We start from the raw sequence: 281,537 nt of genomic DNA on the forward strand, positions 1-281,537 counted from the left end.
CGGTCAGTCTCTTGGCGGTAGCACGGTGCAGCTAGCTCATGCATAAGGAAGTAGAAAGCAGCAGACCTGAGGAGACTTTGTGTGGTCAGGAGAAGATTCTCAAGCACTGACGGAGAAAAAAGCAGAACTGTGATGATGTCCTGAACCTCTTGGTTCACCATTAGTTCCAGTAAAGGTTATTGTTATTGAACAGCCTCTACTACACGCTGTATTTGCAGTATATCTACCATCGTCCATATACGTGCACAATAATGTACTGTGGGGGGAACAGAAAGGATGGCTGGCCTTGAGGATGCAAAGACTGATTGACAATGAGAAACCAATGGGTCAATATTCTTAATTGTTGTTGTCCATCAATAATCGGAAAAACAGTGTCCACTGACTCAGTGCTTCCTGTGCTCATAAATTAAAACATGCATGAGATCTTCAGGTCTGTATGTTTTGGTGGACGTTGGCTGCACGGTGATATTAAATAGATTCTGCTACAAGAACAAAACAAGACTAACAAATCAAACTTAGCAGAGTTGCTGTTTCTACGCTGCGTATGTAAAATCCACAGACCACACAACACATGCCAGCACTGACTAATCACTTTTGAGAACGTGCAGTAGAAGGGTAGACTGTGAGCTGCATCTTATTGAATTATGGATCAAGTGGCATGTTAGCAACAGCAGTAATGCCTCCAATCCCATCATGAGCTTCGTTAAACGCAGTCCTATTACTATGTTATTCCCAGCACTGCAGTTATTAGGCAGACAATTTCGGTGAGCTGGTCTATGAAGAGATGCTACAGTCCTCCAGAGCTGCGTGCTACAGCTTCATTATGTTATGCACTGCTGAGCAGTATTAATTACCTGATTAATCTAAGAATTAAAAGACATAAATACTGTATTATTATATCAATATAACCAACAAACAGAGCCTTATTGAGACTGTATTTTTATAAATTCAGTCACCAGAATAAAATGTTTGCATTGTATATTTCTGCAGACCATGGATACATTACTTTTGCACTTTCATACATATCATTTAACCGTTTCTAAAGTGATATAGTATATAAGCTGACGGTCATTGGGAGGTTGAGGGGATGGTGGGCACCATGACACCTGGTGAGATGCTCGCCAAGCTACAGAAACGGTTCATTGCTGCATTTCCAGCAGCATTTTAGCCACTAAACTTGGGTGTTTTTAGTGACCCATCACAGTTTTTCTAGTGGGCATAGTGCCATGAAAAGCAGTTGTGTTTTACAGTTATCGCTGCTTTTCTAACAGGGATTGTGCCCCCACTTTTTAGAATATTTTTTGGATCTTTTTGCCTTTATTACAGGACAGCTGGAGAGAGACAGAAAAGGCAGACAGAGAATGGGGATGACATGCAGCAAAGGGCCGCAGGTATGGAATCAAAAAGGGGATGTTGCAAAGGACTATGTGGGATGCACGCTCTGCCTGCTCGAGGCCACCCCCCAGAACCAAGTATTTTAAACCAAAACCTGATCTTTTCCCAACCATAACCAAGTCGTTTTTGTACCTAAACCTAACCATGCGTTTACCAAACGTTAAGTTTATGTATCCACCACATAATAAAGTGCGAATATAACATATCTGCGGTTTACAGAAACGTACAATGCCAACATTTTTTCTGGCGACTGGGTTGCTATAAAGACAAATAGGCAATGTAGGAGTTCTGATAAGGTCTAAAGCTTTGACACACAACTGTGCATGATGTTGTACCAGATGAAGGTTGATATCACATATGACATGGAATGATATTTTGAGCTAATTTTGAGCTAAAATAAAATTTGCCATTCAATATCTAATAGAAGGAAATGTTCCTATCTGCTCGCCTGTGGACCGTCACAATGTGGAGCCACAAAGGCAGCAAGAGGAAGGATTGAGCAACTCATGATCGCAACACCATTTAACGTCCATACAGTTTCTCTGGAATTAAATGTCTCCACAATAAAATGGTTTCTAGATCTATCCAAACCTCTCTGATATTTGTGACAGCTGCTCTCAGGCACCAGCAAACTTGACTCATATGTTCTGGTCATGCCCGAGTCTTGTGGGATACTGGAGATGTTTTTTTGATGTTAAATTGAAGATGTTAGAGCTGACTCTAGTCAGTTCTAATATCTTCACTTTAATTTAATTTAAGTTAATTTAGTTCTGCCAGTGTTTTAGAAACACTTTGAGACAATGCAATCTATCTCGACTAGAGTAGGGGAAGTATGAGTGGAGAAAAAAGTGTAGATTGTTTTGGGGTGTATAGTATATACAGTGGCATGAATATTGGTGCATAAATGGTATAGACACAACTATGTGTGGAGATGTAACAGTGTGGGTACATACATTTTGGATTGTGATCTTGTACGATGAAGACAAGGTTAGGTTGACATGTTGATCTTGAGTATTGTCAGCTGACTTTTATTTTTCATTTTATTAATGTTTATTTTAATTTATTTCTTTGTATTCAATTAGCTGCACACCTACTTTTGTCAATGTATGTTATTTAATCATTTTTATTTATTTTATTCGTGTATCATTACTTTGCTCTTATGAGCTGGGAGGGGATTGTTGGGGGTGAAAGAGTTGATATCTCTGTTTACAAAGAAAAACATGAAACTGTGTACAAATTGCTCAATAGAATTTGGTTCCGGGGGAAAAAAAAAAAGTTTTTCCCATGTTGTCTTGAGTAATCTCTTCAGTTTTTTCTAAAAGGTCATACTTAAATGTACTTGTGTTGTAATGTGTTGTTTCCAAATTTCTGAACATCTATAAATCCTTAACGAAACTCCTGCCTGAGCCAAACTGTTTTGAGCTGTAACTAACATTTCTTTTGTTTTTTATCCTTTAAATGTCATTTACTATTTAGAATCTTTGCAATTATAAATACTCCATTACTTGCAAATAAATGGGTGATTACTCCCTAGTCAGCATCAAGAGTGTATTCTTTCTTTTTTATACATCTTTTGTTCATGGAGAAAATCCTTTGATAATACACTCAATTACCAGTTTATTATGTACATCTAGCTAAAAACAAAGCGTATTATATTAAGTTTGTGTTTAAAGTGTTCTAGAAAGATTTTGATTTATCGTCATGGTCACTTTGGAGACTATTTTGTGATGGGGACATTGGTGAACTTACAAACTGTAAACATATTTGCCTTTGTAACTGTGACCATAGCATTTTAATGATACATTTTAACACATTGCAGTACGCTGTATCCTTATCATAACAACAAAGATCAATGCACTCCACTGAGAGTAGGATCTGCCAGAAAGCTGTTTCCTGGAATATGTGTTTGCATAACTGCATGTATTCATGTTCTTGCTATTATGTCCTAGCTTTAGTGTTTCATGATTTCCTGGAATTGATAGCTCTGCTGGAACAATTTTTTGGAAGGCTACAATGAACAGATGTGGACTCATGGGACATTCCTGACCCACAGTGAAATCCCTGCCATTTCCAGTAAGATCGATATAAGCTGTTTCCGATGCAGCGTAAAATTCAGATTTTATAGACTGTTAAAAAAAAGAAAAAGATGTTCTTTGTTCAGTGATACATTTCCCATCATCTGTCAGACCTACTCTTTCCAGACTTTTCCTCTCATCTTAAAGTGTTTACCCACTAGAGGGAGACATCATAGTTCTGCACTGAGGAGTCATTGTGCTGTCCTGTTGCACCACAATCATAACAGCTGACACCTGGTGTTGTCCTGAAAATTAAATATTTAAACTGTTTCAGCAGACGAGTTGATTGCCCCCGTCCACAATGTACTCTGAGGTTTGCTGGTCATCCACCTGAGGCCTTCGCAGTGTCACACCGAGCTCCGCACGCAGCCTAATTTAGAGCCTGAGGCTGCAGACCAAGGGCGTCAGCTTCACTTTAGCAATGTAGGGCACACTTTGCATCAGCCTCTGGGCAGCAAATCACACTGACACACAGGGAACCTACATCCCTCATTTCGTCACCGTGACTGCAACAAAAAGTCCAAATTAAACCACATTAAAAATTACGACATGGCTGAGATTGTGAAGGATAAAACTGCATCTCATTTTCTGACTTCTTTTCAGTCACATTTTTGTAAACAGATGCTAGTAGCTCTTGAAGGTGTAAATAAAGTTCATCCTTCTAAAGCTAAAGGAAGCCTCTTCTCGTGTGTGTGTGTGTCAGAGAAAGATAAAGAACGTACGTTTCCATCCACTTGAGGCTTCCAAAATCTGATCGGGCTCCATAATAATTTAGAGCCTGGACTCTTCTGACCAAGGTTTCATTTCGACTACCAGAAGGGCACACTCTCCATCAAACACAGGCCACAAATCACACTGACATACTGCGGGCACACGAGGAGCTCAAATCCCTCACTTTATCTGTTTGTGAAGCATAACACACACATTTACAGAAGACTGCACAGCTGTGAGAAGCTCTGATCGAAATAGGTAAGACCCATCAAATGACTCACTCGTCTAATGCGCTGTAAAGTTAAAAGGAAAAATAAATATACCAGCATCACATTAGGCCAGAGGATGTAAATGAGCTACAAGAGTGGTCATTAGAGAGCAACAGATCACAGGAAACACGAGTTTAAAAATCTGAGAGGCAGATTCAACCCTTTGTGTCTAAGGTCGGTTTAAAGGGGTAGTTCAGATCTTTTGAAGTGGGAGGCATTGTCCAGAATACTGAGTGCCACCTCTCACATCCTGCATGCCACTCTGGAGTCCCATGCAACACTACTTCTTCTTGTTATATTAAATTCAATATAACACTGATCAGCAGGTGCAGTCTGTTTTTGCCAACATTTTCACTCGTTTTTAGTAACTGCTGTACTTATCACACTCCTAATGTTACTCTGGTAGGCACTGGTTTTTGCTTTTGCTCCTTGAAAACACTTCTATGTCATATCTGTATATTCTGCCAGATACATAATACTCTAATGTTATAAAACTGGGCCCAGTGAGTGACCCTGACCCGTAGAACCCACTGGTTGTTCTGAGTGTTATCTTTGCTCTCTTCAAAGCTCCCAGGCTCCTTTGATATAAACAGTAGTTTTACTTCACAGAACACAAAGTTGCTGATCTGCCGCTGCCTCTATTGTTTAGTTTGTTTGTGTTATTGTGTGACTTTGGTGTTTAAAAAGGTTCATTTGGACTCACCAGAGTTGCACAATGACCGAAACAAACAAACCGACCGGGGCAGCGGTAGACCACTACCTCCTGTGCTCTGCAAGGTCAAATTACGGCTAAGGGAGTGTGGTGGCTTTGAAGAGAGCGATATACAACTTTAGTTCCCCATTGGAAAGGGCTGTTTGATGGCAAGGTAAAGCATTGAAAATACTCTGATTATACCATACACTTAAATGGTTCCTGATGTTATCAGATAACAGTAAGAGTAATATCTTACTATATAATGACGAAAACTCTGTCTGTGTTCCACGTTTTTCTCCTCACTGACTTGGTCAATCCATGTGAAATTTGGCACAGTGGTAGAGGGTCATGGGAGGATGCGAATGAAGCAATATTACATCAATTGGCCAAAGGGGGGCGCTATAGCAACCAACTGAATATTGCAAACTTTGAATAGGCGTATCCCATGCCCCATATGTCGTAGAGACATGAAACTTTGCACAGAGATGCCTCTCCTCATGAGGAACAAATTTGCCTGAGAACACATAACTTCTGGTTCTATAGATTTTCCGCCATTTTGAATTTTTTGAAAAACACTTAAAATCGATCTCTTCCTAGGAAGTTTGACAGATCTGCATGAAACTCGGTGAACATAATCTAGGGACCAATATCTAAAGTTCCCTCTTGGCAAAAGTTGGAAAACTTACTAAAACTGAGCTTCTATAAGGCAATGAATATTGCGGAGGGTGTGGCTCATCACATAAAGGTGTATAACATCTCAAGGGTTTCACCCATCACCACGCAACTTTGTAGGCATATGACCACACATAATCTGAGGGGACCCCTCTATTATTGACCCCATCAAACAAAATGGGGGCGCTAGAGAGCTAATTTATTATCTAGGCCTAACATGTCGATTTTTACTAAACTTGGTAGAGATGTAGGACAGGGCGCCTCAAGGTGACTGGAGAAATTTAACTCTAATTGGCAACTGGGTGGCGCTATAACAACAGAAAAATGCTTAAACATGGCTAAAATGCGACCGATCGCTGTGGCTCCCCCTGTGGCCCAATGCTGTTATTTTTTCTAATTTTTGGTATGACTAAGTCATGGTATGGTATGCTGTACATAATCATGTAAACTGTCAGTGTGTCATTCTGTCTGTCCCACGTTTTTCTACTCACTGATGTGGTCAATCTATGTTTCCCATGTGAACTACCAGTGCGCTCCACTTTTAAGTCAATACAACATATAAACACTTTAACTATCTGCCTTTCAACGTGCTACCTCAACTACTAATGTACAGTTTTAGCCCGCTAACTATCCCACTATTGGCAATGGTACTACTGTACTTTCAATAAAACAATCGTGGGGCGTCGCTGGCTTGGTGGTAGAGCAGGCGCCCCATGTACAAGACTGTTGCTGCAGCGGCCCGGGTTCGAATCCAGCCTGTGGCCCTTTGCTGCATGTCACTCCCTCTCTCTCTCTCTCTCTCTCTCCCCCTTTCACACTTGTCTGTCCTATCAATTAAAGGCTTAAAAATGCCCAAAAAATATCTTAAAAATAAAAAAAAATAAAAAAAATAAAGCAATCGTACTATCAAATTCACAAAAACTCTGTCTGAATACATTGCTCTTCTTAATGGGTTCAGTTGACTATTTAATCTGCAATTTCCTATGACCTGTATCCCAAACACACACCATGTGAAACTGTACGTGGCCAACTGTGCACTCAGTGGGCATGGACTATTAATATTAATAAACAATAATTGCGGTATAGATATAAAGAAAGAATTTCTCTGTTTAATTCATACTTTTTAAAACATTTAAGGCAACCAGGAATCGCATTACTACAAACCAAGTCATGAGAGAACACAGATCTAGATTCATATAACACTGGAACCATTATGCAAAATAAAGGACTGTGCGTGCTAGTGGACAAGTGAGTTTGAGTTCTCATGAGCACTGTGGAGATGACATAGGATGATCTGAACACCTGCATCCAGCTGCTGGGAAAAACATGTTGTGAAATGATGATCTGGGAATATTTAAGGAGGAAATGGCCCAAAAGGATCACTGTGTGTAGAAGCTCCCACATCTCTTAGAATCCCTGTGTGAGTCGCAGCCTGGGATGCTTACACAGAACGCTCTACGCTTTGTGTAAATCTTGGCAAGAACAATCAAGTCTTTTACATTTTGGCATATCCTGTCAAGAGGGGCCAGCTGTTAAAAACACAATTCTGGACATCTTTGCAAACCTCTAATCATTTTAGTCAGGGCTGCTCTGATCCGGAGATGATCTGTCCTCTTGCCGATTGGTTTTGTTTTCATAATCCCATGAGATTCTTGTCCTTGTTCTTGTACTTGGGAACCTTGGGCTTTCTCACACATTTCTTGTCTAAGTCTTTGTTGTTATGTCTAGCTTTAATCTCTGCTTCCCAGTGCTTTTTCACCATTGTGTAGAGCCTCATGGTGGCCTGAGCGTCTTGGACCTGGTGGTCAGTGGAAGAGGAGAGGCGGAAATTAGTCCAAGATGGGACAGTATGTTTTATATTTTTAATAGCTATTCATTGTATTTTATTTTTGCACTGTTTTCTAACTCAGTTGTTAGCAATGTGAGAGAAAGGTAAAACATTTAAGCACATTATTACACATTTTAGAAAAAGGGACAGATGTGTTGATAACTTACGGATGAATGCTCGCCCTGTTGGACCTTAACGTTGAGTATTTCTCTACAGAGGACTTTCAGCGAGGGGCGACCACTCTTAAAAAAAAAAAAAAAAAAAAAAAAAAAAAAAAGTGGTCAGGGGTCCACATGCACACAATACATCAATTTATAAAGGAATACTTCACCACCCAGATCACCATTTGTATCTCAAGAACTCATCGCATGGTATGCTGAATACACAAAGAAAACTTTCTTTCCTGACATGCGATGAGTTGCCCAAAAAAAAGAAAGGGTCAGGGGTCCACATGTACACAATATGTCAATTTAAAAAGGATGACTTCACCCCCCAGATGACAATTTGTATCTCAAGAACTCATCGCATGGTATGCTGAATACACAAAGAAAACTTTCTTTCCCGACATGCGATGAGTTGCCCAAAAAAAAGAAAGGGTCAGGGGTCCACATGTACACACTATGTCAATTTATAAAGGATGACTTCAACCCCAGATGACAATTTGTATTTCAAGAACTCATCGCATGGTATGCTGAATTCACAAAGAAAACTTTCTTTCCCGACATGCTTCCATGGTGAACGAAGAATCTAAAAACAGAAATTTCCTAACACACACGAGTCCATGTTTAACAACAGCAAAACTATATGACAATATCTGTTGACAAACTCTCACATAACTCATGCAGTATAATCCGAGTTTCATTTATCCAGTCGTTTGCTCAGTACACAGACAGACAGCCCTTCTTGATCGGGATGTAAACTAATCCTTTAAAACACCAAAATCACACAGTAACACAAACTAACTAACAATCCAGGCAGTGGTAGACCAGCAGCTCCCATGTTGATTGAGGTAAAATTACAGGTTTTTGTCAATGGAGTCTGGCTTTGAAGAAGTCAGGCTGCCTGTGTGGGAAGTACTGAACATATAACTGGATAAATGAGACTTGGATCCTATTGCACAAGTTGTGTGAAAGTTTGTAAACAGATGTTCTGATATAGTTTTTCTGCTGTTTAACGTGCACCCCTATGGCTTCAATTCATCAAGAATTTTCTCAGTTTATGGATTCTTCATTCTTCAATAAGGCATATGAGAAAAGCAAAGTTTTCTTCCCCAATTTAAAGTGAAAATGGGTGAGGAACTGATATAAAAAAGGGTCAGTTGGGTCCTTTAAAGTAGTAATAATACCTTTACAGCCTTCTTAAAAGGTTTGTACTTCTGAGTATCCCGGATTTTCTTTTTTGGATGATCCAAGAGTAAAATCTGAAATGAAAGTTTAGGAATAGTTTTTGAGTGTTTACATTTACTTTAAAAATCATTTTATGTCCCTCTCAGATATCACATCCAGGCTACCTTTAGGTCGTTGTGTATGGCATGTCCAACCACTATTCTGCCTTGCAGGATGGCAGCAACCTCCCTCTGCACAGTCCGTAAATCCTCTCCTGCAGTGACACAAACACAGATGATAATCGTGGTGTAACAGTACATTCCAAAATTTCAAGCTACTAATTACAACGTGTCAGTTTCTCATTCAGTTGTTTGTTGCTCATTACAACCATTTTCACAACTCACCATCTCTGATGTCCTGCGGTCGGATGCCACTGACAGCTGTCCTGTAGTCTGTCACCTTCTCTGTGGGTTTCACATACTTGTCATAGATGCATTTCCCAAACTGATTCACGAGGGAAACGCGAGCCAAGATGCTGTCCTCTCCGTCAGGGCCAACTCCCACCATCTCGCAATCAATGGCCACGGCTCTGGTGAGGCTGACGGAATAGGAAACAAGATGATAAGAGAGGACAGTCCTCACTACTACTTTAACCTGCCTGAGGAAGATCTGTCATTTCTGTTTTGGCATTTCACTGATAACGAGAATAAGTTTATGGGTCTAGTATGTGTACATTATGTTCTGTACATATGTATGTGTGCATGTCGTTAAAAAAATAAAACATTTTCTAAGCTGACTCTTTTATCTCAGATGTAAATAAAAACCATCACTTGAAAACATCTCCATGACAACATTTTAAAAATAGTCTCTGCTGTCAAATGCAAAAGTTTATGTCACAGCAGAGTGATTTACATGCTGTGAGAAAATAAATAGAAGCTGTGGAAGTCAGAGAAAACACATTCAACTATCTAAACTGGTATGACATGCCGGGGAAAATAGCTGGCAGTAATCTTATGATATAGGATGACATTTTAAGAAATATGCTCATTCTTAAGATTCATGAATTACAGAGAAGGTTAATGCCAATCTCATGTCTGTCCATTAAAGGGACAGTTCAGATTTTTGGAAGAGGGGTCGTATTAGCTACTAATCCAAGTCAGCGTATTACATGTAGTAGATGGCGGTTGGCACATCCCAGTTTGGAAAACCTGGCAGGAGTACTGCCACGGAATATAAGCAGTGTACTGCTGTAAACCAGGGCAGCAAAATGTATTTTCGCCACCGATAAAAAATGTAATATCAGTTCAAGTGTACACTATATATAGACGGTCCTTTCTGATGGGGAAGTGAAGCCATAAAATCCATCTAAGCTCTCTTCAAAGCCACCAGACTCCTTTGACAAAAACAGTAATTTTACATTGCACAACACGGGAGTTACAAGTCTACCACTGCCTTGGTTGGCTAGTTTGTGTGTCATTGTGTGACTTTGGTGTTTTATTTGGATCAGTTTGGATTCTTTAAAGCTACACAATATCACAACCAAGCTAACAGATCGAGGCGGTGGTAGACCAGCAGCTCCCATGTTCAGTGAGGTAAAATTACATATTTTATCAAAGGAGTCCGGTGGCTTTGAAGAGGGGATAGAGAACGCTTCATTTCCCTGTTTGAAAGCATGTCATATCAGTGGCAGTACTCCTGAGACCTGCCTGTGCCTCCAAACTGGGGACATGCTGACCGCCATCTACTGTAGCTGGTACAGTGACCATGGGTAAGTACTCCACACAACCCCACTTCAAAAAATCTGAACTATCCCTTTTAAATAAGGCTACAGACAGCAGGCGGTTTAGAGGGGGAGACAACTAACCCTCCTGTGTCCAAAGGCAGTGACTTCCTGGAGCCTTATTTTTGCCGTGAGGTTGCTAGACAACCAGCAGAGACTCCAGGAAGTCACTTATTAGTGAGCTATAGAGCCAGACTAGCTGTTGTACCATTTCCAGTCTTTAAACTCACCTTGTTTTTGCCGTATAGATATGCGAGTGGCATCAATCTTTTCAATGTCTCGTGGTAAGGCCGCAAATAATCAAATATCGCAAAAAGTCAAACTATTCTTCTAAATATGCACTTGATTGGTGCCGAAGATGCATGTAAACCATATGAGATTTCTCTGTTAATGACTTAATTGTCAATATTCTAACCAGTATGACATGAAGTTTTCTCTGGCACATCTACAGGGCTTCAAAATGGCGCTGACTTTGTCATCACTCACCCCTCAAAGGCTTTCTCCTTGACAAGGGAGCTCTCTGTGTCATTGTTCTTCTTAATGCCCTGCTTCTTCCTCATTATCTCTGCTGCCTCTGCTCCCACGGTTGCCTCGATGTCGTCTGGGTCTACGTCATCAAACCAAAGGTCCTCTCTGCAGTGGCACAAAACAGGTTGAAGTTAGCATCCACAATGCCTCGAATATTACTCGAATATTAGCAGACATTAGTGCTGCATACTTACTCTGTAGGCTTCGTCTCTTCAACCACAGGCTTCTTTTTCTTAGCCGCTTGCTCGCTGTTTGACTTTCCGCTGTCCTTTTTCCTTTTCAGAGCAGCAGACTGTTTTGCGTCTGAGACAGATGGACCCTTTGAGTCCACCTGTGAGTCCTTGGGGACAGCACTGGTAGGAAATGTTTTGTGCTTCACTTTTTTCCCTGTGTCTTCCGCTTTATTCTTGGAAATATTTTTTTTAGCCTCCTTTTTCTGCAGAGCACCATTCTGAGATTTTGGTGTCATGGGCTGCTTCTTCTCCGGCTGACTGGCCTTTAGCATCTGTGGAAAGTTCAGTAAAGTTGTGACCAATCTACATGAAAGTGACGTCACTGAATGTGGTAAATAAAACACATATAATATGTAAACAAGCTAAAATAAAGTATGACAAACCTCTTGTAATGCCTTCCAGTTGGCAGAGAACTGTTGGACGTCTTTTGGAGGTGCTGCTGGCTGAGCTTTAGGTTTTTCTTGTTTCTTCGGTGGTGGCTTCAACTTTTCATACTTCATTTTCAGCCACTGTTTCCTTTTCTTTTTCCTTTCCGCTTTGTTCTTTTTCTCTGCAGATGTGGGTCCTTGTGTTTTAGCAGAAGTGTCTTTTTTCTTTGCATTAACTGTTGACATTTTTGCCCCTTTCAGTTAGCTATGTCGTATTTTATTTGGATATAGTACGTAAAGCCTGTTAGCAGTCCTCAGCCACGCTGGACCGTCAGAGCTCCGTCACTTGGTTACCAGGTAACGTTTAAAAAGTAACGGTCGACACAGTGTCACCACAAATGTGTTTCCCGGTAGTAAGTTTACCGTGTTGCCGACCCGGCGCAAACAAACTGCTCGATAATTTTCCAAAATTGCTGGAAGAAATGCACAGTAACAAACTCCAGGTGCTGTGAAGCCATGCTGATATGTGTATTTCCGAAGTGTGCAGTAGCCAAATGCGTCCGGTGAAACATGAATTCGAACACATGCGTGTCTACTTACTTACTAACTAAGCTAACCAACTCGACAACTTCAGCGCAGTTTTTCAGCTAATATTCACTCAAATTTTTATAACATATGGATACGTCAAAAAGTATGTTTTTAGTTTATTTTTTTTATTTTAAAGGCGGAGACTCGTTTTGTGACAAACGTTTCACATCGGACCAAATTTAATGTGGGACAAGATGCAGGCATAGTAGTTGATCGACGATGCTTGACAGATTCGGGGAAAGATTTTTGCTTAGTGTTTGGTAGAAATTTAGAAATTTAACTTGTTATATGTTCACGTTTTGGATAAGTACGTAGCGACTCACACGTCGAATACATCTTGGTAAATATTAAGGTAAGTTTACGTGCGTAACAGGAGGATATCCGGTAGCGTTTTTAAAGGCATAAATCAGTTTTCAATAAGCTTGTAGTAGTTTACGTTGAATTAACCATAAATATACGTATTTGTTGGCTGTAACTGGAGCTAATTTTGGGTCTGACGTGTTATGTGTCCTTTATATTGTGACACTTTATCGTTTAATTGTGGTTTCAGATCATGGTGGTGAACAGTCCCTCTCCTCTACCTGAGAGAGCCATCTATGGGTTTGTCCTTTTCCTTGGCTCACAGTTTGGCTTCTGTAAGTCACATTTTTCAATTCACTCTGAAAAAAAAAGTTTAACATGTCTCATTAATACGGATGATCTAGTAGAGACACAAAGTGAATTGATTGAATGGCATGTTCATACATTTACACAGCTCTGACATTATTCCCGAGGGCTGAACAAGTTATAATAAGAACTGACTTTTTACTTTATGTTTTTACTTTCTGCAGGATTCTTTTACCTGTAGTGAATTCAGAAACAGCTGCAAAACTTTACTACTTTTTCTATACTATATTTCTGTGATCTGCTGTGGGATCAGGCCATCTTTCATTTTTAAAAACACATTGTATTTCACCACTCTTGAGAATTTGGACAAATCATGTCCTACTATAAAAAAAATCCTTTAAACTATCACTTATCAACACACTAATTTCTTTTCAGCAGTGAAATATTATTTTAAAAGATTTTGTATCTATGAAATAAATCCGATTTTTAAAATATTTATATGAATATAACTTCTAAACTTGCCTTGTGTCAGAAAACACCTTTGTCCTAGACAAGAATTCACAACTTCATTTTTTTTAAAGGGGAAAAAAACTAACAGTACAAACTAATAACATCAGTGACAAAATGTAGTGCGATGATTATCTTTGTCTAAAAATATATTTTTTGTGAAAATATTGCCCTTTTAAAATTTGTCCCAGGTTTTTTTTCAACTCCTCAGATCTCGACGAAAATATAATTTAGTTGGGCATAAAAGGGGTTAGCTTTGGTTTCCAAAAAGGTGGGAATGCTGCTCAAATACCTGTAAGCTTTCTATTTATGATAAATTTGTTAAAAATTTTTCTATCAGGTGTGTCTCAACCATAACCTGGCAACATCATAGCCCTTCTAAATCAAAACTAAAAAATATTTGTGTTTTAAAAATGTGTATTTTGATTAGAACTCTTTGAAAAATAAAATGGCTACTCCCTACGACTGTTGTGATATTAATAAATAGATAATTTTTTGTCAACTCCATCAGATCTGACATAATGCACATATTTTTATTGATATATACTTATTCCCCAATATTATACCATGTAAATAGCTATCCAAACAAAAACACCTGGTCAACCGTGTCTGTAATATGACGGCTTTCCTTTCTTCTCTCCACAGTTCTGTATTGCCTGTGGGCATTTACACCTGAAGAGTGGCTTCATTCAATAGGGCTCACCTACTGGCCTCAAAAGTAAGTCAAGAATTATGATCAGATCGTAGTTATCCAATAACAAGTCCCCTCCCTCGACTGATAAATGAAACAGTGTGCCTCAGGAAATACACGTACCACACGATGAGTTTTATGATCTGTTAACTCAAACATTTCGTCTTGTGTAGATACTGGGCCCTTGCTGCACCTATCTATCTGCTGGTTGCACTGGTGATCTGTTTTGTGTTGCTGTTCGGAGTGAACATGAACAACACGGCTCCACTTGACTCCGTGGACAACATCACAGGTGAGGATGTTGCTATACGCTAACTGTGAGCTACATGTTAGGGGGCAATGCACCTGCGACACTCAAATGTTAAGATGATACTCTAAAAGTTCCTTCCTCATCCTAAAGCCCTTTAATGTCTCCTTCCTGTTACTAGATGTGTACGCTCAAGGCCAGAGGACAACAGACTGCCGCAAGGGGGGAATACCCAGACTGAAAGATGTCTCCATCAGCGATGTCAACAAAATGTTCTATTTGTCGCTCAAGCAATAACAAACTGATTCCAGCCGGAGGCAGAGTAGAAGTGAGGCTGCCGGGGATTTATTATTGTGTCAGTGTTTACCCTTTGTTTATAATAGAAGGACTCTGCTTTATTTATTTATCCAGGAACAAAGGGGAAGATGTACAGAAAGAACTGTTAATAGATAGAATAGAATAGTGCTGTGTGTTTGTTAGGCTGAATATGATGTAACACAGTGTCATCAGAGCAACTCTGGATGGAACAAGGTAGCACATGACTACATTTAATAAATGTCATACTTTTATTACATATTTTTGTGCAATAGTACACTTTTGATAACATCATAATCATATGAAATAAGATGGATACTTTCATGCATCGCATTAAAATCACTTTCAGCAGCATATATAATTAAATACACTATAAATAAGTAAGCAATGTATCTTACATACATGAAGATCCTGTTCCCATTTTTAATTCAAGGGGAACATTTTAACCTCAGTGTCCACTGCTAGAAACTTAGGAGTCGAGTTGCATCAAATCACAGGTGCTGGTGCAGTTTGGTGCCTGACCGAAATGTCCTAGATGAGATTTTATTACACAATGCATCCATCTGATTGGTCAAAGCATGACTAGATTTGCAACACAGATCTACAATCCAGGGCCCAAGTATAGAGGTAAATTCATTTTACTTTTTATTGTAGTGTACTATATGTTTCACTTTTAGTCTTATAGAGATGCTCTGAATGTTTAAACAGATAAGCATGTGTTCTCTCAACAGCTCAGGGTTCCCTCTAGTGATGATGTGAAGAATATCATCTCATGTTAGAGAGAGGGGGGAAAATGCAGTCTGTGGGACTTTGCCAGGGGGTTTCTGTAAAGTTTTCAGTTTGATCAAATTATCATGATATAAAAAACATTTTTCATTTATTTACAAAAGGCTTCCCAGTTCACTGAATCATATTTAATGCCTTTAATCAAATAGCTCACGGATTATGTTCTAATCTAAAGAATCCACAACTGTTCTCTTTTTTTCAACATAACTGAGATAGAAGTGTAAAAAAGAAGAAGTCGGCCACATCAAATTATTAAGACATACAGTATCTCACATAAGTGAGTACACCCCTCCCATTTTTGCAAATATTTCATTATATCTTTTCATGGGACAACACTATAGAAATGACACTTTGATATAACTTAAAGTAGTCAGTGTACAGCTTGTATAGTAGTATAGATTTACCTTCCTCTGAAAATTACTCAAAACACAGCCATCAACATCTAAACAGCTGGCAACATAAGTGAGTACACCCCACAGTGAACATGTCCAAATTGTGCCTTAAAGTGTCAATATTTTGTGTGCCAGTCATTATTATCTAGCACTGCCTTAACTCTTTTGGGCATGGAATTCACCAGAGCTCACAGGTTGCTTCAGGAATCCTCTCCCACTCCTCCATGATGACATCATGGAGCAGATGGATGTGAAGACACCTTGTGCTCCTCCACCTTCAGCTTGAGGATGCCCCACAGGTGCACAGGTGAGTTTAGGGCTGGATACATACTTGGCCAGTCCATCACCTTCACCTTCAGCTTCCTCAGCAAGGCAGTTGTCATCTTCTAGGTGTGTTTTGGGTCATTATCATGTTGGAAAACTGCATTGCGGCTCAGTTTCTGAAGAGGGGCGATCATGCTCTGCTTGGAATTCATGTTTCCCTAAATGAACCGAGCTCCCCAGAGCCGGCAGCACTCATGCAGCCCCAAACCATGATGCTGCCACCACTATACTTGACTGTAGGCAAGGGACAGTTGTCTTGGTGCTCTGTCAGCATGTGTGGCACCTTGGTGAAGAGCACCAAGACAACTGTCCCTTGCCAAATGAAACATTTGCAGAAATGTGAGGGGTGTACTCACTTATGTGAGATACTGTACATGAGGGGGTCACCAGTCTTGTAAGAGGTCCTTGACTAACTACTAGAGAAAAGACTGAGAACCTGAAGATCCCTGTGCAACAAAATAATTAACAAACCAGGAAAAGACTGACTGGAGAGTCATGGAATATAGTTTTTGCTAAAATGTAGTGATATAGCAGGGCGGCCTCTAGCTCAGCGAGTAGAGTATCCAACCTGCAGCTGTCTTGTGCGTGTCATCCCCATTCTCTCTCCCCCTCTCTTGTCCATCTCCACCTGCACTGTAATAAAGGCAATAAAACACCCCAAAAAACTTTTAAAAATGTGGTGGTACCAGGACATTTTTGTGATGGAAAAACTCACATGTTTTACGATTGGAACAAGGGAAGTTTAAAAACTGTTGGACATCTTGGACTACATACGTATCCTCAACTACATCTGACTTCAACTGGACATGATCAATGGAATTAACACATTTGTCTAGCAGCAGGGGGCGCTTCTGGTTTACTAGATTATGTATCAAGGTACAAAAATTAATTGATTCAAAAAGTGTTACTTGTTATTATTGCTTTGTTTTATCTTTAACTATTTACCTATTCTTTTATTTTTATAAAGGGGATTTTTTTTTAAATTTATTTCAATTATTTAATTTGTGTATTTCCTCCTGCCAAGACTTTTTTTTCCCCAAAAACTTTTGTCATGGGTTGAAATATGTGTATTCATACCACTGGGACTGTCTTTGAAGGCAGTTATATAATAGTTATATAACAAACTGTTTATCTGTATTTGAATATTTTGTTACATTACCTTCAAAAAAAGGGGGAAAACTCAACACTTTGTAACTACAGTGTGATGTAAGAATTGTGTTCCAATTTTGTTATAAATAAAAATTTAAATAAATGTATTTATTTGAGGTACTTTAACTGTACTTGAGTATTTTAATAACATGCAACTTTCTGTTTTTACTTCACCACAGTTCAGAGGAAAATATTGAACATATTACTCCACTACAATTATTTGATAACTTTAGTTACAAATTCAGATTTTTTTGCACACAAATCATATGAAAATATACAGGTGCAGCTGAGTCATTTAGTCGATTAATAAGAAAATTTATTGCCAGCTGTTTTGATAATTGTTTAAGTCTTGGTTCCAGCTTCTAAAATATGAGGACGCTCTGCTTTTACTTTTAATTATTTATTTATTTGTGTATTTTTGGTTTTATGGATTTTTTCTGCAACAGTGCTTTTATTTGCATGACTTAAATACATGTTCCTGATTATACTTACATACTTTTAACTAAGTATCACTTTAAATGCAGGACTTTTACTGGAAAGAAATTATTCTGAAAGTGTGTAATTAGTCGTTTGGTTTAAGTAAAGGACCTGAATACTTCCTCCATCACTGCAGAAATTATTTTATTACTTCATTTTCTCTATTTTATTATTTATTATAACGCAGATGCACTCCTGTCCACTGGGGGCGACAGAGAGCAGCGTTGCGGACCTCCAAAGCATTACAGAAGAAGACAGTGCTTCCATGATACTTGCTAGTGTTTATCATTTCCCATTCATTCAATAATCTCTGCTGGACTTGTATTTAAACATACTGCAGTAGTTCCGATAAATAAATGGCCTTCGCTCTTCCGGTGTGGCTCGCGGTGCAAGAGGAGCTCCTCGCCGGAAATGGCGAAGCGGACAATGCGACTCCGACCTGTTTCGACGACTTCGACGATGAAGCTTTGTTCCAGATGTTCCACCTCACCAGACCCTGCATCGCCTTCATCACAGACACTATCCGCGTGCGCATGAAGAGCACATCTGTGAAGAAACCCACGCTGCCAGTGGAGGCGTCGGTCAGCTCTCTGGTCATGGTGGCACTCAACTATTACGCACAGGGCGTTTCCCACGCCGACATCTCGCAGAGAGTCTCCCGAAACCAGACGGACTGCTTCGCGATCATCTCCACAGTGTCCGGAGTCATCGCGGGCATGGCCGATGCCTTCATCTCGTTCCCGCAGATCCGTGAAGCCAGAGCCAATGTCGCATTCAAGATTGAGAAGCTGTGCGGGATCCCAAACGTGCTGGGGGTCGTGGCTCCAGCTCACTTCAAGATCAGAGCGTCCCCCTACGAGAAGGAGACTTTCAGGTCCTTTGTCAACACCTTGGGGTACACCTCGGTGGTGAGCCAGATCATATGTGACTCTGATGGCAACATACTGAGTGTGGAGAAGTGTTGCGCGGGCAGCACGTTTGAGCAGGAGATGTGGGAGACGTCGTTTAAAGGAAGGGAAATGGAGGAGGACCTGCACGGAGCAAACTGGATTATTGGTAAGAAAAAACAAAGAATTAAGAATGGTGACCTCCCTGTTGGGTGTCATACATCAAAGGGATGCTTCACCCACTAAATGACCATCTTTAAATCAGTCAGTCATGCTGTTAGACCTTAAATTCATGAGGAAAAGTTGTTTTCTCTCTCATGCCTCCATGGGAAACAGTGAACATATTGATTGGGGGTCACCTCAATTTATAAACTCACATCTCATGCAGTAAAATCCTAGTTTAATTAATCCAGTCATGCACTAGTACTCCCAGACATATATGCATTTTATCTAGGGACTGTTCTTTATTTATCAGAGGATGGGATGGCTGGTGTGGGCCTTTTATTTTTTGTTATGCACCATTATGTTTTTGAAATCTTGACCCTCCCTGAAGCTACACATATTTTCCTTGAGCCTCCCTGAGTGACTGCACGAAAATGCATGACGCTTCCCCACTGCTTTGTTATATATAAATATTCACACCTAGTGTTGGAGCCAATGCAATGAGCGAACATCACAGAGGGAGTGTGAGTTATCACCACAACAAACACCTAATTTCTGAAGCAAAATGCAAATCGCATCATCAAACAAGCTTTGCGCACACTTCAGAGGAATACAGGTGCATGACAGCCACCTGTCCTGGTCCATTTATCAACTTTCAACCACTTATCTGGAGCCAGGTTGCAGGGGCACCAGGCTGAGCAAACCACTCTAGAAATCCCTCTCCCCAGCAACGCTTTCCAGCTCCTCCGAGGATCCCAAGGTGTTCCGAGGCCAGATGAGATACGTAATCCCTCCAGCATGTTCTGGGTCTGCCCCGGGGCCTCCCACCAGTTGGATGGGCCCAGAACGACTCTCAGGAGGCGCCCAGGAGGCATCCTGATCAGATGCCCGAACCACCTCAACTGACCCCTTTCGACGCGCAGGAGCAGCGGTTCTGCTCCGAGCTCCCTCCGGATGTCCAAGCACCTTACCCTTTCTCTAAGGCCAGTCCAGACACCCCACAGAGGAGACACATTTAAGCCACTTCTATTTTTGATCTCATTCTTTGGGTCACTACCCAGAGCCCATGACCATAGGTGAAGGTTGGGACGTAGACGGACCAGTAAATGGGAAGCTTTGCTCTCTGGTCCTACCACACAAAATCCACAAAAAATAAATAAGCCCACGCATCACACAACTGCACAGTTGAATACAAAATGCAACCATTTAAACTTGTATGCCCCTCCTCAGTCCAAATAAAACACAAGTCCCTCCCCAATGCTTTAAAAATTATTTGACATGCCTCCCTCTTTGCAACCGCCCCATTTCTAATTAAGAACAGTACCCTAAAAAACGTAGCTTAGTAAGAGTCTGGATTTGAAGAGCATACGATAAATCTCACCTAAGGCTTTAGCTGAAATGCATGTGTCTGAGAAGTGCTGAGCAGATGTATGGATAAATCAGACCTAGATTATACTGCACAAGTTGTGTGAGAGCTTGTAAGTGGATGCTATGATGTAGTTTTGCTGTTGTTTAAGGTGGCCCCCAATCAATCAGTGTAGTAGTCACCATTTTCCGTGGAGGTATGCAAGAAAAACAAAGGTTTTGTCACAAATTCCACTTAACACGGCATGACTAACTGACTAACAAATGGTACGTTTTGTGGGTGAAGTGTTCCTTTAAATCGTATTTTGCACCACATCCCTCCCCTCCCCCCCACCCACACACACACACACACACACACACACACACACACACACAACTCACTTCGTCACCTCCTTATCAATAAACACATTGGAAAAATCACTGACACTGCTAATCTGCTTTTTAATCTTGTGACGTTATGCCACCCACAACAACAGTGTATATGTTTAAAAGAACAATAGGTAATTTTCTCTCTTAAAAAAGGCAAAACTCAAGGTCCACCTTTTATCTTACTCCTGAGCTTTCAACTGTATGTCACAGTCTTCCTCAGCAGACTGAATTTGCAGAGGAAGACCATGAAAGCCAACTAAGTTAAAATAGCCGTTTGTCAAATGACAGGAATTCATATTTGAGGAGTTTCACATTGCATCAACACTAATACACTATCACTAGCATCTTGTACCCATATTCATAATGCATTCATCTTATCATTGTTCCTCTATATGTTAATTTTGTATTATGGAAATAGGAAATTATGCAGATCTTTCAGTGTCCGTTTAGCTCTGAAATGCCTTACTGCCTCATCATCTTCTAAATAAAGCACTACCTTTTCGTTTCATGCGGTTTCCTTTGAGTAGGCGTACGGTTTCTCAGCTCTGTGTTACAACTTCCTGGCAAACTTAGGTCAGTTTGAAACCACCACAATCCATAATACGTGTTAAGTATTTATTAACTCCATTCTCTCCTGTCTGTCTTTCAGCTGGGAAAGGCTACCACTTGAGCAAACACGTCTTGACCCCTGTGTCGGAACCTGTCGATTACAAAGACATCAGCTTCAATGACGCCCACGCGAAGATCCACAACGTCATGCGGACGACACTTGGCATCATAAAGAGGCGTTTTAGGTGTCTGATGCAACTCGGTTTTGCCCAAGAAGGCTCTATGGACAAAAAATCAAACATTATCAAGGCGTGCTGTGTGCTGCACAACATTGCCAAGAAGTTCTCTGTCCCTCCCCCACCTGCAGCTGGTAGAATTGAGCCCCTGCATCCAGGCAAGCAGCGCTCAGCGCCCGTGGAGAGCAACCCGGAGGCCCTGTTGGCCAGACAGGAGCTCATCAATAAGTTCTTCTCCAGGGCCCCCAAAAACCAGGAGCCACAGAGTAAAGACATCACAGAGGACGAGGATGTGTGAGCAGAGTGGGTGTGTAGGACACTAAAGATGATCGACCTGCATAAAGGACAAACACTGGAACCAGAATCCAGCTATAATGCTAAAGTTTGACACTAATATGTAAATGTGACAGCGAACTGGGTTTTTCATAAAAACACATTCAGGTATTTTTGTTAATAAAAAATAGTTTATTTCTTGTACAAATAGAAAATCATTCTTTTCTGCCTACATTTCTTTTTCTTAATAAACTTAATTTGAAAACATTCTGCGGTCATCTGTTCCCTCACATGATATAAGATTAACAAGAATACACATTTGGTAGATACGAGAGACAAAAGAATGTACAAGTTAAATAAAATCTGGAGTGTTAGAATACATATATAATATTTGTAATACATGTACAGTGAATATATACGACTTCAATGTATTACGTATTTACAGTTTATAACAAAATATAGCATGTAGACATTAAGATTAGTTTGTCATTAAGTGCTTAAAGGACTGACTTGAGTGCTGCCAGTCTTCTTTAGGCATTTGCACTATGAAACTCCCGCAGCGCAGTGGCGTTGGCGTATATCATGTCCGCGTTCTCGTATATGTTCTCCTCTGTCTTCTCACGTGGCTGCAGACTGTCCATGATGCATTGGTGCAGGAACACATACTGGGACTGAGAATAGATAGACCAAAAATGTGCTGGTCATTTAAAAAGCAGAACCTTGGTTTTAGAGCGTTGGTGTTCACTTCCTTGTAGATTTTTTACAAGCCTCAAAGTTTCCTAATAATGTAGGTCAAGCTTTTGGGTTTTGGGCGTATTATAAGCAGGGTTCTCACAGTCATGAAAGTCCCGGAAGAGACTGTTTTACCAATTTTAAATCAAAAGCTGCATTGCATGACCCTTTAAATGTCACTAGTTTAACGTCATACGTAGACTAGACTGGCACAGTGTCGTTGCCAAGGCAGCACTCCCTGTTGGGGTGAAAACAAGCTGTCACATCAAGAGAGCAACAGGAAAAGGCTTTAACGCTGAGATCTGAGGCACTTCAGATGTGTGAATATTCACTGTCAGTGTGGTTAATCACTAAATGACGCTGGTGACAGTTACTACTGATGGACAGCTAATGTTGGCCTGAGTGGTATAGTATAGCAGCATCACACTGTCGTCTCCGACTGAATCTCAGAATAATTCAGTTAGCTGTTAACAGTTTGGTTATTAGCAGACAGCACTTAGCCAATCCATACCTGGTGATTCAAATACACATGTTTGATTAAAGCACTAGGGATTGGACATCTGTGCATGAAATACCCGGTCGTGTGTTGGTTCAGAGATCCACTTGAAGAGGGGAAGACTGAAGGGGCATGACGGCAATCGACCTTCATTTATTAAGGTATCGCGTACACTCAGGTTCTACTAACGATTAATTTCATTGTCGACTAATCTGTTGATTATTTCTTCAATTAGTTGACTAATCATTTTCTCGAAAAATGTGTTAGAATGTTGAAAAATGCCAGCCTGTCTCTCCCAAACCACAAAATTGTGTCATCTAATGTCTTGTTTAGTAATCGAACACAGTGGATTAAGGCCTACATTAATGTGACTGTCTATTTTTTGGTAAATATTTTGACTTGTAAAAGTTTAAAAGGGAAAATATAAAACAAAATCTCAGACCCATACTTTCAGAAATAAATAACTACATGGTAATCTCACAAGCTTACACATTGGCCTTAAAATTTGAAGAGACCCAACCTCAAAGAGGAAGTGGTAGCTCAGGCTGAATTAACTTCACGCAATCAGTTTTACCTCTGTCTGCACCATGTACGGTCGGCTCAGTCTCATCTTGTACACGAAGCCTTTGATGCCCACTGCTCTTTGTTTAGCAAGCTGCTGAAGCAGCACATCCAGGGCTATGATGGTGCCTGTCCTCCCCACTCCAGCACTAAGGGAGAGAGACACAAGGAAGGGTAAGCAGTTAGTGTCCAGCTAGATTTCTTTCTTCCTCATTAGCACCTGCATACTCACAACTTTCATGAAAACTAAGCCAGTAAACAATTTAAAAGCTGGTGTTTTATTGAAAATTCAAATACATATACTATATATTGTGAGACATAATAGCTTGCCTTAGGTGGTTTTCATATCAAAGTGCCCAACAAATGGCGTAGGCTACTCTCCACACTTCACTGATTCTGTACCTGCAGTGAACCACAGTTGGCGCTCCAGTCTCTGCGCTCTCTATGTGCTGTCTCACCAGTCCTCTGAACTGGATCAGGACTTCTGTGCCCTGTGGGACTCCGTGGTCAGGCCAGGCGGTGAAGTGAAAATGTTTCACTGTGCGCTCCTCCGAGGTGTTCCTCTGTACAGATGATTTACACAGAGGAATTTGAATACTAAACATCTATGTCTTGAAATATAATAACACCCAATCTATACTGTTACACTATAAACATTTTAGAGGTGTTACGTACTTGTTTCACCCTAAATTCCCTCAGTGTCCAGTTGGGCTCCTGCTGCTCAGAGCTGACAGTGACCAACAGCTCTCCGTAAGGGCAGGGCTGACTGTCTGCAGGCCAGTATCGTTCACACTTAATCTAGGAAAAAGAAATATACATTAAAAAAAATTAGGTCAATGACGTTTTTTTATGTCATTGTAGCAGTAAGCATCAATGAACATTAGTTCTAGATCTATATCAGTTCTTTATGGTGACTGAAAAACCCACAATAATAATTGTGTGCAGAACAGGGCGTGTAAACTCTCACCATTTGGTAACAAGTAGTTATTAAGAGCAAATGACTCACAATGGATCACTGATTCTAGTTTTCACTTCCCTTAAAATCTGACAATCAAACAATTTCAGATCTTCCCAATGACTCACCCGTCCGTTCTCCGTGCAGTTGGTTACCATAACAATGCCTTTTACTCTTTGCTCCCAGATCATCCTCCAGAAATCATCGACTGTGGCGGGCAGAGGACCCTGAGTGGCGATGAATTCTCTGTTGCTGTTGTAGCCCTGAGAAGCAATCGTCAAAGTTAACATGAGCACTTGACTCACTAGTTTGTTCATGTCCTGCATCACCATGAGCAGATTATGAGACAATGGGCCCCTGAGCACAGCTATTCAAACCTGTCATCATTATGTGTCTCTTAGAGTTCATTTTGTATCTCCTTGTCATCATTGAGGTCATTTTAGATTTCTATTAGTCATTTTGTATCTCTTTGTTGTAATTTTATGTCTCTTTGAGGTCATTTTCTGTCTCTTTGTAGTCATTTTGTGTCTCTGAGGTCATTTTCTGTCTCTTTGTAGTCATTTTGTGTCTCTGAGGTTATTTTCTGTCTCTTTGTAGTCATTTTGTGTGTCTTAGTGGTAATTTTGTTTCTCTTTGTAGTCATTTTGTTTCTTTGAGGTCATTGTCTGTCTCCTTGTCATCATTGAGGTCATTTTAGGTTTCTATTAGTCATTTTGTATCTCTTTGTAGTTATTGTATGTCTCTTTGTAGTCATTTTGTGTCTCTTTGTAGTCATTTTGTGTCTCTTCAAGGTTGTTTTCTGTCTCCTCGTCATCATTTTCTGTCTCTTTGAGGTCATTTTAGGTTTCAATTAGTCATTTTGTATGTCTTCAAGGTCATTTGTGTCTTTGTGGTTGTATTGCCCCTTTTGTAGTTGTTTTGTGTCTTTTTGTTTTTTACATCACTTAGTCATTTTGAGTCTCTGGTCAGTACCTTTTAATTTAAGTTACATTTTACAGTTCAGTAATCCATCCATGTACGTTGCTCGGTATGAAATAATACATTTTCTGCTCATGAAATCACACACAGTCAACATAACATGTACATGCGCAGATGTTTCAGCAATCATTTACCAAAGATAATTAATGGCTCAGGCTTATGAAATCTGCCCTTTGACCATTATTGAGTAAGACTTACTGGCATGTAACTGGCATTAATGTAGTCAGAGGTTCCATTGTGACTGGATGAAGTTAGTTTGACCCGACACCAGTCATCTAGGACGAGAAAACGAAGATAGTTAACACTGCAATGCACCACAACAAAGTTGACATAACCTGGAACAAGTCCACGAATCAGGACAATTTCACAAATCTTTATTGCTCAAATGGACAGGCTTACATGGCTGGACATTGTTGAAACGATTCCTCGCTTTGTTCTCAGGTAGACCCGCTGCCTTACGTGTTTGCTCTGTGCCCACAGGCGCAAGGCTCTGCATGGAAGTTGGCAGATGACACGGCATGCAATTTAGACAAAGGTCAATGGAAAGCAAGTGAAATGATAACACAACTATGCATGCACGGTTTTACGGTCATTCAAAAAAAAAAAAAAAAATAGGAAGACACAGAAGAGGAAGAACAAAATACAATTCACTTTGTTACGTACATCATATTCCTGGGTAAAACCTCTGTTCTCATCTGCACTTAACTGGGCGAAGTGGTCTGGGAACTTTGCCACAGAAATTGCTCTGACAAAAAAAGGTAGAAGAGAGTAGTAGAGTAGTTCTTGTCACATCGTAATGACGTAAAACAATTGACGTACATAAATACTACAGGATAACGATTAACATTAAGCAGTAATCAGCAGAGTACAGTATATTTTTTTCATAGGTGTTTAAATTACTGATTATTTTGTAATCATACAAAACCTAATTTTCTTTTAACGAAGATAATAACGAAGAAATGATGAAACGTACTTGCACTTTTTATCGGTTTGTCTGGAACCACCAATGAATGACTTTTTCCTGCTGTGTGAAAGAGGCAAAGAGGTCTCTGACTGAGTCTCACTGAGTACACAATAGTAGAAAATAAACTATAGTCACTGAGGCAGCACCAACCTGATTATATCTGGTCTTTTCAAAAAAATGAAGACAGCTAGACAGACCAGGATAGCAAAAAGCAGAACAGCAAATACTGACCCTGCAATGACTCCTACGGGGAGAAGAATCTGGATTGAATGCTTTGTAATATACAGTAGACACTCAACATAGTCGACACCGAAGCCAAACCACAAACAAGTCATGGAACGGATGACAAACAGCACAATAATAAGGAAAAAGTGAGAAAATATGGTATGGAATTTCTACAGTGTAATACAGTCACTTTGACTCACCCCTTGGATCAGTAGAACACTGAAAAACAAATGGTTCATAACTCCTCTCTAGCCCAGACAGTGAAGTTAGAGACACCTCATATGTTCTGGCAGGTAGGAATCCAGGGATTGTGAGTTGCCGTTGCCCATTATCAGCCACTATGTGACTACCCCCCGTCACATTCACCTCCACGTCAGTCCACACACCTTCAGGTTCATTCCAGACAATAAGGATAGAGTAGCCAGCTGCCCAGTTCTTGCAGTGAGCACTTAACATTGGAGGCTCTGAGTAAAACAAGTAGAAATATGCCGTTAAAATATTATCAAAAAACAAAATAAACTATTGCCCCATTTTGTCCCTAGAGACCTTGTTGAGAATACTGTAAATTATTTCCACTATTTCGTTTAAAATAGAAGTGAGCCCAATGCGAGTAAGGGTGCTTTCATTATGCTTCCTTGCATCCTCTCTCCTCCCGTGACCCAGGGTTCGCTCCCCCTCCGCAATCACGGAGGATCTTCCAATCGCTTAAATGCACCTCGAGGAAACAAGGAGCGACAAGGTTTCGGGAGAAGCTTAGAGTGAAGAAACACAAGTGCGTCCTACATGTCTCTCTCATATCGCAAGGAAGAGATGCCAGTGAGGGAAGTGGGGAGACTCCGTTAGCGTAACGAAAGGCACCTTAAGAGTCATAAGACATGAGAGTGATTCACTTCCTCCAGGGTTGTCTCCTCAACTGTAGCTGACAAATATAGAATCGGTCTTTATCACAGCTAACAACCAAAATCTTTTTAGATGGAGGTCCCTGAAGCATCTAATCGACTGGGCGTCAGAGAGGTTGAGATCCTCTGCCTTAGATCATTGATCTGGTTTCGAGTACTCACAAAATAAATTACATGAATGTACTTAGCACTTCCCACCACCAGTATGGTTACAAATCTTTAAAATCTTTATTCTTGAAATCTAGATTGAGTAAGATCATGTTAGTACTTTATTTATACATTATTTCTTTGGAACTTTCTGACAAATATTCAGTTAATGTGGAAAGAAAGCTTTGTACTTACTGATTGTCAGCGTGTGGTTACACTGAGAAAAGGACATGGAATCTTTTTCATACACAAGAGACATGTTGTAGGTCGCGCCAGGGTAAAGATCTGTAAATGTCACATTGCTGCCTCCAGGGCTGACATGAATTTGTGATTGATTAGTGACTGTGGCATTCGAGAATAAGCCTTCGACCACTCCTTGGATTGATGAGTTCGTAACACGCCAGTTGACATTGGCACAGTCTATTGCTGAAAGAAATGTCAAAATAATTGTGTTAGCACATAATTCAATCAAAAAACAAGAATTGTCCAGAACTAGGACAATGTAAATTTACATGTGGGACAAAATTGTATTATTCATGTTGAATAGCATCCACTAATGACAGTGTTTGGAGAGTGTCAGAGAGAAGGTGTGTACTTGTTACTGTGAAGCCTTTGTACGCAGTGCTGTTGTGTCCAGAGAACTCTGTGATCACGCTGAAAGGATACGCTGTCCCAGGCTGGAGAGACGTGACTGAACGGGACACAACATCCGGGTCTTGATCTCGGAGACTTTGGGTAATTCCTCCATCAATTAGGAGAAAGTAGTTCCAGTCTTTATTCACATTCTGCCACGTCATTTTTATGCTGGTCACGGAGCGTTCAGTCACATTGACCAAAGGCACCATTGAGGGAACTGAAAAGATACACACACCCCGTATCGATGTGAATAAATTTGGGAATGACTTACAGATCTGGAGAGTGTCCTTGGATAAAATAGAGCAAAATGCTGTGTGTGTTTCAAAACATTCACCCTAAAGATCTACTCTGATAGGTTGCGTTTAATGTCAAGAGCATAAGTTCAGTGTCATTTTACTTAAATGATGGGAGGGACTATTTGTTAGAGGCTTGTGTATGATTTGCACATCATAAGCAAAATAGCTGGCTCCACTTTTATACTCACAGGTCACCTACCAGTAACAGCGCAAAACGAGAATCCAGTGCTGTTGACTTTCTCAAAGCGAGTGATGAGGGTGAAATTATATTTTGTCCCGGCATTAAGTGAAGAGACCTCATAGGTAACTGATGCCTCTTGATTGACCTCAATGAAACTTCCATTGTTATCATATTGTAGGAAGTAAGTTGAGATGTCGTTTACCTTGTCCCACTTCAGAATTATACTACTCTCATTCTGTGTCACCACAGCTACGTTGTTAACGTTTGCTGGAGCTGGAAAAGGAGAGAGAACACACAGTTGTTTCATTTATGACCGACCTGTGAGATTTTTTTATTCGAAGTTAGTAGCATTATTTTTTTTTCTTTACTTAAAGCATGTTAGTAGAATAATTTGTTGTTAGTTTTTTATTTAAAGCATGTTAATAGCACAATTTGTTACTTTAAAAAAAAGCTTTCATTACATTCTGATATTTTCTCAAAAACAGTCCTATTGTTAATTGTCATTAATTATTGATAATTTTATGAAAACACATTTGTGTCACATTTGTTGAAATTGTCACTATATTCTATATTCTACTCTTCTTTCCTACTGCTTCTTGTTGTATTTACTAAAATTTACCACGCCGCACTCAAAAACAACCAATCAGAGCCAAGGAGTTTTTAACGCAGCTGTCAGTCACTGCTGGTTAACTTCAGTCAAACTGTCAGATATGAATTAAGATTCTATCACTGCATTTCTTCCCTCAGAACATATTTTAGTGTACAGTTTTGCTGTAAAATGAGAGGGTTTGTGACCTGGTCGCCATGTTGGAAACAGTCGACCAAAGTACCAAGCACCACACACTGGCTGGACCAGCTTTCTCATCTTACAGCTAAACAGTACACTAAAATATTTCAACACTGAAGGCTAGAAGTAGGTAATGCATTGATGGAATTTTGTATTCATATTTGATCAGCGCTGCCTAGTTTGACAGTTTGATTGCAGTTCACCAGCAGTGACTGACATGATTGACAGCTGCGTTAAAGACTCCTTGGCTCTGATTGGTCATTTCTGTTCACATGCGGTAATTCCATTAGAGGAGATAGAAGGCAAAAGAGTAGGCAGAGGTAAATCAATTTTTTCACAGATTATCTAGTGCTGTGAGAATATGGAGACAATTTCGGCAAATATAAAACAAGTTATTTTTTATTAAAGTTATAAACTGTAGCTTTAAGCGAGCAACAGCCATCTGTTATTAACAATTAAAAATTAAGCTATCATTAGAGCTCCGGCTGTTGTTGTAGGCCTACATCAGTGGTAAAACATCTTACCAGTGACTGCAGAGTGATATACTCCACTGCTTCTGACATTTTCGAACACAGTGAAGAGAATGAAATTGTATTTAGTCCCACTTGTGAGCCCTGAGACTGCGTGTGTCACGTTTTTTAGTCCCTCTAATGCAGTGATGTTTATAACCGTCTCATTGAACACAAGTGTATAGCTGAGGATGTCATTCACTTTTTCCCACTGCAGAGTTATACTGGTCTCATTTTGTCCAACTGCTTTTACCTCTTGTGTGTTACGTGGAGCTAGGATGTAAACAAACATGGAAAACAAGGAAATTTCACAAAATATGCTTTTTAAAAAATGGCAGGATGTCCTTAATATATAAACAAAAATATATACAAAAATATATAATCTACCACAATCAAAAATGTTACTGTTACTCAGAAACTTAAATTCAAACAAAAAAAAATGTCCTGGCTGTTGTTGTTGGCCTGTATCAGGAGAGAACCATCTTACCAGTGGGTGCACTGTAGTTTACTCCACTGCTTCTCACAGTTTCAAACAGACTGTAGAGGGTGAAGTGATATTTCGTCCCACTTTTGAGCTCTGTGACTGCGTGTTTCACTTGAAGTCCCGCTGAAGCAGCAACATTAATCTCCATTTTATTGAACACAAGTGTATAGCTGAGGACTTTCTTCACTTGTTTCCATTGCAGTGTTATGCTGGTCTCATTTTGTTCAACTGATTCAAACTTTTCTGTGTTACGAGGTGCTAGGATGTAAAAAGACATGGACAAAAAGCTATTACACAACGACTATGTGTTATTGAAAAACTTAAAATTAAAAATTTTTAAAAAATTCAAATCAAAACTTCACAGAGCTTCAGGCTCTTGTTATATAGTCCTATGAGAGGAAAATTCACTTACCAGTAAATGCAATTGTGTTTATTCCGCTGCTTCTGGCATTTTCAAACACAGTAAAGAGAGTGAAGATGTATCTCCTCATGCTTTCAAGGTCTGAGACTGTGTATGTCATTGGATCTTCCTCTGATACAGTGATGTTTATCATCGTTTCATTGAACTCAAGTGTATAGTTGAGGACACCGTTCACTTTTTCCCACTGGAGGGTTATACTGGTCTCATTTTGTCCAACCGCTTTGAACTGTTTTGCATTAAGGGGAGCTAGGGTGTAAAGAGACATTTATCTTCATAAATAAAGTTTTGTTTTGTTCAAATGACTAAGACAAAGCTGTGTGGAAATGGTAATTACAAGTACAATTAAATTCAGCACTGTAATTTAATTCAATCCAAATGTAAGATCACCTACCAGTGACAGCGTCAAATCTGTGTCCAGTACTGTTGACTCCCTGAAACTGAGTGATGAGAGTGAAATGATACATAGTCCCAGCAGTGAGCGAAGAGACCACATGTGTAACTGATGACCCTCCCACTGGTGCAGGGATAGGGTCCACCTCAAGATGACCTTCTTTATGATATTGTAGGAGGTATGTTGAGTTGTCGTTAACCTTGTCCCACACCAGAGTTATACTGCTCTCATTTCGTGTCAACAAATTCACGTACGGCACATTTTTAGGAGCTGAAAAGACAAAGAATTGACGGTTACAGTAAAGAAAAAGAGTTTGGTGTGAGACTTTCACCACATTAGACATCACAATTTGCCTTCACACAGCCTGCAAGTGACATCTCATGTCTATCTCTCCCTTGCTCCATTCAGTACCAACGACAGTGGTTTGGGATGGGTGCACCAAAAAATGACATGGCAGTGTTCCAAGTAAGTTATTAGTAACTTACAAGAAAACTGCGTGCAATAGTCCACGTTCCACCTTCTTTTTCCCTCCGTTACTCTCCTTTTTTCTCAAACACACATGCCTTGGAGAGCATTCCTAGTCTCTGTCTGTGTCACAAGTGTCGGTTAATGCAGGGGGTGGCAACATGAAAACTATGACGGGACAAATTAAATTTAATATTTATTTCATACTACTACTACTAATAGTAATAATAGCCTAACTAAAAAAAAAAATAGCCTAAATTAAACAAGCCAAAAATCATCTTGACATTGGCAAAGGAATTGGCTACATTGGCAACTGGTACAACTATAAAGAAAATTAGACTGTAGTGACCAGCGTGTCCACAATACAGAAATTGTATATATTTTTTAAATAAGGGTGCTTTCAGACCTAGAGTTGTCTTGCTTTGGTCTGAATCAGGGACTAATTTTGTTACAAAGTTGGATAATTGCCTAGAGTTGGTTCGTATTCTCATGGCAGCATTTACAAGTGGACCAGATAAAATGCCTTGTGCGAGAAAGCTGCTCTTGATTGGTCAGAATACAGGAAGTAAACAAAACAACACTTTCTAATGTCATAAAGGAGGCACAGCTACACAGGTTAATTTTAGCGCTGGTCATTGTGTACTATATTGCTGTCATTGTTCATTTTAGTCAAACCATACAGTTTGAAAACGAGGCGCGGCTCCAACTAGAAAACAATGTTTTGATGCATTGGATGTGCTGAATGTGCATATTAAGGCAGTACAGGAGGAGGTGCACATTAATAATCCTCCAGGACTGTAACATGCTCATGTTTAACCCAAACAAAGTGTCATGTGACTGCAGTTGGTTCGGATCTAGTTTGGAACACGTTTATTTGTAACAGAACTGAGACCAATTCTTTCAGAAGGTCTCAGTCCAGGTGTTTTGGTGCGCACCCAAGAGTGATTGCTGTGTTCACTTAGGGGGGCAAACAAACTTAAGTTCAATTGAGCCAAACCAAACAGGGCAGGTGTGAAAGCACCCTTAGATTGCAATGTGTGTGTGTGTGTGTGTGTGTGTGTGTGTGCTGGGGGGTGGGGCACCACTAAGCAATTACACTTAGGGCACCTGAATGGCCAGCAGCGGCGCTGTCTGCGCTACAGCATGAGGAAATAAAGACATGTCACCAACCAAAGATAAAAGACAGTGGCACCACTTTAGTATGTGATCAGTTTGATTCAACTTATTCACAATTATTTTATAAGCACAGTCAAAAATTTTAAGTGAGCTAAAGCTCTCTATTATTAAGAAATGTTCCATTAGATATTGTTGCAGAACTCTGTCCTGACTCTTGCTGTTGGCCTGTATCAGGAGAAAACCATCTTACCAGTGGGTGCACTGTGTTTTACTCCACTGCTTCTGACAGTTTCAAACACACTGTAGAGCGTGAAGTCGTATTTAGTCCCACTTGTGAGCTCTGGGACTGTGTATTTTATTGGTTCCTCTTCTGTCGATGCAGAAATGTGTATCTCCTTTCCAGAATACACAAGTGTATAGTTGACCAAATCATTCACTCTTTTCCACTGCAGAGTTATATTGGTCTCACTTTGTTCAACTGATTCGAACCCTTCTGCATCAGGAGGTGCTAGAATGTAAAAAGACATTTATACTGTGAAACAATGTGATTTAAAAATGACAAGATATCCCTGATAAAAAGTTGTGGATATTAAAATAAAGTATTCTATGAGATACAATGAAAAATATCAGATTAGGGGAGCAACATCCCTCTGTCACCCCGAAACTTCACATTACGTCTTCACAGAGCTCTGTCCTGGCTCTTGAAATACAGCGATATGAGTGGAAAATTCACTTACCAGTAAATGCAATGATGTTTACTCCGCGGCTTGTGACATTTTCAAACACAGTGAAGAGAGTGAAGTTGTATCTTGTTGTATTTGTGAGGTCTGAGACTATGTGTGTCACTGGATCCTCCTCTGATGCAGGGATGTTTATCGTCTTGCCATTGAACACAAGTCTATAGTTGGAGACGTTGTTCACTTTTTCCCACTGTAGGGTTACTGTTGTCTCATTTTGGTTGACTGACTTGAACCCGTTTGCGTTAAGAGGAGCTAGGATGCAAAGAGAAGTTCATGCTCGTAAATATACAGTAATCATGTCTCTATATTATCTATTGCAAGTTGTGTTTTGCTCAACGGGGAAACTGGCAATTACGGGCACAATTAAACACAGTTTGATTCCATATTAAGACCACCTACCAGTGACAGCCTGAAATTTGTATCCAGTACTGTTGCCTCCCTCAGATGAAGTGAAGAGAGTGAAATCATATTCTATTCCAGCAGTAAGCGAACAGACCACATGTGTAACTGATGGCCCTGCTTCTAATGCATTGATAGGAACCACCTTGAGACCCTTGTTATCATACTTTAGGAAGTATGTTAGTATGTTGTCAACCTTGTCCCACACCAGAGTTATACTGCTCTCATTTTGTGACGACACCCGCACATCCTTGACATTGTCAGGAGCTGAAAAAAAAAAGAGTTAGTTTAAAGATAAGCGTTCAGACTTGCACCACATCAGACATCATACCTGGCCTTGCATAAGTCTGTGCTATGGGGAAAAGATAAAGAAAAGATAGAGGACAGGGACTCAAACTCACGTGGTTTTGTTGTTGGAGGGGTTGTCGTTGTAGTCGTTGGCGGTGCTGTCGTCGTTGTGGCTTCTGTTGTGCTAGTCACTGTTGTTGAAAGCGTTGTGCTTGGCGTTGATGTTTGTGTTGGTGATGATGCTGGTGTTGATGCTGGTGATGATGCTGGTGTTGATGCTGGTGTTGATGCTGGTGTTGATGCCGGTGATGATGCTGGTGTTGATGCTGGTGATGATGCTGGTGTTGATGCTGGTGATGATGCTGGTGTTGATGCTGGTGTTGATGCCGGTGATGATGCTGGTGTTGATGCTGGTGTTGATACTGGTGCTGGTGTAGCATTGGAGTCAGTGACAACCTAAAAACAGAATAGGAATTGTTCATGCAGGATGAATGACCCAAAAAAATATGTAATTTCATAGTGGGGAGATTTTTCTCATCCAAAAGGGAGGGGCAAAGGAGAGACCGTCAAGCCTCTTGAGGCCAACTTCTGATTTGTGATACTGGGCTATATTGGTTAAGAAGTGTTCATGTAACTATGGACTCTACACAGCTGAGAGAAATCTAATGCAACCTCTGAGAATCCCAAAGCAATGTAATTTCAGCTACTATAATGTATCTAACACACTGTGAACACTAGAGGTGTTCTACTTTACTTAGTACACAATCTTTTCTCAGAGAAAAGCTCAAAAACGTGGATAATCTACATACAACTTCAGACAAATATGATGTTGCTGTGCAGGAAACTGAAGGAAACATCTGAGATCTTCAAATGCAAATTATGGCCAGGAAACTGTAGCATTTTGTACTCTGCCCTTACATCTCAAGTGCAACAACACTGCAAAAAATGTTACTAAAAAAAGCTGACTCAGAAAACATTTCTTTTAATGGCAACTTCCTTTCATGATATGCATATATTTGTGCACAGCAGTCAAATATCTTCCATGGGCTACATTTATGTTTTAGGTATAACGGTATCCAGTTACATCACCTACTCTGAAATAAACAATAAACAAGATATCAAATGTTGATGGTAGTGTGCAGCTCCCTTCATGTTTTACATTACGTTATTTCCTCATTGATGCTTTTGTTTCTCTGAGGAAGTTAGCGAGAATCAACTACTGCAGCCGGGAAAGAATGAATTCATTATTTCACCATCTGAAAAAGTCCATCATTCTCATATTGTGCAAGTCTTTTTGTTTTCCTGTGCATACTGATATTTCAGAAAACAGAATGCCACTGTCTAAACTTGGTTATGATTCATACTATGCATTTAACCATCAATGTGGTTTTAACACTTTTCTTCTGTTGAGGGTAACCTCCTTTTGAATAGGTAGATGATCTGATCACTATCAGAGCGGAAAGGTAAAAGAAAGAAAAAAGAAAAACTTACCAAAAGTAGACTCAGGAAGACGCACAGCCGAAAGTGGTCTGAGGTGACTTTGAAAGATAAAGGCTTCATCGTTATCACGGTTAATTAAGCTACACGCATACTATGAACTTGTTAAATTCCTTTGTTGTCCAAAGATAACCTTCAAGATTCTATTTTCAGTATACTTCCACGGGTGTGTTGACAAAAACAGCAACACTTAAGGTTGGCAAAGAATTTCTTCGTGTCTGAGGTAACGCAGTCCAATATTAACTTTATCCCACTGATGTTGTCTTTTAATTCTTAAGCATGTCCTCCCTCTGTAACCTCTGGTCCCCTCTCATATTGGCAAGTGACTACGTAAATAGCTGCTTCTCCTTTTTGGCCTTGAACAACCACAGAGACCTTTGCCCCGCCTGTTACTTCCTTATTAACGGTTATAATGTGCTACTTGTCAAAGGTAAGTCAATCAAGTACATTTGCCTGTTTTACATGATTGGCAGTGGTAATGTCTTTATAGCTGCTGTTTGTCTGACATGACCAGTTTCATGTTTGTGACCGCCTGTGTATCTTTATGATGTGCAAATAAAAGATGACACCTTTTCTCATAAACCCAGGCAAAACTTTTTAAATGCTGCTCAATATAAATGATATTAATTTGTTTTCCAACTCTTATTATTGTAATTATATTTTTATATAGTTTATATATATATATATATATATATATATATTATAAAAAATCATTGACAAGGATCTTCAGTCTGACTGGTTTCACACAACAGTAGATTTCCTTTTGGTTTCTCTGCACTGTCTCGCAAGGCAGTGATATTTATAGCTTCCCTGTGGTTGACATAAGGAACTGCGAAAAAACATCTCTAACACACGTTTAACAGAAGATGAAGTCATGACAGCGTTTATGGTGTCAAATGGTGGTGCAGCCGTCAATAAAAATGCTGCTGTATCAAAGAAAACGTTGTCTGACGTTGACAACTGGGGAAACATGAGGAGGAAGTAACCTTTATAAATGATAATTTTCTTCATATTTAGGTACTACATGATATCCCACTGGAACATAATAACTGTGAGCTTCCTTATTAGATATAGAGCATAAGTAGCGCTTGTATTGAAAATCATTTACAGTCAACATTTATGCAAACCTAATGTATTTTATGATATATGGCCCCTGTCTGCATGATTTTTCATGATATTTAAAGATTATTTTCAGTCTAAAGTTATTGAAAAGTGCAGTTCATCAAGTTTTCACAAAAAGAATTACAACAATTTTGAATGACAATAAATAAATAAATAAATAAATAAATAAAACCTGTAGCTCTAACATGACTAAATTTTGCAATAGTGTGGCACATTGGTCAATAGGTTTCTCAAATTACTTTCGCTTTTAACTGAAACCTTTCTACAGGCTACTATAGTACTAGTACAGAAAAAAATAACTTTGCAGTACACGTGCAAATATAGAGAAAAATGTCATCGCAAATATAAGATGATTTTGAAGAGAGAAAGGCCCAAAACCTTAGTGCAATACAAAACCATACAACTGAATGGTTATTTGAAGCACTATTGGATTCCCAGACTATCTAAAGTCTTGCTCTTACCCGGGCTGGTAGTATGTGAGGTCATTCTGTGCACCATATGTATCCTACTTAGCATTGCTATGAGCTCAACACATAATACGTTGCACTTTAAATCAGTCCTTTTCTCTTAGACTGATGGTGAGAAGCTCAACCATGACTTTGATCTCAACTGTTTCAGTTCCCTCCTGTCTGGTCCACCTTCCCAGATCCTCATTAAATTGCAGCATGCACATACCGCAACACTTGTCTCCAATTATCAACCCACACCTGCCACTACACTACTCCAGGATATCCACTGGCCTCCTGTCCACCACAGGACATTATACCCTGCCCTCTCCTCACATTTATCCACTGGCTTTTGATGCAATTAGTCATGTGTGTATGCTGATATACTTAATCGGGATCTATGTTATCATCGTCACTCATAACTTCATTATTGTCTTGACTGATCACTGTGCAGCTCTTTGTTTTTTGTATAGAAATTTGTCATTTTAAAGTACTATGGCCCTATTTATTCTAACTATTAAAACATTAGCTGATATAACACTGGGTTGTCTGTGCAATTTGTTTAGGTAAAACTGAACATACTGTTGAAGACTCTCACATTGTCTGACACATGCAATGCGTCCCCAACACAGCAGGTGGCAGTAGAGATGCGCGGTGAGCATGAACACACAAGCGAGCTAGCATAACTGGCTAACGTTAGCGGGGGGGGGGGTGTCTTGGTCTCTGTTGTTGTGTGAACAAGATAAAGTCAGCCACAGTTCTGGCGAAGAGGAGCAGCGACACGTTCACAGACCAAGTAAGTCACAAAAAGCGAATGTGGCATTAACATATAGTAGACTGCGCCAACTAAACGTTAGCCACAGTCAGGTTCAGCTAACATATCCGTGTGTTTACTGTCACTGGAAGCTAACCTAGCTAACGTTAGCTAACGCTTGTAACCTCAGCTAGCTGTCTGCGCTAACGTGTAGCGTTGGTAGCTATTTATTTTAAGTGCTTTCAACAAACGAACTGAAGTCGCAGCTTTTGACTTTTGTGGTAAAGTTAACGTCATCTGTACTTAAACTACTGTTATCTAATGTAACGGACGTTGGTCGACGTTCAGCTCACTACAATAGCTGACATGACATGCTAGCATTAGCCTAACTTTCATAACACCTGACCAGTAAAGTTACAGCCCCCTTGAACTCGCTGTATTTCATGACACAGGACGACTGGTGTTTTACTGGAGCCGTTAAACACCGGTTGCATAAAAGCTTGCCAGCAAAGGCGTGCAGGACTTTGATAAGCTCACTTCACAGGGCGAGTGAGCAAAACACTTTGTGAGCCAAGTTAGCTTGTTGAGAAAGCGAGGTAAGAAATAGTTCTTGATCGTATGCACTGTTTTGTGCTGTGAAACGGGACACCTATCTATTCGAAGTAAAGTAAAGTAAAGGCATTGTCTAATTTAGGGTTTGTTTGCCTTTCAGTCGTATTGATTGCATTATTTTTTTATCTTCTAGAAATGCAGTCTGTGGTGAAACAAAACCTCCACTCGGAGACTGAAGGAGACGTCAACAAACTCATCAACCTGAAGCTCAATGCATCCTACACTTTCCTTGCTTTGGTAGGATTTCTTTAAGAGTATCTTTAATCCACAGCAGTATAGTCCCTGTATGACTAGCCATATTTAATATGCAGTGTATTTAAATTCTGATATTGCATTGAAAAAAAAAAAACAGTATAAAATGTGGCGGTGGGGAAAAAATGAACACAGCATTGTACAGCAATATTTTTGTGTGGCAGTTGAAAAAAGGAAAGAAATCACACTATATTTTATCTCAATACTCATATAGCAGCATATTTAAAATCACAATAATATTGAATCGTGACTTAATCGTGTTGTGGATCCTCTGGTGATTCCCACCCCTAACAAATTGCCCTCTTTTCTAGGATTCTTCTTTCTTTTCACATGTCTGCACTGTGACCCCTAAATACTGTCTTTCTCTCGTCTCTTCAAGGGGATGTATTTTGACAGGGATGATATTGCCCTGCCAAAATTCTCCACTTTTTTCCTGGAGCGCTCGGTGAAAGAGAGGGAACAAGCTGAGAAGCTGCTGGAATATCAGAACATGAGAGGAGGTCGGATTTTGCTTCAGACCATTGCCGTAAGTCCACAATGTCCTTTTTAAGGGTTAAGATTATTATATTTATTGGTACACATGTTTATGAAAGTATCAACTTTCTGTTTTAGAAACCAAGTAGAGAGGATTGGAGAGGTGGTTTGGATGCAATGTCCTTTTCCCTGGACTACCAGAAGTCCTTGAACACATGTATCCTCGATGTGCACCGCAGAGCTGGTGTCCACTCCGACCCTCATGTAAGTCTGGCACTGTTAGATAGCTATAACTGCTACTTGTTATCAGGTTACTGTTCAGTTGTGAGATAGCTAAATATGGGAAAAACAGCCCTACCGTTGCACATTGAAAAACACGTTCAAGATTAAGCTAAAACAATATGTAAGATTTTAGGATGTTCAGTCTATTTAATAAAACTGTCCTAATTTATTATCTATTTGACCATCTTTTTTTTAGCATTGTTTTACATCTCACTCGCTATTATCTTCCTTTGTAGATGTGTGACTTCCTGGAGCAGCACTTCCTTACCGACAGCCATGAGACCATCAAGAAGCTGGGTGATTACGTTGGCAGTCTGACCCGCATCACTGCGTCCGAGACACACGGCCCAATGGGAGAATACCTCTTTGACAAGCACACTCTGTAAAGGTCACTCCAGTACAGTGAAATAAGCTCCACATTTCGAAAGATACATAGAGTCAAGAGGGCAGCAGTCCCTCACATGGTCATGGTGTATTCTTCTCCGTTTAGAAAGCTATACAATATTTTTAGAGTTTGTTACAAGCGTCTCGTGTCAATGGCAAAAAGAGACGTTCAAAGCAAAATAACAGAAAATACCTCAATTTTTTTCTTGAAAACCACACTCTGAAAAATAGCGTTCCCAATATGGTGCTAACACTACCATTTTCCTCAGCTGTTAAAATGAGGTATTTGTTCATTTAAACTCCGTTACATCATGTGTCATTCATTCCAGTGTGTCAAGAGGTTTTAACCTTCACAAATATTTTGTAAAAATGCATATTATTTTAAGTCAAATAGATAATCTGAGATTTGGAATATCATTGAAACTTTGAATAAAGCCAGATTATGCTGATGTGTAATTTTTGTTAGTCTCTTTTTGTTCATTTTACAACTAGTTCAACGGTATGTCCAAAACAGGTATTCATCTCATCTGTCATGCAGTCTTAAAAACACTTTATGTACTTACCTGCTGCCCTTATAGAACACTGTAAAGATAACAGTGGGACTTTGCTTAGTCACTGTTGGGTGGACGCTTAATGTTTAACATGAGGCTACCAGACAGCTTGTGGTTAAAAATGTCCATGCTGCTTTTTAGTAAATTACATGTTTCAGCCAAGATAAGATTCAGTTACAAAAGTGCGTCAACAGAGTGCATCACAGTGGTGCTCCCTTAGTATTTAAGTTGCAGTCTTGAGACACAGCACTACATCACACCCAAAATACTGAAGGAAAATAGTTAAAGGTATACTATGCAGCATTTTCCTAAAAAACAAGGTATAGAGTCTACAGAAGTAATCCCTCTAAATCATCATTTATCCACTACAAGTGTGTGGTGGTGTATTTTTCTGTGGAGACTCTGCCCTCCGCCTGTATTTTCTTATTTTCTGTGTATGGTATGTTAATTGGCATGTACCCGCACCACGCTCAGGTGAGGCCGGGGCTTTAATAAAGGAAGGGACCAGATACCAGACTATAAGCAGCAGGCATTCAAGAGACACAGTGTCAAAAATTAGGCCTACTTCAATTATTGCCACGGTAATCCATGTCCAAATCAAAGTAATCAAATGCTCAGTTTTTATATGTACTGCCCAAAAAAATCCCAAATAGCCTAGTTATTGGTAGTTTCTCAGACAAGGACACAAACAGTTGGCAGGATTATAGATATACCAGCAAGATTCTTAAAAGGTCAAGTGTCTGAAATAGTTATTATTCCTGCTATTATCGCTCATTTGCGACCTGCGTGCCAACAAAGTGGCAAACTGTCGTGTTATTTTTAGCTGCACTGACTGAAAACTGAGAGGTTAAAGAAGTCTGACTTTTGTTATCTGTTCTGTTAATCAGTTCTTAGATGAAGAGAAAATACAGTGATAGAGAGCAACAGTGTCTAGTACAAAACAGGGTGTAATTAAAATGGTCTTCAGTGTTATTGTATATACTTTGAATCTAGAAGACTGCCCTCCTAGAAAAAAACATAAGTCCTGTCAATTAGCTGATGTCACGGACGACAAAAGCCACATGTTGACAAGACTCAGCGAAGTACAACAGCCCTGCAATAACAGAATTCATTTTTGTTGTGTTAGCTTTCTCCCATTTTGTCTCCCTATGCAGCTGGGGTATTTTTCTAATAGACTGGGCTGCTGCATGCTGGATTGGAGCCACTGAGATCTCCAGATGCAGCGGTGCAAACACGTGGCAGGATGCCTGAGGATTACTGTTCACAGTGCTCTAAATACGGATGTGTGTTTTGTACAGTAAAATGGTAAGCCAAGGGATGGGAAGGATGGAGTATCCACTCTCAGTGAAAGTTGGTGGTAGATTGACGATTGACCGTGAGGAAAGCTATGCTGAGGGGATTAGTAAGGGGCCGGGTGCACTACAATCTCTTCAATCTAATGGATGATCACAACTACCACTGCTATGCTTCACCAGTCTAATGAACAGTTGCTTCCCTTCCCCAATAAACCTTAAATTGTTCAACGTGGGAAATTTTTAACAGTGGAGTCGTGATAAAAGAAAAAATGACTGTTGCTGTTTATCCATCTTGTTCGGAGACATACAGCAACAAATACACTTTGAACTAAAAGTTCCCCAAAAGCTCTGTGGATATCGAGGGAATTAAAGAAACAAATCAACAGGTAAGATAAAAATGCATAAGATTACAAACATTTATTTTTAGTATGAACTGCTGAGAAAAAGCTAGAATTCTTAAAGTCAGATTTGGTTGTGACAATACCAACTTTAAAGGACCGGTTTGCCTCTTAGCTCTTCTTTTAATATGAATGACTATCGTTTGAACAAAATCATCACCTCCTAATAAACAGCCGATAAGAGTTGCCTAGAAATGTGAACAGATGCCGTTAATGTTTTATTTTCAGTCATCATCCACGTCTTGAAAAGCATGTACGTTATAATCTAAAAATGTTAATGTTCAAACTTTTGCTCATTTCAAATACTAATATTCATGAAATTTATTAATAAAAAGATGGAGGTTATCCCTTGAGTTCCCATCCCAGAAAACACTCCAAGGGAGGAAAATTAAGGGAGAACACCAACCCCTATTTATTTAAGCTTTGGGAATCTGGGATTTTGGATTAATATTGTAGCACCACAGTTAAATCCTATTACGTGCAGAGACAGTGACGGGAGAAAAATGGGGATGGGACAAACGGGAGAGTGCAGGCGTGGGTTGTGGGGTGAGGGGGTGGGGGGTGACAGAGAATGAGAGTAACAGAGGGATTAGGGTCAGCCATGTTGAGCATCTGGCTTAGAGATGTCCTATGCTCTCCAACTGTACTGCAGCGCATGGACATAGGGATTACACAGCGCACAGTCAAAGTTGTGTTAAATCTCACTATAGGAGCCAACATGACAGAGAATATGAAAAACCTAACAGTAACTGCACTGATTCTGCTGTTTTGACAGCTGACATGAGGTTGGCCAGTGTCGGGGTCGGGGTCCGGGCCCGGAGGGCTGCAGAGCCGTCTGAACCGGAGTCGGAGGAAGCAACAGAGCCGGCTCACCACGAGCACTCCCATGCAGAACACCATGAGCACTCGCATACAGAACATCACCCCGGCCACGACTACAACCACATGAAGGAGAAGTTCATGAATGAACTCGGCCATCTGCCAAGTAAGCCACCTCTAGACTAGAGCTGAGCGATATGGAGGAAATCAAATATCATGTTTTTGACCACATACCTCGGTATCGATACTGCAACAATATTGTAGGGTTGACAATTGGTGCTTTTACAATATATTTACACAATGAGATTTTGGATATCATGCCCAAGGACCAGGACACATTACGTGTCTTTAATTGAGCTGGAAATTGCGATGTCGGGCACTGGGTGCTTCTCTTGGGCATACTCTGTGTCTACTTTTAAGGGCATAGAGGCTGGTTGCGTCTTAAGTTGCTAAGCAATCATAACAACCACTGTATCATAGCCTACTAACCAGAAATCCTGAGTTCAGAGCTGATCTTCTTCCAGGCGTGTGTAAGGCCTAAACTGTTGTCTGTGGGACAGATGTAAAGCTCTGGATGGCCCTGCACTAAAATTATGAACAACTTCTCCATGTTAATCATAGACTAGAAGAAAGGCAAGATATCTACTGCCTGTGATTGGTTGCTCCTCGCCACACGACATGCGGTGCACCTTCTGAACATCTACATTGAAAACAATGGATGCAGTGAGGGTACAAAAAAACATGGCATGTCAAAGTGGATTTAAGCAAATAAAAACAACAGCTAAAACAGTTTGATAAGTTCAGAAAATTACACCACTTTACTGTAATGCTGCCATTAAAACCAGGAAAAGACAACATCACGATATCCAAAATCTAAGATATCTAGTCTCATATCCTGATGTCAATATAATATTGATATATTGCCTGGCCCAAGAGATGAAACATCTTCGAGAAACCCAAGCAAGTCCACTTGCCTTCGATATAGCACCTTAGATAACAATGACCTGGATGACTGAGAATCTGAAAGAGCGTGACAATTGTTTTTCCCATCAATTAATAACTACTGTTGAGGTGCTTTGAGTCAGGCACTTAATGATGAAGTGTGCTGCTGGGGAGTGTGGTTACACACTGACACTCCCTGCTTAGAGTGTGTTATTATCTGATTGTGGAGAAGGGTGTTGCTGACAACACACATTCATGCTCGGCAAGCTGTCCTAGATAAACACGTGCTTAAAAAAATTTACGGCCAAGAAATGCTCTAAGGAACCTTTCTAAAAACATTATAAGAAGCAGTATGTTTTATTTCAACAGTACAATAGTATCATGTTTATTTTTGATGATTTTATGCATTACGCCCTTGGTTTTGTTTCAAGAGAACCTGTTGAGAAAAAGTTTATGTGCATACACTTATTATCAGCTGGTATATATACACGTTACATATCCTCTTGAAAATCCTAATGTGTAAGACTTGTACAAATCCTTCCTTTTGGAGTGGGCTGAATGGAGTGGGCTGTGTTTAAAAGTTAATAAGTCTACTTAAAGATCTGATTCAGATACATGTTTTTTGTTTGTTTTGTTGGGGTTTTTGTTGTTGTTTGGGCTCAGTTTTCCATATCACATCTCTAGTGTGAATTTAACAGACATTCACATTCACCTACTTTTTATTTTGCAGTCCCCGTGTGGGCGGTAGCAGCCATCGTTGTGGTGGTCCTTGTTTTGGTGGCGTGCTTCATCTTCTGCCTTTTCAAGAAATGCTTTGCGAAAAAGAAAAAGCCAAAGAAAGTGAGGGAGAGGAAAGCAGGTCGCCGCAAAAAGGAAAAGGAAGGTGAAGGAGAGGCGGGAGAGAAGGTATGTCATTTCCAGTAACACATCATCGTGTAACCTTACCTGATCTACAGCAGATCGTCACTGATGTTTTTATCTGGCAGGAGGGGGAGGTGAAGAAGGAAGGAGAAGAAGAGGAGAAGGAACAGGAAAAGTTGGGTAAGCTGGAGTTCTCGTTGGACTACAACTTCACAGATGCCCAGGTAGGTCCTGTGTGAAAACAATAATCACTATCAGTTCCATATGAGGACTCAACAAATTACAACCAGGAAGGAATTTTTACGCTCTTAAACGTCTGCCTGATCATTCTGACACTCGCTGTCTCTCCTCTGAAGCTCATAGTGGGTATCCTTCAGGCTCAGGACCTCGCAGCTATGGACATGGGGGGAACCTCAGACCCCTATGTCAAAGTCTTTTTGTTGCCAGACAAAAAGAAGAAGTACGAGACCAAAGTTCAGCGCAAGAACTTATGCCCCGTTTTCAACGAGACTTTCATCTTCAAGGTACCTCGTGCCTCACGCCGTGCCTTCGTCGACTTGATGTTCGTCTGTGTTTTGTTTGTTCTTTCTCTTGTCTTTATGTCTCTGTCGCAGCTTGTGTTGGTGCTCCAGGTTGTTGATGACATGTCTCTTTTTTACCCTCATGAAGCAGAAGTTTGGCCTATGTCTCTACTTCCCTTCGTCTTTAGTCTTTCATTCCCTGAATGGCGTCTGTCAAGGTATCCCTATGTTTTTTTAATCGTCTCCTGGTACTACATGTTCTTTGTTTGTTACATGTAAACAAAATTACCATCTACCTTCACCTATTGTTCAACTTAATGTTACGATAACCTCTCTTTGCAGATCCCGTATGCAGAGTTGGGCGGAAAGACTTTGGTGCTGCAAGTTTTTGACTTTGACCGTTTCTCCAAGCACGATATGATCGGCGAGATAAAGATCCCCATGAACAGCGTTGATTTGGGACAGCCAATGCAACAATGGAGAGACTTGGAGAGTGGTGAGAAGGAGGAGGTATGATATATTGTGTTTTCATTAAACCTTGTGTCAGGTATTGTAAATTTGGAGGATAAATAGTCTCTTCTATAAAATATGTACTCATTTACTTTGATGAGGCATGATGATAATCTGTAACATTTTCCTTTCAGCAAGAAAAACTGGGTGATATTTGCATTTCTTTACGATATGTACCAACTGCTGGAAAACTGACTGTGAACATCATGGAGGCAAAGAACCTGAAGAAAATGGATGTTGGTGGTTTATCAGGTAATCAAGCCTCCTACCACTTATTATCATTTTGTCAGATATTTGCTGAATTCCTCATAAAACTTCCATCTCAGGAGGAAGTAAAATAGCCCAACAAAACAACTATATCACCCTCTCTCCTTCTTCCATAGATCCGTATGTGAAGATTGTTCTGCAGCAAAATGGGAAGCGGATTAAAAAGAAAAAGACGACAGTCAAGAAAAACACGCTCAATCCTTACTTTAATGAGAGTTTCAGCTTTGACGTCCCCTTTGAGCAGATACAGGTAGGCTGTGTCTTCATATTATTTATCAGTTTGAGGTGTAACAGACGATGATGATGATTTGAAAAAACATTTTTCTTCTATGTCTCTCAGAAAGTGCAAGTCGTCATCACGGTGTTTGACTACGACAAACTTGGAAGCAATGACCCCATTGGAAAAACCTTCATGGGTTATGGAGCTACGGGAGTCGGCCTGCGCCACTGGTCAGATATGCTTGCTAACCCTAGGCGTCCAGTTGCTCAGTGGCACACTCTTCTGCCAGAAGAAGAAGTCGACGCGGCAGTCAAAGCAAAACCTCGTTAAAATCGCACCTTGCTCAATTATCAAATACTGCTGATGTGTTATTGTTTATCCTGATGTTTTCTCAATTTGCATGTTCTGTTTTCCATTTTGTTTCTTTTACGATACTTTAATATGTGTGTGTGCATGTGTGATGTACAGACATTTTTTGATATTTGGTTGTTACTCGGCTTCCCCTAGTTACCTTAGACAGTATTGTAAACCAATATCACTTTGTATTTGTGTAAATTGGAAACACTTATCTGTAAATGTTCACCTTGTGTGTATGCTCATGCATGGGTCTAGTAAAATCCGGATGCACAAAGAGTTTCAGAGTTAATTTGTGTACTGAAAAGTTACTCTGAAAACATGGTCGAGCAGGGACACTCAACATGCTTTACCCATGGGCCACTTGCAAAATGACAGAGGACCAGGGACCCGTTAATACACAAACATTAATAACATTTATCAGTACATATAATAAATTAATTTCCTGCTTTCCACCTCTCAACATTTGCTGTCCTCGTGTATCTTTGCCAAGAGAAAAATCCAGCTGCAGCATTTCTGCACAGGTCAGGTGTATATGCAGGGGTGTCAGCAAGCCACCCGGCACCCTATTGCAGGCCAGATTTGGCCCATGGGATGTAAGTTGAGGATCACTGTGGCAGAGCTTCTACATTTCATGGTATGCAGTCCTGAAACATGCTTGTTGTAATGCTCTGGATCTTTTCAAATCTAAATAAACTCACAATGGACAGTTTCACACCAGTGCTTCTCATACAATTATTAAAGAAGTTTATTTTATTACTGTTTAACTGTTAGAAGTAATTAAATAAAAACTGAACAAGTTACTCTGAAACACTATTCAATAGAGAAAACACAGGGTAAGATGGGGTTGACATGTCCCCACCCCCTTAACTCCTCTTCTAACTAATATATGGCACTAAATCTACCGTAAAGCCATGTATTGAATGGCTATGCTCTCGTTAATGGAGACATTTTATCTGAGTTACTGCATTCTTCAGATTTATTCCATCAGAATAATTTTAGGGTGAACTGATCTTATTTTTTTTGTCACTGGAAAATAGTGATCTATGTATTTATATTAAGTTGTACATAAAAAGCCTTCATATATAACTGAAATGATGATGCTGGATTTGTGGGAAAAGTAATTCACTATATTTTGAAAGAAAAAAAATCTCCTTTGAGGTAAAAATTTAAAGCTAAACTCCTAGGGACATCCTGCCTTAAAATATTATTTAGTTTGACTCTCTAGTATACAGTCACATGTGACTTTATATGGTTTACATCTACATGTAGTAGAATAGTATTGTAGTTTTAGCTGCTTGCTGGTGCTATTAGATGGCTTATTAGCAAATATTACTACCATTGCTCATCATCTGGAATTACCTAACACATTTTAGCTAGCTGGCTAAAGGAAGACATCCTGAAATAAAAACAATTAGTCTGAATAAAAGGCTAAAAGGCTTCTTGATAATCTCTTAATGGGTCAGGGTTGGGTAAAGTTACTCTGAGAACATGGTAGAACTCAACTTGCTTTACCCATAGGCCACTTTTGCAAAATGACAGAAGACCAGGGACCAGTTAATAAACAAAGGTTGATAACATTTATCAATATATGTAATAAATCAATTGCCTGCTTTCAACCTCTCTTTACCAAGAGACACAAGTTTGAGATTTGAGGATGACTTCTGCTAGGGATTCTGGGGGACCCTCCCCTGGTATCGTTTTTTTATGAACAAGTTCTATTTGATGCTTGGTGTGTTAATTTATGCATCCTGTACATGCTAAAATCATATCCAAATATTTTTCAATTTTACAGTAAATTAACTTAATCATTAAGAGGGGCATCTCCCCCATCTTACCCTTTATCCAACAGTGTTTCACCATAATAATCTATTGATTTTAAAATCTCAAAAGACAGGAGCATACATGGCCTACTACTAGTTTACATTCTGCCCTGTTACCACTAGATGGCGCCTGCCCTCCATATTAAAAGACTGTTGCTTAGCAACAGGAGCCAAACTCTGTGCTCAGGCGGTTTGCTGTAAACTTTTCTCAGTTTTCAGTCTTTGAGGTGAGTGTTTTCCATTACTTTTCTTTTAGTTGATAGTATCTAGTCACAGCTTATGAACATTTGTCACCACACTGAGGTAAGAGACGGGTCTCTACCCCCAAATAACAGCTTCATTGATAACGTTAAGCTAACTCTATATGTTCCTTTGACCGAGTAACGTTAACGTTACTGTTAGCTAACGTTAGTTAACGGTCGTGCTAAGCTAAGCTAAGCTGTCTCGTGAACACTTAGCCAACTGACACTCCTGTAAAAGTAACATAATGACACTTACTCTGACTGAGTGTTGATGTGAAACACTTACAGTCAGGTGTCCGGCTCGGTTTGTCTTTCTTTAGGTCACATTATAGGATGAGTGGTGGACGGGCTTCAGAGGGCGCTGGCTGCATCACCTGGTGGGGCTTCAGTCCTGCGCGCGACCTGCTGAGTACGGGTGAGAGCCGCAGGTGCACGTGGATGTGTGGTCCACCTACACACGTGCAACAGATAAAAATAAACCTTACCTCGACCAACTAGGACATTTTAAAGTGCTGCTCCAAGTGAATGCAGATAGTAAGGATCCAATTATCGGTGGTAAAAAGTAACTAAGTACATTTACTCAAGTATTGTGCTTAAGTACAACTTTGAGGTACTTAAATACTTCTATTTTTTGCTACCTTATACATCCACTGCACTCCAACTTTGAGGCAAATTTTATACTTTTACACCATTACATTTATTTTCATGGCTATAGTTACTAGTTACTTCACAGATTCTTATTATTATTACAAAATGCAATCAACTAATAAATTACAGAGTATTTATATAGATTGAAATGAGCTCCACTTTTACCAGCTGTAACATTCAAGTGATGAACACATTAATGAATCAATAATCCAATTTTTATAATAGATATTAGGCTACTCTGTAATGGGCCAAATTCTGCATAATGACCACAACTATTTTCAGTACTTTAAGGTAAGGTGAGGTAAGGTAAAGTGTCCCTGAGGGGTAATTTGAGATACAGACAGTAGTCACGAGTACAACAAAACTGACAGTACAATACATTACACACAGAATCCAGTCTCACACACTGTCAGGGGTAAATCATGGACATTAGTGGTCACTGCTGGTTAAGATAAGTGATAGCAGACAGGACGATGGATGATCTGTAACGCTTATTGCTATATTTAGGGAGACAAAACCTCCCCCCGATGAAAGCATCTGAAACTCAAGATGGAGGGGATGTTGAGAGTCTGAGACAATAGACCGAGCTTTAGAGGTGACCCTTTCTTCATACAGATGCTGCAGGTTATTTAAAGTAACACCAGTGATCTTACAGCACAACTTTTCCCAACTTGTTCTTGTTTTTAAAGGTCAGATTACCAAACCAACAGACAATGCTAAAAGAAATAACAGACTTGAAACTCTTCAGCTTCCTTAAAAAGACTAGGCGTTGGTTTGCCTTCTTACAGATGCCGTCAGTGTTCACATCAAAGCTCAACTTATCATCTAAGACAGTGCACAAATACTTGTACTGCTGCACTGCTGCCACTGACTCCCCCTTAATCACACAAGGCGCAGGAAGGCAGGGCCTCCTCCAAAAATCAGTAAACATTTCACTGGTCTTAGACACATTGATGTGGAGGAAAGACTGGTCACACCAATTAACAAATGTGTCCAGTACTGGGCCTCGATCATATTCTGATCCATGAAGAAGGCTTATAGTAACAGTGTCATCTGCGTACTTCAGGACAAATCTTGATGCGTGATTACTCAGGTACTTGACAGTGTCCTGTTAACCCTGACCCTCTGACCCGAGTTTGTTAAAAAGTCAATGAGCCAACAAACAATGCTAAAAAAAAATGTATACTTTGATGTTAATACTTTTGTACTTTTACTTAAAGATTTGAATGCAAGACTTTTACTTGTAATGGAGTATTTTTACACTATGGTACTGTTACCTTTACTTAAGTAAAAGACAATGAGTACTTTAAAGTTGACACTTAAAATATAAAATACATTTAAAATCCATTTGTCCGTAACATTGAAATAACACAGGAGATATATAGGGGATGTATGAAATGATTATTTTTTTCATTTAAGTGTAGAAGCTAAACTCCTCCAATAATAAATGATGTGTTCACAGAAAGATCTGTAAAAGAAAATTGCCTCAATAATTCAGTCTGCTATTTGAAAATTAGGATTACTAAATCATTTAAATATCTGTATAGGTAAAGACTATAAAGTAAGTGGTGTATGTGCGGTGCATTGGAACTACTGTAAGCTTTCCCTCTCTCTGCCCAGGCCCCGAGAGACGTGAAAGCAATGTCAACATTTTATTGGTTGGCAGTGGAGATCCACGACATATTTTGAAGACCATTTCTAGTTTGCGGGATGAAGAAAGTCTTCACGTGAGCCTCTTAGTCTCTTAAACTGTCATTTGACCCCCCTGAAAACAAATTGATACACACTACTGTGAGCTGTGGACGTCTTCTCTCTGCTTTCCTGCAGGTGTGGGTGATAGAAAATAGCATGGAGTTGGTGGCGAGACAGCTGTTGCTCCTCTACCTGGCGCTGATGCCAAAGGAAAGCATGGGAACGAATGGTGGGGGGGATTTTGTTAAACTGTCAGCTTTATAAATGTTCAGTAAGAAAAAAGATAAATGTGTCCTAAAAGCTGTAATATGTGTTTCCAGAGAAGACAGAGGTGTTCCTGGAGGTGTTTGGGAACGGTGAGATCCGCAGTCAGACAGAGGAGACGCTGAGACACGCAGCATCGCAGCTCTCTCTGGCTGTTACCGAAACACTGGAGACAGCCACGCACCCCTGTCTGAACACGACTCTTCTCAAGGTGATTTGTAAAACAAGCCCACACTGTGTGTTTCTGTGAGACGTTATGATTGATCTTTCATACTCTCTGAATATTTCTGCAGTTCAAGGAGCGAGATGAGCTGGCCAGGATATTCAAGCTGTGGATCCAGCCACGGCCTTCATCGTCTTCATCTACTTGTGCTGCTCCTATCTTAATGTCCAAAGTCTGGGATTATCGAGTCAGGCAGCACCTTGGTACATGCTATGACTATAAGAAGGAGCGCTTCGACTGGGACCTTATAATGAAACTGCACGAGAAAGGGGTATTTGAATTATTTGAGTGCTTTCTCATATTTGTCCACTAAATTTGCCCTAAGAAATTATGTTTTAGAAGGACAGAAATTTGGATGCTTATATGTTCCACTGAAGGATGGATGCTCTGTATCTGCAGTGTGGCGTCATCAACAAACAGCAATATGCACGATGGAGGGAATGGGGTTTGGCGTTTGAAATGAGGGAAGGTGCCTACCAAATAACCAATCAAAGTTTGCTGTCTTCAAGAGTGTTCAGTCAGGTGAATGTTTGTCTGTTTTTCTGCACAATGTTTCTACACAATGCAGCAATAACACGACATGAAGGAACTTTTTGTGTGTCCGGACAGAGAGGGGACAAAGTGGCTGTCAGAGGCTACTGGGGAGACATTGTTTCCAGCCCTTACCTCTCCTTTGGCATCGAAACTGATGACAAGAGCCTGCTGAAGACACAGAATGGGCAACACATAAAGGTAGATATTCGGGGGGGGGGGGGGGGGTCTGGAGCCTATCCTAGCTGACATTGGATGAGGGGCGTGGTACACCCTGGACAGGTCGCCAGACTATCACAGGGCTGACACATAGAGACAGACAACCATTCACGCTCACATTCACACCTACGGGCAATTTAGAGCCAATTAATCTAACCTGTGTGTTTTTGGACTGTGGGAGGAAGCCGGAGTACCCACAGAAAACCCACACTGACACGAGGAGAACATGCAAACCAGGCATTTTGGCTGCAACAATCACAAAAAAAAGACTGCAACCTCCTGGAGAAACTGATATAAATGTCTGTCCCTTCCTTTCCTCACAGACGGCCCAGGATATCTCCATTGCAAATGTCCAGGAACTGTTCCAGTCGCTGTCCAGTAGACGGGGCTGCCCCACCACTTCTCAGTCAGTCGCAGAGACAGGGGAGCCGTCCCCGTCCCCAGAGGCTGACCCAAAATCTGTCACCATTAACGGTAAATGGCTTTTAATGATTGTCTGTGTCGCGTAGGTGAGATTAAAAGCCATTTGACTCAGAGTGAAAATGTTCAGACTGAGGGGAAAGATTGACTTTAATTATGTTGCATAATTTCTTGTTTCAGTGTGTTTGAATACATTAAAGAAGTGTGAACAGGAGCTGGGTCTTTAAGCGTTTCAGTGTGCAATAGATCACGTCTCATCCCTCTGAAGCCTGTTTGGATGCTTAGCACACAGAAAACAGTAACTGTGTGTGAAACTTGATGGCTTTAGCGCTGAATTTTCTCAAATCCTCCTCAGATTTGATGCGTCTGAGTGGAGTCTCTGTGACCTTCCTGCCTATGGACTCGCTTAACAAACTGCCAGAAAAACAGAAATACTCCCACTTCTTCAACACCATCTATTTCTCTGCCAGGTGAGAGCTCTGTAATTCTCTAATAGGTCACACTACTAAATAAATAATCCATATTCTCTTAAATATAGATATAGTAGCCTAAAATAGGATCCAGTCACAGACTACAGCTATAACTGCTGACCATGTTTCATTTCTGTGTTTTTGTTTCCCTCCCTGTCTAAAGCTGCGCGCACCAGTTGGGCCCGACGATGAGACAGATTGCAGCACCAGACGCTGTGCTTGTCGTGGAGTTGGCCAAGTGAGGGTTTTTATAGTAACAGGGGCTTGTTACCATGGTGACAGTACAGTCACCCAGAGTACAGTGACTATGCTATGTTATTCACAGGCAGTGTTTGCTTTTGTGTATCTGAATTTTTGTCATGTTTGCTGCATATCTCGCTGATAAAAAGTTAATGATAACTCTAATGCTGTTGTAGCATGTAAGCTGTATTTGTATGTGTGTTGCAGGTACATTTTGGATCTGAATAAAGAGCAAGAAGCAGGCTTTGCAAAGAAAGTGGCGAGCATGGCTCTGGAGGCTGGATTTGAGCCGTGGCGTGAGGGGCAGAGTGATGACGTTCATGCTGTTTTCATACCACAGAGGAAGTAAAGGTGGTTAATTTCTGCACCCTTTCTCAGCAGCTTCACCTTCACAGTGTGCAACAGAATGACAGTCAAGGTGATACTGCTCATTTTCAACATCTGAATTTATTTTTCTCTCATATTGGACGTTTACCATCTAAACCATCTAAAAGATTTCATTTCCAATTTAATGACACTGAGAAAGAATGTTTAATTTATGTATCCGTGCATTTTAATAATTACAGATGCAATTGCGAGTGGATGTATTTCAGTAAATGCCACACAGAACTCTCTGCAGAACTCCTAAAACTTGTGAACCATCTTCTTGTTTCATTGTGCCTCCTGTGTGAGTTCACTTCCAGCGTCCTCCGACCTTCCCCTTACCATGGACCTTTTTGCTGCATTGAGACAAGAAAAAAATACACAGTAGATCATGAACTGTCCTAGTCCACACAGAAATGATAAATAAGTGTGGCTGAATATATCACTTTGTATCTTAGATGTGTGTATCCTGCACATAGAGAGGCCAGTGTTAAAGAGCTGTGAGTTTGGCATTTCCTGTGTTAATGTGACTGCCGCCGTTCATCCGTGGTTTATTTGCATAGGCGATGCAAAGTAGCTTTCTAAAAAGTTCTAGGTTGTGTTGTGACAAACTGTTATGAGCAGAGTGACTTACAATTTCTGAGCATGTGTGATTCTGTTCAGGAGAACGTTGATCTGGAGGAAGAAACAAATTGTGATGTCACAAATTAGCCGTTTTTATAATGCTAGTTTTGTATATTTTCAGGTAAATGGCTCACCTCGTACTTCTGTCTCCTCATTTTCTCAGTCAGGTCAAATTTCTCTGACTCCAGCTCGTAGATACATTCCCACATCTCCTTGGCTCTCTCTCTAAAAACACAGCAGCATTGACAACTTGAGGTGACAGAAAAATGCACCACCTGAAGTCTGAAAGGGGAACTACACCCTTTTTCAAAATGTATACATGTTATTCCTACGGTCTAAGACACATGCTGTTTCATCACTTCTACAAATGCAACTGTCGCCCGTGTCTCACTGTCACTATCCTCATTCATATTTGAAGAGGTTACAAATTATATTCAGCCACAAAATACGCCTGAGAAGCTGGAAATCAGAACGGTGGTACAGAGAGATGTTGCATAGAGATGATACACCATCTCATCGAGTTGCATTGGTGTGAACTGGCAGGTTTTTAGAATGGAGAGCGGCGCATTGCAAGTAGTCACCTGTTTCAACTCAACTCATCGCAAATCTTTGGTCTGAACTGGGCTTTAGAACGTAGGTAAAAAAAACTTTGTCTTGAGGTTTACTTCCTCGGGCGTGGGAAACAAAAGCACAGGGTTAGGTTAAGAGCAAAACATCATGGTTTGAGTTTAAGTAAGAGTGCTTTTAACTAAAATAACATCAACATGGAGCTGGTTTCAAATGTAATGAACATTTATGCACCAGTCAAAAAGCATCAGTCTTTAATGGACCTTACACTGACCTCAGGCCGTCCTCTCTCAGGGTCTCAATGGCCAATGGCTTGCGTCTCTCTGCCAGAGTCTTCTTCTTGATTTCCCTCGCAGTTTGCTTTTTGCCTCGCCTCTGCTCTGCCTGCAGGAAATAAACACTTTGTAGGAGGATCAGACGCTCATGAACTCTAACTGTCTTGCAGTGTACAGTGACACACCTGCCTACAAATGTATTAGTCTGACCTTAGCCAGGAAGCCTCCAAAGTGAGCCCCCATGTTGGAGAGCACTTTCTTCTTCTTGGCCTCATCATCGGCCCTCTTCTTCGCCTCTTCGTCTTCTTTTCTCTGTCTCTCCTCCTGGGGGAGTCACCTACAGCTGATTACTGCAGTTTAAGTTGCTCTTTTATGGTGTGTGTGGTCAAAATATTTTGATCTAAGTGGATTATTGACATGCATGGATTAAAGGGACAGTTTTTTTTGCGCTTTTAGAGAAGGCAGGCATCACCAAAACAATCTAGACTGATAAATAGCTCGACAATAACAGGGAAAATATGTATTTTCTTATATTCTTAAACAACATATTGTAATACAATGTTCGTTACCGCAATGCGTGTCTGTCTGTCCCGTTCTTTTTCAGCCCTCACACGCTGCTGCTCAGCTCTTTCTGCCCGGCGGCTCTCCTGTAACACAAAAACCATACTGACTGGACTTAAACACATGGACCTGTAAGAACAGTTATTCTGAACTACAAATCTCTCTCTCAAACACATGGACAAACAGTTGGGAAAACAACACGGGAAAAGACATTACAATCCTGTCTTTGAGTCCAATCAGCTCCTCCTCCTCTTTCTTCCTCTGCTCAAAATGGACGTCAATCAGAGTCTGCAGCTCCAGAAGATCTTTCTCCATCCTTTTTCTGTGGATGTCCTAACAGGCACCAGTGGATACATTGAGATTATGTAATGGCTAGTTTTGGTGGTGTAATGGTGTATAAATGTTCCATTAACAACAATCTTGAAGGGACATACATCAAAGTCAACCCTCTCCCCCTCAGGGATTTTAGGGGCAGCGAGCTGTGTGACCGGCCTGTAAAATAACATGAGGGCATATGAACATAGAGGAATGATATTTTTACATCTTTGCGATGCATTCAGTGGTATTATCTGACACTGTTTTTTATATGAAGTGTTTCCATGTTGTCTTACTTGTATTTGGGGCGTTCTTCTTTAACATGGCAGCCAGGACCGCAAAGAAAAGTGAATCTGATCATTTTTTATAACACGAGTTCGATTTGAAAACACAACAGATAACTGAATACAAGTTTAACTCTATAGGCAAAAAGGCAGTTTTTATACTGTAACTGCGTGGTAGGGTTTAAAGTTTCCTGCTCCTGTTTTAATGTAAATTCAAGTTGTGTTTTACCATGCTCCTGATGATACATCCTGGAGGGATCACAGGATGTATATCAGTATTTACATTTCAAGGGTTCTCCTGTGCAGACGCTTTCACAGACAGGTTGCTGTATGTGAATGTGTTACTTCTAAGGAAAGGTCATTTAAATCAACACAGTTCATCATCACAGCCTCACCTCCCTCTCCCTGCTCCTCATCTTCTTCTGGAGAAAGAAAAAAAACGACACAGTGATTGAGCTCAGAGAAGCAATACTGCTTTAATGAATAAATGAGTGAATGTCCTTACCCTCCTGATGGCCTCTGAATAAAAAGAATTGAAAGGATATATCAGAAGCTTATGTGCATTGAATGTGAAGGTAGAAAAGTTTATAAATGAGAAATAAGTGAAGTGGTAGGAGCGGATTGACTCACCCATGATCTTCTAAATCAGACATGGTGACACTGCAGAGAGAACCATGAATATAAGAATAAATACTGTTATACATATATAAGTATAAAATAAAACACAGCCTCATTCCATCCAGTATACAGAGGAGTGTTGCTGCTACAGCCTTATTTGGTCTGGTATGACTGGTTGCTTATGGTGGCTAATGTTAGTGAACGTTACTGCATAGATATTGCTGTTTAACTTTTTCTTTCTTGATCTGTTTGCTGGACTTTATGTCTCTTTTCTCTTTGTGCCACTGTTACACATTTTAGCTCAGTCAGGTCACCTAATGATGATGCCTTCAAAGCTATTGACTTGAAAATGTCGGGAAATAAGCAGAAATTAATTGTGCTATTGTTTTGTAGTTGCCACTTGTGGCCACAGGGGTCTCTGTTGAGCAAATGTTACATGATCCCCCTTTCACACAGAGATTCCACAATACTGCTGTAATGCTGCACCATTACAGCTTTGCCACGCTGGCGCAGAGTCCTGCATCGGGTCGGGTACTTGTGGGTACCCAGCAGGTGATTCAGGGGTGGGGGAGGGGGCTAATTTTATCCATTTCTCGCCACCCAGTAGTTTGGAATATGCGTTTGGAAATGTATATGACTAGCAGAATACAACTAGATAAACAAGTTCTTTTTAATCAGACAAACTCACTTGACAACCAACACAGGCAAATTAATTTAAGGAAATAGGCTGTTAGCCAGTTAGCAGCCTGTTAGCTAAGTGAGCACGTTGTCATACAGTCTCTCCGAAATTCACCGCAAAAGTTAAATTTTTTGCCCGCAACAAATTCCAGACCAAAATATTACAAAGGGGGGAGTTTCAAAGGCGCATCAGATAGCACAGAGATTCCCATAGGAATGGACGGACTTGGCTCGTCTCCGTACACATACGTAAGTGGATACGAGGCGTCAACTGTGGAGATGTGCTGCTCAATATTACGAGAATAAGCAAAACAAAAATATTAGTTTAAATTGTATGTCCTGAACAACCTTCATTTTAAAATATGTTCGTTTCACATTTACAAATTGCTCAAGATCATCACTTGAAACATGCTGCCTAACTGAATTATTTGAAGAGCTAATGGTTATCATAGGTTTTGCAGTTTCAGGTCAGCCTATGGATCTCCTGTCGACGGGTCGGGTCGTGTAAGTAGTTGCTCATATGTGTGCGTGGTGGGGTGGGTGTGGCATTGCACGTTGCGTTTCCTGTTCGGGAGCAAGTCTTGAAAATCAGTTCCATTATGCTGGCTGGCATTAATTTGTCTCTGTTACTATCACCACTGTCGGCTTAATGGCGGAACAACTTTGTCCCCTATTCCATGTTCAAATCTTCTTTACAGAGCAACGAGGGGGAATAATGGCGCAACATTCCTACCTTGACCAGGCTATATGAAAGGAGCTATGGTCTAAACATAAATCAGCGGTTGACTTCCTGGCATGGAGATAATTTAATGTCAGTACTGGACCTTTTAATCCATTACTATGTTTGCATGACACCACTCCACATAGCTGAGCTTTATCAGTCACTAAAGCTCCTGTCGTCTGATGTCAAAAAGTAAAATAGTGAACAAATTTCATGACTTTAGAGACAACCACTGGGGCAGCATTACACGTTTACCACAGGCCGTTGCTATTGTTCAAAGAATCCGATAAAGCCATTTGTAGCTAATGATCTAGGAATAGAAGAAGCCAGAGGGACTCAGGCCGGAGCAGTGTCCTGTTACCCCGGATAAGAGTGAGGTATCAGCTGGCCAATCCTTTTTTAATTCGATTTACAAGAGGGAATGTGGGATGGAGAGATTAAACTGGTCGGCTGGCTGCTATTAACACCAGCCAAGTCCTCTATTATCATTTGATCTACTCGGAGTCTCACTGAACTGAAGGGTATTTAAATGTGCGTGGAGCCTCATACTTTTGCATTCGTGACCATCACTTCAGCAGCTTATATTCGTATTTCAGAGGGAGTTGTTAAACGAGATACAGTATTATGAATTTACAAAGTCTGATGAGCTGTAGTTAAAGCGAACAAAAAGAAAAATGAGTCTCTGGGTAGACACACCAGAAGTACACTAATTCTCTAAACATTATTTTCAGTGCTTACAACTGGATGCCTGCCTGTCTTTGAGTGCATTAGCATGATAGATCAAGCGCTGACGCCGCCCACATCGCTCAGATCCCTCCATAGTTTTTAGCCAAGATGTCAGAGCATGAGCATGTGAATCTGAGTAAACACGGGCACAGGGACAAAAGACAGATGAGGGATTGAGAGAGGAATTCATCACATCGCTTCACTGTCGAATGTTTCTGACCAAACTGACCGACACAGACGCACAGAGAGGACAAGGGCACCGAGAATAACTTGTCATGAGGGATCACTCCTAATTTCAGAGATATCAAACACCTGTATCAACATCCGCCTTAATTTTATTGTCACTTAGTGGAAATCCTGAAGTTTCCCAGGATGCCAAATACTGCAGGCCTCCAAATGTGTATTAAATAGTGCACGAGCAATCATGGCATTTTAGATTTATATATTTCACAACATTAACATGATATAGCTTCAATGAAAAACTGGAAGAAGCAGATACTGACCAATCACTGTCACTTTGAAATGCTTTAAACTGATTGAATCAGTTGTTTATTATTTGCTATTATTTAAATGTTAAAGGTCCAGCATGTAGGATTTAGGGACACCTATTGGCAGAAATGGGCTATAATATTCACAAGTATGTTTTCATCGTTTTATAATCTTCTGAAAATGAGAATTGTGTTTTTGTTATCTCAGAATGAGCCGTTTATATCTACATACAGAGCAAGTCCTCTTCCACGGAGTCCCCCATGTTGTTTCTACAGTAGCCCAGAACAGACAAACACTGGCTCTTGATAGGTCCGTTCGCACCTTTGCATTAGTCACTACACACTTGGCACACATTTGACCTTAAGAAGTGCAATAACACTTGAAGGCAGAGGTAACAAGCTGTGAGCACTGACATATTAGCACCTTTTAAGTTAATTTGGTGAACTTGCTGCTATTTACATGTCCGGCTGACACAGAGCAACATAAACATTCATTGAGAGTCGTGTCTCTGTTCACCCGTTGACTTAGTCTAATATTTACTCTTCTTTTAGCTCTGACTTTGGTCTTAACCAACTCCCGTGGGAAATTCATTTGGTCCATTGTTTCATAAAAATATTGATTATAGAATACCAATATTGTCCCGATGTCCCAATCCATAAACAACAGTGGTGGAAAAAGTCTTCAGATCTTTTACTTCAGTAAAAGTACTAAGACAGTTGTCTCGAGATACTTTGTTTAATAAAAATGTCCTATGAAAATGCTGCATTCAAGGTCTTACCTGAAGGACCAGTGTGTAGGATTTAGGGGAATGTGTTGACAGAAATTAATATAATATAATAAGTATGTTTACTTTAGTGTACAATCACCTGAAAATATAAATTGTTGTGTTTTTGTTTCCTATGAACGAGCTGTTTATATCTACATAAGAAGTGGGTCCTCATCCATCAGGTCATCCATGGAGTCCACCATGTTGCACCGCCATGTTTCTACAGTAGCCCAGAATGGACAAACCAAACACTGGCTCTAGAAAGGGACCTTGACATTTTTTGCATTGTTTTGTTGACACTTTAGTTAGCAGCCCCTTCGCAACAAGCCAGACAGCTTTGGAAAAACAGATTTTTTAACGTGTAACTGCTTTGTTCAGTGTTTTCACGGGTTTAAATCACTGGGTTCATTTGTTTTGGAGCGAAAGAGACCTCTGCGGATGATTCAGCTCCTGGCAAAAACATCTTGAAGCTCTGGATCTTAAGCTGTCAGAGAAAAAACGTGAGCACACAGTAGGTGCTGGGCTAGCGGCCTGTCTGCGACATGCCAAAGAGCTTCAAAGAAACACTGATTTGTAATGTGAAACGGTTTTATCTGGAGTTTTTACCGGTTTTAATCACTTGGTCTGTTTGTTTTGGAGAGGAAGAGACCTCTGTGGATAATTCGGCTCCTTGTAAAAACCTCCTGAACAATGAACACTTAAGGAATCCTAACTGGGAGTTCATGCTTGGCACAAAGATTTAGCCAGTTGCAATCTGCACTGCTAGATGCCACTAAATCTTACACACTGCTCCTTCAAGTAAAAGTATAAAAATGTCAGCATCTAAACATACTCAAAGAACAAAAGTACTCATCATGTAGAATAGCCTGTTTCAGAATATTATATATATGACTGTATTACATAATTATTGATGAATGAATGTAAACCTCACTCTAATTGGTGGTAAAGATGGGGCAAGTCTTTTAATATATATAGGCAACTACTGGGTAGCATGAGAATTGCACCAAGGAATCAATTAAGTTTTATCTCCATCCATATATTACATCATAACTTATTTGTTGATCACATTTGTATTAATAATCTGAATATGCAAAGTAACTAATGCAAATGTAGTGGAGTAGAAATATAAAGAAGCAAAAGATTGACATACTTTAAGGCACATACAAGTACCTCAACATTGTACTTAAGTATAGTACTTGAGTAAGTGTACTTAGTGACATTTCACCACTGATAAACAATATGTCATCGAACCTGATGGTGTGCATGTTCTACATGCATACAAAAAAGAAAAGTCCAAACTTCTTTAATGGCTTTAACTCTTTAAATGACTGCAAATATTTAAGGGGACAGAAACTTACTGCTTCTAGATGAGTGTAAAGAAAAGTCCAAAGCACATACCTGAACAGCAAAAGGATGTTTCACTGATGATGACAAAAAAAGAGGAGTAACAACTACAGGGGAGACAGAGCTTTATATAAGGGGTCCTCTGGGGTGATGCGTGTGTGTGGCAAAATTTAGAAAAGGAGGACAGGGGACTGTATGCGGATTATTAACAGCTTTTGGGAACATAAGCTGAAGTCTGACAGGCAGGATAATGAGCGAAGGGTTTGCTGCTGACCTCACAGCTGAAACAAGAGACACAAGGACAGGTGGCAGAGGATAAATAGAGACAGAGGAGAAAGAATAAGGAAGTAAAACAAGACAAGTTATGTCAGGATACAAACAGATCCGAGTCTGGCCCAGGATGGGAAGGTTATGAAGGTCAATGAATGCCGGCTTTTCTCTTTTTAAACTGACAAGTTAACTATGACTGTGTGGTTTTTCACAATTTAAAAAAAAAAAAATCACGCTCTTATCTAGAGCCTGCTGTAACTACATGACCACACTTGCTTTTTACAGATTTTTTGGTGAAATGCAAATATGACCTTGCGATTGGTCAAATGCAAATAGCATTTCCATAAAGACAAATATGAATGCTCTTTGAGGGCAAGTGAAATATGCCAGGCGTGAAGAGTGACAAAGAAGGGGCGACAACCTGCAGAGGTGCTTTTTATCTCTTATGAGGAAACATCTTTGCATCAGGTAAGGAGAATCATTTATATATCTATAATTATTTACAAAATCTGAGCTTATTTTAGTCAGAATATTTTAATATAAAAAGAACATATCTGGTAGTATGGAGAAGTGGATTTCTTTTTTATTTCTATGGATCATGAATGTGTCAGAAAAAACATGGTTACAGAGCCCTTAAAGTCTCTAAAAGTTGATATTTTTTAAGTTATGAGCACAAGTTATTATCTTTTGCACACAAGATAATAGCTTATTCCTGGAAGATAATATCTTGCACGCACAAGATAAAAAAAAAATTACCTTTCAGGACTTTAGGGGCTGCAATTAACTATTATTTCATTACTGATGAATCTGTTGGCCATTTTCTCACTCAACAAAATTGTTCAGTTTACAAAGTGATGTCATCAAGTATCTTGTTTTGTCCTACCAGCAGTCCAAAACCCAAAGATATTCGCTTTATTCAATATAAACCACACAGAAGCAGCGTGTTTTACACTGGAGAAGATGTAGCTGGACACTTTCTGGTATTTTTCCTTTAAAATGACTGCTTTACCAATTAAAGGTCCAGTATGGAGGATGTAGTGGCATCTAGTGGTGAGGTTCCAGAACTGATACCTCTTTCATATGCCAAGCTTGTGGAGGCATGTTTGATTTGTCTATTCTGGGCTACTGCAGAACAACACTGTAGACTTTATGGTAGAGGGCAGAGCCTCCAGGAGCATTGCAGGGCTTTGAAACCAATTTTACATAGTGACCAAATGTGGAATCACAACATCACAGTCTGTCACATGATGTCATGAGTCCCAAAAACACTTTTACCCATTGACCTACATTGTAAAAGACCAGCATAAATCAGTGGATACATTTTTTTGAGCGCAACTCCACTGAAACATTAATTTCACTATTGTGATTTGATCCATTTGGTCTGATAACATCTGATTAACATTTTATAACATTCTAGTGAGGTTTAGAATTGTGATGTTTTCTTGGAATTTCCCCTTAAAGTTAAGACTAGGTCCTTGTAAAGATAAAAGTAATTCACAAAGCATTTTAGACCTTAAAAGCTCCTAAGATGAGGACTTTTAAGAGGTTTCAGAGTTTCCTGTGCAGAGGAGAAAATGGTGGAAACACAAAGGGGTCAGAGAAATATTCTCTAAATGTTGGATGACAGTGAGTAAATGAAATGCTACAGATTAAATCATACAGAGATAATATTTGTGGTTGATGCCCACCTAACACTATAACACCAGAAACAAAATGATCACAACACTAAGACATTTGGAAAACTGGAAAAATGCAACAGTGCAGCAGTGATGACTTGAGTGTGTCTCAGCCTTCCATCAGCAGAGTGATCACACTAACAATAACAACACTTTCACAGTCAGCAGTTCATTTCCACTGGGTGTCCACACCTTGCAGGCTCACAAGGGGGTGTGTATATGACAACCAATCACACCCGTTAAAAGAATACATCATCAACCACAACTCCTCACTAAGGGAAACGTTTCTGTCCCTTCCTTCCAGAGCTCAGAATTGCTCTGAGAAATTTCCTAACTCACTCCTAAGCTAGGACTCCTTACTAAAAACCTTTTACTAAGTTAGGAGCTCTCTGAGAGTATTCTGTGAATATGTTAATATGGCCTCAGGTCTCAATCCATCCTAAGGTAAAGAAAACACAATGATACCTATTTTCAGGTGATTAGAAACTAATGAAAACATAGTTCTGAATATATACCATCTCTGCTAGTGCCCCTAAATTCTGCACACTGGACCTTTGAAATAGTGATTTACTTTCTGTATATTGACTGAGAGATTAAGCAGTTAAATCGTTGAAGCTCCACTGATGTGTGCAAATAAAGCACTACATTTGAGACTCGTGTATAACTTGTATAACATTAATCCTTTTATACCCTAGAGAAAATATGCTCCATCTAGTGATTCTGCTGCTAACTTCAGGTAGGTGTCTTTGAGTGAAATGCTGAAATTAAAATTCACAGTTATAATCATAACGCCTGCTTTATCTGATGTTTAAGTGGGTGTCCTTCTGCAGGTTCCGTAACTTTCTGCTCACGCATTTATCGAGAGTATCACCTGATCACCGTGGAGAAGAGTTGGGGCGAGGCCCAGAGTTACTGCAGAGAGAATCACACTGACCTGGCTACCATCGGCAGCCATGATGACATGAAGAGGCTGGTGGACATGACAGAAGCCAGCGGCGAGACAAAAGAGATCTGGATCGGTCTGAGAAAGGGCGAGATGACGTCCTGGCTGTGGTCTGTGGGAGAAACTCAGAGCAGTTACGGAGTAGCTGAGTACATGAACTGGGCCAATTCACTTGATTCTTCTCATCACTGTGGAGGCATGAAGGGTGATGGGAAATGGCTCCATGAACTCTGTGGAACAAAACTTCCTTTTGTCTGTCAGGAGGGTAAGTAATTAACACATTTTCCCATCCTCTCCAAACCTTTGGATCTCTACAGTCTATGTTGCTCTGTCCACAGGTGAGGGGTCTGGTAAGATGTATGTTGTTCTTGAAGACAAGTCATGGAGGCAAGCTCAAGAGCACTGTCGACTGGACGGCACTGACCTGGCCAGTGTGAGGAGCCAGACTGAAAATCAGGCATTGCAGCAAATGATCAATGAAAAGGTGCCGTCGCTGTCCTTGGTCTGGATCGGTTTGTTCAGAGATGAGTGGAACTGGTCGGACCAGAGCGACAGTTCCCTCAGAGACTGGGCGAGCTCTCAGCCAAATGATGATGGAGTCTGTGGGTTGTATAGACCTTCTTCCAAGAAGTGGTTTGACAGAGGGTGTGTTACATCACTTCCCTTCTACTGCTATAATGGTGAGCGTATATCTATTATTAGTCTGATTCTATTAAGCATCTTTCTTTCTTTCAATGCCATTCTCAACATAATTGATCTAACATACTGTAAGTGTCCCTGATGCATTGTTTCAGCCATAGAGGAAAGAAAAAGGATGATTGTGAGGTTGGAAATAAAATCAGATTCATTCTTAGACTTAAGTGACTCTGCTGAGATGAACGCCATTTTGAACCAGGTAAGTTTTGTCTTCTTTAAAATGTAGGTGCGGCTGACACCTGTGTACACAGCTGATTATCATAGTCACATATCAACTAGCTAATGTGTATAAACGTGTGATTTTTCGTGCTTCCACAGGTCCAAGAAAAGTATGATGGGGTTAAGCTTCAGTGGAGAGTCCAGCCTGATGGGGAGATTTTCCATAAAAAAGAAGGACATCATTGAAGCCTGATAGAGTGAAGCTGCTAATTTGAAATTATCTGCAGTGCCGAACAAGACATTAAATTTACTCCAGGACATACTGAGAGACAATGAATACAAAGCCTGGTGTGTTTTAAAGGTTCTGTATACTACATTCAGAGCATTAATTAGCAGTAAACAAACACAGATATCTTTCCATTCTAATGTAAATATCAGTCTAAGGTAACTATGGATAAGAATTTAAGTGTAGGGCTACCCAGTGCTGTACGACCAGTCTCACAGACAATATTTCATTCGCCTACACACTTCACAAACGACGAAAATCAGCTCCAAATTTGGGATTTCTGGTTAAGTCGGCTATGATACAGTGCGGGTCATGACCAATTAGCAACGTGAGGCACAACTTGCCTCCACGCCCTTGAAAGTTGGCAGAGAATAGGTACAATGGTAGCGCCATGCATCCAAACTCGGATTTTACAGGGGGTAGAAGATGCGGTATGTGTCCCCGCCCTTAGCTCTGTCAATACTGTTGCTATTGCTAGCACTGTTAGCGCTGTGTTAAAGTAACTCAAGATTGAGCGACAAGATTAACACTTTAATCTGAAATTAAACTTGTAAGGGCTGCATGGTGATCCAGTGGTTCTGGTTCTGGTTTTGAACCTGCAAGCCAGTTGTGGCCTTCTTGTGTCACTGTGGGTTTTCTACAGCTTCCTCCCACAGTCCAAAGACATGCAGGTTAACTGGTGACTCTAAATTATCCACAGGTGTGAATGTGAGTATGAATGGTCGTCTGTCTCTATGTGTCAGCCCTGTGATAGTTTGGCGACCTGTCCAGGGTGTACCCCGCCTCTCGCCCAAAATCAGCAGGGATTGTCTTTAGCCCCCCTGCGACCCTGTAAATGATGATCAGTATGAAAATATTATCACTTTTAATATTGATTCCTGTAAGCTCTGCTGATCTGTTTGTTAAAGACTGGAAAACAAGTCAGATGACGGTACAATAATAATTTCAATCTTCAACCTATCAGTGTTTTGTGAATTATTTTTCATGCTTGAGTATTTCAAATTTTACATGACAGCTGTTAGCGCCGTTAGCTGTTAGCCGCCAGCTCAGCCACCTCCATGTTGTGAACCATGCGCACACATCCTGACTTAGACTCTGAATCAGATATGCTCTGAATATCGTATACAGCTCCTTTAAAGGCAGCACACATCCCCTTACTCCTACAGCTTTTATACCTGCAGTCACATGGTATCTGACATTGTGCACAGATGTTATTTATGTATTGATGAGGTTATTTCTTTGTTTCATGCTGTCTTTCACTCTTATTTCTCATAATTAATTAACAGTAGGCTTGTTGTGTCCATTTGCAGAGAAAAATATAAAATAGATTCATAAACTTTTTCCCTTTAGACAAATGCAAGCTTGTGCGCATCATCTGAAAAAGAAACTCCAACACTATTTTGGGGCTCTAGAGGGAGCTGCAAAAAAAATCTGGTAAACTCAGGTGATGTCCACTGTAGAGAGGCATTTTGGGTAATGTAGGCACCTGGTTTTGATGAGGAAAAGGAATGTATTGAATTAAAAAAAATGATATTGCTGATTCTGCTGCACTGATTTGGATTTTTTTGACCATCCATCATGACTCTGACAATAACATGGGAGTGCAATGTTAAATCAGTGGAGTACTCTGTTAATGCAACAAAAACAAACACCTCTGGCTATTTTTCTTTACGAATGACTTTATGTTCCCCCGTTATATCGCATTAAAAAAGCTGACAATAGTAATACGAGACAAGCTCAACTGAAAACAAAAAAAGAGGCGATAATCAATGAAAATAAACAGGAATCTGCGTCACTTGTACACAGCGTCCTTTGAATCAGATGGCTTCACTCCACATGTAATCCACATCTGACCTGCAGCACTGCTCAAGCCTAACTACCTGCACATGATGTTTATAATATAGCTTGCATTGTTATGGTGCTGTTTCAATAATACGGTGATAAAAATAAATACAAAACAGATTTATAGATGGCAGTGAAATAACTGGAGTTCATTACAGTACACTTTTTGACTTGGTAAAATTGAAATGCGAGTGACCACTGAGAGAAAAACTGACAGATGTTACATTGTTATTGTTATGTTATTAAACATAAAATTTAAGTCATATCCCGGGTGAGCTGGCACCATATAAATATAACAGAGCCATGTCATTTCACTACATGTATAAACAGCCTGGCACTCTCAGCACAGCATTACAATCATGTGTTTTTGTAGAAAGCAGATTTACACAGGATGAGTAAACACTGAGAAGTCGCAGACTTCCGAGATTTTGAAATGCGCGGTATCACTGTTACAGCAATGTTGCATTCAGATGCTAGAAACTGAAATCACCTCAACAGCCCTGCACGTTTTCTCTCCTGTGCCAATGCTCTGGAACTCAATATGCATCAGCCTCTTCCAAATACGCTTTCCCAACAAATTCAACAGATAATTAGTGGCACAAAAAGTGTGGCACGCTTAATAGTGTCAAAACATACTGCACTTGAATATGTGAAGTGTTAGGAGTCTCTACCCTAACTTTCAGTGGTGCAATTCATATTGGCCTTTTTAAAATAATCAAAACATGTCACAATAATAACATTTTTTCCCCAGTGTTGGACAAAACTGAACAAATAAATCTTACTTCTTGATTTGTCATTCTATGGACCCTTTTCCTTCTCACACACTTATCACACAGCTTATACACACACACAGATACAGATGCATATCTGTAAAGACATCATTTTATCAGTTTCCTTTTGAAGCTGTCCCTTGAATATCATCTGGCTGGCTATAAAATTCTCCCAATGCACGAGGAAAAAAAACCCTTTGTCTTTTTCTCACTTCACAGTGGAACATTTCTGTTCGCACACCTTCCCTTCAGCATCCTTTTCTCCTGAGTAATCGCCTACAGGTTTTTCTTGACCTCCGGCCGCTTCTCCTGTCTCCTGCTGGGCTCTGTTTGGTTGGGCATCAGCAGCTGTATCAGGTCATGCAGAGCTTTTCTGATCGCAGCACCGAACCTGTGGGCATCCTGGAAGGGAGACGTAGAATAAAAAGTAAAGATAAAAAGAATGTGTCTAGGAGATTGAAAAAGACTTAGCATTTTATGAAACTTAATCCAAAAAGGTTTTATGTTTTACATTTCATCTGCTCTCATAAATCTCTATAATAACAGAGATAAACTTTAAACCCAAATATCTTCACAACCTCACGGTAAAAAGAAATCTGTGCTCAAAACAAAAATGTGCTATTATCGTAGATTTTTTTAACGCTCACTTACTGACGCCAGCATCTGCCTCGAAAATGCAAATATCATGTCTACTATCATGTCTACTCTTTCTAAATCCAAGCAAGAGATGTAATGCACTGCATAAAAATCGGAACTGAATCCTGGCACAATAATGCCTGTCTCATAACACACCTGATTTTCTTTTATTACATATCATATGAATAAATCATTTGACAGACAGAGCTTTGTTTAAGAAAAAAAAATAGTGGAGGCTCTCTGAGGTTCCTGTCACCCCTCACAAAAGGCACAAAATGGTTAAGTCCACCCCCGCACTAGGATTCGTCTCTGAACGCAGCTAGAGGCGAGTGAGTGACTGCTTATGCTGCTGGACGTATGCTGCTGGAGCACAAACGTACACAATCATGTATGATAGAAAGGAAAATTTGATATGATAAAGGAAAATTAGGATTTCAGAAAAAACAAACAAACAAAAAAACATCCCGACAACTTTCATTGAACTCACAGTGTCTGGACACGAGCGCTTGCACGAGATGTGGAAGTTTAATATGTCTTCTCCCACAATGGAGTAGGACACCCCATAACCGTCGTCAGCCACCTGAAAGAGACGTAGACATTATTTATTATCATGACTGCTTAATGAAAATCAGAACACGGAGCTACTTTCACAGAAGAAGAGTCTAAGTTGTATGTGCAAGAAGTATTTCTCTTGCACTGACACAGCGCTACACGAGACTGAAGGATATGTAGCGACAGAAAGGGTCGTTTGACGGCAAGGTGAAGCAGTGAAAATATTCTTAATATAGAGTACACTAAAATTCATATTGTTTTTTTAATTGTGATTTTTTTTAGTTTTACTGCTGCCCCCGTCCGCAGCAGTACATTGCTTAGCTTCCATAGCTATCCCTCTCAGTGCTCCAACCTACATCACTGTTTTTACACCTGCAACCTGGAAAAGAGCGCAGACTGAGTCATCCTTTTAACAGTTAATTGACTGAAGCTCTGAGGGCAACACTTACCGGTCCAAAGCCCCCTCCACAGGACACGTAATCTGGGTAGTTGACTAAATCAAACATCTCCACGTGTATTGGAGACTGACTGGTGGACAGCCGCCAGGGCTCGGACAGCACCTGCAATACCCACAAGAAGCCATCGCATCAAGCCGCTGCTGTATTAGTTCTACTTAAGACATAAATATTCATGCTGAGCTGGACAGTCTGATATAAATACAAAAATGAGGAAGGAAAGAAATGAACCTCTTGCAAGAAAGGAGACTCCACTCCAAGGTATTTGGACACCACATAGAGGCAGAAGAGGTGTCTGTCGATGCCAGCTCCAGTCATAGCCATGCGGTATAAATACTGGTGCTTTTCTGCAGCTTCGTGGAACAAACGCCTGCACACATCTGCTGCCTGGTGGAGAATGGCATGAGTGACATATCGCACACTAAAAATGACACTGTATGATTTATGCAACGAAGTTAGCAATTTCACATAAAGATTTGCAAAGCATATTCATTTTCATTAGAGAACCTTCATCTTCTTTTGAGTTACTGCTATGTACAATAACGATGACAAACAAGACAGTTAAATGGTCACACCTCTCCACCATCCAGGGCTCGGACCATAGCGCTGCTCTCACTGGTACAAGAGCGAACTGTCTCGGTTCTGCCCTCCTTGAACAGACGGGTCATAGAGGCTTCGTACGTCAAACAGAATCTCCCCTGATCCTGGAACACAAAAACAAAACCATGCATCAGATAATATTGACAGTCACAAATTCAGTGTCTGACACACACACACAAACGCACACATACACACCGCTGGTACTTCAGAGGGAGGCTCACCCTGTAGTAGGCTAACTGAAGAGCCATCTGAATGAAGGCATCTGGACTGACGCGACATTTCTTGACCTTTCCTTTGCCAAAGTCTTCGAAGCGGAAAACGTGCAAGTCCACGTCGTCGGCCAGGGCCTGGGCCACTGCCAGGGACTGGGAGATCTGCTCCTCACACTGTGACACACACATCCAAAGAGTAAACATCAACAGAACTGAGACACCTGAAACCACTGCACTGTGAATTCAAAAGGGCGAGCCATGTTTCCATATTATTACAAATAATGAATCAGCTTTAACTTGGGATGTTCCTAACGACTATTTTCCCTGATGATAAAACCGAAGTTTGAACACATTTTTCAATGACCAAATCATATTTCAAATGTCGGTGATGTGCTACAACAGCTCACTAAAGTTTTTTTGCTTTTATTTTGTCTTTTTTCTCTCACTTTCTCTCTTTTTTTTTTAAAAAAAATCCACAGTTGTTAAAAATAGTAGCTAACAGATGCATGTTTTTATATAGTAACATTCAAGTAGGAAAAAGGTGATATTTTTATGCAAAATATGCAAGTAAGTAATTTAAAGTGCACATTTATAATTTAATAATAAGTTTAATAAAATAGTATTTCTGGTGTTGACTAATGAGGGTAGCAAGTCAACTAATCGCGAACATCCCAAGCTTTTTACAACCCTTTTCACATGTCACTTGATCATGAAATATATGTGTCAATTGGATAGACTCTCATCTTTTCAAACCATGTGGTCATTTTAAAACAAATACTCTGTGGTTAAAATGAGTACAAGTACATTGCATGGCAGCGTCTATCAAACTGAATCCTTCAATAGTGTTTTTGAAAACACGTTAACTGATTAACCCTACTCTTGTGTTTGTATACCAAATACGAAGCTACAGTAGCTTGGCAGCGGTGTTGTCATTAGGCTGTCAAGCAACATCTAGAGACTTTTTGAAGTTACTGCACCCAGCCAATAAAAATAGTCCAGCACTGTGAAACCACAACTTCTTGTTTTTACATTTCAGTGAGTGTATTGATTAATGCAGCTAAAATATAACTAAACATTTAAAATTTTGCGGATCTGACAGATGTACTTTTAGACCTTTGCACGGAGCAAAACCACTTGTTTCCACCTGCCTCCAGTCTTAATGCTAATGCTTAATGTTAGTCTAACCACACACTGGCTGTACTTTTATATTTAGCCTACAGTCATGAGGATGGTACTGATCTTCGCATCAAACTCTTGCCAAGAAAACAAATAATACACAAAATGTCACACTATTTCTTTAAAAACACAGTGTTTCTCTGGATTAAAAGTCTCAACAGTCCAACAAATCCTTAAAATTTTTATGTCAACATTATTTAACATAAGGGTGTTAAGATCAGAAATTATCTTCAGTGCCTGTAACTGATAACCATAACTTTACGGAATCACTGTAAAATATTTACTTATAATTCTTTCTTCTTCTTTTTTGCTTCATTTATTTTATTTATTTTTTTCTTTATAATGTTTTAAAACCCAGTAAAAATATTTGAATATTAAAACTAGAATAATCTGATTAGGAGCAATTGTGATTTCATAATCTCAGCGTGAGTGTAACATTTATAATACATGCATCTTTTTATAACATACTTTCTGCTGCATGTGTGAAAAAACAATATTGACTGTTGCCGACCAAGGAACAAAAACACACGTTGGGAAATATGTGAATGGAGAACTAACCTCTGGAGGAATTTCCCAGTTCAGCTTCTGTGGTTTTGGTAGTGATGAATCCACATCTCCTTTGCAGTGCCCCTCGGCATTGTAACCCAGCTGGAAACAGTCATTGGACAATTGAACCTGGAAACACAACAATTGTAAGTGAAGGCCTCTCACAACCAGGTAACAACAGTGTACTACTTTTCCTTCATGTTCCTTACCTGCCATAAGTGCGATATCACGGGCGCATCGCCCCACGAGTGCTCTGCATTGAAGCCTGACTTCCCATTCTTGTAGTAAATTAGCGTGAAGGACTTGTCATACCACCTACACGACAACCAAGGTACAGATTGAATGACATCAAAAACTAATGTATAGGGACCTTAAATGCTGTTCCTTATTTTCCTGTCATATATATAATGTTATAACATCACATATTAACCCTTTGAAACCTGGAGCATCATCACTTTTTATGTGCTGCTTTCAGACACCTTTCACAAGTATTTAAACCTTTGAACCCTGAGCAAATTGGTGCGAATTCTTTCAGAAACATGGGAAAAAAGGCAACGAGCAACTTGGCCACAGGGTTCACACTGTTGTGAATACTGTTTCCAACAAGGGTTTTTTCTTTTGAGACAAGCTGACGTCAGATTGTGACGGCTTTTTTTATATGGTCATCTGCTCCAGGCTGCAGACACGCTGAGATGCAGAACACCCAGAAATGCTCAATCAGAGCAGACTGGGCTTTTTCAGAGGGAGGCTTAAAGACATAAACCCAAAATACAAGTATGAACCTAAAAGCCAGCATAATAGATCATCTTCAACTAATTACATGTTCCTCAGTGATCAGTTAAGTGTAAAATAGTCACCTGTCATAACATTTCCCATGCAATAAGGATTTGGCGTAGCGGTCTAAACTAGCTGCTGGGTCTTCTCCCATCACGCAGTGCTCCTCATCATCCAGGGTCACAAAGAAGGTGGCTTTCTCAATGCAGTCCAGAGAGCGCTTATTGACTCCACTGCTGAAATACTTTGTCCTGGCTTTAGCCCATGGAATTCTGGTTAACAAAGGAACATTAAGACATTACATTAATATTGATGCAGTGCACTGTGTGGTCTGTGTGATTTAAACAGCAGTGGTGGCATGTCAAACTGACCTGTCTCCAGCAGTCAGAGCTGCCAGTTTGGCCTCTCCTTTGCATGGAGTTGAAGGGTCGTCAAGGATCCTCTGAATCTGGAATTCAATCTCCCTGGGCGACAGGAGTCTGCCTCCGTGGTACATCTTAAGGCGGAAATAGCGACCCCTGTGGTACACTGCTATGTAGTCACTGTCCTGCCAGTGTTGCACAGTGTCTTTGCACAGAAGGAAGATGGGAAATGTAAATATTTTGACAAAGACATGACATGATAACATATATACATCAGAAATGATGCTCTTTATTTGGGGATGTGTGTGTGCCTTGTGCTTAGGGTCGTTCAGATCCCCAGCATTTTGTCTGACCTGCTGGCATCGGTTTTTCCTCACAATTCAGTTTTTGTTGGAACTGCAGCGCAGAACGACTGAGTCTGCAAAATGTCCTTGTGACATTTACTAGATAAGTTTACACAATAAACATTATGCATGTGTAGGATGCATGCTATGTGGAAGAATGTTGTGTGGTCAGAATTACCTTAAAAGACACACACACAAAGCTGAATGATTAACGGGCAGTTTTTTGCTAAAATTCAAATTAATGTTTTTGACAATGTAGTCTGGTTGATTTGAAGAGAGCACAGATAACGACTCCAGTTTTTTTGGGAGGCTAAAATACGTTTTGCTACTGCCCCCATCCATGGCAGTAAATTGCTTAGGTTCCTTAGCAGTATTCCTGCCACCTTTTCCAAAGCGGGGGTGTGCCGACTGCCATCTACTGCAGGTAATACGCTGACTATGGATAAGTTTGTCATACAACCCCACTTTTAAAAATCTGAACTATCCCGTTAAGGTCTGATCCATATGCAAACACTCACACTGGCACACATTTTACTTGACTGAGTTCAGACAAACAGGGAAATATTTTCTACCTTTTGCAAACTGGATGACTGAGATGACTCTGACAGATTAATTAAAGGGAAACTTTCAACCTAGACTCTGTTTTTTGCATGTTTTTGTGTCTAAGTGACTAACGGAGACAACAATTTTGGACATTTGTCCAGTACTGAGAGAGACCGCTTCAGCCCCAGTGGCAAAACAGGCTGCAATGTAACCCCTGCAGGTATTTGTGCATCATCAATTACCGTCCATTAAAGTTGCTTTGTTTTGCCGCTGACAGGCTCAGATTGTAATTATAGGTGTATGACACCTCTGATCCAGTCTGTTTGTTAGTGTGTGTAACCATGTGTTGCTCAAGGAGAAGTCTCACACCACACTGTCACAATCAGCTAAATAAAGCTCAGTGAAGTTTCAGTCAGGAAGACTATACTTGTGCATGCTTAGGTCTGTAATTTCCTGCTAAAACTTTTTTACATTCACTCCTTGCACACATGCTCACTCTATTTCTTGCTGTTATTGTCGAGGTCTGTCAATTGAGATGCCAGATTTTCTGTCACAGTTAATCAACAGCACAGCATCACACCCTTCCTGTTAGCCTATCATCTTATTGCATCTTGTTTTAAATATGGTTCTCGTTCTGCCTGTAGGTCTTTCATGCTGAAGTTGTGCGCACCCTCCACCTCCCCATCAACGGCTAGTCTTTGCAGATTCATCAGTAACATCAGCCATCGGTCTCAGTCATCAGCCACCACCTTCAGTGTCTAGACTCTGTAAGGGGATTTATCTTGCTGCTGCTCAAATGCCCATTGATTACAAATCTCCCTCTGGACTCCAAGCGCCAAAGACTTTCTGTCAAATCTTAATAATCACGTCATCTGTTAATCTGTACACCTGTTATCTTTATTAAACAGTTATCTTCACTTCATTCTCCTGTCTCTTATGAGTGAAATATTCAGCCATGACAAATTATCAACAACAAGCAACAATTTCCTCGTGAGATTTCAGAACGAAACTTCTCCTTGAGCGAGACTTGATAACAATAAAAAACAGACAAGGCAAAGGTAAAGAAAAATGTTTCATTTCTCTGTTGTGTCCTTTCTGTAATGTTATCAGACACTTTTAATTACAATCTGAGCCTGTTAGTGGTAAAAACTAGGACTTTTAATGGTGCACAATTGCCCACATGGATTACATTACAGGCTGTTTTGCTGCTGCAACTGTGGCGCTCTCTCTCAATATTGGACCACTTTCACAAATTGTTGTCTCCATTTGTCACTTAGACACAAAAACATGGGAAAATAGAATCTAGGTTGAAAAACACAGAAGCTTCCTTTCAAGGCCGACTTAAGAAATGGAGGAATGAAGACATGCTGTAGGAGGCACACCTAAATAAAGGTCAGTGCTGCAACACTGAAAGCAAGGATGCACTTTGTGTTTCTTTTTATCGTGGTATTTGAAATGACTGACAGGGTGACTATCAAGATGTTGGCTCGTTAACTGAAGGAACATTTACTGTACAAGTGAGGGATGTATCTTCATTTTAAATTCTTAATGATACACAGTAAAAAGATGTTCGGCACATTTATATTGGCATGACATTTAGAGATCTAAAACTAGCAATTGTGCCAGTTGTGTAAGAAATATAAATACTACCTGTTAGCGTTCCAGGGATTCGACAAGTGTCAAACATCCGCTCATATTGATAGGAACAGCAAGGAACTGCAGACCTCAACAACAACTGAGCAGGATAAAGGAGGACAGGCCAGTGCAAAGAGAAAGAGAGGAAACAAAATAGGATGGTAGAAAACAAATACCGGAGTGTTGGGGATGAAGTGTAAAGAGAGCCAGGGAGAGAAAGGAAGAGATAAGAAAAACAAAATGTGTGGGCAGAAGAAAACAGACATTAGTTAGAGACAGACCGCTTCCAGAAACCCAGACAGACCTGAGATGAGACCAGAAGGCAAGAGGAGACAGATGAGAGATGACAGGATGGCCTTGTACAGCAGACATACTATGACTCAGTGAATCACGGCGCCTTGCTTATTGAGACCACACACACACACACACACACACACACACACACACTGGCTTTCACACGATTTTCTATCCAACTCCAGAGGGCTCAGACACCTTTAGTATGCCTCATCATCTCCCAAACAGTGGTGTGTTGGCATTGCTCACTTGGCTACCTGCTGCTCATGTTCAGACATCATGTATCATATATCAGCAACGTGTTGCCACAGCGTTTGCCTATGTGTGTGTGCATGTCAATCTCTTTACCGGTCTCCTCTCCAGGAATGCGTGTGGTGTTGAATAGCCTCTCACACTGAGCTGAACACAGAGGAATGACAGTGCCTGGTATACGGGTCTGGGAAATGCAAAGGAGAAGACGAAGGCAAGGGCACAGGGGAAAGAACAGAGGGGAGAAGTGGAGGGAATGTAGAGTCCAACAAAAAGAGGGAGGTTTTTTTAAAGAGTGAGAGGAAATTAAAGCGAAGGAGAGTTTGAAAGAAGTACAAAAGAGAGGGGTGAGAGATGGTATGAGACATGGTATGAGAACATGAGGGAAATGTCTTCACCTAAACATAGAAACTAAAATGAACAGAGATCTACAAGACACACTAACAGTAATGCATGGGTGTTACTCACACGGTCACGACACATAGAAATATCCCGAAATTTGAGACATTTGATTTACAAGACTTCTGTTGCCATAGCAAAGAGACATGAATAATGAATGCCTCCGTATATACGGGGGCAGCCAGGGTTGACTGGCAGCTACACTCACAGGTTGAAGCTCTTCTTTGTTGAGTTTGCGGCGGTACTGGAAGAACGCGTAAAGGCTGTTGCCCGCCCTGGCCGCCTGGATGGGTGTGGGTGTCACATACATGAAGTCCTGGGGAGAGAACGCACAGAGACAGGGAGTCAGAGGGAGGATAATCATCAAAAAAAAAAAAGATCCGTAAACACATCTGGGGTTACCAAATCAGTATCAATGTCCTTCAAAAATCCAAAAACAAAGGATTGTTTCTGTAACATGAGGAAATAGTTGTGTTTTTAGCAGCCATATCTTAAAAAAATTCACATTCATGTAAGTGAATGTGTGGAGTTCTACCAATGTAAGTGTGAGCGTTGTTTGCAATGAACTTAAATTGTTCTTTGTTAATAAAAGGTAAAAACATGAGTACTTGCCTTAGTCTAACAAGCATTAACACAACTATTATCATTATTTTTCTGTCCTCATAACAAACACACAGCCACAAATATTTAACAGAATGAATCTGCAAAGATCACAAAGTCTATATACAGATTCAATTAACTTTTGAGACCCTGTAGAGTCAACATGACGGTCATTTCATGCCAACTTGCCCAAAATTCAGGACTTTTTCCAGGTCATGTCATGGATTTTCTCAAAGAATAAAAAAAGTGAAACTTCTAATTAATTAATGGGATCTTGCAAAATCTGACAGCTCTACTTTAAATATTCTTCTAGTTATTAATTTTTGAAGTTTGTCCCTGTGAGCTAAATTTCATTATTTTTGCAACTGTATCCGAAGCCTCACCATTTGCTAATTTTTCACTGCACTGGGTTGAAATTTGTAGTGAACATCCAAAAAACCCCTAAGAATAATGTGCAACATGTATTCATGTAAATAATTGGTGGTGAATATTTTACAGCAATCAGATTTTTTTATTACCATAAAGAAGAGTCTAATTTTCAGAAATCATTATCTCCATAACATTGTCACTTTCTTGCAACCACATTTTGATCCTCTGCAGTATTAATATAGTTCTACCACATCTAGAAATTATTTGGTGCCACATAAAAATTGCGTGCCAAAGATCTTGCAAAATATAGCTTCGGAGCACATCGACCAGATTTTTAAGATGTTTTTACTGTATCATTTTATTTCCTTAAACTTATTTATTGAATAGTTTTAATACTCATTGCAGGTACATGCAAATGTAAAGATGTTCTATTACTCCATCATTAAATACTGTTTTGAAAATAGCTTATTATTCTTACTTTTCACTGTAATGGAATATACATCCAGTGTCTGTTTTCCATAGGTAGACATGTTAACTTAAAGGTTATCTCTGTGTGAAAACTACACAGAATCACAATTTGGTTGCAAGACAAAAAAAGTAGAGATAATATTTTTTGAAAAGTTAAAGATTCTTTGTTCAGGTCTTTTTTTAAAAAATCAATTTGATTAACATAAAACATTCAGCAGCAACTATTTATATTAATAGATTTTGCAAATTATTCTTCAAACTATAGGCTATAGGATTTACAAGGTCCCATGAGTTTAATAGATGTTTTACATTTAAAAAATTCACGAGATGAAATAAGAAGTCCTGTGTGAGTTGGTGTGGTGACCCAACTCCAAAATCAAACAGAGTAAATCCAAATTGAGGACTACAGCAGGTTAGACCAGAAATTTCTTCGACCAAAAAGATTTCCATACCATGCCATAATAGTTACTGTTGACCATAATTGGGCTCCGTCCACGTAGATAGACATATTCTTCCCACCAGTCACTAACCTGAAAAAATAAAAACACACACACACACACACACACACACACAATAGAATCTTAGTGAAAAAGCCAATATTGCAGCCAACTGGCAGTCACTTACATATTCATACGGGATAAATATTTTAAAGTCGGCACCTCAAAGACATACATTGTTAATGGAATTTTAAATTTCCTTTGGCTTGCTTGGCTTTGGACATTTATGTGATGTTTGAAAGCAGACACACTTAACCAGAGCAATGAGGTCAACCACTCACGTAGTTGGTGGCCCAGAGAGCTTTGAGCTTGAGGTACCACTGCAGGCGGTTGCCGACGCCGCCCTCGAAATCTGCCGCCAGCTTGGTCATGCGTTCATACTCTGTATCGTCCATCAGCGGACGCACTGACTCCAAGTGCTAAACAGGAGATGTGCAAAGAATAAGAATTGTAAGCATCATTTTGATGTATGACAGGACTACTTAGCCTACTAAATGGTTTGTAAATCAATTAATTATCATAACCACATCTAATTCTGCTGATAAAATACCAAATCTCTTTTCCATTTTATCTCCTCTCATTTGTCTAATATTTCTCACTTTAAAATGGTGGATGGATACCGTGCATTTGTTCCTCAACTAGCTTGCAGCCAGATAATAAACACTCAGATGCTAACGAAGGGCATTTGGTGCAACAGAGGCAGAAAATGATGAATGTGAGAAAGTGGTCCATCTGTTTCATGGTCAGTATTCGGCATGCAGTCATTTCCTCTGCTTCGTGTGACGTCTCACCCTCTTGACCGTGTCCTTGATGGCAGGCACAGGCAGGTTTGGCAATGAGCCCTGGTAGCTGTAGAGCAGAGGCTTCCTGCCAGAGAAGATCCGCACCAGCGCCTGATATAGAAACACAAGCAATAAAAAACAAACACAGTCGGAATATTAAAGGAAGGACATACCTAAGGCTAATTATTTTTTCGGTTTTTGGTTTTCTTTTAGAGGACCTCATTCACCATAGAAAATACATTACATTGTACTAAGGACTTAAGGACAGTGTAAGGTATTGTTAGTTTACAGTAACAATTGGAAAAGGTGTGAAACAGCACTGACCACCCAGACTTTGGTGGTGTGGGACATCTTGCCGTGCTTCTCGAACATCCAGCGGTGGTAGGAGAGAAGCTGCTTGAGGCACAGGCGCATGGTGAAGATGAGCAAGAGCCATAGCATGGTGCTGAAGAGCACTGCTGACACTAAGGCCTGGCACTGGGTACTCATAGACTGGCTGGAAATGGTGGGAGAAGATGGACAGATAGACAGAGGGGAAGAGGAATAGTGAGTGGAAACAAATAGCAGAATAAATAAATTTAACTAGAAGGAAGACGAGCAAGGATATATGGGAAGAAAAACAACCTTCTGAAATTTTAATTATAAAAGCTAGCTGTTTCACAATCGAAATACCAAGCTAGGAAATCTTAAATTAATTTGTCCCATTTTCCAAATCAGTGCTGTGTGAGCAACATCTATTTACTTTAAAGGAAGAAAGCAGAAGAAAAGAGAAAGGAACAAGAACAGGAGCACTAAAGATGTCACAAAAAGAAACATAAACGATAGACATTACAGAAGACAATGAAAAAGGAAGAATGGGAGGGAGCAAGGCCTAAACTCTCTGTGAAAGGAAACATTTAGTGTCTGCAGGGGTGTCTGGTGAATCAAAGGATTAATTGTTAACTTAAATCACTTCATGATGGAGTCACGACATGAGTTACCTGACTGGCAGGTGCTCCTGTATCTTGGCTATGAGTCCCATGGAGGGGTCGGAGCGTGTGTACATAGTAGCCAGGATTGCTATGACCACAAATAGCCAGGAGGAAGGACTGGCAGGATAAACCCCTGTTAACACACTGTTCTGTTGAACAGTGAAAGAAGAGAGATCGTTTTGAAATCCCATTCTTCCTGTTTGCAATCATTACACGAACATGCACACAGACAATTCAGAAATGATCACATTAAAGCAATACATGTCATTTAGCTCAGTGTCAGACATTCACCTGGAATTTATCTGTTCATTTATGGCGACTTGGTATGAAATGCCTACACATCAAACATCACTTTAAATTCTCATATTCAATCCTGGAAATGAATGACTGAGTGAAGTCAGCATCAAACAAAGACACAAGGATACCCGCATGCAGAAAGTGTGTCATTATGTGTGGCATTCATTACTGATTGACAATGAAGTCCACACATTACAACAGGAAAAAACCTCACTGAGGGCACGCTCCTTTTTTCAGGCGCGCCCTGTATACAGGCTTATACAACCAAAACTAAAACATGACATTTCAAATTAAGCATTATATGCAATTAAAATACCATAGTTAAAAGACTAAGAGCTAAGAGAGAAGCTACCTTGAGTCCGATGATGCGTTTCTTCCAAGAGCGTATACCAGAGTGGTAGATCTCAGTGAGGGCCTGGTGGGACAACCGCACGTCAATGCCCTCTGGGGTGACGGTGAACTGGAAGGCCACCGCCTGGTGGGCTTCTGCCATGGTGACTGTGCACGATGAGAGGGACAGAGGGAGGGACAGAGACAAGGAGAGGAAAAGGCAAGTGGGAATGTGTGTTTAACACAGTCTGTTAAATCTCAGTTGCCTTAGTCAAACACAAGAACACTGAATGACCACGGTGAGACAACTGATCTCAGGCGAAAATGGAAGTCATGTGCAAATACTAGCATTCTTATGTAAAAAACATTTGTTAATATTTGAATGGAGCCCAGCTTAGATGTACATACGCATGTGTGCCTGCAAACATACACACACAAACACATATATTGCTACACATTCTTTTTAAATTCAGAAATAATGAACAGCATCACCTTTTGTCGCAAAAACAAGCCTTCTGCCAGATAATAAAGATAATTCTTAGGATGACTGATCACTCTTTCATTGCTATCGAGACATCCCTGCCTGCTCTTGGAGTTTGTGCTGAGAAAGAATACACAACACTCCCTATGAGCCCTCAAATATGACATTTAGGTACCCTGGGGGCAGACTACGACACTGAGAACTGCATGCAAGCTGTCAATAAGAATAACATGCAAGAAGCAAAAGCAACAAAATGCTTTGTAAACTGAAAATGCAATTCATGTGTGTGACTGCAATGCAGCAGCGGACGGGAAAATGAGCCCTGAAGGTGGTAGCAAGTGCTGTGAAAGGACTTGCGGATGATTCATCAAACTGATGATGAATTGCAAAACTTGTGCACGTGTATGCGCCTGGCAAAACACATTCATCTGATGCATTAGCATTTTTAAGGGAATCTCAAAAAGAAACATTATTTATGAGTCCTTTCAAATGCAAAGTCAGCTTGAAACTGATAGAGTCTGATGGCAAAGCGCTGACTGGCTGCTGATGCCATTTGGTCTATTTGTTTAAGGCAATAACTGCGTCTCTTCACACAGGGAATTGATTTCCCTCCACAAATAGGCTATGGATAATGCCCTGAGGTGGAGTCACTGGACTGCACCCCTGCGGAGGCCACGTCTGCTCTGGTTGTGTGTGTTATAAACAGGCAAACACACACACACTATTCCCTCACTGTCCCCAGGTCCCATTAAGCAGGGCTCGACAGAAATGGCTGCCAACCATTTTGGGAAACTGGCAACCAATTCTTGGCCTCTGGTTGCCATCAGTGGCATTGTTTACTATAAAAATTACTTAAAATTTCCTATCGATACCACCAAAATATCATTATCATCAAGACTTTTGGCCACAACAACTGTGTAGTGAAAACCTGATATCGTGCAAGCCTTGATTGTATCTTAATTAGCCTACTTAAAATTCAAGATGACTAAAAATGGCGACCATATTTTCAGTTTCAGCAACCAAAAGCTGATGCCTGCTTGCCAGGCTGACTTTTAAAAGTTAGCATCAAGCCTTCTCGAGGCTCTGCTCTTTACGTCAGATCTGGCAGATACAGTCATTCCTGTTCCAAGAACAAACAGCAGTAAATTTCAGCCCCCTTCTTTTACTGCCAACGCAGACACAACACACCTGCTCACTTCAGCGCTGACTGCACACTCACTAAGGAGCCACTTAATGAAACGCTGGTCCCGCTAAATTTTTATTACCAATATCCCTTTGACTGGAATAAATGTCATGAGAGCTTAATCTGCATTGACAGCAGGGTAATCCCGAGCATCTCTGCAACTTGGATTCCCAATTTACTTAGAGCTCAAGTCTTTAGAGCTGTTACAAAAAAAGACAACCAGACAATGATGCAGCTTAACAATGATATTTTAATTCAGCAGCAAATATAGTATAATTTAATAGAGTAATTAATGAGGGGAATGGGCTATGAATAGTAAAGTCTGTTCACAGTTTAAAGGTTTTTAAAGGGGAAAAGGGGTTTTGTTTTCTGAGACCTGACACAACCCTGTACCTTTTCCTTACTTGGCACGAGGACTTAACATCAACTAAACAAATGTGAATTCTGAATTTTGGAAAACTGCCAAACAGAAAGCAAGCAGATCAATATTAAACAGGAAGAGGACAGGAGAGACTGGGGTCAGTGTGTGTCAACTACGTGACAGGTAAACACACCTCTGAGGTCTTCAGACCTCCGGTAAAGTATGCAAAATACATATGAGACCATAAGTGTATTAGACTTGAGATACATAATTCAGGCCTGACACCAAACAAAATGGACAGGAGCAATAGAGCTGCAACAATTTGATGATTAATCAGTTAGGCAGTCAACAAAAATTAACTGGCCACTATTTTGATAATTGAATAATAGTTTTTAGTCTTTTTTAAAAATTTTCTGGTTTCATGCTTCTTAAATGTGAGAATTTGAGGCTCTTCTTTGTCGTACATGATAATAAACTAAATAGCTGTGGATTTTTGGACTATTACGATAAAACATACCATTTGAAGATGTCACATTAAGCTCTGGAAAATTACTCAGGGCATGTTTCATAATTTTCTGATATCATTGACAAAATGAGTAATCGTTTAATCAAGAAAATAATTGGCAGATTAATAAATAATTGCAAAAGGACTCCCGCACACTGTCTAACTTGCAATATAAAATTTATTTGCGACGTTTCGGTACTAGACCTTCCCTTTGCCTGATGAAGGTCTAGTAGACAGTGTGCGGGAGTCATTTTGCAATTTTTTGGTCTTCTCTCTCCAACGCACCTGTCTTGTTTTAATAGATGTGCAAAGTGATTTCCTTTGTTCTAGATTAATTAATAATAAAAATAATTGTTAGTTGCAGTAAAAAACTTGATAAAATACAGAATGAATGTAATTTTTGTTTTCTTCAAGTGAGATACATTAAACAACCAAAAGATGAAAAAAAACTTCAACCATGTATATTTGTTTAAATAATAATAAAGTAGAAAAAATACAAACAAACAAACTAAATTTCACATTTAAATCCCTCATTCTATTGTTTGACAGCGACTTAGTCCCTTCAAGATTTACATGTTTGTTTTACAGCGTTTTGCCCTCCAGTGTGTAACGGCAGTTTCAGTTAAGAGTGACAAAAAGTAACTACTCAATAACTTAAAAGTAAAGACTAAATATATTAAAAGCAAAGTGAGGACCTACTGAAACTTCACACACACACACACACACACACACACACACACACACACACACACTGCAACAGATATAGTCTAGCTCTGCCTTATCAGAACTTGGCTAACCTTTTCCTGCAGTCTGCCCAGCAATGAATAAATAAAAGATGGAAAATAGCTGTATAGTTACAGAACTATGCCCCCATTATGGCAACAACTAAAAATGGAATATCGTCAGGTTAATGTTATCATACTAACTCAAGACACACAGATACCGGACAAAAAATATCCTTGAATTTTGATCTCTGAAGTACTGTTACATATTATTTTTGCGTTTGAAATTGCCAAAAACACAAATATCCTGCACAACCCAAACAAGTGACAAATGGTACAATTAGCCAAGGTTATATATGAACCACTGTGTGGACATGTTCTCATTTGAAGCTGATATCACTGTACTGTACTCAGCTTGGGTTACTTTTAATCATTTCCAGACCTTAAAAAGATAAAGCTAAGTCTTGTCACAGCTTCAAACTCCTGTGCTCAGAGCTCTGTCAAATCCATCTTTCAGATACCAGATACGACTGTTTAGATGTGTACACAAACTCCTTTACTGGTAGCTCTCACGAAATGTTCACGTACAAGGTCGTGAGGGGGCAATCCTATTATACATCTATGTGGCAATCATATGGACTCTTCTGGTCAGCTTGATAAACAAGACCCGATATGAACTCAGCCATAACCATGCCTCATTACCCAAGGTGACCTACTATTTATTATTCAATGGTTTACTATGGAGCTCCTTATATAAATATATATATGGCAAAATTAGCATCAAATTTAAATGACTTCAAACATCAATTGTTTAAGATCTGCTGAGTATTTAAACTTCATAACTTTGTCTTTGAGCACTATATCTAAATAAAGTTATTATCTATTGGTGGAGGAATTCAAGGGTGCACACTGGTATCTCAGGCTAGGCTTACATAGTGAGTGTGTTATCATTTTGGGACATGTACACCTTTAACCCAGACATTTAAACTAGACAGAGCTATAAAGCCACTGTAAGCCATTACCTTAATTACTGCCATTGTTATGAGGAAGGACTGGCAAGAGTTGTGCATGTTTCAGTGTTTCACAAGCAGAAACTGGCTACTGTGTTAACTCTGTAGAGAAGCATCAATAAAGGCATGCACTGTGCCATTAACTAAGAGCCATATGGCAGAAAAACGTCAGTCAACAACTGTTTGTTAAGCAAATAACGTTAACGTTAACGTCAACAGTCAAGTTGATCCTCCAGCTCTTCCAACAAAGTCAGCCCGAATTAAAGAGCAGACATGAAGTGTGAAAAAAGGGGGTGACGTTATTTTATAGCTAGCTAGCATTTGCATCTTATTTTTTTTTTAAAAAAAGGTCATGTTTGGGCGTGAACACAAAGTAAAATTTAATTCAGCAGTCACAACAGTAATATTACCCTTCTTACGCACTTCGTCGTCAACCTCGTATTCTTATTTAATCTCAAAGCGTCACACTTCCCTGTTAGCTATTCTGCCAATTATTCGGAAAGCCAAGCTGACGCTAGCTAACGTTTAAACTACAGTAGGTATGAAAATTAACGTTAGCAGCTGCTAGTGTTGGCTAGCCAATGGTCCAGCCCATTAGCTACACACTAACGGCTGCTGATGGAGAGTCTTCATCACAACGCACCATAACACTGTCACAGCCGTGTTAGCATACCTGTTGTTGTTGTTGTTTACGCAATGTCGAGGGTCCAGAGTTGCAGGAAAACGACGGTTAACTTCTGACGACGACCAAGAGCCCGCTGACTTACTGTGATGGCTGTGTCTGAACTGTGTCCTGCTGTGGTCTCGGCCCTCTCCTCCAGCAGCAACTGTACAAACGTTACAGCTGATGCTGCCTTCAGCGACTGTCGGAAATGTCGCAATCACGCAGTGGAAGCGAGGTGTGTGCTGTGTTTAAGGGGCGGGGAGAAGCGTTTGTCAACATCTGATTTTAATCTGACGGTTGGAAACTCACTTGACTTTCTATGTCAATAAGGCGGCCTTAAATGCATTGATTTATAACTGTAGTGCACAAAACAATCCCTTTTTAACTTTCTATTTTTCACTGACAGGATGTTTTAGCATGGGCACTGATTTATGTGGACACTTTCTCTCAACAGAAATGCTATATTTGGAATAATTGCATTATATTATATAAGAACAAGCAGGCTGTAAAGTTTGCTCTAGCCTAGAGCTATGGACTCCAGAATAAGGGCTTCGTTCTAGGACAACATGGTTTCTATTCCTGCAGCTACATTTTATTGGAGTAATTTTGTCAGTGAAATTGACTGGAAGAAAGTTTGGTCCTTTCCACCAAAGTTTCTTCAAACAGCTAAGGTTCTCAAAAAAGCTTCGATGCAACCACTGAAACATTTCTTAAAAAGTTAAAGTGTGACATAGATATAAATTGCCCTTTTTGCAAATCCTGAAACTCACTCACATTTATTTTGGTCCTGTAATTTTACATATATGCTATGCAAAGATATTACTAAATATACAGTTGAGAACAGTCAACAGTCTTTCAAGTTTTACTATTTACTATCGAAATATTATATTTAGGTGCTATGATTACTGTTACAAAGATATTAATGCATTTTTCCTTATTGATCTAATTTTACTTAATGGCAAATTTCACCTCAGAAATGTAAATTGACAAACAAAAAACCTAAATTCTTTGCATTTATGAAGGAAATAGAACAATACTTGTCAACAATTTCTTCCTCAAAAACCAAAAAAAGCCATCAAAATGATAAATGCATGCACTGTCTCCAAAATTTTAAGTGAACTTTTTGTCACAACTCACTTGCATTTTTATTTCTACCTTTATATATGTTAGATTTGTTTTGCTTTTGTCTTTTTCTGTTCAGTACTGTTTTAGTTGTTTTTTCAATGCTTCATTTGTACATTCTGTACATGTTGTGTCTGCTCACATTGTATGTTAAAAGTTCAAAATAAAGATTATGAAAAAGACTTTTTATGTAAGATCAATTTGTGTTTTAACGTTTGTCTTATCTTAGGAATAAAATTCATTCACTGAGACAGTTAAAGTCGGTCTTTGAGTGAAACTGTTGTTCAGACAAACTATCCATACACATTTCTAGTCCCAGCAAAATAAATGTTAACTCACTTACTAGATCCTTCTGAAACCTTCACTTCTCACAGTCTTATGTTATGGTGGTGGCGAGTGTTCTGATGAAGTAACCCTGACTGAGTTGGAAGCTTTGAAGAACTCCATTTGCCAAGAAAACCATAAGATGTGTTGGAAAGCTCTAGGAAAAGCTTGAAAAAGTTTGAACTTTCATACTCATTTTTTCTTTTTTTAGATTCATGTTGTGATCATTACCATAGCAAATACTACAAATAATGTTTGCATTCAGATGGTAGAACCATAAGAAACAGCCACCTACAATGAACAGACACCATTTTAACCCAGTAACTAAATAGACACACACACATGAATTTAGGGTTTATTACTGTAACCATAACAATAAGGTGGATCTCTCTTTATTTTGACCATCAATTCAATCATAATTGTTCTTTTTATCACAGGCAATAGTTATAATAGTGCACTTTTTATATTTAAATTATGATACAGACATTTCTTTTTTTAAACACCTTATTCTACTGACCCTTATGAATGGAGAATAGTTTACAATCTTAGCCAGAGTTGGGTCAATGAGACGTGAAGAAGGTGGTGTGGTGATGAGAAAGATGAAACTGGTGACGGTGAGCAATCAAAGAGTGTGTACGGACAGTGAGGCAAACAACTCTGTACAGTTTCTCTTGTGATGATGGCTACACAGCAGGTGAAGAGGCAGACAGACAGGTCAAAGGGACAAGGCTTAAAAGCAAGAGATGAAGCGAAGTAGCAAGCGTTTAATGTGCGTGAGAGAAAATTATGTGCCTGTTAGGGTCCGGCTGTGATAGTTAATGCGGTATTCCTGGGTCAGTCGAAAATCTCCGTACCTGACATCAGCTCAAAATGCATCCGCTGCGAAGTTTTCAGCTCACTCTTGCTCGGTCGTCATCCACCTGTCTCACACACACGATCCAGTTACCGAAGATAAGCGTGATATAAATGAAGCGAGATGAAATCAACTTGTCAGCACTGCTATCAAAGTCTTTCCTCTTCTCAGAAAGAAGCGCAAAAAAAGAGTGATTACAAGAAATGAATTAGAATTCTTGAATTAGCTCTTGATATATTTTTGTTGGCGTAAAATCTAGTTTGTAGACAAATACATGACAACCACGTGAACAAATAAATAAATATAAATAAATAAATAAATAAATAAATAAATAGATGGATAGGCATGTGGACAAATATAAAAAAAGAAATACAATTAAAATAAACAACTGTAGCACTGTGTATCTCTCTGAAAACACTCTGCACTTTTGTTGCATATTGTGCTGTATGGAAGACTGGTGAAACACATCGACTACTCTGATAGAGTGCTGGAGTGACACATGACCGTCTGAGTTGCTACGTCTGCTCGCAGAAATGGCGCGACTCTCGGCGATGAGCGTGGGTGCAGTGATGGACTACTTGGCTTGTTGGTGAACACTGAAGTGAGGAGCATGGGGTGGGGTGGTGGGGGGTGGGGGGGTTAGGAGACTCTTTGCTTGCTTCCCATTTTGAAGTCCCGTTCAACAAGGAATTGACATCGCAAGCCGTTTTAAAGTCTGGCATTATGAAAATGTCCATTGATGGATTTCCTTTGCTTTTTTTTGTCGTCGTTTTTGTTTTGTTTTGTTGTTGAGTCAGTACATGAATACTATGGCGATAGGAGACAAGCTCAACGAGAAGGGTGGCGTCTGTTCGATCCACAGGCCGGGGAATGCTCTTCTCATTCAATCTGGGCACAAACAGCTGTGATGAGGTTCATGGAACTATTCACTCATAGTGTTTTTTTTTCTTTTCATCATATAGTAATGTTCATATTTCTGTTCAAATCAAAAATACTTTTCTTCAGAGCAACAAGGGGTCCAATGCGGAAAATCTTAGATGCATTGTTTCGTATTGTCTCTGAGTAGAAAGAAAATACAAAAGAATCAAAACATTTAACTTTAAACAAACGCCTTCTTAAAAAAAAAACCAACTCCTCCAACCTCCCTCGACACTGTTTTCAATTGCTGCTATCACTGTGCTACTGACATCCTCAAAAGAAACGTGTAAACAATAAATAAAACTAAATAAAAAAATATCTTTTTTTTTTTCACATTCACTTACTTAGCTTACTTTGTTGGTTTTCTTTACGTCAGGAGAAGACACTGCTGGAAAATTCCAGGATGTAGTTTCTCCTGAGAAAATCAGGACCTTTTGTTTTCAGCTCGTCACCACTCGGTGAAGTGGGAGCAGGTTGCAAACTCTTAAGGTTCATCTATGATTTCTCTCAGTATGGACTGGTATTTGCATGTCGCTTGATAATGATATGAGCGGTTAATCTTTTAAGAGTAATCTTGAGAACCATCACAAGACCGTTATTTCTTTTTGGTGTCAGATACTGTATTATAATGATATGGTAGACTAGCCTATCTGATCGTTTCAGCATCCTTTAGCAGGCTGATTTGCTAACTGGCATGCACATTAGCACTTCAAAATTCCTAGTTTTGATCTGTGAAGCTGTATCTATGATGGATACCAAACTGCTCATTCAAATATTATTTTTTTTTTTTTTATCATTAAAGGGTGATTCCTTAACACTTCGTTCTCATTTAAGGGTAGGAATCCTGGTGATCCAAAACGTCAAAAGAATGTCGAGTTGGTAAAAAAAAAAAGAAGAAGAAGAAAAAAAAAGCATGACGGCTCAATCCTTGCTATGGTCAAGCACCTTCAATAACTTAGTCAAGGAAGAATAGGAGTAGCTCATGGCTTGCAGGGATACTGGGTGATGAAGTTACACTGTCTTCTGTCCGCTGTGGTTCAGGCACCCTGCTGCGTGGTCTCGCTTTTCTATCCTACGGTTGGGATTGGGTTCCATTGGAGGACAGCAGTCGGGTTCTCTCTTTCGCCGAGCCTCTGCGCTGCAGAACTCCCCCGCTGCCTCCTATGCCTCCGCCATCTGCCCGGTCACCCCACTCGCACCTGTCGCCCCCACCCTCGGAGCGCCTCGAGTTTTGGCGGGTGGGGGTCCCGTGGGGTCGGCCGTTCTTCTCATCTGGGAAGGGATCAGGAGGAGAACAGGAAAGTCACTCTCGATGTATGTGTGCTACAGTTTCCACGGATCAGGGCTAGAAATGAACTTAATGTAGGTGTGATTAAAAAAGTGGGGGGGTTAGCCTGAAAGTGGAGGCGGCAACTACCATTCTCCCTCTGCTTCGGCCTCTGCAGGTGATGAGAGCCCGCGACCTTTCAAGGGCATACTTAGTAAAAATAGAATGTTGTTTCAACAGAAAACAACCATGTCCTCAAATAACATTAAGCATGCAGCAATGGAGGTTAATGCTGATTCCACACAAACCACTGCTTGAAATAAACTAAAACCTGCTTGGACAAAAGATTAAATATGCAATAGTCAGAAAATTCATGAGGTAGCAGAATCATCCTACTGAATATGTTTCCTGCACAAGAAAAGAAGTCAAATTAAAGATATTTCAAAAACAAATAAGCATAAGAAACACACAAGCTAAAAGGGCAGTTTGAAAGCGCAAAACTCTGCCATGGCCAAACACCTTATCTCGCAGTATTGACAAAAGATGAAAATAATTTGTGTATCCACCCTGTGATTTGGATCCCCTCCAACATTTACTAAGCTCTTCCATGGCTCATGCTACACCCTTCCACCAAGTTTTGTCTAAATCGGGACTGTGGTGTTCTGTAATACTGCTGACAAACACACAAACTCCACCAAGGAGGTAAAAATAAGACTGCCCATGTACGTACCTCGAAGATAAAAGTCAGAGGGGAAAAATGTTACATGTTTTTACTCTAGTGGATGCGCAGGTGTGTGAAAGCAGTCTCACCAGATAGGGCTTGTACCATGGGTTGATCATGGGAGCTGAGAAGCTGGGCTTGAATTGTTTCCACCACTCGTCTGAACCTGCGACTCGGACCTGGGGATGCAGCAAGGCACGCACAGTATGATGCTTGAGATCCAGTACAAGAACCACAGCTATGCTATTTTGAAAAAAAGGTGGTTATGCTTCAACAATGTGCTTCCCAATGGAGTGCTGAACCCTAAATGTCAGTTGCCCTACGTCTACACAAAATACAGCCTTCAAATTAAGCATAAAAAGTACCGCAATCATAATGTCATTTAGGAATTGGCTGAATCGGAGAGTAAGTAAACAAGACAAAGAATGTGGCAAAGCTTCAGAGCCAGGAATTACTTGAATTTAAAAGAATGATTCAACATTTTAGACTTTTTGCTTTCTGGTGTAGTTAGATTGAAAAGTTGATGTAACTTTCATATCTGTCTGTTGAGTTTCTGTTAAAGGTTTACATTGGTATTTTTCAACCTGGACCCTATTTTACCATGTTTTTGTGTCCTAGTGACTAATGGAGACAGCAAATTTTGAAAATGGTCCAATATTGAGAGACAGGGCTTCAGTTGACAGCGGCGAAAAGGGCTGCAATGTTAAGTGCTTGTTTTGCCACTGACAGGCTTACATTATTATTCTAAGTGTCTGACAACATTATTGAAAGGATCATTAAAGAGACAGACCTCTTTGTTAAACAGTAAAATCCCTTTTGTGTAACCAGAAACAGCCCTAAAATTGCTATTGTCAAACCTACCAGACTCCACTTAAAAAACATTAATTTTAGTGTGCATAGAACCAGAATATATTCACATCTAAATGGCTGAGTTAAGTGTTTATTTTTTTAACCAAACCAGAGTTAGTGATTTCTGTAACAGCTGAAAGGTGAACCATGCCAGTTTTGTGAGTTTTATTTTGATTTTGTTGAGTTTCAATGAAGTGTGTTTTACAATGATAAAATTGCTGTTTATTTAACTGGAGTCTGGTGGGTTTGGCAATAGCAATTTCGAGGCTGTTTCTGATTTAAAAAAGGGATCTTACTCTTTAACAAAATGGTCTATCTCTGTAGGAATCCTTTTCATAATGTCAGACACTCAGAATAATAATCAGAGCCTGCCAGTGGCAAAAACAAGCACTTTAGTGGACGTACGGTAGAATGTTTTGCTGCTGCCGACTGCAGCGCTCTTGCTCAACTGAACCAGCTTCAAAAATGTTGTCTCCTTCAGTCACACAGACACAAACACATGGGAAAATATGGTCTGATTGAAAAATATTAAGTTTCCCATTAAAAGTAAGGCTATAGCCTGTTAGCTTAGCTTAGCATAAAGACTGGAAACAGGACGAATCAGCTAGCTTGACTGTATCAGACGAGGACATTCCAAACTTCCAAAACTGTCAAACTTTTATTTTAAGTTGTACAGCCAAAACTTCTTCCAAAATAAGTGTAATTTAATGTTCCACTTACCTGAAATGAGGGTGAACGTCACGCTGTAGATTCCCGTCTCCCTCCTGCCTTCCCTCTCGCTCCTCTCCCTGTCTCGCTCCCTCTCGCCTTCGGAAAAAGCAATGTCCACCTGGAACTTGACGGGCTTCTGGAAGACAGAGGGGCCGCCGGAGGACTTGTACTCGGCCCGAAAGCTGGTCTGCGAGAGGACGCTGTGACTGAGTGACGGGATCTGCGTGGTGGGGAGACAGAGAAGAAGCAGAGAGACCGACAGACTTACGAGGCGGGAGAGGTACGGGGGCCAACGTGAGTATAGGGAGACAAAGGGTGAGGGTGAGGAGAGGAGAGAAAGAGTGAGCCATTGGTGAAAGCAAAGTGATCCATCAACGTGCCACGAGTGAGCAAGATTGAAATAAAGAGAAGACTGAAATAATGAAAAGAAATGAAGTGCGTACACAGTATGAGAGTGCGCGTGAAGTCCTTATGGCTTTGACAGTGAGAGCCATGCCTTCTACAAACAAGCTTTGATAGTGAGAGGCGTCAAAGACAGACCGCATCAGATACTCACAGACAGGAAGGCGTGGACAATGTCGGCTTTGACCGAACTCAGAGGTTTGTCTCTGATCACCACAAAGATCTGCTCCTCTTTCTCCAAGCCAATGAAGTTCCCAAACCACGACTTCTTAGCCAGCCTGGTAGCACGACAAGAAAATATACAGTAGGAGCGAATACGCAGAGTCATAGAAAACATCGAAGAACACAAACACAAAAAAACAACACACTTGAAAACAAGTGAAACCTCAGCAATATATCTCAGGGAGTGTGACTTACTCAGGGCTGGACTCTGGTGTTAGACTGGACATGTCTTCTGATGTAGGAACTGTAAGAGAGAACTCACAATTAAAGGGACAGTTCACCCCAAAATCAAGAATACATATTTTTTCCTCCTCTTGCCTTTTGTGCTATTTATCAATCTAGATAGTAGACTACTGAGAGTTGGAAATATCAGCTGCAGAGACTTCTGCCTTTTCTCAAGTATAATGGAACTAGATGGCACTTGACAACAACAATTTCTCCTTCCAGAAATCATGACCCGGTTACTCAAGATAATCCACGGACCTTGTTGTGAGCAGTTTCCTGTAGGAACTATTTTCTTTCTGCTGAACTACACCTGCCAAACGTATCACCGCGAAGAAGGAAGCGTGGATCTCTTCATGGACGACAGGGTCAGGGATACGGTTAGTTTTTAAAATGTATTTTTTTGGCGCTTTGAGCACCACAAACCGAGTGCCATCTAGTTCCATTATATTTGAGGAAAGGAAGACATCTCTACGGCCGATATCTCCAACACTCAGCAACTCACACCAAAAAAATCTAAATCGATAAACTGCACAAAAGGAAAGAGGAAAAATATGTATTTTTGATTTTGGGGTGAACTGCCCCTTTAAATTTGACATTTGTGTACAACATTAGAACTTTATCTGTAGGCCAGAGGAAAAAAATTTTTGAGATATAATCCATTGCCAGTGTAGAGGGCCTGAAACAGAAATGTCTTCCCAGTGTTAGAGCAGAGAAAACTCTTGAAACTGATGACCTACTTAAGTTTAGTTGTTCCACACCTGTGCAGATAGCAGTACATCTGTTAAAACATGACGTAACTCCCACATAACACTGAGTTAAACCTACAAAACTCACCTTGCAGTTTACGGCGATGGAAACGGGGCGAGCCCAGCAGGTTGTTCTTGAAAGAATTGAGGCGGGTCCTCCAGTGAGCAGAGCTGCTGGCCGCCATGCCGCTTCCCCCTCCTGGGCTGGAAGGCGGGGTCAGCGACAGTGAGCCCACCCCTCCCCCTCCCTCCGCCCGCGAGGAGGACGAGGACGAGGAAGAGGAGGGCGGGGTGGAGGAGGGGTGGTGAGGGTGGTGGACAGGGGTGCCCAGGGGTGTGGGCAACGGAGAGCCCTGGGGAGTGACCTGCGGCACAGAGTGGGCAGAGTTTGGGTAGAAGCTCTTAGTCACTGACTTTAGGACAGAGGACGAGGGGAAGAAGAAACGAGGGATGGGTGACAGGAGCGGAGAAGGGGAGGGTGAGCGGGAGGATGGGTTGTGCAGAGGCAGGGATTTGATGGGCTGCAGATGGGGTCGGTCTGCCGGTCCCTTGGTGGGCAGGGTCTGGGTCTTTGGGTTGGGGGGAGCTTTGGGCTTGTCATGAGCCCGTGCTGAGCGAGGAGTGGTGGCGTTTCCCTGTTTGGGCTCCTTTGTGAGGGGAGTAGCGGTGGCAGAGGTGACGTCTGATTGGCTGAAAGTGAAGACGGGGCTTTGATAGGACTGGGGGTTGGGTTTGTGGGGTGGGGAGGTGGGGTGGGGGGTGGGAGAGATGGAAAACAAGAAAGAGAAGGGATGGAACATGGAGAAAGTATGGAAATGAATATCATGCTTCATGACAAAAGAGTGCATCTTGTGAGTAGTGAGTGTCAAATCCCGTATTAACAGTGCTGACTATAAAAGCATTCATTTCAGTCGTTTGAGCCATTTGTATCTTATGTGAGTGAGGGTTTAGTGACAGCTGTGGTAGTGACAGGGTTAAAAATGCAGTGACAAAGGACAGCGGCAGTGAAGTTGTTACCGTTCAGTGGTTGCTAGCAGTTAATGTAGATCAGTTTACAACCTACAGACTGTTTAAATGCAGTTTAGAAACATACACACACCAGAAAAGCAAATTATCCCACAAACCAAAATAAATTATCTTATTTAAAGGCTCTATTCTTAATAACTGTGCATACAACTAGATCATGCATGGTGAGGAAGAGAAGTGACATGAAGACAGAAGAGAGATGCCACACAAACCTCCTGTTGGGTGAGAGATTAAATCTGAGGAAGTGGTGTTGCAGTGATGTGCAAGAATGACCGAGGAGCTTGATAAATGGATTTTTTCGGGGGTTGTGAAGTGTGGTTAAAAATTTGATAGCAGTTGAATGCTGAGCAGGCAATACCGGCAAAAACAATTTTGTAATATGTATCACAGCAAAATCTATATTGATAGTTTACAGCATAATTAGTAAAGCATTCACATTTACATTGAAAAAGCTTAATACATATTCATATAATTCGAAATAATGTCACAAAACAGTGATTACAACAAATTACAACTTGTTAACCGTACCATTATCACCTAGCTTTGCCATCCTTACTGTATTACCCCTTTTCCAACAAAATTAGTGTGTGTGTTTTTTTTAAACACGGGAAAGCTTGCTAACATGGCTCTTTTGGGGTTTTTTTCTGGTGTGTCACCTTCGACATCACGGATAGGTTAGAAAACAGTCTAGTATAAAGTAGAAAGCAGCATGGAAGCCAGTGAAAATGTTATGGTGGTTACTACTTTTTATATATCTCTTACTTATTCAGTCTTTCTTTCAAATTTGTTGCGCACTAATTTGGAACAATTTCTTTGTATTCAAAATCCATGTATGTGTACACACTGACTTAGCCCTTAAAGCTCAATCTGATTCTGATTCTGCTGATTCTAACCATCAGGATACACATGACCTAAACATAAGTACAATGTACACACTGACAATGCTAACCATGTTGACTCTGCTGGCTGGGAAACACTGCAGCACACAAACAGAAGGCTATCGTGGTTCACAACTCTTCAAGTGTGTCTTAAAACAACAGTCAGGTCCCCATATAAACACTGAAAGAGTTTGTCTCTTGTGTCTCCCTGCATTCTCCACTTCTCCTGTGTCTTCCATGTCCCTGGTTTGCCTCTCCGTACGCGTCTGTCTCCTTCCCGTCTTTCCCGCTCATCCAACACACGTGCTGGCAATCTGCTCATCACCTCTCCTGCGTATCAGCCTCAGCTCTTCTCCCACTCCGTGCCAGGTCATTGTTTCAGTCTCCATGGTAGCTGTGTTCAGGTCTCTAGTCAAGTGACTCTACTAGTAGATGCCACTCATGTGCCTGCCAGCTCATTCCATCTGTTTCCTCTGCTACCTCGCTGACCAGCCATTCACTCACCTTGGTCGTCTCGTGCTTCATTAACTCCTGCATTAAACCTGTTAAACTTTATCTGCCCCCTGCTCTGGGTTTTGAGTTTGTGTCCACTTGCAACAACTTTTTTGTGATTAGGGACAAACTCTGCAGTCCTTGTTATGTAAATATGATTCCTATGGTTTATCTTAAACTAATGTGAGGCTTACAGGACAGTGCTTCACAGCTGAGCTGAGGGACCGTAACACAAAGATCTTTTAATCGCCAGCATAAACTGAGGAATGATTACAGCTGTCAGGACTCGTATGGGCACCTGACTACTGTTTTAAGACAGACTCAAAAATTGTGAACCTACCCTTTAACTGTACTTGGTTACAGGGGGAGTTAAATAATACAAAATAATAATGGAAATGCATTTTTTATACTGCATGCTTGCATCATGTTCAGAGATAGTGCAGGTAATCAAAGCAGCAACACTTGTAAGTGCGCAGTTTGTTAAAAGGTGGCCAACAGGCCCTTACCCTGGGACTGCTGAGAGGGCTGGAGGAGAGACCAGTTGATGCTCCGCTGACTGAGCGAGACCTGACGAAGAGACAAGAGGTTAAGAGAATGTCAAAAAGGAATATAACCAACAAGAGAGTGTGTGTGACTGAATGCAATCTTGGGATGCAACATTTATAGTGTGTTCTATATATGTGTAAGACTATTGAACTGTACCTCTGGCTGTGTGCAGCTGTGTCCAGGGCCCTGCGAGGCGGGGTAGGGGATCCCTGCTCAGTAACACTCAGCACCTCCAGGCTTTTCCTCTCTGGGCGACAGCGGCCATGGCGTGTCAGCATTGGAGAGTCAACTCGCTTTCGAGGAGGGTCTGCTGTAGAAGACGTATTTATCAAATATCATGTTGTGCAACTGCCATAACGAATTAACACCACTCCCAAAAAGAGGTTTTGTTTCTTTCTCCTGGAAGCGGCATTGTTGAAACACATTTCTAATAATGCATATTGCTTCCTGCTAGTAAGAGATGTTGCTGCGTCTTCATCCCTCTGCTCCCTGTTGTCACTCTGTCACTATGCATTTATTTTCTCTTTTCTTTTTACGTTATGTTGAAAGTGATTTTTCCACAGGCCTTTGGCTCACCGCACCATCTGTGACTGTGATAAACTTAGCTTGATTTGCTCAGACAGAATAGCTGCCCTCTCCCGGTTTTGTCCCACAGAAAAATCTTGCAGATGTCCTGCAAAGTCTGGTTTAATTATCGTATCGTGTGACTTACTGTTGGTAAAAAATTTGCACACAGCTCCAGAAAAATCCATAATTTTTGTACAAATTTCAGACAAACCTAGAGAGGCTTTTTGCCAACAAAGCCAAACCCACCAAGAGGGTACACAGTAACTGATTCTTAGGCTAAAGGCTCTCAGTGCAAAACATTTAATCCAAAATTTAATAACATTTAATAGATTATCTTAAATAATCCCAAATTCATCGACAGAGGTAATGAGTACCTGTGTTCGGAACCAGACTCACAGACTGTGGTACAATCGCTTCACAGCAAATGAGGCTGGGAAAAGCAACTCCCTCCCTTGAGTGGAACCCTCCTGCCCCCTAATGACTGACCTACGTCATTGCGTGGAGGCAAGTCCTCATCCTCATAGCTGGGGTAGCGCTCTTTCCTGTCCAGCAGTAGGTAATAGATCATCTTTTCCTGGTTTTCTCTGAAACAGAGAGAAAAAAAAGACATCAGATAAGATTTTAAAATTTTGAGAGAATGATGTCGAAGGGAGTCATATGTCATTAGAGTTGGTAACTCTGCTAAAAAGTCTGTGGTAAGTGGTAAGTGTTAGCACCACAGAGCTACAAGACTGGCTTTTAACAGTTCATTCAGTTCACAGAGCTGGATCCTCCAAAGACTGAATACGTCATAACAAAATGCAGACTTTTTTTTTTAGCACAAACCAGTGCATCATTTGAAGCCCTCACTATCACTTTGTTGTGACAAGGAGCACCTGACTGCACCATGACTTTGATATTTGTGAGGCTAGATCGCACAGCTGCAGTCTATCCACCATCTTGCATTCTTTAACCCCGTGGCTAGTGACTCAGAACAGGAGTTTCACATGGCGTGATGAAGAGGAAGCCGTATCCCTGTCTGCTTCCAGACGGCGCTCAAAATGTCTGTCCACAATACACAGGGGTCAATAAAAAATAAGACGCTGTAACTCATTAAGTACACGACTGAGTGACCAGAATAACATTAACTCTGTAATGATTTAACCTTTCAAGACAATAAAGTTTTTAAATCACACCATATCATAGTCATATAACTGTCCATTGTAAGTAAGGCAGTGGTGTGTTTACTGCATGGCTGTTACATTGCATTATGTTTAGATGTTTCTGTTTTCCTGGTCGATGGTCATGCTCAGGGGTGAAAAAGCGATACTTACTCTTCACATTGCAAATCACGTGTGAGCTTGCCTCGGTCTCGGAAACAACCCAGCGAGTGCATGCTGTCCAACACATCTGGGTCCAGCTCAGTCAGGGACAAGATTCGCCTCACACACACCCGCCTGGGAGGAGGCTGCTCAGGACACGGCTCATTACGACCTCCCCTGGGAGCCACACACGTACGCAACACAGAATAAAACACACGTGGAAGACACGGATATAACGTATTGGTTTAAATACGATGCAGCATCACTCTAAATCAGTATTCCATTGAACAGTCGCGTATGTAAAAATGAACGTATACTCACAGATACCAGGCGTGTTTCTGGATGGCCTCTAGCTGTAAAGGGTGACAGGGCAGATGGGGCCATTAGTTTCTACAGTCTGTTCGCAGCCAGATGGCCGCAGAGCTGTGCTGTGTAAACATTTCACACCAGATACTTTTCTTGACACGCACAAGACAGCTCATCAGTTCTAAATATTGTATACTAAATCACAGTTTGTAACTTTGCAATGTTTAGTGATTTTGAGAATAGAGCAGAAAATTATGCATCACTAAGTGTGCTGGAGCAGTCTTATTAAGCCATATTTTATTCTGGCAGTGAACACACTGACATTGTCCCAAGTATGGAGAATCAAATCCACTATCCAAAAACCTCCTTCACACATGGCATTAAAGGAACTGTATGCGACATTTAGAGCATTAATATAGCAGCAAACAACTATTTGCTATGTAAAGATATGGTAGAATAATGGTGTCCTTAGCAGAGAATGAAATCACTTTTCCTCTTTGTGTGCTGTAATGAGAGCTTCTCTGTTCTTTGTTGTGGTAGCCAGTTAGGCAACACGTGAACGTTAGCACAAGTCCCTAAGTGTGTACCCCTGTGGTTAGCTAAACGCCGCCGTTCTACACTACGCTCATACAGCGGTTACTGCTGGTAATGCCGTCCCAACATAAAGTGATGGAACTGAGTCATTGCAGAAGCCCACCCGCTGGTTCTGTTGACACTGTTAGCATTGTTCTAACTGTTAGCACTGTTAGTTGCTAGCTGCCGGCTCAGCCACCTCCGTGTTGAGAGCTATGTGCAGACAATCCCTGCTCAGACTCTAACACTGACTCTTTTCACTATCAGGATTTGATCCATTTGGTTGGATAACATTTCGAAGATCTAGAGGAGCTTTTATCTCCATTCAAGTTAGCGAAGGGCTAAACCAAAAGTTAGCCTCTCAGCCTCCCAAAGTCTGTTAGTGTGCATGCTCTATGGGCCCATGATGGGGAAGATTCAGGTAATTTCATACCCAAGAAGTCAAATGATTTTTGGCTTCATGAGCCACTGAGCAACTTTCATAGGAATGAACCTGGCCCTGCCTCCAGCGCTGTGTCCAGTTCTCTTTATACATCAATAGACCCACGTCACTAACAATTGCCATTATAGTGTAAGTGCAAGCAGTACAGCAGCTGTTGTTTTTGTCAGTCCTTAGGAATTCTCCTTCACATCTTTCCCTGCTCTCACAAAGTTTTCTATCGAGTTCAAGGAAAAGTGTTCAGGAAAGACAGAGGACATAATGTTTTTGACTATTTGACCGAAGTCCAGGTGTTTAGGCGGCATTCAACCCCCCTGTGTATGCGCACTGTCTCATACCGTGAGCCTCTTTTCAGGGTTGACCTCAATCATGCCCTTGAGCAGTGACTGGCAGTCCGGGGGGATGAAGTGGGGCATGTGGAACACCCCACTCTTCACCTTCTCCAGGAGCTGGCGTAAATTGTCATGGTCAAAGGGCAGGGCACCCTGTAGGAGAACAAAAGAGAGGAAAGGAAGGAAGGAAGAAAAAACAGATGTGATAAAATACACTTGACTTGAAAAAGGTGAAGCAAGAACTGCAAACACACGAGGGGGTATTTAGAAAAGGACCAAATTGTAACTGTGAAGACAGCAGTAAAAAAAACTTACCACCAACAGAGCAAAAAGGATGACCCCACAGCTCCACACATCTGCTCTCCGCCCATCGTATTTCTCCCCCTGACAAAGACAGAATCCACATGAGTTCCAAACTACTAAGTGAAAACACAAATGAACCACATACATTGATTAAATTCATTCAGATACTTTCATCCTATTTAAGGCTTATCCATGAAATCTCAGTCAAAGGAAACTCTTTAATCCATTAAAATCCAGCAATTAGTGAAACTCAGTCCAAAATACCGTGAAACCATCTTTTTGCCTTCAAGTGCCTTCAAGAATCACTCTTACTTAAGACTTTTAAAATTATTTTCATGACTTTGAAACAATTAGTAATGTCTTTGTGTCATGTAAGGACGTATTTGCCGCTGAATTCATAATTTATTAACATTGTTTGCTCATTTATATTACAGGTAGCAACATTTGAGGCGCACTTACCCGTATAACTTCAGGGCAAGCATAATGTGGCGATCTAAAAATGAAAGACAAGTGTTACAAGCAACAGTCTCTTGTTCATGTGGTAACTACTGTACTCCTTATTGTGAAGAATACATTATGGTATAAGCACAGATTTGCATTGTTTCTGAAATGCAAAAATTTGACCTGTGTGTTTTTTACATGTGTTCACATTATTTATGAATGCACTCACGGTACTGGTACTCACCCACAGCTGGTCTCTAACAGACTGTCTCCCACCTGTAGGGAGGCCATGCCAAAGTCAGCGATGCGGATGTTGTTCTTTTCATCCAGGAGCAAGTTCTCGGGCTTCAGGTCTCTGTGACTGCACAAACACAACAGATACTATAGGTCTTCTAGTGCTTATAATGGTATTTCATCTTAACTGTGACTTAAAGGTCCAGCGTGTAGGATTTAGCGGGATATATAGGCCAGAATGAATATAATTAGCATCACCGTGTCTCTACAGTAGCCCAGGACACACAAACCAAACACTGGCTCTACATGGTTCCATTTGCATTTTTGCATAGCAGCTTAGCAGACCCTCCGCAAAGAGCTAAAAAGCGTTGGAAAAAAACTTGATTTTTCAACGTAAAACCACTTAATTCAGTTTTTTATACTGGTTTAAATCACTAGGTCTGTTTGTTTTGGAGAGGAATAGACCTCTGCTGATATTCGGCTCCTGATAAAAAACCTCCTGAACATCTGGATCTTAACTTATCAGAAGAAAAGATGAGCACACATTAGCAGGTGCTAAGCTAGCAGCTCAATTACAACGAGCCAAACAGTGTCGGAGAAACACAAATTTGTAATGTGAAACTACTTCAGGAGAGGAAGAGACCTCTTTGGGTAATTCAGCTCCTGGTAAAAACCTGGACAATGAGCATTGAAGGAATTCTAACCAGGAGTTCGCGCCTGGCATATGCACAATCCTCGCAGCTAGCTGTGGCTAACTGTGGCTTTAATATTAGTTCTCGCTACACAATTACAAGTTCTGCCACTCATGTAGTGCTTGGTATGCCATCACAAACAGGCAATTTGTCTAAAAGAAATGTAAGGAAGTGCCCGCAAACATCAAGTCTTGTGACTTACTCTGCAATGACACATCAAATTTGCATGGATTCCTCATTGTTTCAAGAGTTTAATTTAAGAACCACTGCTCTCTGCAAAAAACCAACCAGATGGAATGACTGTGGCAGAAATCCAAAGCAGAGATGATCTGCCTGAAGAACTTCCTGGCCTCTTTCGGAGTCAGCCGGCCCTTCTTCACCAGGTAGTCAAACAACTCCCCTCCTGACACATGCTCCAACACCAGGTACCTGTCCACACACAGGGGCGACGATGTGATTTAAAACGTCTCTACGAGACAGGGGAATTGACAAGTCATTCATTCATTCAACTGTTATATATCACTAATTTATGATGTTGGATTCTAGCACCACAACACTGTGATGATATCTTGTAATTTCTTTTTTTATGTACTCACTTTCAGCCGACCTGTCTGCCTGTCTACTCCCCCAGCGGCTTTTTTATAACAGCGTTAAAGCATTTTAGCAAGTATTTTCCCCAAGACAGATCAAAAACTTTTCAGAATAATCGTAGGACATGAAGGAAAAGTGAGAATTAGAGTGATGAGAGCAGATTAATATAGCTCTTAGAGTAATATTTATACCCATCCTGCTCCAAAGTTCAGTATTCAGCACCAAAAAAGGAGCATGCAGACTGCACTCAGCCAAGTAGTGAGGCTCCTTTGAATGCAGAGGGAACTCACAGGTATTTGTTATTCTCGTAAACATCATGCAGCTTCAACACATGCGGATGCTCAATCAGTTTCAGAATGGCAATCTCCCTCTCAACCTGGTTATAGAGAAGAGACAGGTGCACAGAAAAAGAGAAGAGGACACTAAAGCAGAGCACACACGCCACTCAGTGTCATTTTTGAAGCAACATAACAGAGGTTAATTCATGAATATAGAAGTTAAATATAGAGAATAGGGAGCAGTTTGAGTACAGCATAGCACATCCTGCTATATACAAAATTAGCATTATCGTCACCGCAACAACCTCAGCAGCGTCACACTGTACCTTCATCAGGACTGACTCAGACAGCTTCTCTCTGTTGACTATTTTGATCGCTACCTTCTGACCCGTAATACAATGGACCCCGAGCTTGACCAGTCCTGACAGACACAATGAAGGAGACAAAAATAAGAGACAGATAGGCATCATCTACAGCAGTGGTTCTCAACCAGAGGTCCGGGGACCCCTGGGGGGCCTTGAGGGAGTTCTAGGGCATAGTTTGTTTTCACGTTTTAATTATAGAGGTGAGCCAAATGTAAGTAGACTCATAAAAGTGACTCTTTCTCCTCAGTTATTAGCAATAGGGCTTCAACTCACGATCATTTTAAATATTGATTAATACGCCCTTTATTTGTTCTTAATTAATCGAAGAAAATAGCCTAGTAAGTAGCCCAAGATGTTGTCTTCAAATGGTAGTTTTTATCTGGCAAACAGTCCCCAAATTCAAATCAATTCCGTTTATTATTATATTTGACAAAGTAAAGCATCAAATGTTCTTCAACAACATGAAACCAGCAAATGTTTAGCTATTTGATTATCAAAATACTTGCAGATTTTCTGTCCATTGACTAAACGATTAATCGACTTCTCGTTGCAGCTCTAGTTGACAATTAAAGAATTCTAGTCTTAATTAGGGCTGCACCTAACAATTATTTTCACTGTCGACTGATCTGTCGACTATATCTTCGATTAGTCGACTAATCAGTTTATCGAAAATGTCTCAAAATGTTGAAAAATGTCTCTCCCAAACCCCAAAATTACGTCATCTAATGTCTTATTTCGTACTCACGCCAAAGGGTTTTAGTTCACCGTCATGGGAGAGTATGTAAAGCTGCCAATATGTGAACAAAAGAAGCTGCAATAAGAGTATTTTTACTCTTATTTTTGTACTTTTATAGTACTTCTCTATGAAAAATGACTCAAACCGATTAGTCGACTACTAAAATAGTCACTAATTATTTCAATAGTCGACTAATTGTTGCAGCCCTAGCCTTAATCATATCTAACAACCAAAATCTTTTCAGATGGATCTTATCAAATCGGCTCCATGACTTTATGTGTATCAATTTAGGTGTCAAATCTAGGGGTGAAAAGGGTTGAGAACCACTGATCTACACATACATTTCTACATGAAATTATAGTTTAAAAATCCAGTTTGGTGTACTCACCCGTCTGTCCCTTCCCCAGTGTTTTTTCCAGTCGGTAGGGCCCAACATATTGAGCTGACTGACTTAAAGACAGTTCCTTACTCATACTGCTCTGACTGGAGGCTAATACACTACTACTACTACTACTACTACTACTACTACCTCTACTATTACTGCACAGTTGTTATTGCAATTACTGTGATATTATACAGCTTATACAGTTATTGTGGGATACAAGATGGTGCCTTTTATTTCAGTGATAACACTGCCACTCTGTAATAAAAGCACTGGTGCTGTTTTACAACATCTGGATGATGAATGGACATCCTTCATTGAAACCTGGTTAATACACAAAGCTAAATATTGTTATGAAGCACGGTAAACATGTATAACGTTGATATTGAACAAAAACAGCTTAAAGCAGAGAAAACTGAGATGACAGCGAGTTACTAGGTGGTTTTTATGCGTTAAATACTGACCACTACCCTAGAGATAAAGATGACAAGCTAGGCTAACTGAAGAGTGTCACCCCTGTACATTAGCTTATTAGTGTAACTTACGTGTGTGCCGTTAACTAGATATGACGGTTAGTGAGAAAATTATCGCAGTGTAACGTTATATAGCTTAGAAATAACCGTGTTTTTCACGCCTGCCGCAAAGATTTAACTCCTTTGCTGGTTGAGTTTCACCGACAAACGGTCAAATACGTCAAGTGGGTGTTAGCAGTGTAAATTAAATCAGTTTTATTCTCTCTGTCAGGCCTGTTTTTACAGGTGCAACAACATGCTATTTTAGCCTCGCCGCCGCTCTCCCACACAGCAGCGAGGCTAGCTTTAGCTTCAACGCCCGGACCAACGGCCGTCTCGCTGTCAAAAAAACCGACACCTCCTGAAGTTTCTGGGCATCGCCAAACGGTAAGATTTATCACACGGCCGCCGCATTCTCGCAATATGTCGGGGTGAAACGCGTATCCCTAGCAAAACAACCATCTTTAGCCGTAGCGTAGTCCTCCCCCTCCCTGTCTCTCCCCGTCTCTCTACATCCCTGGAAGTAGCGGATCACAGCATCTTCTCCTCTCTCCTTTGGCGTGTCCTCCTCCCTCCTCACCGGCGGATACACAGGTAAAAAAAAAACACAGATGTCCGCAGATTAGCCCGCACTGTTATCGACTGCTTATCCCCCTCCTCACTTGTGATAACAGTTCACGCAGGGTAAAGGCCCCCTGTATTATACTCCCTTCGGTTTTCTTGCCGTAAATCGATATTTTCTCTCCCCTCTTCCTTCCTTCGTCTCACTCGCATCAGCATCCGGGTCCCACTCTCTCTCCATCCACTCTCCTCTCGCCTCTCCTCCCCCGCCCTCCTCCTCCTCCTCCTGATCATCTTCCTCAAAATACGCTTATCTCTGCATTCACCTCCACACCGTGGCGACACTGTGGGCCCCAACAGCTGCTGCGGACCCCTCCGTCAGTGTTACCATGACAGACATGTGTAAACATGGCCGGAGGCAGCGGACGGGACGCTGCCTGTTAGGGGACACTGGGGTGCTTTGGCCCGGCTCTGGCCTCTCTGAAGCACTGGTGTCTCACAGGTGTTTTCACTGAAAATGAGGTGAAGCACAACTTAGAGCAGTGGTTCCCAACCTTTTTCTTTAAGGGGCCCATTTTTTAATCTTTGAGTAAAGTGATGACCCTTAACTAAATGACATATTTTATGGATATTTCGTATGTAGTGCATAACAATAGTGACACTGATAAACTGATGTTGTTGATGTGTTCAAAGAAGTCTTTTAGACCGTATGCCCTGTTTTCTTTTTTTCTTTATTTTGTTTTGTATTTTGTTTGTTTTTGTGCCTTGTGGTATTTTAGATGGCGTTGTGTAACGTCTTGGCCAAGGGACTACAGATAAAAAATAGCCTTTTGGCTAATTCTGACATTTTTATGCCATGTGTATCTATTAATTTGCACTGTCCCTTCTTAAATAAACTAAACTAGTCGAAACTAAACTAAACTGATAAACTGTACAATTAACCCAAATAGGGAATGCAATGACTGCAGGAAGTGTGTGTAAAAAAAGAGTGGTTTGGATGAATTTTGAACAGATTATTTCCTTTGAATTTTACATTAAAGGTGAGTTTAACTTTTTTTTGTAAAATGCCTCGTCTGTATTATATTTCTTATTTTTAATCATCATGCATACAAGGTTGGGTTTTTTTTTTTTTGTTGCCAAATTCAGTGTTTTCTTCTCTCTTGCGTTTGGCAATTGTTCTACAAGCTCTGTGGTTGTTTTAACTGCATACTTTTCAAAATCAGGTCGGGCCGTTAAGCAGAAAGTGAAGACTCTGTGAATATAGCCTGTGTTCAGGTCTTCACTGTGCCCTTATCATGGGAGATTTTTTAAATTAATAGCTTAAATAATAATCTAAACTTTAAAGATGGCAATTTATTTAGCATTCTTCACAAAAATGAATGAAGTGCTGCAAAATAGGCCTACTGTATATTTAAAAAATGTTTTCTTACACCCCTTAAAATCAAGACGGCCTTGCAGCCCCTCATGAAGCTTTGGTGACCCCTGACAGGTGTCGGGGCCCCCAGGTTGGGAAGCAGTGACTTAGAGGTAGACCTCTGAAAACTGACTGGCATGCAGCTGTTCAGGAAGCATTGGGACCTTTTACTTTTACTTTAGTAACAATACAGCACAAAAAGAAACAAATTCAATTGCTAGAGGATGAAACTTTAATTTAGAGGTCATTGTTTTGCGTGTCACAAGTAGGTCTCAAGTTTTTGCACTCAAGCCCCAAGTCAAGACAGACAAATCCCAGATCAAGTCCCAAGTCCTAAATTTAAAGTTTCACGTCCCAAACAAGTCCTGATGCATGACATATTAACTCATAGGATATGATGCATTGTTAGAACTACACAGCTGTATGCAAAGCAGTTTGAAAGAGCTCCACCTTGACCAGCTGTGACATAAAAACATTAATTGATCCATACATAACAAAGAGACATTAATACAGAATGTGATAAATAAAAGTGAGCGGAAGGGACCACTGTGTATAATGATATTCTTTACGTTGTTGAATACTTTTACTCAAGGACCTGACTGCTTCCTCCACCTCTGTCTGTTACATATAAAACTCCTGCACTCATAAACATTTTACTCAAGTAGCCTACAGATATTAACGACAGAATGTGCATGTCAGAACTAAATGTAAGCTTCACGTTGTTCAATTTTCAGTGTTGTTAATGTATAAAATGTATCATGCTTTATAAGATGACCATATGTTTTGTAAAATCTTAATTTCAAAGTGTTTTAATAGCTATCAATTACTGGAAGAGAAGTTAGTGGAGTATGGCAGCCGGCCATGGTTCATGCTGACGTTAAAGGACACCTTTTTTTTGTTGGTTTCTGACAAATCACAAGTGGCTTCTGAGTGAGACCGGGCTTGTTATTCAAACGTTTCGTTCTACTTTTCACCCCCCTGCTTTTCTACTCGTTGCCTCACTTCTTTTTACTCTGAAATACTCTTTGTGTATTTTTGATTTCAGGGTAAACTGTCCCTTTAAGTCATGTATTTGAATAAATTAAAGCAGAGATGTGGACTTGAGTCACTAGACTCAAGTCACAAATTTGACTTGACTTTGACTTGACTCGAGTCACAAATTTGATGCATTCAGACTTGACCTGACAAAATCAAAGAACACTTGCAATTCAACTTAGACTTTAAAACCAATTACTCGTGACTTCACTTGGACTTGAACCTTTTGACTTGAAAATACTTGATACTTTACCCCAAATCTCAAAGATAAAAAAGAGTATGTTATTCAAACGCGTCATCCTACTTTCTCTTCCCCCAGCCTTGCTTCTTGTACAGCCTTGTTGCTTCAGGTTTTTAATTCTGACATACTGCTTGTGTAGAAACGAAACAAAGAATTATTTTTTACAGTGTATCTGTTTTAAATGTAGACTTGTTTGTTGTCTTCCATCAAGGTAGAAACTACTACTACTTATTTTTAATCGCACTGAGGTACCTTGATCTCAACAGACTATATGTGTCCCATTAGAACGGACCAGAAAACGGTAGCATGAGTATGTTTCCCATTTCTATTTCTGCTCCATGGTTGGAGACAAATCCTTCTGGCTGCGTGTAAATCAACCAGCTAGGCGCAGATGAAGATGGGCTTTGGGGAATTATCCGCCCACACACAACATTTCAAATTGAGATTTTAGAGATTTTTCAAGGCACTTTACAGATGATACATTCAAATGTCCTACTTACTCTTTTTTATTTGTAAAGCTGTCATTCCTGCTTGATTTGTTTATATCAGCATCAAACAGTTTTCAGTTTCCTCCCCAGATGAGGAGGTGTGATGGGTCACTCTTCTTTAAGTGGATGTGCTCATCAGATTTTTGTTGTGTGTGAGTGTGTGTGTGTGTGTGTGTGTGTGTGTGAGAGAGAGAGGTTTAAATGTCCCATGAGCTATGCTTGCAGTTAAGACTCTCAGGGACATTACTGCTACATGGTATCATCATGTGTCACAAGAATATAACAAAAACAACATTTTTATGCACCAATTTGTGCATTTCTTATATCAATTTATAGTGTAAATGTCTATTTATTTATGTATTTATTTATATTTATGTATTTATTTTATTTATTTTATCAAAATAAAACTCTATGCTATACTCTATTGCTATAAAGTTGCTATTGGTTATGTTTTCATTGTTTTAGATATTTAGGGGAACATGTATGTGTCATACCATGGCACCCAGCGGCTTCAGGGGGAAATGCGGGGGGACGAGGACGAAAGGTAAGGCTGCGAATGTCAGGGTGGGGCAGGTGGGAGGGGTGGTGGATGGGTCCAACAGAGAGAGCAATGTTCGCGTCTCGTAAGATTCTAAAGCTGAACCCTGTTCTTTTTCCAAAACCTAACTACTTGCTTTTGTTGCCTAAACCTAACCACATGTTTTTGATGCCGAAACCTAACCACATGTTTTTGATGCCTAAACCTAACCACATGTTTTTGATGCCGAAACCTTAACATGTGTTTTTGTTGTCTAAACCTAACCACATGTTGTTGTTAACTAAATCTAACCACATGTTTTTGTTGCCTAAACCTAACTGCGTGTTTTTGTTGCCTAAACTTAACCACATGTTTTTGTTGCCTAAACCTAACCATGTGTTTTCTTTGTCTAAACCTAACCACATGTTTTTGTTGCCTAACCTAACCACGTTTTTGTTGCCTAACCTAACCACGTGTTCTTGTTGCCTAAACCTAACCATGTGCTTTCTTTGTCTAAACCTAACCACATGTTTTTGTTGCCTAACCTAGCCACATGTTTTTGTTGCCTAAACCTAACCACATGTTTTTGTTGCCTAAACCTAACCATGTGCTTTCTTTGTCTAAACCTAACCACATGTTTTTGTTGCCTAACCTAACCACATGTTTTTGTTGCCTAACCCTAACCCGTGTTTTTGTTGCCTAAACCTAACCACATGTTTTTGTTGCCTAAACCTAACCATGTGTTCTTGTTGCCTAAACCTAACCACATGTTCTTGTTGCCTAAACCTAACCATGTGCTTTCTTTGCCTAAACCTAACCACATGTTTTTGTTGCGTAAACCTAACCATGTGTTCTTGTTGCTTAGACCTACTGTAACCACATGTTCTTGTTGCCTAAACCTAACCACATGTTCTTGTTGCCTAAACCTAACCATGTGCTTTCTTTGCCTAAACCTAACCACATGTTTTTGTTGCGTAAACCTAACCACATGTTCTTGTTGCTTAGACCTACTGTAACCACATGTTCTTGTTGCCTAAACCTAACCATGTGTTTTTGTTGCCTAAACCCAACCACTTGCTTTTGTTGCCTAAACCCCACCATGTGTGATTGTTGTTGAAGGAAAAAAAAGGTCAATTCACGTTTGGTTGTGCCGACGTCTATTTTGAAAGAGACTGTATGTAAACTTTACATTTCCTGTGAAAATGGAAGTGTATCTTGAAAGAAGACAATGCATGTAACAGGCAGAACTTGACACAGTGTCCTAGAACATCAACAACCAACGCACCCAGGATACCTTTCACTTTGTATGTGGATGTGGAAAATCCACGTCCAAGTACATCAATATGTGACGAGGTCGGAAGCGAGAATGTCTTGAAATAACATACGTTTTAATCTTTGGGATTGGGGGTAAGGTGTCAAGTATTTTCAAGTTAAAAAGGCTCAAGTCCAAGTGAAGGCCTAAATCAGTGCTGTAAAGGATAAAGTCCATCTACCTTGATGGAAAATAACAAACAAGTCTACATTTGGGAGTGATAGATTGTAAAAAAAAAATCATGCTGTGTTTGGTTCTTCCTCAAGCAGTATATCAGAATAAAAGACTTGAAGCGAAAGGGAGTACAAGAGGCAAAGCTGGGGGAAGCAAAAGTAGGATGAAACGTGCAGTCTGCAACTGTTGTGAGGACAGAATGAAGTTTGCCTTATCCATAAACCTGCAACATATAAATATAGGCTACCTAAGTTTTCTTTCACAATTGAATGTCTGACAACTAACTACGCTTCCTCATGTGAATTCTGTCTCCAGAGCTTGTTCGTGAACCTCTCCCTCAGCTGACAGCACCAGGATCGACTCTGTAGAATCACATGAGGTTATTCTCTAGCATCCAGCTTGTAAGTAAATCCCTTTGGCTCCTAAACACATTTTCCTCCCTTCTCCACTGAGAGCGAGGAACTCCAGAAAAAACTTCTCTTCCTGGTTCTTTTTGTGGATTCCCTCAATCCTCACACTCATTGTAAGAGCTCAGAATGGAGAAGTGACATTAGACTGCTCAGTGCAAGTACTAATGTAAGGATTAAGCAGAGATTAACAGGCTCTTCTTGATTCCATTAAGAGTAGCTATTCCATGTTGAAGCCTGTGCTCAGCCAGAGGAGGCGGTACTTCTAATAGTTTAAGGACCTAACAAAAATACGGTGAGTGAAATAACATCTGTGATAACCAAGAAAAACAATAGACTGTATGAGGTAAATGGACAAGCTTTTTATTTATTGTATTTTTATTGTATTTTTGTGCATAAAATGTTACAGTGCACAGGCAGTCAGTGTTATAGTGGAGTCCATAATGAAGTTACAACATTCACGAAAAAAAACAAACATCTTTCACATTGACAGAAGAATACAGTATCAGAAGCACAGTGTCATCACCCCCCTCCTCAGTTTCTCTGATGGTTCAGTCCAGTGCAATAAGCATCGAAGGGAATGCTGGGAAAGTGGAAGGCTTTGATTAAATGAAGCTGTGATTTAAAAAAAGACTACATGTTATTATGAGACTGCAGTAGAACATGTGACAAAATAGGTGATTCAAATAATCCAAATACAACACAATACTATTTGGAATTAAAGGTATATTCACCTAAAATAGACAAATAAAATATTGAAAATAAAAGCTCAAACATGCGTTGTTAGTAACTTGAATATTGTACTCAGATTGCCATTTCACAATATCCATTTGTCAGCATCCAGTTTCCTCATTTTGTTTCTGATTTTCCTGAGTTGCACAGTACCTTTTAGGTGTCCTTTCATTTTTTAAATTTTCCTTTTAAATTTTAGATTCTGGGTAACATGATCCTTCATTAGCATCAGCATTCATCCTAACAAACTCACTGATAATAAAAATTAGGGATGCACTGATCCAATTCTGACTCAAACAACTGCACTGACTCTAAGTTACATGGGTCGATCTATTTAATACAATTCTACATTTACAGCTGCTGTATCATCTTATATTTGTAGTAAATTCCTGTTTTCACTGAACATTTACAAAAGAATTTGCTTCCTTTTTATTTTGTATATTTGGTATTTATCAAGCTTGTTTGCACTTAATTGTGATTTAATGTTTATATTTTGTTCTCATTTCTTGCAGATGTATTACTGGAATTTTGACTCTTACTTAACTTTTGACTCATCTGTTGCTGCATTTTTACTAACGAAGATTTTTTTTTACCAAGTTGCACAATTTATTATTTTAATAATGAAATAACAATTCAGGAAATTCATATTGATTTATTTGTTACATTTTGTTTTACAATATTAGGAAATCAATGTTTAAGTCAAGCCTGATGTTGCCTTACACATAAAGAATGATAGCGGTCACTTCCACACAGTGAAGCATACATCTTTCTAATTAAAGGTCCAATGTGTAAGATTTTATATATTTGGAGAAATGGAATGTTACATAATAAGTATTGTTTCTTTCGTTTTTTTAATCACCTGAAAATAAGAATCATCAAATTTTTGTCATCCCAGAATGAGCCATTTGGATCTACAAAAGGAGCGGATCCTTATCCATGGAGCTCACCATGTTGCACGGCCATGTTTCTACAGTAGCCCTGCATGGACAAACAAAAGTGTCTCTAGATAGGGCCATATGCGCTTTCGTGTTTTTGCGTTTTTGTGTTGGCCACCATAGTTAGCAAACCCACTGTGACGAGCCGAACAGCATCAGAAAAATTGATTTTTAATGTGAAACTACTTTACGTAGTGTTTTTACTGGTTTAAATCCGTGGATCCATTTGTTTCGGGTAGGAAGAGACATCTGAGGATAATTCAGCTCCTGGTAAAATCTCTTTGAACATCTGGATCTTAAGTTATCAGAGATAAAAGGACATTAGCAGGTGCTAGGCTAACAGCCTGTCTGTGGTGAGCCAAACGGCATTGGAAACACTTTAAAAACTTTGCTTTATTCAGTGTTTTTCCCACTTTTAGTCACCTAGCCTATTTGGGGGAGGAGGAGACTTCTGGAGATAATTTGGCTCCCAGTAAAAACCTCCTTAACTTTGATAACTGAAGGAATCCTAAGTCGGAGTTCATGCTTGCACATTGGAGAAGTCTCGGCTGGTTGCAATCTGCAGATGCCAGTAAATCCTAGACACTGCTCGTTCAAACACCAATACTGGATCGGTACTCTCTCTACTCAGTGCATCCCTAAACAAAATGAAAAATCCAAAAGACATAAAACACCCCAGTATACCAACTGACAGTGTCTGTCTGATAAACTGTTTGCTTTGAGAGATTATTACTTTAGTTTTGGTTTACACACACTGATTATCTGTGTAATGCCACAGGACTTTTGAGTCTTTATTCAGGAACAAAAACCCAATGATAATAGTTTGTCATTTGTGTGAACTTACATTTTATAAAGATGTACTTCTCATGTATCACGATCCCTCAGACAGGGCTTTTATACAGGCCTGGAAGGCATCTATCAGATCTTTACAGTCCTCTGCTCCCTTCTCTCTGACACTGAAACACAAAGCTGGATTTATAAACCACACTTAACACTCTCTGCACACACTGCTGCGTTATCCTCTCTGGCATATAACATGGTTTCAGGTCAAACAGTGCAAATTTGCATGATGTAGAACAAATGAACACATCCACTGGAAACTGTGGAGGAAATAAATCTTTAAATTTAGTCTACGCGCATCAAAGGGATTATTACAGTATAGCCTGATAATAATATTTCAGCTCAAACCCACACAGCTGCTTTTATCTGCGTTCGCTGACGTACGAGAGGAAGATTGAGTAATACGTGCAGCGGCTCCACTAACACTAATCACAGCTGCACTTGGACACACACCAAACGTCTGTCGCTCTTTCATGTAACACGAACCAGCAGCCTGGAATGTGCTGATTCTCTGCTATAGGTCATACATGTGGAAGCCTATTTTAAACCTCAGGTCTATCTGTGCTTCTCAAGACCTTCATGTCACTGTAAGGGCCTGCTGTAAATGTCATGACACTTAGTCTTGTGATGTAGAGTGGATTCACTGCAAGTTAAGTTACAGTAAGTCTAATTAGAGTTAATGATCACCCCATAGGCACTCTTACAAGTTGAGGAGTTAATATGAATCCACAGGACGTCATGCATACAACTCAGTAATGATGACTGAGAATGGCCCGAGGGGTGTAATTGAAAGTGACCAGGATTTAGCTGGAGCCCAAAACACAGCCACAAGTCTTCCTTAACGGCTCAAAGTTATACAAAGACACACTTAGACACCAATGACTCTCACTTTGGCTAGTGCAAATTTAATGCATTTGCATAAATACCTTTCTCAGCATTAATAATTTCACATAATTCCTGTCAGAACTCACCATTTGTCAACGTCCTCTTTGATAACCTGGCATGGTGCTGGCACAGCTTCATTAGAGTCTGGCATTTTGACAGAGGAGAGCTGGAGTTTGTGGTGGTTGTGCGCTGCTTCAGGAGCTGCAGTCAAGTATGGTTACAGATTAGTTCCAGAGATGGAGGGTAAGAGACAGTGAGGGAGGGAGGGAGGAGGGGAGGAGGGGAGGACAGTGACCGTGTGCGGTGAACTCGGAAGAAATTAATCATATGCAAGAAATTCTAACTTTAATTTCTAGTCTTGTTATTTATGTTATGATGAAATGAGTTCTTTGTCTCTGATATTCTTTCCTATTTATGTTCATCAACCTTTAAAACTCAGGTGTTCTTAAATGCTTTCATTCCTGTTCTTTGTTTTACCGTCTTCCTAATGAATATGCAGATGGCTGACCTTTTGAGTCAAGCGTTATGCATTACAAAGACCTCATAATGCATCTAAAATACTCACTACAGGGGAGGGCCTTTTTCCTGAAGAGAGCCTGGAAAGCCTGGCTTTGTTTTACGCTGCTTTGTTGGCTTAAGAGGTGGAGAGTTGTTGCATTTGCTTCACCAATAAAATGTCAAATTGGCATTGAAGGCAGTGTTAGAAGGGATGTAACTAATAGTCTGAAAATAAGATGAAAATAAAAGCACATCAGTGAGGTTAATACTTTGCAGGAACACACTTTTGTTTCTTATTTTGAACATCCAAATGATCTTGTCCCGGTTGTGTTACATTTATCTACACAGCAGCATGCATTTGAGCATTCCGAGATTTACTACACTGAAACTTTTTGTCCCACAGTCAAAGGTTTTTCATCATACATCAGCAAACCTCTTGTAAGCACATACACTAATGAACATACATAGCTTTTTACCTAAGAAAAAGGGGAAGACACCTTTTCCTAATTCTGGATGGGGGAAAAAAAGGATGGCAATTATTCAGCTGCAAAAAAAATAAATAAATAAAAAAATACAAATGCCACTTTCCCTCCATCAGAATCAATACCAACAACTGAGCAAAGTTACAATAAATAACAAGTAGCACTTTCTTGTCCAATAATGTAATGACGTGTTAATGTTAATTGAAGTCAATTGAAATATGTAAATACTGTGTAAATTTGGGGGTAAAATAATGATTATTTAAAAGAAATGACAGTAAATGAAAACAATGACTAAATGTATTTCCATCACTGTGCATGTAATACAGGACAAAACATAGGAGATGCTTTGTCTCCTTTGATTTGTACATATGACACAGGAATACCTATTTTGGTCATATTTAGAGATATAAAACATTGTGCAAAGTGTTGGCAGTTAGCAGCTTCAGCAGGCTACAAGAGAATCTGCATCAGACTTCTATCTTAAAACAATATTATAATAATAATGATAAACTTTATTTATAAAGGGCTTTTCAAAACAAAGTTACAAAGTGTTTTACATGGTTGATCCTGGATTTGAAACAATGGTGAATTCAAGCAAATAAAATGAGGCAATTTTAAGAAAATACAAAGAACAATAAAAATAAAATAAAGATAAAATACCGTCTCTGAAGCAGATAAGCTAAGTTGGCCATAAATTGCGAAATAAAAGAATACAATAACTGATGACAACACAAATGAGACATATGTAAGATAAGCAGTATGCTAAAACTAATAAAGGCTTTTTTGAACAGATTAGTTTCAAGAAGTAATTTAGAAGATGTCACCGATTCAGCAAGCCTCAGATCCTCAGGCAGGGAGCTCCAGAGCTGAGGGTCCTTGACTGCAAATGCCCGGTCACCTCTAGTTTTGAGCCGAGACTGAGGGACAGCCAACCGATCCCTATCTGAGCATCTGAGGCTTCGACCTAGCTCACAGGGGAGCAGCATCTCAGCAATGTAGCTGGGGGTAAAGCCATGAAGTGCCTTAAAAGTTAACATCTTAAAATCAATTCTAAAACTGACTGGTAACCAGTAAAGAGAAACTGAAACAGAGCTGATATGGTCATGTTTTCTAGTGTCAGTTAAAAGCTGAGCAGCTGCATTTTGCAGAAACCTTATGGCTGAGGCTCTACAATAACTTGATTTGTAACTGGTTTATGAGGCATGAATAGCTTAACCTGTTTCCTTAATAGCTGCCACCTTAGTTTGGTGTGGTGATGCTGGCATTATTGCACAGGAGTGCATGTATGGAAAAATGCACATGTAATGACAATGGGTAATAGACTGGCTGATTGCAGATTGGCTGCTCATCATCTGTTTTGTGAATGAGTGATTGTTTTCAGAATGTACTTGTACTTCTTTACACTAAGAGACAGGGAAACATTTGGAGGTGTTGTGTTTTACACGTTATTATGTAGTGGTTTCAATGATGTAACTAGGCTGTATGTGGCCCATGAACTAAAATGAGTTTACCACCCTTGTTGTGGTCACTCAGTAAGTACAGTATTTTAGTTACAGAATCTAACTTCACCACTAGAGGGCAACAAACACTCATACACCATAGTCATATACAGAGATTATCTGGACAAATGGGCCTCCAGTGTGTGCATCATTGTTACCTGTAAACAAAAGAGATCACATTTACATTCAGCTTTAATACCTAGTTTAGATGCATGTTCATGTATTATAATACTATTCTGATATTATTTTAGTCGGTGTGTGCAACTGGAGGCAGTGACAGGTTAATATGATGGGAAACCCAATCACAGTGTCTCAGTACACCCTGGTCAAAATATTAAAAGTGAGAAACAGCATCTCTCTGGATCAGCTCCCAGTGATTCGTCCTGCTTTATAATGACCATAAAATCCAGTGTGCCATCTGCTGGTGTACAAATCAAGTGCATACAAGCTCTGGCAGGCAGGTTCTCTAAATAATAAAATCAGGACTATATAGTGATAATAACATGGACTACAACGGGTATTGGTGTCTTTATGAATTTTAGCAAATGTACGGAATAAATGCCCCCCTATGCAAAGTGGTGCTGAGAAGCAAATTGCAGCCTAATTAAGCATCTGACTGGAGGCAGGAAATGCCACTGTCTCTCAAACAGCCTGCACAATTCGGATGTGAATTTGCAAAGCGACCGAAGGCCTATTTAAATCTGGTTTTCACTGGAAATATTTTCGCACTCGAATGCGTCTCAGCCAATCGCAGCGTACGGGGACAGACAGCTGACTTATTTTTGTTCGTGTAAAATGTAGTCTAAGTCAATATTCAGCCTCTCGGTACGATGAAAATCTGGAAAAAGCATGCAGGGCTGGCTGGCAGACGAGGGCCGGTGAATGGAGGTCACCGCAGACACTGAGTGAGTCTCAGCGGTGAGACAGAGAGGGGGAGAGGGAGGACGGACAGCGGCCAGCCGCCTTCAAAAATGGCGTCTCCGGAGGAAAATGAGTAAAAAATATTAAAACGCGGCCTTCTTTCTTTACACTTCCTCGTTCGGTATTCATGTGTTTTCGCACTATTGTTGTGTTTTTACCGGTGTGGACAAACTCGTCGTCGCTTTTACTGTAGCAGCCAAAGAAAGCAGAAATCAGGGGAGCGAGCATTTGGGGGAAATAAAGGCAGCCCTGTTTTATTTTGATGCGTCGTTACTGACAGTTAGCATCTGCTGCTAGCCCACAGCTCTGCTCCGGAGGGGGGTGGGAACCATTTGCATTCAAAGAAGAAGAAAAAAAAAAGATTTTGAAATTGGGGATTTCTTTGCTCGTCTATGGGGAGTGATTGCTACCAACGTGGCCCGTCGATTGCAATCTTTTTGCTGGTGCTAGCATCGTAGCAAAGACGAGGCTAAAGAAAGGGGAGGAGAGACGGTGGAAAAAGGACGCATTCAAATCAAATGTTTATCAGCAATTCGTCCATTACCGGCCAAATCCGCGGCGCCTTCATCATGACCGTGACTGATTTTGGACTGAATCTGAATTCGTGGAAATGATAAACGTGAAAGGCGAAGGAAAAGGAGAAAGACTGGCTTTTTTTGGAGGTGGTTGGATTATAACCCCGTAGACCCCCCTCTTTTTTCATCCAGCTTTCTCCTCCTCCCCTCCATTTCTCTTTCAATATGCTGTTTTCCACTCCTGAGGACTTGCTTATGAAACCGGGGAAAATAGCCTGAAACCGAGAACGGGAAAGACTGGATTTTTTTCCGTAATCTGCTCTGCGACGATCTCGTTGCTTTCGTCCTCATCGCACACATTGTACGCCACATAAATGGATAGAAATTACCCGGGAACAGGATTTGGTGATTTGGGCGCAGGAGCAGGATGGAGTTACGAGAGATCGGCAAAAGCAAGGTATGCATTGGATTCAGACAATGTGCATGCATCACTGGTACTTTGCAGGGCACTGTGTGGCCCATGTAAACAAATTGTCGCCATTGGGTTCATATCTAGTGCCATGCCTTGCCATTATGTGCAGTGCATTGTCATCCAAACAGTTGCATAGTAATAATATTATAAACAGGAATGGAGCAGTGTGCGTGTCGTGGGGGTGGGCGGGGTGGAGAAAGGAAAGGTTGGCAATATGAATTGAGTGTGATTGACAGACGTGGGTTTTAGTGGACCTGGCGGGGTGGAGGTGGGGGTATGTCTGGAGCATCCATAGGAATTATTGTTCCCTGTGTGCAGGCCTGGACACAGACCCTAAGAGATAAATTCACTGGATTGATAGCAACTGCGAGGAGTGCAGACGCAGCAAACCCCTCACAGCAAACCCCCCCTGACAGACATCAACAAGACGAGCAGATGCATTTAATAAATTTGATTTTAATTGTTGCGTTGCAAAGAAATCAGGACATAAAAATCTTAAAGTAGACGTGCTGCTGTGCTCTAATAAAACTGTGATTTGTGATGTATTTTGCCCAAGCGTGATCCAGATAATTGGTGATGGATGTTAATTTGCATAATGAAATTGTGGAATATTCCCACTGCATTAAACTTGCATTTTTTTTTTAATGCCACAAAAACTGCAAAATGCAAGGCCTGGTTGAATTACAAGATGATGAAGAATTGCCTGGGCTGTGCAAAGATAGCTTTTAGCTTTAGCATGCAAGCTAGCGTTATGTTGCATGGAAGTGAGTCGAGGCCTGCGCTCGGGAGCATCACTTCTTATATAGCTGCACACATTTGAGATATTTCGACCCACAGTTTGCTGCCTTATCAGAGTCGAAAGCCACCGTGCTCCTATCGGAAGTGATATTTGTCTAAACAAACCTGGCTAGCTGCTGGTGTTTGCATGCAGCTTTAGCATGCATTTGCGTCGACTTGCACCGTCCAGCTGTTAGCTACTTCAACATAATCAATGGTTGCAGACACACGAATCACTTGTGTTTGGTTTATATTGAAGAAACTGTATTTTTACACTTGGCACTAAATCTGAACATTGGGTACCCACGGTCTATTTACACGTGAAATGCTGGCCTAGCAGTTTGGGCCTAGTCTCTGCATCTCTACCATAGGTGCTGTGCATTGCTGCTAGGCGGTGCTAGCAGCAGATGCTAGCATGTTTTGTGGCCAGCCAGGCAGCAGCCACGCATTTCATCTCTCCTTTGTAAAGCGAAGTGTAAAGCATCTGGGAAAGCCTCAGCGTTGGGCGAGAAGCTTATATAGTTTGTAAATGTATAGAGTAGATAATGGTTGAGTCTTGTGGGTCAATTACAATAATTGCAAATTAACCATCCCATTATTTTTGCATGACACTTGCATTGCTGGTTTGACAGATTTGCACCTACTGTAACACACTTTGGTGTGATGCCCAAGTTTGTCATCTGTCTAGATACTGATTGAAAAAAAATCCTTCTTCTTAACTTCAAATATAGATCACACTCCTTGGGGATTTTGGCTTTCTCATGAAGGCTATTGTTAAGAAGTTACACATGGAGATAAACAAATGATCATCCTTGAGTTATCACCTGATGGATTTTTAATTAAAGCACAAACTACTTGTGTGAGAGCTTTTATGTATTTTAAAACTGACCCAAACCTAGACAGCCCCCCTCCCCAAGGGTCACATTTTGGGAACAGATTTAGTTTATGTTAATGTGCTCTGAAATTAATGACACCTCCCAATTCCCCACTCCCCCTTTTCCTCTGTAGTCTTGTATATGGGAGTTCCAGATCATCCCACCCTGAGTCTGAGCTCCTTCACCGACAAGCCTACGCCACCCCACACCCTCTGCAGGGCTATGCCACCAATCACCACCCAGGGAGCTCTGGCCAAGGCGGGGCTTGGGGAGCAGCTGGACGGAGTTTGGGTGAGATAAATGTCATACCTTCCATGTCACCACCATAAGGGGCCCAGGCAATGAATTATTATGTCTCTCCATCTTGCCATGCAGGCCCTGGCAGATTGTCATTGAAAAATGTGCACATTATGGCTTAACTGAGTTGAGGCCCTAGATGTTAAAGTGGTAGTCACAGCTTTCATTCTCATACAGTTTAACAATATCTTAGGGGATGTTTTCAGCAACACAGGTTCATTTACTTAGAGCTACACTCGCAGCCGCTGATGTCCTGATTTAAATTTGTTGTACGTGTGACACCAGGCTTGCCAAGTAATCATTGATCAACTCCAGCCCTAAAATCCTTTTCTTTAGATTATGTTTTAATAATGATTTATTATAGTTATATTATCATCTACATCTCTGCAATTACTGGCGAATATTTGCATTATTTATCAATTGATTTTCCTGGTTCTGTCTCTCTTCCCAAAGGTCTGTCGGGGCTCTTTGACACTGGCCTCCACCATGCCAGTCCCTCCGCCCCAGATGCCTCTGTCATGAATCTGATCTCAGCCCTGGAGTCTCGGGGTCCCCAGCCTCCGCCCTCTGCCTCCTCCCTTCTCTCCCAGTTCCGCACGCCGTCCTGGCAGACAGGTGGGGCTGTGTTAGATCCTCCCTCATGTGTTGACATTCAAACAGGCCCCACTGTCAATATGACATTTAAAGATCCTCCCAGTGTTTGGCTGCATTATTGTTATTCTTACAGTGCTGCTGTTTGAGAATTTTAATTAAAGCCTTTTACTCAAACTTGGTAATAGTTTTACTCTCGAATACTTTTTAAGTACTCAGTTTAAAGTACAACTTTTTTAGTTTTCCATTATTGAAATGATAGTTTGATGGATACTGAGTAATACTGAGTAATTTTGCAATATGTCTTCATTTTCCTAACAGCGATGCACACGCCTGCTCCTCCTGAACTTTTCATCTCTGGAGCCCTTCCTGGCTCTGGCTCCTTCCCCTCCTCTTCAGCTCTCTCAGCCTATCAGCATCCAGCATCCTTCTCCAGCCGCTCCTTCCCCACAGCCTCCCTTTCCCTCCAGGATACGCCCACATTTAGTCCCACATCCAACGGTCTGCTCTCCCCACATGACCCCCTACTACACATCAAGGCCCCTTCCCAGTCCAGCCTGGGTTTTGATAGACTCCTGTCCTCGCAGGGTGCTGCGGCAGCCGCCTACAGGGGCAGCCAGGATCCCACGAGTGCCACATCAGCCCAGGCGTCCTCTGCCAGGCACCTGCAGTCGCACCAGTTCAACCTGCTGTCATCACAGCTCCAGGACCAGTCGTCCCAGCTGTACAACGCATCAGTGTTTTCCTCAGCCCAGCCCCAGCCTCAGTCCCAGTCCCAGTCCAATTCGGCTCAGGAACGGGCTGTTCCCCGGCAGGACAGCGTTATTAAGCACTACCAGCGGCCCACGCCAGCTCAGTCACAGCTCTCATCTTCTGCTGCCCACTCCCTTCAGCACTACCTCAGCTGTGGAGGGGCAGGGTACCAGCAGATTGCCACTCACCACAGGCATGCTGGCCTTTCCTGCAGCCCACTGGGCGACCAGAGCCCCTCATCTGACCACAAGCCCACCTCTCGCACTGAGCAGTATCGGCCAATCATCCAGCCCCCCTATTCCTCCTCATCCTCCTCCTCGTCATCTTCCTCAGCTGGGAAAGGTACCAAAAGCAGCTCCAGCAGTGGCTATTCTTCTGCCAGCTCAGCATCATCCTCAAGAACTCCCCACACACCCCCTTCTGCTTCCTCCACTTCATCTTCCTCATCCTCCTCTTCTGCCACTTCTGGGGCTCATCCTTCCAACTCAATCCCCACCTCCAGCTCAAGCGCAGCCCCCTCCAGGCAGCAACCACCCCCTCAACCAGCTCCGCCTCCCCCGGCCCCACAGCAGCAGCAGCCCCCGGCCACATCCACGTCAGCCCCCCAGTCTCTCCCCAAATCCTGCCTCTCAGGCTATGGCTCTCCTGTGCCCCCTGTGAAGACCCCCACCTCTGCTCTTACTGGTCAGACCCCACCCCAACAACAGACGCAGTCATATTCCCCTAATCAGCCCCCTACCTCTCACTTGGCTCAGTCCTACGGAGGCTTCAGTTCACCACAAGCCCAAGACCTGAGCTCAGGTACAGGTGGGAAAGGCTATGGAAGTTTAGGAGGGCGAAGCCAGTCATACCCCACTGATATATATGGAGCAGACTCTGCATATGGATCACTTCCATCCTCTCTGGGTGGAGCTGGAAGCCCATCACTAGGCTACGGAGCCCCAGGTCACTCCCCTGCCCTTTTAAGGTCAAGTGGTTCATCAGGCAGTGGAGCATCTGGGGCAGGAAGCAGTAGCGGCACAGGAAGTGGAAACTCTGGGTCAGGAGGAGGAGCAGGAAATGGAATGACTAATGAGAGAGGTGGAGGTGGTAGTGGTGGAGGGTCTTATCATATTCCAGACTCTAGCCCGTCTCCATCAGGCAACTCAGGCATCATCCGTCCAGGGTTGCACTCCCCGGTGCCGACCTGCCCCACGCAATCTCCAGGAGGTGCGGGCTCGAATAAATACATTTCCTCAGTTCTCTCCCCTACCTTCCTTGCCTCCCCTCAGGGCTTCCCCGACACCAGAGGCCCAAGCTCCCAACCTCAGTCCTATCATTCCACCTCCTCTAAAACAAAGGCAGACACTTCCATGCTAGGAGTGGGCTCTCAGAGATCCCAAGAGGAAGTAGACGATGATGATGAGTTCTTGATCCAGCACCTGCTGCAAGCCCAAGCAAGTCCCGCTCCCCAGGCTGCTCATCACCATCCTCAACAACAACCCCAACAGACATCCCAACAAACCCAGCCTCAGCCCCAGTCAGTGCCCCCAACCACTGATTCAGGCAAAGGGCTGAGCTATGACATGGGTAAGAGCTCTGAGGAGAGGTACCACCCCCAGAGTGTCATACGTACCCACAGTGCCACATCCACTGGTAATGCAGGGTCTGGAGGGTCCATCTCAGGGCTGGACAACCAACTGGAGATGTCACTAAAGAAACAACAGCAACAACATCAACAACAACACCATCATCAACAGCAGCAGCAGCAACAACAGCAGCAGCAGCAAAGGAACGAGAGGTCTGTTGGAAGCAGCAGAAGCAGTGGAGGGAGAGGCAGCGCTGAACAAGTGCACTCCCATCTCCATCACCATGACAACCTAGGCTCAGTAGTCCACTATGGGCGGGGTGACCCATATAGTCAACACTCCCTTGCTCCCCAACACTCCTCACATAGTCAGCACGTGTCCTCTCACTCACAGATTCCATCCCACACCCAAATGGAGCTCCAAAAGAAGCCACAGGAGCGCGCTGAAATCCCCTATCCCCGGAAAACACCGGAAGTCCAGCAGCAGCACTCCCAATCTCAAGCTGCTGCCTCCCTCATGGACTCTCCCACTGACCAATCCCGTCAGCCACCACACTTGCTCCAGTCCGTGCTGTCCCACACCACCCGCAACAAACTTGAGCCACACCAACAACACCACAAGATGGATTCCCACCAACAACATCAACAACAGCACCACAAAATGGACTCTCATCGGCAACACCAACAACATCACAAAATGGACTCCCACCAACCACATCAGCAGCACCCAAAAATGGACTCCCACCCACAGCACCAACAGCACCAGAAGATGGACTCCCATCAGCATCAGCAGCACCACAAAATTGATTCTCATTCGCAACACCAACAGCACCATAAAATGGACTCTCACCCCCAACAGCAGCAGCACTCTATTAGCCAACAGCAAGCTGTGATGGAAAGTGCTGGCGGAGCACTCGGCTCAAGTAAACATCAGGCTCAGTCTCAGTCCCAAACCACCCAGCTCCAGCTTCAGCTCCAGTCCCAGGCTTTGGAGGTTGCAGCAGCTCACTACAACCACGGGCCCCCTCCACATCAGCACGAGCAGAGCCAGGTGAAACAAAGCTCAGTGGTGTCTTCCTTGGACATGCTGGAGCGCTCCCTGTCTCAGACCTCCAGCACGGACGTAGCCGTCGCAGAGGACAGACGCGGTGGAGCAGGCAGCGGGGGAAGGAACGGAGGCAGCAGTGAGCGTCACAGACAGCAGCAGGAGCAGCAGCAGAGACAGCACCCATCCCACCATCACTCACAGCAGCACTCAGCCTCTGAACTCCACTCCTTTCTCTCCGAGCCTGATATCGGTTTATCCACCCCGCCTCACATGCACCATCTTTCACAGCACCACCCGCAGCAGCAACAGCAGCAGCACCCCAGCTCTCAACACCAACAAACCCATCCTCACCACCCTCACCCTCAGCAGCAGCCCCCACACCCACATCACATACCCCCACCATCTGCCTCAGCCCACTCCCAGCCTCAGCCTGACCCGCAGCAGCTCACCCCTCAGCAGAGCCAGATGGACCAACAGCGCTCGGAGCAGCACCAGTTTGACACCGTCAGCCCGGTGGAGAAAGCAGACCAGAATCAACAAAGTAACCGCTTTGTACCCCTGACTTCCATCTGCTTCCCAGACTCCCTCCTTCAGGATGAGGACCGCTCCTTTTTTCCAGGAATGGAAGACATGTTTTGCGCAGAGGACTACAAGTCAAGCTGTGCTGGGGGGGCAGGACCAGGACAGGAGGAGATGAACGAAAGCCACACTGGGCAAGAGGGAATGGATTCCATGAAAGCTGGACAGGGTGGAGGTGGAGCGGCGGGAGGTAGTGGAGCTAGCTATGACATAATGGGTCACCATGGTGGAGATCAGGGTTATGAACCATACTGCCATGGCCTGGAAGAGCCCAGCAACAACACCATGACTCTGGATCTAGATTCACTTAAAACCCACGAGCTCCCTTCCACTGTGAACACTGAACAGCTGGGATTGATACAGTCCCAGGCTCCAGCTATGGGCATGGGCTCCAATACCGCTGGTCCCAACAACTCTGGAGCTAAACTGTCCTCTGGGCCTGGAGGAACGAGCCAAGGATCTGGCACTGGAGGCCTCCAATCTCCTATTTTCTGCTCTTCTCGTCCCAAGAAGCTCCTCAAGTCCAGCTCTTTCCACCTGTTGAAGGAGCGCCGGGACCCCAACACACTGCCTAAGAAAAGCTACGCTCAAGAATATGAGTTTGAAGACGATGAGGATAAAGCCGACCAGCCGGCTGACATCCGGTTGAACAGCCGGAGGCTCCCGGACCTGTTGCCAGACCTGGTGTCCAGCTGCAGGAAGGGAGGAGGAGGAAGTGGGTCCCTCAGTCCTTTAATGGGTGACATTGACTTCTACCACTCCTCCGGCTACACCTCTATGGGCTCACACTCTCTTCTGCCTCAAGACGGACCCAAAAAGAGGGGCCGAAAGCCCACCAGACCCAAAAGGGAGGGTCCCCCGAGGCCGAGAGGCAGGCCTCGCATCCGCCCAATGCCTGAGCCCTACACCCCACGTGGGATGATGGGGGAGATGGGCGGAACGGTGACAGGAGGGGGATTCAGCGTGGAGGGACGAGGCAGGGGTAGGGGCCGCGGGAGCCGAGGTAGAGGGCAGAGGAGGGAGGATATGTACATGGAAATGAGTGGGAAGGAGCAGGATCAGATGCACCACCATCACCTCCATCAGCAGCAGCCACAGCCGCTTCATCACCAGCCCCAACAGCAGATACATGAGCCTATTCCTCCTCTCAAGGTCAGTGGCATTTGGTCTGGAAATGCCTTGGGAATGTTGAAACAAATTCTTGTTTAAGCACAGAGGTGCTACTAACAAACACTAGTTATTGAAGCTAAACATGGTGTCTTGGGTATCCTTGCAAAAGCGATAACACAAGAGATTCACATATGAGCCCTTTATTTAAATTAGAGGTGTGCTTGTGTGGTGGAAAGGAGAGTCCACCGATACCTGCAGTGTTTGTAGTTTGCATAGCTGCTACTAGCTATGGCAGTGTGTCTGCTGAGGATCCTTTTTTTCTGTCTTTCTTTCTCACTCCTTTGTTCTTGTCAGAAGAAGCACATTCACGGCCAGGCTCAGTCAGTCTTAAACTTATCATGTGATTTAAATGCTTAAAAAGGGAAAAAATGATGACAAATGAATAAATGTGTGTGTGTTTCAGTTTCTCAGCTTCCATATTTAAAATCAGTCTTTCAGAAATGTGCCTAATTATTACAACAGCATTTCCATTAGGTGAATGCAGTTGCAGAAAATAAGAATAATTTTAATAGTAACTTTAATCAACTCATGCCCAATGCTTGTTTAAATCTTGCAGTTTCCTTTCTTTTTCTTTTATTTTTTTTTTTAGATCAAGTTACCAATTGGTACGCTGTCCTCCTCGGATGCCTTGCTGAGGACGGACTCTCTGTCTGGCACGGACCCTGCTCTGTCAGACGGCTCAGTGGGCTCCGCTCCCTCCCTCGGTTTAAGTCCTGGACCCCCCTGCAGCACTGAGAGCAACAGGAGTCAAGACAAGAACAAGCAGAAAAGCCAGATGATGAGTGAAGGAGTAGATGACGAGGGGCTGGAGGAAAGGGTAAGAGCGACAGGATTATATCTTCGCTAAATTAGGCGGAAAATGCTAAAAAAAAATTGCCTAAAGTTTAAACAGATTTGATTCAGGTTATAGTAGCTGTGTAGTTCAATGTGTTAGTGGTGGTAAGTGTTGTTCTTTTCTATGATTTCTAGGGTGATGAAAAGGACTCTGAATCCAAGGCGGGCTTTGTCGCTTCATTCTTGGACTTCCTGAAGACAGGGAAGAGACCTCCAGGCTTGGACATCTCACCAGGAATGGAGCCTGACAATGGTGAAACCTCACCTTGTAAATCAGGGGGTCTGCGCCCACTGTCTCCCGCACCTCCCCCTCCACCGCCGCCGCCTCCTTTCGGGGACAGTGAAGGGAACGGGGGTCTCGCTCTGGGCAGCTGCCCCAGCCCCAAACGCTTGGAGGACGAGCTAAAGAGGAACCTGGAGACCTTGCCGTCGTTCTCATCTGACGAGGAGGACTCAGTGGGAAAGAACCAGGACCTCCAGAAAAGCATCTCCTCAGCCATCTCAGCTCTGTACGACACTCCTCAGCTAAGTAACATCCAGCCCCCGCTACCTCCTCCACCTCCCCAGCCTCAGCCTCAGGCAAGCCAGTCCCCACTTACTCCCACGCTGCAACCTCCCACACTCAGCCCACAGCCGACCATGCACACACCGCACGCAATGCCCCAGTCCAACGAACCTGACGTCCTCCAGCCAGAAGATGGAGACATGGATGAGAACAAGGAGGAGGAGAATGAGGAGGAGAGGAGCACGGGAGGAGAAGAAGAGAGTGATATGACAGAGGAGAGAGAGCCACAGCTGGAGACACTGGGTGCCCCCAATCTTGATGGTAATGCCAACTTTCTATTCCTCTCATGTCCCATTTTCCTGCACATTGATTTTTCTACAGCTCAGCTTAAGTAAATTAATAATTTCCCCTCAGGCGGAGCTATTGCTGTACTTTTTTTTGTCCCAATGTCCCATTATATTTGTAATAAAATTAATTTGATTAAATTCTCATAGCCGTTTTAACATTGTGATGAATTGATCTGTAGAACTGACCTGAGCCTCGCTTCTCTCCTTCCAGAGCCCCTCCCTGAGATTCCTCCAGAGCCAGAAACTCCCGAACCTCCCTCTGTCCCTCCATCTCCCGCCTCATCCTCCTCTCCCTCCCACTCCCCCCTCCCTCCCCTCTCCCTCCCCTCACCCCTGCCTCCACCGGAGGAACAGCAGGAGAATTCCCAGCCTCCGAGCCCTGTCGCTCCCACACCCCCCTCACCGTCACCTCCCCCACCCGCCACTCTCCCCCAGTCTGCCGCTTCTTCTCCTCCTCCTCCTCTTCCTCCTCCTGCGACTTCCCCTCCTCCACCACCTTCCGTTCAGAAGGAGTCTCCCATGCCATCTCCAGAGTCCCCCGCCTCTCCCGAGGAGCCCCCGGCTCCTAAGATCACCTCCCTGCACCTCGCCCAGAAGCAAGAGGATGCTGCCATCGCTGGGGAGAGTGAGGAGGATGAGAGCGAGAGCGGAGGCGAGGGCATCTTCAGAGAAAGGGACGAGTTTGTGGTACGGGTGGAAGACATTCGAACTCTCAAGGTATTTGTGTGTTGTTGACTGTTAAAGAATTACAATGTGCTTTCTTTGGTCCAAAAATAGAAAAATGCTTTCTGGTGTAGAGGCAACAAACTGAATAAATTATTTTAACTACTACAAAATCACAACGCTGATACGTAGGTGTCAGCACAGGCTAAAAATAGTGTAATTAAAGATATTGTTAAAACCATCAGAATAACCATCAGAGAAGCATAAAATGAGTTGGAACTTGAATCCTTCAGTAGCTGCCAAATCACAGAGACATTTTATACTTACCTGTGTGTCATGTGTTTGCACAGCTGGCCCTGCAGATGGGCCGTGAGCCTCCACCCATATGGAGGGTGCAGAAAGCTCTGCTGCAGAAGTTCAGCCCAGAGATCAAAGATGGACAGAGACAGTTCTGCGCCACAAGCAACGTGAGTTTCCCCCAGGGCCCTCACTGATTTAACCACACGTGCACACAGTCATGTTGATTTAGACGCTTCACACAGCCCCAGCTGCATCACAGAGTATGATGAAAACACTGTAGTGTATATGGATAGATTCTTACACACCGTATTGTCTCAGTGTCAACAGTCAATTTTGTGTGGTTGTGTAATTAGCTCTCCTGTTTCTGGCACAGTATCTTGGTTACTTTGGAGATGCCAAGAGGCGATACCAGCGGATCTATGTCAAGTTTCTGGAGAATGTCAACAAGAAGGACTATGTCAGAGTCTGCTCTCGGAGACCGTGGCGCAGAGCAACACCTGCCCTCAGGTACCAGTATTTACCATACCAAAAATCCTGTTTTGAACTAGTGTTGTCACGATACTGGAATATCCACCTTCAGTATAATCTCCATATTCAACACCATTTTAGATACGAAGGAAATAATTAACATTGAGGGCACACAGTTTGAAAATCTTATTAAAAGATAAATATAACAAGGCTCTTTTCTTGTCTTGGCTAGTGGCAGAGAACAGCAGAACAACTGTAGTAAACATTTACAATAAGTGAACGAAAAGGCGCAGCTAGAGTATCAGTTCTGTGGAAAATGAGTGTTGAAGTCATTTCTAATATTCATGCATGTTTCAGAAAGGGTTGCAAATTTTAAGCACCTTCTCGTGATCTTGATTTTAAAATAAACTAAAAACTTTGCTTATGCCAAAAAGTACCGAATGTGTTTGTCTCCCCAATCGAAGCTACAAAGCAACATATACATATTCCCTAACAGCACAGCTTAGCCTATGAAACATAAAGATGTAGAGACCTAGATATATGGAACATGTTGAAATGCTTTGCTTTGCCTGCTTCGTTTTCCAATGTTGCCGCCGCGCTCTTCCTCCAGACCTGAAGTTGGCTGCTTTGTTATAAGTAGTTGCTACAGTAGTAATACATTGTTGGTATTTCAGAATCAGGTCGGTCAAATTTCACGTTCTTAGCATCCGATTGATCCATCGTCGATTATTCATTATCATCCCTGGTTTACTTTACTCGATTAAGACCTGCTGGATTTAGTTGGTAAAAATCACTTTGCCCAGTAGCCCCTCCTATAGCTGGGCCTGGGAGAATAGTCCCAGTTGAGTTCCTGGAGGTGAGGCTTAGACTCCTGGGGCCATGTTGGTCTTAGCCTGAAAAGCCCCATTTAATAAGCATGTGGGTGAAAGAGGAGGACTTGGTTGACTGCACCCTAACTATGGAAGTTGGCTATTGATACTTGAAACATCACCTTTTTGGGGATTCGTTCACAAATGGAGGTAAGATGAAAACAGGTGGGCTGATGTGGCCTGAAGCGTTGCTTGCTGCCGTGACCATTTTAAGGACTAGTACCCGTTTCTAATTAGAGATTTTTGGCAATCTGTACATTTTGTTGATCTTTTAAGTGGTTCCCATTTCTAAAACGATTCCTCTCTGTGTCGCAGGCGCCAGTCCCTTCCCAGAATGGCTTCCCCTCCTGCCTCCCAGGTGCCGCCCAGAGTCGAGAAAGAGGAGCGAGTGGCTCCGCCAGTTCAGCGCGAACAGAGGGAGAGAACAAGAACCTCGACAGCATCCACAAGAGAACAACGGGAGAAGAAGGAGGTTCCGGCTGCTCTGCCCAAAGCAAAAAGGGAGGAGAAAGAGAGGGAGCCTGAGAAGGAGAAGGAGAAAGAAAGGGAGAGGGAGAGGCGGGTACAGCCGCAGCAGGAAAAAGTGGAGAAACGTGCTGCGGCGGCGGAGCGAGGTAGAGCGAAGGAGGAGAAGAAAGCGGTGGAGAGGAAGGAGAAGGAGAAGGCTGAGCGCCCACCGAAGTCCAAGCCGACCAAAGTGAAGGCGGAGCCGCCGCCCAAGAAGAGGAAGAAGTGGCTGAAGGAAATACCTTCGTCGTCTGACTCGGACTCATCAGAGGAGGCAGCTAGTGAGAATGAAAGTGAGATGCCATTTTGATTCTTTGTGCTCGCATTTTGCCGTTAGACATCATAGTAATGGAGGTAAAGGTAGTAGAAGGGTGTAAACTCTTGGTTCTCGTCCTCTCAGTGCCAGTGAAAGGCGGAGTGAACAACCGTGCCATGAGGGAGATGTTCAGGAGCTACGTGGAGATGCTGGTCAGCACAGCCCTGGATCCAGACATGATCCAAGCCCTGGAGGACACAGACGGTGAGAACTGCACGCACACACACACACACACACGCTGCCTCCTTAGCAACAATTAAAAGCTCAGTGTAAAAATCTCCTGACATACAGGAGACAAAAATAGAATCAAAGATCCGATGCGGCCTGTATATTGTGTCTGAGATCTCCAGCCTAACCAGACCTTCCTGTGTGGCAGCATGTTTCCCGCAGATTAAACGCGTGCATCGAAACAGCTGCATCGAGCTTATTGTTATGGAAATTTTCAAAAGAGGATTCAAGTATCCGTGTGCAGTTTGGGCAGGTTGAATAAACACCACCGCCACTGACAAGTAGCGGCTGCCAAGTCTCGGTTCAAGCCATCCAGCTGGACAAACTGATCTCACGGCATCAGGGAGATTGTTCTGCAGCGCACATATTTAGAATGATGACTCTTTTAATGGCTTTCCAAGTAAACACGGTGTGACAGGTTGAAGGGAAGCCCCGGGAATGCTGATAGCCAGACAGAGCCGCTTTGAATCTGCCCTTGGTATTAAAATGATTGGCAGCTACATGAATGATGACTAATGAAACTTCCTCTGCCTCCATTGGCCACCAGATGAGCTGTACCTCCCACCGATGAGGAAGATTGACAGCATCCTCAGCGAACAGAAGCGGAGGTTGTTGAGGAGAGTCAGCATGAGCTCTCAGCACCAGGTAATCTGTCCTGAATGTTCTGCTTCTGTCTTGTGTCCGTCACGACCGAAATAACGTCATGGATTCCACTGCTGGGACAATCAGTAGATTAACTGGTTAATCAATAAACAGGAAGTTAATTTAGGACAATAATCGACTAGAAATTGATGTCATTTATCATATAAAAATGTCAAACATTTTCTCAGGTGTGAATATTAGCTGCTTTTTTTATTTCATGTCACTGTAAATTGACACCACCTTGGGTTCTGATGATTTCTAAACTAATTAATAATCATAAAAACAGACATATTGATACTAAAAATAATCACATCTGACACATTTTCTCTTACATATATCTGATGATATCTCATTTTCTGTCTTCCTGTGTCTGTTAAATCTCCTCCCTGACAGGAGGTCCTGCATGCGTACCCCCAGATCATTGTAGACCCCCTGGACTCAGGAGTGGTGAGGGTGCGGCTAAGCGGGGACGCTTACAACCGCAAGACCCTCAACAGAGTCAAAAAGACCCTGCCTAAACCACAGGTAGGTGTGTGTGAGTGTTTCGAAGGTCAGGAGTGTTTGTAGGCTGTTAAATGCACAGGCTGTCCTTAAAGACAGACCTTGATGACAACCTGGGGTAGCATGGGATCATGGGAGTTGCTGTCCATTGCAGATGAAAGTCTAGCTGATGATGCGAGTCAGGCAAAAATTGTGTTCACGGACGAGTTCATGTATTTAATTTTATATATAGAAGGGCTCTGCATCATGTCATTTTTTTTTTACAGTCAGAGCTTCTATTGAGGTTTTTGACTGAAGCCTCCAACATCTGTTTCATATGGATTAAATAAGTTAGTCCTTTTTTTTAATAATTAAATTCAACTTTCTTTACAGGGGCACACCTCCCAAGCTGTACAGCACACATTATGTTTTTTGACTGCAGTAAAAATATTGTTTTTGAAAGGCTAAACACGAAGAAATTTTGATTGAAGCAGAATATATCATCTGATAAAAGCATATTGTGGATTTTGGAGATGATAACGTCTGTCTTTTTTCAGTAAATTTAGATTTTTTGAGACTTTTTTTGGATCATTACAGTCGAAAACAATCCTACGCAGCCACCACTGAAATTTAATTCTACAAGTTTAATACTAGAATGTTACTGCTGTTATTATTAATTTATACTAATCTTTATCTGCGACTGTACAGAAATACTGGGATTTAACACAACAAATAGACGTGCAAAACAGAAAAAAAGGCTGCGCAGCATTCTAATGTTGATTTAGAATTTTAATGTCAACATTATGACTGAAGCCTTGAACTATGCGGTACAGCCCTATTAGTCACGTTTATTTACGTGACGTCATTTGATTCTAATGAAATAACCACAACTATGTCACCTAATGACATTGTTATTTGTAGTCAAAACAGTTGTTCTAAAAATAACTTAATGAATGGGTTTGAACATAGTTAGCACATATTAGCTTGGTGGCTGGCATGAGCCACTTGTCGTATTTGCACATTGTAGTAAGCCGGATCAGTATTGAAATATCAAATTAATATATTGTCTGGAGTACTGTGTTGCAAAAGGTAAATCTGTTACGTTATACGATTCCTTCCTCACTCTCTTGCCTATCACCTTGTGGTTTCCGTGTTTCCCCTGAAGTCAGAGGAACTAGAGGGGTTAAGGGGTTGTGACGCAGGTAACAGGTGACAAAATGAAGTGCAGTGTCACTTTGAATAAAAGTCACCAGTCACCATCCACTAGCAATATGCAGATAAAATATGCAATTGACGGGTTTTGCTTCAGTCCCATCCCAACATTCAGTAGCCAGTTGGCCGGTGTACAAAAACGTTAATTTTATGCCCTGGTTGTAACGTTCTTGGAAATATTTGGGATCATTTAAGTACAGAAATTAACAAAACATGTAACGGCTGTTTGTTTTTTTTGACACTTTAATGCAGGAATATTACATAATATATATCTTTAATAGACAATTAAATGTATTGTAAAGAAACTCCACTAAGGAGTACCATTTTTGCAATTTTATTTGGGTTGTCAAATATTCATACACTTATAGGAGATTTTTTGGCCCATAATCAGGTGATTCTTTCTGGTTTCTGGGTGAGACTGAAACCATTTCATCCACCAAAGTAACCATTACTGTAAAAAGCTTGGCAGTAGGGGCGGGTGACAGGCTGAGGGCAGACAGGGTGAAACAGCTTCCCCTCTAACACCTGCTGCGAGTTTCCAAACCTCCTCCACTTTCACTCTGTCTTACATGCAACTGTAAGATTAATATTCACAGTCGCTTTGTAAATTCTTCTGAATATATTGAATTGAGTCTGACTTTGATTTCCGTCTTTTTTTTAATTTTTTTATTTGAAGGACCTTAAACTGTCAGGGGAGACGTATCGGATCTACAGTCTCTACCACTCCCTGCATCACTATAAATACCACACCTTCCTACAGTGCAAGAAAGAGGTAAGCAAACACATTTCAGTCATGTTGGACAATGGAGCCCAAGACATGCTTGAGAAATCTGTGGTAGGCATTCCCTCAAATACACTGCTGAAGCTCAAATCTCATTAGAACGGCGGAAAAAAAAAAAACCCGAGTATACAAGCTGGCTCTGTGTAGTCTAAGACTCTGGGTTGTGTGTTGGCGTCACAATTGTCTGTGTCTCCGTCCCACTTTTCCAGACCAACACCATTGAGCAGGCAGCTGAGGACCCGGGCCAAGAGGAAGTGGTGCAGCAGTGCATGGCCAACCAGAGCTGGCTGGACACCCTCTTCAGCTCCTTCATCGAGCTGCTCACGCTCAGCACCAAAGCCTGAGTCGACCACAAAGACAGCAAGAGAGAGATGAAATGGATTAAAGTGAGAGGATTTAAAAAAGAAACAAAAAACAAAATGAAGATACAAACGGAAAGAGATGGATCCCACTGTACAGCCCCCCGACCCTCTTCAAATCTCTTACGATCTGAGGATGAATTTTTAAAAGGCCCTCGATGAACACAAGGGGGTCTGTTCATGTGACCTCGGACACTGGCCTCTGTTCTTTTTCTTGTTGTTGATCACTGACTAAAGAAATGTCTTACTCTGTGAGAAGCGGGGACCCCCTCACCGGATCAGGGGTCACTGGCGGGGTCAAGAGGGAATTGACCATTTGGTGAAAAGGGAGCGAAGGACAAAGAGGAGGAGCCATCACGCCAAGTCCACGGAGGAGCCACTGACATCTTGTTAACTGTGTGTCATGAAGACGATAGTTCAAAGAGAAACTATTACCACTTAGTTTTTACATAAATTATTTTTTTGAAGACTAACATCAGCTGTTGGCTTTTGAAAAGAGTGGAAGAGGGTGAGAATGCTTTTTAAAAAAAACTGCGTGCAGAGTGTGCCGTGAGCAGCGTGAACATTGGACTCGTCCGCAGGTAGAAACATGAAATGTGTTAATAAACGCTCTCTCTCTCTCATCCTGTGCTACGTGAAGGGCAGCACCAGTCCGCTGTGTGATAATATATAAACACATTTTTATTATTTATATGAGGAGGTTTTTAACTTAAACTCTCACAAGCGCTGGGTTGCTGCCCTAACATTTTAAATACCTTTTTATTTTCCACAGGATCAGTATACAATCGTAACCCACATATCCAAGCCGTCTTCCCCTCTATACAAAAGAACAGACGTCGAGACAGAAATATTGTATCAAATACAGTGGGTGTAAAATAACGATTTAAAAAAAAAAAAAAAAAAAAAAAACGGAAGAAAAGAAAAAAGAGAATGGGAAAATCTATTTGAAACTTAACATTGTTGTGCTTCAGTTCAATCATCAGTCATGCAGGTGCAAAGAAAAAGAAGTAAACTATCCATTTCCCGTGTGGGACGGAGTATAAATAAGTAATATTTAAAGAGGAAATAGTCATTTCATTTTTATCATTTTGATGTTTGTGCATACTATGACTTATTTTGAAAACAATCTAATTTTCCATAAAAAAGGAAAAAAAGGCGTGTAAATATTGTACAGTTCTTGATGAAATTCTTTGTCCTTCTGTACATTAACTCTCCTGTATTTGAGAAACAAATAAAATCTGCAAAGAACAAATGGTGTTTCATTTCCCTACAGTGTGTGCGTTCCTTTACATCCACCCCTGTGAGGACATTTTTGACTGGTTGTCACTTATTCGGGGTTAAGATGTGGTTGGTGTGTCTTGACTTGGATGTTTGACCTTCTGCGTTCAGAATTTGACACATGAAAAAGCTGTTTTCTCGTTCATCTGCTGAAGGAGTAAAGTTTCTCTGTGCTCACTGTAAAAATGACTTTGAAGGCATGTATGCTACAAGCATGATTTGTAACATCACAATTACAGTCCACCTGTGTGATGAGAGAAAAAAGATCCTCTTAGTCATTATGAGAAACTTATGACTGAAAATAATGAGGTATTATCTAATGAGAAACTTTCTCAAAATACTGATTGAAAATGTCAAAATAATGATAAATGATACTCATTATTTTGAGTTACTAAGTCATTTTAAAATGGTTTTTCATGTTGCAATACTAAGTCATTAGTCTGAGATACTAAACCATTATTTTGATATTAATAAGTAATTATTTGGAAAAAGTCACTATTTTGTGAAACTAAGTCATTCTGAAAAACTCATTACTTTAGGACACTAAGTCATTATTCTAAGACACTAAACTAAGTCATTATTTTAGATACTAAGTCATTCTGAGATACCAAGCCATTATTTTAAGGTACTAGGTCATTCTGAGATACTAAGTCATTATTTTGGGATACTAAATCATTCTGAGATACTAAGTCATTCTAAGATACTATGTCATTTTAGATTCTAAACCATTATTCTAAGATACTAAGTCATTCTGATATACTAAGTCATTATTTTAGATACTAAGTCATTCTAAGATACTACGTCATTATTCTAAGATACTAGGTCATTCTGAGATAGCAAGTCATTATTCTGAGTTACTAAGTCATTATTTTAGATACTAAGTCATTCTAAGATACTATGTCATTATTCTGAGATACTGCGTAATTATTTTGGGATACTATGTCATTATTTTAAGATACTAGGTCATTCTGAGGTACTAAGTCATTTTGGGATACTAAGTCATTATTCTAAGATACTAAGTCATTATTCTGAGATACTATGTCATTATTTTATATACGAAGTCATTCTGAGATACTATGTCATTATTTTAGATTCTAAGTCATTCTAAGATACTAAGTCATTCTGAGATACTAAGTCATTATTTTGGGATACTAAGTCATTCTGAGATACTAAGTCATTATTTTAGATACTAAGTCATTTTAGATACTAAGTCATTCTAAGATACTACGTCATTATATTGGAATACTACGTCATTTTGGGATATTAAGTCATTATTCTGAGATACTATGTCATTATCTGGGGATACTACGTCATTATTCTGTGATACTGCGTCATTATTTGGGGATACTAAATCATCATTTTGGGACACTATGTCATTATTCTAAGATACTACATCATTATTTTGGAATACTACGTCATTTTGGGACACTAAGTCATTATTCTGAGATACTACGTCATTATTTGGACATACGAAGTCATTACTCTGAGATAATTCTTCATTATTTTGGGATACTACATCATTATTTTGGGACACTATTTCATTATTCTAAGATACGTCATTATTTGGGGATACTAAATCATTATTCTGTGATACTGCATCATTATTTGGGGATACTAAATCATTATTTTGGGATACTATGTCATTATTCTAAGATACTACGTCATTATTTTGGAATACTACGTCATTTTGGGACACTAAGTCATTCTGAGATACTACGTCATTATTTGGGCATACAAAGTCATTATTCTAAGATACGTCATTATTTTGGGATACTACATCATTTTGGGACACTACGTCATTATTCTAAGATACTATGTCATTTTGGGACACTAAGTCATTATTCTGAGATACTGTGTCATTATCTCTGGGATACTACGTCCATATTTTCAGATACTACATTGTTATTTTGGGGATACTAAATCATTATTTTGCGATATTAAGTCATTATTTGGGGATACTAAAGCATTATGCCAAGAAAGCTTCTCATTAAAATGACATATATTTTTTCATCATATTGGCAGAAACTTGCTTCCATACAAATGCATCCAGTACTTTTGAAAATAAAAAATATTTGCGAATTTACAGTTTCGTATCAGTTCCATTGGGGTCAACTGAGTGGCCCATTCATTTACTTCCTTTACATATTATTCCTCCTAACAAATTTAATTAGCCCACTTATTTTACTGTATTGACTAATATTGTCTTTCTTGGTTGGTTGTTGCATTCACTGTCTTTTAATTGTATCTGTGCTTTGGCAGCACATGTTAAATTCCATGCCAGTAAAGCCTGTTGAATTAAATTGAGCAGCTCATGCTCACAAACATTGATTAAACTTTCTTATGTCATGGAAATAACATATTGGAAATTTTAAATCCAGGTGGTATTCCCCCTTTACGGGTCCTCATAAGTGCAGAAAAATAGCCGTGTGTGTGAGTTTGTTTGACCCCACCTAGCGGGCCCGGCTGGCATCAAACTCTCATGACGTCACATCAGGAAAACGAAACTGACGAGTCGGAGTTTCCCGAGAAAACCTCACCACATCAGGGTGCAGCAAGTCGGACTGCGGACGGCATTTAAGGAATAGACAAGTGGGGTTGACACACATACACCTTCATCTCTTACTCACAGCCGTTACTCTGCATCGTATTTCTGACGCTTTGACCCCGAAAACGAGCTGCACTTGAACTCAACACACAGCACCGGCTGAGACCTCGGCGCAAGCCCACAGGTAGGACAACCGTTATAACGAGCTGTCAGTGCTGTGTTTACGTGTTTCACCTGAGGTTAAAACTTACAATTAGTGCTCTGTTGGGAAGCTGTTGATGAATGTTAAACCTGTTATCACACATGTAACTTCTCAGCTGTTGTTGTTCCTGCTCTGCTGTCACACATGATCACACAGTCACAGGAGTGTTTCATCACACAGATAGAGACTGGGGGCGTTAATTATTCGTACTCAGTATGTCATGTAAAGTGCTACATGCTGCATTCAATGTCAGACTTTCTACTTTTATAGCTTAGCACAAACACTGTACACCAATACTAGTGTAAGGGCACATTCTTCAGCATGAGTGTGCCACTTAAATATAGTTTTCTGTAATATTTTAAGTACTTGTTTTATTATTTATTTATTTAGACATATCAGAGTATTGTTTGCACTGTGTGTAGAACCACACCTGGGCTGACATTTTCCTGCTTCCTCTTACACCTCACACATTGCAAATATAAGCAGATTCCCCCAGCTGCACATTGGTACTGCAGTAACCAGGATGTTGATGCTCAGATGCTGCGTGTTGCTTTTTTTAATTCTGTCATACCTTTTATAATTTATTGGGTGTGGGAAAAGACAGAAAGGTAAAAAAAAGTAGTACATGCATCATAAATCGATAAACATGCAAAGGTGTAATCACATAATGAAATAATCCAGACAGAGCACAGGGACAAACTTCAAATGAAGAGAAACAGCTTAATGCAGAGTACGTCACGTGCTCAGGTGCTGAGATCACGTGCAAAATCAGGCTAGGTAAATAAGAGAAGTAGAAGATATACTAATTTTTCGCTCTGTTGTCATATACACAACGGCTCGAAATACACGCACAAACAGGACCTATACATGCATTAAATGGAGAGACGTCAGAGTGAGGGGGCTGCCTTGGACAGGTGCCCCGAGCAGTTGGGGGTTCAGTGCCTTGCTCAGGAGGCAAACTTTAGCCTCTACAGCTACTGGTCCATACTCCATACTTGGTCCGTAGTAGAACTTGAGCCGGCAACCCTCCTGTTACCAAGCCACGTCCCTACTGACTGAGCTACTGCTGCCCCACCTGCAAACAAAAGAGACTTTGCATCTCATTGTCCTCTTAGCAGGAACCTGCACCCACGGCCTAAAGCTCAGAGCTCATACTTCCTTTGCAGTGGGTGACAAGGACAGTCCGATATAACCTGAGCCTCCCATAGGACCTGCCCATAGTAAAGATCAGCGTGCTGCAGCAGCTGACTCACACATATAACTTTGACAAGCCAGCCTATTCCAAAGCACACAGTTCCTTTTTGTTGCATTGATGTGGTTGTAAAACAACTAAAGAGCTACCTTGATATGCTAAAAGAATATTTTAAAATGGATCTGAACATTCTAATTAATATAAACCTCAGCTGGCAAGGAACGTCAATGTGGCTTTAGAAAGATACTGAACTCTTAGGTTGGACAGATGTTAAATTGTAGCTGGAATGGAACTCGGAGAACTTGGAGATGATGGGTTTTGTTCTCCAAACCTTACGACTAAATGTCATTATACTACATTTTAATGTTGTTTGCATGAGAGGTTTGGAAGACGCTGGAATATCTATGTCATCTGTCTATGTCTTGACATTGGTATCAGATGTCCTGACATAGAATTTTGGTCACCGTCACAACCTAATTTCAACCAAATATCGACATCTAATGATGCTGGTATAAGAATATATTAAATTCTCTCTATTATAAATGATCTGGAAATTGAATTACTGATGACTAGGGATGCCAAATGGAGCCTTGATGACACTGTTGACATGCCATTTTGTCTTGCTCCTGCAGAAATGTCTCATTCTAAACCACTGCTCATCCCTTGGCTGCGGACCCAGATTGACAGCAAAAGGTATCCTGGTGTCCAGTGGACGAACCTGGAGCAAACCGAGTTCTCCATCCCGTGGAAACATGCTTTAAGACAGGACTCCTCCGACATGGACATCCTCATCTTTAAGGTGACAGTCACACTCAGTCATCATAAATAACACGATTCTAAAAAACTCCCTGCCTTTAACCTGCGTCCTTAACCTGCAGGCCTGGGCAGAGGGGAGTGGCAATGGGCGGGTTCATGGGGACCCCTCGGTGTGGAAGAGGAACTTCCGCAGCGCCCTCCGAGCCAAAGGCTTCAAACTGGTCAGCGACAACAAGAACGACCCTGCTAACCCCCATAAAGTGTTTCGCTGGCCGGATGAGCCAACATCAGGAGGTGAGGATCCACCAGTGCGCCCATAGACAGTCAGTCCTTTATTGCAAGGGCGTAGGTTTCTTTCAACACTTGGGTGGATGTTAATGAAACGGGTGGTTTGGGGATTCTCCGCCAGAAATTTTTGAGCATCAAACACTTATTTCCTGTATTCTGGTGATTTTAATGCACCAACTTGTGCCTTATCTGCATCAATTTATGGTGTAAATGTGGTGAAAATGTCTTATTTATTTATCTATTGAGGGGGGCATGTCCCCCGTGTCCCCCCTGAAATTTACACTGATGCTTTATGTAGTGGACACCAGGCCAGCTGATAAAGGACTGTTTCCTCTGATGATCTGTACCTAAAGCTATGTAATGACATGTGTATGTGTTCTGTATTCACTGGCATTAAATGGATTTGAAAACAAAAAAGCACCTTTCCATCAATGTGGCCACATACCAGGGGCATTGTAGTCTACTATTTGCGTTGTAGTCGGGGAACGTGGGACTGATTACCCAGGGCCCCAATGGGAGGGCGGTCCTAGAAATGCCTGGGATTAAACACTGTCTGCAGTTTTTTATTTTTAATTAATTTGTGCTATACCTAAATTATAATTGCGGCAATTAATGGGTTGAAAGACTGTATGAAAAACAGTGAAGCTTTTAGAGACCCCTTTCCCCTCAGGTACAAATGGTTTAGTTCACCCTTGCACTTTTTATTGCTGCTAGGCAACCACCCCATCGCGTCCTTACACTAACCATCCCGTATAATCGATCTACCATTTTTTGTTTGTTTGTTTTTCACAGTAATTAGTAGCTAGTTCATAAAATGTTGAGGCAGAGGGAAGTGGCTGTGGCTCTGGTTGAGCGTGAGAGGCTGTCAGTAGATGGTTTGTCGGCACAGATAAACTGAGATCTGTGTGGGGACATGAGACCCTAATAAAGAGGGTGGATCACGGGGAGTACCACCAGTTGGTCCAGGAGCTTCTCCTCGATGATGGCCGTCTCCAGGCATATTTTAGGATGACTCGTGGGCAGTTTGACAACCTGCTGTCTATGGTCGGGCCGTATAGCTCTGGGTATCCACCAACCACTACCATCAGTTTCTCCTCTATTCTTTACCAACTGTAAACTTGTTGTCAAGACCAAGTTTTTTCAACTCAAGGAGTTCAGAGCGCTCTGGCAAAAAGCTTCAATCTCATTAACAACAAATACAAAAAGGCGCCTCCAGCTCCTAAAACGCTTTCAGTGCAAACGAGGCCTTATGTTGCTGGAGCACCAACGTACACTGTGATGTCTTTCCCCAAGAAATCAAGGTACCACAAAAAGAAAGAAAGGAAAGGGAAAGAAAGGATCAAGAGAGGAAGGACAGGGGGCCCCACAGAGACTGCTTATGTATAGGCCCCAGAATTTGGTTCTACGCCCCTGCCACATACACCACATATCTGACCTCCTTACCTGATTTGATCATATTACTGTCTGTTTTGCATACATTTATGTCCGGATTTATGTCTCTGTGGTTGAGATTTGTCAAGGTAGTATGCAAATTCTGAGCCAATACCATTTGTAAAGGGGATTAGAGGGAGGATTAAAGAGGTGTTTCTGAGGCGAATAAATGATTCAAAGATAGCGAGCTGCAGATGTTAACTAAGCTTCTTTGCTTTCACTCTCAAAGCTAACTCCTCTGCTGGATCCCAGGACCAAGATGACGCTGATTTGTTTGAGGATTACGGCTTTCCTATACAAGAAGTAAGCAGCTGTGTTAGTGGGTTGTAAAATGTAAATGCTGTGAAATTAAAACATGTTATTGAATTGATTTGATGATTTGTGTTTCTGTGATATCTCAGAGCCAGGTCGTCCCATGCTTTGATCACTATCTTCAAGCCGGTAAGGGACTATTTATTATCTGGTGAATGAATTTTTGTGTCTCCGAAGGTAAATGTGAATATTCCCAGAAATGCTCGCTAATTTGGAATCACTTGTCTGAATATTTCTGAACCCATCACTGTGTGCCAGCAGACTCCCCTGCCGGCCAGGATATTCTCCAGGAGTGTTTAAAGGAACTGAACATTGGCCCTGAACCAGGTATCAGCTCTGCTCGTCATTTCCTCCTCGCTGCTGCAGTGTGAGCAGAAAACAAGAGTATCTAAGTTACTTTTTTCCTAGAAACACTTTTTCAGTTTCTCCAACTTTTCCACAGAGGGCACCGCAGGCTTTGAGCCTCCTCCTGAGCAACAACAGCTCCAAAACCCGGTTGTGATTGGTGGACATGCGTTGCCTGAGCAACAGCAGTATCCAGTAATGTCTGAGGGTGCAGTCGGTGAAGCTGGGTTGCCTGAGCAACCGGCACATCCAATGGAGGGAGCCGTGGGAGGAGCCTGTGATGGGCAGTTGGTGGAGCAGTTTCTTCATACTATTACCAAGACCAGTGATAGAGATAATTTCAGTAAGTTGGATTTTACTGATTTGCACAGACACTAAAAATGACATCCTTCACAAAATATTAACATGGTATATCTTCAGTAAGGCCATAAAAACAATGTGGCCTGTTAATATGAATAATGTTAGTCATGATTTACACCTTGAATAACCTGTTTTTATCAGCTGTTAATCGTCTTTTCTCATGAACTTCTCATCTCTTTGAATCTATAGAGACTCAATTCAGGATAACAGTGTACTACAGAGGGGTGAAGGTGTCCGAGCAGCTGGTTCAGAATGAAGATGGAATTCGCCTCGTCTACAGGTAACATAAAAATAAAGCTTCCATCAACTTCAATTGCCCCTGTGAACACACAAGAGTGTGCATACATAACAGTCGGAGGGAGGTGGGAGGAGCCAAATATAGTGATGGAATACAGCCTTTGCATCATCAGAGTGAACTGAATGATTGGCAGCAACTGAAGTGAACAAGTGGGTCAAGTTGGGGCTCAGTTTTTATTAGAAGTTCTCTTTTTGTGAGTTTGTCAAATGACTTCATAACAGTGAAGTCAGGGCCTCGGGTCTAAAATCATTATAAATTAAAAAAAAAAGCTTTTATCAAAGGAAATGTGTCTCATAAATGTTCAAAATCCAAAATTTAGCCTAGTTAGAGACATAGTCTGGTATTCTGGGAAACACATTATTCTCTTTTTTTGCTGAGAGTGAGAGATGAAAAGGTCGATACCTCTCTCATGTCTGTGTGGTCACTATGTCCAGTCAGGAGCCAATTAGCTTAGCTTAGCATAAAAAATGGAAACAGGGAAGCAGCTTGCCCGGCTCCGTCCAAAGGTGTCAAATTCTGCTTACCAGCTCTTCTAAGACACTTTTCACTCCTGATATTATCATGCGTCTTGGTCGATCAGATCACAAGTGGACAGCTTGAAATGTTTGTTTGCACTTGGCGTTAGAGTGTGTCTCAAGTGACCACTTTTGATCGGACCTCACTTCCCCGCTCTATATGCAAATGAACACACGTCATACACTGTCATAGGAGACTACTGCTGCGGGACTGTGACAGTTGGTGAGAGTCCATCCGCACACACACACACACACACACAGACACACACACACACACAATGACAGGGCTAACTGTCAGAATCCCACAACTAATGTTACCTAAAGTGCTGCAGCATGCCTGCATCATAATCAACTGAAGCAGCTACACTGTCAGTGGAAGCAGGGGCACTGCACTGCTCGCAGCAGTAACCTTGTTGGTATTCTTACATTTCACATTAAAATAAATCGATCAAATCAATGCATCCTGTTGCTAAAATGATCCATTTGATTAATTCAGTACTAGTTGATAGAGCCTACACTTCCAAACCCTCCCTAACCAACTCCATGATCACTTGGGAAAACCCACTATGCACATACAGTGAAGCTGGCAGCAACAACACGCTGCAAAGACAGAGTCTGTGTAGCAGGTAAAAACACTGCTCCACTCCGCCTTCGTGACGCATCATGTCTTTGCCCCATGTATTTTGGCTGTCATTGACAGGTGTAAAGACTGAGTGGAGCCGATTCAATGTTGCTGGGAGTTTGTTGCTTGTGCTAACTGGGCAGACATTGAACTAACCATTCGCCACGAGGAAAGCTGCTCTGGTGACGGTCCTTCAGTGCTGTGTTAAACCTGTGTAATGGCAGCAACAGAAAGCTTATCTGGTGGGCAGTCAGATAAGCAAGGAGGTCGGCTGAATCGGCGGTCCTTCAGTGTTCAGAAGTGTATTTCCCACAATGTGGCTCTGCTGTGCTTATAACCTGGTTTTCAGCTGAAAATCTAATGAGTGTTGTCTTCACATCAGGCCTGACCTCATTGGGCCGGTTGTGGATCACGAGTCAGGCCTCACCCTGGTCTCTCTGCCAAGTCCGGGAGCCATGCTGGATCAAACCCAAGCCAATCTGACCCAACGCATCCTGGACAAGCTGGATGGTTTAGACGTGGGGGTGTCAGGCCACGTGGTCTACGGACTGCGACGAGGGGGGGAAACCAAAGCATTCTGGAGCTTCTCCAAGTTTGACAGGAACAAGCAGCCCCAAGAGATTTCTAAACTGCAGCCTCAGCCACTGTACCAGTTCAAGGACTTTGTGCGAGGTTGGTGAGAGGAATTATGTAGCTTTTTGTCAGCCTGTGAATATGTGCCGTAGCCTGCAGGTTGGCTTGATGCAGTGATTGATTGTGCCTTCCCTCCAGGAATATTGGACTTCATTGATGGGAGAGACTGCCCTCCGTGCTCCCTGTTCTTCTGCCTCGGGGAGAAGTGGCCTGACCCAGACAACAGGCCTTGGGAGAAGAAACTCATCATGGTGGAGGTGAGAGTACCTTTGAATTATTAAAGGGCACAGACAGTGTTGTGCTCTCACAGACCTTAAAGCAGTATTTCAGTTTGGCAGAGACGGCTATTTTTTTATTCTCACTGCACACACCTCTATCAAATTTCATGAGTGATCAAACCCCCCAAATTGCTCACTCAAGGGAGCTGTAGTCAGCAGCACTTTTCAAGACGCAATTTTGTCTCAGTATTGATTAATAGCAGTGAGAGAACAAAGCCTGAATACCGGTGGTGACAGCTGATCCCTCGGGTGTAAAAGGTTTTTCTGCTCCTGAGCCTCGACAGAGGAGCGCATGCTGAGAAATGAACAGCTTATACAAAAAGTTACTTTAGAGAAAGCGGCTCGACACGTCTCATTGCTCCGGCTCTCTCGGATTTCACAGCTTCTGTCAGGCTCAAATTTGCCATCTCGCTCTCCTCGTTCTTGTCATGGCATCTGACTTTCTGCTCCCCCCTTCTTTATTTGTCTGTCTCAGGTGGTCCTGACTTCAATGGAGGTACTGAAGGACATGGCTGTAGGAGGTGGCGCCTCCTCCCTGCAGTCTGTGGAGCTGCAGATGTCCCTCGAGGAGATGATGGAGATGTACTGACACATTCCACTGTGCCTTCAAGTCATTGTTTACCCTTTGTAATCCTTAACAAGAACATCTCAGAAATAATCATGTTGACACGTACACCAAATAGATCATGTACTTTCAACTTGCACCATGTTTAAATATGAATATGTGCTTTTAAATTAATTCAGACAATGGCGTTTTTTGTGTAAAACAATGAGGATCTTCTTCCATGATTAGTGATGCATTGGTGCTAGTGTTTGAGGATTAAAATCACATTTCTAAGACAGCGTGCTGCTTTCCAATGCAAAGAAACTGAGCTAAATAAAGGATCCGTCAGCTCAGGAGTAAACAAACTCTGTTCGCAGGCCTTCCACTTTTCCTTCATTCTGCCCTTGCAAATGTGTGTGTGCTGAAACAGATAAAGACGGACACTTTCAGAAAAACTAATCAAAATTGAAATACTGTGTGTAGCCATTAACTCAACTGCTGAGTAAAAACTACAATCAGACTGGAATTAAAGTTGATTTATCAGTGTAGGTGTGATCAGAACATCTGGATTCAGTCTAAATGTCTTTGATCTCACATCAGACGATACAGTTTAAGCACCGTGTTCACCTGAGCACAGTCTGAGACAGTTGTGTATCGCAGTACACCAGAGAAATATGCTGTGCAGATGTTTATTTCATCTTCTACTGAAGGGTCACAGCTGACCAGTTAGAGTGTGGACCAGCCTGTGGTGGGATTTAGACTGAATGAAACTACGCATTTGAACATATAATATCAACACAAACAAAATGCTTTCAAGACTTTATTAAAATATTGGGCAATGCCATCATCATTTCTTATTTTCTACTATCAGTCTCAGTCTCCAGTGTGACCTTATAGCAGCTCTATATTATTAGTCGGAATCCAAAGAATAAAAGAAAAGAAAAAATAATTTAAAAAAAGCTCTTTGTATCCTATTTGAGTTTGTTTAGTTTCATGTTTCACTGGGTGTGGGTGAGAACTACTTCACTTCATGTCGTCAGCACATTTACTTCACACACTGTATGTATGCACTGTTAAACTTTAGAAATGGGATATTTACAAAGTAAAATCATGTTGAATGAATGGGTTTAACTGTTTCAGTTCTTCTCTCCTTCCTCTGCTTCTCCGTCGTTCTCTGACTCAGACTTCACCTCCTCAGTGAGGGAGTTCTCCCCCAGTCCACACAATGGGACCAGTTTGCCCTCTGAATCCACCCCCATCGGCTGGATAATGCTGTCTCTGCAAAACAGATGAGGGGTGAAAAACATGGACCATTTATTCATTAGCATTGTTGTAATTTCAGGGCTCATACAGACATTACAAGATGAAATTCAAAGACTTTCAAGTACTTTTCAAGCACTATTTTCTTTAGGCTTCAGTGAGGAGTGTCACAGGTTTAAGACTCCCTTATATGTTTCACACCGTTAGTGAAAGGTTGTTGATAAGAGACACTGTCACTTCACTGACCTGGACAGCTTGTTGAAGAGCATGATGAGCCTCCGAGCCTCCTCCTCCTTCTCCTCCTCTGTCATGCCCTCCATGGGGTCCGGCTGTTCTGCCTCCACCCGCCCCGTCACCGGGTTGATGCGATCTTTGACCTGCCGGTACTCCTCAGTGTCCGAGTCGGAGTCGCTGGAGTACTGAGCGTCAGAGCTGACAGGCCTCGGCACCTGGCCGCCCAGCAGACCCCTGGTGGCCAGCAGGCCTGCTGCGTTACCGTAGCCTGTGTACTTGACAAAACGGCTCACTGGAAGTAGATGTGATAGTGTTGATCAAAAATTGATGTTGAGGCAAGTCTTTTATTTTTCACATTATTTAAAAAAGTTGTGGCAACTTATTAAAACTCTGTACATGAAATAAAGAGATGAAAATTTAAGAAACTACACTGCACTACACCGACACCACAGGGAGTAAATAATGCATGCCGTGCAGGCAAGCATTGCTTAAAACCACTGGAATTTATTTTAAATTCTAGTGGAATCTCCATATGATGCGTTGTCTTACCATTTTCCTTGCAGAGGACAAAGATGAGGTCAGCAGCGCAGTATTTGAGGTCTGTGTCCAGGTGAGTCATGAGACGGATCAGTCGGCTCTTCACTGTGGAGCCTTCCTCTGGCCTGTGTGACAGGTCTCTCAGAGGAGGCAGGATCTAATGACAGGAATAAATTACATCTTCAGTTGTCTAGTTTCAAATATAATCCAAATATAGTGAGAGGCGCAAAGCTTTCTCAGAGGTATCATGGTTTTTGGGGGTATTACATGTTTCCTGATGTAATGGCGTGTTTCTCTGTGGGCTCTGCAGCTCTCTGTCAGCAGATTGAGGATTGGTGTCAACTTCTCCTTCATCTTCTCACCCTGAGAAGCAAACAGACAAGACAGAATCCCTCGAGTTATAACAGTCGCTCTTTTAAACTTCAGGCACAAATTCTTAATTTTAGCTTTTGCTCCCTCACCAGCTCCAGGCGTTTCTCCATGAACATCATCAGGGTGTGGACACAGTCCATGTTGACCCCCTGGCACTGCTTGGAGTCGGGCGCCAGTGGCACCATAAGCAGCACATCGAGACACTGGAGAGGCAGCGCTGACAACAGGTTGACTGTGTGGCTGTGGGATTGAGATACAGAAGAGAGAGTGAAGAAATAAAAATGCGACACCAGCAACTTTAAATGCATCGGCAGCGTAGTTGTCAATAATGACTGATGATAATTGCCACTGCAGTTTCCTTTCTTTATGACCTCATTTTTGTACATGCTCACCCCTGCAGTGCATCAGTGTCGTCCGGCAGCAAACACTTCCTCATCAGGCAGAGACGCAGGATGGCCACCAGGTGTCGGTAAAGAGCTGCATCATCCTGAGGCAGGAGGAAACACAGTGGGGATCATTCCTCTCCATGTAAGTTAAATTTCATACTCTGATAACACACCTGGTGGCTGACAGCTTTATTCATAGTCACTGACCTCACTTGGCTCCTGCCTGTGGGTGCTGTAGGTGATGTTGAAGAGGATTTTGAGGATCTCCACGATACACTGAGAGGCGTCTGGTGAGATTGGTGGTGCCGCTGGGTCCAGCACGCACTCATACTGGTCCTTCCACTGAACCTCCAGGCAGTTCTCCAGAGCTGCTGTGAAGATGGACACACCTCCCTCCTGCAGGAGTTACATAAGGAGTGTGAGAGCAGGAAGGAAGCCATTTCTGAGGTGTAAACATGAGTCTATTTATATCATTATTTGAACAAATCCAAGGTAACATGATAAACATATGGTTTCAATGTCTGAATATTCTTATGTATTAAAAGTTGATTGCTCTTTGAAAGGGTGTACTTGCATTATGATGCTATTAAATAATCATTATATCAGTGGCATAAAATGACAATAATATTATTTATTGCAATTATCTCTGGGACAATGTATCATCCACCAAATATAGCTATTGCAACGGGCCTAACAATAACTTTGTGTTTAAGTGAGGTTACCTGTTGAAGCTGAGTGCTGAGCTCTCGCCGTAGTGCAGTAATGAGGAACATGAGGCGTAGTTCATAGAACTGAACACTGGAGGGAGATGAGCCTCTAACACCAGAGGACAGAAGCTCCACAAGGCCACTCATGAGCCTGACGGAAAAAAATAACAAGAAGTAAGCTGTCTGGAAACTGATTTGTACAAAAGCCAAATGAAGCTTATGACAAAATACTGTCACGGTGATTAGCCATAGACAATTTTGTCTGAGCTTCACTGGAAATACCCTAAAGTCATTTAGGAATGTCTACGTTTGACCGTAACGTGCAGGAAAAAACTGCTATGTGAACCCAGACAGACAAGTTACAGAGCCAGCAGCTGTGTTTAACAGTGTTTTGGACTGTTGTGTCCTGTGAGGACACCCACCTGAGAGCACTGAACCTCTCCTGTGCCCAGGTGCTGTTGTACACAACATTACACAACACCTTCATGGCCTCCTTTCTCTGTGCTTCCTCTCCTGAGCTCCCTTCCTTCTCCTCCTCCTCCTCCTCCTCCTCCACGTCAACCTTGCTCTCTCTGCGGTCCTTCCTCCCTCGCTCCAGCATCTTGTGATGGATGCCGCCCCTGTGCATTTCGTTGATGCTGGTCCTGTGGCTGCCAAACCAGCTGAGGCTGTCCAGATCTTTGTCGCTGTTGGCGTTGCTTATGTCACTTTTGGCATCGTCGTCTAAGAACTCTTCATTTTGGTCACTGGCTTCGACGTCACCCTCATCCTCGACGGGGCGGGGATGTAACGCTTTGGCCTCAGCAATAGAAGTGATGATGGTATCGTAGAAATCAGAGTCAGGGTCGCTGGATTCATCGCTCGTATCAGCTGTGGTCAGTCCGGCTAGTTTAGCCAGCGTCAGGAGAGCGTTGTCTGTTACCAAGGGAGCCAGGACCTTCTTGTCTCTGGAGAGGATTCGCAGGGTGCGTAGAGATACTCTCAACAGACGACTTTTGATTCCTGTTTTTATGAACCTCACCAGGACGACAGCTAAATTCTGAGGATGAAAAATATGTATTTAGTTTAACAACATTCTTAAAAAAAAACAACAACTGACAATCCCTCTGCAGAAAATGACAGTGTGAGGCACCTGTCTGAGGATGAGTCCTTGATTCTCCTGGTCGTACTCGTCACAATCGGAGTCAGAGTCAGTGTAATCCCTCACTTTATTCTTCCTGAACTGGAACAGCAGAGCAAAGAACAAATAACATCAAATACAATTTATTTAGGTTGCGCTCATATGCAAAAAAGCAGTACTTGAGCATAGTTTCTGAACTGTGGCAGCACTGTACCTCTTCTAGTTTTCTTTGCTTTAGGAAGTGGACAGTCCAATTTCAGTGAGCAATGCAGCAGAAGAGAGGAAATAATGTCAACATATATTTGCATCATCACTGTGAATCAGGGGCTGTAGCATCAGTGTCATACGCAACCATTCAGAGCACTGGCAAAGAATCAAGGACTTGGGTGGACCCTGATGCTTTTGATGATGTCATGTATTATAATAAATTTACTCATCATCAATAAATTTACTCATATTTATCAGAACAGGAAAAGGGAACTACATTGGATAAGATCAGATTAAAAAAACACAATTTACAAATTACAAATTTACAAATTAACAAAATCTAAAATTTAGTCAAATTAAGTAAAATTGTAAATCTAAATAAAATAAATTTAAACAAATAAATAGAATTTAAAAAATTAAACATAAAATGTATGTCATCAAATAAAAAAATGTGATTAAATTCCTCATCAAACCAAATTAAATAAAAAGTTGAATGAAAAAGTATGAAATTAAAATATAATGATAAAGAAATACAATATTTATATTTACATTTATTATTTAATATCAAATTAAATTATTAGATTAAAAAAGTTAAATTGGATGAAATTTTAAATTATATACATTTTAAAATTAAATCAAATTAATTTAATTTCATTTAAATGAAAAAATTACATTAAAAATAAGATTAAATTTCAAAAATATATATAACATTAAAGGATAAATTTAATGGAAGGACTTACTTTCCATCAGATACTTTTTTGGTCTTATTTACATTTGCCTTTTAAAAAAAAATCATAAATAAATAAAATAGCATAAAAATAAATAAATAAAATAAAAGAGGGTACTGATTCCTAGATACTACACTTCAATCCCTTACATCCACATGGGCATATCCTTGCTTATTTGTCCTTCTGTGTACATATATGCATGTATATAGATATATTTATATACATATCTACCAACCCTTACACATCCCTATCTGTCTGCACCTCTTCAATCAATCAGGCCAGTTAGAATAGGGAGGAAAAAGAGCAAAAGAAAAATCACAACCAAAAAATACTAAAATAACTGAATAAATACGACATAATAAATTTCACAAATAAAAAATAGAACTTTGCTCTGTACTCTCGGGCCTTTTCCTCTCCCCTCATGCACATCACATGCAAACAACATTCCAGAAATCTGGAGCAATGAACCAAGGGGTCCTTCGGTTTACACATTCTCTCATATGTAGTCTGATCTGCTTGGCGATACTCAATCCAGTTTGTTCACATTCAATGAAATTTATCCAGCTCCATTCTGGAATAAAAAGTCAACTCCTCCATCATATATATATATCATGTATTACATCCACCTTGTCCTCAATGAAATTTAATGGCTTTCATTAAAAGTGACATTAAATCAAATTAGATTTAAGTGTTGCAGTATGTTGTTATTCAATCGCTCCACCTGGGCTCAATCTGCCTGAGCATGCAGGGATAGAGGATCAGGAATAACTGATACAGCACATTTACTAATCACAGACATACTGTGGAGTGGGGGTGGGGATGAGTGGATGAGACGGAGGCTTGGGGTGAGGGGGGGTTAAGCAAAGGTTAAGTTCAAGGAACACAGGTAGGACAGGGAGATGACGGTTAACTTTCTCTCAGTTAACGGGTGCATCAGTAAAAACTAACTTACTTTCCTTCGGTCTCTCTCCTCTGCATCGAAGAAGAAGCACTGGGCATACTGTGGGAGAGAAATCAGGACAACATAATGGTCTCAGCAGCAGTGTATCACCCAGACACGGGGATATGTGAGCTTCTGTGTTATTTTACCTCTTTGTTGAACTCCTGCAGCTGTATCTGAACACCGTTCTCATCCCCCTGCTTGATGCACTGGATAATCCCCTCCAGGTCCACGTCCATGCTTCCTGCGCACACATAAACACACACACACAGGGACAGGAATAATCATTCAGGCCATAACAAAATTAAAGTTACACAACGACAATAATGAAGAGGATGGTCGGTGACAGCGGTTATGCATGATTACACGCATAGCTACAAAAAGACACATCCCGGTATGGTATATAAAATAAAAGCCAATAAATGTGACATTAAAGAGCAGAAATGATAGACTGTAAGTAAAATAGTCATCCTTCCATCTTATCTTCACTTTAACAATATACGTTGGATCACTGATAAATGCCTCCTAGCTAATGAAAGCGGAATCTTGTCCATACTTAGATGTATTTTTACACACACAAGAAAAGACTGCAAACAGATTACAAAAGTTTAACTCCATATGCTTTTATTAACTTACCTTAATCCGCCTGGTGATATAAATTAAGTTTAAGATAATATACTGTAGGTGGGCCAAAATGTCCTTAAGTGCTTCACCTTGCCTTCCAGTGTTTCTCAGTCCACGTATGCACAGTATAAAACGCTCTACCTTTGAATTTGCTCAATTCACTTGCTTTCCAGTAACCCTCATGCACTCAGCATGTCTCTGCATCTCTATCTCTCTGTCTGTCTCTCTGTTATTCCCTCTCTCTCTCTTTAATCCAAGAGAGATGCAGGAGCCATGGCGTGGTTATGGTTATAATCCACTAATGGACTCTAAGCTTATATCTCTCAGTGCTGACCCTCTAACCTACAGGTTTCCAGACTTGTGCTGTACTCTGTGTGTGTGTGTGTGTGTGTGTGTGTGTGTGTGTGTGTCTCTCTCTCTCTCTGTCCAGCTTTAACACACTCTTTCACTCAAATCTCTTAATAGCTTGGGAATAGCTGACATAACCATTAAGGTTTTGTTTTTATCACGCCTCTCGAGCTGTTGCCTAACCACACTGGTGCTACTGATGGCTCAGCTGAACCTTGACAAAACACTGCTGAGAAATGTATCTACAGAGTCAACTAACATGACCTCAATATTTCTTAGCTGATAGCTTATAGGCCGGGAGCCAGGTCCAGCCCTTAGGATGTTTTCTGCTCCCTTTTTTTTAAACTATTATTTCCTGTTTGCCTGTATCTTCCGCCATAATAACCAGTGGCAAACCCCTGATTCAAGTGCAAATTCAGTTATGGCTTTTGGTTTTAGTGTGCCCCCCTACCCACGATTTTCAGCACAACCATCTGGCCACCCTGATGAAAAGTTTCTGGGGATGCCACTGATCACAAGTTAATAACAGACAGCTATTAAGGCAGTTCTAAAAACCTCCTTTTTGGGACATGTTCCTGGCAAAATGATGTAAATGCAAATATGAAGGCACTACAGCATGAATATCTTACAATATAATGACAAAAACTCTGTGTGTGGGTGTGTCTGTTCCACGTTTTTCTCCTCACTGACTTGGTCAATCCATGTGAAATTTGGCACAGTGGTAGAGGATGCGAATGAAGCAATATTACATCAATTGGCCAAAGGGGGGCGCTATAGCAACCGATTGAAATTGCAAGCTTTGAATGGGCATATCTCATGCCCCGTATGTCGTAGAGACATGAAACTTTGCACAGAGATGCCTCTCCTCATGAGGAACAAATTTGCCTCAAGAACCCATAACTTCCGGTTCTATAGATTTTCCGCCATTTTGAATTTTTCTGAAAAACACTTAAATCGATGTCTTTCTAGGAAGTTTGACCAATCTGCATGAAACTTAGTGAACATAATCTAGGGACCAATATCTAAAGTTCCCTCTTGGCAAAAGTTGGAAAACTTACTAAAACTGAGCTTCTATAAGGCAATGAATATTGCGGAGGGCGTGGCTCATCACAGAGTTTCACCGATCACCACGCAACTTTGTAGGCATATGACCACACATAATCTGAGGGGAACCCTCTATTATTGACCTCATCAAACAAAATGGGGGCGCTAGAGAGCTAATTTCTTATCTAGACCTAACCGCCATATCGATTTTTACTAAACTTGGTAGATATGTAGAACAAGACGCCTCAAGGAGAAATTTAAGCTATGTCCCATGTTTGACAAATGATACCATTCTACCACTATTGGCAATGGTACTACTGTACTTTCAATAAAGCAATCGTACTATCAAATTCACAAAAACTCTGTCTGAATACATTGCTCTTCTTAATGGGTTCAGTTGACTATTTAATCTGCGATTTCCTGTGACCTGTATCCCAAACACACACCATGTGAAACTGTATGTGGGCAACTGTGCACTCAGTGGGTATGGACTAGTTAATAGAAGTTTGAAAAATGGCAGGAAGTATCCTGAAACTAAGGGAGAGGAAGTGAAATAAGATTCTTGGGCTTTCTACAACAGTATCTTAAATAAATCACCAAGAAAATCCCCCAAAGACCACTTGAAAAATTCTCATGAAAAATGATTTATAATCGAAGATGACTCGATCAGCAAGTGATCACATACAGCATGTCAGACCTTACATCACTATCGCCAATGCCCATCTGCCTAAGTGTGTGTGTGTGTGTGTGTGTCTAAGTAGGTGAATGTAATGAGCACTGTATCAGGTTCAGGCTGATGATGAGGATATGGTTTATACCAGTAGTTTTCCAGTTGTAATGCATTGTGTAACCGGTGCACATAGAGTTTCCTGCTGTGGAAGTTTTGGGTATACTTGTGTTTTAAAACCTGTGTGCCAGGATTCATGTGTTCTACTTGTTAAACATTTTTTACTTGTATTACACAACCTTCTCTCTTTTTTGAGAATATTACTTAGAAATAGCCATATTATTTTAGTTTGGTATAACATTTGCCTTAAATTTGTTACCTCCAATACCCAGTTGTGAATTACCTCAGAGTGTAACGGTCTGTGAATTAAAATTACCATGTTGTGCATCGTTTAGATAATTGTGTTCGTTAGTAAAATCCTACAATTTATTTTTAATTATTTTGAATACATAAGTTATTTATCCAATTGAATCAATTAGTGTCCTCTAAAACTTATAAATAGATTAAAAATTAATCAAAATTGACCCACTGGTAGTTAAAATACAGCATCAGGGGTGGACCAGGACTAAAAAACAGCCCTGGACTTTGACTTGGCCCAGCCCACAACAACCGGTGCGCATACGGTATGTGCTTCCTTCTTCTTCAATTTGATTGGTGGCCGGCCAGCTCATAGATATCTATGGGCCGGCTGGCATCCAATTTAAAGGCTGCCACCTAGCGGACTGGATGTGGAACAGTAGATTTTCAGGGAGAAAAAGGAAAAAACAAACAAACAAACCAAAAAAAACAGTGATGACTGCGTGGCGGCCGCCGGCCGTCCTGGAGTACCGGCCGTTCTGTGATTCTCCAGTACCTCCAGATGGCCAGTCCGCCTCTGTACAGCATCATCTGGTTTAAAAGGCCATTTTGAATTATAAAAACAGATTCAGCATGCTTAATAATCCTCCAAACCACTCCAATATTGTCCAAATCGGCCACGCAGTTGCTGAATTATTATGCAAAAAGGTGGTTAAGCTAATTAATGCTAATTATGCACATTTCAAAATATATGCAGGACCATTTATAGCATTTTCTAAATGCTGTGGACCCATACTGTACATTTCCTACTTTGGGGTACACAACATTTGCAGGTACACAATGCTGGCAAGTAGACTATCTAGAAGGCCAGTAACTGAAAATCCTGCTTTTAAGATAGAAAGGTCATATTGGGCTCAAATTAAAGCTTATGAACCAAGCAGTATCTTCCTGGGGTTAAAAATGAAGCCAACATTTACGCACCAAAAACTGCAGTTTCTCTAATGGCCACTTGAGGCTGGCTCTAAACAAGTCGGTCTCCACAGACCCACATGTTACAATGCCCAACTTTACAGCGGAAATAAACATGTTTACAACCAGTTTTGGTCTCTATAGCTAATTCTAATATGCATGACAACTGTACAGGGGTGAATTTTATTTTTATTTATTTGTGTAATACAGCACTTTTATTTTATTTTTTTTATTTTATAACCAATGGCTGATGTCATGATAGCTTTGTGCATTCATTTATGCACCCTATGTTATAATCTTGGGAGAGTTTTCTATAGACAAATGAGGCAGTTACATTCCCCATAAAATACTGGGAAATAGTAGTTTCTGATTAGACTTTTCAAGCTGACAGTAATTTCTTTTGTCTTTTTGGGAATTTTCTCTGTGGTATTTCAAATGAAAACAACAGAAAGCCCCAGAATTCTTTTTTGCTACTTCCTTCTTTGTTTCTGGATACTCCCTGCCAGATTTCATATTTTTATGACTTTTTACACAACTGTAGTGCCTTTATATTTTCATCTACATCATTTTGCCAGAAATATATCCAAAAAAGGGGTTACGGGCCCCTGAATCCAAACAGCCCCGAGGTGAGGGTGATTGTTATCAACTTGTGATGCCCAAGGTACAGGCTAACAGAAAATAGTGAAAATATATAATGGTGAAAGTGGAAAAAGTGAAAGTGGAGATCTGAACCTGGCTCCCAGCCTATTATAGCTTAAAATGTCTTTTTTTATTGGCCAAAATCATACTATCATGTAAATCAAAAAAGGTATAGTGAATTACACACTGTGTGAAAGTATTTTAACGCTGTTTTTGTTTGGTCCCACACGGAGGAGCTATTTTTATGTTATGACATACCAGCCATGAAGTCTGACAAGGTTATTTATCTCTTTCACGATATGTGCGCATCATGTTTACATTGCAAATAAACTTTAAAATGTTACTTTATTCACAAACTACAGATGGTACCAATCTGTATGAAACCAGCTGCATCAGAAATCAATCTGCAGCAAAAATATTGCTCAAATTCAGATTTTATCCCAGTAAATCAGATGTTTTTGTTTTCAGCTTGGCTAACCTACTTTCACCTGCTATACACAACGTCCCGTAAAGATAAAGTTCAACTTGTTGCAAAGTGTCTTGACTGCCCTGAGAGACGATCTGTGTGAGAAGATGACATATGAGTGAATGACAGGCTTTCCTGGCAGGATGCTCACTCTTGTGCCCGGTGGGTAGAGGAAACAGAGTCAGGAGGCTGAAGTGGCCAGCCGGTGGCTGCAGGCTTACAACAACAGGATGAGCACTACGTCAGCGAGAGCGGGAGAAAAGTCAGGAGGAGTCCTGACAAAGTGTTCGCATGGAAGCGGACGCATATTCCTTCAAGATGAATTAGACACTTGAGATGTGGGATATCAACAAGCGCGACAAGAGACCAATGACCCTTGGTGACCTTTCAGACCAGTGGGAGAAAACAAGCGTATACTGACGTATGCATTCCGGGACTATCTGCTTTAATCATCCTGACACAGACTAACATCATGACTAGCCGTCATTGCTGCTGGGACACAATATACCGCATGTAGCTTAAACTCTGCTGACCTCTGTCACTGGAATCTGTTTCAGACCGAGTAGGGGGATATCCATGTTTTTGTTATAGTGTGTGTTTGTATGTCATAAATCATTTATTGAATGCTTAATTGCTTATGAATGGTAAATGGGGGTTTAAGTTAAGTGTTTACAAATTGGTAAATAAAAAATAATTGCATATTCATAGATTCTGGATGTATTTAAAAATGTCTACAGGGGATCTTGAGTTAAAGAAGTAGCTTATTTCACTGCTGGAAAGATGGTCTTTTCATAAACTAGGCTGAAGTAGAAAGATGCAAATACTGGTGCCATATGACCAGAGAGAACAGAAAAAAGGGCTGTGGCATTCACTTTTGCTAAAAACTACCAGAATGCACAACTACCAGAATGCACTGTGACACACTGGACTAATAAGCGCTCCTGCTGGTGGGTGAAGTACCGTTATTTGCTCATATAGTTAAATGGTGAGCTAAAATTTGTCTCTGAAAACAATTTAGGTGAGAAATAGGCAACACAGTGACAGATTCTGGGTTCATATTAATCAGCACTGCCTAGTTTAACTGTTTGATCTACAGTCAGGTCCATAATTATTTGGACAATGATACAGTTGTTGTCATTTTGGCTCTGTACACCACCACAATGGGTTTTAAATGAAACAATGAATACCTGTTTAAAGTGCAGACTCTCAGCTTTCATTTAAGGCTTTTTTCAAAAATGTAGTATGAACCGTGTAGGAATTACAACCATTTCTTCACACAGTCCCCCAACCTTAAGGGCTCGTAAGTATTTGGACAAACTAACATAATCATCAATTAAACAGTCAGTTTTAATACTTGGTTGCAAATCCTTTGCAGTCAATGACTGCCTGAAGTGTTGGACACATAGGCATCATCAGATGCTGGGTTTCTTCCCTGGTGATGCTCTGCCAGCCCTTTACTGCAGCCGTCTGCACTTCCTGCTTGTGTTTTGGGTGTTTTGCCCTCAGTTTTGGCTTCAGCAAGAGAAACGCATGCTCAGTTGGATTCAGGTCAGATGATATGACTTGGCCATTGCAGAACATTCCACTTCTTTGCCTTAAAAATGTCTTTGGTTGCTTTTGCAGTATGCTTCAGGTCATTGTCCATCTGCACTGTGAAGCATTGTCCAATGAGTTTTGAAGCATTTAGTTGAATCTGAGCAGATAATGTAGCCCCAAACACTTCAGCTTTCATCCTGCTGCTCTTGTAAGCAAGACAAGACTTCACTAGAATAAATACAGAGGGTTTATCACAAGATGCAAACCATTGGTTAGCCTTAAAAATGGAAGGCCAGATTAAAGTTTGTCAAAAACCATCTAAAAAGCTTGTACAGTTGTGGAACAGCATACTATGGACAGATAAAACAAAGATCAACTACCAGAATGATGGGAAGACAAGGAAGAAGGGAAGGAACTGCTCATGATCCAAAGCACACCACCTCATCAGTGAAGCATGGTGGAAGTACTGTTATGTCATGGCCATGTATGGCTGCCAGTGGAGCTGGTTCTCTTGTATTTATTGATGATGTGACTGCTGACAAGAGCAGCAGGATGAAAGCTGAAGTGTTTGGGGCACCATTATCTGCTCAGATTCAACCAAATGCTTCAAAACTCATTGGACGATGCTTCACAGTGCAGATGGACATTGACCTGAAGCATACTGCAAAAGCAACCAAAGACATTTTTAAGGCAAAGAAGTGGAATGTTCTGATTAATGATTAATCTGCCTATCGTTTTCTCATTTTATCAAGTAATCATTTAGTGAATAAATGTGAGAAAATGGTGAAAACAAAATGGCAGCCACACTTTGCTAAAGCACAAGATGATATTATTGAATTAAACTTGGGAAAGCTACTTTGCTTGGAAAATTACTTAATTATCTGATTAATTTCTGTCTTTTGTTTTAGCCCTCATTAGTAACAACATTTTCCTTCTATTGTAGTATGCATTTATTTGCGTTTAAAATGAGAGTGCTCATGTTTTTCTCACAAACCCCTGATTTTCACACAGATAGGCTGCAGCAGGTGCACAGGAACAAGTTTATTGTGAGAGCCAAGACTTTGCTTTGTTTTGGCACGTACTGTAGTCTCTGCCGTCATGCAAGTCGGTTGTAATCGTAAAACAACACTTAGTGTATTTCATTGCTTAATCGTGAAATCACAAGACTGACTCAATATTCCACTGCTAATGCTGTAGCATGCACGCGGGCCAGTGATGACTCAGTGCACTGCTCTGACAACACAACCTGCCCAGATGGCTGTCACAGGAAAGGTTCACAATAGAGCCGAGAGGGGAAGTTGTGATTCACAGAGAGGGTCGGAGGCTGGAAGAAACAGAGTGTGGAGCTTGGAAAAACGTGACACTGACTCCCTATGGATTTACAGTATTATTAAAAGATTAAAAATAATGGGATAATTTCCTAGAGAGATGATAGAATGTGGCTTTGTGCCAAACCTGAAAAGTTTATCGTTTCTTATTTCTATGACCATTTATAAGTGGGCTAGAGAAGCTTTGAACCACTCCTGTCTGCTGTTATTGCATCACATTAGTAAAATTAGACTTATTATGTTTGAGGAAAGGTATAAGATCAAGAAGTTGTTTTTGAAACTCTGCTTGTAGTGGGATGTGAGTGAAGGACATTTCAGGAATAAACATGCTGACGGCAAAAGTGACTCAAGGGAAAAAGGCACAGGAAAAATGGAGCGATAAAGAAAAGCCTGGAGGAGAATTGGGGTTATTCTGGGCTCTGCAGGCTTCCTGCAGGTGATGGAAATGAAAGAAAGATTTTCTGGAACAATTGCTCAGCAGCAAGTGGAGTGAAGGAGGAGAGAGATGGAGGAGGATGTGGAGGAGGAGGGGGGGGAGGTTGGTGGAGCAAAGGGAGAACGCGGAGAATCAATGTAAACATCTCAAAAGGGACAAGGTCACCTCGAGATAAGTACAATGTTGTGCTTGGATGATTAAAGGTTGTTTATGTAAGTATCGCAGCTCATGTAAATAGACGATAAAACTGCCATCATAACTGATTAATTGCAAGTGTGGGAGTTGTCTGACAGTATAATGACTACGCTACAGACACACCCCCTCACCCTGCCATCAACCTATAAAGGACCAGGAGCAGAGAGAGGTGACAGACTTGGACGCCCAACAATCAAGAGACCACGAATGGTTCACTCAAAAAGCCACAGCGGGTTTTGGAATTATCTTGGTGGTAAGTTTCATCCTGCATTCACGTTTATGATATTTTATACAGATCTCTACATCATAGTTGTCTAAACAATTATCTGTCTGTATCATTACCACTAATATTGATTTGTATAGACCATTTGACAGGATGTTTTCCTCAGCGTCACTCATGGTTTTTCTGCCACAGGCAACTGCGGTATGGAGATAGCTGTTCTGCTGCTGCTGACTGTGCCTTTAAGTGCTGCCACACCACTAAGACCAACTCACAGGTCAGTGAAAAACATCAGTAAATATACAGCTAATGATGTCGGGGAAAATACTTACAGTAACCATAAAAATGTGTCACCCACTGCCTGCTAATCTATAAATGGAATATCAACACTGCCTCAAAAAAAGAGGAATTTAGGCAGAAAGAAGGGAAAAACTGGACTATATGTTAATTTATCTGTGTAATACAGTATTGACAATCAGAGTTGTTTGGTTCACGTGATGCCTATATTCATAAATACCTTTTTCTGATGGACCAACAGGTCAGACACCATCCTCCCAGGGGACGCCATCCAGGTTTCAGAGGTGAAAACACATGAGGACACACAGGAGCAGCATGCTAAAGCACTGAAGATCGTCCCATTTCATTCAGAAGACAAACACCTAGACCTGGAGGCTCTGAAAAACAGGTGCGAAAGAGCATATATATTCAGAAATCAGGAATACTTTCCCCTGGGGGACAACTGTGATACGTTACAGTCAATCTGATGTATTGCATAGAGATATATAGGAGCAGAAATGAAAAACAATGAATAAAACTAGAATGTTACAGTTTAGAAATACAAAATATAATACAATATAGCATGAGGAAAGGCATGTATTTATATCGCTTAGACAACCTCTGTAGCGAGTTAATGATGCAGGATTACTGCAGCATAAATAGTATGGTGTTTATTTCAGTTCTACTAATTATAGCTGTTAGCAAAACCCAAATTTTACGTTTATTATTTAAGTGAAAACTGGATAACATTCTGTAAATATATGTGCTTAACTTCAATTTTGTTCCCCCCTTCTACAGCATGCCACTGAAGTTACGTCTCCGGCGCGCACCTCTGCGTGGATGCCAGCTCGGGACATGCCAGGTTCACAACCTGGCCAGCGACTTATACCACATCAGCAAAACAAAAGACAAAGAGGAGTCAAAAAAGGCCAATGACCCGATGGGATTTGGTAGATAGGGGCCAAGAGGGACGGCGGCACTTAAGGACTAAGGAGGTGGAGAGTTCTCAACACACCCTCCATCTATTTACAACCAAATATTTCTGTATGATTGACTGACTGACTGGTACTTTTTATTGATTTATGCTCATTAAGCACATTGAATGTGGAAGTGTTAATACTATGTTACTTCTTAAAATATAAATTCCTCTATATTTAAATGCATTGTACAATAAATATTTAATATAAAGAAGTGTGTGGCGCTCTAGTTTATGCATATCTGGGTTAACCCGCAAGGGGCACTAGAAATGGACTCCTACAGGTTGAATGCTGCTTACACAGGCTCTTTCAATGGATTATTAGATTTAGCTTTTTAGGAAACAACAGAGGGGCTTTGAAACATAATTGCTAGACTCAGAAATTGGCTTATATGCAGGTGCACAGATTTTGCATTACTCCCCCCCATTAAATAAAAACAGGAAAGTTGCAGTCGACTTTTGTTTTGGCAAAATTTGGACATTTACACCATGAACTGATGCAGAAAACACACAAATTGGTGCATGAAAATTCATCAGATGAAGGAAAGTAAGTCTTCAGTGTTCAAGATTCCCCCCTCCCAAGTTGAAATGAAACCTTTGCTCTTGTTTATAAGGATTACATATTAAATGAAGTATATTTCTCTCACATGCTGATTAAAATGTGATGTTGGAAATGTTTCGGCGTGTAAAACAATCTGGCCTTTATCGCTGTAAATGGTGTGGGGACTAATTGAGGCATCTGACCCACTTGCCATGGTGTTAATCCAGACCTGACTGTGTGATATTTTTAGGCAACCATGACAGTAACAAATTGGTCAGTGCACATTGCACAAGCTTCTGTCTTCAGTTGTCATGTCTGCTACAGCGGTGTTAAAATATGTGTCATCAATGACCAGGGGTATTTTCCTCCTAACTTCACCACATCAGATATTTCTCACCAGGAGATGGGAATCAAAATCTATGTTGTAAGGGTATCATAATCAGCACTGACTCAGATCACACCCCAGGTATGAAATATCTGTGGTTTTGGGTGGCCCCTCCTATTTTCAGAGTTTGGAGGCCTCCTGTAAAAAACCACACCCTCACCTGTGCGGAGTCTCTGCTCTACACCTTGTTTCCTCTCTGGCTAGCTGCGGAGAAAAGTTTGGAAATGGCCTTTTCATTGATTCACGCTCATTCAAAAATGCAGCAATCCAGGAAATGAGCATTGTCACTGGAAAATGGTCAGGAAGAAATCCTGAAGTCGTTCCCCCTACTATCTCTTACTGAGTGGAAGAGAAAGGAAAAAAAACAACATGAGAGACACAGGAGGAGAAGGAGGCGGCGGAGACCAAATCTGTAAATCTGAGAAGGATCAGGTGGGTAGGCTTTTTATGTTGTGATATCATTGCGGTGCTTTGTCAGACAATTTAATAAAAAGGAAATTTACAAAGTGGAAGCGGTGAGGAAAGTTGCGGCTGGCAGTTATCCCGTGAGGTTCTGAGTCACAATGACGAGCGGTGGTCAATCTGCTTAGGGCAGCACGTATCTAATGGTCCTTTGGGGGTTTAATACTCACTGTTAAAGAGTCTTGAATGACCGAAGCCACTATAGGGTTGCAACTGTGCGTGAACCGCCCCGCAATTGTCCCTATTGTAGCTAAACCGAGCTACGGTCTGCTCATATCTGTTGACACGGTGTGCTTGTTAAACCGGCGGAAGTTAAGCTAGCTTAAAAAGGCACTTTCGACCGTTTAACAACGTAACTTCACGCTTAATGGCTAACATTCCGGTCATTGTTAATAACTTAAGAAAGGCTTCGGTGACTCAATTTCTAACTTAGTCGTTGCTTAAACGTTTACTTGCGTTATCTCTGACGGTAAAAACAAAGGCAAGAGCACACCCATTGTATGTTCAGTAACAGTTCCCTAGCGTTTCATAAGCTAACGTTAACTATATTTAACGTTAAGCTAACCTAGTTAACTTTGTACGGTAAGGTTTATGCTTTAAATTGAAGTTTTAACGTAAACAGACATGGCCACCCTTAATATTATTAACACCGGCATCCAAAAGATACAACCAAAATACGCTATAATATAAGGTAAAACATGTCTTTGTTCTAACTGCAAATACTTGAACTCGACAAGCACAGGTGTTGCTAATAATATTAATCATGGCTGCATTCCATTTAGGTGTGCCAGCCCCAGGGCTCTGGTGTTGTGCCGCTGGCTCACTGACAGCGCTCCCTGGCACAGCTAAATGGAACGCAGCCATCGTGTTAGCCGTTGATGTGCTTTTCCTGATTATACTCAGTGGCGTCCCCAAGGAGGACGTGCGGTGGGGCATGATACAATCACGGCCCCCTCTCCAGTGGCCCACCCTGGTGAAAATGATGAGAGGCTGATATCACTGCTTTAATTAAGAGGATTATTATGACGCACTTGAGGCATTCATAGCTTGATGGTAAGGAGGCTAACTAATGCGCTAAAGTTAGGCTAAATTTGGACAAGGGAACAACTGGCATTTTCAAAGGGGTCCCTTGAACTCTCACCTCAAGATATTTGAATAAAAATGGGTTCTGTTGGTCACCGGATACCCACGAGTCTACACTAAACTTGATTAGTTTTGTTTTCAGTAAATGTTTTGTTCCTTACAGTCAGTGAACTTCAAACTAAAGCTGTAAATTTGTCTTTTTAAGGAAAAGGACAAGCCTATTTAAAGAACAATGAATCACCTGGCGTGTATAGATATGAGGGATGAAATTGAATTGATCAAACAAAGATCTTATTCTGAAATATAAACGACGTGTAGTCTCCTATTGCATTCGAGCTATGGGATGGTGAACATGTTGCTGAGCTTTAATTTAGGGAACAAGTACAGTTGGTATTTTTTCTTTATAAGCAATGTTTTTATGTGTATTCAAAATCATTATTAATTGATTAATTGATTGTTAATGTTACCAATGAACGATTAAGGAAAGTGCTTACAATTTGTAACCCTAATTGATATATCTTCCTGAGACCTGAACTTTTGTTTAGTATTCATTTTTAATTTCTCCTAGCTATTTGGGATTAGTAGGACCTGATAAGTATGAAAAAATAACATTGTCAACAATAATAAAGCCCCATTGTCCTCATATGAGACAATAATTAAGTCTCATTGTCCTTGAACGTGACAATAATTAAGTCTCACTGTCCTCGAACGCGACAATAATAAAGTCCCAGTGTCCTCAAACAAGACAATAATTAAGTTTCACTGTCCTTCAATGAGCTGATGATAAATTCCCAGTGTCTTACAATGAGTACTTCCTAATTAACAGTGTCTTAGCTTGTTACTGTTGCTAAAATTGGTAAAATTTGTTGCAATATCAAACTACAAACATTATTAATTATAAATAAATGTAACAGTTTTAACCATTAAATGTGATCAGGTTTTGGACCTTGCCGTCTTTGTGTCGGGATCGGCTGCAGACTGACTTGGCAGAGATGGCTGCCATCTTGCTTTTTACATGGATTAGTGTATTGTGCTCTTACTACCACTAGATGAGACAAAAAAAGGACGAAGACAACAGGTCTAAGTTAAGCAGAATGGAGTTTAAAGTCCAATAAATCCAAAATGTAATGTCCTCATATGAGGACACAGGGTCTCAGGAGGATATAACGTATTAAAACAGGATTGATGTGGAATTCAAAATGTTACTTGTACTGGTATTCGTCTATGCACATCAGATAATTACTAATATTAGCTGTAAAATAAGAAACCAAATCTGTATGTGATTCATTAACTCTCTATATTGACTTAGTTTTTAGCCAGCCTTTGTACTTCAACTTCATAAATAGATTCCTGACATTCAGTTACAGCATTTTTGGTGTGCCACCTTAAGATTTTCAGTGGCCCCATCTGGCCCCTATGAAAAACTTCTGGGGGCGCCACTGATTTTACCAGTCAAAATGTCCTGTGAGACATATGTATTCCCATTATCATATTTCTGTTGAGATGACAGTGGATTAGATATTAATATTTTGAATATATATTTTATAGTACATCTTTAAATTCAAAGTTGTAAAGATAGAACAGTCCAGTTTTAAGTTGTAAAAAAAAAAGAGTCCCTTGAGGCTCCTTTGTTTGACAAGTTGGTTTGTATTTGTACTGCAAAATGTACTGTATGCACTAATGATACCTGCACAGGAGTAGCCTACGTGTCCACCACACACATGCACGCAAACTCGAGCTGAATCTTCAGCACCGTGTCAGAAGTCACAGCCAGGTGTTCAGGCACTGCATATCTCACCAGTGTAACACCTCCTCCGAGCCAAAGTCAGTGTTTCTCATTTAACAGTTTCCTACACCCTGCAGCGACATGAATTCCAAGCGCAAAAGGGTAGGGATGGAGTTAAACCTTTTAAACAGCGTGTCTGAAATTTCAGTGTGTTAACCTGTTGAAAATGTTTTCAGAGTTGGATCCCCAAAATCATCAAGAAAAGAGTGTGCACCACCTTCGTAGAAGATTCTTTCAGGTACTGTGAACTCTGCGGAGCACATTCCTCCGTGATAGTCACTCTATGTTTACTGTTGTGATGCATCAAAGGATGATCGTGTTTTCACATGTATTATCCTCTCACCTCTCTCTCAGTAATGGCGCGCTGTGTCAGTGTGGGGGTGCGAGAGATGCCCATGGCTCTGTGGCTCTCGGTGACTATTTCAGCACAGCGATTGTTAACCACTGGGACAGCGCCCAGCACTCCTCTGAATACCCAACTGATGCTTTCGGAGAATTGCAGTTCGCAGGAGCCAGCAAGAGGCATAGCTATGTGGGTGGCCTTTCTGTTTGACTGATAAATGTTCTCTGAATGGCTCATTAAATGCTTCATCTCTTTTCTTTAACCGACTGCTACACCTGAACAAGCAAACATAATATACTGACAGTGAAGTCACATATCTGTACTGTGAAGCTCCTCTGCTTTATCGTAACTTAAGCATGTGTTTTGATACTAAAATGATCACAATTTATCATTTTTAAGTCAAAGTTTGTTGTAAAATGTGATCAAATATCCATTTTGTCTCTCATGGGGACCCTCAGTTCCTGCGTCTGTCATGGGACACCCCCGCGTCTATGGTCTACACCCTGATGACAGCCCACTGGGGTCTTCCTTCCCCCAACCTGGTGGTTTCTATAGTGGGCGGAGAAGGCAGGACAAAGGTGAAGACCTGGGTGCGGGAGGTGCTCAGGCAGGGACTGGTGAAAGCCTCACAAAGCACAGGTAAACATGTAACTCTGAAGTAGCTAAACCACCACTTCAGACATGGCTACGAATGTGAGTCATAGGTTACATGCCAGTTGTGAAATCCATATACGCTGTTTACACTGTAACTGTTAGCTTTAAGTTGTGAATCACTTTGTCTGTGGTCAGCATGTGATGGCACATGTTCCCCTTGACTTAAAATACATGCTTTGACTGGCATCTGCAGAGCTTAAAAAGTCTTAAGAAACATGGGCGCAAATGCTTTGGTCTCTTTGAAGCTATGTTTGCTGCCTCATACCGATTTCTTTCTCTTTCTCTGATGTCAAATGAATTCCAGACACTTTTTAGAGCTGCTACTATAACTGGTTTGTTAGCCTCATATGAGCACATGCATTTCAGTTTTGCGTGTTTTTGCTCATGTAAAAATCTTCACGTACAGTCCAAAGTTGCAGGCATTTCCAAGTGACTAATAATGATAAATGTTGAATCAACACTTTCTTGGAAGATGCAGAACCTCGTGGTGGACTTTGCGGGAAAAACACAGCTGTTACAAACTCTAGTACCATTGCACTTTATGGCTCTCGGGGGTCCGATCCTAATTCGGTACTACAATGGCCATTTCCTCACGACTACCGTGCCAAGTGCAGGTGGCAGAGGATTATAGCGATCTCCTGTCATTTGAGGTCATTTAAGCTGTACTCTCAAAGGCTGCGGACCAAAGCAAAAGTAATTAGACTGGTGTAAAAACATGCAGGTGTGTTGTTGATACAGGCTGTGGAAGGACAGTGTGTATCATTGCAGACTATTTGTAAATATTATGTAAAACGACATGCTTTCAGAAATTAAAATATAGATGTGTGAAATCATATTAATCTAACATGAAATAAAGAATATGTCAGCCAATCTACACACAGCTAGTACAGCAGTAATTTAACCATTTTCCAGGCGCTGAAGTTCAGCTTTGAACTGCGAAACTCTGCCATGACATTCCTCTTTGTCTCAACAAACTACAAAAACCAAGCAGTTTATCTTTTCGTCTCACATTCCGTGTTTGATTGTTGCACCCAGGTGCGTGGATCCTGACAGCAGGCTTGCGTGAAGGCGTCGGCAGGTGTGTTGGAGAGGCGGTGAGAGATCACGCCACTGCAGCCTCATCGGTGTCCCTCAACAAGGTGGTGGCGCTGGGCATTGCTCCCTGGGGCCTGGTGCACAACCGACAGCAGCTGATCAACCCTCAGGTTGTCACGCACTATAGTTACAAATATAACTGATTATTCCAAATAAAAACACAAACATACAGGGCCCTATCTAACACTCGCGGCGTACAGTGCAGTGCAACTATCATTGCTAGTTTCAGACCAGTGCAAATGGAAAATGTACTTGCACCCATCTGTGTCCCCATTGGCATGTAGGCCTTAAAATTGGGAGTAAGACATAGAGATTGAGCCATTGATTCAACAAAAACCTGCCGTTTAACCTGGATTCTTCCTCTTCCAGGGCAGCTTTCCTGCTAAGTACTACGTCCAGAACACGTCCCGGGACTCCTGCTGCCTGGACAACAACTACCAGGCCTTCCTCCTGGTGGACGATGGAAGTGTCGGACGCAGAGGAGGAGAGACGGGGTTCAGGGCCAAACTGGAGGACTACATCTCCCACCAGCGCACAGGCATCTGGGGTGAGAGATGGGATAATAAAATTAAATGTCTCGCATTGTATGTAGAATCGTAGAGGTGTAATTGCTCTCCATGGACTCACTGAAAAATATGACAGGAAGTAGGCCTCATAATTATTGTCTTGGTTGTTTTGTTGTTCCTTGGAATTTCTGGTAAAACTGGATATGTGAAACCAGTCATTATGCAGATAGAAGAATAACACATCACTTTCATTTGCTACTATTGTCTCTGGTTCCCCATACTAATATTCCAAGGAATGTATCTATTTGTGTGAACTGTATGTAAAGAAAACTAAAGATGTCTAAACTGTACAATGCTCCCACAACTGTAAAATTGCTGTTTGGCCCTCTTGTGGTGATTTTTGGTTAGTGCATGTGACGATAAGATGAACCTCAGGTATGCCCTGGACGAGAGAGCTGCTGCATGCCACTGCAGGAATTTCAAACATGGCTCCTCAACATGTAAAATCAAGCAGAGATTTGTCAAAAATTTAGCAGGGTGCTCTGTCTGTGTCTTTGCCATCTGGAAGCTCTTGTGTCACAAGAAAAATATGCAGTTTGATTGTTGTCAGTGTGTAAACATAATCAAAATACCTGCATTAAAGAGAAGTTGGTATAAGCAAAGATTTTACCAGTGCACACTTGCGAATTAACTGTAAAAATGTTTAACTTGTTTTTTAGGCAGCGGCAGCATTGACATCCCTGTCCTTTGTATGCTGGTGTCTGGGGAAGCCAGCATGCTCGAGGTTTGTTGATTTCCACAAAAAAATAATTAAGTTAGTTTTTATATTATGCCTTTGATTTCCATAAAGAAATGCCTCTCTCTCTTCCCCTAATTTCTGTCAGAGAGTGGATCTCTCTCTGAAAAACTCCATGCCCTGGCTGGTGCTGGCTGGCTCAGGAGGCCTGGCCGACTTCCTGAGCGACGTCTTGGCGAGTCTGTCGTCAGCCACGGTCGTCCAGTCCTCTGGTGAGGGAGAGGGCGAGGCAGGCCCCAGCGTGGATCTTAAGGACAGAGTGGCAGATCGGATTAAGAAGCACTTCCCGTCTGAAGCGGACTTGGACAAACTAGTTGAACGCGTGAGTGGTGTGTGTGTGTGTCGTCATCGTGTGGCTTTTGACATGCTAAACAGGAAGAAGCTGTATGCTCAGCAGCTGCTTGCTTAGATTGCCATGCAATAGAACATTGATATTCATAGTCTCAGAGGCTTTCATATGTACTTTGTGGCATCTTGACCTTTCTTTGAATGCTCTAAGGTCAAGATTCCAACTTTACTCACGCAGGATATTTTGCAGTATCGTAATGGGCAGGTTGCCAACAAACTTGCTGTGTGTATTTCTGCCATCCCAAGTGGATGAAGCCTTTATTTCTTCTACCCTCAGGGCAAGCTCACATGTTAAGCCTTGCTGCTGCTGCTGAGGCTCTGAGAACAGCAGGATTTATCAATATGCCGCTCATGTCACCCAACACTATAATTGTTGCATGTAATGAACATTTATTCAGCCGCCACTGGGCCTGTAAACTTCAAGCTACTCCTTGTCCCAGCACATTCCTGAGAGCGCTGGCTGTTATTTAGCTGTTCCTGTTGCTGTTTACAATTACCTCACTCACAAGCTGTTGTTTGGAGGTCAGTTTCAGTTTTCCCATGGCGTAACAGGACTATTTTTGTAGCACAACAGACTGTATGTAGCCAATTACAATTACATTTAAAAAAAAAAATGCCTTTATACTGATCCACATGATCTCCTAGGGACATATGTTGTCAAACAGCCTCCCCTAAACCACTCTTACAGAACCTACAGGGTTACAGAACTTCCAGCGGCAAGCCAGCATCAATGACTTATTGACCACATGCAACGGCGTATTGTGTTCGACATAGAGGACGCTCTGTACAAACGTAAACTGCTCAAACTAAGATAGATATTTAATATTGTCATCCAGACGTTAAAAAGTGTAAAGGTTACATTGTGTTTAGTATCAAATATACCCTTCTCTCGTTCCTAGAAAACAGTAGATGTCATCATTTGATTGTAAAGCATTGTAAAACCAAGCAGATTTTATAACAGTATTGTGAAAAACAAGAAGATCTTTTACAAAGAAAAAAGAAATGAAAGAAGAAGTGAAAGAAATGCCACAAAAGCAGCTTGGCATTAAGTTCTATTTTTAAGGTACACTATGCAGGATTTTGTAAACACACTTGTAAGTCAGATTAAAAGGAAAAGCCAACCCCAGATTCACGTTCGTTTGGCATTTCGCTTCACTATAACTGCATTTTTTTGCCATGCTGTGTCTCTTGGATGCCCGCTGCTTACAGTCTGGCACCTGGTTGCTACCTCTTTATAAAGCCCTGACCTCACCTGGGCTCTGTGGGGGTGCATGCCCATACACACGCCGAGCATAGACTGTAAGAAACTACAGGCAGAGTGCAGAGTCTCTGTAGAAAAAATACGCCACCACACTCCTAGTGGGACATAAGTGATTGTCATTGGCAACAGGATAACACACAATACTCAGCTGAACAAAAGCAGCACATGCAGATCAAATGCAAGTGATAAAAATAAACATGAAGAACATAAAATGGAAGTAGGGTTTTCCTCCATGGTTACGAAAAGTTCTGACAGTTCCTGTTTCAGAGAGAGAGAGAAAGAGAGAGATTGATTCGTCCCGAAGCTTGGTGTTGCACTTACACCCTACATTTTAATGAAGGCGACTACAAACAGCTGCACTCTGCGATGGAGTTGGAGTCTCGGGGGTCCAGTTTGTGTGATGGAACATCATCAACACTGCATGCTGCCTTGAAAGAGTGTGGCGGGTTATTGACTCTTCTATCAGTGTCCTAATGATTATTAAATCTTTAATGTAATCAGTGGTGTGAATTGTTATCTGTTGAACTAGGTGTGGCTGGATAAACACTTGTAATCTTATTCTTTTCTACTCATGGGTCGTGTTGGTTCTTAGATTTAAATGCCCTGATACAATCTTGAAGTGTCAGACACGCTGCTCACTCAGCATGAGGAGGCATCCACTTAACTATATCAGGGATATGACAGTACCCTTTGTCACCAAGTCTTTCTTTATCCTTATGCGTGTCCTTTTTAATCTCTTTCTCAGCATCACCAAGTGCTAATACAGCTGAAATTCCTGCTTTTCTTGTCTCCAGGTCCTGAGCATCTACCAGAACAGAGACTTCATCACAGTCTACCACGGAGAGCAGGAGGGCCCAAATGAGTTTGATACAGTCCTGCTCAAAGCGCTGGTGGGAGGTACAACTCATTCCTGTTTTGAAGAGTGCTGTTTTAAGAGGCAATGGGTCTTTGTTTAAAGGGATAGTGCACCCAAAAATGAAAATTCAGCCATTATCTACTCACCCATATGCTGATGGAGGCTCAGGTGAAGTTTTAGAGTCCTCACATCACTTGCAGAGATCCAAGGGGAGAGGGGGTAGCAACACAACTCCACCTAATGGAGGCTTACGGCGCCCCAGATTCAAACGTCCAAAAACACATCATTGAAACCACAAAATATCTCCATACTCTAAAACTTCACCTGAGCCTCCCTCGGCATATGGGTGAGTAGATAATGGCTGAATTTTCATTTTTGGGCGCACTATCCCTTTAAGTTTGTGGTGTGATTTTTGTGTTCCCCCCCTTTTTCACCAAATATTCCATACACATACTGACAAATACAAAAAAGTAGCAACAGATGTACAGAGGATACTAAAACACAAAAGGGTGCACTAAATTGGAAAAGTGGGTAAAAGATCAGCATCTCAATGATTTGGATCATTCCCTCATTCTTGTTTTTCTTGTTGCCTTATTCTCGTCTTCTTTATTTTCTATTTTTGTGTTCTTTAGCAAGTAAGCAGCGTGCGTCAGTGGATGCCAGCCCTTACAATGAAGAGCTGAAGCTAGCGGTCACGTGGAACAGGGTTGACATTGCCAAGAGTGAACTCTTCAATGGAGACATTCAGTGGAGGGTGAGGGGAAAGAGAGAGAGATCCTACCACTGTAAAGTAGATGAATAATGTGTGTTGTGTTGTGTTGGTATGAAATAAGTGAGAATGTCTTGACCCTATACTGACATGTTTATCCAACCCAACAGTATGAAGACTTGGAAGACTCCATGACGGACGCCCTGGTCAACGACAAGCCTCAGTTTGTGCGTCTCTTCACTGAGAACGGCCTCAACATCCTGGACTACCTGACCTACGGCAGGTTGGAGAGCCTCTACCGCTCGGTGGCCGATGGGACGGTGCTTTACCAGCTGCTTCAGCGCCGTCTGGCGGAGCGGCTGGGAACTGCAGCCCCCGTGCCGACGTCAAACCTGTCGGACTCGCCTTCCAGAGTGGCAACAGAGAACATACAGAGTGGCCCGGTGACGGAGATCAGCCTTTTTGAGGTGTGTTGTGAGGGAGACCGCCATGCCTCACATCTACTTTTACAATCAAAGAACCAAAGAAAACACATTTTTACACGTACACTTTTGTTTGTTTGCTCCTCCACCCCATTTTCTCAGGTTTCAGGGGTGCTGGAACTGTTAATGGGTGACGTCTGCCAGCCATTTTACTACGATGCTTTGGGCTTAGAGCAGATGACATCCAAGAGGAGAGCTCTGAGGGTACTTTTTTTTTCAATATGTAGACATCTATTAAAGCTAGTGAACTGCTGTAGGGCTTGTGAAGACAACAGAGAATGACATGATCAAATTGAACCCTCCTCCCCTGCTTCTCTTCATCCCTCAGCGTGCCAGTAAGCTGCTGCGAGGAGACTGCTTGTATCGGGAGAAGCGCTGCCTCTTCCCCTGGGCTTCTCTCTTCATCTGGGCCGTCCTCCAGAACCGCAGCGAGATGGCCACTTTCTTCTGGGAGATGGTAAAAACCTCTGAGACTTACAGAAAGCCAAAATATGTTCTGCTGCTTTTTGAAACCAACAACAGGCCTTTGCTGTTTCTTCCAGGCAGGGGAGTCGGTGCTGAGTGCTCTGAGTGGCTGTAAGATGCTGAGGGAAATATCCAAGCTGGAGGTCGAGACTGAGACCAAACTGTCCATGAAGGAGCTGGCCCAGAGGTTTGAGAACCTGGCACACGGTGAGAGCATGAACGCACCATCCACCAAAGTTTAGTTATACAAAATAGCTGATAAGTAAAAGTGCAGGAATGATGATGAGGTATTAAACTTAACAGCCTAATTGCTCTAGTGTTATTTGGCCACTCCTTGTTTTAAAATTGTGTAATGAACCAGTGTTTCAATGGGTAGGTATTTAAATTCTTTGTCAGATAAAGCGGTGCATGCATGCCCACTGTATAACGATTATAACTGATTTTCAGAAAAAAAAGACCAAACTTTCTCTGCACTTATCTCTCCTCAGACGTCTTCAGCTCTTGCTATCGGAGCAATGAGAGTCGCTCGTTCACCCTGCTGATCAGGAAATCTCCAGTTTGGGGTGGCACCACTTGCCTCCAGATGGGCATGGGTGCTGACGCACGACTTTTCTTCAGCCACGACGGAGTACAGGTGTGTCACTGTTTTCACACCTGTGTGACTGTCACATGACAAGACAACAATGGAGCCAAGTAACTGACTTTATGTAGGCAGTATAACCAGTTCTGTTTATGCTTGGTCCTTTTTTAATGTTTAAAACTATAACTCAAGTTTGATAATCCAGGTTTTTTGGGCTGAAGCTTATTTCTTTTTTTAACTTAGAAAATAATTAAAGAAGTTAAAGCCTTCCTTTTTATTAAAGTAGATTCTCTGCCGATGGTTAACTTGTAGTAAGGAGCTTATAGAGGCTACATTCACACTGCAAGCTTTCGTGCTGTCTCAGGAAGGTTAACATGGAGGCCACTGAAGTTAGCATTTGTGGTTTCATTTATATGTTGATGTGCAGTTGAAGCCAGTGGATTTGTGAGCAGGTAATAATGAGGACAAGGATGAGGATGAGGATGAGGATGATTTAATTTGCAGTCAGAGTCAGGAGTGGTGGGATCGTGGCGTGAATGGTTTCACTGAAACAGATTTCATCCCAAATTTCAGGAGGTCAAGGGCTACTTTCAACTGTTTTCCATGTTTGTATACACAGAGTGACTCCAGCCAGCTTGGAATTGTGACGAACTTCGATCTAGAGTGACATAAAAGTCACATGAACTCAGATATGACTGATATTCAGACAGAGGTTGCACTGCAAAAAGATCAGATTCCATATGATTTATGTGGTTCACACTGTTGTGAAACAAGATCTGAGTCAGTATGATTTGGGCCTCTTTTGCCTGCAGTCTGATTGTAGCCTAAGTCTTTTCTTCTTTTAATTAAAATTGTTACTATGACTGCAAATAACAGCACTTGGGCATGATTAAGGAATAATTGCGTAATCACTACACATACAACAGAGCTGGCTTTCACAGAGAGCAAACTGATTACAGTTGATGAAAATGGTCTAATGCTCTCTTTTCCTTCAGTCTTTGCTGTCCCAGATCTGGTGGGGGGACATGAAGAGGAACACAGAGGTGTGGAAGCTCCTGCTCACCTTCTTCTGCCCCATCCTCTGCTACACCAACCTCATCTCCTTCAGGTAAAATCCACTCTAGTACTTATTTATTTATTTATTTATTTATTATGCTTCTGCGCCTGCGATAGCCATAGCTGGAGGCATTCTGTTTTTGGGTTGTCCCTCCTTCCGTACATCTCTCCCACTTCTTGTGAAAGCAACATCTCAAGAACGCCTCGAGGGAATTTCTTCAAATTTGGCAAAAACGTCCACTTGGACTCAGCAATGAATTGGTGAGATTTTGGTGGTCACAGGTCAAAGGTCGAAGTCAGTGTGACCTTGCATCCATCTCATTTTCGTAAACAAGATATCTCCAGAACGCCTTATGGGAATTTCTTCAAATTTGGCAAAAACGTCCAGGCATGGATGTAAACTGTAAGAGAAACTTGCTGGTGTGCAAAGGCGTACAGCCTCATTAGCATTAGCTTTCAAAAGATTCAGATTTCAGGTCTGATACTTAACAACAAACTCCACCTCACAGGGAACAAGAGGACCATCACCAAGACGATGAGGGGAAGCCTAACGAGGACGGGATGTGCAGGGACAACGACAGCCTCTACGGCACCACTGTCTTCTCTTTCTCGGACATCAAGCACATGTATAAGTCTAAATAAATTCTAAAGTGATTTGGTTTGTCAAGTGGCGACAAACCAAATCAGAGTTTTGAATGGACATGATTTCAAAGGGACTGTTTTTTCTGTTGTGTTGATTGAAAATATGTCATTGTTATACCAGTGAAGCTGACGCACAAGGACCAATCACTCCCAGAACAGCAACCATTAAAGGTGAGTCCTCTTTAAACGCAGCACCTTCTAAAAAAGATGCATAAATGAATATTTTAAGCAGCCGTGACGAATGCAAGAAGCTCCTAATCCATGTCTGATAACCTTCCCTACAGGCATACCCCAGTCACGCAGACCACCAAAGCGTCCGTTCATAGTGTCAAGATGGCGAGAGTTCTGGTTTGCACCCGTCACCTCATTTTTGGGCAACGTCCTGATGTACTTCCTCTTCCTCCTGCTGTTTGCGTACGTGCTGTTGGTGGACTTCAAGCCCCCGCCGCCTGATGGTCCGGCCATCACTGAGTATGTGCTGTACTTCTGGGTATTCACCATCGTGTGTGAGGAGATCCGGGAGGTAAGTGCGGAGACATCATGCTTGTTTCATGCATCTATGTCACATTTAACCACTGCAAAAGCAGATATGGCATAAAATCACTTCACACAAACAGCATTTATAAAGTATTTGGCTGTATTTAATGTTCTGTTTGTTTATGGGGTTTTTTTTTCTTCTCAAAGACGTTCTTTCTGGGGACGATGAGTTGGCGTCAGAGAATGAGAGTGTACATTCAGGATGTGTGGAACAAGTGTGACCTCACCGCTATCTCGCTGTTCATCGTCGGAGTAATCTGCAGGTACGGACAACAGCTACACACAGGACTGTCTACAGTGTATATTACTACAGGATTATGCCAAAGTCGTCCACAGTATTAGCTCAGCTGACAGCCTTTAAAGTGCAGTTATATCAAATGACCACTAGACGGCGGTGTTATCATACTGTATCTGCTTCCCTATGTGTTTTAGGATGTTCAAAGTGTCATACGGATTTGGCCGGGAGTTCCTGTGTTTGGACTACATGGTCTTCACCCTCCGTCTCATTCACATCTTTGCCATTCACAAACAGCTGGGACCAAAAATCATCATTGTCAGCAAGATGGTGAGAAACATCACCACAAGTTCACATCATACCAGTGATTCTTAGCAGGATGTTTGTATTATAATGATGGAAAGACAACTGTTTGCTCCTTTTCAGATGAAGGACGTCTTCTTCTTCCTGTTCTTCCTGATGGTGTGGCTCATGGCATACGGAGTAGCCAATCAGGCTTTGCTCTACGCCTACGACCCGAGCTTAGATCGCATCTTTCGCCGGGTTTTCTACAGACCGTACCTGCACATCTTTGGACAGATCCCTGTGGAGGAGATGGATGGTAAAAGGGCATCTTAAGAGAATAAAAGTTACAGTTTTAAAGTAGTCTAAGAATAATGTTGCAGCCTGTACTGGACATTTTTTCATATCCATTCCATTCCATCACTGTTATTGTGACGTGATAGCAGATTTATTTGATAAGTAGACATGTACAATATTTTTTAAAGTGCTGCAGTTGGTCAAGAAACTAGATTTTAGATTTACTGTACTTCACCTGTACTGTGACTGATTCCTGTATATAATAGCAGAAAAAAAAAGTTAAATCACAAATGATGAAATTAAAGACAAACTAACAATGACAGTGAAAAAATAGTGAGAAGAAAAATAAAATAAGAGCTGATTTATACCGTACCAAACTCACACATGTAATGGAAAAAAAAGGAATAAAATGAAAAGATGGGACATATTTTAATCTTCTCTATATTTTTGTGTCTGTTCCAGTTGGAAAGACGTGGGACATGGAATGCACGCACAACATTACAATGATCGAGAATGGTGCGGAGCCGTGCAGGACGATGTATAGTAACTGGATAGTGGTCATTCTGCTGATTGTTTATCTACTGGTCACCAATATCCTGCTCATCAACCTGCTCATCGCCATGTTTAGGTAAAGAATAAGATTAAAGTCAGTCAGTCAGTCTGTCTCTGTGACCTCGCTGACACTATCACTCATCTCAACTCTCTCTGTTGCCTTTGTGTCCACGCAGCTACACCTTCTCTGAAGTGCAGGCGAACAGTGACATCTACTGGAAGTTCCAGCGCTACAACCTGATCGTCCAGTACCACTCCCGTCCCTCCCTGGCTCCTCCTTTCATCATCCTCTCGCACATCAATCTCTTTATTAAGAGGCAGATCCGCAAGGTGCCCTCTGTCAAGATCCACCACTTTGGTCAGTAGCGAGTCGAATTAATGTAACATCAATTACATCGCCTTCAGCTCAGCTGTTGTGGTTCCTGCTTTGTTCAGGCTGACATGAATGACAGCAGTGATAAAAAGCTTTTGCCTTCCTCTGTTAGTATTACAGTTAAAAGGGAAAGCAGCCAACAGGCTAATGACGTGGGAAACCATTCAGAAGGAGGACTTCCTGACCGCCCAGAGTAAGATCCAGAAAAGCAGCGATTCAGAGAGGCTCAAACGGATGTCTGTCAAGTGAGCACATCTTCCCAAACTAACACCGCACCAGCAAAATTACCTATTTTCTACCTCCATCATACTGAGGTGAACGTGTCCTTTTTTAGGGTGGATGGTGTGCTCAAACACGTGACTGAAAGCAGAGACTTTGAACACAGGCTGAGAGCTCTGGAGAATGAGGTAAAACTAAAGAACACTTTTCAAACTGAGCTCATCATCTGCGGCATTTGTGTCGCTCTTGATACTGCTATAAAAGAGCCCGTCTGCTCAGGCAACCCCTCCTGTGTAAGGGTTAAATAAATGTCATCCATCACGATATAGCAGGGCTGGGTGCATCATGACAACTACAACACTATGTTCTGATACTGATATCACAATGTGTGTTTATGTATGGGAAAATCACATACTTGTTAGGACAATACGCTTATTTGTTCTGTTGGTGAGAATCAGATAAGAAGAAAATTACCACTCTCGTCTGTACAGTAAATGTGGAGCTACTACACAGCCCACAGAAGGTTAGAGTAGCTTATCTTAGCTTAGCTTAGCTTAGCTTAGAATACTGAGGGTAAACAGCTAGTCTAAAAACAACAGTTGACTGTTTTAGCGAGGGTTATGTGCCTGACTATTTCTTGACCGGGACCAATAACTTCCTGGAATCTCCGCTAGTTGCCTGGCAACTGCTCAGAGCCAAGAAATGTGCATTAAACATACATTTTTCTAAATAAAGAGTATATATGGTTTTGGATGCAGAGAGCTGTAATTATCACGTCACTTCCTGAGAGCCTCGTAACCACAGTAACCTGGTCATTTAAAAACACTTTTGAAACTATATTCAACCAGCAAAGTGAAATCTCACATTTCGTGCATACTTACACTTAAACTGAAGCGGTATTGACATCACATTCCCTGAAGGCACTGTCACTCATGATTCCACACCCCTCTCAGTTGATGCCATGCCCCCACGCCACATCAGGATCAAAAGTCTAAAACTCAAAAAACAGATTTGAAAGTGAAAAAAAAAAAAAAGATCTGAAAGTGGGGAAAAAAAAGATCTGAAAGTGAAAGCAAGATTTGAAAGTGAAAAAAATGAGATTTGAAACTGTAAAAAATAAGATCTGGATCTGAAAAGATGAAACATGCAACTGAAAAAAATAAGACCTCAAATGTTAAAATATATATAGAAGTGAAAAGTGAAAATAAATTCTTCATTCAAAAGAATTACCAAAGTGAATCAAAATTATATTTAACCTGAAAAAATGTTTCATACACTTATTTTTATTTTGAATACATTGTTGTATTTTTCAAAATTCAAGATTAACACATGAATTTTCAGTTTCAAATTTTATTTTTTCAAGTACAAAACTTTTGACACTAATGTAGCTCCATAAAATATTATGTTAGTATGGAATTACTTATTTGGTTTTAGTATGGATTAAAAACAAGGTATAATATATGTTTCTCTTCCTGTTAAACTGATTCGGAGCTGCCATATGGATGTACATATGTAGCGCACAGATTACGCCACTAGAGGTCAGTCTCTGTTCGTGCAATACAGCTGAGCTTAGAAAGAAGCCAACTGTGAGAGGTGAAAATAACATTTACAGGACAAGTAAAGAAAAATGCCTCAGAGGTCTCCTAGTTAATCAATTAAATATGACTCTATGGAATCATGAAAACATCGCCACATATAACTTTATCTTAAGACGACATCTTACAACTGCAAAAGCAGTCTTATTAGCCACATGCTTTTATTCAGCTACTAGTCTTCCACCACCACCTTAGACTGAGAGCCAGGTCCCGCCCTCATGGTGTTTCTGCTACCTTTTTATCATTACTATTTCCTGTTAGCCTGTATCGTGGGCCATCACATGTTGATAACAAGCACCTCCAACTCGGGGCTGTTTGGTCTCAGGGGGCCTAATTTTTCTGGTAAAATTATGTGAATGCAAATATTAGGGTGCTACATCAGCATGAATAGTCATACAAGTATGAAATTTGGCAAGGAGTTTCCTGAGACAAAGGGGAAAGTAGAAAAATAAGATTCTGGGGCTTGCTGCCATTTTATTTCAAAATATTGCACACAACAACCCCCCCCCCCCCCCCCCCCCAAAAAAAATGACTATCTGTTTGACAAATTTTCATCACTTTGTGTTTATATTACTAATTTCATTTTGAGCCAAGGTTGACCTTTCTGTCTTGAAAATTATACTTGCTTTTGCCTAAATTTGTCACTATATTTGTATTTATATCTATAAATGCATGATATTCTATGGGCCGTAAGTATTTTAAACCAACAGGACTTCTCTAACTTGGCTAGTTGCATGTTATACACATATCAATATAGGCTTGACGATGTCATATATGCTACAATAACTTCTATCACTTTCAGCTTTAAGTTTTTTTGTTTGTTTTTTTACTCAAAAACATCATGTACCGCACACCCCAGTGACATGTAAGGACGGCATGAAGGTGTGAAAAAATAGCTACAGCCCAAGCCAAGTATAATGTGTGAAGTAGTAAGATGCAGAGGTGGTGATAGCTGGATTTGGTTACCGTTACACAGAGCAAGGCGAGCTGTTACACCCTGGTACCAGTCCTTATGCTAAGTTAAGCTAACTGGCTGCTTGTGGTAGCCTCGTATTAACAGGCACATATGAGAGTCGACCTCTTAGCCTGCTCTCTGCCATAAAGCAAATAAATGTTCCCAGATGACAAACTTTTAAGGAAATGCCTGATATTAATTGACCATTTTCAGCTCCAAAAACTCTTCTGCTTGTAGCATTAAGACAAAATCCCACAACATGATTGCACTGATGTTCAAAGCTTGGGAAGTGTCGACACAAGGCCCCAGCCCACTGCATGGCATTATTGTTACTGTATTCTAATACACAGCTTTCTGCTCTTTTGATCCTCCTCCTCAGATGGAGTACTGCTCAAGTGCTCTCAGCTGGATCGTGGATACTTTGGCTCAAGGCAGCACATTCAAACCCCCTCGGCCTCCACCTACGCTTAGAGGTACAAAGTCAGATCATGCAAGTTTCTTTCCAGGAACAAGTGAAACTACATGCTTAAAGTCATGGGTTTATTTTCACCAAGCTTGCGTGACTAGTTTTCTCTTTATGTTTAGTGCCGTTAGCCTCAAGTCATTTATACTTAACATGCTTTGTAACATTTCTTCCTCTTCACACAGATTCGTTCCCGTCCTCTTCCAATTCCACCTGATTCAGCCTCTGTGGTGCCTTTACTTGCTCAGGGTCGGTATAAGAAGAGATTTAAACGCTTTTACCTCGGCTGCTCCCCCAGTCGTACTGTTTGCCAGCCACGTTCATCACTGGACTCTGTTACGGAATAGTTTTAAATGTTCTCAACTACAAAAGCATGTAGCAGAGATCACTACTTGTTGCAGTATTGATTACATGCCAAAGCTGATATTTTACGGGTGCAATCAATCTTATAAGAATGCCAAAGTCAAGTGTATATATTTATGATGTGGCATGATATATTTTATGTTTTGATTTCCTATCATGTCTTTACTGCTGTTATTTTTAAGGTTTTTGTAGAGGTTTTTACTGCGATATATGATATAGTTAACAGGGATTACATTGAATGTCACTGATGTGCATGTGCATATTGTGATACTGTTGTGTTCAGTTACTTTCTGGCAACCTTAAATGTTGAATCATGTATTTGTGTTGCGACATTACTTTATTCTGTTCAATAAATTGTATATACGGTGTAATGAATGAGTTATTTCTGTTACTGTTGTGTAGGGAAATTTTCTTATGCATTTTTGCTTATCCTGTTGGGGGTTGCGGGAGGGCTGGAGCCTATCCCAGCTGACATTGGGCGAGAGGCAGGGTACACCCTGGACAGGTTGCCAGACTATCACAGGGCTGACACATAGAAACAGACAACCATTCACACTCACGGCCAATTTAGAGTCACCAATTAACCTGCATGTCTTTGTACTGTGGGAGGAAGCCGGAGTACCTGGAGAAAATGCTGACATGGGGAGAACATGCAAACTCCACACACAAGGGCTCCCTTTTGCTGTGAGGCGACAGTGCTAACCAGTACACCACTGACACCCGCCAAATAACGGTATTATTTTTTTTCTAAATATAGCGATTTTGATAAAACAGAAGTTTTTAAATTAGTCTGTCACAGCAGAGATGGAGTGCTTTTTTTGTATGATCCAGAGATACATTCTTCCTAAAAGTCATGTGACTCTGAAAATACTGCTTGCAAAGTTATCACCCTAAGAGGCCGTTTACATGTACACGGTGATTTTGATAAACGGAGACATCTTCCTTCGTTTGTGTCCTTCGTTTACACGCAAACGGAGATTTCTCCTCTGAAAACGAGTCTTTCTAAAAACTCCGGCCAGAGTGGAGATTTTGGAAAACTCCGTTGGCGCGTTTGCATGTAAACTGAGATAAACGGAGATAGACGGAGTTATAGGCAGCCGACGTCACAGTATGCGCCAGAACTTGCGCCTGTGTCAAAAGTGCGACCTATGTTGCTATGGTGACAGTGGATACATGGAAGGCTTGAGCTTCTCGTTACACTGCCACCTACAGGTTTGGCATGCTCTTGTGTATATATACATGGGTAAGTGTAAACGAAGATCTTTTTGAAAACGGAGACGGTGAAATGTCCGTTTGTGAAAATAGCCGGCCAAGTGTAAACGGCCTCTGAGACCTCGTCAGTCCCCAGAGGGTGAATGACGCACACCTAGGTGTAATCACTCACCTGATTCATGTGTGATCACTGAATGTTAGGAAGGGCTCTGGCCTTGCCTCTGTAGGACACATTTCGGAAGGATCCTTGACTTTGAGAAGTACCAACAGAGAGGTGCTGAGAGAATCAATAAGTTGCACACAGCTCTACAGTGAAATGAGATTTTGCCTCTTTTAAACAGTCAAATTTGCAGTTAAGTTGCACTTGATTGGACAAAATTGCAAGGTCGCGCAGAATTCACAGGGCTGAATTTGCATTGAAATCCTAGAGTGACTGAATAATCAGTGTCAGTTACAGGTTAGTTAGTTACAGGTGCTGGTATTTGTCATGTATCCCCCTGTTCCCAGTCGGCATGCTAAGCTAAGCTAAGCTAACTAGCTGCTGGCTCCAGCCACGTATTTAATACACAAATATTAGAGTGGTATTGATCGTCTCATCTAACTCTTGGCAAGAAAGCAAATATGTGTCCTTCCCAAAATGCTGAACGAATCCTTTAATGATGAATAATCATGATTAATGTCCGGCCCTTCTTGTTTAGCTTATGAAACACTGCAGGCAAGAAAGAAATGAAACCTGGTACTTTCGTGTCAGGAGTAACACACCCTATGTCTGTGAAAATCAAGTTGGTACAATGACAACTATTTAAATGCAAACTACATGTGGCACTAAATCATGCAAATTTAACAAGAGAATCACTGAAGCAAAGTGTGACTAGAACATAGGAGTGAGATAGTTGGGTGTACTGTAAAGAGAAGAGGATATGGATAGTTTAAAAGGTGCACCATGGTGCTGAGTTTCAGTTTGCCAGAGCTCTATTGAAGGTCACATAGTGGAGCGAGGCTATTGAAGGAGCCTTTACTGTAAATAGCCGGCTGGGCCACCTGTCAATCGCAGCGGCAGCTCACACCGAGAGAGGCGGTGTCATCACTTTCTGCCTGGCTTGCCTTCTCACTGCATGACGGCTGCATGTGCAAATATGTACCCGTGTAAGTGAGCATGTGTGCAGTTTCTGAGTTTGATTTAAACTCGCCTCATTTCACACAACCTGCAACACCACTGTGTCACATGCCCCATCCTGTGTCTCTCACTGGTCTTCCTAATGAAATCCCTGTGATAAAAACATTCTGTGCCTCACATGTGATGCATTTCTTTGCCGTGTCAGTTGCTGCACATGTGCACGTCGCCATCATCTCCATTTCCGTCTATTTACATCCATTCCATACATCATCCTGACATGTTCTCCTCTGCTTTGAGACTGGCAAGCAGATACTACCAGCACTGTTGAGACTGTGTCTGGGAGGTGTTGGTTTAACCTCATGGTTACTTTATAAGCCACTGTTAAAGGGTGCATTATTACTAATACTACTGTTTGTAATCATTTCTATTATTTTTTACCTCCAATGACCCCTTATTAAAATGTTCAGTAGAGTTGAGTGCACATGCAGTCCTGAGTTTCAGCCAGGTTTAATAATAGATTTAATTAAAGAGAAGAATGTATTGGTGCGCCTAATTACAACTCCAACGACTTTATTGGGCAGAGTAAACTGCAAAAGTCAGAGGTGTGGGAGTTGGTGAATACCATCGGTTCTTCTGAATGTGTCTCATTTAAAACTTCTCAAAGGTGCACTAATTGAGAAAAATCAATCCTAATAAACTGGCTTAAACCCTGTACCACCTACTTTGGTATGGAATAAGTTTGGAAATATTTAAAATGAAAAAATTGGGAAACAAAATCTTTAAAGTCTGGAATAAATGGATTGAATTTATGACCTCATTCTGAGCAGACTTTGTACAACTCCATTAATGTTTCATCTTCCTTTCCCCTCCTTGAAAGGAATGATAGAAATATACTCCCTTAGTACTAAGGTAATGCTTTTTTTCAAGTAGGGGGAAAAAAAATACAACTTTTCTGTCATTTATTTTAATTCTTCATTATTTTATTTCATATTATTTTATTAAATTATTATATGCAGGCAAATATTGTAAGCATCCTTTCTGTATCTTTTTGTTTAATAAAACCAATATTTTTATTTAGTTTTTTTTTATTTATTTATTTTTTATTTTTTAAATGATGCAGGTGCGATTCGGGAAAAAGATTGTTGATTCATTCCCAGGTCATCAAATAAAGCTGCTTTATGAGTGAACCATCAACCAAACAAATCAGTATTTGACGACCAATCAGCCGTCTTTCTCCAGAATTGCATACTGCACCTTTAACTGTAAAATCATGTATTTTAATTTAATTTATTTAGTCTTTATTGGATCATTTCTTTTCTGGGGGATTCACAGGCCTGTTGAACTCACATGCAAGTAGGTAAAAAAACCAAACATAATTAATAAATGAATAAATAAAACAAAAATAATGACAATAGTAATAAATAATAGACATTATTGTATTATGTACCCACACCTTTATATAAAGTGTAGCACTATGACAATTAAAACTTGCTCTGGAATTATTTAAAGTCAGTAATTAAATGTCTCCCTATGTTCTTTGACCTCCCCTCTCCCCTCCCTCCTGCGGTCTAACACCCCCCTGCCTGCCCTAAGCACACACCCACCTCTCTAATACACTGGGTTAAGGGCATCAGGAGCATTCTTCCCGGACATGTGCCCCTGTCACTCATACACAGACAGGCACACAACCACACCACACCACACACCCAGTTGTGTTTCCACTGTGTCCTCTGTGTTCCCAGCACAAGACTGGCACTCTGCTCTGTTGGTCTTGTCAACGCAGCCCTCCTCCGCCCGTCTGTCTCTGCAGCTTGGAGCAAAGACTTGAACAATATCACTGAATCACCTGCAGCTCTGTGACGTTTTCTGTGGATTTAATTTTTTTCAAGTGTTAAAAACCCACTGATTGTCTTTGTTTTTGGTGGAAGAAACAGCAGAGACAATCATCCAGTGTGGATTTGTAGTTTAGAAGAGGTCCTCTGTGTGGCTGTGTAAGTCTTCCAAAATGGCGCCCGTGAAAGGCTGGATGGTGGGGCTCCTGCTGGTCCTCCTGTGCCCGTCCCAGGTCCCGCTCCCTGGACTGGTGAGTGCCCAGGACGTGGCTGAAGCAGAGGAAGGCCTCCATGCCAGAGATGTTGAAGAGGTTGTGGCTGAGGAGAGCGAAACCGCTGAGGGTGATGATGACGCAGGTGAGGAAGAAGAACAGGTAGAAGAGGATGATGAGGGAGAAGCTGATGAACAAGAGGAAGAGGAGGGTGAGGAAGAGGAAGAAGAGGATGCTGAGGAGGGTGAAGAGGAAGAAGAGGATGCTGAGGAGGAGGAGGAGGCTGCCAATGAGGAAGAGGAGGAGGATGATGAGGGAGAGGATGATGATGATGATGAGGAGGAAGCGGAGGCTGATGAGGCAGCAGCTGAGGATAATGATGATGATGATGAGGAGGAGGACGAGGAGGAAGAGGCTGCCGATGAGGAAGAGGATGATGATGATGAGGAGGAAGAGGAAGAGGAGGCTGGTGAGGCAGCAGCTGAGGATGATGACAATGAGGAGGAGGAGGGGGAGGCTGCAGATGAGGAAGAGGATGATGATGATGAGGAGGAGGAGGAGGAGGAGGGGGAGGCTGCAGATGAGGAAGAGGATGATGATGATGAGGAGGAGGAGGAGGAGGAGGGGGAGGCTGCAGATGAAGAGAATGATGATGATGATGAGGAGGAGGAGGAGGAGGAGGAGGATGAGGCAGCAGAAGAGGAGGAAGAGGAGGCTTCTGAGGAGGATGACGAGGCACCTGAAGGAGAGGAGGTAGCTGAGGAGGAGGAGGATGGTCATGATGATGATGACTCTGAGGAAGAGGATGCAGCTGAGGCAGAGGAGGATGACGGTATACCCACTTTTTTAAATGTGTTTTTTCTATATATATGAGTCATTAAAACACCCAACAAAGCAGTTACTGAATATAAAGTATAACGGATGTGACTATTTCCTGGGCCCTCTGTGTGTGTTCTGACTCCACAGTAGCCTCCTGACATTGTCGGGTTTGTTGCAGCCGCTGTGGAAACCCTGTCACACATATCAGTCCTAAAATAGAGCGGCTTATCTGTGGGGTTGCAGGCACCCAGCAGTATCTAAACCATTCGTGCCTTTTGTTGAACCAATGTCGCTATTTTGAGACCCCGAAACAGGTACTGTGGTGAAGGGAAGGTTCACATGAAGCAGAAGTTGTAACGATATAAAAGTGTATAAAAGTGTTATTTTTTTTGCAGTCTTGACACAAATTCTTTTAGATATATCATTTAAAAGATTGTGACCAAGTTCCACACCAAGCAGGACGTTTTACAGTGTAACAAGAGAGTCTACAGCCATGCTAGCAGTTCTGTGAGGCTGTAGCCAACAGCTAAATGCTCGGTAGCAGCATGCCCAGTCCCTTTTACTAGCCCAGTGTGGCTACATATTTTGACAAATGAAGGCCTGTCTCAGTTAGAGGCCTGGTCTGGTTGCCAAGCAGTTTTTCGGATGTATAACACCAGGCTGTTGGCTACCTCAAATTGACCTTTCCGTAAGCCCCGCCCCTTTGTGATGGCCCGGCAAGCTGTCGCAGTAAGCATGGAGCCCACACTGTAACTAACTGCACACCCTAAAGAAATATTATCATATTTTTGGAAAAATGAAAGAGTGATTCCAGAGAGAAGCAGACAGAGGGGTCTACAGTCTGTGTTTGAAGGATATATCCAGGATGTCAAACTGACTCAGCAGCAACAACAGGTTAAAAAGACAAAGATAGTTAGAAGCTAAAGCCAAACTATAAGCTGCAGATCACAGTGTAAAAGTGAACCACCACATCACTGCTGATCGCCACAGAAGACAATGAATATAAAGGGAAACTCTGCTGATATTGAACCAGCTGTGTGGCATCGCTGTGTGTGCAGATAAACAGTATCTGGCTTTGCAAGCTCCTGGACCTCAGCCGCTGGACGAATAGGGATCTCCAGGGGAAGTCAAACAACGTTCATCTGTGCACAATGCGATGACACACAGCTGGTTCAATATCAGCAGAGTTTCCCTGCTTCCCTTCACTGGTTCCTGTACAGCAGCGTCGGTCTTTCTTCACTGTTACAATCATTAAAAAGCAAAAGCAGCATGTGTATACATTCAGTAGGCTATATCTTCAGTAGCTAGCTAGCTAACCCTACACTTTTCAGGGTTTGATTTTCGGGAAGAAACGTATATCTTTTTATAACCTCTCCAGGTAACGAGTATCATTAATACACGACGTGCCCCAGGCACAACATTTAGCTCCAAATCCACAACACCAGCCTGAAAATGAAGGAAATCTGAAACGACTGCATTAGAGTCAATAGAGCACAGCTGTGTTGTTTTCGGACCCTGGTCTGAGCTGGCCTGATGCTACATTATGATTGGTCAGTCTGTGGGATATTTTGGCTTTATTTTTGTAGAGTGGAAATTCGTCATCCTTCTTTACATACAGTCATATTCAGTGCGTTTGGTTTTGTGTATTTGCATGCTATTATTTGCTAATTAGCGCTAAATGCAAAGTACAGCTGAGGCTGTCTCTAGTTTTGCTGGGATGTAGTCATAAACCAAAGTGATCAAGGTGATTAAGATTCATCCTCTAAGGACCATGAATGTCTAAATAAACCATCCCATAGTGGTTGTGATATTTCAGTCTTGACCAAAATGGTGGACAAAATATTCAATAGTGGCATTGTTTCTTAATACGCACTGATACTGATATATCTGCATCAAACTGATATTGGCAGGCTGATGTATCGGTCCAGCTCTAGAAGCCTCACTTGTTGACTCTTGTTAACTTTATAGATGAGCTTGAAGATGAGGACACAGCAAATGAGACAACTGAAGAGGAGCCTGCTGACGACATCCTGGAATACCGCTCTGGCTCTTTGTGTAGTGTGTGCTCCATCTGTGAGGTAAAAATTACGAGGACAAGACTCTTGCTGTAATGTGCTTTTCACAAATGGAGACTGATGATAACTGTACCTTGTGCTGACAAGCTGTACCTTCCTCTCTTTCAGCACTGCTCTAAAAACTGCGACCAATGCCCCTGTGAAGACGGAGATGAGTCGGAACACTGTGAGATCTGCCAAGTGAGCATCTGTCCAAAAAACTGTCAGTAATTTCAACATTTCAGTGGGACAAGAGTCTCCTCATTTTAACCCTTTTCAAAAAATGTCTTCCAGGAATGCTCATCCTGCTACATCTGCCCGATACTGTGTGACACAATTTGCACACCAGGTAAATGTTGGTGGCAATTAAGTATATTGTGCATGCACTGTTGTGTTGTTTTTCCTTTGTTTGTCAACTTTTGGTTAAATTTTGTATGCATTGCTTTTTTCCAGGTGGCCTTGTTGATGAGCTCAGTGGCTCTCTCTTTCAGTAAGACCTCTCACAACACTTCGATATTTACTTGTTTTCTTCTACAGTATTATTATTAAATTATACCACAGAAGGTAAGGATATATTGGGAAATGCTCTATAGGTTAGTGTTGGGTTTGCTCATGCCCTGACCTTTGTTTTGCAGGACTGTGGCTTCTTTTCTCTGAGCAACCCGGAGACTGCGCCCTTTAACACCACCCTGTGGTAGCATGAGGTACTGCGCCCAGGATTGGCGCTGTCCGGCTGTTCATACCTCTCCAGCAACATGAGGACTCCCACAAGAGCTTGTCATGAGTCTGACAGCTGACTGAAACACAAAAACACATTTAGGTTTTAGCACATGTTTAGGTATGATTTTTAATTTGTAATGAGAGCTGAAAAACAATTATAGAGTCTTTTATTTATTGAAAACAGCCTAGCTGAGGCTATTGCATAATTTCTAAGGACTCTTTTTTTTGCAGGATCATTTTTGTAAAACAGTTTTTGTTGAGCTATAATTTTAGTAGGTCTATCTTGTTGGAGGGAATTTGTAGAAATGCACTGGAAAATCTGCTGCTCGTGCAAGAGCGTAACTTTGGTCTGAAAAGTGTTTGGTGGGAAGGCTGTAGGGTTCCTCTCCTTGGAAAAAATCAGCGATTTGCATCTCATTTTCGACATTTCTACATATATTTTAGGACTTCAAAATCTGGGAAATAATTATGTTGGTGTTATCATGCTAAAATCTGCCAGAATAGTGCTAAATATATATGGCATTTTTTGAGTATATCAGAGCCAAATCAGCAGCCTAATACACATTTTCAGTCAGAATCTGACAGCTGGCCAAACAGTAGTATATTAAGCAAGATTTATGTTGTTAGAAAATAACGTGTTTTTTGGGGATGGTATCACTTATTCTTTTTTTACAGCAAAATTTCACACGTGTCAATTCAAAAACAGCTTCTACAATGCTCCCACTTCTCATCTGGTAATACATTTCTCCTTATCTGTAAAATTTGGTTCAATGTAGGCGGCATGTACATCACATGCACAGGTTATACCTGTCTCAAATTTGCTTCTAATTAGCTGTTTTTGCTATGTTTACTTTTAGTTTTCTATGACTTTGAAGGTATTTCTACTATTACTTTTGTGCATATGCTCGTGACAACGGCTCAACTCTAAAACTGCAGTTGATGTCAAATAAAAAAAAATGTCAGTAACTTAAAATACAGCATATTTAACTCACAAATGTGCCTGTAAAGTTAGGTATTTTGCTTTAGCCTTTGTGATATACATGCTGTAAATTCTAAATGGTGAACGATAATGAATTGGGTTTAGACAGAAAAGTTGTTCGGTGACTTTTAGTTTAGAGTATGAATACATTTTAGTGTAGAAAGAGCATAACAAGTGCAGTAAGCTACATGTATTGCTGTTTCTGGAATAAATAACATCTGTTCACCCTTTCACTGATTTATTCTTTTATTTTGGATTTAGATGTAAAATTTTGGGCTTTTTTGCTTCCATAACATGACTTCTTTCAGACTAGTGGATAAAAAACATCAAAAACACACACATTACTGTGTTCATTCTCGGTCAAATTTCTGTTCTGGAAAAAGCACCAAAAGCACATAGTTTATTAGATGATACCTCATTTGCAACAGACTTGCAACACACACAAAAAAACTGCTATACATGATCAATTGTGGAAGTTTCATTGTGATATGTAGTAGTTCAAAATTTTACCCTTTTTTGGGGGGGTCTTAAAATGTATGGAATTTACTATATATATTTACAGATGGCATGGTGGTGCAGTGGCATTGCAGCAGTAGCATTGACACCTCAAAGCAAGAAGGTTCCTGGTTCAACCCCAGGGTGGGGAAGATTACATGTTTTCCCTGTGTCAGCGTGGGTTTTCTTTGGGTGCTCCAGCTTCCTCCCACAGTCCAAAGACATGCAGGTTAATTGGTGACTCTAAATTGGCCGTAGGTGTGAATGTGTGTCTGTCTCTATATGTTAGCACTGCAATAATCTGCCCAGGTGTACCCCACCTCACACAAACCAAATTCTTTCCTATCTATATTCTGAAGGTTTTTACAGAGGGTTTTATTCAAATATTATTCAGAGCCTGATTTATATAACATTTATTTCCTAAAAACACGGTGAAAATGTTTGTTTTTTAATAGCAATGGGCAACATTTCTTGATTCATGGAGTGATGAAAACAGATATCCAAAAATACATCTGTCTTTGACTCAAAGTAAAACAAGGATGGTGAACGTGGCTTCATCAAAAGTTCAGATTTTTGTTCTGAAAATGTTTGCAAATCAGTGCATGTTTAATGTGTCATTTGTTTATGTTAGAAAATATCCACACACAAGTGCCACTTGACACAAGATTTGTGACCACCACACCTTGATGGAAAGTGTTGTCAAATCTCCAGCCAATCACATGCTGATTAATAAACGAGCTCCAGCTGCAGAGCACATGAAGCAAAGTGTGTGTGAGTGAACTCTCTGTGGCTCACTGGTACAGCGTGTCCTGCTGGGAGGTTTTCTGGTGAGTTTCTGTCCTGTGTCAAGATAAAACAAACTTGTTCTTCAGTGACTTGGTTAAAAAAAAAAGGAGGAAAAATCAATTGAGCGTATCGTGAATCAACACAGACAGAGCCAGAGCTTTGTGTTGGGGAAGTTTTGACCTTTTGAAAGCAAAACATTGATACAGCCTTCTGACTTTTAGGTGTATTCCTTTTTGTTTCAAGGCCCAGCTGCCTCTCATTGGTAACCTTCTGAACTTCTGGAATATTGAAAATAAGACACACCCACAAAAAGGCTAAATACTAGGTCATCTTAGTTTCGTTGTTATGGTTCATACTGATCTTGTCATATACATATCTCTTGTGAATCTACCCATACACTTTGGACTCTTCTTTAACCACTGTCATTACCTTGTGCCAAGTCACGTTCCTTGAAACTTGCTGTACAGCCTGTCTTAGTTGTTTTGGAAAAGGTTCGGAGATGTCTGATAAGTATAAACAGAAAAATAGGCCGGCAGTCATGAGGTGTAGTGATGAGTGTGTCAATGTGGTGAAGGGCAGGAAACTTGTTGTGTAGGTTCATTTAGCCAGTCATGTTTGTGTGTGCATAAACACACAGGACAATTACCATAAACACTGCCAGGTAAAAAAAAAGATTTGACCCTGTCCAGGAAAAGTGATTGTCCTAAGTGTCAATGTTTTCATGGTAAACCTGCATCTGTCTGAAGATATAGTCAATAGAGACCTGAAGTCCTTCCCCTTCTGGAGATCACCATTGGTCGTTATTACGAAAAAAGGAATTTGCGGTTTGAACTGTGCCATAACTTACATGATTGTCAACATATTAGATAACTTTGCAAGTCAAGAAAGTTGCAGTTTGTTATAGATTTGTCGTAGTACCATAGAGTTTTGTGTAAAACCACTCAGTGAACATCTTTTGATCTCTTTGTCAACAACACCACCAAAGCTAACATTACCATGGGCCATGGCACCTTTCACTTTCTCTTACCTGATGTGATACATCAGCGATGCTTGTCTTCTTCAGCTAGGAGATGAAAGAACGAGCAAGACCCGTTGCTCTTGTCAGCACATCCTGGTGCAAAACACACAGGCACTATAGTTTCAGTGAGACAAAAAGTAATGATGTCACTAATGCAACTCTTGGGTGTTTCCACAGTCTAATCGCTCATACTTAAACAGTTTTAGGGCAAACTGACACTTTTTTGTCTTGCAAAGTTAGCTTTTAAGCTGACAAATGTGTAATTCATGGCACAATTGAAAAAGCGACGTGATCTCATCCCTACTGGTCATGGTTTGACGTTTGCACAGAAGCCTCTGGTGGGCAGCTTTGTATCTTGATGCAAAAGGTGTCGGTGGAAAGTCTGATTAAGAGGGGGTCGGCAGTTAGGTTAAAGCAACAAAAGTACTTGGTTGGGGTCAGAAAAAGACTAACAAGTGATTAACGACTCACGTGATTACTGGCTGTTGTGACAAAATAACTCAACATTGACTCTTGATTTCACACGGGAAACAAACAACCGTCTCGTGGGTCAAAGTTCTGTGTCTCTTTGACCCATCCACCAAAGCGGGATTTTGTGCTCTTTATACTACAACACCACAACAACGATAAAACTACAACATTAAGATATAACAAGATTCCATAAAGTTAGATCACGTGTTTGACTTCATGTTTTCACCACTGACTACCAAATGTGAGTTTTTTTGGCCCTACCCTGCTTACTCTGGCATTCTTACCTCTACCCTCACAAATCTCACTCCTCATACCTAAACCTAACCGACCCAGCCAACAAAGGCAACAAGTATGAACAAATCGCATTACATTCTATATGGACATAATAAGTTCCTATGGTGGTTTGTCAGGACTGTAATAGGATGCAAGACCACACAATCATCCAGATAAAGTGCACATTAATTGTCTCAGCCCTTCAAAGGATTTCACAAGTTGGGCCGCTGAAATTTAATCACATCGCTAATGATACAAATGGCACCGAGCCAGCACACAGTAGGTATCTCACATTACTGTGGTTGATAGTCAATGTTCCTTTGATGGCTTGTGACACTTGAAGCCTGGCAGGATGTGGCGTGTTTTTCAGCTTCTACTGTGTTAGTTTGCACCTGTGAATTAAAAGCTTAGTCTAGCTGTATCCTGTGTTTATAAGAAATGTAATGCAGATTGCTGTGCCATGTACTTATCTGGATCACACTTCTGTTCTATTGTTGCTGACAATCACAATAAAGGAAGTGTTGATTACTTCTTCCTTTTAACAAGGTTCAAACTGAAGACTTTAAGCGTATCCCTTGGACGCCAGCAATAATAATCATGTTCATCTTGTCACCTCACGGCAAGAGGGTTCCTAGTTTGGACCTGGGGTGTGGGAGCCCCTCTATGCAGAGTCTGCATGTTCTCCCCGTGTCAGCGTGGGTTTTCTTCGAGTACTCCAGCTTCCTCCCACAGTCAAAAGACATGCAGGTTAATTGGTGACCCTAAATTGCCCGTAGGTGAGAATGTGAGTGTGAATGGTTGTCTGTCTGGTGACCTGTACAGGGTGTACCCTGCCTCTCCCCCATCTCGCCTGACTACATTTTCTAGCTTTCCAAGTTCACTTTACAGCCCACTGAATATGTACAGTCGCATTTCTCCACTGGCCCTGCCCACGAGTTCCCCCTCGCCTCACAGAGGTCCCATGTCCTGTCAACAGTTTTACAGATGTGTCTTTTACAAAGGTGGCCTATGGGGAAAATGCTCTCTAGAAAGCAGGGGATTTTTTTCACTGCAATACCGCGAATGGCTACAGGGAAAACTGCAGCGCTGAGCAGCTTTCCCTCGACGCCTGTGTGTGGCTAAAGGTTGTAGATTGATTGATGGGCTGATGGCGTGACTTTATTGGTTTAACCTCGGCATGTCATATTTTGTTTTATGTCTTACAGGAAGAAAACATGATTGGATTTTGATTTTTGGTACAATATGACTAGTGATGAGATCTAAAAAGGCACAAAAAAGAATTCGTTTCATCTTGACTTAAAGGCATTACTGATACTGTTTATTGAAATAAGGCTTAAGGCTAATGTTAAATTGTGGTTAACTATTACACCCGTATTTGGAGCCAACATTGTGTTTGCTGTGTCATAGAACAGCAGTGACACAGCACACCCACACCCACACCCCTACACACACACACACACACACACACACACACACATACATTTTACCAGATCATTGGCTTGCTCTAAACACCTGTATTTTGATTGCAGTGTCCTGTAAGAAGACCTTTAGACGTGTTACGTGTGGTTTAGCTTTAGCGTTGTACACACAGTGGTGCCCCCTCCCATCAAATGTCCCTCCCACTGTATATGACTGACCAGACGAATACTGGCACACTTTCTCACCTTCTCATCAATGAGGTGCCTGTTTGGACATTGACACATTTTTAGTGTGTCACCTTCACTCAAATTTTTTTTTTTTAATCCTTAGGGACTTCAGGCTGGGATATTAAGGTAGGATGATTTGTCAAACTTTTATCACATGACTTTACTCTTCGACACATTTACTTATATTTACAATATATAAGACGAGGTTTGCAACCAATCACAAATCTCTTGATGCCTGCCTTTCAGCTGCTCCAGCAAGACTTGAGTTTATTTAGTGTCTTAGTGCGCTTATATAGGATTCCAGTGTATTGATCAGTGGATATCAGTGTCCAGGCCTGGGGCTGATGCAGCAAAAACACAACATTCCTATGGATATTTTTTGACTTATACATACAGTAGGGCTTGATCATGAAGTATGCTAGCTAGACATCACAGAGGCAGTCTCAAAACGTGGTTACTGCAGACACGAAGAAGATGAAATGAATATTAAAATCCATGCAAATACTTGTGGTTAATAACCGGTTTCCCTTTTTGTTCCTGAAGATGCGTTTCCTCTCTTTTCTGCTGTGCCTGAGTTTTGTGGCTTCGGTAAAATGTGGTGAGTAAACACACAAATTTCTACTAAATTGAAATATTTGTATTAATGCTTTATCCGTTTATGCTTCCTGTGGGATCATGTATAATTTGTGAGTTGATTATAAGGCAGGATGTGATTGAACAACCCTTTCCCAAATCCAAAAATGAGGGTGCTAAAAGTCAGATGTGTGATGTCATCAAGTAGAGAGCCCGGAGCTCTCCATAGACAATAAATTGGGAAAGGTGTTCTAGATGACACTGAGAGCACCCAGAGGAATTTCCTGAGTATATGGGTGTATTTTCTGTTTCAGAGCAGAGAACACTTTAATAGACTTAAACCCATTTCGGTTTTAAAAAGAAAGCAAACATTCTGTGGGTCCACAAAATCCGTCTCACATTCACTGTCTACGGCGCAGCTCCAGACTTTATACTTGAGGGTATCGCAAGCTTGAGACTTTCCTCGGCCATGGAAGTAACATTGGAATACTGAATTTAGGGCAGTGCAATATTATTTTGTTATTTTTAATACCACACATCAAATGTTGGTGGCATTTTTACTGTTGTAGCTGCTGTAGCTGTTGTAGCTGCTGTTGTCAGTTTTAACTACAGATGCTGTAGATCAGTGGTTTTCAGACAGTGTACCGTGGAATTTTGAGATAACCACACATTATTATTGCAACATTCAACTGGGCCTATACAAAAAGTTATGAATGAATTTTTAAGTGACTGTATTAGTATGTCGTGCACATCCATTCTCTAATATAGAGGTGAACCTTAGCTAAAAAATCTAATCTAATTTCACAAATCTTCACGGGGAACCAATTTGTTGCCGTTAGTGCGTGGGAATTGTAAATGTGTGACACATCAGAAGCCCTGATTGGCAGCCAGTGTGAGGGATGATAACAGTAAAAGGAGAAAGCTGTGAGTGGGACAATGGATCGCTTTATCGTACGGAGCAAATTACAACAAAGCGTTGGCAAAAGCTACCTGTCTTCTTTTATCTGGTTTTTATTGTCTTATGTCGTGATAAGAGTGATAACACACACTATAAAAGCTACCATGCACAGATATAAATAAGATCAGATAAGATGAAATAAAACTTAATTGATCCCACACCGGGGAAGTTCACATGTTACAGCAGCTCAAATAGCACAGATAGAAAAGTAAGTTTAGAGGCAGTAGAATACTGATAGAATAAAGATAAAATACAAAAAGATATATATATATATATATATATTAGAATTAGAGAAATACAAAATATAAAGTACAAAATTTAGACACAAATATACACTTAATACTATTTACACTATATACACCTTTCACCGATGCACATATGGAAAAAAAGAATATGTATATATGAATATATGTATGGGTATATGCTGACAGCTGTACAGGATAATTGTACATTGGATGTAACACATACATAGTGTGTAGTATTAAAATCAAAAACAATATAATGAATAAATAAATATTGTGCCTTGAGATTTTGGCTTACATTCTGGTGTGTCTTTGGCACAAAAAGTTTGAAAACCACTGCTGCAGATGTTGTACATCAGTGATTCCCAACCCAGGGGTCGGGGTCCCCTCAGAGGGTCACAAGATAAAACTGACTGGTCTTCACATGATGACTGGGGTAGAAAAGAAAAAAAAGTTCTCCTGTGTTTTGACTTTTCAAAATCTTTTTTTTGTGTGTGTGTGTGTGTGTGTGTGTGTGTGTGTGTGTGTGTGTGTGTGTGTGTGTGTGTGTGTGTGTGTGTGTGTGTGTGTGTGTGTGTGCGCGCGCAAAATATTTATTTAAAACTACATGCAAGGCAAGTTTATTTGCATAGCACATTTTGGCAACAAGGCAATTCATATTACTTCACATAAAACATCAGATGCATTGAGACAAAGTGCAAAAGATACACATTATAAAATGACATTTAAATACATTATATGCTTGAAAATTTAGCAATGCATTGTATTTCATAATCTGTTTTGCAGTTGTATAGACCCTTTTAGGGTCGATGGCGCAATAGGAGTCTTAAAATGTCGTCTTGTTATGTTATTGGGAGGTAACAAGAGGAATACTGGATTTCTTTGTAATGCTAACCATTTAGTGCTTCAGCTAACGTTAGCTTTGATTGCCAAACAAACCATCATAATACTCACTCTTTCCACGTCCAGGTTCGACTTGAAAGGTATCCTAGTACATTGGTTGTTGATACTCTGGGATGCCGTGTCAAGTAATTCCTGTTACATGCATCGTCGTCTTTCAAAATACACTTCCGTTTTCACAGGAAATTTAACATTTACATAGTCTTTTTCAAAATAAACGCACTATGTCAGTAGTTGAATTGATGTTTTTTTCTTCCAACAACTAACATGTAGTTGGGTTTAGGCAACAAAGAACAGGGTTTGGCTTTATAATCTTATGGGGGATGCAAACACCCCTCTCCTGGGTGAAAGTAGGTGTTTGTTGGACCCATCCACCACCTTCGCCGCCTAACTTTCATTCTTGTCCTGCTGCGTTCCCCCCTGACACTGCAGAGCACCAGTAGATTATAATGGTGGCCAGCCGTGTATCATGCCAACGTAAAGGGGACGCTTTTTTCGTCAGTGTTTGATGCCACAAGTCACTGCCCAAGTGCTGGATTCCGACGACTTCAGAGCGAGACAGGGTTGAACAAACTGGAGGAACCGTTCAAGTGCCGTCTTCCTTTGTAAGATTGGCGTAGTAATCAACCACAAAGCTGGCCATCCTGTGACATCATCCATCCACTGAGTGAGAGCATACGTGTCGGCCAGTCTGGTCCTGTCGATCAATGTTTACTTATTCAAGAAACACTCGCAGTCCCGGAGAGTGACCTCACATGGTGCGTTGGTAAATTCAGTCTGATGCTCTACACTAAAATGAGAGACCTGTTGGTCGAAGAAATGGAGCATTACATTTCTATATGAATTAATGAACATTTAAGTTAATCACACATTCACTCCGCGCAGCGCTTTGCTGCTTTGTTTCCCCAAACAATCCAAGATTGCACTGCTCTGGATAAGCGAATGGTACATTTAGACTGCGTTACAAATTTACAAATTGCCCAGTCTGTGCCACAGTGCGTTCCGGTACACAAAATGAGTATTTCTGGATGCACCACTCGCATCATCTTCCTCCATTATCTAAAACAAGCCAACAGAACTTGCAAGCTAGAACTAGCTAATGTCTGTGGAGAACTGTTTACTAATAGTTAAAGGGTCTATAGCCTAACCTAAATCTGGTAGCTAAAGGGTTGATTATTAGAATATGCTATCTTAAAAGGGAGCCACCCATCAGTCAGTACAGGTCAGTCATTTTGAAGGAGACACACACAGATACAGATTTCCCCGTGTGCTCTGTCGACGACTCTAAATGCTGCTCTTCACAGAGGTGTGATCATGTTCAAAGACAGAAACACATTTTAGAATTTAATTATAAAATGGATCAGTTCAAGAAAAACTCCACCTGCTGCTGTGGATGTCAAATGTTAAGCTGGAAAATCTCCTGAAAAAAGTGTCACCTTTGCTCCCGAAACACAGAAAGAAAGGATGCAAATGTTCCTCCTGTCACGCACCAGTATCACCTGAGTGTAGCGCGAGCCAAATATGTGTTATAACTGCCTGTTTATTGTTTTATATGAACACCATTCATTTTGTATTCTTTTTTTCAATTACATTCATTCAACCTTTCTTTTGACATTGTCATACTGAGGCCAAGTTTCTATCTACTGTTTTATTGAGAGACATTTGAATGACCGTGTTTATTTCAGTCATTTTATGACAAGGCCAAAGTGACCCTGGTTGGTTTCACCATATCAGTTCATTTCAGTTCAGACAACTTTATTTATCCCAGAAGGGCCATGTGAAATTTGGCACAGTGGTAGAGGATCATGGGAGGATGCGAATTAAGCAATATTACATCAATTGGCCAAAGGGGGGCGCCATAGCAACCGATTGAAATTGCAAACTTTGAATGGGCATATCTCATGCCCCGTATGTCGTAGAGACATGAAACTTTGCACAGAGATGCCTCTCCTCACGAGGAACAAATTTGCCTCTAGAACCTTCTTCTTCTTCTGGTGCTATAGATTTTCCGCCATTTTTAATTTTTTGAAAAACACTTCAAATCGATCTCATCCTAGGAAGTTTGACCGATCTGCATGAAACTCGGTGAACATAATCTAGGGACCAATATCTAAAGTTCCCTCTTGGCAAAAGTTGGAAAACTTACTAAAACTGAGCTTCTATAAGGCAATGAATATTGCGGAGGGCGTGGCTCATCACATAAAGGTGTATAACATCTCAAGGGTTTCACCGATCACCACGCAACTTTGTAGGCATATGACCACACATAATCTGAGGGGACCCCTCCATTATAGACCCCATCAAACAACATGGGGGCGCTAGAGAGCTAATTTCTTATCTAGGCCAAACCGCCATATCGATTTTTTTTTTTAACTAAACTTGATAGATATGTAGAACAGGATGCCTCAAGGTGACTGGAGAAATTTAACTCTAATTGGCAACTGGGTGGCGCTATTTGGCAATGTTTGTTTTTTTTCTTCTACTTTTTGGTATGACTAAGTCATGGTATAGTATGCTGTACATAATCACGTAAACTGTCAGTGTGTCATTCTGTCAGTCAGTCAGTCAGTCAGTCATTCTACCAGTGCGTCCCTTTAACTAACTAACTAACTTTAACTATCTGCCTTTCAGCGTGCTACCTCAACTACTAATGTACAGTTTTAGCCCACTAACTATCCCACTATTGGCAATGGTACTACTGTACTTTCAATAAAGCAATCGTACTATCAAATTCACAAAAACTTTGTCTGAATACATTGCTCTTCTTTTTGCTTTTGGCCATAAAAGATAAAAACACCACATAAATAATTGTAACTGATTAAATTACAGTAAAGTTTACTTTAGAAATCTTTCACTTTCAACCCTAACCATCATCAAACTTAAGGTCTATCTGGCTCACAGCCCTGAAGACAAACTTCACTCACATCATTGACTGAAAATATAAAATTCAGCTCAGTAGTAACTGTCAAGGTTCACAGACAAAGCAATTGTTTTTTGCTAGACACCCATCACTTGCTGAAACACCTTTACATTGCATAAATTAGCTAGCAGTTAGCGGAGTTTTCCTCTACTTATAGCTTAACAAATTGCATGTATCATTTATACTTCTTGTTATTCACCGTTGGTTTAAGTCACTGCATCAGCTGCATGCACATTCTGTCTGTCTAACTGAATCACAATTTAAAGTTACTATAGTGAGAAGTTAGCGGAGTGAGATGCGTGTCCTGGCAGGTCACTACATCCTGTTATATCTCATAATGGCCTGGTTTACATACGACATGCGTTTTGTCTGCTGACCCCTAATTTCTCCAAAATCGAAAATATTTATTCACAGCTGACTGATTCCAGAGTAATTAACGTCGTCTTCATCATCATCATTTTTCTTGGCTGCTTGCCCTTTTTGGCACCTCCGTGTTGGTTTCATTTTTCAGCTCTGGAGATGGCCACTTGGTAAAGCCATGGTTACCTTACTAACATTGTCGCTGTGGTAGAGACTTGTAAATTACTATATATAACCTTAATATTATTTAGAAAGGTGAATTATGTAAATATTCACCCCTCTTCAGTTGTCATGAACAGGAAAATTAGCCATGGAGACCAAACTGTCTTTTGTATCAGGCTGTAGACATGATTATTTTTGCTGTAAATTTGGGGATTTGAACGTGAGGGTCTATGGGGATTGACTGACTTTTGGAGCCAGCCTCAAGTGGCCATTCAAAGAACTGCAGTTCATTTTTTTTTTTATCCCCTGAAGCCGCTGCAGTGGCTTAACTGGGGTGTGTAGAAGGAGCAAAAAGCAGCATGTGTTATGTTCCGACCTTAATTGCATCGCGATTACCCGTAAAGATGCATTTCCTTGTTTTAACAGACTCTGTATTTTACACGGAAATATGGACACAAAGCAAAATTGTGGAAACAAGGCATAAAGTAGCATAGAAGATGCCTTCAAATACCTTTTTAAAAAAAAAAAAAAAAAAAATATATATATATATATATATATATATATATATATATTTATATATATATATTTATATATATATATACATATATATATATATAAATAAATAAATAAAATCTTTGAGTGCAAGTGACAATATTCCCCAGACAGACTGATATTTCATTACATAATGCTAGTAAATCCACATTTAGTACTTTTATATTAATGGTTGTATTCACAGTATGTTTGCTATGGTTCTGTTTCAGCTGCTGGAGGTGACTGGTGCTATAGTGGCTGTGGTAAGTACAGACAGATATCTCACATATTGAATGAATTGGATCAAACTCACATCTGTCCACAGTAGCTGATGATATTAAGAGCTTCTCTTACTTTTACAGAGCACACCCCAAGCCACTGGGGAGATATCTCTGGTGCTTTCTGCGGAGGCCAAAGGCAGTCTCCTGTTAATATAATCCCCAGCCTTGCTCAGACTGACCCTCACCTGCATAACTTCACCTTCGTAAACTTCTCCTCTCCGCACACCCTCAAGTACATCACAGACACTGGAAAAACAGGTACACCAACTGAGTATCCCAAGTGCTTTTTGTATGGTGTACTATGAACAGTAGCCTGTTTGTCACAGAAGTTGGTACAATTATACAAATTGTATGAAATATGCACGTAGCCACTGTGAAGTCACTCACTGGTTTGTGGACTCCATTTTGAAACCTCGAGTTTGGCAATTTGGCATCTTGGGTTTTTGGAAATAGAAGAGGCCATATTCAGACGAGAGAATGGAAATAACCCTAACGGTAGCTGCTAGCTTGGTTAGCCTGGTGTATTTACAGCTAAGGTTAACAATGATAATGCTACTGCTAATTTTTGCTAGCGGAAAACAGTCTTTAAACTATTAAAACAAAATGTACTTACTGGAAAAGTTGAATGTCTGACTCCTCAAAAGGTCTTTTAGCACAACCAAATGGTGATAAGACTTTTTAGGTGACCAAAACGCATGGCCATGGGCATACTTGGTGAATCTGGGGTTATGCTCATATACTACAATAATGGACATAGCTAGCCACTACCACTTCACTACCGAGTGTCACTTCAAATCAAGTTACACTCGCAGCTGTGGAGGGCACTCCTGATTGAGGGGAAGTGTATGAAAGAGAAGCCAAACCATGGGACGCCCTCGCCACTCTACCGGAAGAAGGAAGCAGATGTAACCATGGATACCAGTAGACGCATTGTGAAAGCAAAATTGAGCAACAGGCTATTAAAAAAACATTTAAATATTAATTAAAATGAGTTTAATTAAAAAAAAAAAACTTTAAGAAGTCAGATAAGAGATACAGTGTATTCGAAGACTGATTAACTGCTTTGTTTTTTCTTCTGTCCCTGTGAACACATAATTATATACATTGTTTTAAATCATGAGAATGGGATGAGTGAGTTTTTATACAGTTTTGAATAGTTAATTTAACTTGACGTGTAGGTTTTCATCTTTTGACACCAAACATTCTGTGAGTTTGTTTGAGACTGTAAAGTCAATGTGAGGAAAACAAATGTGAGTGTTTGATCTAAAATATTTTACAAAGTAGAAGGATGGAACTCTTACAGTACATTGTTTCCTCTATTGTGATGTTGTGCTTCCTGCTGGGCTCATCAGAAGCCTGCACTGATGCACACTCGCTATCGAAGGGCTGAGCAGTCCACTCGCACTCAACAATAATTGGTTTTTGGACGGCCCTTAATATGGCGCAGCTTCGCGTGACCGCGCAAACGGAGGGGGAGTGAATAGGGCGAGGGGATAGGGGCTGGTTTGGGATTGGGCCTTGGGGTTCTGTGGGGATTGACTCACTCAGGAAGTCAGCCTCAAGTGGTCATTCAAAGAATTGCAGTTTTTGGCACTTGCATGTTGGCTTCATTTTTTTTTATCCCCTGAGGTTACCACTTGGCACAAAGCCATTCACATGATAATTGATTGTGTACTTCAGTGAGAGAGCCACCTTCAAAATCTGGTGTGAAATAACTTCCTGGTGTTGAATACCAAAAAGACAAAAGAGATGATTTTTGATCCTAGAGAAATTGCAGCTCATGACCTGGTAATCACTGACAACTATGTTATTGAACAGGTGTCCTCGTATAAATACCTGGGCCTAATGGTGTCTAATAACTATGTTGGAGTGGTCATGTGGATTTCCTCTGTAACAGATTAGCTCAGAGCCTACATTTTCTCAGAAGGCTGCGGCTGTTTGGGGTCCGAACCGAGATCATGCTAACATTCTATAACGCTGTGTTAGCAAGTATCATAAGGTTCGGCTCCCTCACAGTCCAGTGTAAGGCCAGACTTCAGAGAATGGTGACTACAGCTATGAAGATAGTGGGGAAACATGATCAATTCCAGTCCTTCCAGGCAATATATGAGGGAGCAGTTGTCAAGGGAGCAAATAAGATCCTGAGTGACCCTTCTCATGTTCTCTTTCAGGAGTATGAGCTGTTGACGTCAAGGAGGCGCTACAGAGCCAGCAGGTGTAGGAGCAACCGGTTCAAATTGTCCTTTATTCCCACTTCCATTTTATTATTAAACAAACAAACAAACACCCCTCGTGGCAGAGCCCCTCCCTCCCCCCACTAGGGTAGTGGGGAGGCTTACTGCTGTGGATCCACTACCCTAGCCCCCCCCTCCACCCCACCACCTGACCTTGGTCGGGTGGTGGGGTGGACCCACCTCCATTCTGGTAATTTTATATGGAACATATAACGTGGGCAGGGGGGAGGCTTATGGCTGCTGATCCTCTGCCCATCAAATTCCCCGTCAAATTCACTGTCAATTCACCGTTAATCACTGTTTACCATTGCTTATTACTGAATTCTCTTCAGTTATGCTAATAGGTGGTTGCCTGCTTACCTGCTGGCCCTGCAATGCCCCCCTGGTTGAGCCGTATGTGCGCAGGGCTACTTATGCGTAAATGGTCTGGTTATTGTTGTTCTTATCTAGTGTTGTTCTTAGTTGCACTATGGTCCCGCAACTGATTTAATATAATTTTAACTGGTTTACTGGTGTTTTTATTTGACCTCTGTATTTATTTGTTTTATATGCACTCACTTGCATTTTGAGACAGGCCAGTGCAATACCTGTAGTTCCCTTGTTTGTAACCTTACAAACTCTTGCAACAGGAGTCTGCAACTGTAACACACTCAGCGCACTATGTGGGCTGTATGTATGTGTATGTATGTATGTCAATAAAGCTTATCTTAACTTCTGTATAAGCCAACTGTAAATATGTACACATGCTTCTTGATCTTTAGTGAAATGTGTTTTGGAGGAAAATCGAGTTGAAGTGAGTGGAGGTGGACTCAATGGAACTTATTCTACGGTTCAGTTTCACTTTCACTGGGGCGACAGAGAACATCATCCAGGTTCAGAGCACATGATTGATGGGCACAGATATCCAATGGAGGTACAGTATTGTTTGGCATTCATTATAAGCAAAATACTTCTCTTTATAAACAGATTTTTTTTATATATATACCTTGCTTTTGTCTCATCAATCCATGTAATCTTTTGCAGATGCACATTGTCAGTCTGAAGAAAGGTTTTTCTGTGGAGGATGCCACAGCCCACCCAGAGGGAATTGCTGTTCTTGGGTTTTTCATGAACGTATGTCCTACAGTTGGTATTATAATTATTCCAAAGACAAGTGTTACTTTATGCTAAACATTTAATAAGCAGGCATCAAAACCGCCACCAAAACATTTACAGTATAGAGATTTCACTTGTAAAAATCTGGATCAAATTCATGTCTTTAGATCACAGGTCATACATTGGCTCTCTGATAGCTCCATCTGAATGCAAACCATCCATTCAAATACTGATGACCCCCCCGAAACTAAGTTTACAAAACATACACTGAAAAAAAAAAATTAAATTTCACTTTTATTTTTGCATCCATTTAAGTTAAAGATCTAAGCATTTTTTATACACACAAAGGCTTATTTCTTTCAAATGTTGGTTGCAAATTTATTAAAAACTGTCATTGAGCATGTCTCACGCTGGTAAAACAGGACCATGACCGCACAGGTGTGGCTTGAAACGGTAAGAATGAAAAGCCACTCTTACTTTGCAGTTTCACATGACTAGTGCTACAGATGCCCCAAAGAATCAGTCAGTATCTGACTTGACACCATTTGTCTCATGCAGTGTGACACATCTCCTTCACACAGAGTTGGTCAGGTTGTTGATTGTGGCCTGTGGAATGCTGACCCACTTCCCTTCAAAGGCTGTCTGAAGCTGCTGGATATTGACAGGAACTTTAACATGCTGCTGTACACACACATACAGAGCATCCCAAACATGCTCAGTGGGTGACATGTCTGAGTATGCAGGCCGTGTAAGAACTGTGATATTTTCAGCTTCCAGGAATTGTGTACAGATCATTGCAAAATGGGGCCATGCATAATTCTCCAACATGAGGTCATGGCAGCGGATAAATGGCATGACAACAGGTCTCGCAATCTTATCACGGTATCTCGGTGCATTCAAACTGCCATCAATAAAATACACCTGTGTCCGTGGACCATAGTTGAAGCCATTCCGTACCATAGTATTTGTGAAAAGAGCGCTTCTCCAAAGCGCTAGATGCCATCGAAGGTGAGCATTGTTGGCTCTGTCAGTTATGACGACAAACTGCTGTCAAGGTGAGGACAGCGAGCATGCAGATGAGCTTCTCTGAGATGGTTTATGCAGAAAGTTTTCCGTTTTGCAAAGCAGTTGTTGCATCAGCTGTTTGTGTGAGTGGTAATATGCAGTTTAATCAGTACCTTGATATAAAACACCTGTCAAGTAGATTTATTTATCGTCTTGGAGGAGAAGTGCTCACAAACACAGATTTTACCAAATTTGTAACTACATTTTGAGAGAAATAAGTCTTCTGTGAAAGCAGAATAACTTAAAGCTGTGAGAAAAGGGAGCAAACAAAGGTTTTGCATTAAAAATTTGTTCATTGTACATGCACAATGGAAAGAGTAAATTTACACATGATCAAACTAGTAATAAAAGTGTAATCATTATGTTCTCTTTATTTCTCTAAGGCAACAGAAGATGGAGATATGCTGGGACCATGGGGCAATTTCACATCTCTCCTGACAGGGAACACAAGTAGGTGTTTGTCTCTTGCATCATTATGGCAATTCAGCTAGTTGCCATAATTTGTACTGCTGTTCCTTTTATTACCTTGCCATGTGTTACATGTACACACCTAGCACCTTGGCGCCAACAGCTGCCCTATCCAGTTTTGATACATTTTCTCCAAGCATGAAAACATCACAATGAGAGGTCACACCTTGGTGCTTGAAATATTTACCCTGTGGTCAACATAAGATGTCATGCAATTAAAAGTGTTGGCACTATGTGGAAGCACCTGAGGCAGGTTTAGTGCCAACCCAAAACATATCTTATTGTTAGCTGTCTGTCACTTTCCTGTCAACTGTTTTGAAGTAGTTCCTCCTTCTGTATCTTATGACATTATTATTATGTATTTTCACAGGAGATCATACTCTTGGTGTCATTTCTTCTGTCTGTGTATGTGCTTTTATGATTCTAAAGACATTCAGGTGACTAATTGGCACAGGTGTTGTTGGGTTGAGATCTGCAATACTTTGATGATGACTGTTGATGGTGTGAAACTAAGCCACATCACTCCCATTTTTGTTTCTCACATTTTTTCGCAGCCTCTGAAGTTGAAGTAAACTATAACATCTCCATCGATGACCTGATTGAAAATGTGAACCTCACAAAGTTCTATCGGTACAAGGGCTCCCTGACCACCCCCAACTGCAACGAAGCCGTCATGTGGACGGTCTTTCAAGAGCCAATCAACATCAACAAAAAACTGGTGAGTTGGCCGTGTTTAGTCAACACACGCCCTTCCAGCACAAACGGAAATGTGAGAGCCTTTCAAACATTTGGAGTACTCGGATTTGTGGTGTCACAGCAGCCAAATCACACCACACACAAAGGCAAGGCAGCTTTATTTGTATAGCACAGTTCATACACAAGGGCAGTTCAAAGTGCTTTACAGAGCAATAAAATTAAAACATAATTAAGATTAAAAAAAGGTCAAATTAATTACTGAATGATTTTCAGTTTAAACAAAATCACAATTAAAAATAGCAAAAGTGCAGACAAGAGGAATAAAGATAAAAAGATTATTTAAAATGATTTAAATTTGAGGTTAAAAATAAGAATGCAGTCATTACAGGGTGGAGTAGGCTATTAAAAAGGAATGTTTTTAGCTTCGACTTAGACAGGCCCTGACTGACCACTTTTAATACCATCTGGGAGGTTATTTTAGGTTTGTGTTGCAACTTAACAAAAATGCTGCTTCACCACGTTTTGTTCTGACTTTGGGACGTCAGTAGGCCAGGTCCAGATGTCCTCAGGGTCCTGTCATGTCACAAGCATGTCAGAGATATGTTTGGGCACTGAGCCACAGGGTGATTTATACACAAGCAGTGTAAGGATTTAAGAACTGGAGTGATGTGGTCATATTTCCTAGTTTTTGTCAGGGCCCAAGCAGCAGCATTCTGAATGAGCTGGAGTTGCCGAACAGCTTGTTTTGAAAGTCCTACGAACAGACCATTGTAATCTAATCTTCTGGAAATAAAGGCATTATTCCTCTGACTCTAGCAACATTTTTAAAATGGTAGTAGGCAGATGACGTTTCGGATTTGATGTGGCTGTAGACATTTAAATCTAAGTCCAGGATAATACCAAGGTCTCTTGCTTGAGACTTAGTTATAAAAGAGAAGGGATTCGAGGTGAGAGCTGAACCTCTGTCTTCCTGTGTTCCAAACACAAGTATGTAAATACAGTGGAACCCGCTGATAGTGACGGTTAGAGTGATCAGCTGCTTGGGACAGAATCATTCCCCTACAAATGCTGCCGACATTATCCTCTAATACTAATCTAGTAGCCCACTTAAAGAGTTCATTTTAGGTCTTTCCATACTTGACAACATATAGAAAACACTTCAAAGCAACTCTTTCTTTTCCCTTTACTCCCATGACAGTCTGCCTCGCAGTAACTCGCCTCCTTCTGGCTGTCTACCTGAGGCTGGTGTTGCGTCTCACTTAAGTTATGACGGGAGAATGACAGTCATTTTCTCAAGGAAAAGCAAAGTCTCCTCGAAGCTCGGGATTCAATGTCTTATTATTCCTGAGGGGCAACTTATTGTGCAGTCAGCAGTATCTCAATATCACATGAAAGGCTCATGTCAGATTATCAAAGTAGCCTATGGCTTTTGAGACAAATCAGAGTTGTTTGTTTTTGCCTGTTTGTCCTGCAAGCTAGCATTTACCTGCTGCCACATGGAAGCAACCTGAACTCACTGAATGAGGGGTGACTGGGATCAGCCAGGACTGACTGGGCATTCTTCAGTGTTCTGATCCTGTACACATTAGTCAAATCATTAAAAGTTGTGCCTACAATTTTGCTGCAAACCTTTACAATGCCCAGCAACATGTTTCTGTGCTTTAAATAAAAGCAGATAAAAAAAGGTGAAGTGATTCAATAGAACAGGAATAAAACATTTTCATGAAAGTACAATCAACATTAAAACATTAAAACTGAACGCACCCCTAATTATTTTATATTCATGTAATATATATATACATATGTTAATAGATAGTAACCAGGATGAGAAATAAAGCAAAAGAAAAACATAGAATTACCTGCGTGTATGCCTGTATGACTCATATGTAGCCAGACTCATATGTAGCTTCAAATATGGACATTGCTGCAACCCCTGGCAGCACAGAAGATCTATACAATCAGCACAGACCCGAGATTAATGTCACCAATTCAGTATCTGACAAAATGTTTCCCCTTCTGTTCCTGAGTTATGATGTTTAGTAATGGCCAGAAAAGAGTGAAGCTGACCTTCAAGATATAAAATGCCATCACTTCATTATTTTATCCTATTTGACATTTGTGTGAAATGATGTCATAACTAGTGCATGAATTTCTGAGTCATGGCCAAAAATGTGTTTTGTGAAGTCACAGTGAGTTTAGTTCAGTCCAAGGTGTGGTTTGTGCCTTCCTTATTCAAAGAAATTCCTTCAAATCAATCATTAGCGATTGTGTTCATGAGAATGTGGTGGACAGACCTAAACCAGGCTGCAGCCATGTGATTCAGTGTAGCTGCACCCAGTGGAACTGTCCCTCCCAGTTTCCTTGCAGTCAAGATGGCAGTGAAGATAACAAACAGGTGACTTATTCATCTGGTATTGTGTCTTACTTCAGTGGATCACGGCATATCAGGTATTAATCTGAGTCTGAACTGATAGAAATAAATAAATGGTACCAAAAAAAAAACCCCAACTAAAAATGAATATGTGGCTAATGCGTCTATCGACAATCTCTCGCAGAGTGTGAATCTGAAAGTTCCACATTCCCATAAAAACACCCACAGAAAACAAAGATTCCTCGTCATTCACCTCTTGCATTGCCATGTACTGTAAATATATGTGTATGTGCCAGTGTGCCGTGAGAAATGTCCTGATTTAAAATAATCGAAAGGCATTGCAGAGGTGAATATGTATAGGGTTTACCTTTGCGTTCTATGAGCAAACAAACACTAAGAAGCTGAAATCACCATCTTTATACAAGGTATTTTAGCGTTATCTCTGCAGTGCTGGTCTTGACTGGTTTTGCAATTAAAGTTTTCTTTGTCTGAGACTGAGTAAAACTACTAGTATTATGAGTAAACATGCAGTTAAAACAAACATTTTCATTATCGTTGATTTGTCATAACAATAAATCTGTCAGCAGAGAGTGTGGAAGGTGACAGTGGTTCCTGGCAGCCTCACTGCCTCACCATTTCTACCCTAAGGCACTAACAATTACAACTATATTCTCATGCTGCCTTCAATAAACATGTAACCAGTCTGAGTTGGATGATAAAATACTGGACAGGATGTTTCCTATATCTGTACATTACATTTTGTCTGGATATGACAAAAGAACACGGTACATACTGGTACAGTATATGCTGGTCGCTTGTTTCGATGATCGCATTTGATAATCAGGGTTGTTTTATTTTTCTGTAGACTCTTGACGGCAAAAGAAAACATTAGGCAAGCTCCATGTGACTGGAGAGACAAGAAAGACGTTGGAGTCATATGTAGGTTGTAGAATGAAACATGTTATCTCTCTTCATCTTATCTGCTGACAGCCATCAGCACTCTGCAGATAGTCAAGTGCACATGTCTCTGTGTGTCAGGTGGCTCAGCAGGTGCATGACACTTTCATCAGGTTCAGGCATACTACTAAAAATGTAGACAGTGAGCCAGAAGGAATGTAGTTGAATACATGATTAAGTAAAAGCTCAGAAACCACCATGGCCATCTTAAATCTTCTTTCCTTTTAAGTAGTGCTTATTTGCAGTACTATTTTTATTGCCTGGTAATTTAATTTTTCATAGTGTGACCAAATAATCTTCAAGGATGAAAACATACGAAGCAGCTTGTAGAGGCTCATTTATGCTCAATGTTAGATTCAGACACGGGCCATGCCGTTTATTTTGTCTGTACTTGTGCATGTTTTCTGAAAGCTTACGGATATGGATGAAATGGAGCAGTACCACTAGAGATCGTGGTGTCGGTTTATTGTAGTTGGAGCAAGATACAAACTTAGACACAATGAAGACATTTTTAAAATGGCAAAATTAATCAATTATATAGAGATTTTCTGTCTACATGTCGATTTAATGGCTTCACAGACCAAAGAAGTGACCTTACCTGATCTCTGTAGACTGCTGATCATCTCTGTTTGAGGCAAGCAGCTCGAGGCCACATTGGCCTGTGCTAGCATAGCACATCCAGGTCTGACTGAATAGCAAGAATGCAACGTATAGAACACGTTATATCATATTTTTTGATCTTTGGTTTTAAAAAATGTCCATCCTGAGTCCCACAATATCATAGGAGTGCAAAGCTAAATCTATGGAGTACTCATTACCAAGCTACTCTTACCTTTCTTGCATTTCACACAGCACTTAGAAAAAATTTGAACATCCACAACTCCCGCCTCCCTCCAAAGGCCTCCTCCCCCCTCCTCCATTACGTCTATGATAGATGTAGGCGTTGGCAAGGTAACGTTAGATACACGGAAGAGGAGATCGAGTGAAGCATTACAACCAAGACAGTCGAACGGAGTTTTAAAACTCAACTGGAGTCAGTGATGACTGATGAGTTTTAGAATAAAGTTACAGTGCTAGCGTTAGATAGTAGCGTTAACGTTACTAGTAAGTGGAAACGCACAAGGAAGATAACGTTAATGTTTCAGAGGCTACGCTACAGTAGGCTAACGTTAGCCGTTAGCAACTGGATGCTGTGTTGTCATATATAACGTTATAGCCTATGTTACATTAGAGGCAAACTAAAAATACCTGTCCAGCAGAAACTCTGCGACCATCTCGTCCCTTTTTAGCTCAAGATGAAGCTGCATAAGTCTTTGCCGTCGCTCAAAAGCAGAGCCGATGAGTTTTGGCTCTTGCAGCATCGAGTTCTCGCTGTGGGGGGATGTTAGGTGAGCAGTTACGTCAGTTGGAGGGACCGAATGGATTGGATATGAGTTTTTGGGGTTTTTTTTGTGACACTTGAGTGACTGTTCTCTCTGACAGATCAGTGGTTAGCTCAATTGGATCCTCAGCTGAAGTGGTACCAAAAAAAGTACCCTAGCAACTCATGGTGTGTCTGTGTTGCCAAGAAACTCTGCCACCCATTAATAACTCGAACACATATTTTTGCCAATGATGTTACTGTGGTGATCTGTGTTAGAGAAATTTTTATTTTTATTTTGCTCTATTCTTAGCTTGAACGGTTTCCTGCAAAAGCAGGATACACCAATGTTTATCGGCCGACACAACCACTCAATGGACGTCGTGTGTTTGCTTCCCCTGCAACTCCTTTACCTCCCAGTGAGTTGGAAAATCACTTGCATATATGACCCATAATATTCATGACACATTAAAGATGGCTGTTTTTCTATTCTTTAGGTCCTCCATGGTGCTACGATGATCACTGCGGTATGTGTCAGTAGACTTGTACATACAAATCTGATGACTGGACAGTTTTAAATCAATAATGCTGTTGTAGGATTTGGTCCTCAACTTTGGTTTTCCTCTCTACCATCAGAGTATTCGCCTTCTCACTGGCACCTTCTGCGTTATGCCCACTGCAATGGCGAACGCCAGTCACCTATCAACATTGAGGCGAAGAAGGCTGTGGAAGACAAGCATCTTGTAGAATTCACCTACACAAAGTTTGACGACAAACATTCCATGAAGTACATCATTAACACAGGCCACACAGGTTTGTTCTTTCATACAGTGGGCTGTTTCTGTCATACCTGGATTTTGGGTTTCTATGGCGGCATATTTACGTGCTTTAATGTTCAAACTGTCCGTGCTAGAACACCTGTATTCACCCTCTTTCTCTTTTAAGCCCATCTCCTGTAAAAGCCCAGTTTTCTTAGCTGTGGAATGACTGTAACAGAGTACAGTGGCACTTTCAACAGTGAAAAATCACTGATTGAAGCTTCTAAACTAAAATCTTCACAACCAGACTGTGGCAAAATGAAGCGTCTACTTGCAGCCGGGGAATGACAGTAATGCAGTACAGTGGCACTTTTTGTGCCAATAAAAGCTTCTAACCCCAACCAGACATGCTGCATGATGTGGGAGCATTCGATTTCTGTCAAGCGCCCTCCGATAAATCAGGGTTGGCAAAAGTGCCAAACATCGAGTGGTTCGGGCCTTTTAAAGCTGAAAATTTGCTGCTTTTGTATGTATGTGTCATAGTAAACTACATATCATTTGGGTTTTAGACCGTCGGTTGGTTAAAATAAGTAAGTTAAAGAATCACTTTGGGTTGGGGAAATTTTAAGGAGCTATTTTCACCATTTTTTTCACATTTGTTTTTAGAAGATAGTGAAAGTAATTGTTGGCTGCAGCCCTGGTTATGATACATGTGGTTACTATTTGACAATGGTGTCAAAATGACATGCAAAAAACTGTTGCCACTGAAAAGATGAGTGCAATTGTGAGATGACATTTCTGTTTGTTTGCCCTCTCCCTAGTTACTTTAACAGGCCCGTAAATAGCAATTTACACGTTTCCTTGTGCTCTCGCTCAATTCCCAGTGAAGGTTGTACTGAAGGAGGACTTGGTCGAGGTCTCAGGGGGAGGTTTGGGACACGTCTACTCCACCCTTCAGCTCCACTTCCATTGGGGCACTGAATCGCATGATGGCTCTGAGCACACAATGGATGCAAAAAGATACCCTATGGAGGTAGTTAAAAGAATTTAACTCTTGTGCTGCTGTATTAAGAGCATTGTTTCCAAATATATTTCGTTTTTGCCAATGTGTGCTAGATGTCATTATTGTGTTTTATTCCAGATGCACATAGTGAACAAGAGGAAGGACTTAACTGTGGAGGAGGCAAAACAGACTCCCAATGGTCTGGCAGTGCTGGGATTCTTTATTGAGGTAAAATTTGGTGCATTAGACTGTTGATGTAGTAAGACAGGAGTTGTGAACCAAATCCATACTATATGCTGGCTGCAACAGTGCACTCAGTAGAGTGCAGGTCTCAAAAAGGCGTCCCAGAAGCTTTAAAAATAAGACCCTTGCCTGTTTTTGCCAGAGCTATGGCACATTGTGCAAAACAGATCGAGTTTTTTTTGCTAACAGGCACTGGATGTGGAACATAAATACAATATAAGAATGAATTTACTTTTAACAACTAAAACACAACCACAAATCTTTGATCCATGTTGTTCATAACTTGACGTTGTCTGTAGGCGACAGCACAACAAAGTAGGAAATAAATAGCAATAATCAACACAACTAAGGCCCTAATCACAGAAAAGGCATTTTAGCAGGTGGAGGCAGCTTTTTGTAATTGTTTTTATTGAGAATTAAAGTTTTTGCTCCCTGTTTTTGTGTTGCTGCGTGCCTCATGTTTCTGCATTCTAGGCACCTGGCATTTTGCCAGAGAGCTCTAAACTCCTTCAACTCTCAGAGTGGAAAGGTGCCCTACGTCACCTCTTATTTCGTCATCTTTTTTCCCATTGTCCATTCGGATGATTTGAGAGGCGGGCCTTCTGTGGTGGTCAGGACAACAAGTTTACAGTTGGTTAACAATGAAGGAGAAACTGGGGGTAGCGGTTGCTGGATACCCAGAGCTATACGGCCCGACGATAGACAGCAGGTTGTCAAAGTGCCCTGAGTCATCCTAAAATATGCCTGGGAACAGCCATCATGGAGGCAAAGCTCCTGGACCAACTGGTGGTACTCCCCGTGATCCACCCTCATTTTTAGGGTCTCATGTACCCACACAGATCTGTTTCCCTGTGCCCAACGCACCATTTGCTGACAGCCTCTCACCCTCAGCCAGAGCTACAGCAAGTACCCTCTGCCTGTCCATTTTAGTAACTGTCCACTAATAACTGTGAAATACAGAAAAATGAATTAATTACACGGGTTGCCTGGCAATTATAAAAAGGTACAGCAAGGGGTTTTTTTTGTTTTGTTTTGTTTTTTTTTTAAACTAGTGTCATTCAATTTAAATAAAAAAAAAAAGGCAATGGAGTGCTGAAAAAAGAAACAATTTAACTACAAACGCTACTTACTTACATATGGAGCACAGATATTTATGGAAAATGACCCAATCAGCAAAATTCACAAGTCTACAAAATCTGGCCGGCAAAACACACACTGGTTTGGAATGACACTGCGTGGCAGACTGGGTCGCAGCTATGTGCAGTGGAATTGTCCCTCCTGGCTCCCCTACAGTCAAAATAGCAGCGAAGATAACTAAAATAGGCATTTATTTATCTTGTGTCGTGCCTTACCATACTGGATCTCAGCATGTCAGATATGGAATTAATCTGCGGATGCTCCAGTTCAAAATGAGACCAATCTTTATTATGGACGTCAGTTTTTGAGCCACAACGAAGGCCAAAATGTGGCGTGCAACAGACGGTAAGGCTTGTGAGACGATTTGTGGGATACATAATGGCGCCTACTGGCCAGTTGAGAGTCAGCAATCAATGACAGCATTAAGTGTGAATCACTGTTACCATGACAGGTCCCTGAGGATACAGTCAGAAATGCACACACAAAACATACAGCTAATTGGTCCAGTAGTTTACGAGATTAGCTGCAGAAAGAGGCATACATACACACAACCTAGTTCACGATCCCCTTCAGGCTTACGCACGGCAGAGATAATTATATAGTATACTAAGTTGATTACATAACTCATACAGTTAGTTTAGTAACACAGTTGTTGGGGTGACAGGTGACAGTACATGCTGCAACATACCAGCAGTTCATCTAAAGGATGAACTGCTGGTATGTTGCAGGGTTGCTCTTAGTCATCACTAAGCATTTTAAGCATACAAAGTACCTGCACAGATGTATGTCTGTCATGCCTGACACCATGACAATGAAAATGCTACATCATTTTGTGAAATGTTGTACCATACATGTCAGATACAAAGCTGTTAAAAAAACAATGAAAAATGCAGACTAAATGCAAATGTTGTGAATATGTATTACTATATAAACTGCAAAAAAATCTGTCACATGTTCTATTGTTTGAGTTGTCTGAGTTTTCATGGCTTTTCTCAATGTCTATTTTCCAGCATAAGGGTACCCACAAAAGCAGTAGTGGCTCAGAACATTCTGAGGTAACTGATGTAGATTTCTTGGACCAGCAGATTATACTGCTTTATAGTCAAGTGTTCCTAAATCCTTCACCATGTTTGTCTCTGTAGACATCTACCACGTCTGATACTGATCCCTGGAAAAAACTGACCGACCACTTTTCAGCTATTCAAAACATCAGTGAGTGCATACTTGTTTTGTTGTGAATAACATTAGAAACACAAATGTGCCACTAAATCTTGTGTGTTTTTGTGTCAACACAGGCTCAAAAGTTAATGTCACAGAGGAAATCTCGATTGATGACTTGCTGGGCGAAGTAAACCGAGAGGAATACTACCGCTACAATGGCTCCCTAACTACACCGACATGTGATGAAGCGGTGGTTTGGACAGTCTTTAAAGAGTCTATCAAGGTGGACGAAAAACTGGTACGTGCCTGTCATTATCTTGGTGTGTTTGGTGTGCCTCAGTAACCTTGTATTGAAATAATACACACTGGCACAACATTAAAACCACTGAGGGGTGAACTGAATAGCATTGATCATCTCATTACAATGCAATGTTCTGCTGTGAAACCTTGGGTCCTAACGTTCATGTTGATGCACAGCCCCTCATGGTAACGGCACTCCCCGATGGCAGGGCCACCCATCGGGACAATGCATCGAACCACACCACAAAAACTGCTCAGGAATAACTTGAAGAACGTGACAAAGATTGAGCATCCATGAAATGTGCCAATACCCCACCTCACCAATGCCCTGGTACCAGACACCCCTTAGAGGTCCTGTGTCCATGTCGCAACAGGTCAGATCCTCACCACGAACAGGACTCAACTCTGACCTGTCGAGGCATGGACACAGGACCTCTAAGAGGTACTGGTGCGTCCCACGGATGCTTGATCGGATTGGGATCTGGGGAATTCGTAGGCCACGTTGATGCCTTGAGTTCTTTGTCATGTTCCTCATGACATTCGTGAGCAGTTTTTGCAGTGTGGCATTGGGTATTACCATACTGGGAGGAGGTGTACTTGGTCTGAAACAGTGTTTGGGTCAGTGGTGTGAGTCAAGAGGCATCCATGTGAATTCTGGAACCAGAAGTTTCACAGCAGAACATTTCATTGTAGCATGATGATCAGTATTATTAGCTTAAGCTGACAGGTTTTAATGTTGTGGCTGATCGGTGTAACTTAACTTGACTGCCAATGACTGCTGATGTCCATGAGTCAGATGTCACTGCCAGATACTTGGTATCTTCCCTGTTGATGCTATACTAGATCTGCGCTACCTTCACCTCTGGCTTGTGTCAAATGCTATGTTGTCTTCAGTCTGGTTGTTAGGAAGATAAACATACACTCGAATTGATTAATGTCAGATGAATCTGGCAGGATTTCAAAGCAAGAACATTGAAACTTATCAGCCTCTATGTATCTTCGGAATAAGCAGGCAATTCCCCTGCTTTGACTGAAATAGCAGTTATCAGTTTAATCAGCTACTGCTGGCTCCCTGTATGATTCAGTGTAGAGCAGGAAGAGATAAACATGTGACTGAGTGCCTTTTGAAAAAATGCAGGCCAACAACACATTATGGGTTTACTTGCGTTCATATTGTGTTGTTATTTAATCTATCCTGTAATTAATGACCAGTGAATCATTTGATCTTATAATTACATGCTGGGAAAGGTGTTGACCCAGTTTTCACCTCCATCAGAGTCACTGACAGTTGTTGTTGTTGTTTTTGTTGTTTTTTTTCATATGTTAAAAAAAAAAAAAAAAAACCAAACAAACTGGTTTGAAAGGACATTGAACTGTTTGCCACGGTTATTTGCCTAGTACAAAAGAAAAGGCAATTGTTGTTAGTCTGTGGGGCTGTAAATTTTGTGACACTCACTAGTTTGAGAACTCTGTTTTGGCCTATCCCTACACCTGTCTTCAGTATTAAACAGGAAAGCACAATAGTTACACCTACACCAATCTAGGGCTGCCCTCTGAAAGACAGATTTGTATCATCAGTCAGAGACCCCTCAGTCGATTCAGATTGCGTCAAATCAAGCAGGAGGATAGTTTTTTTCTTTTGGTTTTTTGCCAGTCAGTGTGAAGTGTACTTGTGGGGATGTTTTGGTCCAAGATTTTGCTGCAGCTGCCGCTTTCATGCTGCTCTTTGGTACAGGCAGCTGCGGACACCAGGCCCCCAAGAAGTGCGCCAGGCCTTGAAGCCTATGTCCGTAGTGGCCAAACCGTGGTACTGCAGTCTACAGGGTCTGTCACATGATGCCATGGGGCCCAAAAAGACCCTTTTCCATAGACTTACATTGGGAAAAAGAAATCTATAAATCAGTGGATAATATATATATATATTTTTTTTAAAGTAACAACCCCTGCGAAATGATTCATTTCACTATCAGGATTTAATCTCTTCAACCTGGTAACATTAATTTCATCCCGTTCAACTTGGAGGAGCACTTAACCAGAAGTCAGCTGCTTGGCCGTGTTTGGCCATGCTCAGCAGCCATAATTCTATAGGGCGCTTGCTCTATGGGGCCAATGATGTGGAGGCAGTGTCGATCATCCTGGTAATTTCATACACCAGAAATAGAGCCTTTGGCTTCTTGCACCACTGAGCAACTTTATGGAAATCAATGGGGTGAGGAGGAGAGGCTTTGCCTTGTAAGGCTTTGAAATAATGTTTTCCTCTGACTTCATCTTAGAATTGGTGAATTTACAGCTCACAGTAACTTAATATGATACAGTCTGATTTTTTTTAAATAGCTAGTGTCAGCAAAAACTGTTGTTGCACATTTTGAATAAACTGTATTACATGACTGTCACTTAACGTTCCGCAACAAATGTTGCAAATACACACAAAGATTGTCAATGGACCGCAAAGCTACAACATATGCTATATGCACATTATCAATGGATGAATGCACTGGTTGGCTTGAACGCAGCTCAACATCAGCGTGCAATCAACTTGAAAAGGCGCTGATCAACAGGATTCCTCATTATGACGAACTTCTGTTTATCCTGTCAAGACATAGTGTGTGCATGACTGACCCCACCATCAAAACAAGTTATAGACCAATATACCATGACGTCGCAACCACTTGCGGGTAGAAAACTGCCAACTGATCACAATTGTAGAGATATGTAAAACTGAGGAGCTTGTTAATATCTGTGTCATTTTCAGTTATACCTGTAACATTTAAAGATATGTAGATAAACACGGTGGTCCAACCTATCTGATGTTTCTATTCTAAATATAGTGTACACTTAAATTGTTATGGGCTTTTTTGGGGGGTGGCTAAAACCAACTAATTCAGGCAACGTCTGACAATTGCTGTTAGATGTTTACTTAGGTGGCGCAAGGATTTTCTCCCCAGAAGTTATTACTGCTGGAACAGGGTAACTCGTATTGGATGTCCAAGTCAAAAGAATGGAACTAACTTAAGTCTGTTTAACGAAAACTAATACTTTCTTTAACCTCACCAGATGACGAAGTTCTCAACTGAAGCTGGATATCACAACGTGTATCGGCCTACGCAGCATCTTCATAACAGGAAAGTCTACTCCACCAAATCAGCATCCAGTGCCTCTGGTCCCATAACATTGCTTCTGCTGCTGGCATGTCTTTATACCTTTTCATATAACTTGCACATGTGAGAAGGTCAGTTAATCGAAACTGCTATAAAGAAGTATATTGCACTAATTGCTCATCTTGCACTATTAAGTTTATTATTCCAATATTTCTTGCTTCATTGGGGATTTCAATTTAAATACATTTCAGTATTCAGTTATGTAATCTCATAATCAAGGCATTGTAACTATAGGCTGGCCAAAAAAAGCTTCATTTTTCTGTTTTATCAGACTCTAGGGTGCTGCAGTTCTAATAATGTTGTTTAATAATACTGTTTTGACCACTCAGCCATTTTAAATTCAACTACAGTAGTAAAAATAATATTAATGGCATGATTTATAAGTAGGGTGGGTCATAATTGATCATGTACAGCACTACCAATAAGAATCAACTAAATCTCAGGTAATTCAAGACTACTGTGTGATATGCTGAATGATTCAATGATTACAGTTGTTGACTGTGCAGAACACAGACAAAGAAAATTTAATATTGCACTAAGTGTTCTTGTTTTTTCATCACTGGGCAATGCACTATACCATTGTAACCACTTAAAAAAATAATTGAATTAAAAATAAATAAATATATCAGTGCTATTTGGGTGTAAATGCTTCCATGAATTGCCATTTGTGTTATTGTTCTGCAGCATTATGTCATTGTGGATAAGAACAAATGTCAAGTAAGCAGCTACCTACATAACCTGTTGTTGTGCTATTAAAGCTGCTGCAAATATTATCAGTCAATTTCAGTCCTTTTTAAAGTGTTGGAAATTTGAAACAGTACATTAATTCAAAATCAAACACTTTTAAGAACAATACAAGCTGATAAAATGGTACCACACCTTTCAAGAGTCAAAATATAAGTCAATCATTTTCTGTAGCCACTTATCCTGGTAGGGGTTGCGGGAGCCTATTCCAGCTGACATTGGGCCAGAGGCAGGGTACACCCTTGACAGGTCACCAGACTATCACAGGGCTGACACAGAGACAGACAACCATTCACGCTTACATTCACACAAGTTTGGAGTCACCAATTAACCTGCATGTCTTTGAAGTTGCAGAACCCGGAGAAACCCACGCTGACAGGGGGAGAACATGCTGTGATTGCATCACTGTGCCACCCTGAATACAATAATTAACAATGATCCAGATCATCAAACACATAAAGGGTCAATGCCATCACTTAATGGTATGGACCTGCTATCATTTACAAATCAGTGGATATTCTCATTTATCCAGGTCATAGTTGATCTGACAGATGTTTGAAAAAGGTATAAAAGAAGCCATCCATGTGAAATTGGAAAAACCATCTCTCAGTAGAGGAGGTATGCGACACCACCTATCCCCCACCTATAATGCTGTCCTTTCATCCTTGCCCAGGAGATTTAACAGCTTAACCTCTAAAAACAATGGTCATTCACAAATGGCCTCATGTGACTCTAACGACTCCAACCAACAACCGGTGCAGCAGGAGTTTCGACGACCGTTGTTGACACACCATTGGAGCATCATTGGCCTTGTGAAGACCTCCTCAGAGGTTAAATACCTGGGTTTTTCCACACCAGTTTGTCAGACTAGTTCCAGCCTAGTCCGACAAGCATGAACTGATGAAGTCTCTTGGATAAGAGGTGAAACGTCTTCTAAGACAAAACTAAGTCCAGTTGCGTTCGATTCAATTGCCTTGAGATATCCAGTATGAATGCATTTATCATTTTAGATAAAAGCCACATTAATGTAAAATCATCAAGTTTACACTGCTCGAGCCACATGACGTGGATTCGGTTCACAAACAAACGACTTTAGATTCAACAAAAGCCAAAAAAAACATTGCGACTTGGACGTGAACACCAATGACTTGTGACTTCACTTGGACTTGAGCCTTTTGACATGAAAATACTTGACAACTTGATACCCCAAGCCCAAAGTTGTGAAAAGTATGTTAAGGTTGGTGATGCTGCATACCACATTGAAGTACTCTATTTACTGTTCAACATTTACTTTTATATTAAATGTCAAGACAGACACATTACATTTGATGAAGAGCGCATTATAGTTTGCTCACAACTTAACTTGAAACTTGAGTGCAAAGACTTTGGACTTACTTGTGACTTGAGACCTGGTCCCACCTCTGTGGACCAGTCTCCACTGCTATCCTGAATGTTCAAGAAGCCCAGCTATATACCACCTAACCAGCAATGACCATTTTGTTAAGTTAGCAGCTTGCTAGCTAAAAAAAACAAGCATCTGCTGTAACAAGCTGAAAGAGAATAAACTATTGGATATTGGACTCTAATCAGGTGGCCAGAAACTATAAATAAATCTAAATGTTGCTTTATGTCCACTGGTTGTGACTGTGTTAGCTGATGTGTTCACTATAACAATTTAACAAGCATGTGAAATAGTGGTAGGTTTTTATCTGCCACCTTGTGTTGTTTTTCTGACTCTATGAATCAAAATTGGGTCAGCTCAACAAGATTAAATCTAAAGACTGACATGACTTTGGATGCCACCTGTGACCTGAGGTTACTTGGTAAAAACTGAGTTGGAAAAAAACCACAGCAGCACAACAACAACAAAACTGATACTCTGGCAGACAGATGAGATGGCAATTGGCACTGTGGCACATACTTTCTTAAGGTTTGTACCAACCAGACATGCCAGTTCAACAAAGTTATTTCCTACTAACTACTATTTATGACACACAAAGCTGTTCATGGCATTGTTTGTGCACCAACAGGTTGTTTTCACCCCCTCCCTGGTATTATTGTGACGTGTGAGGCTCCCTCAGAATCAACTAATGGAATAAAGATGCTTTATAATGAGACGCCATGGAGCTCATTCTCTCTGGTGAGACATGATCTGCTCCATACATATTGTGACGCCTCGGCAGCCTTTTGCGTTGTATCTTTATGTAGGGGGTTGGCGGTTAGGTTTAGGTACCAAAAGTCCTTGGTTAGGAAAAGATTGGGGATGCTGTTAGTCATGCCATTTGACTCTTGTGACTTACAACTCATTTAAAAAATAAGTTTCACATGGAACACAAACACCTTTCTCCCGGGTCAAAGGTCTGTCCTTGTTTAATGTACCCTTATTCAGTGGTTCATATGCTATCATGCTATGTAAAGTTAAGTACTTAACTAAAGTTACATAAGCTAGCTTTAGGCAAAGTGCATCACAGGTTTAGGAAGAGAAACATGGTGACAATGTACCTTAAAATGACACAAAGCACACGTGGTTTCACATGGTTCAGAACACTGGTCTCAAGGGGAAAGTCTGTGACCCATCCACTACCCCAGTCTGTCTCCTAATGCATACGTCTTCCTTCGTGACTGCTGCCTTCCTGATTAGGTGGGTTATACACAAATTACTGGCCCACGATTACATAGGTTATATACGAATTGTTGTGCATTACTTTTTATAGGTATACATATGAACAGGGCATTAGAACAGCCTGGCATGTTTGATCCATCCAATTCCCCTGCCACTTCTCAAAAAATACACACTCCATGCAGTTAGTTATAGTTTCAAAGCAGGGTTTGAGCCACCAAACGTGGGTGTCTCTCATCGACCTGTTCCTGCTTTTCCAGCAGTTTTTATGCAACCAAATGTTGGTGTTTTAACCAAAACATGATTTTTTTTCCTAACCATAATGATTTTTGTGCCTAAACCTAACCAAACATTCCCCACAGCCTTGTTTAGAAAGATAAAATTTCTGCTATGAAATAATGTACAAATGTAACACATCTGTGATTTGCAGGAACTGGCGATGGGGATGTCTAACTGCTGGGAATCTGTATTTTCAGAGAAACAAGACTTCAGACAGGTTTTTGGTACAGTGGGTCTTTTTTTAGACAAACGTTTTGGTTGTTTGAACAAAGGCACTCCACACCTTAGGTGCTTTCCATTTCTAGCGCCTCCTGAGAGAGCAGCAGTATTTCACAAGTCAAAAGTCAAACAGCATATGTCTGGGAATGAGTTGGTGACATTCTTCAACATTGAGTCATCATTACTTTTTTTCCCCTCAGGAAATAATGATCATTCTTTTGTGTTTACTTACCTTTTGTGTGGTGAAACACCAAAAGCTAGTTTGTAAGAATGCCAACAGGAGGAACAAGCTAATGGACCTTGGACGTCTGAATCACTCAAAAGAGCATTTTCCTTCCAGAAATACATTCTTGAATTCATCATGTGGGTTTTAACAGAATCAGATCTCAGTGTTTTTGTTCTCACACACCCTGCATCTGGCCTCATATTAATTAACAGTACTTGGGTGACTCACTGGGTCATAAATTTGTAATTAAATTGTCACAGGTTTGGCTTGCTGTTTGTATGCTGCCAGGGCATAGCCATCACTTCAGAAGTGAGGTAGACAAATTGTTCGGAGGTCTACTGAGCGATTTATCATCCTCTCACATTCAGTTGCACTTCACCTCACAACCATTATATCGTATTATATTCAACCTCTTCTTCTTCTTTTAATGCCTAATTTTAACTGGCCAGTGGAGCTTTACTGCCACCATTTGCCCACAATGTCAAAATGTGCAGCTTTTAGCTAGTTAGCAAACTAGCATTAACATTCACGTTATCGTTCGCAGTACCAAATCATTACAGACTGCTAAATTAACCCAATAAGCACTGCTGGCTTATACCCGACAACAGTATAGTGGTGCTTAGTGCAAAAAACACATGTATTTGTACAATGTAGGGACGTTCACAGTCGCACAGTCCTCAGCCGCCATTTTCAGTTTGAAAAGTGGTCCCTCTCCTTCCACTACGTAGCCAAGATGGCGACCATTGAGGGCGAGGAGTGTCCATAGTTCCACACTCAACTTCTTGACCGTTTTGAGTGCACCATCCGGGTACTCATCATGCACTGCATTTTTCCATACTTCTCAGTGTGAACGCACTTATGCACTCAAAATATTAAGTGTAAATACAGGGGATTGGGATACTGGGATTGTTTTGCCTCTGTGGTAGATTTGCATCTGCATAAAAAGATAAATATTACAACTAAAACATTTATTTCAAGCTAAGGGTTGCCAAGTTTCCTCACACCATTTTCTCTGCCTTCTGTTATTTCAAGAACTTGTTAGTTCTGCATCTCACACGACAGGTTTAGCAGAACAGTGCACAGATGATGATTACTTCTCTCTGACTGCATGTTAAACCATCTCTTGCCATCTACGCAGCCAAGAACAATCTTTAAACCATTTTTCCTGAGAATAGGTAGGGGTGGACAGGTATGGCATTCATAACTGGCCAATTTAGGTGTGGTCCAATCTCCTCCGCTCCCTCACCTGTGGCTTCATCTTCACCTGCCTGTCTGGTCTGTCTGTCTGTCTGTCATTCTCTTAAACCCACTCTCCCTGCTTGACGGTATCACATGAAATGCACATGCTTGCGAAAAAACATGCTTAGAGGAATATGTCATCTTAAATTAACGTCAGGATTTGACTGTTGTGATGTCATTATTCGGTCTTAACCATCAACACATGCTCCTTCTCTCACCTACCTTCATGTCACCTGCTCTCCCCGCCCCCCTCTACCTGTCGCTGTGCCACGATGTCCAGGAATGGATTACGAACCATTTCTGATCTGAAAGGCAATGATTACTTTCCCAAGAAACACTGACTCATTTCTCATCTTGTCACTCCCACACCTACTTTTGTTTCCGGTGACACCAACTGTGAACAGCTATACAGTCTATGAACACACGAAGAATAAAAGCTGCTACTGTCTACATTAATTACATATAATTAAGAATACACACACATGGGGTGTTGGTGGCTTAATGGTAGAGCAGGCACCCCATGTACAAGGCTTTTGCTGCAGTGGCCTGGGTTCGACTCCAGCCTGTGGCCCTTTGCTGCATGTCTCTCCCTCTCTCTCCCCCCCTTCACACTTCACTATCCTATCAATTAAAGGCAAAAAATGCCCTAAAAAATATCTTTAAAAAAAAGAATACACACGCATTGTTGGTATGTCATATGTGTGGCTAATTGACTTTCCAAGTAACTTGGGCTGAGTTCAGACTGCAGACCAGATTTGTTTCTCAAATCAGATCTTTACAACAAGACCTTCTGCACTGTTACTTGCAAGTGACAAGACATTACCAACCTATCTGCATTGGTTGCTGTGGTAACAGCATACCAAGTCCAACATAGGACTCTAGCTGTAGAAATGTGATTGTAGAAATGTGATCAGAATGGCATTTCAGACCACCTTCTAATGTAGTTTGGATCCCATTCCATCACATTTCATGTGTTGTCTGCTGCCCAGACTTTCTAAAATCAATCTTGATATCGCAGCAATCTAGATTTGCTCAAAAATGAATCTGGGCTGGCAGTCTGAACAAGGCCTCAGCCATGATTGCTAACATTAGTGATGGTTGATAAGTTCAAGACTTTCCTTATGCTCTATCCATTCACAATTCTCTCTCTGTCCCACTCCCACCACTTCCACCAATCAGCTGACTAGGGGTGTTAGCCAGTCAGATTTTGCCACAATGTCCCTCAGCCGTTAATGTTGCTGCTGCCAAACTTGAAATCTGTTCTCCTCTGTGCTCCTGTCAGTTTTAATTTTAGGCAGAATCTTCATGCCCTCCTCCACCCCATTCACCTCCAGAACCCAGGACAAGCTTATCAAGAGTCGATTCCTCTTCACATCCTGATCCTCAGCTCCCTCTTCATCTTATCTCATCACCACCATTATCACCACCAGCGTCTAGACTCCATAGGGAGGGGGTTCCCTTATATACTATGTCTTTACCACCCTCCTGGAAAAGATGACATTACAATGGGGTCTAAGACTTTTTACATACTTGTGCATATAAATGTCTAGAAATAGTACAGACTTGTTACCACACTTACTTTGTGGTGTTTTATTCAACAAGTTATTAATGATGTATCATGTTTTAGATATCCATCCAGTCAGACCTCAGAATCAGCAGCTGTCAGAGCACTTGTTTTTATCTCTTTTATGTCTTTATCTCCACAAGTCAATGGTTCATTGCTGCTCTGTGCACACAAGAGGACACTGGTGCAGCCAGATCGGAATCCGGTGCACCCTGAGAAATGTACAATGTTTTTGTGGAGCTGTGTGAAAAGTTTTTAATGTGTTAGTCTCCAACACACGTTTTCATGTACATCTTGGCACTACTTTTTTTTTTGTTTGTTTGTTTGTTTGTAAAGATATTTTTTGGGCCATTTTGCCTTTAATGGACAGGGCAAGTTGGATTTGAACCTGGGCCGCTGCGGCAACAGCCTTGTATATGGGGCGCCTGCTCTATCACTAAGCCACCGACGCCCCCTTGGCACTACTTTTATATTCTAATGATTTTTTTACACAGAAATAAAAAGCTTAAGTTATAAACTACATCATGGTCTCATGATTACAACGTCACCACCACAACAAGCCTGTAAGGCTGTGTTGGGCGCCTTTTGAAGACATGGAAAAGCTTCAGTGTTCAAGAGCGGTGTATTTACTTAAGTATTTTATGTCACACCACAGACCTTATTTCAGGCATCTAACCAAGAACTTACTCAAAAACCCATTGATACTGGTTGGGTTTGTGGTGGGTGTGGTAGATCCATGCCCATTTTCTCACATTTTCTCGAGCCGCTCTACCACATGTCGATGTTGTTCACATGTTTCTCTGCCAGAGATCATTGTGGCTGTGCGATCTGGCAGGTGAATGGTCAAGATCTGCAGCAGGTAGCTGTTGATTATTGTTTTTACCTGCATCATTGTAGTCACAGCCTACAGATGGCTTATTGTTCTTCTTATCTTATTTATGCTAATCCATTAAATCCCTTATTTATCTTTGCTGCCTGCATTAGCAAAACTGTAATTATTATGCAGAATCAGGACATTTTCATCTTTTATTTTTACTAAAATTATCCCGTGCAAAGCTGTGATTTCAACTGAAGGTCGTCTGTGTTTACTGTAAAATATGATAATTATGGAGAGTCACACTGAAAATACTTCCTTTAAAATTTATGCAAATCAGCTTAGCTGATGATCTGAACAAAAATAAATATAACCAAATTAGCCTACTTGTGTTTCTGGTTACAGACTCACAGAATCTGAATGCTCGTCTTTTGGTTTCTCAGGGTTGAACTGTCAAGTGAATAGGTTTCATAAATGAATAATTGCTACAGGATACTTTAACAAAAATACCTAGAGGTGGAGCTGCTAGCCTGAGGCAGCATAGGGAAAAAAGATATGACATCTTGAAAGGCAATTATGCAGGAGTGAAACTATTTAAAAAAAAAAAAAAAAATGAAGAAGAAGAAGAAGCATGCCATTCGAATGACATCAAAGATCCTCTATCTGGTTGAGAGGTGTCTCTCTGGTTTCTGCCAGCCTGACTATCCGCAGATCCATCAGCCTGTTTGTTCTTGTGTACATTTTTGTAATCATTTGAAATAACTGCGTCACATGCTTTGAGCACCGCAATCTCCTCCTCAAGAAATCCTTTGCTACTGAGAGAAACAGTCGTTATGCAAACATCCTCGAGGGGTTGCTTGTTGAGTGAAGCATATTGAAGCATTCGCGTAAATGACAGATGCTGGTTTTTGGTGAAGACAGTCTCCTGAGAGAGTCTTTGTGTGGGATTTTTTCCCCAATTTGGTCTTTGCAGTTTGACCCATGTTCCCAGATTACATTTTTTTATTGAATGCAAAGCTATCAGGGAACTTGTAAGTAATGTACAATATCAATGATGGTGGGTCCTGCTATATTAGTTCTCTGTGGCCCTGTCTTACAGCGAGACTCTGTCAAAATCTATTTTGAACAGCTTTATTATTTCAATTTACAAGCTCACATTCTTAACACAGTTGTGTTAAATGACGAAATAACCACAGACAAATTAAGCATTTATTTCGGAGTACTGCATGGTTGCAGTTATTAGAAACTTAAAGGTGAAAAGGTATGTACGCATTACGCAGACAGAGATAAGGGGCGTGGCAGTAGGGGCCCAACAGCAAATTTGTGTCTGGCAGTGATGCAGTAAAGGATTAGGAGGAAAACAGTATACAAACTGAAATGTATTTAGGCAGCCAGAGCGACAGAGCCATGTGTCACAGTTTATGCAAATGATGGGATTTCCTAGCTTGTATAGTTGAGAACAGAGCTTTGGTAAAAGAGCACACATGGCATTCAGTAAAATAAATGTGCAACTGTTTCTGTAAGTTGAACATCTTGGTTTGACTGAACATGTGACTGAAACATATCACAAATAATTAGCTTCAGGTACTATGAAACTACGGGACAATACTCAGGAATTAAAGGTCCTTTTATGCCAACTCACGATCAGACAGGGCCTTTTGGTACCGGGAAGAGAGGCAGTAAACAATAGCATCACATCACCTGACTACCCTGTTTCCTAGATATTACATTTCTGTTACCAAACTGCTGTCTTATTTGATGGATGTGGCAACATGAACACTGCCTGGGTTATGTTCAAGGACATTTCTTTCAGGAAACAAAACGTGGGAAGGATGGTGGGTGTACAAAGTGCATGACCATGACACCATAACCCTGGGTTTGTGTCCAGACTCCTGTCTTAGGTTTATGCAAAAGCAGCTTTTTGCTTAAGGTCGGGGAGATGTCATGCAGTAGCTACAGCTAAGCCTATGCTCTGTAATCTGGGGCCATGGTTACGTTACCTGACCAATACTGTCGTTGTGGTGGTGACTTAATAAGGGGCAGCACCCAGATGTCAGTCTGAGCAGCCATGCCTTTAGCTGACCCTTTGCTACGCTCGCCCTTTGTGATGATCTGTCAAGCTGTTGGAGTGAGCATGGAGCGACACGGTCACGCTCCCTGAGGAACCACCACATCATTGGTGATCGAGATATAAGACAATGAATGTAAATGTAAACTTCCCTGATTTTCAACCAGCTATGTGTCATTGCTGTGTGTGCAGATAAATAGTGTTTTGCTCTCCCCCTGTGCTGTAAACGAATATTAGGTTATAAGGCTATACCTTCAGTAGCTAGCTAGTTAGCGAACGCGGGGCAGGACTCAGCAAAGGGTCAATTCTGTATACCTTTAAGCTTTTATGACATTTAAAGTGAATTACATAAAAATTCACCCCCCTACAGTTGTCATGAACGTGGATATTAGCTACAGAGACCGAAACTATTTTGTGCCGGGCTGTAAACATGTTTATTTCAGCTTATAAATTGGATATTTTAACATGGGGGTCTGTTGGGATTGATTTTGGAGCCAATCCCTTCAATGAACCGTAGTTTTTGGCTTCATTTTTCAGCCCCAGAGGCATCTTCAAAGCCTTTTATGGCTAATATCATTTCCTCCTGGTACATAAAGTAACAATATATTTTTATTTTTTATTATACTACACACTTAACTGAGATGCTTCTGCTTCTGAAAATGCTTGAGCTTTATTTCAAGTGTTCCTATTTTTAAATTGGCTGCAATTTCATTATCCAATATACATTTACCAGCAACACTTAGAGTTCCTGTTCATGAATCCAACCGGTTTCCTACATAACTCTTTGAAAAAAAAAAAAAAACTCCCTCTGAACGCACAGTCCTCTGCTTATCTATCAGCCCCTGTGCATTCTTCGAGGGAGGTAAAGCCCTAAGGCCCGCTGAGATGTCACATAGAGGCGGTGTCAGTGCAGCAGCCTGATGGGTTGAGCTAATAAAAAGAGGGAGCATGAAACTCCACAGCTGTTTTTACACACACAGGAGGTCCAGGTGCGTCAAAAGGTAAGACACTCCCCTGCTCTGGTCAACTGGATTCAGCTGCGGCCGGACTTGATTGTCTGAGACGGGCTCCGTGCTTTTTGGCGCAATTTAAGGGTCCCTGTCGTCTTCTTTATGGGGGTTGGCATTTTTAAATTCTGCATTAAATTGTGATTATTTTAATGATTTATTATTATTATTATTATTATTTATTTAATTTTTTTTTTTTTTTTAAAAAAAAGCTGATCTGATATATAAGATTTGTGCGTAATTGTAGAATTGGTTTTGCCAAATTGCCAATTTGAAACCCAACACAAAAAGGCAATTATTCAGATATTTGCATGGTCATGGGTGCATTTTCTTGTCGAGGATTTAATGTTGGTGCACATTTGTTTTGGTGAGGAAAAAACTTGAGGGTTTTTTATTTTGGCATCTTACATGAAGTGATGCTCTCTCTCTGTGCGCCCTCGCGTAATTGGCGAATTGATTGCATTGCGCATGTTGAGCCAATTTGAAACCCAGGTTATGTGATGCTATTTGAAACCCACAAGTTGTGCATTAAATTGTTTTTATTTTAATGATTTTAAAAAAAGCGGATGAGATGTTTAAAATGTGTGCGTAATTGTGGAATTGGCGGCATTTGACAATTTGAAACCCATAATCACTTACATTAGAGAATTTATTCTCTTATGAAGAAATATGCATGGTTATAGTTGCATTTTGTTGTCGATGATTTAATGTGGGTGCTCGACTGTTTTGCTGAAAAGTTTTTTTTTTTTTTTTTTTTTTGTCTGTTAATTTAGATGAACTGGTTTGTGGCTGCTCTCACTCTGTGCGCCCTCGTGGTCAGCACCCACGGTGCTACAGGCACCATCGGTAGGTACCCACCCCTCATTTTTTAAATCGAGTCTTTGAATAAACGTTGCATCTCTTCGACTGTCATAAGGGACTTAATGCATTTTCCCCTCTCCTCCAGCCTGGTGTTATCACGAGCCAGCCTGCAGTGAGTAATTTCCATCCATCACTAAACGGTCACAGTACCACCTCAAAACAACTGCTCCTCTTCGGCTACTAAAAGTCTTTCTCCCTTTTTTTTCTAGATGACACTCAGTGGCCAACCATCGTTCCTCAATTTTGCAACGGCAGCCGCCAGTCTCCCATTGACATCGTCACAGCTAACGCCACAGCTAACGCCAACCTGACTGCGTTCACCTTTCACAACTACAGTAGCACGTCAGCTATGCAAAAGATCTCAAACACTGGCAAGACAGGTAAGCAGAGGGTGGAGACAGACAACCTCTTTTAAGTGGTGTCAGATGCTTTGTCTGTATTTGGCTATGTGAGGAGGTGTTGAGATTTGAAAGGATTTTATGATTTTCTCCAGGCTTTAAAAATGCAGTCAGCTTTCTTCCTGTCACAAGCCAGGATTGTAGGCTACACACAAAAAATGGATAATTTTCCCATTTCCAACCAATTGATTTAAAAAAAAAAAAAAAATCCATTCTGTTCTTTCACCCTCTTCCAGTCAAAGTCACCCTCAGCAATGTTGGGGTGTCAGGAGGAAACCTGCCTGAGGCCTATGACAGCCTGCAGTTCCACTTGCACTGGGGTAATGGCAGCGCCGTCCCCGGCTCTGAGCACACAGTGAATGGCAAGCGCTACCCCATGGAGGTAGCGTACAGTCTTCATTTCATGTTCAGCTACAAGTTTTGCCATTAAATTCATATTGTAATATTTTCTTTACTACTTCACTTCCCCAGCTACACATTGTGAACAGCAGGTCGTCCTTTAATGGGAACACAACTCTAGCTATTGCAAATTCAACAGGACTTGCTGCTCTTGGTTTCCTAATTGAGGTGAGAACATTTTAATTACAAGTTTTCACATCCAGTTTCTGTTCTGTGTAGAAATTGTTTCGTAAGCGTTGGAAAATAAAACAACTGAGCCTAGTTAAACCAGTGTTTTCATTTTATAGGAAATGTCAGGTAATGCAACTGGCCAACCTGCAAGCTGGCACAACTTGACCTCCTACCTGACCAGCATCAGTAATGCCGGTAGGGAGATATTTTGCTCTTTTATTGTGGAGGATTTAATCTAATGTCTTTGAATAAAAATGCACCGGCTACAGTTAAGGGATTGTGTTTCTGCACTCAGGTGACAGTGCTACAGTGGCACCGGGATTTTCACTGAATGATCTTCTGGTCGGAGTGGACACCACCAAGTACTTCCGCTACCATGGCTCTTTGACCACCCCCACTTGCAACGAGGCTGTGATTTGGACTGTGTTCAAAGACACGATCAAAGTCAGCAGGGATATAGTGAGTGTTATTTCCTCCTGGTGCGTCTTTTGTACAATGGCCAGGGCCCTATTTCAGGAAGCGGGCTCAACAAACTCTGAGCCTAATCCCGATCTCTCCAAGTTGACTGAGCCTGAGCTGGGAAGCTATGAATTTTCGGTTCCAGAACAGCTGATCAGAATCAGCTCAATCAACTCTGGGTATCTTTTTTTTAATGATTATTTTTTGGGCTTTTGTTGCCTTTAATGGCAGGAGAGAGAGGGAATGACATGCAATAAAGGACTGCGGGCTGAACTTGAATAGAGAACATGACACGCCATGTTTCGGCGGGCGATTAGCCTCAAGCTTAGATGAGTCAAACCCATCTACCTTCATGGAGTATGTTGTCATAGTAAGTGACTCAGGGCTACGCTTAACTGGCTTTATGGAACGGAAAACTCAGTTTCCTCATCTCAGGCTGAACATACTCAGAGTTTTCGCTAATCCTACTTTCTAAAATAGAGCCCAGGTTGGTCAACACAAATGCTCTAACAGCCTTTTAACATTCTATTTCCAGATTAACCTCTTCAACTCCACCGTACGCATCGGCAACGCCTCATCACCTTACCAGGTCAACGTCTACAGGAACATCCAGCCAGCCCTGCCTGTGCAGACACAGCCCTCGACCTCCGGCGCTTCCAAAACCTGCTACTCTCTGGGGCTGATGGCGCTGAGCCTTATTTTTGGCAAGAGTTAGAGCCGTGAAAGTTTGTGGTGTTGTTGTGGCGTCTCAGCCAGTGAAAGCTGTTTGCAATAAGAATACACCCTTTTTTTTTTCTTTTTTTTTAACCATCATTTGTCACCTTTCCTTATATGGAGCTAGAACAGGAAGTTTTGGCATCAAGAATAAGATTTGGCATTGGTTCAAGAAAACATGGGCAATTACGAAAATCCACTGAAAAATAGAACAAGCATTAAAGAATATTTATGTTGATGGGGGGAAAAAAATGAAATGGGGAAAAAAACAGTGCATATCATTTTAATGCCTGCTTTATTTTTCAGTGTCAGTTTTCACTGCTAGATTTTATTTTCACTCCCAAAACTCACTGTCACTGTTCTATCTCCACACCCTTCCCCTTTTCCTATGGTTTGTCTGACTTTACCATCGTCCATACTGTTACTATATAAAGTACACACTTATAAATGCCTCAAATTCAGCGTGTAGGGCGCAGTATGCACTTGAGATCACATTCAAGCAAAACTCAGCCTTGCCACCACAAGAACCTTGTTGCTTTCCAACGTAGCTCTATGCACTATTAATACTGTTATCAGGAAAATAATAATATATGTGATGACTGCCTTCCTCTTAGCGGTAGTTCATATCGTTTCCAGCTGTAAGCAATTATTTATCTGTAGTCAGATTTTAATCTGTTGTGTATGTTTGCACCTCTTGGTTAATACATGTTAAATGAGATGAAGAATTCAGCATGTTCTGCTGAGATGTCAGACATAGCTCAGTCTGTTTCTAAGTTGCCAAAGCTACATTCAGGCACCTGACAAAGGGATGCACTATCTATACAAGTTTACCGGGAAGATGTAGTAATGGTACTTTACAAATCCTGCAGTGTAATCAGTGTGTGTCAGTATTTAGTTACTCTAAAATCTGCTAGCCTTTATCTGCCTAGGGTTAAAACTCAAGTCTGTGTTAATTAGATTTTAATTTGAGATTTTTCCTTTTATTTATTCCTTTTTTTTTTTTTTTGTTACCTTGATTTTATTTTGTCCTCACCGGTGCAGATACTGTCAGCAGATGAGATGTAGCCACATTGCCGAGCTGAACACTAAATGAGACCGTGCTGCTTCCATAGTGGGTGTAATGAAGGATTGAGGAGTCGCTTAGTCGACTGAACACCGTTATTTATCACAATGATTTGGCTATGTTCCATTTTTCACTTCAGCCTCGCACTATTTGCACATGTGACAGAACTGTGAGCTCTTGATCTTATGCATCTCTAAATTAAAATGATTTGATGTCAATCTGTTGTCATTTTGTTTTTATTTTAATAATGTGGATCATTTCCGGTGAGTATTCTTTTCAATGGCATCGTGTAACGGCATCAAATTTAATCCCTATTGTTGTTCTTGGCCTGAACTTGGTTCGGGCACTTGAGACGTGGCCTTTTGGGAGAGTTCAACTTAAATTTCCCAAAACAGATGACATAAAAGGCTGCTGCTCTTATCAAAGAGGGTGTACTTTTTCTTCAGCGATCACACTTTGATATTAAGTCGCTTTGCTTCCTCATAACTGACGTCTGTGAGGAAGCAAGTGTGGCGCTTTTGCCCTTATCAAATGACCCAAGCCACTACACAGCTTACCTAAACATTTGAAGAACAGAGTAAATATGTCTGTCCAAACTTCCTTGAACAACTTGAATGTTGACTAGACTTTTATGTCAGCGTGAAGTCATATTTATCATTTGACAAATCAAGGACACAGACAGGGCAGTGGGAGATTCTTATCCCTGTGCTCTTCCTCAGAGGTTATTTGTGACCTGATGCACTCTCAGATTCCATGTCACAGAGATAAGTATGTCACCCCCCAGACATAGGGGCATTCCTAGTGATGCTGCACATCACTGATCTAGGATGACCCATACTGGACTGTCACTGGAGAATGATCAGCATGCCATCTATTGTTAAAAACAAAAAAAAAAGATCATTTCCTGCAGGTCTTAAGGCTGCACCATGACATATGCGGGTGACAAGAATGCAGCTTCTGAGATCCAGAGATAAAGTGCAAAGACACAACACAACAAGGCAACTAATATTCAAAACTTCAACATTTTAATGATGATATCTTTTTAATAATCACATCAGAATGGTCCCATTTGTTGATTTCTTGCCACAGTCAAACAAAGCCAGTTCAGTGTAACCCTAAGTAAACCTGCTGGCTGGTAGGTTTGCTTTATCTAAGCTTGAGGCTAATCGCCCGCTGAGCGTGTAGCAAGGCTATTCAAGAGAAGGCTGAGACATGGGGGGGATTGCACATGTGCAGTAAAATCTGGTCTGCACTTCCTCAAAGGCTCAGTAGATGGCGTGAGACCGCGGAATAAGGGGGATGTTTGTTTCATGGTCAATTTGTGTTTTTGGTTACATTTGGGAATTTATGAATGATTTGAAAATGTTTGTTTTTGCAATAGAATTTAACTATTATGGCAAAACTGATAATCTGTGCTCTGGCTTAACAGCAAAATATATTGTGATAATATCTAGTGTTACACTGAAGGATGATTCTCAGAAACAAAACCAATGACAACAGCCCTAGTTCTTTACCAGAGGCATTAGTTAAGGTTAGCTACTTTATTAAGGAAGAAAAACAAATTAAAATGATATTGAAAAAAAGAGCTTATTGACACATTTTGACATATTCCAGTATTCAAATATTTGCTGTCACCCTCCAGCATCGCAGCTCAAGTTAAACTGCGCATGTGCAATCCCCCCATGTTTGACCCCATGTCTCAGCCTTTTCTTGAATAGCCTTGGCGTGTAGCAGGAAGGAGAAACACCATGTGTCCTTTTGTGAATAGAGTCTTGGACACTGGGGCACAAATGATTCAGAGACTGTTGTGTAAAGAGATGGTGATTAGACCCCGTTTGGACATGTTATCATTCCTGGATAAGTGTGTATATGAAAGATACAATTTTGCCTCAACGATCTGTTCCATACACATATATCAAATATAACACATTGTAGATCTGCATCATCACCGCAGCGAATTTCATGCATTGCCCTTTGATTCTTCGGCAGCAGCATAAGATTTGGCATCAAAAATAAGATTTGGCATTGGTAAAGGAAACATTGGCATTGAAGGAAATCCACTGAAATATAGTTCACTTACTTTACAGTGACAGAAGGTTGACACTGAAAAAAAATGCTTTATTTTTCAGTGGATTTTTGCCCAGTGTTAGTTTTCTTTATAACATCAGAGACAGTGAACGCATCATTAGGGCAACTGTCAGGCTGTGAAAAAACTTTTGCCTGTTTTTGTGGTGTTCCCTGGGTATAAATCAGACAGGATCATAAAAGAGAAATTCCACAGAACTGCAGGTTTTTAATGAATCCATGTAGATACATTGTGCAGTGATTTATGAATACTTTTCATATATTCGCGTATTCCGAGACTCACATCCCATCATAGCTCCATCTGAGCGTAAAGGAAATAATGTGAATTGGAAGCGATTCAGGAGGCTTTATTTACAGCAGTAGAAACTTTTAATTGAGTTTTTCTCTGCACCCACAGAAGTTATATATACATATATAATAATAAAGATACACATACAGTTATCACATAATGTTATGCACTCCCTCCCAGTGGCAACAATGCACCTTGATGGCAGTGGCCCATTCAGAGCAGTGCCTCACTGCAATAACTGGTCAGTAGTGGCCCGAAGAATGTGACAGAGAACTCAATGCATCAACCTGGCCTCCAAATTCCCCTGATCCCAATCTGATCGAGTATTCATGTGACGTGCTGGTACCCTAGAGGTACCCCAGATCCACTATGGGGCCTCCATGGATTGGACCTGTCTCTGACATGTCAAAGCATGGACACAGGACCTCTGGAAGGTGTCCTCTGGTGTCTGGCACCGAGCGCTGGCTGCAGATCATTTGAGACCCGTGGGTTGTGAGGTGGGGTACCAGCATGTCCCAAGATGCTCAGTCAGATTGGTGTGTGGAAGATTTGGAGGCCAGGTTGACGCCTTGAGCTCTTTGTCATGTTCCTCTGGCTGTTCCGGAGCAGTTTTTGTGGTGTGGCATTATTTGCATGTGTATTTATTGATACTCTGATTGTGAGTTCATCATTGAATAACCCAGAGAATGATCACGGTGTTATTGAACACCGGAAATAATTTAATAGGTGAATGAAAACAACGGTCAGTGATGTTGAAGTGTTTCTTGCTAACAGACCGACTCTCTGACTTTCATTGTACTCATAATTAAAGTTGATGAGGGAAATAACAGGTTGTGAAGAGAAACATCTTTCTAAGAAACGTGGCAGTGATACATTTGAGTTTCTCTTATCTGTCTTCACTCTGTATAAAACTCCAGTGATGTTGGGATGTATCAGATCAGTCCGATCAGCTGTGTAATCAATAACTGATATCCAATTAGGGGTGTGTGTCGGTTGGTTAAAGACTTCTGCGAAGACTTGTGCATCCCCGCTTCCCTCCCTGCTGAAAGCCTCCTCTCTCCTCGACTCCTCTGAGTGCATTTAACATATTGAGACATCCTACAAGATGGCGAGTCTCAATCAATTTCCAGGTCAAGTGATCGAGGACAGAGGAGTCGAGAAGGGATATTGGGATGAACCCAGAGTGTCCCAGCTCAGGCTCAGTCAACTCAGAGATTGGGATTAGGCTCAGAGTTTACTGCATTACATCTTCAGCTCCACCTCAATGGATCACAGTGACAGTGAATTTAAATAATCAAATACAAGAATAAAATCATTTTTCAAGACAAGATATTTAATGTTCAAACTGTTGTCAAATTGTTTTTCTGTAAATAAACAATCATTCTGAATTTGATGCCTGCAACACATTTTTTTAAAAAAAAGTTGTGACAGCAGCGTGTGTGACATCACCTTTCATTTTAACAACACTCAGTAAGCGTTTGGGGCCTGAGGACGATAAATGTTGAAGTTTTCAAAGTGAAATTCTTTCTCATTTGTGCTTGATATACAGCTTCACTTGCTCAACAGTCCACTGTCTCTGCTGTCGTATTTGTGCTTCATATTGCGCTACACATTTTCAGTGGGAGACAGGTGTGCACTGCAGGCAGGCCAGTCTGGTACCCACATTCTTTACTGCGAAGCCACGCTGTCGTAATACGTGCAGAATGTCCTGTCTTGCTGGAATAAACAGGGACGTCCCTGAAAAAGACGTCATCTGGATGCTCTAAAACCTGTATGTACCTTTCAGTATGCATGATGCCTTCACAGATATGCAGGTGACCCATGATGCCATAGGCAGTAGCATACCTCCATACCATCACAGATGCTGACTGTGAACTTTGAGCTGGTTACAACATAGATAGCTCTTTTCCCCTTTAGCCCAGAGAACATGATGTCCATGGTTTCCAAAAAACTATTTGAAATGTGACATCAAACTCAGAATAAGTGTATATTTTACAAAAAGTTTGAACATGAAATATCTCGTCTTTGTACTTTATTCAATTTGATATACGTTGAAAAGGATTTGCAAAGCATTGCCTTCTGTTTCTATGTACATTTTACACAGCGTCCCAACGTTTTTGGGATTGCATGATAGTTAAATCATTGTAAAATAACTACAATATGAAAAAGCAGTCCCATTCCCATCCCAGAAACCTGTTCGCCCCTTGCCAGTGGTGCCCCAAGAAATCTGTCATAGGGGTGGCCAGACAGGACAATTGACAACGATGGGGTGGGGCATGAAAACCAAAAGCCATAACTAAAATTTGGGAATTATTAATGCTGTTGAATCATATAGTCAAAACTATGTTAATAAGGAGCAGTAAGGAATCCCATACTGATAATCGTGTGATGTGCATAGACTAATACAGTTAACATTTTGAATTACTACTTGGGTAGCCACAGAACTGATCTTCATTCAGATATCCTGAAATGAGAATTCAAGGGAGCCTTTTGAAAATGGCCATGTCCGTTGTGCCCTCGCCAAAATGTTGCCTGTTTTGAGAGCATAATTTAGCCCTGTCCTCTAAAAGCTATGTCAACATGGCTGGTACCAGTGTTTCACACGGTGCCACCTTTGTGCTAGCTTAAAAAATGAGCACGCCACAGCCTCTTAAATATAGTTATTATCAGCCTCCGGTTATTTTCAATAGGTGGGGCCACTTTGTTTGCCCCAACTGATTGAGTACCAGTTGGTAAACTCTGCTGTGAACTTTGGCCAAGTAAACAATTGGTTGCTTTCAACCTCACTGAGTCCACATCTATGTTTGCAGAACTGTTGCGTTAATACTGTCAGTGAGCATAATAGTATAAGCGTAATGTCAACAAAAAGGTAATTTCTCCTCTTGATCATTGCAAAGTCTGTGAGCGAAAATCATTCACGTGTACAAAATCAAATTCAAAAACACAAAAATGGGGCGACGACAAACCGCATTGCAATCTGCACGTTCAATTTGCCCGATTTCTGTTTGCACTGTGTAAATGCATGTGCACAAATGTGCTCTGAATTTCAAAAAATGTTGCTCTTCAGTGTGGTTGTGTTGACTGTTAACTGTCCAAACAAAAGGTGGTTGCATAAGACCTCATTATGAGGGAGTAGCCCGTGTGCTACATTTCAGTGTCAGATTTCCAGGCATTCTCTAATACTGGCTCCACATGATCCATTACTCTCTAAACAGGAAGGGGTTGAAATTATATGGCAGGATGACAGACACAAAATAAACTGTTTTCACAGGTCAGCAATATGCTCTGATAAGGCAAGGTATTTACAGTATCATGGGCCTTATGCTAAAGTAAAAGGCAGATATTAACATTTTTATGACAGCAGTATGTAATTTGAAACCAGCTCGTGGGTTGTAATGTACTGTGAGTGTGTGGTGATTTGAGGAGCCTCTTTAACCCTCCATTAGAATAAGGGAAGTGGTAAAAAGCAGCCTGCAGCCACTGCTGGATACTCAGGTGTCTATTTTCTAATAAATTCCTGAATGACCAATAAAACAGAGATCAGGAGGAGCCAGTTGCTCCTTACAAACGAAGCTGATGCCTTCAAGTCACAGTTGCACTTCCCTGGGTGTTGAGGAGCAGAAGTCGCAGGCGGAGCTGGACATCTGAGCCAGTCTACAGCGATGGATTTCGGAGTGACGACTTCTTGGTTCAGGCCTCCGTTCTTCAGCACCCAGTAATGGTTGTCCTTGAAGAAGTAGGCATCTCCTAAAGAGAAGCAGCAGCAGTGTGACTCTCATTCATTTTCCCCTTATCACACAAAGTATAAAACAGCCTGGTAACCCGAAGAGCTCACTGCCTTTGTTGCAACATTTGTTGATATATTTCTGCCACCCAGAAATGCGTGAAGATAGAAGTCACGCTGTCTGTGTATACAAACAGGAAGCCACTTGTAAAAACACATTGCTACATATTGCTGCCAGTGAAACAAAAAATCTACAGGGTCACTTATTTATCTTGACTCTTTGTTCTTTTCCATTGCTTTGATGGCGTCTCATATCATCCATACCAAAATGTCATCACCCTTAAACAGCCATCTCTATGGTTTTGTTTATATAGCCAGCATGGAAGTCAGAAACTCATCACATATTTATGCTTCTGAACTGCGTACAGGTACTTTTGAAGTGCTGGGAAGTATTGAACCCTGTCAAGTCAAACAATACCTTCATTTAGTCCTTTTTGTATCCAGATCTAGAAAACAGACTACTGGTGCTGTTTCGCTTCAGGCCAGTTACTGGGTTCTTCAATTTAATGCCACATATGATTGGCCCACTACCCCAGCAGCTACAACCCATATGCTCTGTAGTGTGGTGAAGTCAAGCATGGTGTACAGTTCAGCTGTGGCATCTAGTGGCATCTTAAGCAACTGACTGCTTCCATTCACACGATGGGTAACTACGGAAGCCAAGAACTTTTTTAATGTCTTACTCCGACAGCTTGTCGGGTCATCGGCTTAGCGAAAGGTCAATTGTAGCAACCGGTTTAAGCTGAAAATGTCAGATCAAGGAGTATCCATATCATTGATCACATCAAATGGTGATAGTTATGGAAGTCATGACTCAGTGGTTCCTTTTCTTGAGATAAACGAATAAATCAACTTATTGTCTTGAAACAGCATAGAAAATTTAAGTGGTAGGACGGCCACTCTCGGCTTCCATAGACAAGGTATGAAAAGAAGTAATCTATTGGTATCGGTATCACAGTAAGGGTGCTGGTATCATTTTTTCTAAAACAATAGCCAACCCTACTCTGAACACAAGGTTACCTTCTCCCCAGCTGATGATGTCATCCATGTCGGAGGGCACTCCTCCCCAGAGGCTGTTGTCTCGCGGGTAGCCCTGATCCGGCTGTCTGATCACCTGTTCACCCTTATGGCTTTCGTCAAACCTCCAAAACTCCCCGCCGCTGAACAGGTAGGTCTTGCCGTTGTGGGCCCAGACGAAGGCTGCGTCCACCCTGTCCACCAGCGCCCCGCTCTTTGTCTTCATGCCCCATTCAGAGAGGGGCCGAGGGTAGCCGCTCATGGCCACCGTGTCCTTGAAGACCCAGTACTGAGGTCCTGGGCAGATGGGGGGGAAGTGAGAGAATTAAGAATTCATTCGTCCAAACTGGAGCCAAAAAGAACTTTGCAATGTTTAGAAATGCCTGTAAAAGGATCATGTACAGTGGATGGGTCACTGGATCAACATGATTAATGAATACCAGGTTTTTATTTGTTCGATTTGTTAATCAGGCAATCTAACTTTAGATAAAACCTCTGGCTACATACATAACTTTATTTCCTGCCCTAAGCTGACTTCCTCAAAACCACCTGTCTTGATCCTGGGTTTTGGCTTCACATTCTGTTATCTTGTGGACTTTGTCTCTGAGTTTTTCTGTTTGTGTTCCTTGTTCCATGTTGTTTTACTTCCTGTATTTGTGTGTTTTCCTGCCTGTTTTCTGCCACACCTGTCTCATTAATCCTTGCCTGTTCTCTAGCTGTGTCTCGTCCTTGTGATTAGTCTTCTGTGTATATATACCTGTGTGTTTCCCTTTGTCCTTGGTCAGTCTGTCTGCATACCTTCTGAGTTCGTCATCCTGCTTTCGGCCTACATCCATCCCTGGTCATTGTGTCTTTTCCTGGTTGTTTTTTTAGTTTGGATTTTTGTTTCTGCTCCCTGTTGGATTTTGAGTCACCTGCCTTTTTGGAAATCCTTGAACAGCTACATTAAAGCTCGCCTTTGGTTGCATACCTGCCTGTTGAACCTGCATTTGTGTCCTCCTCTGAACTGAAAACCTTAACCCCACCACCTTAAAAATAACATCTAAGATGTGTGGGAAAAATAAACCACATTCACACCTTCAACCCTGACTCAAATGTGACATTTCCAAAATTAGATTCAGCAAAGCCACACGTGGGTGAAAGAATATGTTTCTCACCAATAAAGAAGATGATGCTGCTGTCGCTCTTCCTCTCGTACACGGCGTCGATCTTGTTTGTTCCTGGTGGGAGGCCGATCCAGAAGTTTTTAATCTGAGCCGGATTGAGTGAAATCAACTCCCCGTCTCTCTTAGTTCTCCAGAAGTGTGCACCTGTCCGAGAAAGAGATGACGTGTCACTGTATATTCTGACGCATGGAGTCTGATATCTTTTTGTTACATGAGCAATGTAGATGTTGTGGTGATGTTGCCCTTTTTTATTGGTGCAGTCATTTTGTGTCTTTTAAAGTCACCATGTGTCTCTTTGTGTTTGTTTTGCCCCTTTTTGTATTTATTTTGTGTCTCGTGGTTGTTTTGTATCTCTTTGGGGTGATTTTTGTGTCTTTTCTGGTTGTTTTGTGTCTCTTTGTAGTCATTTTGTGTTTCCCTTTGGTTGTTTTGCCCCTTTTTGTAGTTATCTTGTGTCCTTTGTAGTTTTGCTTGTGTGTCTTTGGGGTCTGGTCGCTTGGTTTCCTTTTGGATTCATTATGCATCTCTTTGTATTTGTTTTGCCTCCTTTTGTAGTTATTTGTGTCATTCCAATTATTTTGTGTGTCTTTGGGGTAACTTTGTGTCTTTTCTGGTCGTTTTGTGTCTCTTTTTTTGTTTTGCCCCTTTTATAGTTTTGTTTGTGTCTCTTAGTGGTCACTTTGTGTTTCTCTTTGGTTATCTTGCCCCTTTTGTAGTTATTTTGAGTCCTTATAGTTGTTTTATTTCTCTTTTAGGTAAATTTATGTTTCTTTGACATAATTGTGTCTCTTATGGCCATTTTGTGTCTTTTCTGGTCATTTTGTGTGTCTGTGTTTGTTTTGCCCCTCTTGTAGTTTTGCTTGTGTCCCTTTGGGATCAATTTGTGTCTTCTCTGGTTGTTTGGTGTCTCTTTGGAGTCATTATGCATCTCTTTGTGTTTGTTTTGCCTCTTTTGTAGTTTTTTTTATGTCACTCTAATTGTTTTGAGTCACCGAGGTCATTTTGTGTCCCTTTGGGATAATTCTGTTTCTTTTTGAGGTAATTTCTGTGTCTTTTCTGGTTGCTTTGTGTCTCTTAGTGCTCATTTTGTGTTTCTCTTTGGTTGTTTTGCCCCTGTTTGTAGTTATTTGGTGTCCTTAGTCAGTTTGTCTCTTTGAGGTAAATTTTATGTCTCTTAGAAATAATTGTGTCTTTTAAGGTCATTTTTTGTCTCTTTGTGTTTGTTTTGTCTCTTTTTGTATTTTTTTGTGTAATTGTAAGCGTTTTATGTCACTTTGAGGTCATTTTGTTTCTTTTCTGGTTGTTTTGTGTTTCTTTTTGCTTGTTTTTCCCCTTCTTATAGTTGTATTGTGTCTCTTTGAGGTCAGTTTTGTCTTTTCTGGTTGTTTTGTGTCTCTTTCTAGGCATTATGTGTCTCTTTGGGGTAATTTTGTGTCTTCTGGTCATTTTTATGTCTCTTTGCAGACATTAGGTGTCTCTTTGTGTTTGTTTTGACCATTATGTGGTTATTTTGTGTCTCTTATAATCATTTTGTGTCACTTTGGGGTAATTTTGTAACTCAGATCACTTTGTGTCTTTTGGAGGTAATGTTGTATCTCTTCGAGGTAATGTAACTCTTTGAGGTTGTTTTGTGTGTTTTTTCTGGTCATTTTGTGTCTCTTTGTGTTTGTTTTGCCACTTTTGTAGTTTTGTTTGTGTCTCTTTGCAGTTGCTTTGCATCTTTTTGTGGTCTTTGTGTATCTTTTCATGACTGGTATATGTTCATTTAAATTACATTTTACAGGTGAGGGTTAGGGGGGGCCCTGGCCCTGTGCCTGGTAGGCCTGTTCAGTAATCCATATACATAAATGTAGACATGCTTTTGGGAGATTTTGTGATATTGTTTGTGTTGTGCATTTGTGATGTTTTCTTCTTACCTTTGAAAAAGAAGACCTCTCCCCTGATGTTTGCCACTGCGTCAAAGCCCCCTTTGCAGCGCTCATGGGATGAGGGGTCAGAGCTGGGACAGAACAAGTCACATTATATTTTACAGGATGCAGTTTGACAAAAAATTCACTAGAGGGTGCAACAAGACCAAACACTGTCACAGTGAGGATCGATCAGAAGGCTTTTATCTGCATCCACTGATCTAAAATTACTCATCATCACTCACGAGTAAACTGACTGCATGGAGAGGATATTCATAGTTTGTAAATGTTAAGTGCTTATTGTCTGGATGGATGTACAGTGGTTTTCATTGTCTAATCTGGCTCTACTCACGGCTGTGTTGGTCTTGGTGGAGGTGGGCTAGGCAGGCGTGGGACATCAGGATCAACACCTCCTGGTGGTCCGTCGTCCTTCACACCTATAACAGAATGGTGACAGCAGCCAATGTTAAAGCAGTGAAAGCTGATGACAGCGTTGAAAAAAATGTGCATGCAACCCACGTTCTTCTCAGTAGCCAGGGGAGTTTTACACACAGGACGCAAATGCTTTTTTTGAAACACAAGGAAGGAAATGGTTGAAATCCCTCTGTGTGCGTGCACCTTACCCGCACCATTACCTCGCTAATAAATGATTTCATCAGAGGTAATGCCAAAGTATAGTATCATCGCCGCAGCATGATTATAAACAACTAGGTAAATTTAGGTCAATCATGGTACCAAGAGCTGGGTCAATCTAGCACCCAGTCACCTGTGTATGGGTCCAACAAGGTCAGCTATAACTTTTGCCTCCTTCCTCTTTGTGGGTTTACTTCTGTGTCAGTTTCATTAGCTGAAATAAAACCCTGACCTAAAGCAGTTAGAAGACTGCAAAATCTTGTACAACTGGGAAAATATACTGTAAGCCTTTCCAAGCAATACACAGGGACTTACTGATCCCTCAGGGTTCATCTTTAAACTGTGATGATGATTTCATATCAGAAAAACACCACACATGCTGTAAGTGTGATTCAGTGAATATCATAGACTGATACTCTGGTTACTGACCATAAAGCTGCTGGATGGCCAGCCTGTCGTCCAGATCCAGCTGATAGCTGGCAATGTCTCCCACAGGACCCTGGTAATACGGTCTCATGATGGACGGATCAGTGGAGGAATGGGACAGACCCAGCGCGTGGCCAAACTCGTGCACTGCGACTGTGAACAAGTCTGTGCTGCTGCTGTGACCTGAGGAGGTGTGAGGAAAGTGTTACTGCAGCACATAAACAACTGTGATTTGATGTTACCATCTAAGTAGTCTTTTGCTCCTTTTTTCAATTACTGAGGATCATTTTTTCATTACGGTTTGTGTGCCAGTAGACAGACACATCCTCCAGCCATCACAAATCTATCCATCATCAATCAGTAAGTAGCCTACCTCCGTAGCTCCAGATCTCGTGATCATCAAAGTGTGTGTCACCCGCCACTTCTTCCCTGCCGGGGAAGAAGGCGTGGGCCAGGGTGCCACCCTGCCCGTCAAAAGGGTACCCATCGTCGTGAAGCAAGCGGGCAAAAGTCACTCTGATGTCCCCTCCAGCTTCCGCCCCCCTGCTGTCAATCCTTTGCCGACGGAAAGTCAATGGGGCCGCGTCACTCCAGGCTTTGAAGGCGTGAGTCAGGATGTTGTCCACCAGATCGTTCGACATGCCGGGTGAGGTGGAGGGCGATGGGTAGCTGTGGACACTGCAGACAAGGAGAGATTCTGTATTAACTGTTATGTTTTAACCATCCTCTAAATCTGTTCACTGTGTATTGTGTGTACTCTTTGATACCCTTTTAGTGTTTTGTTTTAAATTCTATATATCATTTTAATAAAAACTACATTTTCCACAGTTCATGAGTTAAAATTTTCAGGGCCAGAATCTGGGGTTGGCTTTTACTGTCCCTTTCACTGGTGAGCGTGCTTATATACAGTAACCTACAATCCTGCATATTATACCTTTAAAAAGATGTTTTGTTTTTCAAGAATCTCACTATTCTGCCTGTTTAATTCAAAGTTTATGTCTGGCAATGATCTGCATTTTTCTTATTGTCAGCGAATGATCGACAAGCATGGTTGGTTAGCAATGGATTACATGTTTATTATTTATAGATTCCTTTATTCCACTGAACTCCTTGGCATGTTTTTTATTTCTGATTTTTATTTATTACTCATCTACATGTTACTGTATGTTACGTTACTGTATGCGTGCAAGGCGAGCTATTCAAACAAATTACCCCTGGTGGGATTAATATAGTTGTCTGAATCTGAATCTGACTCTGAAAATCGGGATTACATGATAAGATTACAAAAATTTAAGTTAATATAATCAGCCCAGATACATTTAAAAAAAAAAAGTGTAATTAGATTCAGTTTAAAATGGCAAGGGTTACTTGATAATCTTAAAAACTAGTCCATACCCACTGAGTACAGCATACCATACCATGACTTAGTCATACCAAAAATAAGAAAAAACAAACAAACACTGGGCCACAGGGGGAGCCACAGCGATCGGTCGCATTTTAGCCATTTTTAAGCATTTTTCTGTTGTTATAGCGCCGCCCAGTTGCCAATTAGAGTTAAATTTCTCCAGTCACCTTGAGGCGTCCTGTTCTACATATCTACCAAGTTTAGTAAAAATCGACATAGCAGTTAGGCCTAGATAATAAATTAGCTCTCTAGCGCCTCCATTTTGTTTGATGGGGTCAATAATGGAGGGGTTCCCTCAGATTATGTGTGGTCATATGCCTACAAAGTTGCGTGGTGATCGGTGAAACCCTTGAGATGTTATACACCTTTATGTGATGAGCCACGCCCTCCGCAATATTCATTGCCTTAGAGAAGCTCAGTTTTAGTAAGTTTTCCATCTTTTGCCGAGAGGGAACTTTAGATATTGGTCCCTAGATTATGTTCACCGAGTTTCATGCAGATCGGTCAAACTTCCTAGGAAGAGATCGATTTTAAGTATTTTTCAAAAAAAAATTCAAAATGGCGGAAAATCTATATAACCGGAAGTTATGAGTTCGTGAGGTAAATTTGTTCCTCATGCAGAGAGGCATCTCTGTGCAAAGTTTCATGCATGGCATGAGATATGGCCATTCAAAGTTTGCAATTTCAATTGGTTGCTATAGCGCCCCCTTTGGCCAATTGATATAATATTGCTTCATTCGCATCCTCCCATGACCCTCTACCACTGTGCCAAATTTCACATAGATTGACCAAGTCAGTGAGGAGAAAAACGTGGAACAGACACACAGACAGACAGTTTTCATTATTATACAGTAAGAAGATATGACAATGTTTAAAATATGGAACATATTTTCACGACAACCAATCTCAGTTTACTCATGAAAATTGTGTCTGACATACAGTGCTCCAGTTTGTGGCAGACCAGCCCGTGTTCATTACCAGTGCATCAAATACTAACACTTTGTCACTCCCCTCGGCGTGTGATATTGACACCTACAGCAGCCCTTAGCGTCTTTTTAAGACGCACCACTGTAAACCCAATGCTTGACACTGACAGCAGGTGACAATGTGTAGAGAGCAAGAAAGTCCACATGGGGTCAGCAGGAGGGGAGGTGGGTGAGTCCAAGGAAACCAAACTTTCTCGTCCGCAGATGGCTGTCTAGTGTGTTTTTTATTATCATTAATATTTTTTAACAATTATTTTTTTGGCTTTTACTGGAAAGGAAAGGACAGATTAAGTGTAAAAGGGGAAGTGACATGCAACAAAAGGCCATGGCCTGGAAACAAGCCTGCGGCTGCTGCAGCAATGGCATTGCCTCTGTACATGGGACGCCCACTCTACCCACTGAGCTACTGGGTGCCCCAAGTCAGTGGGTTTTGTTTTTTTCCTAACGTAATGTTAAGCAATTTTATGAATGGTCATCACCACATTAACATTATTCATGTAATCTATTTATGTCATGTGATGCATGAGTTTTAACCCCAAACATCTTTTTTTTGGAAACTTAACGAGAGGTTTTGTTGTCTAAACCTAACCAGGACTTTTTCGCAGCATTGATCACATGTTACATTCTGTTGGTGTTGGACAACCGGAGATGAGAGCACGTTGAGCAGCAGTGTTTAGTCAAGATGGGAGGTTCAAGCAGCAGCAGCAGTCTTTGTATTTGAATTTGTGTTTGCTTTTGTGGAACTCAAATTTTTGGGGCTGCATCCATTTTCTTTTAATTTTGTAAAAAGTGCAATATTTATGTGTTTTTATTTGTGAGAAATCTTTTTGTAATCCAATAGATTACATTACCAATTACAATAAACCCCATGTAATTTGTCTTTCGTAACTGACTGCATTTCACTGTAATCTGACCCAGACTGTGACTCAGGAGATGGTTCCCTGACTCCTCCAGTCTGCATGTTGAAGTATCTTTATGTATAAGTCTGCGCCATCAGTATGTGAGTGCATGTAAATGGTTACCTGAGTAGCAGGTGGCATCTGTATGGCAGCCTCGGCAACTAGTGTACAAAGGTGTGGGTGAATGGGTAAAGTCCATTCACTTGTTATGTCAGCAATTTATTGTCCATGTAGTGAAAACCTGATACTGTAGCTCATTAGTCTGTGCTGCAGAGCTGCATTGTTTAAATTAAATCTGTTAAAAGCACATCAGTGACTGAACTGCACAGTGTGACAGGCACTTTTCATCACACTGTAGTTTATTTGGAATCAACCCCACAATCACTGCCACTTTGCTTTTGTGCATAATTTCTGTATCATTCCGCAGCTGAAAATAGCCCCTCCCCAAAAATGCACTATTTACTCTAGTTTGAGTGACATTTGGTAAAAACCAAAGTGCCCAGCTGCTTTGGGAACATAGCAAGCCTTTCTTAAAAATGAAACTATACTTTTCTGACCAAAATTTTTTAGGTCTTTAGTTGGAACTAAGCGAAATAAATAGGATGGGGAAGTTAGACAACACTGAGAGATGGACTAATACATCTGGTCATTTGATGGGTCTTTTTAACCACAGGAATATTGAAATATGTTGTTTGATATTACCTCATGCTTCTCTCCTAATGCCTTTTATGGGCCTCTGTGGAGCACTTTGAATTGCCTCGTTCTTGAAAGGTGCCATACAAATAAACTTGCCTTGGTTTGCATTGTCCTATAACGTGTATGCGATCGGCAGGTAATCTTTCTAATTTTTTCGTAGTGGTAATTTAAAGAAATCTCGAATGTTCAGCGGACATACAGCTTTCTCACAGCCACAATGGTGGAAGCAATAGCTCCAAACAGTTTTTATGGGCTTGTGTGAAAGATGGTTGGACTAACGCACAGATTTACAGGTTTTGATCTGATCTTCAGATTGTAATCAGAGACACAAAACAAGCTGAAATGCTACTGATAAGCTTATGTGAAAAACTGTACACTTCCTCAAAACCCTTTCTTCCTCTATTATGGTATCTTTAATCCTGACATAGATGACTTTAAAACTAAACATACTATTGGTATAATTCAAATCTTGTTTGGCATCCAAACCTTAAATGAAACCTAAAGCAGCTGAGGGTGACACACACGACTCTATGATTCATACTGGGATGAGATAAAGCCACAGTGTAACATGACAGGAAACACACCTCCATGTGAGGTCTGTCTTATGCCACTTAAGGCCTGACAGGGCGTATCTCTTCCTCCTCCTCCTCCTCCTCCTCTTCAGCATGTCCTCACTCCCAACAATATCAGGGAGGGAGCATCGTGGCGTAGCCATGAGCTTGAGAGTTTCGCTGTCTGGAAGAGAAGTTGATCACACAAGTGTATGGTGAAACTACAGGTTACAGGAAGTTCAAGACCTCATGTGAATCCGGACATGTGAAACCTCACATGTAGAAATATCTATAATATATCGTCCCAATGAATCAGAGTGGAAAGGTTGTTACCAAGTTCCCCAGTTTCCGGGACCCCGCCGAATCTCTGCATGACACGGATGGCTTTCTCAATCCCCTCTTTGGTCTGCAGTTTACTCGTGCGGGGGTCAGGGGGAGGAAGGTAGCCATACCTGCTCAACCAATCCTGCACGGAGAAAAGGGAAACCAGAGGACATTTGGTAATCTGTTGTTTCTCAAAAAACAATTACCACAGCACAGGATGGAGGGCCAGAAAAAACACACATTAATTTCCTCTTGTGGTGAATTACTTCTCTGTTAAAGCTACTGTTGGTAACTTTTAAGAAATTAACTTTTTGCCACATTTGCTGAAAGAAGTACATGAGACAAAAAAATCATGTTCCTCCTCCTCATAGTGCGTCTAATACCATTTGCTAGAATCAAATCATCAGTTTGACAGTTTGACCGTAGTTCACAAGCAGTGATAGACAGCTCTGCCCTACAAATCCTAAGTGCAGTAACTATGCAGAGGGTAAAACTGAGAAAAATGGCTTCAAAGTTTTTTAACCAGCCAGCCAAATGGGTTATAGCTATAGGAGTGATATCACACTAATTATACATGTATTCAGAGGATAATTTTTATGCCCAAAAACCATGATTGCTGATTCAACCTTTGATCCCAAAAATGTAGTTACTGCACTACATTTGCATCACCATTTTCATTTTCATCATCGTTTTCACCATTACCACTGTTTGTTGCCTTTATGACAATCACATTAATAATTTCCATTATCCTTGTTTTTACCTAAGTATGATACTCTGGGTATTTTCTTTTCAACGCCAGTTCCACCATCTTCTTTCCCCTGGATAGTGCCATCTCAGATTTCTTGTCTGAAGTTAGATGCTTAGAGGATGAAATTGGCTGTCAGAATTCCAAAGCAGTCGCGTGAGGATAGATAGCCCGCGAAAACTGGCCGTAGAATCCCAAGGCAGACCGCAGTAAGTGAAGTTACTGCGGTCTGCCTTGGTTTTGAGACAGATTTTGTAGTTACTGCAAATTTTATACCAGTTTTTCTCTAAAACTAAGCAAAATTGAACTCTGAACTTTGTCACAAGATAAAACAGATACCAAGGAGTTAATTTTGACTTAAAACTCAATTTTGACCAAAAATGTAGTTACTGCACTTAGGCTTTGTAGGGCAGAGCTGCTTTAGAGACTCCTCAGCTCTGATCGGTTGTTTTCATTCACACATAGTAGGCCATTAGAAGCACTCCAAGGCAGTAGAGTAGGCAGAGGAGTATGATTTTTTCTTACAGATAATTTGTCTCATATAGTGCTGTTATTGGGATTCAGTGGACTACAGATGATTTGTCATATTTGCAGATCTAAACTGGACATGTGAAGGCTTTTCCTCTGGGTCTGGCCATCTGACATGTTGACCGAGACTGCATGTTCTTTGTTCATCCAACAAAGGACACCCATTTGGCACTCATCTCCACAGGATCACTGTCACACCTCAGTGATAGTCCATCCCATGGACCCAGTTTTCAAACTTGCTTGGGCACTACTTCCACAGTCAGTACTTTTACATGCACAGAGTAGTCGAGCTAAGCTCATAGCTTGGCTAATCGGTCAAGTCGGACTTCTCGTCTTGTCTGAGTATACATGGAGAAGAGAAAATCGAATTTCTGAACAAGCACGTCTGACAGTCCTTTTTAATATGGTGCGTATTGAACTAGTTCCGGTGGACCTGTAGAGGAAGCTAACAAGGAATGAAGATGTTTAGCTCCTTTAGCTGTTGGAGCATGAATGTAATTTGCCCGTCCGTCCAGAAGTGCGTCTTCTGCTTCTCTGTCGCCATGGTTTTTGTTTGTTTGTTTTTCCGGAAGTTACTGCACTGCTATATATTGAACTGCTACGACGTCATCTCCTTCTTCTTCGTGGATACATACAGCAATAGTTCCATTTTCAATCAAATTATCTAGGTGTGTAGTCGAGCTACAGATAGTCAAATTTCAGTCAGACTAAGCTGTTTACATGCATCTAAAAGTCCAGTTTCAGTCAGACTAAGCCAATAATTTGATTTTCTCAAGTGGCAGGTAAACGTACTGAGTGACATGTGACCCCCGGATGTCACCAAGCCATCTTAGGGAGATGCTTATACTCTTCATTGCTCTTATTCTCCTGAACCTCGACAGAGATAGGACATAGGCACGAAGACCTGATACGCCCTTCCCCCATTTTCTCACCTCTGCATGATCACAACAGAAGCTGTAGCTTTACTCTGAATAATTTTAATCAATAATTATTAATTATTTCTAGTAGCCATTTTGATACTTTGAACCACATCTCCAATAACTGGAGACCGTTTACAAGGTCGGGTCCAATTTTATTTTTTCTTACAAAAATAACCAATCGTAGCTTTAAATGTTATACTTCACCCACCACATGACCTATTTGTATATTAGTTAGTCATGTTGTGTTGCCTTAAATTCGTGAAGGAAACATTTTTCTCACATGTCTCCATGGAAAACGGAGAACATATCGATATATTGATTGATTGGAGACTACGTTTAATGCCAGCAAAACTAAATCAAACATCTGTTCACAAGCTCTCACACAACAAGTTCAGTATAATCCAAGTCTCATTTATCCAGTCATATGCTCAATACTTCCCAAATATGTACATTTTCACTAAAACCTTTAGTTGAAACTGAAATGAAAATGAAATTTGCTATATTTAGATTTTTCAGGAACATGCATGTGTTTGGGAAATACTGAGCATACGAATGGATAAATGAAACTTAGAGTATGCTGCACGAGTTGTGTGAGTGATTATCTTTTGATATAGTTTTGCTGTTGTTAAACGTGACACCAAATCAATGAGTAAATCAATAGCCACTTTTACACTGCCTGTTAAAGGCTTGGACGTCACGCTGTTATTCTCCCTCGTTGCTGTTTTTTTAAAGGCATGAATGTGAACGGGAGGACAGAGTTGTCTCGCCTTTAAGCTGGCTGCAGAGGTAGAACAATGCAAAAGGGACAGGACCACAGACGGGATGTTTTGACGACATGTTGTGTGTGCGACCCATAGGAGAGTAGAAAAGCAGTTAGCAGCTAACTCAAAGAGAAGAACAGCAGTCAAAATGCCTAGAAATTGGGAAAACAATGAAGTCCAGGAGCTCTTTACCATCTGAGCAGAGGACAAGATCAGCTGCCATATAGGAGAGGCAGTAAATGATTGTTACTGCCATGTTATTGCTTCCCATATGCCACAGTTATTGTTTGGTTAGTGTAAAAAAGCAAAGGTGGTGTAATGAAGTGACTTCCTAGCGGTCTTCTTACAGGATCTCTGTGTAAAAAAGGTTAATATCTTTGCGACAAAAACAAACTTTTTTCATGAATAGAGGTAACACTGCATGACTAATTGATTCACAAAATAATTTGCTGGGTGAAGTGTCCCTTTAATGCGCCATTGACATGCTCCCAACCTCAGTGACCCAACAATATCACTGAAATCCATCTTTGCCATGACTCAACTTCAAGATTACGGGCAAACGCTGATGTTACAGAGGATATTTGTTACTACAGATCATGCCGAGCACGTTCCTCGCAACGCAGTGTGTCAGCCTTTTTTACTCATTAATATTATATCATCCTGTCTGTGTTGACTGAGCTGCTTGACGGGATAACGGCAGAGTGCTATTGACAGTTTGCAAACCGCAAGTCCTATTCAGAGCAAGAAGAGTAAGAATAGAGGATGCAGGTGAAATGAGCTGATAAATCTGGCGTGGCATTTTACTGTTGAGTGTGTATCTCTGTCAAAGCAAGCGAAATCTGTTTCTTAAAGCTGATTGTGAAACCAGCACTTCCTCCTGCTTCGCCTCCACCCTTCCACCGTAGTTGCAGTTCAAAGGAAAAGGTGTTGCCTCACTTGCCAACAGTTGTCTCTCTGTGGGTTTTACACTGCAAAAAATACCCATCTCAAGTACTCAATCCTTACACTGTATTTGATCATTTCCAGCTATTGTGGTATTTTATTTTTTCATTTTTTCTTTTTTTGTCTGACACTATTTCATAACAGTCAAACCACCTTATTTCAAACAAGATGTTTGACTCCAAACATGCACCCTTGCCCCAGACGTCGGCAGCATTGTGCAGGATGCAGACCAAACATGATGACTTTATGGTGAAGAGAAGCGAAACTTATTTCTCGTACATATGACACACTGACGTTCATTCATGCAAAATTGTGCAAAAATAAGCAGTATTCATGTTTTTGAGGAAGTGTTTAAGTGAACTGGATATAGGAAGCTCACAGATTTCCACATTGTGTTGCCTTTCATGATTTAAAACACTCAATAATCACTGAATTTGGATATTGTAATATTTGAATACAGTATTTAGTACACTGGAAAACAACAACAACAACAAAACAATAAAAACCAAACCATTTAGGGTTGTATTTTTTCTTCCAAACCTACTTTTTCCTAAGAAAATAAGTTTAAAAATGATCTAGTAGCACAACAGAATATTAACAGAGTGTCTTTTCTTTTGTCTTTTATAACCCTCATGAGTCATATAGACACTTCCTGTGCACCTCCTTGTCATTTGTTCTATATGACACCGAGCTCATATCGACCACAGAGAACACTGTGTAAGCCTGATGCAAAGATAAGCCCCACAGATACTAACAGTTGAACAAAATAACTCATGCAGGCAAGTATGCAAAGTGTCCCCCCCCCCCCCCCCCCCCTTTAAAACCTGCTAATTGTTGGGAGAAATTCTCCTCATTGTGTGTATAAATATATGTTATTAAACTGACATGAGAAGAGTTTAAATGTGTCTTTGGTTCATAAGTCAAAATCTAATCAATAAAGTTTTACATATTCTGGACTAACACATCATCACTGACAAAAAAAAGCCTGTTATATAGAAAAACATGTTTTACCCATAGAAAATTAGACAGTTATGTCAGGCAACACTCAATCACACAACAAGCTTACATAATTAATCAGTAATCGAAGGGCAACCACACACACACACACACACACACACACACACACACACACACACACACACACACATATTTAAGAGTTTTAGATGGCAACAAATTATGTTCTTTCTCTCTGTAATACTGCTCACCACTGCTCTGCTGTACTGCTCAGGCGCCGCTGATGTCTTTCCCACTAAGGTGAGAAGCATCCACAGCAGAAGACCCCACTCCATTCCAGTCACTGCAAAAAAAAAAAACACCCCATAATTTTCACGACATTTGGAGGAAATCAGAGACATTTCTCGTTTCTAACTGCATCAGCTTCTCTCAAAGCATCCCATCACACAAGAGCAAGTGAAACAAAGCTCACCGTTGTTTCTCCTCTGAAGCTTCAGACTCTCTTGGGACTAGGCTGGGCTGATCGATCAGTGACTCTCTCCGGCTCTGCCCTCCTCCCTCCTTCCCTCACTCACTCATACACTCACTCACTCACCCACTCACAGCACAGAGAGTCGCTGCGTGTGGCTTTTTTTTTTTTTTTTTAAATCCGCGCGCATCATGCAGATGTTGGATCCAATTGGGAGCAGTGGCGCGTGTCGCTCCAGGTACATGTGGATGATCAGTTTCTCTTTCAGTCTTTAAATTGCATCACACTAATATGCTGCCATATCCTCCTGAGACCCTGCGTCCTCATATGTGGACATCACATTCTGGGTTTCCTGCCAGTGCCATAGATGTATGACGCACATTGTTGACACGATGTTAACTTCAGTACATGTGTTTGTGCTTTAGATATTCTTTGCACTACTTTGCAGAGTCAGATAAATAAAACAAAAACACAATTAACAAATAAATAACGATGTATGGATAAAGATAAAACTTTATTCATGCCTTGGATAAAATTCAATGGAATAAAAAGCTCCATCTTTACCAGCTGCAATGCTGAAGTAATACACAAATTAATGCATCAATAATTCTGATTAAAAAATATGACATAATTATTCTGAAATGGGCCAACCCGCATAATGAGTATGTTTACTTTTTGTACCCTGAGTATATTTTGGTGCTGATACTTTTTTTACTTTGAAATGCTTGCTTCTCACAGTAACCTACAAAGACTTCATTTGTAGATATTAATCAGTTGTAAATTAATAAATGACAAGATGCTCTGCAGCCCTTTTCCAGAAGGTATGGATGTTTCTGATTACATAAAGAGCTAGAATACAACCTCATGCTGGATTTAGCTAGATCAGTTAATTGGTCTGGTATGGTTGAATTTATCTGTTTAGAGACCCGGGGCAAAAATGTGTTGCCTCCAAGATGACACCTTCACTATATTTGAGACCCAGAAACAGAACAGTATACTCCCATACTGGATTTCTGTGTGTAAGTTGGTTTGTGATCATTTAAAGAAACACAAAACCACTATGTGTGTCACATTCTGCCTCTCTGTGCTTTCCTCCAGTCACATTCCCCCTTCCCAAACCTGTTCATTGCCATTCTCTACCTCTCCACCAGATGCCCCACCTGCTCCAATCACCTGACTCCCTCATCCACCTGCTCAGCTGTTCCCACTCTCCATCAGCCCTAAGCGGCTCATTTCTGCTCATTCCCAGATTTGTTTGCAGTTTCGATTACCTTCCTGGTTTCAACCCTTCCCTGCCTCATGATTCCTGTACCTGCCTGCCTGCGAGCCTAAAGATACATTTACAGTGGGATGAAATCACTTAACTGATCCTCCATGTCTGCACTGTCTGTGTTTGGGTCTAATCCTCCCTTTTCCAGAGTTGTGACAATGTAAGTTCAGTAAAAACTAAAATGTTGAAATTGTTTTTGACACAGGGGCCCCTCTACAGGAAACGGAACCAAGTCATGTGACACTGCAGGACCCAGTTGATACTGTGTTAACGTTAATGGTGCAAATTACCAAACAGCAACTGGCAGGTAAGCTGATAAGTAACTAGGAATGTTTGATGTCCTACTCATCAGCTATCTAGTTCATAATTCGTAAAAAAAGACACAAATGGGATCCTTAACAAAATAACTAATGTTTTAATAGAACAATTTTAATAGAACAATAGACCATACATTCCCATTAAAATTAGTTTCCCCATATCTGTTGCCGTCCTTCCCCCAGATCACATGGCTTCATGTCTGCTGAATCACCTGCATCAGATACATTTGAGCCATCATGCACTGCAACCACAATATCCTGACTTCTGCCTGTTTGTCTCACACTGTCTCTCAGATCCTCTCCCACATTGGGGTTTTTTGGCTTCTGCTATCACCGCAATTACGTGCTTTGTTTTATTCCTTATTTTTGGCCTGCTGATGCCTCCATGAGTCAAAAGTCACCATAAGTCAGACGGCCTCACCCACCTCTGGTGCAACAGATAGTTAAGTTGCCGACATTTAAAGCACTCAGCGACACACAGTAATGTAATCTTACTGACATTTTCAGCGTAAAGCCCTTTAAACAGGGCTCTAAATGAATGTAAATGGGCTTTATTAGAATAAGACCTGGTTGTTCTTCTGCAAAATTCACTTGTCTTGTCAGATAATTACCTAGCTTGTAAAAATAATGGCATTGCATTTGGTGTTTTTGTCCTGCTAAATGACTTTCTATATGCAACTGTCATCAGTGTTTTGCTAATATGGAAGTTTGTCAGTGTGAACTCACATGTTTTTTATACTGTGCGTTCCCATACCCATACTACCATACTAAAAATACCTGCATATACAATACCTTGCACTTTGCAAGCCAGCCTGCTTTTCTTTTTATTGTAAACCACCATCCTCTGCGCAGCGAAAGATACATCACGTTGACTGAGACGTAAATGGATATAAGCTTGTTGACAGCTCTTGGAGGCTGCAATGATGGATGACAGCACATTCAAGTGACTGTGTAGCTCAGGTCTGACCAAATTATGTATTAAAATTTAAAACTGTAAACATTCACTCACCTTTATTTTCAAACAACTTCCTGGGAAAAAAAAGGCTCAAATTTGCCTGTACTATACCAAACAGATATGGCAACCCTGAACCAGAGCAGTAAAATGTGTTGTCCAATTGGTGCATTTCAGTCAATAGGATGTTATATCCAGTTTAGAGGGTTTAATGGATGACTTTTACAATTTCACAAAAGAAGATTGTGAAAATCCAGTCCAGATTTTAAGGACATTTTCAAGATAAGGTTGCACATCGTCTGCCAATTGGAAGTCGAAAATTAAGTTTCACCCAGGAGTTAATATTTACTTATATTATCATGATAGTATACTGTTGTGTTTTTGGAATAAACAGAAAAATTGTAATTGTGAATTTTCAGGCATGACAACCAACATGAACATGTGACTTTGAATTGATTTTTTTAATTGAATAAAGTTGAAAATGAGATTCAATTTGATTAAATAAAGTCGCGGCACGGCACAGTGGTGCAGCGGTTAGCATTGTCGACTCACAGCAAGAGGGTTCCTAGTTCAAACTCAGGGTGAGGAAGCCCTTCTGTGTGGAGTTTGCATATTCTCCCCATGTCAGCATGGGTTTTCTCTGGGTACTCCAGCTTCCTCCCACAGTCCAAAGACATGCAGGTTAATTGGTAACTCTAAATTGCCTGTAGGTGTGAATGTGAGTGTGAATGGTTGTCTGTCTCTATGTGTCAGCCCTACAATAGTCTGGTGACCTGTCCAGGGTGTACCCTGCCTCTTGCCCAATGTCAGCTGGGATAGGCTCCAGCCTCCACATGACTACTAACAGGTTAAGTGGTTACGGAAAATGAATGAATAAATAAAGTAATTTTAATATTGGCATCTTTGACTTTCATACTTATCATCGTGGGGGGGAAATACAGAGTGAGTCTATGACACCTGTCCTCTTTTTCCTTTCTTTTTTCTAATGAAGTGTGACATGTAGTTATCATTTTCAACAAGAACTACTTTGCCATTGTTATTCAACACAAAGTACTCATAATACATTTGTGGGAAACTGATGGCACAGCATTAAGCTGGAGTGCACTGGCATCTTACTTCTCATCTTATAGTCCCATTATGTTCATGGGTCTGTGTGTTCCTTCTCTCTGCAGAGCGTATTGTCTTTCACCCTTCCTCCTCTCCTGTCTTTAATTTCTATCCATCCTCCAGGGCCCCAAGTGAGTCATGCCATTAGCACAAAATGCTGCCCTGCTAATGGTTGGCCAGTTTCCGCCATGTCCACTTCATGACAGATGCCCCATTTGTGCTGTTGCCCCTTTGAAGCCATGTGGATATCTTACTCCTCCACACTGACCCTCAGTTCCAACCCAGAAAGACTGCCATTGTAAGCCTACATTATATTGACCGAATTTTTCCCTCTGCATCCTACACAGATAAAATAGCTTAAACCTGCATGAACTTATTTTTAGCCACTTGGTGGCAGCGAACAGAGGCTGTGGAAACATCACTGAAATCCCTTTTTAAAGCTGATATAGAAGAGTTGTTAGTAAATACTTACCCATTCACACATCTGGCCGACAAGGAGCAAAGTAAACATGAATTTGGAGTTGTGTTTTTACTTCAGGATTATCCTGGCTTCATCTGAGCAGAGGAATTTATACAATGTAAAATGCCAGAGGCTTGTGCTAATAATGTTAGCATGTTATATTTGTTTGGAAAACGTGTTTAGTATAAGACAGTTGTTTTGTCAGTGAATCCTGTCAATTGTAATGGAGCCGAATTTTGTAACATCTTTGTTAAATGTTGCTGTTGTCCCTGGCTTTATAGCTATGAGTAGAGAAAAAGTCCGCTAGCTGCTAGGCTAATTTATACAATGTAAAATGCCATAGGCTTGTGCTAAAAACATTAGCATGTTGTATTTGTGGGGAAAATGTGTCCAGCTAAAGACAAGTGCATTGTCTTTGAATGCTATGAGTAGTGAAGCTAATTTGTGTACTCGTGTTTTAAATTTTCGCTATTAAGCCATGTTTAAAGTGTGTTTTGCCATGTTAAATCATCAACCTATTTTTTATATTATCTGAAACCACACATGAGAAATAAAGACCTTTGAATATATATTCATTACACACAGTTTTATTTTCATTAAAGGGATCCAAGGCCTTCACAAAAGGGTTGACTCTTGGTAGCTATACAGTACTAACACAACACACAACGACAACAGAAACAACACAGAGGACTTGTGTGAACGAGTGAAAAGACAAATAAATAAGAGTTTAAGTAGACATTTCATATGAGATCAAACCGAGATGCATCAACAAAACCAATAGCCAGAGGGAAGTGAGCAGAGGCTTAAAACCCTGCAAAGTACAGTAACGCTTTTGTACAATACTCGATTCATTTCTGCAAGTAGCTGATTGTCTATAGGCTTTATTTTTGGTCATGCACAGATGATGTCATTGCTATTGTATTGACAGTGTTGCAATAATTTCACAGTTCTTCCATGTTTATCTCCTCTGCCTCCAGCTTTGATTGTCAGTCTCTTAAGTGTTTGCATTTGATTGTTTGAAGGCTTTTTGTTTGCTGTGTAATGATGCTTGATTGTCACTGGCTGATGGTTCTTTACAAAAAGGTCCCTGCCAATCCAACATATGTATCACTGCTAAATCTGTAACTGAACTGCTAATGTTTTTCTTTTGATAGATCCGGTAAAATATATATATGTATATAAAACAAACAGAAAAACTAATTGATTTACTGTAGTTTTTTGGCAAAACTCATCTGTAATTATGTATATTTTTATGTTCAGCTTTGTATCAGACATATCTAATACAAAGCTGAGACAGGGTGCATCCCTAATGATATTGTTTTTGTGCTTTGAGGATGATTTGAGTCCACAACGTGCTACATTCTTCCCTCCAATAACATCTGACAATATTCCACACTTATCTTCATCATACACGGATGTCTGTACAAAAATATGCAATATCAGTCTTAGTGTAATGTTGCTGGCAGGGGAGGCAGGATGTACCTTGTTTTTGTTTTTTATGGTATGTTTTTTTTTAAGTTTTAGTAAAAGTGATTGCCATAAGCAAGTCTAAAATCTTCACAGTAGCCTCACACAGCTTAGGGAACAAGCTTGCTATCACAATATCATTGAGCTGCTCAAGTAACAAGAAACTGTGGTTACACTTCACAATACAGACATCTGCTGGCATTTACTTAGTACTACTCAATCACTTACTGAAGCAGTTGTGTGTGGTAGAATTCTAGTGATAACCGTGCCATTTGTTCTGCATGTATGAGCAAAAAAATCCTACATTTAAAGAAGCAGTGTGCAGGATTTAGTGCCATCTAGTGGTGCGGCCAGCTGAAACTTTTCCTGTGTTCCAAGTGTGAACTCCAACTTAGGATTTCTTCAGTGTTCATTGCGCGGGAGGTTTTTACAGAGAGCCGATGTATCTGCAGAGGTCTCTTCCCCTCTAAAACAAACTGAACCAGTGATTTAAACTGGTAAAACACTGAATAAAGCAGTTTCATGCTAAAAATCAGTGTTTTTCCAATGCTATCCAGCATATGGTGGACTTCTTTCTCTGATAATGTAAGATTTGAAGCTGGAAAATCCACAGAGGTCTCTTCCTCTCAAAAACAAAAGTGAATTAATACCAGTAAAGACACTGAATAAATCAGTGTTCTCAGCAAGCAATCATCATTTAAACGTATTGGCTATATTTAGCTCCAATTTAGTCTAGCTCCATGTAACCCAAATCTAGCCGATTTAATTTTGAAATTGATTAAATGTAATTTTCGCCATTACAGATGGCGGTAGTAATTAAAATATGTTTATCTCCATTTTTTGGACATGGTCTCTACATAGCTGTATAATTGATGACATCTACACTTTGGCTATGGTTAGACATCTACCAAATTTTCACTGACAGCCCAAATTCAGCCGTGATTTAGCCTAGACGTCAGGTCTTCTTGTAGACGGCTATTAGACGTTTTTTAAACCAAAAAATGCTTGCTGGGTTGTGTTACAAATCAATGTTTCTCCAACGCAGATGGGCTGCTAGACCAACACCTGCTAATGTGTGCTCACATTTATTCTCTGGTAACTTATAATCTAAACGTTCAGGAGGTTTTTACTGGGAGCTGAATTATCCACAGAGGTCTCTTCCTCTCCAAAACAAACAGACCCAGTGACTTAGACTGGTTAAAACACTAAATAAAGCAGTTTCATATTACAAATCTGTGTTTCTCGGATGCTATTCGGCACGTCGCAGACCCAGCTGAATGTTTAGGTTTTTACTAGAAGCTGAAATATCCGCAGAGGTCTCTTCCTCTGTAAAACAGGTGATCAAAAACCAGTAAAAACTCTGAAAGAGGCAGTTTCACGTTACAAATCAGTGTTTTTCCAACGCTACTCGACACATTGCAGATGGGCTGCTAATGCCTCTAATAATTTATAATCCAAACCTTCAGGAGGTTTTTACCGGGAGCTGAATTATCCGCAGAGGTCTCTTCCTCTCCAAAACAAACACACCCACTGATTTAAACGAATAAAAACACTGAAAAAAGCCGTTTCATGTTAAAAATCAATGTTTTTCCAATGCTGTTCGGCTTGTCACGGAGGGGCTGCTAAGTATGGTGGCCAACGCAAAAACACAAATGGCCCTCTGTAGAGTCAATGTTTGGTTTGTCCCTTCTGGGCTGCTGTAGAAACATGGCGGACTCCGTGGATGACGACCTGCTCCCTATGTAGATACAAATGGCTCATTCTAAGGTAACGAAACCATGACGATTCTTATTTTCAGGTCATTATTCACTAAAGAAAACATACTTATTATATTATATTCCATTTCTACAAATAAATCCCCCTGAATCTTACACACTGGACCTTTAAATTTATGGGCTGAGAGTTTGTAGTAACATCAGGCCGACTTTCTGAACTCTTTAGAATTCAAACCTCAAAGCAGTCCTCTGCCACCTCTATCGATAAAAGTTGTTAAAACATACATAACAAGCACTCAAAAGTCTGCTTACTGGCTCTCCAGAGCTTTCAACCACATCTCACGGTGTGTTTAAAGGTTTAGGCAGACACGTTTTCAGTCTAAATGAAAGCCAAAATGTTTAAAACAATAACATATCGTAAAACATTTGAAGGCTCCAGTGCTTATTCTCAACTACCAAGTGATAAAAAGCACCGTTAAATGTTGCAACTCTGCACAGTGTGACCTAAACCCTAAGTAAAGCCTGAATCTAATCCTGACTCTAATTTAATCCTGAACACACCTCAGACTAATCCTATTTCTAATCCTGACCTCAGCCCTATGATTTAACACACTATCCAAACAAAAAGTTCAACCCTATAATACTAAGCAAATACCAGTATGACCCGAGTACTGTCAAGTGCAACCAAAGCTGCTCTTGGCTGAATTTGTAAACATTTAATGCATTTCGGGGTCTGCAACTCATTGAGGCCCCCCTTTATAGCTCAGTCCTGTGCTTCTTTAAAACCCGTGAGTCCCCATATTGTTTTCTCGACACTTTTTTGTTACATGCCCTTTTTTTCCCTCCTCCTTTAGCTTTCGCCGGTCTGCAGCGATTGTCTGTTGTTCACTGTAATCTGGCCCAGTACTGACCCAGGTTATGACTCATGCTCTGCTGCTCAGTTCCTGGAACCTGGACCGGCACTGAAACGCCGGGCGATATGAGCCCTGGGTGGAAGAGAGGCAGAAGACAAACAAAGTCATTTAGCAGAGTTTCATTTACTGTGCACTGCAGCAAGCAAACATAACAGACACACACAGAGTAAATGTCTCCACCCCTGTTGAATAAACCTATATCTACCTCAGATACACTCACCGGTGTTGGAGTTGGCTGAAGACGGAGTCTGCAGATGAGGGGAGGAGTACGCCGATGAGTCAAAGCTGCGCGGAGCAGAGGGGGATGGAGGCAACATGCAGGAGTAGGAGGAGGCCGACTGGGGAGGAATAGACTGAAAGAGTGGAGGAGAGAAGTGGGAAGATTTAGGTTAGATTTATATTGAAATAACAAACTATATTATCTAAGAAAACCTCTTTCAAACATTGTACATAGCCATTGCTGTCCACTGCACCCTGTACTGTAAAGGCAGTTTAAAGTAATGACATCAGTTTAACCACATGGAGGCACTAAAGTAGCGTTGTATGGTAGGAGAAAAGCAGAGCAGTAGCCCAAAGTACATGCAGATTTATTTCACTTCCTTTCTGATCTTTATGTTCGGCTGTTCTTTCTTCCTCCATTGAAACTTTTAATTATAATCAATAAATCAATATTTTTATATTATTGTTGTTACTATTTTGTGCCGACCACTGGAAGACTAATAACTGTCTGGGTAGTCAAATAAGGAAGAAAGGATAACTAAACAAGAATCAAGAGACAAACTGAAAAGTCCGCACATGGTGATTTATGCAGAAAACAATATTATTATTTTTTTTAGCCTTTATTTGATAGGACAGACAAGCGTGAAAGGGGGAGAGAGAGGGAGTGACATGCAGCAAAGGGCCACGGGCTGGAGTTGAACCCGGGCCGCTGCGATAACAGCATTGTACATGGGGCACCTGCTCTACCACTAAACCACCGACACCCCAGAAAACAATATTTAATGCATAGATGTTGAATTATATTTTTAATTTAATGACTCCTGCACCCGTGCAGAGGGGCTGCCCATTAGGGGGAAAACCTGGTGCCCAGGCACTATAGGGGGCAGGGCCCATGGAGCAGTGATCATGTTTATCCTAAATATAAGCCATGATTCATGTATTGATTCATTCATGATTCAATATTCACCATTACCTCATTAAAACAACAAATTTATTGCTGCCTCAGTTAAAATGTAGCCTCTTTCATAATGAACCCCCCCCCCCCCCTTTTCCTGAAAATAATATATGAGTCATTTTTGGTGTGCAACGTGGGAGGCCCGCCACATGACCTGAGAAATTTACTGATCTAAGCTAAAAGACAACAAGCATGTGCATGCCTAGTTTATATGTAACAGATTTGTAGAAGGCCAGTTTACTGGAGCTTGTCAAGGGCCGAGCCATTTCAGTGGGCAGACCTGCCGGTGCATGAACATGTGAAATAAAGAAATAAAACACTGTGTATTTCAGACTGCTGTTGGGACCGGGCTGATAAATTTGATGCATTCAAAGCAATGTAGATGATAAATAATGTGATTTGTCCTCCCTAGTGTCTGAAGCTTTAATAAATCTGATCTATCTGATTTAATTCCTGATGATCTTCAAACAATGGCTAGAGCTTTATATTCTTTGTGCTCCTCACGCAGTGAAGCTTTAACACCAAAATGTTGCTTAGACAGTTGAAAATCTGCTTTAAAAACTTTTCCAGATCAAGAAACAGTTGCAAGGGTGTACAATGGAGGGGCCACATGAAACTGCCAGAAAATTCTGAGCATCACACTTAATTCCCCGCATTTTCACATTTCTTTATCCAAAAATGTGTGTATTTTCTGCATCAATTTATGATGTATTGTATATGTCTTTCACAATGATAAAATAAAAGTCCTCTACTATTTTCACGTTTTTTATTGGGGGGACAAATGCACGTTCTAAATACTGAGGGGGACGTGGCCCCTGTGTCCCCCTGAAATCCATGGCACTGAACTATTCTAGGTAGATGGCGAGTTGTTTCATTTCCATTACCACCAGGAAGCCCTCATATTAGAGTAATGGCTGAGGCTATTTTTGTTATACAAATGTCACACTTACACCTAATCAGAATCTAGATTTTAGAGGTTGTTTTTGACATATCGCCATTTTTTAAATCATATCACTAAATTCACATACTCCCAAATTTGCTTCCCTTGGCCTGTTTTTTTAGGATTGAACGTCACATTTAGATTACCTACTGCTCATATTAATATAATTATAACTAGGGGGAGACATCCCAGGGTGAAATTTTTAACCAATAGATATCACCATGAAACTTCCCCAGTTTATTACTTACAGACAAGAAGAATTATTTTTTACATTACAAGTTTTCTGAAATTGTATGTTTAAATATGCAAATACTGCATAATCTAATTAAATATGCATTGATTTGCATAGATTTCCCATTGGTGTCTCACCTCAAATAATATTATAAATGTAAGTTATTTTGCTTGCATAACAATAGTACGATATATTAAGAGTTTTGATAGGACGAAGAATAAATTATGTTCATAATACTAGAAGTAGTAGCTGTGGGAGTGATATTTATATCTGCAGTAATCTTCATTTATGTATTTATTTTGGCTATTGTGTGTTTTATAATCCTGATATAAAGGAGTTAACGAACACTCTCTGCTCTGTGGTGATGACCTGCTTTGCTAAAGTTTGGAAGGTGCTGATGAATGATGAATGATGAATAGTCCAACCTGGACTCCCGATGAGAAAACTGACAGGGAGCTGTAGCTGGGCAGGGACGACTCAGCCTGACTCAACATGGACCCTGGAGAGAGACACACACACACAAAGCGAGATGGTGAGCGCACACACACACATTTATACACAAGTGACGGGAACATCTCGCAGTGGAAATGTTGTAATATAGATGCGCTCTAATGGAGAAACTCTAATGGTTTGCCTGCCTGCAAATGTCACTCCGAGGTTTGTAATTATAAACTGGTTATATATGTCTGTCGGCACATGTATAAATCATACACAGCAGATGTAAACTCTTACTTAAGGCATTGCTGATGTGCTACATGAATGAATCTATGAAGACGTATATAAAGAGAGATATTATAATGGACGTGTTGCAGTGTGGTGACCTGGTGTTTACCTGAACTGCTGCCGTGCTGCTGATGATAGACGGATGTGTTGAAGGAAGTGGTCAGCGGGGCTTGGCTCTGTGAACAGGAAGTCACCCCGCCTGACCTCCTTTGATTGCGCAGCTTCTCCTCCCTCCTCCACTTGGCTCTTCGGTTTGAGAACCACACCTGTCAATCAGAGAGTCAGAGAGTCAGACTTCCTTATCACGACAAGCTGCATGCTGCTACAGGGTGAGCGTCAGACGTATAAAAACGACAAGAGTTCCTTTACCTGTATCCTCGCCTCTGGTAAATCAATCTTGTTTGCCAATCTCTCCCTCGCAAAGACATCTGGGTAATGTGTCCTTTCAAACTCTGTGGATGATATTAACTAATGTCAAACACACAGTGAGAGTCTTAATCGAGGGTGACAGGACTATTGGGGAGCAGCTCGGCTAAGAAACCCTTGCTGTGTGGTGTTAACATGTTTTAATTTATCGGTTTATGTGAAAACAAAGCACAAGCTTTACATCCATTCAAAAGCAAATTAATTTAGTATAACAGTCATTTATTGCAGTCCTTGTTAGCAATTTTCCAAAAGGGATGCACATAATGAAGAATAAATGGCATTAAATTAAACCCAGAATGTGAATCTGAAGCCTTTTACACCTTCCCCTTTTTACTTAAATTAAATCACCTATTAATTATCACATTATTTGGACAGATATTAACCCGCGTGTCAGATAATTACAGCTTAAAATCGTCATCACTAATTATCTTGTCATGGAATACACACAAATCCAGGACGCTGAGATGTATCCTTACAACCAGATTTGAAATATTTATCTGTTGCACTTTGTATAAATTATTTAACATTATGGAACATGCAGAAAGTTCAAACGAAAGGATTCATGTCGAGAAGCTGCCTAAGCACTTTATTTCAAAGTAGGCTGACTAAAATTAAGCTGAAGAAAAACCCTTATAGGCCTTCATTTGTCATCGTTTATTCTATAGATCTAAATTTGGCGTCGTGTCTCTCATGTATAACAGACACAGAGTAAGTTGTGAGTACGTATCAATAAAACTTTTCTCTATAAAAGAATCATTCCTCATTGTGGGAGTTAATTAAAAAGTTGACAAACGGCTGACATTTTTGTTGTTGACAAGTCAGAACAAGAATATGCCTCACCCTCTAACTGAGTCATCCTAATGAACTCTGAATTCTCAGGTCTGGTAATGGAGCGATCTTTATGGATTTTGCTGCCTGCACTTATGATGCTTAACATTAGTTTAGCATGTCGATAAAATGGCAGCAGAGGAAACAAATCAGTTGAGTTGATTACATCTGAAATGCTCATTATGTTGTCATTTTAACACATATATTGTTGTGCCTATAATATTAACTGGTTACCAGTGTTGTAAATAACTGCAGATTAAAGTTCCCACTGGTAACACATGGTTAATAAACCCATATTGCCCAGAGATTACAACACTGGCTCTATAAATTAAGTCTGTCTCACAAATTGTTCTAATTGGCTTGGTTATAATTGGCGTCTGTGTCAACACATGATTGTTATTGTGCCTTGGCCGCGCACTGAGGTCAGTGTACCTCATTAATGTCATTTGCACAGAGTGACCACAGTGATACATTTCCACTCGGCTGCACAGTGGACATTGCGTCCTTATTTAGCTCAAGGGCCCCGCTGCAGCCATATCCAGTCAAGGGTGGCTTTCTGATCCCTCTCAGCGGATATCGGGCCATGAGGGCCGGATCTCGCTGCATAACACGACCACAGTAATGATGCATTATCAAAACTCTGCTGTGCACGCTGCCCGAGGCTTTTTTGGAGCAGATAAGGAATATTTGTGGAGTTAAGATTCTGGATGATTTGCATCTTTAAGGGATCATGGGTGGCTCTCTCATCATAAAAATCCTGTCCTGCCCCAAAAAAATTGCTCATATTTACGCCCCTTGCCATTTACCAAGAAGCTGTAAACAAGGTGTAAAGGCTATAATCCAGTAACAAAGGTGTTGGCAGGGGAAAAAAGCAGCAGGGCAAGCTGCGTCATGACACACTCCAGTCTGGCTCGTGCTCATGGAGGGCAGCGATTGGCTGCGAGAGAAGGGAGAGAGCTGTGCGTGCTTGCATTGGCCTGACCTTTCTCCAGAGCCTCGATCTGCTCCTGCGTGAAGCTGGTCCGGTTCCTCTGCAGCTTCCTCTTGAGCTGCAGCCTCAGCTGAGACTCCTCGCCCTCGTCCCTCTCCACGGGGACTCCTCCCCCTCTGCCCGTCCCTCCTCCCCCTGCCTCCCCACCCAGGCTGCCCTCCGTGTCCAGCAGACAACCCTCAGACACTGGTCAAAGAGGAAGGCGACAAAAGAGTGTTAAGAAAATGGAGCAACGACACATTTTTTTAGAATAACAGGATGTGCAGAAGTTGGTGAGTGAAGCCACAAGTGACCCTTTAATGTGGTTTAAATCTGGGGACACTGAACTGACGATCTGTGAGAAGCTGCTCCCTCACCTGTGCTGTGTTGCGTCTGAACGCTGGTGGGGTCATGGTACCAGTTGTTAGGCCCGCTCCAGTTTGAGCCGCTCTGCAGGTTCAGCATAGTTAACTTCTCATACATACTATGAGTGTCAAAACCACCATGAAGAGAAATAAAGGAGTCCTGTCCTGTGCGTGTCCACCCCTGTTTACTGTCACCTTTTGGCTCCTCTTTCCCCCCTTCAGTCCTCCAGTCCTTCCTCCTGGAGGGGTGGTGGTGGGGGTTAGAGGAAGAGGAGAAGAAGGAGGGGTTGAGATCGCATGAGTTCACACATGGTCGGCATTGTGGCGAATTAGCCTCATGATGACAGACAGAAATGGAGTTAGTTACAAGCCCGCTGTCGTAATGTGTGTGTGTTATACATTGGTACGCTGGTATACCATGGGGAGCGAAGGTACATTAGAACCCACTCTGAAAGCCATGACATTTATTATGCTACTTGCTTTTAGCTCTATCTTTTTGCATGCACACACACACACACACACACACACACACACACACACACACACACGTATGCATGGAAAGACACTGCATTTACATGTAGCCACGAACTGGCATTGCGCGGCAGCTTTATGAGCAAGATCCCATTTAAACCAAGTCCATGTTTAACTTTCACTGCAAGACATTGTGTGCACAAGTGTGTCCACAAACATCATTATCTGCCTGGTCTGAGATAAATAAAAGCTTTCTTTTCTCCTCTTATCTTATTTGCATTCCCCCTTTTTTTTTAAATGTCCTCTTTGCAGAGTGAAAAAGGAATGCAAAGGTATGTCAATACTGAGCCAAATCTGCAGCGGCACAATGTCAAAGGTCAAATTTCATTCATTCGGACGAGACAGCTCCATAACAACAGTGCATTCATCTGACGTTCAATTACAATCTAGAGGTTATTCTGTGATGGTGAAGTAACTTGATCCCGAAGCCTCCACCTCAGCCCGCATTAAAAAAGTGACCTTACACACATAAAAGCACTAGAAGGACTAGATTTTTTTGTGTTTTGCAAACTTACCAAGTGTCCAGGTGAAATGATGCGCCGCGTCCTGTGCGTTACTTTCCTCCTCCGTGGACCTTTATTCCCCTGTTCCCCCTGCGTCCCTAGTTCTCCAGCTTTGTTGACAATAACTGTGTGTGTGTGTGTGTGTAAAGCCGAGAGTGTAGCGGAGAGAGATGGAGAGAGTTAGACAGGGTGAGAGAGAGTGAAAGAGGGAGAGGGGGGGCTCTGGAGAGAAATGCGTCTGCGGGCACTCTTGTCCTCCAAGCGATGGAGAGAGAGAGGGAGAGAGAAAGAGAGGGAGGGAAAGAGAGGGAGAGAGAGAGAGGGAGCCACCGAGGGGTGACAAAGTGAGTCAACATCAGTGTCAAGTTTGAACTTAATGCCAGCGAGAGGAGGAGGGGAGGCCGAGAGAGTGGAGCATAAAGCACAGATAATGGAGAGATAGTGGATGATAAATAGATGATGGAGCTCAATTTTAACCATAAATTTCACATTAATACGAAGAATAATCAGCAGATGAGTGTGTTACCTTTTTTTCACCCAAACACATCTGCAACCAGACGACTGATACTGTTAGATGAATATATGAATGAATAAATAATTCTTATTTCGATTACATACATCCGGAAAAACAAAGATTATTTACACAAATTTTCTCACAGTCAGTAACCGAAAAAAGGAACAGGCTGAAACCCCAGGCTAATTATTGCCTATCCTATATCAACCAAAGAATAACCCAGAATATCAACTATACCAAAAACAGGAAATAAATAAATTAATAAATAAATTATACTCTAAATTATAATCCACACATTTTAAGGCTTTTTAAAAACTCAGCAGAGAGCTACACAGTTTCAAATCAGCACTGAGTCCAAAAACACATCTGTATTTTACATTCTCACTTCACATGTTTCATGAATAAACAATCCTTTTAAATTATAATTTCCTTCTCTTAATCTAAAAAAAAATTGCATACAGGCAGGAAGGTTTCTGTTCCCACAAGCATGGACTCATTTTTATTGATCCTCATTTAGATGCTTTAAAACTTTGATAAAGCTCTGACGTGTCCATGTGCACCTGCTATCATAAAATACTGCATTCAGCAACTGCACACAGAAGCAGATATTTTAGGCAAGAATTAAGAGATAGATGATTAGTAGGGAATGAATATTAGGCTTAACAACATGTTGATATGTTGATTTTTCTTATCTTGTCAACATACATTTTATATATTTTTTATTTATTTCTGTGTCGTGTCATTTGGCCCATCCCTCATGGGATTACAAGACACCACTTTTTTACAAAACGTACATCTTCTGGTCTTGCATACAAAACATGTGGAAAAAGAAAAAGAAACACAGACAATACATAGGTTTATATATATATATATATATATATATATATATATATATATATATATATAACATAACTATCACGTATCTATACATTATCTTGATAAAGAGCTTTTTTCCTATTCTCAAAAGAGTTTCACAAAATGAAACTCATTTTCTATATCATTTACACAACACAGTGGACAAATCCGCCTTTCTTCTTCTAAATTAACATACCATCCAGTTTCCACAGTCAAAGGTAAAATACCAGATCTCAGCTGGGCACATAAAAATCTCTGCTTTTTAGACAAATTATATTCAACATAATTCTCTTTTCCATATTCAGTTTTTATCCTCGTAAAAGTGCGCAATTTTGGTTTAGTCCATATAACCTCAGCCCACTGTCCTTTTTCGCAAACAGAGTCTTTAAACAAATTAGTGTTAAAGTTTTCATAATTTAAAAGGCACTGACAAACCCAGAGCTACAAAATAATGTACGCACATGCTTAGACCAGGAACCAACAGTTTGTTTATCCCAAACAAAGATTTGCTTCGTAAGCCTGCTTTCCTGCATATCAAGTAACCGATTCCGTAACTGAACTATACATACCTTACAGCGTTGGAAGATATTTGTGCACAGCCAGGAAATATCTTACAGCACTATTTTGTACTGATTGACACACAGAAATATTTCTGAGGCCCCTAACCCCAGCAGTATAATCGAGCACTGGACATACACAAACAGCTTTGAATATGTTTGGAAACTCATATCTTTCAGATTTTTTACTCTTACCAATGATTCCTCCCAGAGAGAACTTTAACAACTTCTATAAAATTCATGTGTTCATCAACATAGAAACTGAGATATTTATGAGAATCTGCGTAATTCATTTATGTGATCCAACTTTAAACTGGATCTTTTGGTTAATAGACAGTCTCCATTTTTTACACCACTCATTAGTGTAAGAAAGCATTTGCTGCATTTTTTCTCCAGATGGAGACAGTAAAACTATGTCATCTGCATACAGAAGAATACTTAACGTCTCCCTTCCTCACATTACACCACTATTTAAAGTTTTGATTTCTTTAGCCAAATCATTTATGTTTATGTTATCAACATATAATTAACAAATAAATGTAGTGAGAGATATTTCTCCAATTATACATAGCAATATTAAGTATAAAATACCATATTTGGTTGATTTTTTTTAATTATAATGATTATAATGATAGCTTAATAACAGATCATATTATTGTCTGTTAGAGACACTGATAAAGATCATGTTTCAGTCTGTATCATTCATCATTAAAACATATTACAACTTCTCTGTGACCACATATAGTTAAAGAGGAGTATGTTCAGATTATTGACAACTTGTTTCATTGAATTATTTAATGTTACTGGATATACTAATGTGATAAAGATGTTAATGTCTAGCACGATAATATTTAACCATAATGGATGAAGATATTTGTTCAATAAATTTAAGTAATATCTGTTTGATTTTTAGCTAATTTTGAAAAAATTAAAAAACTAAATCATTTCATAATATAAATTATTTTTGATTTAAAAAAAAAACTCACAAAATTGTTCATTTATTTTATTTGTTCATTTCATTTATTTGACTCACAGCCATATCACATGGTATGGAGTGCAAATATTAAATATAATAAAAAAAACAATGGCACATGGTGCGGCAAACCAATGCTACTTAAACAAATTTAATTTAAACATAGATGGACAGTTTGATAATACTCTGGTGAAAACCTTTCTCTGTAAGTTATCAAGCTTCCATTCTGACATTTAAACAAAATATAATACTCATCTCCCACACGGTTATCATCACAAAGGTTGCAGATCCTCTGGTTTTTGTTGTTATGGACAGTATTAAGTTTTACGAAAGCATGCTCTGTGTTTGTTTGTCTCCGAGTGAGGGCTACAATTAAGTGTTTTCATTATCTGCAGATTTATTTCTTGATTAACTTGTTAATTGTTTGTTCCATAAAATGTCAAAAAATACAGAAAAATGTCAACAATTTTCTTAAAAATTAAATTATTAAATTAAAGATAGCCAAAATTTATTTCATAAATAAGTAAGAAAAAGCAGCAAATGATCAAATTTGTCAAGCTGAAAATGTTTGGTGTTTCTGTTTGAAAAATTACTCCACTTTAAACTGTAGCTTTTTTTCTTCATCAGCTATTGTTCTGCCCCTGCTATGTTAATCCTTTAACACCAGTGTTTGAGGCCTACAGTGCTGTAAAGGAGTTGGAGGTATGCAGCTAAAGTTCCCACCAGTTATTCTTTAACACAAGGCCTAAAAAATGCAGACATTGAGTAACAGCTGTTCCCAGAGCACCTGTGTATTGTTCCCTGACTACAGAGGTATTGTTCTCCTGCTATAACACTGTGCTTAAAGCCATGGGACAATAAACAAAGGCATCGTCTGGCCCCAGAGCAGGTTAAAGGAGCACCATACAGAAACCCTTGACGGCAGACACACAAGGTCTGATGTGAGGCGTAAGTAATGACGCAGGTATGACGGTATGTATGGTGGAGTCAAAGAGCCGGAGCAGAGTAGAACTGGGGGTTTAAATATATCCCTTTGCAGTGGAGAGGGAGAGAAGAAGAGAGAGATGGAAGATGGGAGCAGGGAGGCAGAGGGGAGAGATAGAGAGAGTGAAGAGGAAGTATGTGACTTTGGGGTGGGTGTTGGGGCTCGGGGATGGGGAGGGTGCCAGCTTGTTTTATTTCCGGTTGACAAGACTTTGCGCTCCCTTTCTCTCTGTCGCTCCCTCTCTCTTTCATACTATGCTATTCTTTCTCCGCTGCCCCCATTGCTCTGTCCCCCCCCCCCCACCCTCTCCTCCTCTGCCTCCTCTCTTTCTCTGTTACTTTCCTCCAAGACGTGCCTCGGAGAAAGGAAAGGACTTGACAAGTTCAAAGGTAAAAAGGAGTAAGAACAGTGGTGGAAGAAGCATTAAGATCTTTTAGTTAAGTACTAATAACACACTATAACATCTCTCCACTACAAGTTAAAGCCCTGAATTCAACATTTTACTAAAGCAGAAGTGCAAACATCTCATCATCAAGTATAAAATTTGTGCTCACTTTGCAGAATGACTACATATCATTACATATATTACATTATTGCGTTGCTATACTGATTCACAAACACAGGCAGCATTTTAATGTTCGTAGCTGGTGGAGGTGGAGCTCATTTAAGCTACTTTACCTTATGTTGGGTAGCTTCATCTACTACAATTAGGGCTGTATGATAAAAAAAAAATATATGATTTGTAGGCCGCGGCATCTCTGTAGCACCACAATACTTCATTAATTTTATCAAAAAATTGCAGCTCCTGTGATTTGGATATTCACCTGACCATACTGCAATTTTTAATTTCAATATCTTTTATTGAGCAGATGGATTCCACATATAGTCAACATCTACATTTGAGGCTCATTTTTCTGAATTTAACAATTATGCGCAATATACTGAGATCCAAAAGGGATCAGATGTTAAAGTGGGCACAGAGGTAGGATCAAATAAGGTCGTAAAATAAAGTGCAAATACATCAACATAAAATAATATGATAGAAAAAAAAAGAAAAATAACAGTAGCAAGAACAAGCTGACCATTATCTCCAAAGTCGCAGGGCTGACCATACTGCAATTTTGATAATGTTTTGATTTAATGGTGCTGCCTGAATTATAATGCTTCATATTTTACAAAATCATCATATGTTTTGTGTGAAATAATAATGTGCATATGCTCTAATCTGTCAAATCAATGCAGTGGAGTAAAAAAATGCAATATCTGCCTCTAATATTTCGTTTAGTAGAAGAGTAAAGTAGCAAAGAAAGTGGAAATACTCATGTGCAAGTTCTTTTTTATGGTATTTGAGCGAATATACTTTGAAGTAACTGAGGGAAAGCTGAGGAACAAAACAGTTTGGTTCATTTAAAACTTTTTTGTGTAATAAAGTGATTAAGTGAAGACAAGTGCAGGGACATAAACAGCTGGAAGACATTATATAAAGTGAGACATAGGATCAAAATGAAAGGGGACACAGTAAAAATGTGGTATTAACACCCCTCCACACACACACACACACACACACACACACACACACCCCTGTGTTTTTTAGCTGGTCTGTTTTTCCTTTATTGTGAAATCATTGTTACATCTTATTGTGTTCCAGTTGTTGGAATGTGGCTTAACCTATGTGATCCCTATGTGCTGAGTGCAATAACGTGTGTGTGTGTGTGTGTGTGAGTGTCTGTGTGGTTTTTGCGTGTGTGTGTGTGAGTGAGGCGGCGCGTGCTTCACTGCAAAGATTCATGTAGCTCCAGGACATGCATTTTTTTAGTGCATCTTGTTAGTTCATTCCTGTCACCTCTCTCTCTCTCTCTCCCTCTCTCTCGCCATCCCTTGCTTTTTCAGCGCTGAAGGGGGGATGGGGAAGGGGTGGTGGACGGGCCTGCAAGGGGAGGGGAGGGGGAGGCGGCGGCGGTGGAGGCAGTCGCCATGGTTACAATGCCATGACAAATATTCATCAAGTCGTTAAAATAAAAACAAACTGGAGTGCATTATAATTGCTCTTACTGACTGGATCCTGTAATGCGTTCATATATTATGAGTGAGAGGAGTGGAGTGGAAGGGGCACGCACACAAAAACACACTGTTGGTGATTAAAATAAAAAAGTGAGTATCGGCTGACCCGAGGGCACATGTGACACACACACACTCACACACACACACACACACAGCAACTCTTTGTGTATAACTTTATATTTCCATTACCTGTTTATGGAATTCCCTATGAGTACTTTCGTGAGTCTCTCCTCTCTTTTCTCTTTGTCCCTCCATCTCTCGCTCTTCCTCTACTGTTGTGTAGCCCGAGGCGATACTGTGATGTGTCCTCCCTCTGTCCCTCCCTCCCTCTCCCTCTCTCTCTGTCCCTGTCACCTTCAATTGCTCTGTGAAACTAGACACACTGCCTGGGGCGGGGAGGCAGGGAGGGAGGGAAGAGAGGAAAAGAGAGAAGGAAAAAGAGAGACAGACAGACAGCTTTATAGACAGACAGACAGACAGACAGACAGACAGACAGAAGGAATAAACATTTGGTGTCATGTAAAAAAAAAAAAAAAAACATGGTAACCACAGCCCACATGTGTGGCACACAAGTTATCTTAATCTTTACAATCCAGCCAAAACACTCAAATAATTTAGTGTCAGAAACACACAATGAAATACATACACACATCTACCCAATTTAGGACAGCGTTTGACCTTTGACCTGGGTGAATTATGCTACCGCCTAATCCAACATGGATGCTCCAGGATGCTGTTTATTTTGTGTGTGGTTATAACCCAGTTGCTTCTACTTGAACTGATACCTGTTAAACTGGTTTCTACTTCCCACTGAGAGCAAGGAACATGAGTACTCCTTACAAACACTCCTGTTTGTACTCCTAGAGTCCCTACAAATACAAACAGTGAAGCTTCAGCGCAACCTCAAAACAGTTCAAGCAACTTCTAAAGAACAGAGTTTAATACCTGGAATCAATGTAAGGCCTATTATAGTAGGTATAATATCAAATAATAACTTTTAAGGAGGACGTAAAACACCAGAACTAATAATCATACTGCAACTGGCAGTCAAGTGTCTTTACACACAGATAAATTTCATTGGGCCTATGAGATTAAACTGAATGTTCACATTTGAAGAGGCTGATCATCTTTGATCCTCATTGACATTACTAAAACATAAGATATGATACGATACGATACGATACGATACGATACAAAGTGCTACCATACCATTCCATGCGATGTGATACGATCCGATACGGCGTGATACGATACAATACAATGCGATATCATACCATGCGATACGATATGATGTGAGACCATACCATTCCATGCGATATGATACGATGCAATACAATGAGATAAGGGAAATACAGTTGTTACCACAGCACAAGGACAGCAATAGAACAGATCAACAGAGAAAATAGAAGAATAAATAAGAGGTGTATGAAAAACTAAATGTAAATAAGTATATAATGAAAAAA

General features: G+C 41.0%; 20 protein-coding genes and 1 long non-coding RNA gene across 45 annotated transcripts; 12 read left to right on the top strand and 9 right to left on the bottom strand.

Annotated features, from left to right (window-relative positions):
* Nucleotides 1-6,899: 6,899 nt before the first annotated feature.
* rexo4 (REX4 homolog, 3'-5' exonuclease) lies at nucleotides 6,900-12,420 on the bottom strand. Its single transcript, XM_049564234.1, has 8 exons — nucleotides 11,894-12,420; nucleotides 11,472-11,782; nucleotides 11,236-11,382; nucleotides 9,374-9,567; nucleotides 9,155-9,243; nucleotides 8,990-9,064; nucleotides 7,812-7,886; nucleotides 6,900-7,614 (listed from the first exon to the last, which is right to left on the bottom strand). Exons 1-8 carry the CDS (start codon nucleotides 12,122-12,124, stop codon nucleotides 7,450-7,452), a joined length of 1,287 nt encoding a protein of 428 aa, XP_049420191.1. The 5' UTR covers nucleotides 12,125-12,420; the 3' UTR covers nucleotides 6,900-7,449.
* Nucleotides 12,421-12,649: 229 nt separating this feature from the next.
* LOC125881213 (phosphatidylinositol glycan anchor biosynthesis, class P) lies at nucleotides 12,650-17,502 on the top strand. Its single transcript, XM_049564271.1, has 5 exons — nucleotides 12,650-12,818; nucleotides 13,017-13,101; nucleotides 14,225-14,297; nucleotides 14,444-14,562; nucleotides 14,699-17,502. The coding sequence occupies exons 2-5, from the start codon at nucleotides 13,020-13,022 to the stop codon at nucleotides 14,812-14,814; spliced, it is 390 nt and encodes a 129-aa protein (XP_049420228.1). The 5' UTR covers nucleotides 12,650-12,818; nucleotides 13,017-13,019; the 3' UTR covers nucleotides 14,815-17,502.
* A 699-nt stretch (nucleotides 17,503-18,201) lies between these two features.
* On the top strand, nucleotides 18,202-21,847 carry si:dkey-197c15.6 (putative nuclease HARBI1). The gene is made up of 2 exons (XM_049563544.1): nucleotides 18,202-19,016; nucleotides 21,393-21,847. The coding sequence occupies exons 1-2, from the start codon at nucleotides 18,317-18,319 to the stop codon at nucleotides 21,824-21,826; spliced, it is 1,134 nt and encodes a 377-aa protein (XP_049419501.1). The 5' UTR covers nucleotides 18,202-18,316; the 3' UTR covers nucleotides 21,827-21,847.
* A 125-nt stretch (nucleotides 21,848-21,972) lies between these two features.
* Nucleotides 21,973-36,415, bottom strand: LOC125880802 (receptor-type tyrosine-protein phosphatase H-like). Of its 3 annotated transcripts, XM_049563543.1 has the most exons (24): nucleotides 35,963-36,414; nucleotides 34,781-34,927; nucleotides 34,585-34,720; nucleotides 34,184-34,450; nucleotides 33,782-34,036; nucleotides 33,295-33,552; nucleotides 31,464-31,733; nucleotides 31,064-31,318; nucleotides 30,655-30,909; nucleotides 30,183-30,440; nucleotides 28,890-29,144; nucleotides 28,354-28,611; nucleotides 27,954-28,184; nucleotides 26,913-27,176; nucleotides 26,638-26,731; nucleotides 26,497-26,547; nucleotides 26,187-26,268; nucleotides 25,923-26,013; nucleotides 25,722-25,798; nucleotides 24,674-24,808; nucleotides 24,266-24,388; nucleotides 23,993-24,153; nucleotides 23,604-23,739; nucleotides 21,973-22,472 (listed from the first exon to the last, which is right to left on the bottom strand). In XM_049563543.1, the coding sequence occupies exons 1-24, from the start codon at nucleotides 36,029-36,031 to the stop codon at nucleotides 22,332-22,334; spliced, it is 4,269 nt and encodes a 1,422-aa protein (XP_049419500.1). In that variant the 5' UTR covers nucleotides 36,032-36,414; the 3' UTR covers nucleotides 21,973-22,331. The 3 variants fall into 3 exon arrangements, with proteins under 3 accessions (XP_049419500.1, XP_049419499.1, XP_049419498.1); XM_049563542.1 differs by having other exon boundaries at nucleotides 26,497-26,544; nucleotides 34,585-34,927; nucleotides 35,963-36,415; XM_049563541.1 differs by having other exon boundaries at nucleotides 34,585-34,927.
* Nucleotides 36,416-38,198: 1,783 nt separating this feature from the next.
* zgc:56095 (Ferritin, lower subunit-like) lies at nucleotides 38,199-40,750 on the top strand. Of its 2 annotated transcripts, none has more exons than XM_049563590.1 (5): nucleotides 38,199-38,332; nucleotides 39,036-39,139; nucleotides 39,534-39,680; nucleotides 39,767-39,892; nucleotides 40,147-40,750. In XM_049563590.1, exons 2-5 carry the CDS (start codon nucleotides 39,038-39,040, stop codon nucleotides 40,294-40,296), a joined length of 525 nt encoding a protein of 174 aa, XP_049419547.1. In that variant the 5' UTR covers nucleotides 38,199-38,332; nucleotides 39,036-39,037; the 3' UTR covers nucleotides 40,297-40,750. The 2 variants fall into 2 exon arrangements, with proteins under 2 accessions (XP_049419547.1, XP_049419548.1); XM_049563591.1 differs by lacking the exon at nucleotides 38,199-38,332 and adding an exon at nucleotides 38,742-38,886.
* Nucleotides 40,751-41,365: 615 nt separating this feature from the next.
* On the top strand, nucleotides 41,366-47,734 carry syt5b (synaptotagmin Vb). 4 transcript variants are annotated; one of them, XM_049563589.1, is made up of 9 exons: nucleotides 41,366-42,150; nucleotides 43,314-43,523; nucleotides 45,030-45,205; nucleotides 45,286-45,384; nucleotides 45,517-45,684; nucleotides 46,024-46,191; nucleotides 46,326-46,443; nucleotides 46,575-46,708; nucleotides 46,799-47,734. In XM_049563589.1, the coding sequence occupies exons 2-9, from the start codon at nucleotides 43,319-43,321 to the stop codon at nucleotides 47,006-47,008; spliced, it is 1,278 nt and encodes a 425-aa protein (XP_049419546.1). In that variant the 5' UTR covers nucleotides 41,366-42,150; nucleotides 43,314-43,318; the 3' UTR covers nucleotides 47,009-47,734. The 4 variants fall into 4 exon arrangements, 3 of the variants coding, with proteins under 3 accessions (XP_049419546.1, XP_049419545.1, XP_049419543.1); XM_049563588.1 differs by lacking the exon at nucleotides 41,366-42,150 and adding an exon at nucleotides 42,449-42,526; XM_049563586.1 differs by lacking the exon at nucleotides 41,366-42,150 and having other exon boundaries at nucleotides 43,067-43,523.
* A 1,279-nt stretch (nucleotides 47,735-49,013) lies between these two features.
* On the top strand, nucleotides 49,014-56,363 carry LOC125880908 (dynein axonemal assembly factor 3-like). Of its 4 annotated transcripts, none has more exons than XR_007448168.1 (13): nucleotides 49,014-49,082; nucleotides 49,418-49,512; nucleotides 51,366-51,472; nucleotides 51,573-51,666; nucleotides 51,758-51,912; nucleotides 51,995-52,195; nucleotides 52,324-52,446; nucleotides 52,534-52,656; nucleotides 52,998-53,148; nucleotides 53,450-53,564; nucleotides 53,728-53,802; nucleotides 54,012-54,222; nucleotides 56,238-56,318. XR_007448168.1 is itself a non-coding variant. In XM_049563738.1 (13 exons), exons 2-12 carry the CDS (start codon nucleotides 49,431-49,433, stop codon nucleotides 54,151-54,153), a joined length of 1,368 nt encoding a protein of 455 aa, XP_049419695.1. In that variant the 5' UTR covers nucleotides 49,014-49,082; nucleotides 49,418-49,430; the 3' UTR covers nucleotides 54,154-54,155; nucleotides 56,238-56,363. The 4 variants fall into 4 exon arrangements, 3 of the variants coding, with proteins under 3 accessions (XP_049419695.1, XP_049419696.1, XP_049419694.1); XM_049563738.1 differs by having other exon boundaries at nucleotides 54,012-54,155; nucleotides 56,238-56,363; XM_049563739.1 differs by lacking the exon at nucleotides 56,238-56,318 and having other exon boundaries at nucleotides 49,418-49,506; nucleotides 54,012-54,208.
* On the bottom strand, nucleotides 54,408-62,937 carry LOC125880910 (troponin T, slow skeletal muscle-like). 2 transcript variants are annotated; one of them, XM_049563744.1, is made up of 13 exons: nucleotides 62,190-62,937; nucleotides 57,424-57,453; nucleotides 57,299-57,312; nucleotides 57,189-57,215; nucleotides 56,806-56,824; nucleotides 56,629-56,686; nucleotides 56,411-56,527; nucleotides 56,203-56,280; nucleotides 55,844-55,957; nucleotides 55,633-55,742; nucleotides 54,926-55,016; nucleotides 54,802-54,842; nucleotides 54,408-54,523 (listed from the first exon to the last, which is right to left on the bottom strand). In XM_049563744.1, exons 2-13 carry the CDS (start codon nucleotides 57,444-57,446, stop codon nucleotides 54,478-54,480), a joined length of 738 nt encoding a protein of 245 aa, XP_049419701.1. In that variant the 5' UTR covers nucleotides 57,447-57,453; nucleotides 62,190-62,937; the 3' UTR covers nucleotides 54,408-54,477. The 2 variants fall into 2 exon arrangements, with proteins under 2 accessions (XP_049419701.1, XP_049419702.1); XM_049563745.1 differs by lacking the exons at nucleotides 57,299-57,312; nucleotides 57,424-57,453; nucleotides 62,190-62,937 and having other exon boundaries at nucleotides 56,806-56,821; nucleotides 57,189-57,294.
* LOC125880909 (secretory phospholipase A2 receptor-like) lies at nucleotides 62,841-66,434 on the top strand. The gene is made up of 6 exons (XM_049563743.1): nucleotides 62,841-62,873; nucleotides 64,777-64,817; nucleotides 64,912-65,289; nucleotides 65,363-65,704; nucleotides 65,819-65,919; nucleotides 66,039-66,434. Exons 1-6 carry the CDS (start codon nucleotides 62,851-62,853, stop codon nucleotides 66,123-66,125), a joined length of 972 nt encoding a protein of 323 aa, XP_049419700.1. The 5' UTR covers nucleotides 62,841-62,850; the 3' UTR covers nucleotides 66,126-66,434.
* A 1,386-nt stretch (nucleotides 66,435-67,820) lies between these two features.
* LOC125880516 (carnitine O-palmitoyltransferase 1, liver isoform-like) lies at nucleotides 67,821-86,988 on the bottom strand. Of its 2 annotated transcripts, none has more exons than XM_049563066.1 (19): nucleotides 86,804-86,988; nucleotides 81,891-82,036; nucleotides 81,251-81,390; nucleotides 80,595-80,766; nucleotides 80,280-80,381; nucleotides 79,770-79,907; nucleotides 79,444-79,521; nucleotides 77,763-77,870; nucleotides 76,628-76,712; nucleotides 74,100-74,295; nucleotides 73,812-74,000; nucleotides 73,164-73,269; nucleotides 72,967-73,083; nucleotides 71,242-71,406; nucleotides 70,996-71,124; nucleotides 70,652-70,807; nucleotides 70,415-70,525; nucleotides 69,901-69,993; nucleotides 67,821-69,179 (listed from the first exon to the last, which is right to left on the bottom strand). In XM_049563066.1, exons 2-19 carry the CDS (start codon nucleotides 82,029-82,031, stop codon nucleotides 69,054-69,056), a joined length of 2,352 nt encoding a protein of 783 aa, XP_049419023.1. In that variant the 5' UTR covers nucleotides 82,032-82,036; nucleotides 86,804-86,988; the 3' UTR covers nucleotides 67,821-69,053. The 2 variants fall into 2 exon arrangements, with proteins under 2 accessions (XP_049419023.1, XP_049419022.1); XM_049563065.1 differs by lacking the exon at nucleotides 76,628-76,712 and adding an exon at nucleotides 77,255-77,342.
* Nucleotides 86,989-88,589: 1,601 nt separating this feature from the next.
* brsk1a (BR serine/threonine kinase 1a) lies at nucleotides 88,590-106,971 on the bottom strand. Of its 10 annotated transcripts, none has more exons than XM_049563982.1 (19): nucleotides 105,643-106,971; nucleotides 104,480-104,574; nucleotides 104,166-104,251; nucleotides 103,573-103,713; nucleotides 102,603-102,719; nucleotides 102,377-102,410; nucleotides 101,930-101,998; nucleotides 101,621-101,767; nucleotides 100,286-100,317; nucleotides 99,977-100,141; nucleotides 99,150-99,247; nucleotides 98,253-98,403; nucleotides 98,057-98,117; nucleotides 95,243-95,519; nucleotides 94,379-94,427; nucleotides 94,116-94,239; nucleotides 93,569-93,779; nucleotides 92,089-92,178; nucleotides 88,590-91,295 (listed from the first exon to the last, which is right to left on the bottom strand). In XM_049563982.1, exons 1-19 carry the CDS (start codon nucleotides 105,725-105,727, stop codon nucleotides 91,084-91,086), a joined length of 2,244 nt encoding a protein of 747 aa, XP_049419939.1. In that variant the 5' UTR covers nucleotides 105,728-106,971; the 3' UTR covers nucleotides 88,590-91,083. The 10 variants fall into 10 exon arrangements, with proteins under 10 accessions (XP_049419939.1, XP_049419934.1, XP_049419930.1 ...); XM_049563977.1 differs by having other exon boundaries at nucleotides 88,590-91,283; nucleotides 95,243-95,873; XM_049563973.1 differs by having other exon boundaries at nucleotides 95,243-95,873.
* A 5,684-nt stretch (nucleotides 106,972-112,655) lies between these two features.
* Nucleotides 112,656-115,892, bottom strand: LOC125881057 (uncharacterized). Of its 2 annotated transcripts, none has more exons than XR_007448198.1 (3): nucleotides 115,776-115,892; nucleotides 114,809-114,920; nucleotides 112,656-112,880 (listed from the first exon to the last, which is right to left on the bottom strand). It is a non-coding gene; the product is annotated as an uncharacterized LOC125881057 (long non-coding RNA). The 2 variants fall into 2 exon arrangements; XR_007448197.1 differs by having other exon boundaries at nucleotides 112,656-112,912.
* Nucleotides 115,893-118,802: 2,910 nt separating this feature from the next.
* prr12a (proline rich 12a) lies at nucleotides 118,803-137,496 on the top strand. The gene is made up of 15 exons (XM_049563983.1): nucleotides 118,803-120,061; nucleotides 121,862-122,019; nucleotides 122,479-122,640; nucleotides 122,938-127,715; nucleotides 128,323-128,550; nucleotides 128,703-129,393; nucleotides 129,631-130,136; nucleotides 130,433-130,549; nucleotides 130,756-130,889; nucleotides 132,035-132,519; nucleotides 132,627-132,746; nucleotides 133,318-133,415; nucleotides 133,806-133,937; nucleotides 135,781-135,876; nucleotides 136,095-137,496. The coding sequence occupies exons 1-15, from the start codon at nucleotides 119,979-119,981 to the stop codon at nucleotides 136,227-136,229; spliced, it is 7,923 nt and encodes a 2,640-aa protein (XP_049419940.1). The 5' UTR covers nucleotides 118,803-119,978; the 3' UTR covers nucleotides 136,230-137,496.
* Nucleotides 137,497-140,000: 2,504 nt separating this feature from the next.
* On the top strand, nucleotides 140,001-148,965 carry irf3 (interferon regulatory factor 3). Of its 2 annotated transcripts, none has more exons than XM_049563989.1 (11): nucleotides 140,001-140,251; nucleotides 142,094-142,260; nucleotides 142,340-142,511; nucleotides 144,166-144,239; nucleotides 144,338-144,377; nucleotides 144,507-144,575; nucleotides 144,691-144,936; nucleotides 145,143-145,233; nucleotides 146,771-147,060; nucleotides 147,160-147,278; nucleotides 147,775-148,965. In XM_049563989.1, the coding sequence occupies exons 2-11, from the start codon at nucleotides 142,096-142,098 to the stop codon at nucleotides 147,886-147,888; spliced, it is 1,380 nt and encodes a 459-aa protein (XP_049419946.1). In that variant the 5' UTR covers nucleotides 140,001-140,251; nucleotides 142,094-142,095; the 3' UTR covers nucleotides 147,889-148,965. The 2 variants fall into 2 exon arrangements, with proteins under 2 accessions (XP_049419946.1, XP_049419947.1); XM_049563990.1 differs by having other exon boundaries at nucleotides 144,510-144,575.
* On the bottom strand, nucleotides 148,878-155,086 carry si:dkey-94f20.4 (synembryn-A). Its single transcript, XM_049563986.1, has 14 exons — nucleotides 154,971-155,086; nucleotides 154,484-154,578; nucleotides 154,347-154,394; nucleotides 152,674-152,691; nucleotides 152,472-152,561; nucleotides 151,762-152,378; nucleotides 151,355-151,490; nucleotides 150,840-151,028; nucleotides 150,639-150,733; nucleotides 150,336-150,486; nucleotides 150,142-150,237; nucleotides 149,887-150,031; nucleotides 149,350-149,629; nucleotides 148,878-149,121 (listed from the first exon to the last, which is right to left on the bottom strand). The coding sequence occupies exons 2-14, from the start codon at nucleotides 154,571-154,573 to the stop codon at nucleotides 148,980-148,982; spliced, it is 2,097 nt and encodes a 698-aa protein (XP_049419943.1). The 5' UTR covers nucleotides 154,574-154,578; nucleotides 154,971-155,086; the 3' UTR covers nucleotides 148,878-148,979.
* Nucleotides 155,087-165,509: 10,423 nt separating this feature from the next.
* On the top strand, nucleotides 165,510-184,707 carry LOC125881059 (transient receptor potential cation channel subfamily M member 4-like). Its single transcript, XM_049563985.1, has 28 exons — nucleotides 165,510-165,773; nucleotides 168,849-168,910; nucleotides 169,027-169,204; nucleotides 169,474-169,654; nucleotides 170,705-170,874; nucleotides 171,134-171,311; nucleotides 171,990-172,054; nucleotides 172,155-172,388; nucleotides 174,470-174,572; nucleotides 175,164-175,285; nucleotides 175,411-175,707; nucleotides 175,825-175,926; nucleotides 176,051-176,179; nucleotides 176,265-176,394; nucleotides 176,676-176,821; nucleotides 177,763-177,875; nucleotides 178,333-178,449; nucleotides 178,587-178,636; nucleotides 178,750-178,988; nucleotides 179,150-179,265; nucleotides 179,435-179,567; nucleotides 179,664-179,838; nucleotides 180,279-180,444; nucleotides 180,545-180,726; nucleotides 180,854-180,986; nucleotides 181,076-181,148; nucleotides 183,890-183,983; nucleotides 184,159-184,707. Exons 1-28 carry the CDS (start codon nucleotides 165,711-165,713, stop codon nucleotides 184,188-184,190), a joined length of 3,783 nt encoding a protein of 1,260 aa, XP_049419942.1. The 5' UTR covers nucleotides 165,510-165,710; the 3' UTR covers nucleotides 184,191-184,707.
* A 3,551-nt stretch (nucleotides 184,708-188,258) lies between these two features.
* On the top strand, nucleotides 188,259-193,514 carry LOC125881063 (cilia- and flagella-associated protein 251). Its single transcript, XM_049563991.1, has 6 exons — nucleotides 188,259-189,541; nucleotides 191,497-191,606; nucleotides 191,712-191,783; nucleotides 191,877-191,931; nucleotides 192,036-192,072; nucleotides 192,218-193,514. The coding sequence occupies exons 1-6, from the start codon at nucleotides 188,671-188,673 to the stop codon at nucleotides 192,237-192,239; spliced, it is 1,167 nt and encodes a 388-aa protein (XP_049419948.1). The 5' UTR covers nucleotides 188,259-188,670; the 3' UTR covers nucleotides 192,240-193,514.
* Nucleotides 193,515-194,540: 1,026 nt separating this feature from the next.
* On the top strand, nucleotides 194,541-223,537 carry LOC125881061 (carbonic anhydrase 4-like). 2 transcript variants are annotated; one of them, XM_049563988.1, is made up of 18 exons: nucleotides 194,541-194,603; nucleotides 198,074-198,096; nucleotides 198,514-198,568; nucleotides 204,847-204,879; nucleotides 204,979-205,155; nucleotides 207,893-208,044; nucleotides 208,155-208,244; nucleotides 209,675-209,741; nucleotides 210,314-210,477; nucleotides 215,457-215,562; nucleotides 215,641-215,670; nucleotides 215,780-215,956; nucleotides 216,786-216,934; nucleotides 217,043-217,132; nucleotides 219,295-219,339; nucleotides 219,427-219,496; nucleotides 219,580-219,743; nucleotides 222,800-223,537. In XM_049563988.1, the coding sequence occupies exons 3-18, from the start codon at nucleotides 198,514-198,516 to the stop codon at nucleotides 222,968-222,970; spliced, it is 1,740 nt and encodes a 579-aa protein (XP_049419945.1). In that variant the 5' UTR covers nucleotides 194,541-194,603; nucleotides 198,074-198,096; the 3' UTR covers nucleotides 222,971-223,537. The 2 variants fall into 2 exon arrangements, with proteins under 2 accessions (XP_049419945.1, XP_049419944.1); XM_049563987.1 differs by lacking the exon at nucleotides 194,541-194,603 and having other exon boundaries at nucleotides 197,988-198,096.
* A 10,081-nt stretch (nucleotides 223,538-233,618) lies between these two features.
* On the top strand, nucleotides 233,619-237,966 carry LOC125880897 (carbonic anhydrase 4-like). 2 transcript variants are annotated; one of them, XM_049563717.1, is made up of 9 exons: nucleotides 233,619-233,677; nucleotides 234,457-234,529; nucleotides 234,630-234,656; nucleotides 234,754-234,924; nucleotides 235,179-235,324; nucleotides 235,414-235,509; nucleotides 235,629-235,707; nucleotides 235,808-235,971; nucleotides 236,507-237,966. In XM_049563717.1, exons 2-9 carry the CDS (start codon nucleotides 234,457-234,459, stop codon nucleotides 236,684-236,686), a joined length of 936 nt encoding a protein of 311 aa, XP_049419674.1. In that variant the 5' UTR covers nucleotides 233,619-233,677; the 3' UTR covers nucleotides 236,687-237,966. The 2 variants fall into 2 exon arrangements, with proteins under 2 accessions (XP_049419674.1, XP_049419673.1); XM_049563716.1 differs by lacking the exon at nucleotides 233,619-233,677 and adding an exon at nucleotides 233,762-233,794.
* A 2,055-nt stretch (nucleotides 237,967-240,021) lies between these two features.
* Nucleotides 240,022-259,393, bottom strand: mmp25b (matrix metallopeptidase 25b). Its single transcript, XM_049563688.1, has 11 exons — nucleotides 259,239-259,393; nucleotides 259,018-259,109; nucleotides 253,926-254,058; nucleotides 253,626-253,776; nucleotides 249,429-249,733; nucleotides 249,059-249,238; nucleotides 248,349-248,433; nucleotides 248,006-248,088; nucleotides 246,081-246,233; nucleotides 244,927-245,220; nucleotides 240,022-243,869 (listed from the first exon to the last, which is right to left on the bottom strand). Exons 2-11 carry the CDS (start codon nucleotides 259,099-259,101, stop codon nucleotides 243,622-243,624), a joined length of 1,716 nt encoding a protein of 571 aa, XP_049419645.1. The 5' UTR covers nucleotides 259,102-259,109; nucleotides 259,239-259,393; the 3' UTR covers nucleotides 240,022-243,621.
* A 4,538-nt stretch (nucleotides 259,394-263,931) lies between these two features.
* pax10 (paired box 10) lies at nucleotides 263,932-274,425 on the bottom strand. The gene is made up of 8 exons (XM_049564310.1): nucleotides 274,142-274,425; nucleotides 273,108-273,334; nucleotides 272,743-272,937; nucleotides 270,876-270,958; nucleotides 270,616-270,772; nucleotides 270,209-270,282; nucleotides 267,658-267,790; nucleotides 263,932-267,509 (listed from the first exon to the last, which is right to left on the bottom strand). Exons 2-8 carry the CDS (start codon nucleotides 273,211-273,213, stop codon nucleotides 267,409-267,411), a joined length of 849 nt encoding a protein of 282 aa, XP_049420267.1. The 5' UTR covers nucleotides 273,214-273,334; nucleotides 274,142-274,425; the 3' UTR covers nucleotides 263,932-267,408.
* Nucleotides 274,426-281,537: the final 7,112 nt, after the last annotated feature.

The sequence above is a fragment of the Epinephelus fuscoguttatus genome, linkage group LG20 (assembly GCF_011397635.1).
Source record: "Epinephelus fuscoguttatus linkage group LG20, E.fuscoguttatus.final_Chr_v1".
Taxonomy (NCBI): Eukaryota; Metazoa; Chordata; class Actinopteri; order Perciformes; family Serranidae; genus Epinephelus; species Epinephelus fuscoguttatus.

Excerpts from the sequence above, each read along its gene's own strand:
- rexo4 (XM_049564234.1), bottom strand. The coding sequence starts at position 12,124 with ATGTCAACAGTTAATGCAAAGAAAAAAGACACTTCTGCTAAAACACAA. Across the intron at positions 11,383-11,471 it reads GAAGAGACGAAGCCTACAGA|AGAGGACCTTTGGTTTGATG; the intron begins GTAAGTATGCAG and ends GTGCCACTGCAG. Across the intron at positions 9,568-11,235 it reads AAGGAGAAAGCCTTTGAGGG|CCTCACCAGAGCCGTGGCCA; the intron begins GTGAGTGATGAC and ends CTATTCCGTCAG.
- LOC125881213 (XM_049564271.1), top strand. The coding sequence starts at position 13,020 with ATGGTGGTGAACAGTCCCTCTCCTCTACCTGAGAGAGCCATCTATGGG. Across the intron at positions 13,102-14,224 it reads TGGCTCACAGTTTGGCTTCT|TTCTGTATTGCCTGTGGGCA; the intron begins GTAAGTCACATT and ends TTCTCTCCACAG. Across the intron at positions 14,563-14,698 it reads CTCCGTGGACAACATCACAG|ATGTGTACGCTCAAGGCCAG; the intron begins GTGAGGATGTTG and ends TCCTGTTACTAG.
- si:dkey-197c15.6 (XM_049563544.1), top strand. The coding sequence starts at position 18,317 with ATGGCCTTCGCTCTTCCGGTGTGGCTCGCGGTGCAAGAGGAGCTCCTC. Across the intron at positions 19,017-21,392 it reads CGGAGCAAACTGGATTATTG|CTGGGAAAGGCTACCACTTG; the intron begins GTAAGAAAAAAC and ends TCTGTCTTTCAG.
- LOC125880802 (XM_049563541.1), bottom strand. The coding sequence starts at position 36,031 with ATGAAGCCTTTATCTTTCAAAGTCACCTCAGACCACTTTCGGCTGTGC. Across the intron at positions 34,451-34,584 it reads CCCTCCAACAACAAAACCAC|CTCCTGACAATGTCAAGGAT; the intron begins GTGAGTTTGAGT and ends TTTTTTTTTCAG. Across the intron at positions 28,185-28,353 it reads CAAAGGCTTCACAGTAACAA|CAATAGACTGTGCCAATGTC; the intron begins GTACACACCTTC and ends CATTTCTTTCAG.
- zgc:56095 (XM_049563590.1), top strand. The coding sequence starts at position 39,038 with ATGCAGTCTGTGGTGAAACAAAACCTCCACTCGGAGACTGAAGGAGAC. Across the intron at positions 39,140-39,533 it reads CCTACACTTTCCTTGCTTTG|GGGATGTATTTTGACAGGGA; the intron begins GTAGGATTTCTT and ends CGTCTCTTCAAG. Across the intron at positions 39,893-40,146 it reads GTGTCCACTCCGACCCTCAT|ATGTGTGACTTCCTGGAGCA; the intron begins GTAAGTCTGGCA and ends CTTCCTTTGTAG.
- syt5b (XM_049563586.1), top strand. The coding sequence starts at position 43,169 with ATGCTCTCCAACTGTACTGCAGCGCATGGACATAGGGATTACACAGCG. Across the intron at positions 46,444-46,574 it reads GGATGTTGGTGGTTTATCAG|ATCCGTATGTGAAGATTGTT; the intron begins GTAATCAAGCCT and ends CTTCTTCCATAG. Across the intron at positions 46,709-46,798 it reads TCCCCTTTGAGCAGATACAG|AAAGTGCAAGTCGTCATCAC; the intron begins GTAGGCTGTGTC and ends TATGTCTCTCAG.
- LOC125880908 (XM_049563738.1), top strand. The coding sequence starts at position 49,431 with ATGAGTGGTGGACGGGCTTCAGAGGGCGCTGGCTGCATCACCTGGTGG. Across the intron at positions 49,513-51,365 it reads GCGCGACCTGCTGAGTACGG|GCCCCGAGAGACGTGAAAGC; the intron begins GTGAGAGCCGCA and ends CTCTCTGCCCAG. Across the intron at positions 51,667-51,757 it reads GGAAAGCATGGGAACGAATG|AGAAGACAGAGGTGTTCCTG; the intron begins GTGGGGGGGATT and ends ATGTGTTTCCAG.
- LOC125880910 (XM_049563744.1), bottom strand. The coding sequence starts at position 57,446 with ATGTCTGATTTAGAAGATCATGG. Across the intron at positions 56,528-56,628 it reads GGGAGAGGGTTGACTTTGAT|GACATCCACAGAAAAAGGAT; the intron begins GTATGTCCCTTC and ends GGTGCCTGTTAG. Across the intron at positions 55,743-55,843 it reads TTGGAGGCTTCCTGGCTAAG|GCAGAGCAGAGGCGAGGCAA; the intron begins GTCAGACTAATA and ends TATTTCCTGCAG.
- LOC125880909 (XM_049563743.1), top strand. The coding sequence starts at position 62,851 with ATGAGGAAACATCTTTGCATCAG. Across the intron at positions 62,874-64,776 it reads AGGAAACATCTTTGCATCAG|AGAAAATATGCTCCATCTAG; the intron begins GTAAGGAGAATC and ends TTTATACCCTAG. Across the intron at positions 65,705-65,818 it reads TCCCTTCTACTGCTATAATG|CCATAGAGGAAAGAAAAAGG; the intron begins GTGAGCGTATAT and ends GCATTGTTTCAG.
- LOC125880516 (XM_049563065.1), bottom strand. The coding sequence starts at position 82,031 with ATGGCAGAAGCCCACCAGGCGGTGGCCTTCCAGTTCACCGTCACCCCA. Across the intron at positions 81,391-81,890 it reads AACGCATCATCGGACTCAAG|AACAGTGTGTTAACAGGGGT; the intron begins GTAGCTTCTCTC and ends ACTGTTCAACAG. Across the intron at positions 73,270-73,811 it reads CATGGGAAATGTTATGACAG|GTGGTATGACAAGTCCTTCA; the intron begins GTGACTATTTTA and ends GTTGTCGTGTAG.
- brsk1a (XM_049563972.1), bottom strand. The coding sequence starts at position 105,727 with ATGAGTAAGGAACTGTCTTTAAGTCAGTCAGCTCAATATGTTGGGCCC. Across the intron at positions 102,411-102,602 it reads CTGTTAGAGACCAGCTGTGG|ATCGCCACATTATGCTTGCC; the intron begins GTGAGTACCAGT and ends TTTCATTTTTAG. Across the intron at positions 100,142-100,285 it reads CAGAAACACGCCTGGTATCT|GGGAGGTCGTAATGAGCCGT; the intron begins GTGAGTATACGT and ends TGTGGCTCCCAG.
- prr12a (XM_049563983.1), top strand. The coding sequence starts at position 119,979 with ATGGATAGAAATTACCCGGGAACAGGATTTGGTGATTTGGGCGCAGGA. Across the intron at positions 130,550-130,755 it reads AGTTCTGCGCCACAAGCAAC|TATCTTGGTTACTTTGGAGA; the intron begins GTGAGTTTCCCC and ends TTTCTGGCACAG. Across the intron at positions 132,747-133,317 it reads AGCCCTGGAGGACACAGACG|ATGAGCTGTACCTCCCACCG; the intron begins GTGAGAACTGCA and ends ATTGGCCACCAG.
- irf3 (XM_049563989.1), top strand. The coding sequence starts at position 142,096 with ATGTCTCATTCTAAACCACTGCTCATCCCTTGGCTGCGGACCCAGATT. Across the intron at positions 145,234-146,770 it reads GGAATTCGCCTCGTCTACAG|GCCTGACCTCATTGGGCCGG; the intron begins GTAACATAAAAA and ends TCTTCACATCAG. Across the intron at positions 147,279-147,774 it reads AGAAACTCATCATGGTGGAG|GTGGTCCTGACTTCAATGGA; the intron begins GTGAGAGTACCT and ends TGTCTGTCTCAG.
- si:dkey-94f20.4 (XM_049563986.1), bottom strand. The coding sequence starts at position 154,573 with ATGGACGTGGACCTGGAGGGGATTATCCAGTGCATCAAGCAGGGGGAT. Across the intron at positions 150,032-150,141 it reads GCCATTACATCAGGAAACAT|ATCCTGCCTCCTCTGAGAGA; the intron begins GTAATACCCCCA and ends TCCTGTCATTAG. Across the intron at positions 149,630-149,886 it reads TGTCCTCTGCAAGGAAAATG|TGAGCCGTTTTGTCAAGTAC; the intron begins GTAAGACAACGC and ends ATCTACTTCCAG.
- LOC125881059 (XM_049563985.1), top strand. The coding sequence starts at position 165,711 with ATGAGAGACACAGGAGGAGAAGGAGGCGGCGGAGACCAAATCTGTAAA. Across the intron at positions 176,395-176,675 it reads GTTTGAGAACCTGGCACACG|ACGTCTTCAGCTCTTGCTAT; the intron begins GTGAGAGCATGA and ends ATCTCTCCTCAG. Across the intron at positions 179,568-179,663 it reads TCATCATTGTCAGCAAGATG|ATGAAGGACGTCTTCTTCTT; the intron begins GTGAGAAACATC and ends GCTCCTTTTCAG.
- LOC125881063 (XM_049563991.1), top strand. The coding sequence starts at position 188,671 with ATGGCGCCCGTGAAAGGCTGGATGGTGGGGCTCCTGCTGGTCCTCCTG. Across the intron at positions 189,542-191,496 it reads TGAGGCAGAGGAGGATGACG|ATGAGCTTGAAGATGAGGAC; the intron begins GTATACCCACTT and ends TTAACTTTATAG. Across the intron at positions 191,784-191,876 it reads AACACTGTGAGATCTGCCAA|GAATGCTCATCCTGCTACAT; the intron begins GTGAGCATCTGT and ends AATGTCTTCCAG.
- LOC125881061 (XM_049563988.1), top strand. The coding sequence starts at position 198,514 with ATGCGTTTCCTCTCTTTTCTGCTGTGCCTGAGTTTTGTGGCTTCGGTA. Across the intron at positions 208,245-209,674 it reads TTCTTGGGTTTTTCATGAAC|GCAACAGAAGATGGAGATAT; the intron begins GTATGTCCTACA and ends TATTTCTCTAAG. Across the intron at positions 217,133-219,294 it reads TGCTGGGATTCTTTATTGAG|CATAAGGGTACCCACAAAAG; the intron begins GTAAAATTTGGT and ends TCTATTTTCCAG.
- LOC125880897 (XM_049563716.1), top strand. Across the intron at positions 235,510-235,628 it reads CTCTTGGTTTCCTAATTGAG|GAAATGTCAGGTAATGCAAC; the intron begins GTGAGAACATTT and ends TTCATTTTATAG. Across the intron at positions 235,708-235,807 it reads GACCAGCATCAGTAATGCCG|GTGACAGTGCTACAGTGGCA; the intron begins GTAGGGAGATAT and ends TTCTGCACTCAG.
- mmp25b (XM_049563688.1), bottom strand. The coding sequence starts at position 259,101 with ATGGAGTGGGGTCTTCTGCTGTGGATGCTTCTCACCTTAGTGGGAAAG. Across the intron at positions 254,059-259,017 it reads AGCAGTACAGCAGAGCAGTG|GATTGGTTGAGCAGGTATGG; the intron begins GTGAGCAGTATT and ends TTCTCCGTGCAG. Across the intron at positions 246,234-248,005 it reads AGAGGTCTTCTTTTTCAAAG|GTGCACACTTCTGGAGAACT; the intron begins GTAAGAAGAAAA and ends TTTCTCGGACAG.
- pax10 (XM_049564310.1), bottom strand. The coding sequence starts at position 273,213 with ATGTATGAGAAGTTAACTATGCTGAACCTGCAGAGCGGCTCAAACTGG. Across the intron at positions 272,938-273,107 it reads TCAGACGCAACACAGCACAG|TGTCTGAGGGTTGTCTGCTG; the intron begins GTGAGGGAGCAG and ends CTCTTTGACCAG. Across the intron at positions 270,959-272,742 it reads GATCGAGGCTCTGGAGAAAG|AGTTTGAAAGGACACATTAC; the intron begins GTCAGGCCAATG and ends TATCATCCACAG.